The sequence below is a fragment of the Mauremys reevesii genome, linkage group 25 (assembly GCF_016161935.1).
Source record: "Mauremys reevesii isolate NIE-2019 linkage group 25, ASM1616193v1, whole genome shotgun sequence".
In the NCBI taxonomy this organism is placed as follows: Eukaryota; Metazoa; Chordata; order Testudines; family Geoemydidae; genus Mauremys; species Mauremys reevesii.
In genome coordinates, this window is record NC_052647.1 from 16,847,810 (window position 1) to 17,059,537 (window position 211,728).

The window sequence follows — 211,728 nt, forward strand, 5'->3', positions numbered from 1 at the left end:
TATCAGTGACATCGAGGGGTGTTGGCTGGCGTGTGATTGGCGTGTGTGCGCGTGTAAATGTCTCAGTGATAGTGGGGGGTGTTGGCTGGCGTGTGATTGGCGTGTGTGCGCGTGTAAATGTCTCAGTGATATCGGGAGGTGCGTGTGCGTGTGTACGGATCGATGGCTCGGGGCCCAGCGCAGACGGGTACCTTTGCCAGCCATCGCCTGGGCCGAGCCAACCCGCCCCCCTGGCTGCACCTGGAGGTTCGGGGGCTGGGGCCGTGGCGAGAGCTGCCGGCCTTGTGTCCCCCCTTCACCCAGCTGTGCCGTGCACCCCCCGGGCAGCGATCTGCGTGGCCGGGCCGGGAGCCGGTCCTGGGGTGACGGGATGATGCCTGCCCAGCGCTGCCCCCCCAGTGCTGCTCTCCCTTCGCTCCCCTGGAGCCGTGCCCCCCCCCGCCCGCTGCGGCTGCAGAGTGACCCACACAGGGGAGGGAGCACGTTATTCGGGAAGGGACCAGGCTTCCCCCCATTTCTTTCTCCCCCATGTGCCCCCTGCCCAGCCCTGCCCAGCTGCACCCCTGCGCCCTGCAGGCTGCGGGGCCACCCCGGTGCTGCAGGAGGGAAGTTGTGGGGGGGTGACCTCCCGCCTGCTCCCAGGCTCTCCCCCTTGCCCAGAGACCCCCCTAGATCTAACCCTGACCCCTGCAGAGCTGGGAAGGAGCCGACCCAGGGCTGAAACCCCAGCGTGGCCGCGGGGGAAGGCAGGGCCTGGCCGGATTCCCACACACGGCTAAAGTGGCGACAGAGTCCTGCAGGAAGAGTGTGAAGGGTGCTGGGTGTGTCGCACGTCTGTGTGTGTGTGTTTGCCTCCTTTGTGGCCGTGGATGCACCTGTGCTTGTGGGGGGGGGGGGTGTCCGTGCGTGCGGCTCTGTGTGGGTGGGGGGGTGCAGCTGTGCACGTGGGGGTGCTCGGATGTGTAGCCGGGGGGTGGTGTCACACACTCGTGCGTGTCTCCGTGGGTCTCTCTGCACCGGACTTGGTTTCTCAGGCCTGGCACTGAGTGAGGGGGCCCAGCTGGCCCCCTGAGATGTGCCCCCGGATCTCAGCAGGAGCCTCCCCCCCCCGCACATCTGGCAGTGCCACCCTGCCCAGCCCCCAGCGACTGGCACGGCGCCCACCATGGCGGCAGGGCAATGCAGGGACCCTGCGGACAGAGCCCCCTCCCCAGCTGTCGATCGCTGGTCACAAAATGTGCATTTGAGTGAGGACGTAGGTGCCACGGGGCTGGGGAAGGGGCCGGGGGGGGGGGGCAGGATGGGGTGGGGGCACCCCCCGGGCTGAGCCGTGCTCTGGGTCGGGCCCGGCCCCGGCGCTCCAGTCACTGCCCCCACACTCCGGGCAGCACCTCTCCGGCTCAAACACCCCCCCGCCCCCCCGCCCCTCCCCCGGGCTCTGGGCTGAGACTTCTTCATATTTTTGTAACAAAATAAAATTGAGGGAAAAAAATGTGATTAAAAAAAATGAATGAAATAAAAACTCTGAGTGTGGAGCGTGCTCGATTCCCAGCCCCCACCCCGGTGCATGAGTGTGAGTGGCAGCCCCCGGCCCCCCCCCGAGCATGATTGACAGCTCCTGCCCTCCCCTTATGGAGTGTGATTGGCAGCCCCAGGCCCGCCCAGTGAGCATGATTGACAGCTCCCCTATCGAATGTGATTTGCAGCCCCCTGCCCCCATCGAATGTGATTGACAGTTCCTGGCCCCCCTCATGGAGTGTGATTGGCAGCCCCAGCCCCGCCCATTGAGTATGATTGACAGCTCCCCAATCAAATGTGATTAGCAGCCCCCCGGAAGCGGGAAGGGGCTGGGCCGGTGCTTGGGAACGCAGGGGGTGGTTCTGGAGACAGTGGGGGTCCTGTAGGACGAATTGGGGCCCCAAGGGCAGGGAGGGGTATTTCCTTCCTGACCCCAACGCCCGCGAGCCCCTGAAGCCTGAGGATGGATCAGCTGCAGTGACTGCCAACGGCAGCGCCGGGGCCCAGCTGCGAAGAGGCGCCCGTCCGTGCCAGCGCGGGGAGCTGCCCCGCCCCCCCTCCGGGGCGCTGGGTTTGATGAATTGCCGCAGAGGCTGCGGAGCTGGGAGAGGATGTTGGGAGCAGCCTGTGACAAGCAAGCCGGCTGCACCCTGCCAGCGCACGGCGCCTGATGGATGGGCGCGCTGGGCCCTGGGATCTCCCCGCCCCTGAAATCCCAGTGATTGATTCTCCTTAGTTCAGCTGTCCTCTGCGCCGTAGCCTGGCTCCCCAGTGCAGAACGGCGGGCGGGGCGGGGGGGGGTGTCTTCTGGCTTCTCCTTAGCATTAAATTCCTGCAACCGGTGCCTGGACTGGGGGCAGGGGCTCTCAGTTGACTCCAGCCGGGATGCGAAGGGGATGTTGGACGAGGGAGTCTGAGTTAGGACTTCAGGGGAGGGGAAGCAATCTAGAGGGGAGGTGCCCCCCCCACCCACAGAAGCCCAGATGAAGCCGTGTGGGGTTTCTGGGTGAATTTAGGGAGTCGTGTATCGTTATTTAGCTGGTTTTCCCAATGGATACAAAGGGGAAACTGAGGCACAGAGCCAGGCTGGGCCTTGTCTAATGTTACCTAGCTGGAGAGTGACAGGGCTGAGGCTAGAACCCTGGCGTCCTGGCTCCCAGCCCCTGCCCCAACCCACCGGACCCCCCATGCCCCTTCCAGGGCTGTGGCTAGAATCCAGGGGTCCTGGGTCCCAGACCCCACTCCCACCACTAGACCATGCTGCCCCTTGGCGCGGGTTGGTGCCCGCACCAGGTCTGGTCTGTCAGCAGTGACTGTCTCAGTGGAGCTGAGTGGGGGGAGGTCAGCCAGGGCCCTGCCAGCCCGAGGATGCTGCCCCCCGGAGCAGCGCTGTCCTGGGGCGGGTGAGGGGGAATGGGGGACACACCCATTGTCTGTGTTACGACCCTACCTGGCCCGGTGCCTAGATCAGCCAGTGGGAGTTAGGAGCATGAATGCCTCTGAGCATCTTGGTTTAGGAGCCTTGTGCAGCTGCTGGCCGGGATTCGGGTGCCAGGCAGGATCCGTCCCCGTCCTGGCTTGCCAGTGATGGCAGCTTTGGGGAGCGCTAGCCTGGCTCTGCACAGCACAGATTCCACCCTCCGCAGGAGACACCAGGCCGAGGTGGCGTGTGAGCCCAGTGCCCGTTCCTCAGGGGTGCGGCAAGTGGCCTGGCAAGCGTGGAGCACCAGTCTGCCTCCCGGGGCCATCGACGGCATGGCTACGTGCTGTAACATGCACCACGGGCCACTGCGGAGGTGCTGCCATAGGCGGCAAAGGGCTTTGGGGGCAGCTACAGCCGCTTGGCAGGCTGCATTGGAAGGGGTAAGATGGGGGGGAACTGAGGCTCGCGGACACTGGGTCTGTGCTTGGCTCAATGACCAGGGAATATGTGTGTGTGTGCGTGTGTGTGTGTGTGCGTGTGTGTGTGTGTGTAAGCTCCTTTGTGCTCCCTGGCTGCACAAGCTACCCAGCCCCTACCATATGCTGAAGCAGCCTAGGGGCTGCTCTAATTGCACTCGGGCCCCTTACGGGACACAGAAAATACCCATAATGCAGTGCATGCTTGCCAGCCCATCCACCCCACCCCCAGATGCCGGGATCAGAGGGGCATCGAGAGCACAGCAGCATGCTGGCTAGGGACACCTCCACACCCCCACAATTACACCATGTCTTTGGTAGACCCTGGCGAGAGCCTGGATCCCCACTTCCCAGGCACCCCCCACCCTCCCCAGGATAAATTGGCAGCCTCCTCCCAGGCGCTGGGCGGGGGCCCCGTCGGGCGCTGCCCCCAGCCGTGCAGGAGGTGCTGATGTGCCATGCAAAATCGATCTCCTGCTTCCCCCCATTAATTCCCCGGGCCCAGATGTCTGAGGTCGTTGCTGCTTTAATTAGATTTAATTCCATTAGCGCTTCCCGAGCCAAAGCAAAGCGAGATGCCGGGGGAGGGAAGACCAGGTGAGGGGGAATAGCTAGTGGTTGGAGCAATACAGCTGGGAGACGGGACAGCCGGGTCCTGTACTGACTCTGGGAAGGGAGTGGAGTCTGGCTTTGGCAGTGGTGGCCGGGAGCCAAGACTCCTGAGTTCTATTCTCAGCTGTGGCAGGGGAGTGGGGCCCAGTGGTTAGAGCAAGAGGGTTCTAGCCCCAGATCTGCCGCTGAGTGACATTGGAGGGGCAGGGAACATTCTTCAATGGGAGAAAGGTCTTGGCTTCGGCCTTGCTTCCTAGGGTGGGGACTCGCTGGGCCCGGGGTGGGGGGGGCAGCACGTGGCCCCGGTGCGCTGCTGCCACTGCAAAAAGATTTTAAAATTGCTCCCCCTCCCCGGCATCTCTGTCGCTGTAGGGGATGATTCCATCACAAGACCCAGTGATCCTGCCACCCATCACCGAAATGCAGCCACCTCTGGAGTGGGCTGCAACCGCTGGTTCATAGCCACACAGCAAAGCTGCGCAGGGATCGCTCACCCAGCACTGAAATGCAGCCACCTTTGGGGATGGGCGCTGCAGCTGATTAACAGTCACGCAGCAATGCTGTGCCGGGAAGGCTCAACTAGTTTGGGAATGCAGCTGCCTCTGGGGTGGAGCATGGCAGCTATTTGACAACACACAGCAACGCTCTGGGATCGTGTAGTGCAGAGGAACGGCACATGAAGCTGACAACACACGACGTCTGTAGGGTGGCAGAAAGCAGCAGCCTGAGCTGGGCTCTGCCCACGGGGTTGGGGCTAACGCCCCGACTTTTGCAGACTGTGCACCGGGCTCTTTAATGGCTGCAAGCAGTCAGGATGTGAATGTCTGCTCTGCTCACTAGGTCCTGCTGCACCACTGAGCCCTGCGGCAGAGGGGCACCAGGGGCTGCCCGCAGCATCTCCGTCCTGCCTCTGCCATTCGCCCAGCTGTGCGGGTGCAGCTCCTGGATCCCTTTGCTGCCAGAGCCCTGCTCCCTCTGCCCGCGGGTCCCGCCGGCTCCCAGCCATCAAAGGGGAAGAAGCTGTATGGGGGGAAGGAGGCTGCATGGGGGCCAGGCTGCGGCGTGCACGGGGGATAAGTTCTGGGTCAGATCCCTGGGTCTGCCAAGCTCTGGGCCTGGCACTGGGGCTCCCTCTCACTGTGTCTGTGCAGAGCCCTGGCACGGCAGCCCCGCCCTGTAATGCACACGCACACCCTCCATAAACGTGGGTGTGAACCAGCTGCTGGGCATCACCCCAGAGGGGGCTGCGGGTCAGCACTGGGTGAGAAATTTCTGGGCAACCCTTGGCACTAGGGGACAAAGCCCCCCCCCAACCCCCCGCCCCTCCCAAGAGCTTCCAGTCTAAAGGGCCCCGATCCTGCAAATACACGTGACTAAACTTTACTCATGGGAGAACCCCCCCCACACACAACTGCCCCCACCCCAAACAACTACCACTTCCCCACAAACCTACCCCTCCTGCCCAACTACCCCTGCTCCCCACCTCCCCCCAACACTTCACCCCCACACACAACTACCCCCAACTACCCTCCCCACAACCCCTCCACACTTACCCCTCCCCACAACTTCACCCCCACAACTGCCCCTCCCCCAACTCCCCAAAATGTCCCACTTTCTCACACTTGCTCGCCGGTCCCCCTACGCCCAAGGCTCCCCCGCCCCCCTCCTGCTCCCTTAGGCTGCGGTAGGTTTCCACTTATTTGCAAACATGCAAATCAGCTCATTAACCACTTTGCATAAACGATCGGGGGGGCGGGGCTCAGCCGCCGGCCCGGCGGGAACTACATCCCCCAGGGTGCACCGGGAGCGGCGGGGACACGCGCTTCCCGTCGCTAGGGCCCCGCCCCCCCCGAGCAGCGCCTGGGACCCGCCACCTGCCCCGTGGTCCTGCCCCGCGCCGCCTGCAGCATGTTCCCGCGGTGCCTGGGCCGCCTGGCCGGGGTGAGTGGGGGGCGCGGAGCCCCCCTTGCGCGTGCACGTGGGCAGGGGTGGGGGGCTCGTGCTGGGGAGGTGGGGGGCTGGCGGTGGGGTGATGTGTTTTGCAAAATATCTCGGCTTCCCCCCCCCAGCTCCAGATGCGCCCCCCCCCATGCAGGCTACGTGCCCTGGCTGCGCCCCTTTGCAGAGCGCTGTCCCCCACCCTTTGAGCAGTGCAAATATGGGGGTGCTCCCTTCCCCCCACCTCCCCCCAGCTGAGTCCTGCCCCAGTGCGATTTCATGGCAGGCTCTGCCCTGCGGGTCCCCGCCTTCTGCTTCCAGATGCCCCATAGGAAGCCCGTGTTCCTGGGGGGGCTCAGGGGAGAGATGGGGGGGCGTCACGCCCCCGCCAGGCTCGCAGACGGAGCTGGGTCGCTCGCCCCTGGGGTGGGTCTCTCTGCTTCGCTCTCCTGCACCCATTGGGTGCATTGGCGGGTGCTGCCCAGCTGTTTGCCTGGGGGGCGGGCACGTGCCAGGCTCAGGCCAGAGCCATCCTCCGCTCTCCACCTGCTCTGCTCCGCTGCCTTCAGCGGCTGAGTTCGCAGCTCCCTGACATCTCCCCCAGTGCCGCGGTGAACAGGGCCCGGTGGCCGTCGGGCGAACCTCGGCGCCTGACCAAAGTCTCCTTGGCATGAGTTCTGTGCTGACCCCTTTGAACTGAGTCAATACGGCCCAGCGGCCTCTCATCTCCCCGCAGCTTTTCTCTTGGCATCTTTGACTGGTGCGATTGGGGCCTGCAGGGGGGGGCTTAACTCTGAAGATTTGGGACCAGCTCCCTCATCACGGGGCGGCGAGAGCCGCTTGCCCCATGGGTTAGAACTTGCCGAAGTTTCTCTGACTAACTGTGTTTTGTTGCTTGGGGAAACTTGGCACATGGCAGGGCTTTCAGGCCAGCTGATGCAAGGGCAGAGACCTAGTTGCATCATGCCTGTTGCTGAGGCCTGCAGGGGATACAGCCGAACCTGGCCCGTCAGCCCCACATCTCCTTGGGAACCCGGGGGACGCCCTCAGGCAGCCACGGAGACCAAAAACCCCCCAATCCAGTGCACGCTGCGTTAAACGTCCACCACTGCGCAGTCGAGGGAAAGGTTTTTAATTAACGATGGGGCAGGGTGAGGAACCAGTTTCTGGGCATCAGCTGCAAACTTTTGAAAGACTCAGAAAGTTTTGTCCCCGATCCCGAACAGCCGCCGTTCCCGCGGTTCTGCTGCGTTCGGATCCGGCCCCGGGAGAGGGGAGTGAGCTCCTTGTCGCGGCCGGCCCCTCGGCGCTGTGCCGGGGGCTCTGGCGGTGCCTGAGAGGGGGACAAAGCTGGCGGGCTCCCTAGGCCCCGAACGCCGCTCTCCTGGAGAGCTCCGCCGGGCTCGGCCTGGTGGAGCTAACCGGCCCACCTGGGAGTGGTTTGGTGCTGTGGTGGTCCCGGATCCCGGGGGGTCCGTCTGTGCGGATCCAGTCGGGGCTCTGAGAGGCGCCCCGGCAAATATCTCGCGCTGCAGCGTCTGTCTCTTGGCTGCGCTGTCTGGGAAGGCCACTGGCTGTGCTGTGTGGGGCCAGGGCAGGACCCCGTTTCCGCAAAGAGCCAGTAGCCTAGGGAGGTCCAGTGTGGGACCAACGCCCCCAGGCTGGGCCCGGGTCTCTCCCGGCCCCCGGGGAGCTGGCCGGCCCCTCGCGGGTGGAGTCTGTAGCTCTGGGGGGGGGGCCCAAGAGGGGGGTGAGGATCAGCTGGGAGGGGCGGGGGGGAGTGGAAGTGGCGCACCGGCAGCAGGGGGCGCTGTCTCCCAGTATGGTTTGGGGGTGGGTGGGAGGGGGGACATGGGGCAGCGTGGTGGGGGGGCCGTGCACAGTGGGGAGCCTGGATTGGGGCTGGGGGGCAGAGATCTGTCTCCAGGCGCTTGTTCTGTGTGACGCGTGAGTGAGCCATGGCAGGAAGTGTGTGTGTGTGTGGGGGGGGCACACGAAGAACAGACTCCAGCCCCCGCCCCATGCTGTGTGTGCAGCTGTGCTCTCCCCCCACACTCAGCTCACTTGCCCCCCCCGGTTTGCACACTCGCGTGCGCTCTCACACGCCTGCAGTCTCCCCCTCCCCCCCCCCCGGGGATTTTGGAGCTGTTTCCGCTGCTTTAACCCGATTTCCCAGCTGTGGCGACTGAGACACGAGGAAGGGGGCACGTACACACACCGGGTCATGTGACTCACATGGTCCCCTGGCTTCCCCCGTCAGCCTGGGCCCCTCACCCCCCCCCCCTTGCCATGTGGCTGCCCCCTCTCCCCAGACGGGGTGATTGGTCCCCTGCACAAGGGCCCAGCTGTTCCCGCGCTCCCAGGCCTCAGAAACGCCTCCTCCGGCCGCGCAAATGAACCACAGAAGGAAGGAAACTTTACCCCCGCCCCCGAGCCCTCTTCCCCCCTCCCCGGCCAGAGCTGCCCATGCCCACCCTGTGACCCCCTGTTGGAGGGAGAGGGCTGCACCCCACAAGGGATGGGGTGTTGGGGGTCCTTCTCTCCCCCCCCCTCTGGTTACTGTCTGGTTAGCTGTTAGAGCAGCAGGCTGGGAGCCAGGACTCCTGGGTTCTTTCCCCAGCTCTGGGAGGGGAGTGGGGTCTACTGGTTAGAGCAGAGGGGGCTGGGAGCCAGGACTCCTGGGTTCTTTCCCGAGCTCTGGGAGGGGAGTGGGGTCTACTGGTTAGAGCAGAGGGGGCTGGGAGCAGGACTCCTGGGTTCTATTCCTGACTCCCCACATGTGCCATGAGGATATCAGGGTGTTCTTTGGCTGTGTATCCCCAAAGGTACCAGAGAAGAGTGAGTTCCCTGGTGAGGTCCCCCCCCATGGCACGGGCGGTACAGGCGGGTGTGTGTGTGTGTGTGTGTGTGGTGGGGGGGGGGGTGTTGGTGGTTATGCCCCTCTCTGGTGATGATTCTCCCCCTTCCCGTTGTCAGCCTCTGCAGAGACGCTGGCGGCTGGACACGCCCGGCCTGCGGGCCCAGCACAGCCGTGCGGCTGCGGCTGCAGCTGGGGAGGTGCCCGGCTGGACCGGGCAGGAGAGCCTGGCGGAGAGTGACCCTGAGATGTGGGAGCTGGTGCAGAAGGAGAAGGATCGGCAGTGCCGGGGTCTGGAGCTCATTGCCTCCGAGGTGGGTGCAGGGGAAGGGGGGAGTGTCGGAGGGCAGCCGGGGGGGCAGGGAGCTCGGGGGGGGCTGCAGTGGGGGAGGAGGGAGCACCACGGGGGGGGCTGCGTTGCCCCGAGGGCTTCCCCCCCCACAGCTGCTTTTAACCATGGGCGGGGCTGCGGCTGACCCCGCATTGCCCCTCAGGTTCCTGCTTGAGGCTGGGTTGGGGACCCCGGTGCTCGCCCCCCTCCCTGGGCCATCTCACAGACCCCCCCCTCTGTCCCCCAGAATTTCTGCAGCCGCGCCGCACTGGAGGCCCTGGGCTCCTGCCTGAACAACAAGTACTCGGAGGGCTACCCGGGCAAGAGGTATGGGGGATGGGGGGCAGCCCCCTGGGCGGGGGGGCACCCTGGAGGGGACCTGCTCTGGGGTGGAGCTGGCCAGACCAGAGAACATGGGGAAGCCACACACGGGCCCTGGGGGCCCAGGTCTCCTTGGCAGTCAGGGGCTGGGGGGCGCAACCCTCCCCTCCCCAGTGGTAACTCGCTGGGTGTGGCCCTTGGGGGAGGGGCTGGGGCTGTTGTTTTTTGGGTGATTGTGTCAGTTCCCTCTAGGACCCCCGGCAGCCTGTAGGTTGGGAGTGATGGGCCCTGGGTTCCCCCCTTGCGGATACTGGGGGGGCAGGGAGGGCCCCAAGGGGGTAATGGGCCCTGGGTTCCCCCCCTTGCGGGTACTGGGGGGGCAGGGAGGCCCCAAGGGGGTGATGGGCCCTGGGTTCCCTCCTTGCGGGTACTGGGGGGGGCAGGGAGGCCCCAAGGGGGGTGATGGCCCTGGGTTCCCTCCAGGTGCCCCGCGGGGGGGGCTGCTTGGGGGGCTGAGCGCTGGTGCCCTCCCCGCAGGTACTACGGGGGGGCCGAGGTGGTGGACCAGATCGAGCTGCTGTGCCAGCAGCGGGCACTGGAGGCCTTCGACCTGGACCCCGCCCGCTGGGGGGTGAACGTCCAGCCCTACTCGGGGTCACCCGCCAACTTCGCCGCCTACACGGCCCTGCTGCAGCCCCACGAGCGCATCATGGGCCTGGACCTGCCCGACGGTGGCCAGTACGTGCCCCCCGCGGGCCCTGGGGGGAGGGGGCAGGGCTCCGGGGGTGCTCGGCCTGTGGGTACCGGGGGGGTTGGGGGGCAGGGTCTGGCCGAGAGGCCCCAGGAATTGAGGGGGGCGGTGCTGGCGCAGGGTCTGGGGGCTGCAGGTAGATCTCAGCCGGGGACCAGCCCTGGGCGGGGACCCTGCCAGGAGGGGACCCATCTGGGGAGCCGGCCCGGGGCTGGGGGTGGGTCCTGCCTGGTCTCTGGGTCGGTGGCTCTGGCCTGACACCGTCCGTCTCTCCCGCAGCCTGACCCACGGATACATGTCGGACGTCAAGCGCATCTCGGCCACCTCCATCTTCTTCGAGTCGATGCCCTATAAACTCAACGTGAGTGGGGAGGGGGCAGGGGGATCGCTGGGGGAGGGGGCAGGGGGATCGCGGGGGGAGGGGGCTGGGGGATCGCGGGGGGAGGGGTAACATGCATTCACAGGGGGGTGGGGGGCCCAGTCCCTTGCTCCTGGGCACCCCCCAGGGGCTGGCCCAGGAGGTTTCTGCTGCTCTGGTGGCATTTGGGACCCTCGACTCGGTGTATTTGGGGGGAGGGAGCCCGTGGGACCCCCTCTGCCCCTCCGTGTCCTGGGGCTGGCTGGACCCCCCCCAGCTACCTCCCGACCCTGTACAGGCTCTACCCAACCCCCCCTTAGCAGCATGGCCCCCCCAAGGGGGTAACTCTGCAGCTGTGACCCCCCCCTCCCCCCGCAGCCGGCTACGGGGCTGATCGACTACGAGCAGCTGGAGGTGACGGCCCGGCTCTTCCGCCCCCGGCTCATCATCGCGGGCACCAGCGCCTACGCCCGCCTCATCGACTACGCCCGCATGAAGAAGGTGGGGGTCGGGGCTTAGGACAGACGGGAGGGAGGGGTCCGGGGTGGGTGGTGAGTTGAGGGGAGGGGCCTGGGCTGGGTGGGGAAGGGGTTCCTGGCACCCCCCCATGATGACCATGGGCCCTCCCTGGGGTGCCAGCTGGAGACGGGGGGGGCGGGTTGGGGGGGGAGGTTGGTGTGAGCCCTGCAGGGTGCAGTGCGTGGGGGGAGGGCTGAGCTGGGGGCACGGGGGGGAGGGGCCCCACGGCTGAGGCGGTGCCCGTCTCCGGCAGGTGTGCGAGGAGGTCCGGGCCTACCTGCTGGCCGACATGGCGCACATCAGCGGGCTGGTGGCTGCCAAGGCAGTGCCCTCGCCCTTCGAGCACGCCGACCTGGTGACCAGCACCACGCACAAGACCCTGCGCGGGGCCCGGTGAGTGCGGCCGGGGCTGGCTCCGCCCCTGGCCCCTTCCCTCCCCCCGGCATGGCCCTCCCCCGGCCTGTGCCCCTTCCCTCCTCCCCCACCAGGCACTGCCCTTCCCCTCCCCCCGGCCTGTCCCCCCTTCCCTCCCCCACCAGGCACTGCCCTTCCTCCCCGGCCTGTGCCCCTTCCTCCTCCCCACCAGGCACTGCCCTTCCCTCCCCTCCCCGGCTGTCCCTCCCCCGGCCTGGGCCCCTTCCTCCTCCCCCACCACGCACTGCCCCTGCCCCCCGTCTGCACGCCCCTCCCACTCCCAAGAGGGAACCAGACCCTGGTGACTCTGTGTCCAGGGTGCCAGTGGGTGGAGGGGCTGCAGGTCGGGGTGGCCACATGAGTTGAAGTTGATTTAATGTTCTTCCCACTGAGCCCTCTGACCCAGAGCGGGGGCAGGCGCAAGGAACCCCCCCCTCCCCGCGTGGACGCCCCGATGGGCCTGCCCCCTGGAGAGGGGTCCCTACAGGGGGCAGCAGGGAGCTGAGCCGCCGGGGGCTGGGTGGGCAGGTTGGGTTGTGGGCCCCAGGGCCGAGACCTGGCAAACTCGTCTCGGGCAGCTTGTGGACCCCCATGGCTCATGGGGCGGGGGGGGGAGGGTCACACCCTGACCCATCCCCCGGCCCCACAGGTCCGGGTTGATCTTCTACCGCAAAGGGCTGCGCTCGGTGGATAAGAAGACGGGCAAGGAGACCCCCTACAACCTGGAGGAGCCGATCAACTTCGCTGTCTTCCCCTCGCTGCAGGGCGGGCCCCACAACCACGCCATCGCCGCCGTGGCCGTGGCCCTGAAGCAGGTGGGGGCCCCCCGGGGTGGGGGCGAGGGTGGCACGTGGCTGGGGGAGAGGAGGGGGGCGATCTCCGGCCCCACTGACTGCCCCACCCCTCTCCCCCGCAGGCCGGCTCCCCCGCCTTCCGGGAGTACTGCCAGCAGGTGCTGAAGAACGCCAGGGCCATGGCGGAGGCGCTGCTGCAGAGGGGTTACACCCTGGTGTCAGGTGATGCCCGCGGGAGCTGGGCACGGGAGGGGGTGGGGAGGGCGGGGGTTCAGTGAGGCATAGTGGGTAGCATGGGGATGGGGCACTGCACGGCTGGTGCTAGTGGCTGGAGGTTTGGGGGGCAAAGCGGGGGGGAGAGGTCAGGGCTAGCAGGGGGCTGCGGGTCGGAGGCGGGAGGTGCTGGCAGAGATGGGAGGAGCCAGCGGGGGCTGCGGGTCAGGGTCAGGGGGCTCCGGCAGAGCTGGGGGGATGGAGGCGGGGGGTGCCAGCAGAGCTGGGGGGCGCCGGCCGGAGCTGCAGGGCCGGGGCGGGGCACCGGCAGAGCTGGGGAGCCGGCGGAGCTGCAGGGCGGGGCGGGAGGCGCCGGCAGAGCTGGGGGGAGCCGGCGAGGGCTGCGGGGCACCGGCAGATCTGGGGGTCGTTGCGGGTCGGGGCGCTGATCTCTCTCCCCCGGCCCAGGCGGCACCGATAACCACCTGGTGCTGGTGGACCTGCGGCCGAAGGGGATCGACGGGGCCCGGGCCGAGCGGGTGCTGGAGCTGGTGTCCATCACGGCCAACAAGAACACCTGCCCCGGGGACAAGAGCGCCCTGACGCCGGGGGGCTTGCGGCTGGGTAAGGGGGCACGGGGGGTGGGGCGTGTCCGGCCTCCCAGCTTGAGCGGGGATTGATTCCCCCAGTCTGCTCCCAGTACTGGGCCTTCCCCTGGGAGACCCGCCCCGGCCCCCCCTCTGGGGATGCCCCCCAGCTTTGCCCTCCTGAGGGTACCAGGGCGGCTTTGAACTCTCTGCCCTGGTGCCCCTGGGCGTCCGACATCAGTGAGAGCTGGGGGCACAACCCAGGAGTCCTGGCTCCCAGCCCCCTGCTCGCACCACTAGCCCCCACTCCCCTCCACATGCCCCCTGACCCAGCATGGTGAGAGAACACCGGGGCCGGGCTCTCCCCGGGGCGGGGGGCCGGGCAGTCAGGTAACCGCGGGGCCGGGCTCTCCCCGGGGTGGGGGAGGGGGGCCGGCACGGTGCCAGGGGTGGCAGCACAGTGGGGTAACCCCGGTGCCGGGCTCTCCCCAGGAGCCCCGGCCCTGACGTCCCGCCGGTTCCGGGAGGCCGATTTCCAGAAGGTCGTGGCCTTCATCGACGAGGGGATCAGCATCGGCCTGGAGGTCAAGAGCAAAACCAGTGAGTGGGCGGAGGGGGGGCAGGAGCTTCTCAGCCTCTGCCCTGCTGGTCTGAATACCCCACACGGGGGCAGGCCCCAGCCAAGGATCGGGCCCATCCCGCTGGTGCAGCAGCCTGGGGCATCGGGGATCACTGGGCTGGGGGGACCCGAGGTGTGACACAGGTGCCCCACGGCTTCTCTGAAAGCCAGGACGCCTGGGTTCCATCCCGCCTCTGGAAGGGGAGCGGGGTCTAGTGGTTAGAGTAAGGGGCGGGTGGGGCTGAGAGCAGGGAGTGGGGTCTACTGGTTAGTGCAGGGGGAGCTGGGAGCCAGGATTCCTGGGTTCTATCCCTGGCACTGGCAGGGGAGTTGGGGTCTAGTGGTTAGAGCAGTTTTCCTCTGTACATTGGGGATAAAGTCCGTGCCACGGCTCTGCACTGGACAGGTGGGTTGGGGGAGGGTGTCTCTTTGTGAAGCCCTGCGGGGGGGGCTTGGCCGACCCCCCTCCCCTGGCTTCCCCACTCACCCCCTCCCCTTTCTCTCCCCAGCCAAGCTGCAAGACTTCAAATCTTTCCTGCTGAGTGACGCGGCGACGCAGAGCCGCCTGGCCGAGCTGCGCCAGCGCGTGGAGAGCTTTGCCCGCTCCTTCCCCATGCCCGGCTTCCAGGATCACTGAGCAGCGGGGGCTGGCCCCGCCCTGATCCCCGCCCCCGCTGGGGGCACAGAGACTGGCCCTAACCCCAGGAGGGGGCAGTGCTGGGCCCCCGGGCATCCCAGCCTGCAGCTCCCCCGCCCCTGCTCAGGCTGATCTGTTTGTTGTTGTAGGGTCTCCTGCTGGAAGGTCCCCGGGCCAGCTCCCACCCCTCCTTGCCAGTCACAAGGCAGCCCTGCGCGCACCCCCCCGTGCCACCGGGGGGGTGGGAAAACGCCCCCCAGGGCCTAGTTCTGGGTCTCCAGCTCCTTTGCCCCCAGGCGGGGTGGGTTAAATGGGGGGGCACGAGGGCAGGGTGGGGGGTCCCCCCTTGTCAGGGCGCCGCTGGTTTCCACTGAGCGAAGAAACCTGGAACGTCAGAAAGTTGTGTGGTGTCTGGTGTCCGTCGGGGGTGGGGGGGGCAGATGATAAGAGCTGCTGCCGGGGGGGCTCTGTGGCCCCTCCCCATGACCCAACCCAGCCCCCGGCTTCCTCGTCTCTTGCTATCCATCAATGTCCCGCAGGGGCGGGGGGCTCGGAGCTGGCCCCTCGTGGGAACAGCGGGAGGCTGGGTCTCTCCTGGGGGCGGGGGGAAGGGGATCTCCCATTGCAGGGTCCTGCCACCCTGGTGGAGGGCTCCCCTGTGACCCCCCCCATTGAACTAGCCAGCCCCTCGCTTCAGGGCATGTTTGACGCCCGCCTGGCTCTTGCCAACAGCCAGTGACACGCACACAACCGCCCCCCCCCCCACGGGCCTGTGGCTGCCCCAGAGCTCTTGGCAGGGCTGTGCCCAGGGGGCCTGGCACGGGGGGCAGCCCATGATCAATCATCCCCCCCCACGCTTCTGAGAACACCTGGCCCCCGGCCCTCCCTGCTGTCCGGCTCCATCCGTTAAACCGGCACCAAATGCTATTAGCAGCAGCAGCAAATTGGATTTGTTAAGTGCAATTGGATTTTGCCGCGGGATGCGTGGGGGGGTCACCCACAGGTTGCAGCAGGTTTCTTTGCCTTTTGTTAACACCCGCCGCCCCCCACCCCGGTCCAGGCAGTAAAATCCTCCTGCATGACTCAGATTGGGGGAGTTTAGTGCCCTCCTGGGCAGGCATTACCTCGTGCTGTGGGGCTGGGGCACCGGGGGCCAGCAGTGGGGTGGAGGCTGGCTGGGGGGCAGGGCTGTGCCTGGCTCCCTAAAGCTCCGCTCCCTGGGGGGGCTCAGGCCTCTGGCCCCTTGCAGTGGAGGCTGGGGTCTGCAAGGGGCACGTGCCACCCTCCATCGACGCAGGCTCGGGCAGGGCTGCAGAGGGATGCTCACCCCAACGGAGGGGGCCCTGGGGGCTCCCCCCAGCTCCGCCAGAGGGGCTGAGCTGGGGCTGTTACTCTGCGCCCACCTGCTGGGTGTTTCCTCTTTGCTCCTGCTCCGGACACTTAGCCTGGCTCACTGCCCGCCTGGCGCTCGCGCCCCCCCCCCCCCCCCGGGCCGGCCGTACGGCTCCGCCGGAGCACTGGGGGTGCTGGGGATGCCACGGCCCTTGGCTACAGGGGCCGGCTGCCTGCACCGCGGCACGTCCCCGCCAGCCCATGCCACACAATGGCTGCTGTGTGTTTGCTGCCAGCAACTCACCCTCTGCCCCACCGGTGCCAAGCCAAACCGCCAGCAGGGCCCCACGGTGGCTGCGCTGCACGGGGGGGCCTTTCCCCAGCAGGGTCTGTCCCTGGGGGATGGGGGGGGTCTTGGGTGGGACCCGCCGGGGGCTGGGATTGTGACGGGCATGGAGGCTGCAGGCGGTGACCCACCACCTGGTGTTCACGCCCCAGGGGGCCTGCTTGTATTAGGGGTGGGGGATGCCAGCTCTGCTTGGGGGGGGCAGCCCCCTTTGGCTCCCCCTGCCAATGTGGAGTCCCACAGGGCCCCCCCACACAGGGGGAGGGGTTTACTGGCCAGGGCCTGTTGCTCAGCGGTGCCGCGGGGGGAGAAGGCGCCGGTGGGCGCCGCAGGGAATGGAGACCGGCATTGGCAGTGCCAGGGTGGGGCAGTGAGTGTGGGGCACAAGGTGGGGGGGGCAGTGCGGGGGCCTAGAGCAGGGGCAGCCCCAGGGGGAGACACGCACATGCTACCTTGCACGCATGCAGCCGTGTGCACGCCCGTCTACACGGCCACACACCGATACGGGCGCGTACCCACCCCCAAGCTACCACCCCTCTCGCCCCCCAACTTACCCACAGCTACAGGCCAGGCCAGGCCAGGCTCATTGCCAGGGGCTGGGGGAGCCTCAGTCATGGCCTGGCCCCACCCCCTGGGTAGTCGCCCCCCCTCCCCATCTGGGCTCTCCCCACCTCCCAGGCCGGGTCTGGCCTGGACCATGGGAAATGGGACGCACACCCCCCTCAGCACAGCGTGGGAGACAGGAAACGCAGCACATGGGGGTCGGGGGGGGTCAGGGAATTCCCGAGGCGGCTGGAAGACGCTGCCCCCGGGGGCTACTCGGGTAGGAAAGTCGGCTCCCGCGTTGTGTGGTGCGTTGGGGTTTTATTGCAGTGCTAGGGGTGGTGCCCATCGCCGGGGCGTCAGGGCGCGGCCAGGGCCCGGCAGCATCGCCTCAGGCAGCGCGATGGAGCCAGCCGGGCCCTGAGCGGCAAGCAGGGGACAGGGGGGGCAGCCAGGCCCGGCGGGGGGCACCCGGACCCGCCATGGTGGCCTCAGAAGTCGGGCCGATCCTTCTTCAACTTCTTGTAGTCAGTGGAAACCGCCAGGAACTGCAGAGGGGGGAGGAAGCCGGGAGTGAGGAATTGAGGTGCTGACCCCTTAGTGCCCCCCCTCGCCCCCCCAGCCTCCAGCCTGGGGACTCCGTGTTCCCCACGGCCCATGGCTGGATCATGGGGCCTGGGCTGAGCCCCCTCCACTGTTCCCCCAAACAGGTCACAGGGACCCTCAAACTGCACCCACCTCATGTGCATGACCAACCTGGCGTCAGAGTGATCAATGGGGGAAAGGCCCCCATGCCCCGCTCCCTGCCCCCCAGCCCATCTGGGCGCTGGCGCCCCCTAGAGGGGAAAGGCCCCATGCCCCCCCTCCCTGCCCCCCAAGCCTGGCTGGGAGCTGGTGCCCCCCAGAGGGGAAAGGCCCCGTATTCCAAGCCCCACTGCCCTGAGCCAGCCCAGCTCACAGACCCCGCCCCACAAGCCCCTGCCCACACTCACCTTGTATTGGTCATTTGGACTCAGTTTATTCCACGGCTCTGGGTTGTTCTTCTTGTCCCAGCTGCAAGGAACCAAGAGACGGGGTTGGTGGGGGCGGCGCCAGGCAGAGCTGGGCCAGTGGGGCCGGGGCTGCACAGAGGTGTGGATAGCTCCCCTGCCCCCGCCCCACTGCCCAGTGTCCCCTATGGAGGCCGCCCCCGCTGGCGCTCGGTACCGGAGCCCTTTGCCTACGGCCCAATGTTTAAAAACACCTGGTGCAACTTGTGGGCTGGTCACCATGGTGCCGCGGTGCATTTATTTGTGCTGGCGAGACGCTGACACGGGGCGGCGGGGGGGGGGTCCTCCATGTCCTTTCCCAAATGGCCACCGCCTGTGTCACTCCCGCGGTGGGGACTGCTGCAGAGACTCGCCAGCGCTAACCCTTGGGTCCCATTGCCCCGGCACAGGCAGCGTGTGAGGGGGCAGCAGCCCAGGCCGCACGCGAGCACGATCATGTCTGCACTGAGCGTGCCAGCCGTGAACTCCCAAGGAGGGTTTGACGGCAGGAGCGGAGGACGTTCCCGGCCATCAGTGGAGCTACGGCCGTTCACACTAGCCAAGGCTCCGGCCCAGAGCTGGGCGCAACTGGCCCAGAGCTGGCTGAGGCCAGTGGCCCAGTGGGGGTGTTTGCGAGAGCCGTGGGGGACGCCAGGACCCAGGATGTGGTGCTGGGGGGGAGCAAGGTGGAGCGGGCAGCTGCTGGTTGAGTTTAACGGGGCCTAATGGCTGTTTACCTGTGACGCGCCCTGGGGAAATAACCTGCAACCTTCCATTTAACTGGCAGGGAAATGAATCTCCGGGAGGCAGCTGCCAGGAGCCCGAGCATCTGCCTGGGGACAGGAGCCTGACAGGCAGCTGACCCCCCCTTGGCCTCGCATGGGGGGGGGCAGCGCTCAGCCAGCAGGCGGGAGAGACCATTGGCGTTACTAGGTGCATTATGGCAGCAGCCGGACGCTTGCGCCGGGCGCTGCACAGAGCCCCATGGTCAGAGCTGGGCCCTGCCCCAGAGAGCCCCCAATCGACAGGCCCTAGGCCGCTGGAGGAAACTGAGTCACCGAGCACAAAGGCCAGGCTTGTCTCCCTCACCATACAGCCGGGCTCTGCACCGGCGCCGCGCCTCCCCCAGCTGGGGAGTTTGAGCTCAGTTCTATCTGGGGGTGAAATCCCCCCCATCCTCCACGGCAGCTGGCGAGCCCGTGGGGGGGTCACGCAGGGCAGGGCAGGGCAGGCTGCCCCTGGCAGGTCTGGCCTTCACCCTCGCCCAGCCCTGTGTGTTTGGGGGGGGGCTGCCACTGCTCCCCGGCCTTGCCCAGCCGGCTCCCCAGCCGCGTGATTTGCTGCCAGCTCCTGCGGCGATGGAGGAAGGGACTCGGGCTGCCCTCGGGCTCTGCAGCTTCACTCCCTCGCTCCCCCGCCTGGGCCAAGGAAACTGGGTCAGCGGCTGGATACACAGACCAGGGGCTCGCTGGCCACCACGGCTACGCTGCTGCTCCAACCACTGTACTGACTGTCCCACCCCTCTGGCCGGCCACGGTCTGCCTAGCCCGGCCCCTGCCCACAGCCACGCCCGTCCCTCCCTCCATCCGTCCCTCCATCTGTCCCCATACACACCCTTCCCTCCATCCACCCCTCCACCCCTCCACCCCCATAACACCCTTCCCTCCATCCACCCCTCGACCCCTCCACCCCCATAACACCCTTCCCTCCATCCACCCCTCCACCCCTCCACCCCCATAACACCCTTCCCTCCCTCCCTCCCTCCATCCGTCCCCCATACACACCCTTCCCTCCATCCACCCCTCCACCCCTCCGTCCCCAGACACACCCTTCCCTCCTTCCACCCCTCCACCCCTCCATCCCCATAACACCCTTCCCTCCATCCATCCACCTCTCCATCCCCATAACACCCTTCCCTCCTTCCACCTCTCCGTCCGTTCCCCATACACCCTTCCCTCCATCCATCCCTCCACCCCTCCACCCCATAACACCCTTCCCTCCCTACAACCCTCCCCATACACAACCTTCCCTCCATCCATCCCTCCCTCCGTCCCCAGACACACCCTTCCCTCCATCCATCCACCCCTCCACCCCCATAACACCCTTCCCTCCATCCACCTCTCCATCCCCATAACACCCTTCCCTCCCTCCCTCCCGGGTGGGGCGGAGCCAGCGGTGGCCTTGGCAGGTGCCCCTGGAGCTGGCTAATGTCACTGGGGCTGCTGGGCCCCCCTCCCCCGCCATCAAAGGCACTGGGCCTGGGAACTGCTAATTGCTGAGCTAAGGGGCCTGGGCAGCCAGCAGCAAATTAAATCAGTGATGGAGTCAGACACTTTCAGAGGGCGCTGGCAGAGCCGGGCCGAGGTGAGGGGCCAGGCCCGGCCCAGAGCCAGGGAGGGGGAAACGCTGAATCTGTCCGTGTACATATTGATAGGTACCCAGCCAGCCGAGGCACCCCTCTATCTACCCGGCTATCCATCCATCCATCCATCCATCCCTCTATCTACCCGGCTATCCATCCATCCGTCTATCCGTCCATCCATCCATCCATCTACCCGTCCATCCATCCAGCCCTCTATCTACCCATCCATCCATCCATCCGTCTCAGACACATCCCTCTATCTACCCAACTATCCATCCATCTACCCATCCACCCATCCATCCGTCCATCCATCTCAGACACACCCCTCTATCTACCCAACTATCCATCCACCCATCTATCCATCCATCCGTCTCAGACACACCCCTCTATCTACCCAGCTATCCATCCATCCATCTGTCTCAGACACACCCCTCTATCTACCCATTCACCCATCCATCCACCTGTCTCAGACACACCCCTCCATCCATCCATCCATCCGTCTCAGACACACCCCTCTATCTACCCAGCTAGCCATCCATCCATCTCAGACACACCCCTCTATCTACCCATCCATCCATCTATCCATCCATCCATCTCACACACACCCCTCTATCTATCCCATCCACTCACCCACCCATCCATCCCTCCGTCTGTCTCAGACACACCCCTCTATCTATCCATCCCTCCATCCACCCATCCGTACTAGAGACATCTATCTATCCATCCCCATACACCCCCTCTACCTAACTCCATGCACCCCATCTAATCTAATCTATCTATCTATCCATCCCCAGACACACCCATCTCTCTCGCTCTCATTCTCTCCCCATCCATCCATCCATCCTGATCCATCTCTCTCCCTTCCCCTTCTCTCTCTCACCCTGCAGGGACGGCTCCTGCCGGCATATGGTCCACTCCTCTGCCCACCCTGGTTCCTCGGGTGTGGGGGGTTCCTGGCTGCCCTGACTGAGGCAGTGTGGGGAGCTCTGGGGGCCAGAGGAGACCAACGGGCTGGGGGCGATGACTAGGCCTCACATCTCCTAACACCGGAGTGTCCAGCCCACTCTGTGCCTGGGACCTGACCCTGCTTGGGACGAGAGACGGCCCAGGGAGCTCCCGGTGCACGACCCTCCCCGCAGGTCGGCCCAAACGGGGGTGCACGGCCCGGGCTTCCCTCTGCCATTGGTGACTCACATTCCTGATTTGTGTTACGGCCGCACCAAGAGGCCCCTGGCTGAGAGCTGGACCCCGCTGGGCTGGGAGCTGAGCCCTGCCCCGACGAGGCACCTAAACTCCCTGACAAGTGAAAGGAGACGAGGGACAGGAGGGGAAACTGAGGCATGGGGCGGGGACGCGACAGAGCTGGGACTAGAACCCAGCAGGAACTACCCCCTGGACGCCAGGGCCTCCCCTTCGGGGTTATTTATTAGTGTATAGCAGTCGGGCCAAAGAGCCACGGACCAAATCCCTCCAGTGCCAGGGGCTGTACAAAGACCGAACCAGCCACTCCCTGCCCCAGCGAGCTCGGCTGCTCCTTGACCCCAGCCCCCGCCCCAGCCCCATACCTCACATCGGGGCTACGGAGGGCCAGGCGGAGCAGGTACAGAGCGGCGCTGCCCAGGCCGAGGCCGATGAAGCCGATGAGGGGAATGAGCTGCAGAGAGAGGGAGAGAGAAGAGATGACAAATGCCCCAATGAAATGAATATTTATCAGGCCGCCGGGAGAGTGAAAGGGAGCCTGACACGCCAGGAGATTTACCGGCGCAGCAATCCTGTACCCGGGCTCCCGTACACAGTGTAGCTGTCAGCTTGAGTGACTGAATTCAAAGGGGGGAGAAAAATATGCTCGTGTTGGAGAGGAATTGGATTCGGAATGAGAAATCGCACGCTCCCCCCTCCCTCGTCTGCGTTAGTGGGGCTGGGAGAGGCGGGGGGCAGGGAGCGAGTGGGGACGGCGCTGGGGCACACGTTAGTGCTGTATCGGGGCCCACCCATCCCGCCACCCAGCCACCCCCAGCCGTACCCCTCTGCCGCCCGATCCTTCCACCCCCAGGCCCCGGACACAGCTGGCCTAGCCAGCCCCATAGACACACCTCTCTCTCTCTAGTCTACCTGGCTGGCCATCCGTCCACACCCCCATCTATCTGTCTACCCCCCTCCACCCCTCCCCAGGCCCCCCCCAACTCTATCTGGCGAAAACAACTCATTAGCCCATGGAACAACGTTGGGACCAGCACAGCTGCCTTGCTGGCCAGCCCGGAACGAGGAACATTTTCACAAGTGCCCCAGGGTCGCCCCAGCCCCGAAGGCCAGAGGAAGCTGAATGGCCGCGGGCTGGTAAGTGACTCGGGCACCAGCCCCTGATCGCTATAGACTCTGACTGATTTAGGCAGCACACAGCCCCTTTTGAACACTCCCCCCTCCCCCGGACTGGGGGTGAGGGGCTGGACTGGGGGTGTGGGGCTAAGTGGGGATGTGGGGCTGGACTGGAGCATGCTGGGATGGACTGAGCATGCTGGGATGGACTGGGGGTGTGGGGGGGGGTGGGGGTGTGGGAGCATGCTGGGATGGACTTGGGGCTGGACTGGAGCATGCTGGGATGGACTTGCTGGGATGGACTGGGGGTGTGGGGCTGGACTGGGGGCATGCAGGGTGTGGGGCTGGCCTGGGGGTGTGGGGGCTAAGTGGGGGTGGGGGGCTGGACTGGGGCATGCTGGGCTGGACAGGGGTTTGGACTGGGGGTGTGGGTCTGGACTGGGGCATGCTGGGATGGACTGGGGGTGTGGGGCTGGACTGGGGTGTGGGGCTGGACTGGGGCATGCTGGGATGGACTGGGGGTGTGGGGGGGGTGGGGGGGTGGGCTGGGGACTGGGGGGGGGCTGGACTGGGGCGTGGGGCTAGGTGGGGTGTGGGGCTGGACTGGGGTGTGGGGCTGGACTGGGGCATGCTGGGATGGACTGGGGGTGTGGGGCTGGACTGGGGGTGTGGGGCTAGGTGGGGGTGTGGGGCTGGACTGGGGGTGTGGGGCTAGGTGGACACATGGGGCTGGCCAGCTGTAGGATGCCGCGTGACTGTGTCCTGCCCCCAGCGCCGGTAGCAGGGGGGGGACGGACACCCTCAATGTGTTGGTGCCTGGGACACCCCCCCCCGCCGCGTGACTGTGTCCTGCCCCCCCAGCCGGTAGCAGGGGGGACACACCACCTGTGTTTGGGTGCCTGCACCCGGGTCCCACTCACTTGTTTGGCTCCTGGTTGCATGTAATGAAAGTGCCCCCGACACCTCCCCCCATTACAGCCGCTGTTGGGTCACTTCCTCCAGCTCCCTCCCTCGCTCCCTCCCCGCCCCACGGAGCCGCCCGCTCGGCTGGGCCTGTGACGCTGATTCCCGCCAGCGGGGCATCCGGCCCTACTGCCTCCACCGGCTCTACATCCATTTCCACCAGTGGGGGATCTGGCCCCTCTGACGCCAATGGAGCGTGGGGACCCCGGACTCCTGGGCTGGGCGCTCAGTTCGGCCATTTGGCTGCGTGCCTCGGTTTCCCCATCGGTAACCTCATTCTGACCCGTCTCCCAGGGCTCATTAATGGACCCGTTTGGGGAGCCAGACACGAAGGCTGCTCTGGAAGTGCCAAGTGGCCTTCTCACGAGACCTTAGCCAGTATTTATTACACCCCGGGGTCCCCCGTTGCGCAGGGAGCTGGGCCCACAGTCCCAGCCAATCCTTGCCCCGAAAAGCCGACAATCTAAACGGCCGAGGGAAGGGTGAGAAAACGGGTGAAACGACAGAGCCGGGAATAGAACCCAGGCGTCCTGAGGAGCAGCCCAACCCCTAGACCCTGCTGGTTCCTCTATAGCTCAGGGCCCGGCTGCACGGATCTGAACACTGCTGCTCGCTGCCAGCATATCGGCCCCAGGGCCGCCGTGCGTCCATCATCTCCTCTCACCTTTCCCCCACCGTGACAGCTGAATTTCGACGCCCGGCGCCCCCTCGCCCCGCGTCTGCTGGCGTATCAAACTTCCAGCAGATGCCGCTTATGATCCTGGAGGTCAGAGACGTTGACCGCTAATGATCTTTGGCGCCGTGTGCCAGTCAGAGCTGGCAGCCGCCGCTGCCTGGCCATGCCAGGTAATAACGCCGGACTCCGCAGTCCCGGGAATTGTGGAGGAGACGCGGGGACAGGCCTTCGTCTCGCCATCTGCTGCTGACACTTCTGGGTTATTAATGCCGGGGAATGAACTGAGAGGCTGGCGGTGTGGGGGGCGCTGGAGCTAGGGTCAGTGGCAGCGACGGGACGAATTGCAGCGTGGCTGGCTGCAAAGGGTCAAAAAACACCTGCCCCCCAAAATCATGAGATTGGCTTGAAAAGCAGGAGATTTAACATCAGAAATCAGGAGGGTCTGTTGCTTTCTGAGTTTGTTTGGTTTTTCTGAGCCTTCACAGGCCTCTGTTTTAAGCGTCTCTGCCCTGCCCTGAGGGCTGGAAACGTTCGTGTTATCGAACAAGAGATGCGAGCCGAGGTCTGGCCGCCTTCCCATGAATCCGGGTGCTGGGGCTTTAAGGAAAAGAGCGGCTCGTGCGAGATTCCCCAGCAGGGACGCTGCTGGGATCCTGCTCTGGAGGAGGCTGTCACCCCGGTTTATAGCTGGGGCAACAGGCAGATGCAAAGCAGGATTCGGGGACTCCCTGCTCTGCTGCCTGACCAGGCGGCCGGGGTCAGAGCCCCGTGGAGTCAGAGCTGCAGCCTTTGGCCCTTCCCAGTCACTCAGGCCACAGCTGGTGTTAAAGGAGGTTGGGGTGGGGGGGGGCCACCGGGAGAGGCGCTCGCTGGGTGTCATGTGGGTGCCAGGCTCCAAGCTATTTAGGCTCCTAACTCCCCTGGGATCTAGGTGGCAGGTGGGCAGAATACTGAATACTAAGGGGCCTGTGATCCCTGGGCAGGGGCTTGGGGGGTGCTCGTCCCCCTCAGCTGCTTTTAGGGGGTGCGCGGCAGGCAGCAAAGCAGCTCCTGTCCCGCTCCCTTTCTGTCCCCCCAGCAGCGCCCCGAGTTCGCAGCCAGTCTGCTCCGTTTGCCTTTGCTGTCGAGTCGGCATTAATCACAGCCCAGGCGGTGAGGCCTGGCAGCTGGGCACCGCGGGAAGCCAGCCGGGGCAAGGGGAACGTGCTGATGGGGCCGCCCGGCAAGGAGAACGGCTGGCGCGTCGGGAAGCGCCTCTGCCTTCAACGGGGCCAAGGCAGGTTCCCCGCTCGGCTGCCCACGCGCAGGCTCCCCCTGCAATTTACAGGAACTAATCCCTGCTCAGCTTTACGGACGGGGAAACCAACCTCACATGGCAAATACCGCCCAGAGCTGGACATAGGGCCTAGTGGGGCTCCCTCTCACTCTAACCCCTAGTCCACGCTCCCACCCGAAGGAAGGGAACAGAACCCAGGCGTCCTGGCTTCCAGCTCCTCTCTGCTCCAAAAAGCAAACGCCCCTCCCTCCGCTGGGAATAGAACCCAGGAGTCCTGACGCTGGCCGCTGCTGTAACCACTAGACCCCACTCCCCTCCCAGAGCCAGGCATAGAACCCAGGAGTCCTGACTCCCAGCCTCTCCTGCTCTAACCCCTAGACCCCACTCCCCTCCCAGAGCCAGGTATAGAACCCAGGAGTCCTGGCTCCCAGCCTCTCCTGCTCTAACCCCTGGACCCCACTCCCCTCCCAGAGCCAGGGATAGAACCCAGGAGTCCTGGCTCCCAGCCTCTCCTGCTCTAACCCCTAGACCCCACTCCCCTCCCAGAGCCAGGGATAGAACCCAGGAGTCCTGGCTCCCAGCCTCTCCTGCTCTAACCCCTAGACCCCACTCCCCTCCCAGAGCCAAGGATAGAACCCAGGAGTCCTGGCTCCCAGCCTCTCCTGCTCTAACCCCTAGACCCCACTGCCTCCCTATTTCCAGCCTCCCCAGCATCACGTCTTTGCCCAGTACCTGCCCCTCCCCGGCTGGCCCAGAGCGGAGCGGGGACGTGACTGTTTGAATGTGTAGCCCAGGCCTCCCGAAAACCAAACCACCGCTGGGCTTAACCCTTCCCACGCCACCCCCGTCCTCACAGGGCCGGCCGCTCGCCTGGAGCCACCCGGGCAAAGGGCCAGACCCAGGGAGGCGAGCCAGCTCCCTGGGGAAGCTTTTGGCGAGCCCCTGGCGGCTTCGTGGAGCGAGCCGGATTCTTAGCTTAGTCCATGGAAAGTCATCATATGGAAAAACACCGGGCCAACCCCCCCCCCCCGTTTCCTGGGGACAATGTGTGTAGTGGGGGGCGGGGGGTGGCCAGGGTTCTGTCAACCCTGCGTATGACAGAAACCCCAACAAGCCAGGGGGTGCAGCCACACCCAGCCCCCCCCCAGTTCCAGCCCCCTTCCTTGGCCTGTTGGGGGGGGGGGGTTGAGGCAGGTTCCCAGCATCTCACATTCATCAGGGTTTATTCCTATTTGTAAACAAAATCCTCATCATGAATTTTTTATGGCCGGGGGGAGCTGATGGATTTGACATGAAAGGACGGGACGTGGGTTTCTCCCCCCTGCCCGGCTAATGAAAGGTTCTGAATTTGGGGGGCTGGGGGGATGGCAGAGGATCAAACGGGGGGAGCTGGGACCCTGGTGTGTCTCGGTGCCGCACACGCCATAGGGAGAAGGAGCCGCTGCAGGGAGGGAGAGGGCAGCCCCCCTTTCCCCTGTGTAGGGGTGAAGTGCAAAGACCCCCAGGATTAGGGGCCAAAATGCAGAACAGGAAATGGGGGGGGGAGCAGCGAGCGCTGCTCCGGCCGGGGTGGAATCTGCAAAGTTCGGGGCCTTGATTTCTTTTACAGAGCAGCCCCCCCACCCCCACATTGCACAGCGGGGTGGGGAGGGGGCAGCAGACAAGCCCTGGGAGGAGGCGGCCCAGGGGCCCCCAGCGGCTCTGGGGGGAGGCAGGGAAGCCGGGGGCGGGAGGGGGAGTTTAATGAAAGTAAAGGAAGGCAGGAAACTGGGGGCAGATCGGGGGCGCGATGATGGGGGTGGCTGGGGAGGGGGCGGGAGTGGAAGGGGAAGGAGAAGAACCGGACTGGAGGGTGGAAGGAGGATAGAAGCAAACTGGGGGTGGGATAAAGGGGACAGAGGGGGCAGGGAAGGGGGCAGAGGAGGGGCAGAGCCCAGGGCAGGGGAAGTAGGGGCAGAAGGGGGCAGAGGAAGGGGGCGGAGGGGCAGGGGCAGGGGCAGAGGAGGACAGAGGGGCAGGGAAGGGGGCAGAGGAGGGGCAGAGCCCAGGGCAGAGGAAGTAGGGGGCAGAGGGCAGGGAGGGGGCAGGAGCTGGGGCAGGGCAGGGGGGCAGAGGAGGACAGAGGGGGCAGGGGAAGGAGGACTGGGGGCAGAGGAGGCGGGCAGAGCCCAGGGCAGGAGAAGGGGGAAGAAGGGGGCAGGGGAGGACAGAGGGGGGCAGAGGAAGGAGGGGGGCAGAGGGGGCAGGGGAAGGAGGGGGACGGAGTGGGGCAGGGCAGGGGGGCAGAGGAGGAGGACAGGGGGGCAGGGGCCGAGCCGGGCCGGGCAGCGGGCGGCCGGTCACTCACTCCGGGATGCCTCCTGAGCTGGCGGGCGAAGGCGAACCCGGGCCGGGTCCCTCCCATGCTGCGGCCGGGGCGGACTCGCTCCGCCAGCAGCAGCGGCAGGTTCCCGAGTCCCGCTGCCTCCGCCCCCGCCCGGGGAAGGGCGGCCCGGGCCGGGGGTCACTGGGGCGGCGGCTCCGTCCCTCCTCCCGGCGCAGCTGGCCGGGGCTCAGGCTCCCCGGGGCCTCGGGAGCAGAGACCCAGGGGAGCAGGAGGGGGAGCAGTGGGGGCTGGGGAGCGGGGGCAGAGACCCAGGGGAGCAGAGGGGGCTGGGGAGCGGGGGCTGGGGAAGCAGAGACCCGGGGAGCAGTGGGGGCTGGGGAGTGGGGGCACGAGCAGGGGAAGCACGGAGCCGGGAGGGGGCTGGGGGAGAGAAGGGGGCGGGGAACTGTAGCTGGAATGGGAGGGGATCAGAGGGAGGCTGTGAAGGGGCGGGGGGGTCCCTCTGATTTCCCCCGGGGGGGGCAGCTGTTCCCTCTCCCCTCCCAAGGCCCGAGCAGCAGCACCTGGGGAAGGAGGGTAAATCCCCCCCCCATTGGCGCTGCACCAGCTGGGCCCTGATCCCAGGCAGGAGCTGAGGGGGCCACCCCCCCAGGCAGGTGAGACCCCCACCCCCTGTTCCCCGGGGCTTTGCCCAGCCCAGGTTGGCCGGTGCCAAGGGAGGGCAGCTCCAAGCCCCGTATCCTGGGCCATGGCTCCCCAGCCAGCCCGTCTCCCACAGCCCCCTGGCTCCCCGCGTGTGGGGAGGGCCGGCCTTGGGGGGCTGAGTGCTGAGGGGCTCACGTGGGGTCTCCGCGCGGTCGCTTTGCTCTCGGCCAGGTGGAGCGGGCGGGCGCCAGGGGTGACCTGGGCCCTATGGAAGGTCACATACAGGATCTGACCTTTGCCACCAGGGCTCTGGGGTGCCAGGTGCTTTCTTGGCACAGGGAAACTCGCCCCAGGAGGGGTCAGCCCACGTCTCCAGCCGGGCGCTAAGCCCCCCTCTCCCCCATCCCCCACCAGAGCGTCCAGAGGGACCGGTCCATACAGCCAGCCCCGGGGCTGGGCACCCCCACCCCCCAGCCAGGGCTCCGGCAGGCAGGATTTGACAAGGCCGATAAAACGCGCCTCTCCACCATATGCCAGCCTGCAAGCCGGGGCCTTTTTCATCCCAGCAAAGCACTGGCACATTTGCTGCTGGGCTTCCAAACGGCGCCGGAGCGGGTTGTAACTGATGGGGCTATCAACGGGGGGGCGAGGGGGGGATTCTGCCTTGTGCGGATACGAGGGACCCTTTCCTTCGGCGCTTACCCAGCTGTGCTGCCTGCTGGCAACCACGGTTAGACACTGGCAGGTAGGACTCCTGGGTTCTACCCCCAGCTCTGGGAGGGGAGTGGGGTCTAGCAGTCAGAGATGGGGGGGCTGGGAATCAGGACTCCTGGATTCCATTCCCAGTTCTGAGTAGGGGAGTGTGGACTAGTGGTTAGAGCAGGACTCCTGAATTCTGTTCCCAGCTCTGGCTGTGTCCATTTGACATCATCCTCCCTGCCCTCTTTGCCTCAGTTTCCCCATCTGTAAAATGGGACCAAGACCACCCGCTCTCCTTTGCTGAGTGCTTTGCGGCCTGACGCTGACAAGTGCAAACGGTTTGTGTTATGATTTGTTGTGACACCTTCCCCCTCTGTTTGCCTGGGTTCCCCCCCCGCACTCCCTCGCCCCCTTTTTGATAAATGACATAATGCATAATTTACATTTAGCCATGCAAATTTCCCTGGCAGTAACAGATGCTGCCGTGCATATGGAAAACAGCTATTTGTATCCATTTACTCTTAACAAAAGATTTGTAGATTGACAGAACGTCTGCCTGAAAGAAAGAACCAGGCAACTATTATACGGCTCGGCAAATGAGCAAGGAACAGACCCCAGTTTGCTTTAAAGTTGGCTCTAATTAGTTTTTTAATATTCCACATCGCGGGCGGATAATATCTTCTAATGGTTATTTACAATGGGGCGAGAGAGAGGCAGGCGGCTGGAAAAGCCGAACGTCTGCCCCGTCTAGTCCCACGGCTGGGCCTTGTGAAGAACACAGGTGGGCTAAGGGGACTCCCCCGTCCCCGGTACGGCCCGGCGAGCCCGCTGAGTTCAGCCCCCGGGTCATTCAGCTACCAGCTTGCAACCCCTGTTATCTATGGCTCCCCCGCCATCACCCATCAATCCTGACCCACAACCCCAGTATCCCAGCCCTGGGCTCCCCACCCCCAAAGCTCTGCCAAGACCCCTGTGATGAAGGGGGGGGGCGTTTCTTGGTATTTTCCTTGTTTTTTCCAGTGGTTTGCATGCAGACAGGCTGGGACTCAGTTTCCCTGGGGGTTACTGATTTAACCAGGTGATGGGAGAGGGAGTTTGTTGTTAGGGAACTTGGGACCCCAGCCAATGGCCTGGAAAATGGAGACCCCAGTGACTGGTGAGCGGCACACCCAGCTTGGGAGTCACAACCAACCCCAGGGACCGTACGGGGCCAAGAGCGGCCACAATCTGTGAGTCCGGGACAGCCCCTCAATCCCGACCCACAGTGCAGGCACACGCAGCCCTCCTCCCCCGCTCTTCCAGCCCCCCACCCGCCGGATCTGCCGCTGCCCCTCCGCCGTGACCCCATTTCTTCCAGCAAAGTCTGAAAGGACAAAGGGGAGAACGTCGCGCGCGTGCACAGAAATAAACAAACAAAGCTTGAGTCGCAGCCAGCGGCGCCGTGCGGAGCCCTTTGTCGGTATAATTAGAGTTTTGAAATCGAATTGATCAAGTGCCGCTCCCCAAGACAAATTGCATCCTCCGCTCCCTCGGCGCTTCTCCTGCGCGCCCAGCTGGCCCAGGAGAGCAGAGCCAGCTTCCCTCTCCCTGGAAAAAACCCGCCGCGCAAGAGCCAGCCGGCGTCTCTCAGCCCCGGCTGCGGCACTCGGCGAGCAGCGGGACACCGCTAGCTTTCCAGCTGCTGAGACGCGACTGGGGGGAATAGATGGGTCTTTTTATTGGGGGAGACAGAAATATTGCTCTGTTTAAAGCACTGAAAATTAAACAGCATGGGGCTGGGGGGCTCAGGGGGCCGTTTCCCCTCTAGGGGGCGCTGGTGGGGGAATGTTTGGCTCTGGGGGGTGGGGAATGGGGCACGGGGCCGTTTCCCCTCTAGGGGGCGCTGGTGGGGGCAGGGTTGCCAACCCCACAGGATTGCCCTGGAGTCTCCAGGATTTAAGGATTAATCTTTAATGAAAGATGATGTCATGTGATGAAACCTCCAGGAATGCGTCCAACCAAAACTCACACCCCTAGCTGGGGGGGGAGCCTTTGGCTTGGGGGGGGCAGAATGGGGCATGGGGCTCTGTATTTCTAGGGCAGGCCATACAATCTGGCCCCAGGTTTGGTGGCCACTGCTCTAACCTACTGGAGAAACCTCCCCTCGCAAAGCTGAGAAGAGAACCCAGGAGTCCTGGGAAGCAGAAACTTGGGGGGGGGGGCCTTTACCTCTGCACCAGTGGGGCCAATTAATGAACCTGCTCTCGCCGGAGTGAACTGGAGATTTTTGCTACACAGCTCCTGCCCCAGCTGCTGTGGGGTGCCCATGGCCCTTGCACAGAGCTGCTGGGTAATGGGGGCAGGCGCACAAAAAACCCAACAAATCTCAGTTTTGAAATGCTGTTGTGGCACTTCCTGGGAGTTGTAGTTCAGGTGCATCATGTTCCCGTTTTGCTTTATGGGCTGGTCCCCCTGGTCGGACTATGTCTCCCATGATGCACGATGGTCTCCCCTCCTTTTTAAGAGGAGGTGGGGCTCGTCGGCATCCCTGTTTTGGTGCATCATGGGAGATGTAGTCCACTTGAGGAGCCCAGCACATAGAGCAGCTGTGGGCAAACTACGGCCCACGGGCCACCGGCTGATTTAATCCAGCCCTTGAGCTCCTGCTGGGGAGTGGGGTCTGGGTTTGCCACACTCCCGTGCTCCAGCCTGGGAGCGGGCTCGGGGGCAGCTCTGCGCAGCTCCCGGAAGCAGCAGCATGTTCCCCCTCCAGCTCCAACATTTAGAGGCAGCCAGGAGGCTTCACGCGCTGTTTCTGCCCCAAGCGCCGCCCCCACAGCTCCCATTGGCCGGGAACTGTGGGGATGGGGCAGCGCACAGCCGCCTGGCTCCACCTCCACGTAGGAGCCGGAGGGGGGACACGCCGCTGCTTCTGGGAGCTGCTTGAGATAAGGGCTGCCTGGAGCCTGCACCCCTGAGCCCCTCCCATGCCCCAACCCCCTGCCCCAGCCCTGATCTCCCTCCCGCCCTCCAAACCCCTTGATCCAAGCCCAGAGCACCCTCCTGCACCCCAAATCCCTCATCCCCAGCCCCACCCCAGAGCTTGCACCCTCCCCCCGCACCCCAACCCTCTGACCCAGCCTGGAGCCTCTCCCGCACCCTGAACTCCTCATTTCTGGCCCCACCCCAGAGCCCGTCACCCCCTCCCACACCCCAACCCCCAATTCGTGAGCATTCATGGCCCCCCATACAATTTCCCTACCCAGATGTGGCCCTCGGGCCTAAACGTTTGCCCGCCCCTCACACAGAGGAAAACTGGGCTATGAAGCAACAGAAATACAACTCCCCAGAGGCACCAGGGCGGCATTTCCAAACTGAATTATTCTGGGCTCTTGGCATTGGGGGTTTTTTTTCGTGTGAAAAGCCTAATTTTTCCGCAGGAGGCAGACGCTGACTCAGGACAAATCTCTTGGGGTCAGAAACCCAGTTTCCCGTCCAGCCAGCGGATGAAATGCCTCGCCCGTTCCAGAGGGCAGGCTGGAGGCAGTCAGGACGCCTGGGTTCCCTTGGCTCGGCCACTGACCTAGTGGGTGACCTTGGGCAAGTCTCTGCCCTGCTCCATGCCTCAGTTTCCCCTCTCACTCTTTGTCCATGTGGCAGCTCATGGGGCCTGCTCCTCTGTGGCCCTGGCGTTTCCCACCTGCCTTTCCCAGCTGCCTTCCCTCGCAGCCAGACCCACGGCTGGATTTCCTGCACACCAGCCGGCCTCCTCCGCCAGCTGCCTGCTCGATTGTTCATTATTATAATGAGGATATGTTTTAATTGAGCTTGGCGATTGCCTCCTCTCTGTTAATTACGGGCGACGATTAGCACACTCGGGTGCCCGTCAGCCGGACCAGCGCTGCGAGCCGGGCTGGGAAGGACCCTCGCCCCGGCCCAGGCAGCAGGCCTGGCGGTAACTAGCCGCGGCTGGAGGCTGGCTGAACCGCCGGTTGTTTATGGATTCCCTCCCCAGCGCCGAGTTACCCGCAGATTTGACGGCTCAGCGGTTTCGGGGAAGAACAAGACAACTTGAGACTTTCTCCCTAGAGATAAAAAGAATTACAGCACCTGACCTCAGCAACACACTCACACACACACACACACACACACACACCCACACCCACACACACACACACACCAGCCACACACACACACACACACACACACACACACACACACACAGCAGCCACACAGACATAAACAGAGAGAGACACACACACACACACACCCGCACCAGCCACACACACACACATACATACACACACACCAGCCACACATACAGACACACACACACACACACGCACACACACACCTGCGCCAGCTGCACACACATACATATGCACACACACACACCCGCACCAGCCGCGTGCACACACACACACACAAACACACGTCAACCACACAGAGACACACACATGCCAGCCAGCCACAGACACAAAGAGACACACTAGCCACACACACACCAGCTATACAGAGACACACGCCAGAAACACACACACAGACACGCATACATGCCACAGACACAAACGCCAGCCCCCCCCACAGACACACACACACGCCAGCCACACACAGAGACACAGAGAGACACACATACACACGTGTACCAGCCAGAGGGGAAAATAAATATTTCCAGTGGGTGTCATTTTCACAGCGCCCCAAGGAGGCAGGTGGCCGCCTCCCCAGTAACTGCTCCATCGCTGGGGCTCCCGTGCCCAGCGAGCGGCCGGCCGAGCTCACGGTTCGATGCCCCCTTGGGCCGCAGCGAGTCCGGCTCCGCCAGCAGCGATCGGGGAACCCGGACGAGCCCCCGGGGTCGCTTTGCTGCGCCTGCTTGTACCGCGCGGGCGCCGATGAGGTCACCCTTTGCCCAGGGAAGCTGCCAGGCCCTGCCGCCTGTGACTTGTATTCCGGGAGACGCCCGCTGGAGCGCTGGGCCCGGCGCAGCCAGCCTCTGCCCTACACGGCCTCAAAGCGACCCGGCCCCACACTCCCGTAACGGGGGGATCCCAGGGGACTTGGGCACCCACAGGCCTTTGAGCGCCTGGGCCTTACTGTCTAAATAGACGAGCCAGACGAAGGGTGGGAGGGGAAACTGAGGCAGGGAGCAGGGCAGCGACTTGCCCATGGTCACACAGGAGGTCTTTGGGAGAGCCAGGAATAGAACCCAGGGGTCCTGGTGGCTTGCTCAGGGCCCTACCCACTAGGCCGTACTGCCCAGCATAAGGAGCTGGGATTCCATCCGGAGGAGGCCAGCCCCTGTAGCAGGTTTGGGGGCAGCTCGTGGGGGGTGGATCATTAAGCCCAATGGGGAAACATATGGGAAGCAGGAGAAGGGGGTGGGGGTCTGCGTGCCTCTGTTTCCCCACGTGGGGTCCTCTCCCTGCCCCCCACTCCAGGTTCACCCAGGGGATCCACCCCACATGGGCTGCACCCAAACCCGATTTAAATGAGGAGCAGGAGGACGGATCTGCCGGCCTGCTGTGTGCGCACGGAGTGTACATCGGTGCCCCCCGCCCCGATCCAGCCGCGTCCCCGCGGTGCCACGACCCAGAGCCAGCCACTGGCTCATACATAAAGAAGAGGCATCGCGGGGAAATGAACACGTCCCAGGGAGACGGGCCAGGGCGCGCGGAGGGACAGGACGACAGGAAACGGGCCCTGTGAATCCCCCCCCACCCTGCCGATTAGTGTGACGTGCGACGACACCCCAGACGAGCACCCGGCTCCAGCCTGACCTAGGGGAGTTTAACCCCGTCACAGGGAGGGGGAGCAGCGCCCCGTTCTCTGCATTCCCAACCCTCTCGCCCCCCACCCGCCCCTGGGGTTTCTGGGTGCGGATCAGCTGTGATGGGAAACAAGGGGGCCGGCGCGTGAGTAAATCTGGCTTGGGGGGGACCCAGAAAACCAGGGGGAGGGGAGCGTGCGGCCTGGCTGGGAGTCAGGACTGCTGGGTTCTGTCCCTGCCCCTGGGAGGGGAACGCGCGGCCTGGCGCATAGTGCGGGCTGGGAGTCAGGACTCCTGGGTTCTGTCCCTGCCCCTGGGAGGGGAGCGCGCGGCCTGGCTGGGAGTCAGGACTGCTGGGTTCTGTCCCTGCCCCTGGGAAGGGAGCGCGCGGGCTGGGAGTCAGGACTCCTGGGTTCTGTCCCTGCCCCTGGGAGGGGAGCGCGCGGCCTGGCGCATAGCACGGGCTGGGAGTCAGGACTCCTGGGTTCTGTCCCTGCCCCTGGGAGGGAGTCAGGACTCCTGGGTTCTGTCCCTGCCCCTGGGAGGGGAGCGCGCGGCCTGGCTGGGAGTCAGGGCTCCTGGGTTCTGTTCACAGCCAACTCACCGCAGGACCCCGGGCGTGTCACACCCCTTCCCCCTGGCGCCACAGTGCCTCAGTTTCCCCATCTGCGAAACGGTGAGAACAGCTCCCTCTGCCTCCCGCCCTGCGGCTCTCGCAGCCCCTCGGCTGGAAGGAGGGAGGGTGATTATTAATAATCCTAATAAATTATGGACAGCAGAGAAATTAGAGACGGGAAGAGACCGATTAGTGGCACGATAGCTGCTAAGAATGCATTTGGGACCTGCTATAAACAGTCCGGACGCCGGGAGATAAACCAGGGGAGGGGGGGAGACAAATTTTTCTCCAGGCCCCTGTAAATACTCCCAGCGATGCAACCTCCCCACCCCGGTACCTCCCAGCAGCCCTGACCACCCCCCATCCTCTGTGCTGCAATTAATTTGCATCCTGTTGCATTCAGCGGCCCAGCTCAGGGTTCGGCCTCCCCCGGGCTCCGGTGATGGGCGCTGCCGGGGGACCCCCAGCTGCCACAGGCAGGGCTGGGGGCGGGGAGGGGGCTCCACATCTAGGCAGCCTCAGAACAACATCTCCTAGGAGGGAGCTGGACGGGGAGCCTGCCAGCCCTCGGCTCCCCAACCCCCCAGATCGCCCTGCTGAGAGCCAGCCGGGGACGCCGGCCTGGCCGGCTCCTCGCACGGCAGCTGCCGAGCTGGATGTTTTACAACCACTCCAAAAATATTAGTCAAGATGAGGGAGGATCGGCGCTCGGAGGAGCGAGGGGTCGGCGCCGCGGATTTATCATCGCGAAGTGGGTTTTTCCCTCTCCCCTCCCCGTGATGAAGTGCTTCATTAACGGGAGATGCGGCATCTCGGCTGCCGTGCCCAGGGGAGCGGATAGGCCGGCGTCTCCCCCGCCTGAGCTCTGCGGAGCTCCCCCAGCTCTGCAGGGACGGGGCAGCCGGGAGCGGGGCCTCACCCGGGGCATTGCTACCAATCAGAACGTCTCCCTCGGTCCGCAGCATCGCTGGCCCCCTTTTCCGGATGGGGAAACTGAGGCACCGAGCAGGGAGGAGAGCCCAGGACTCCCAAGGGCCAGACAAGTGCTCTATCCACTAGGCCACCCAGCCCCGGTCAGGACCCCATCGCACCAGGCGCTGCCCAGACAGACAGACAGCCCCTGCCTCGTGCGCAGACAGACGGACAGACAGAGGGACAGGCAGGCAGGTGATTCTCAGGCCAGTGCAGAGGCAGGGACTTGGCCCCGGTCCCACAGGAGGGCAGCAGCAGGGGTAGAAATCGAGCCCCAGGCCAGCCCAACGCGGCACCCGCCCTCCTACAGGCTCCAGCTCCCGCACACGGGCGGGGAGAGGGCAGATAGCGCCAGGCCCACGCTGGCCACGCCCCTGGGCTGCGCTGCCTTGTCCCAGCCGGGTTTCCTGCCCGCCAGGGTCTCCAGCGCCACAGGGCCCCAAAGTCAGACGACGACGACACAGATGGATTCGGGGGGGGGGGGAACAGATGAGCCCCCGCCCGTGGGGTTCTCATCCCCACATCAAATCCGGGAAACTGAGTGTGACAAAGTGGGGAGCTCTCTGGGTTGTGTCGATGGTTTGCACGCCAAGGGGAGGGGGGGAACGACTCAGTTTCCCTGGTGTTACTGGTTTAACCAGGTGAGGGGAGGGAACCGGCGAGGGAACTTGGGACCCCGGCCGATGGCCTGGAGAATGGAGACCCCAGCGACTGGTGACCGGGAGGCCCAGCTCAGGCGTCACGGCTAAGGCTCGGAGAGGTGCGGCTCCAGAGAGAGAGTGGGCCCCCGCGAAGGGCTGTCACACTGAAGGGGATTCCCCGCCACGGACCGCACGGGCACGATTTGTGAATCCGTGACACTGAGCTACCACGACTTCCCCGAGTCCGTGACAGACCTGGGATTAGAACCCAGATCTAGGGTTCCAGCCCCCACCCTGCTCTGACCACTAGACCCCACTCCCCTCCCACACCTGGGATAGAACCCAGGAGTCCTGGCTCCCAAGACCCTCTGCTCTAACCCACCAGACTCCCCTCCCCGCAGCAAGGCTAGAACCCAGGAGCTCAGTTCCCTGCTCCAACCACTGTATCACACATCCCTCCCTCTGAGCTGGGAATGGAACCCAGGAGTCCTGGCTCGCAACCCCCCACCCCACTCTAGCCACTAGACCCCACTCCCCTCCCAGCACCAGGATAGAATCCAGGCATCCTGGCTCCCGCCCACCCTCCTCTGCTCCCATCTCTGCTTTCCAGGTGTCCCCGTGGGCGCCAGCTGTTCTGTCCGGAGCCTGCCACAGGGGAAGGTGTTTCCCGGGAAGCTGCCTGGGGCTTTGGGGCTTTCTGCAGAGGCAGCTTGGCCTAACGCCAGAGGTCACCCCCCTGCCTCAGTTTCCCTCTATGTAGAGCAGGGAGAGTGATACCGCCCCGCGGCCAGGAACGAAGGGCTCTGCTGGTGCCACCTGACAGACCACCTCTGTATCGCTAACAGGTCTGCTGGTGCCCCTCAATCCTGACCCGCAGCCCCCTGCTATCCCCCCCCCTGCCCCCCCCAGCTCTGCTGGTGCCCCTCACTCCCAACCCGCAGCCCCCTGCTATCCCCTGCCCCCAGCTCTGCTGGTGCCCCTCACTCCCGACCCGCAGCCCCTGCTATCCCCGCCCCCAGCTCTGCTCGTGCCCCTCAATCCTGACCCACAGCCCCCTGCTATCCCACCCTGCCCCCAGCTCTGCTGGTGCCCCTCAATCCTGACCTGCAGCCCCTGCCAGCCCAGCCCTAGGCTCCCCCAGCTCTGCTGGTGCCCCTCACTCCCGACCCGCAGCCCCCTGCTATCCCCCCCCTGCCCCCCCAGCTCTGCTGGTGCCCCTCAATCCTGACCCGCAGCCCCCTGCTATCCCACCCCTGCCCCCCCCAGCTCTGCTGGTGCCCCTCAATCCTGACCTGCAGCCCCCTGCTTGTCCAGCTCTGGGTTGTCCCCCGCCACCCAACTCTTAGTAACTGAATCACGAAGCAGAGTATCTGCAGTACAATCTGGTTTGTCTGTTCTCACATTTCAGGGCTCGGGGTCAGGAAGGAGCCACAGGCCAGCACAATCAGTCACACCCCTGACCGGGGCGGGAGCAGAGCTGCCATTTCTCATCAGCGGCTATCGATCACCGCGGAGGTTGCATCCACCGGGCCGCTGGCCCGAGCCACTCTGGCAAAGCCCGGCCCGCAGAAGGCCAGGCAAACCGAAGCAGCTGCGCAGACACCTCGGTTCAGAGTCCCGCGCCCCAGCCTGGCATCTCCGCGTCTCCGTTGCTGTGGTTTAGTTGGGACTGTCAGGCCATTTTTCTCCATTGTTATTTATTCTTTTCCTTCTTAATGAATCTCCGACTGTCTCCTGGTGTTTGTTATATGGGTCGGCTCCTACCGGATCCGCGCACGGGGCCACAAATCTTCGGGCCTTTCCGTGTGTGCATGTGGATCTAGCAATCATAAAAAATTCATTCCAACCAAACAATAAACAAACCGCCCATAATTAAATGGCGAATTAACGGGGGATATTTCATTTCTCTGCAGCGTTCTGCTGAGAGATGAGCGCATCGAATGGAGCGGTTTGTCGCTACACAGGATGGTACGGGGTACACAGCGGGTGCTTCGCCTGATGCTGAAATGCAGCCGCTACTGGGGTGGGGCAGCGGCTTGGAAGCTGCATGGGAAAGCTACCCAGAGAGCCCTCAGCCAGGGCTGAAATGCAGCCGTTTCAGGGGGAGGGGGGAAGGCAGAACAGCGGGTTACCAACACAATGACAACCCTGCATAGGGATCCTTCACCTGGCACCAAAATGCGGCTACTTCTGGGGCAGCGCCCGGCCCGTGGTTAACAACCCCCCAGCAACGCTGCCACAATGGGAACAACTAACACACCGAGCTGTAAATGCAGAGAGGCAGGGAGGCTGGAAGCCGGCTGGGAGGCCGGGGTTAACAGCCCTGACTTGCAATCAGCACTACAGCATCTCTGATGAATTCCAATAATGAGGCCTCTGTTTTCTGTCTCATCCAGAAGATGGAGTTGCAGCGTCTCTCTGAGCACCTGCCTCCAGTTGTTTTTCTGCAGTCGGCAGCTCGTAAAGCTGCCCTCCCCGGCTCCTATTTCACGTTAGGTATTGGCTATTATACGGGGATAATATTTTTTGATTCCCTCCCCCCCCCGCCCCCGGTACTACAGTCGGTTTGATGAGCCCGTCCTCACCAAGCAATTGCGCCTCATTCCCAAGCTGTCAGCAGCTCCCAGAGAGAAAAATGAGCTCAGGACAGGTGCAAGCGTCGCTTATTCCCTGCAAACCTCGCCAGAGCCCTGGGCCTGTCTCCCCGGGGCGTGGCGGGGCACAGGCATCACCGTCCCCCCTTCTCCCATCGCTCCCCCCCAGCCTGCCACCCGCAGACAGCGCTGGGAGCGGGGGGAGCAGGGCACCTGGGTTGCTGCAGGGGACGATTTTTGCATTGCGCTTTGGCGCGCGTGCGAAAGAAAGACGCAGATTTGACGACACCAGCGTCCTGGCGACGCCGGGTGGGGCTGACGGGTTGGGTTTGCTCGAGAAGCCCTGGGGAAAGAAAAAGGGTTCGATTCTCTGGTTGGAGAAGAGTTTCTGTCCAAAATCTCTGGGCACCTCCCCACCCCCAGCCCAGCCCGGCTTCGGTTCGCCCCAAACGCTCGCTCCCCCTCGCCAGCGAACCGAAAAGCCCACCCCTGGCCCAGCCGCAGACCCGGGCTCGCTCCTCGCTTTACCACCTGCGCCAGCTTCTCCTCCTCCTTCTCCCCTTGCATGCACAGGGCGGGGCACCCTCCGACCCAGCCTCTGCAGAGAGCAGAGCCCGGACACCACCTAGGGTGGCCCCTGCCCAGAGGAGGCCGTATCCATGTGTGTATATTTCGCACCCCCCCTCCTTTATTTGCATTACAGCAGCACCTGACAGCGGGGTGACACACAGATACTCCCCCCCCCCGCCCCGAGAGCTCTCGGATTAAACAGCCAGAGGGTGGCAGGGGGAAACTGAGGCACGGCGAGGGGGTTTGCCCGAAGTCACGTGGCAGAGGCGGGACTGGAACCCAGGGCTGGCGAGCCTCCGCCCAGTGCTCTAGCCACTCCACAACGCTGCTTTCCTTGCCTGTGTCTCATTCCCAAGCCGGTCGCCCGGGGCAGCTCGCCCTCCCCCAGCCCTGGCGCCCATGCGCGGCGGCACCGGGGTTCGCGCGGGGGCTGCCGCTATCTCAAATCCAATTTCCCTCTTGTTTGTGCTGCACACGGTTTTTCCCCCCCTCTCTCCGCTTTGTTATTTTAATGGATTCTTTATTCCAATCGCTGGTGACACGTCGGGTGGAAGGAGAGATACTGCATCAAATTGGATTCGCCGCGGCTCTCCCCCGGCTTTCGGGGAGGGGGCAGGGCACCATTCCAAACCCAGCCAGCTCTGCCGGGCACGAGGGGCCCTGGGCCTGAGAGCAGGGGCCCGCTATTAATTGCCATGTGGCTCTGGAAACCAATTCAAACCCGGCCCCTCAGCCTTCGAGGGGTCCCGGGGCCAGGCAAACGAGGGGTGGGCCTCAGCCTTTGCTGTTTGGTATAGGAGGGCAGGGCAGATGGACCCCGGGAGCCTGGCTTTGGGGTGTCTCTGAATTGCATTGTGGGATCAATGGCAGGGGAACCTCCCCCCGCCCCAGCCTCCCGCGTTGGGGTCTCAGTGTCTGCTCCGAGATGCTCAATGTTTTGCGATTCTCCTGGACTCCGCTGGGGCCGGAGGCCTGTGATGTCACAACTGTGTCATACCCACGTGAGTGATGTCATGCTCGCGTCAGGGATGTCACATGGGGGCACAACGCGAGGCCTGTGATGTCACAGCTGTGTCATACCCACGTGAGTGATGTCATGCTTGCGTCAGGGATGTCACATGGGGGCACGACGCGAGGCCTGTGATGTCACGGACGTGTCGTCCTGCCCCCGGCGCTGATGCCCCACCGCAAATGTCATCGCACGTCTCTCGGTGAGGTCGCCCCGGGGGCGTCTCTCACACACCGCTGACATCACGCCCCAAGGCGATGATGTCACACGCCCATCAGTGAGGTCATACCTTTGCCAATTACATCATCGCCGCCAGCTGCCAATGACCCACTCGGGGCCCAAAGAGGAGCTGGGGGGCTGGAATTGCTCCTCCCCCCCCGCTGCTAATGCGTTGGCGAGCACGCCCGGCCGCCAGCACCGAGGGGAGGGGCCTGCCGTCATCCATCATCCCCTGGGCTCGCAGACATCAGTTATAACTAGCACCTTCATTTAAAGCCTATTATCAGCGTAATTCTGCCCATTAATCAATGGGGCTCAGCCTGGCGAGTGCTGGGAGTCCCCCCCCCGCCCCCAGCACCCCGGGAACCGCTACTGAAACGAGCAACATGGGGAGGGGAGGCCGGGCACGACCAGGGCTCCAGCCCCTCAGCAGAGCCCCCCAGCACCAGCGGCCGCGCCCCAGGATCACACGGGGGTGGGGGGGCATCGCCTCACCTGATGCTCTGCATCTCTGCTCAGTGCCTGTCTGCCCTCTCCTCGCCTCTCACCCTGCCAGCACCCGGGGGCCCAGCTGCCCCGCTCCAGTGGGCTTGATTCCTCCCGGATCAGGGCACGGGGGTGGAAAGGAGACTGGGCTAGCAGGGGCTGCGGGTTGGGAGTGAGGGGCACCGGCAGGGCTGGGGGTGGGGAGCTCAGGGCTGGGCTAGCAGGGGCTGCGGGTCGGGAGTGAGGGGCACCAGCGTTGTTCAGATCCAGATTAAAAGGGGTGGGGTGGGGGACTGGGGCAGGCCGGGCGGGCGGGTGGGGGCTGGTTCCTTTACTCAGTGGCTGTTGTTGCGATCAAGCAGAAACAGCAGGAGGCGTTTTCTGTAACTGAACGTACAATTAACACCAGCTTGGCCCCTGTCCCGAACTATCGATTCCTCCCCCCCCTCCACTCCGAAGTGAAATCCAGGCCCTGGAAGCTGCGGTTTCGAAAACCGCCTTTTATAAATAACCCGGGTCACCAACTGCCAATTGCTTTAATGCAGCCTCCGTACAATTTAATAAACGTAATAGTGTCTTCCTTCATTGTGACAAAGATACGAGCCCGAGACGGCTGAGCCGAGTGGAACACGCATGCTGGCTGATACACCCTGACACACACACACACACACAGACATACACACACACACACACACACACACCCCCCCTGATATGCACACACACAGACACACACAGATACACTCAGACAGACAGATACACACACAGATACCCCCGACACACACAGAGAGATACACTCAGACACACACAGATAGCCCCTGACATGCACACCCACCCACAGATAAACTCTGACACACACACACACACACACAAAGATACATCCTGGCAGAGAGACACACATGCAGATACACTACGCATGCGCACACACATTCACACAAACACACAGATACACACACACGCACACATACAGATACACCCTGACACACACATTCACACGCACACAGAGATACACCCTGGCAGAGAGATACACCCCACCCCCCCAACACACAGACAAAATAAGCAACCACAGGCTCCTGCACCCATCTTGGCTCTACCTGGTTTTGCAAACACTCGTCAATCAAAGCTCAAACGCCCCCCCCCCAGGCAGGGAAGTATCAAGGTCACTGTCTTATAGGACCTACTAAGGCCACAGATAGAACCCAGGAGTCCTGGCTCCCAGCACCTCCACCCCTCCCAGCTCTAACCATAAGGCTCCATTCCCCTCCCAGCCCTAGCCAGTGGGGCAAAATCGTCCTGCCAGCATTAACCCCCCGCCGTACCGGGCCCCATTCAGCTCTGGGGCGTTCCCCACGGCACCATGCCGGCATCTCCCCCTCCCTGCTAACGAGCTGCTCACGCTGAACCAGGCTCTGGGGCCAAGCGAACCGGGGTGTAGGGGCAGGGAGGGCCAAGGCCTGAGCCCCCCGCAGGCGGCTGTGGCGAGTCCTGTTCCAGAGCCCAAGGGACTCATGTGCTCAACACAAACCTCTGACTTTTGGGGTGCAGGGGAGATTCGGGGAGGGGAGGGGACCAGTGCCTAGAGCTAAGCACATGCTTAGGCACTTGGCTGGATCGGGGCCGAAATGAAAAGGACGCAAATTCCCTCCCTGCCCAGCTGTGCCGAGCCAGGCGGGTGGGCACACAGCCACACACGCGTGTGCAGAATATTTGTACACGCACGCCCGGGTGCTCGCAGTCTGGGAGCCAGTCACGGGATAAGCAGTTACATTCAAATATTAATTCTATTAGCCCTGGAAATCCATTATTAATAATTAGCACCGTCGAGTCAATTACAAGCCACGGCCGGTAGTTCCACGCATCGATTGGACTTGCCAGGCTGATGCCGTGTGTTAATTAAATCTGTTCCCAATGCTCTGATCACGGGGGGCGTTGACTCTGGCTAAAGAACCAGCCTGTGTTAGAATATGTAAATCGCACAGGTACATGGCGCGTGACTGGGGGCTCCGGATCGACCCCCCCGGCAGAGTCGTCTCTGCAGCGTCTCCCAGTCCCCAAAGTGACGCGTTCGCTAAAACGTTTGCAGGCTCCTGCCTTTGGTCCAGGGTTTGCAGGCCCTGTCCTGGCAGCTCACACGCATGTGCACAAGGGCACTCCCAGACGTGCATCCACCAGTGTGCACACGCACACACGCGCCCCGACGCCGGCACACGCATGTGCACAAGGGCACGCCCAGACGTGCATCCACCAGTGTGCACACGCATACACGTGCCCCGACGCCGGCACACGCATGTGCACAAGGGCACGCCCAGATGTGCATCCACCAGTGTGCACACGCATACACGTGCCCTGACGCCGGCACACGCATGTGCACAAGGGCACACCCAGACGTGCATCCACCAGTGTGCACACGCATACACGTGCCCTGACGCCGGCACACGCATGTGCACAAGGGCACACCCAGACGTGCATCCACCAATGTGTGCACATGCACACACATGCCCTGATGCCGGCACACACATGTGCATAAGGGCACTCGCAGACGTGCATCCAATGTGTGCACATGCACACACGCGCCCCGACGCCTGCACACGCATGTGCACTCACCACCTCGGCACATGCAGCCGTAGTGTGCACACACTTGTGAACACACACACAGAAACGTTCACATGCGTGGGCACAAACACACACTCAAAGAGGGGAGGCGCAGCTGGGACCCACCCCTGGGTCGCCCGTGGGGCAGGCGTTCAATCACACCCCTACTGTGCAAAGACCGTTGTGTCCAGGCGTTATTGTCCCTATGCAAGAGGCATGGTAGCTCCCAAATACACCCGCCTCCCCCAGAGCAGCCAGCCCTCGGCCTGATCTGCCCGGGATGCAAAGCCCATGGCGGGGGGGGCGCGGCGGGAGACAACAGGCCCCTCTCTGCCCGGCCTGGCAGGACCTGCAGACTCGGTTGCAAGGCAGAGACAGGTAACCAGACTCCAGAGCCCCCGGGAGAGAGTGAGGAAAGACCCCGGTGTCCAGGAGCTCCCCTGAGAGCCGGCTCCAAAAAACGCAGCTGGTCAAAGCAGCTGCCTCCTGCCCGGTGTCCTGGCGCTGCCGGGAGCCCGGAGCAACAGCCTCCGAACGGCGCCGTTATTGCCAGGGGGAGGCCGGGAGCGACGGGCGCGGGGGGGCTCGGCGAGCCAGCCGGACTGAGCCACGGGGCTGAGCCGGGCGGGGAGGGGGATGCAGGGGTGGCTGGACCCCAGGGGTGACGTGACGACGGCAGGGAGAGATGGAGCCATGACCTGCCCCATTGGGGGGACCGGGTCTCACCCGCCAGAGGGAGGGGGGAATCCAGGGCAGGGTGGGGAGCAGACGGGAGGGCAGGGAGGCGGGGGGCCGGGGTTCTCATCCACCGCAGCTGGGAGGCAGGATACCGGGGTAGATGGGCCCCAGCCCAGGCGGGACAGCAGAGCAGCAAGCAGCCCCCGCCCTGCCCCGGGGGGGCTCAGGGATTGAAGGGGAAATTCACAGCCCGGCCCACAAGGGATCCTGGGCAGCAGGTAACAGCCAGGGGAGCTCCCCCTGCAGCTCCCCGCCCGGGGCGGGGTCCCCCCAGAGCAGGGCTTTGCCAGGGCTGCCAGCTTATTTCAGGAGGTGCGCGGCGGCCTCTAGTGGCAAGTGTGTGAATAGCTGGGCCGGCTGCGGACACACGCTCCCCAGAGGCGAGCGCAGTCTGCAGGTCCCTGCACAGCAATGCACAGGCTGGGAAAGTGCTGGGGGGGGGTGTCCTATCCCAGACCCCCCCTCACCGTGTGTGTGTGTGTGGGGGGGAGGGGCTGCTTTGAGTCTCTGCTCTGCCTGACCCAGCACGGGATCACGAACTGCGTTAAATTATCTGTCCCCCCCCAGGGCCGGGAGCACTCAGAGCTCCGGGGGAGAGGATCAGCCCCCCAGGCAAAGGGGGGAGCTGGGCTCTCGCTGACATCACTGCACAGCGGGTTGGCAGACTGGATCCAGAGTCACTATCCATGGCTCACTGGCTAGGTGGGGTGGGGGGGGTCTCGCCCGGGGTCCCGCCCGGGTCTGGTACTAGTCAATATTTTATGAATGACGTCGCGTGGTGACATCACCCAACCCGCAAACGGAGCCAAGGAAGGAGACACCAAGGAGCCCCAGCGTCAGACGCCGCCTCCAGGATCATGAATCTGGATCCGGCTTTTCTCATTTACTACCTGGAAGAAAAATGGACTGAGAAGAACCCAGGGGTCCTGCTGGCGAACAGCTGGAACGGGGCTACCCCCCCCCCCCCAGCGATTACACAGTACGGACACAGGGAGAGACAGTCCCTGTCTGGAAGAGCTTCAAGGGGTGGGAGGGGAAACTGAGGCACACAGCGGGGAAGGCACTTGCCCAAGGTCACCAGGGATAGAACCAGGTCTCGGAAGCCGACTGAGCGCTCTGCTCACTGGGCCATGCCACCTTAATGGACCAAGCTGCATCCTGTGAGGAGCTGCAGCACGCCAGCCTGGGGGAGCTGCATCTCAGCGCTGGATGAAGGGTCCCTATAGACACAGCCGCTGCGCCCCACCCCAGAGGTGGCTGCATCTCAGTGGTGCTGCGTGCATATAACGCGTAAAGACATGGCGGATCCAGCTACGATCAGCGTGATAACCTGCCCTGTGCCTGGCCCACAGTGGTGTCACAAAGTTGGGGATTTTCTTCGTGCTTTGCATGAATACTGTGTGTGCCTCAGTTTCCCTGGAGGTGCTGGGAGAGGGTTTGCTGGTGCAGAGGACCAGGTGTGACCTCGCCTAGCAGCCAGGCCCCTGAACAACGGCCTGGAGCCGGGGGACCCAGCGACTGGTGACCGAGAGGCCCAGCCCAGAAGTCAGCCGGTTCCGGCCAGTGGGAGGATGGAGCTGTGGCTACCCCCAACTCACCGCCTCCGGCTCGAATTAGCCGCATTTCACAGCTGGGGAAACTGAGGCCCGGCGAGAGTAAGGGACAGGTTTGCGAACAAGCCCTCCAGCAGGACCCAGCCACGTCACTCGGTGCCTCTGCTCTTTCAAGCTGCTCCGTTTCCCGGTCTGGGGACGGGCCCAGGGGCCCCCGTGCAGCTCGCAGGACCCACGCTGGCCGCGCTGCCGGAGCGACGAGCCCCCAGTCCCTTTCAAACGGCAGGTGAGAGCCAGCGAGAGAGAAACCTGAACTTGTCAGAGAACAATTCCTCTTCTCGACAAAGTACCCGGGAGAGCAGGGATGCCGGCTCGCCCTTCAGCTGACCTTCAGCTGCCTTGCCAATTAGGCATTTTCCAGAGGTGCTTATTGCTAAACAATGAACTCCTCATCAGCCCGGCGCCGGGGACCTGCCTCTGACAGCAGAGCATTATTTTCCTCAGCAATTACAGCCATGCAAAGAAATCTCAGCCTTCCCCGCCTGTTAATTACTTATTTTGACAGTCTTTATATGTCACGCAACAAAAGGCGAGAGGAAAAAAAAAATAAAAAACCCGTGTGACGCCCCTTGCAGAAAAAGTTTCTGAATTTCTTGGCGGCTCGGCCTTTGATTTCATTCCTCCCCAGGCATCGCCTCCCTTCGGCCGCGCCGCTCCGGACTGTCACTGCCAAAGCCCTGGGGAGCTGCATTTAGCGCCTCCTAGCTTTCGGCTGAGGAATGGGTCCCTTTGGGCATTGCCGCCTTGGTGCCCTGATGGCAGGACGGGCCGGGCTGCGGGAGGTGGGATCTGGGGACTTCACTAGGAAATGAAACTCTGTTCACAGCAATTGAGAGTCAACTGCCAAGAGGAAGAATTTTTGGACCTGTCGGATTTGAACTGGTGACGTCTAGAGGAGATTCAGGGCTGTTGTTTATTAGGTGTATTACAGTAGCACCCCCCCCCCCGCAAGTGGGTAGAAATGAAGGGTGGCCTAGTGGTTACTGTGCCAGCCTAGGACATCTGGCTTCAAATCCCTGCTCTGCCACAGGCTGCTTGTTTGACCTCTGGCAAGTCACTCAACCTTTCCCCTGTCTAACGCGTGAGGCTCGAAACATTCGAAGTTATGGGGCGCTCACACACCTGTGATGCGAGGGCAGCGCTGGCCGGCTGTCCCTGCCTCGAAGAGCCGGCACTGGCTAGGCCGACTCTTGGTTAACTCTTTATGCTGCCCCAGTCAGTACCCAGGGCGCTCGGGGCACGCGCCCAAGCTCCCCCCTGCCTGGCCTTCATCCCCAAAACAGGCTCAAAATCCAGCCCATGCCTCCTCCTTTGGGGCTGCTCAGCCCACACCCTGGGTCCTCTGTGCCCAGCTCCCTTATGGGTGGCTGGGGTAATGTCAGCCTAAAACCACGTCAGCCTTTCACAGCTGGTCAGTACAGGTACTTAGAAGCCTGCCAGTGCCTACTCCCAGGGTCCCCGCGTGTCTGATCTTCCAGCAGCTCCCAGCCTGACGTCACTCCCCAACCCCCCAGCTCGCAGCCAGGGCCAAGCCTGCTAAGCTCGCACACCCGGCAGTCCCTGGCACGCAGCACTGGCGCTTCGCTTCACTGGGGGTCACACCGGGTCCCCATTAAGGAGAAGCAAAGCCCAGCAGGTGCTGCTGTCCTCAGCCCCCGCCCCGGTGACCCTCCCCTTCCCGGTGACTAATGCGGGGACGAGCGGCTGCAAAATCAATTCCCATCCCAGCCAGGACACGAAGGGAACGTGGCCAATCAGGACTGCGGCTCCGTAACCAGATCGTGTCATTTTTCTTACTGAACTTCATAAGAGGAAATCAATGGCAGATCGTGTGCTCCCAGCTCATCCCTCCCTCCGGGGAGCCAGCCCAGTCCCCCACCTCCGGGGTGAGCCAAGACGCCCCAAGGCCCAGATCTCCCCCATTATTTCAGCCCCAGCCGTGCCCTCCCTAGCCCCACAGCTCCAGGCCCCGAGACATCCCTAAACCCCATCCTTGTCTTCTCATCCTGCGCCCAGCTTCCTTTTCACTTGCACAAAGTCCTTCTCTGTCGCTCTTTGTTGTGTAGCAGGCTGGGTTGTGTCACGCAGGCTGGGCTGCCTTGTGCTGAATTCCTCTGCGTTATGCTGTGCGAGGTTGTGTTACTTCGCTCGGCTGCACGGACAGATGCTCTGCTGCAGCGGCTTGCGTTGCATAGAACCGGGTGGCTTTGGGAATCACCTTGTGTTGAATTGTCCGCTGAGCTGTTGAGTGGCATTGCATTGCGTTACGGCTCCACCATATTGTATAGATTTGTGTTGCCCTGGCAAAGCATCAGGTTGCGTGCTCGCACATTGCATTGTTCTGTGGTGCATGCTGACCTGCACGGTAGGGCATTGTGTTATAACAGGATGGCTGCTTTGTGTCGTTATGCTGCATTGTACTGACCAGCGTGTTGTGTTACGTGACATTGCACACTTCGATTCAGTGTGGTGTGTTGCATAGTTTTGCGCTGCATTATACTATGTTGCTGTGCATTATATTCCCTGGGAGTCGGTGTCACGCTGCTTTGCATTCTGTTGTGTGCTGCCACATGACATTACTCCGTGTTGTGTTACCTTGTGTTGCCTCCCATTTTGGGGCTGCCTTGTGTCGCAGCACACCGCGGTGTGTTGCATTTGTATGGTTTTACAAGGCACAGCTGCAGACGGCCGGTTGCGGTGCGCTGTGTCACACGCTTGGAGACGGCCGGTTGCGGTGCACTATGGCACGGTTGCACTGTGGCACATGGCTGCAGATGGCCGGTTGCGGTGCGCTGCGGCACAGTTGCACTGTGGCACACGGCTACAGACAGCCGGTTGTGTTGCGCTGTGGCACACGCTTGGAGACGGCCGGTTGCAGTGCGCTGCGGCGCATGGCTGCAGATGGCCGGTTGCGGTGCGCTGCGGCGCATGGCTGCAGATGGCCGGTTGCGGTGCGCTGCGGCACACGGCATGGCATTGTTGTGCGACGTTGTGTCACCCACCAGCCGGTTGTGCAGCATGCACACAGCTCCATTGGTGTGAAGCAGAGGCAGGGGACGGAGAAAACAAATTGAAATAAACCAAGGTCTTTCCTAAGTCAGTCGTGTTTTCTACACACTCTCGGCAAAGCTGGTCCTGTTCCTTCCGATTCCTTCAAGTGACTGGCAATAATTATGGGCCAATTACCCTGTTAAATGCAGATTCCTTTTTAAAGGGCCTTTTTGTCGCTACCTGGAGCTGTCCCACCCCAGCTGAGTATCTTATGCCAATTAGCTGGTATCTTAAAGGGCCAGCAGCCAAAGCTGGTTTTTTCCCCCGCACACCTACAAACAGCACACGGCGTTTGTGGATTTCGCCACAGCCCTCGGTTGTTTGCAACCCCGCCCAGCAGCCCCGGTTCTGTCGCCACCGGAACGGATGGATTTTCCTCGGGAAACTTGAAACGAGCGCTGCTGCTGGCGCCGGGCGGTCCCCTTCGGATCTCGGCCCCAGCCACGCGTCGTAAATGGGGACCCCCACTTTGCGGTCAGGGCCTGGGCTCTGTGTAAACAGCCCCCGGAGGATCCTCCACACAGGGGGGCTTCACAGGCTGGTGTGGGGCGGGGTACAGGCTCTGCACCCCACTTCTGGCTCCTAGAGCGGGGGGAGGGACCGGGGCGTGGCTAGTCCACAGCACACTGGGTAGATATTCGCTGCATCTGTAGTGTAAGTTAGAGAAGCCCGGGGGTTGCTCTACCTTGCGCCAGAGGCTGGGTCGGGCTGAGACTAAGACATGGTGTAAAGACCCCTTGACTGAGAATCAGGCTCCAGCTTTTCTGTTTTAATTAGAGCAGCTCTCGAAGAGCAGCCCTGGATGTGCCAGGCCAATGGCTAGTTACTCTCAGCGTTAAGATTTTGTGCTTTATTTCCAGTCCGGATTTCTCTCGCTTCAACTCCCAGCCCCCGTTAGAGCTTTGTCTGGATTGACGAGCCCATTATCCCCTTTCTGTTCCCCACGGCGGGTTGTGAGCACGTCGCCCCTTCACCTGCCTTTTGAGACTCTAAGCTGGCAGCCGGCGGGAGCTCAATCACGCCAAGGCAGGTTCTCCCACCCGTTAATCATTCTCGCAACTCTTCTCCGAGCCCTCGCCAATTTATCAGCCTCCTCCTTGAACCGGGGCCAGGATTCCAGCAGCGGTCGCACCGGTGACAAACACAGAGAGAATAAAACCCCCCTCCAACGGCAAAACCGTCCGACACTGTCCAGGGCCAACGTGGCTTCTGTTGTCTCGATTCGATACCATTGCGACGGAGCAGGGGGCGGTTTATTAAAAAACCCACTGACACCCCGGCGGACAATTCAGAGAGTGGCCGTCCCACGACACTTTTAAAAGGAAGAAAAGTCCTTCCCGTTCCGGCAGCCTGGCAGATCCGTGAGGCAGGGAGCGGGCGTTCAAACAGCCGGGACTAAACCGCGAAACGCACAGGAAAAGAGCTGGGTTTTTAACATTTATTTTCATTAAGCTCCATTCCAAAACCCAGGCCAGAAGAGTGAGATTTACCTGCTTCCCTCCGTCAAAACCAAAGAAAACCCCAGCTGTCTGAGCAGCGCTAATGAGTCCTGCCAGGCAGGTACGGAGCCTTATCTGACAGGGACAGGTGGGGAAACTGAGGCAGGGAAAGATGAAGGGACTTGGCCAAAGGGAATGGGACCCAGGAGTCCGGGCTCCAGAAGGTTCCTCGCATGTTTACAATGAGATCATCCACCCGTCCGGCTTTTTGGTTACTCAGTTGTACAGCGCGAGGTGCGGCAGGGCCCCGGGCTGCCGGGGTGTCCCTGGGATATTAATAACCGGTGCTGCATGCGGCCGCTAGCCCCCCCCCTTGTTTTGCAAAGTCCCCGAGCTGCTTTGTGCCACCTGAGTGAGGGGGGCGCGGGGGCGGGCGAGCGATGCCCTGGCCCGTCCCAGCGTCTCGCAGCTGTTCCCGAAATGCCACCAGCTCCAGCTGCAGCCGCAGCGAGCCCAGGCGAAGCGTCAATTAGCTGGAACAGCACTTCCCTGCCGGGCTGCCACCAAAACCCACATAATTACCGGCAGCTCCCGGAGCCAGGTACAGCCGCGCGGGCCTAATTGAGTGTTTACGGGCTGTACACAGGCAAGGAGAAAATAAACCCACAAACCTCCCCCCTCCCGCCCCCCAGCCGCACAAAGCGCCGCGTGCGTCAGCCGCCTAACTGCGTCTTTGACATTTTCCAGGCCTGGGGAGCGGGGGGGCAGCAGAACCTGCAGGATCCGTCCACGCGGAGCCGGATCAGGCCCCTGGAGGCTGGGGGCGGGGGGCTGGTTTATTGTTTTCAAGGTCTTTAGAGGAGGGATTTGGGGGCCTGGTTCAGTTACCGTTGGGGGGGGTGTTTGTTAGAAGAGACGGGGGCAGGCGCTTGTCTGGAATATCCGGCCCTCTGGCAGTCTTCAATCTGACCCACCGGTCCCTCCAATCCCATATCCTGCCCGTATGGGTCAGACCCACCGGTCCCCCCAGTCCCATATCCTGCTCCCGGCCTGTACGGGTCAGACCCACTGGTCCCTCCAACCCCATATCCCGCCCACTGCCCGTACGGGTCAGACCCACCAGTCCCTCCAACCCCGTATCCCGCCCACTGCCCGTACGGGTCAGACCCACTGGTCCCTCCAATCCTGTATCCCGCCCCCTGCCCGTACGGGTCAGACCCACCAGTCCCTCCAACCCCGTATCCCGCCCCCTGCCCGTACGGGTCAGACCCACTGGTCCCTCCAACCCCATATCCCGCCCCCTGCCCGTACGGGTCAGACCCACTGGTCCCTCCAACCCCATATCCCGCCCACTGCCCGTACGGGTCAGACCCACCAGTCCCTCCAACCCCATATCCCGCCCACTGCCCGTACGGGTCAGACCCACTGGGCCCACCACCCCCGTATCCCGCCCACTGCCCGCACGTCAGACCCACCCCCCCCCCCCCCCCCCATCCACTGGGTCAGACCCACTGGTCCCTCCAACCCCATATCCCGCCCACTGCCCGTACGGGTCAGACCCACTGGTCCCCCCAATCCTGTATCCTGTCCCCAGCCCGTACGGGTCAGACCCACCGGTCCCCCCAATCCTGTATCCTGCTCCCTGCCCCTATGGGTTCTGCCCCTTTCCAGGAGTGGGGCGTCAGGGCTGGGGCCGACTCGGCCAAACGCTGGCAGGCGCAGCCAGGCACTGACCCCCAGGACGAAGGGTGGCCTGGCCTCCCCCCCCATCCCCCCGCCTGCCCCAGGGCACCTCAGCTGCCTTCTCACGCCCAGGCCCAGCCCCAGCCCCCCACGCGGCGCCCACCCGCCCGGGGCACGACAGCCACACACCAGGCAGTGGTGCCCCCCCCCGCCAGCCCCACACCAGGCAGTGGTGCCCCCCCGCCAGCCCTGCAGCTCCGGAAACGAGGAGGGATGAAAGGAGCCAGCGCCGGTGCCCAGAGATCAGAGACTCGCCAGAGATCAAGGGAGAAACAGCCTCGGAGCCGGGGGGTGTAGAGAGAGACTTGGCAGTTAGTGCAGGGGGGTGTGAATGGAGGGGCTGGGCTAGCAGGGGCTGCGGGTCAGGAGTGAGGGGCACCGGCAGAGCTGGGGGAGCCCAGGGCTGGGCTAGCAGGGGCTGCGGGTCAGGAGTGAGGGGCACCAGCAGAGGTGTGGGGAGCCCAGGGCTGGGCTAGCAGGGGCTGCGGGTCGGGAGTGAGGGGCACCGGCAGAGCTGGGGGGGAGCCCAGGGCCGGGCTTGCGGGGGCTGCAGGTCGGGAGTGAGGGGCACCGGCAGAGCTGGGGGCGAGCCCAGGGCCGGGCTTGCGGGGGCTGCAGGTCGGGAGTGAGGGGCACCGGCAGAGCTGGGGGCGAGCCCAGGGCCGGGCTTGCGGGGGCTGCAGGTCGGGAGTGAGGGGCACCGGCAGAGCTGGGGGGGAGCCCAGGGCCGGGCTTGCGGGGGCTGCAGGTCGGGAGTGAGGGGCACCGGCAGAGCTGGGGGCTGCCTGTGAAATCAGGCCCATTGAGCGCTGCCCTCGGTAGCCAGAGGGGCCCAGGTGAAAGCAGAGCTCAGACCCACCTCACCCCCCGCCCTGCCAGGGTCACACCCCCCAGATCAGGGACCTACCTGGTCTGGCTTCAGGCCCTTCTGCTGCCTCAGTTTCCCTCCAGTGGCTCTGCCGCTCCCAGCACAGGCGGGTCAGCCCTTCCCGGGGGCTGAGTGTCCCATCAGCCCCCTTGGGTGGGCAGGGGCAGCTGGGCCCATCCCCGGGGCCTGCTGCTCCCCTGGGCTCCCAGCCCCACAACCCCCCAGCTGCTGTCCTCTCCCAGCTGGCCTGGCTCCTGGTCACGTGACCCCCGGGCTGGGGGCGGGGTTACACCTGGCTCAGGTGCTGGTGGGCACCCAGCCCCTTAAAGGGCCAGATACACCGCAACACACAACACAACACCCAGCTACACAACACGCCCCCCCCCCGACACACACAGACACCCTCCTTCGGGGCCCTGAACAGATACACGGCCCACAAATACCCCCCCCCACCTTCCTGCAGGGACCTCGCTACACACCTACACAAACACCCCCGCATATGGACACCCCCAAACACCCACACAGCTCCCTATACACCCCCCCAACACCCTCCCACAGTCACACCTGCCCCTCCCCCCCCACTCGCTGGGCTGACAGTTCTCGCTCCCGCTGGCACCCGCATGCCCCCCCCCGCAGGCCGCCGGCCTTGCCCCCCACCCCCGCTTGCCCCAGAGGGCGGCTTGCGCCTCCCACCCAGCCCTGCTGGGCTCCGTCTCCCACTGGCCGAGGGCCCCCAGACCAGCTCCCCTGCTGTGTCGCCCGTTGCTGGGGTGTGGGGACACCGGGCTGCCAGCGTCTGGGGCGCCCACCGGGCCGGTCCTCGGGGGGGGCTCCCTGCTGGGTGAGACGATCCGGCTGGGTCCCTGCCCACCCGGCGGCCCCGGCCCTCCCCCTGGCCCTGGCCCCGCCACGCTGTTTGCTCCCGATTAATTTTTCATGAGGCTTTATGATAATAAACATCCCACGCTGGGCTGGCGAAGCAGCCGCGTCCCCATACCAATGAAGCGACTCGCCGGAGCGGAGCGATCGGAAGCCGGCAGAGGTCTCCGAAGGGGGCGCGACCCGGGCCGAGCCCCCCCCCCCGCCCTCGCCCGGTCGGCTCCGCAAGGAGACTGGCTCTGCCTGCACCTGCTTGGCATGCAGAGCGAGCGTCTGCCTTGTGCCCCCGCCCGTCTCTCCCGGAGCCGGGGCACCTTCACTCCCTCTCCCGCGCTGAGCGTCCGACCCCAGGCCCGAGAAAGAGGACGGAGAAGCCGCAGAGGACGCACAGCCCGGGACTCTGCGGAGCCCCGGTCCGGAGCTGGGGGGGGGCAGCAGCGTCCCAATGGAGCCAGGCGACTTTGGGGGCGCTCCGAAAAGTTTTGGGGGTAAATCCCAGCTCCTCGGCTGGCTCACACCCTCAGTGCACCAAGTGCTGGCGACGTGACCCAGCCGAGGCTCTGAAACAAAGACGCTGGGTCGTCCCCACAAACCTGGGGGCTCTGTGCCGGGCGGGGGGTCAGAGCAGAGAGCCGTCCTGGCCCGTCTGGTCTTAGACACTATGGAATCCCAAGGCCTTGGGAGTGAAGCAGGCCAGGGAGTCAAAAGTGGGGAAACTGAGGCCCGAGGGGCGGTGTGATTGGCCCATGCTGGTGAGCAGGCTGAGCCAGCAATAGAACCCAGGTGTCCGAGCCACGTGCCCGCCGCAGGGAGCGCTGGAGCCGAGCAGGGCGGCCCCTGTCCTTGTGCCCGACTAGAATCACTAATTGGCAGCGCCCAGGACGGAGTCGTTTGTATTCCCCTCTATGCAAATCAGCGCTAATTAGCATGGATTTAGTTCACATCACATAGGCTGTGGTGACAATCACGGGGCCGCTGTCGCCCCTGGAGGGGGCTTGGGTTTAATCCTGCGATAATGAATCTGGGGGAGGGGGGGGCCCCCAGGCACCCGTGTGATTGCACACGGGGAGGGAACACTGAACCGGAGCCAGGAGTGGGGGGGCGGGGGGCTGCTGGGCAGAGGGCAGGCAGGGAATGCACCAACCACACCCCCAGCTCTGCCGGTGCCCCTCACTCCCGACCTGCAGCCCCTGCTAGCCCAACCCTGGGCTCCCCCCAGCTCTGCCGGTGCCCCTCACTCCCGACCCGCAGCCCCTGTTAGCCCAGCCCTGGGCTCCCCCCCCCAGCTCTGCCGGTGCCCCTCACTCCCGACCCGCAGCCCCTGCTAGCCCGGCTCTGGGCTCCCCCCAGCTCTGCCGGTGCCCCTCACTCCTGATCCGCAGCCCCTGCTAGCCCAGCCCTGGGCTCTCCCCAGCTCTGCTGGTGCCCCTCACTCCCGACCCGCAGCCCCAGAGAAGAGGGGGGTGCATGGCATGTGGGGCCACTGCAAATTCGGTCTCTTCTGGAGCCTATTTCTCCAGCCCCTGGTGCATTCGCTGCCCACCGGCTCCTATCTGTACTCAGCCCCTAAGGAATAGTTGATGGCCCCGCCCGGCAGCGCCCGGGAGGACGAGCACAAACGCCCACAGGCAGCCCTGGGAGACCCGCAGCCGCGCCAGCCCCGCGCTGGGATTTGCTCGCACGGCTCGAGCGTGGCCCACGTGCGGAGTCGCCTCTCGCCAGCCGGCTTCCCAGTGCAGACGTGGGCTGAATTGCTGGGCCAGGATCGTCCCTCGCGTGGGACCCGGCCGGCCGGGGCCTGCGCAGCTCAGAGGTCAACGCTCCCCTGAGATAACGCAGCCCTCCCCGGACGCCTGGGTTTGGTGGGTTAGAGCAGGGGGGGCTGGGAGCCAGGACTCCTGGGTTCCATCCCCAGCTCTGGGAGGGGAGTGGGGTCTAGTGGTTAGAGGGGGGTGCTGGGAGGCAGGACTCCTGGGTTCTAGCTCTGGGGCTGGAGTGACCAGTGTCACGGCCTCACAGGTTGTGCCCACTCTTGGCCCCGTGCGGTCCGTAGGGAGGGCCCCTCCACCCCCTGGAGCCGCACCCCTGTCTCGCCGTGGGCCCCCTCAGGAGTCCCCTCACTCTGCCCCCCCCGGGGGCTCCACTCCCAGAGGGAATAATGCCCCCTGCTCTCAGACCGGAGCGAGTCTCAGCCAGCGTAACACAGGAGGGTTTATTGAGCGTCTGAACACAGCACAGGAAACTCTCCGGGCCTCAGGCCTGGCCTCCCCCAGCCCAGCACATCCCAGTCCCCCTGCAGCCAGGGGGGGCTCTGCCTGCTCCCCCTCTCCAGCCCAGAGCCCCCCTGCTTCCCAGCTGGGCCTCCGATATCACCTGCCCCAAGCCCCACCTCTGTCCATTGGCTTCTCTCCAGGGAAACAGGGTCGCCTGGGCCTCCTCTCCCCTCTTCTGTCCTCTGGCCCCTCTGGAGGGAACCGGCTGGTCAGGGCACCGGGGTCCTGTCCCCGCAGCCCATTGTCCTCCCACTGGCTGGAACCAGCTGTGACTCCCAAGCTGGGCCTCCTGGTCACCAGTCGCTGGGGTCTCCATCCTCCAGGCCATCGGCCGGGGTCCCAAGTTCCATCGCTGGTCCTCTGTAGCAACAGACTCCCTCTCCCCTCACCTGGTTCCACCAGTAACACCCAGGGAAACTGAGTCCCACCCCCTGCGCATGCAGCCCACCGGAAACCAGGACAATCCCCCACTGCCTCACACATTTCATCCGCCCGACAGTTTGGCGTGGTGGGGAGGGGGCTGAGGGATCTCCCAGAACCCGGGGCGGCCCCACTACCTCCTACCCCACCCCAGATCTCGGGAGATCGGGGTCAGGGCAGGTGGGAGCCCGCAGGGGACCCACACGCTGGGCCAGCGCCAGGCAGGGCAGGCTGCAGAGCCAGGATGACAAATGGCCAGGTTTGATTTGAATCCCCAGGCCCCATTAGCAAATCCTGAAATTAACAAACAACCAGCCCCGCCCCCCCCCCACATACACACTGCACCACCACCCCCCACAGCTCCCCAGGCTCCCCCCTCCAGCTCCCCCCCCCTCCGCCCAGGTCTGCTCCTGCCTCATCAATCTCCAAATCCTGAGCTAATTCGCGGCTCCGGCTCCCACACCTTGGGCTGGGGCCTTGTTCTGGAAGAGCCACTGGCTGCCTTGATGCCGCACCTGACACTGGGGCCTTCCACTGCGCCAGGCGCTGCCCAGACCCCGACCGAGATCAGGGCCCCCCCACGCCGGGCGCTGCCCAGACCCCGACCGAGATCAGGGCCCCCCCATGCCGGGCGCTGCCCAGACCCCAACCGAGATCAGGGCCCCCCCCAACGGGCACTGCCCAGACCCTACCCAAGATCAGGGCCCCCCCACACCAGGCGCTGCCCAGACCCCGACCGAGATCAGGGCCCCGTCGCACCAGGTGATGCCCAGATGGTTCCCCCCCACACCCCTGAGCTCACACGATCCCTCATTTTGGGGAACCGGGGCCGAGCGCCCGGGGCTGAAGGCTGCGGCCTCGGGCTCATGGGACGACCCGGCTGCGGATGTGGGGGCCGAACCCTCAGGAATTCGCCTGCAGCGACTCGCCCGGATAACCAGGGAGGCCGCAGCAGAGGCAGGTGTTGACTGGGTCTCCTGGTCCCCAGCCGGGCAGCCTGCCTGGGATCCCCTGGCAGAGCCGTGCTCGTGTGCAGAGCCAGGATCAGCTCCCCCGGTGACTGCTGCCCGGCCTGCCCCCCGGCCGGCCCCCACCTCTCTCTGCCCCCCGGCCGGCCCCCACCTCTCTCTGCCCCCAGCCGGCCCCCACCTCTCTCTGCCCCCCGGCCGGCCCCCACCTCTCTCTGCCCCCCCCAGCCGGCCCCCACCTCTCTCTGCCCCCCCCAGCCGGCCCCCACCTCTCTCTGCCCACCACGGGGCTGGCACGGCCGCGCCCGGCTGGATGGGCCTCGCTGCGGGGTCCCCCCGGGCCCAGAGCCGGGGGAGGGGAGCAGCCGCAGGATGGACTCGGGGTGTCCTGCCAGGGGAAGGGAGCCCCAGAGATGCCGGCCCTGCGGGGACCCTGGCTGGGCCTGGCGCTGGCTCCCCCCATTCACCCCCAACCCCGCGGGGACGGGCACGAGCCGCCCCTGCGCTGACGCCGGCGCTTTTAAAAACACCAACAAATCCTCACCGCGCCGGGGTGTCAACGCGGCGTCTGTGCAAGTGAGAGACGGAGCAGATGCCGGCGAGTTTCCCACAATGCATCTGCCGGTGCCCCTCACTCCCGACCCGCAGCCCCTGCTAACCCAGCCCTGGGCTCCCCCAATCCCCAGCTCTGCCGGTGCCCCTCACTCCCGACCCGCAGCCCCCTGCTAGCCCAGCCCTGGGCTCCCCCCCAGCTCTGCCAGTGCCCCTCACTCCCGACCCGCAGCCCCTGCCAGCCCGGCCCTGGGCTCCCCCTGTCGGTGCCCCTCCTCCACTCTGCCAGCGACAGCTTGCTGGATATGCTAACGTCACCCCTCATGCCTCAGTTTACCCCTCTGTAAAATGACACCAACGATGAGCTCCCTTATACCCCTGGCCTGTGGCCTCCCAGCTGCCCACAGGGGTTTATCCCCGACCTCAGCTCCCCCCAGAAAGAGACTGATCTTTGCCAGAGCTGCCACACACCCCCCCCTCCTTTCCCCCAGCACCCGGTTCCCCACACACGCTGGGCCTGCAATGCAAGGCGAGAGCTGAGTCCCAAGGCACCAGGCTTGGCAGCCAGGCGGGGAAGGGGGGGGAATGTGTGTGCGGTGGGGGGGGGGTTAATTTCCTTCTCTGCCATCTGCCTTATGCAAAACCTGCGCTTGTCAATTTCCACACGCGCTGCAGCCCGGCAGATCCCTCGGGCCGCGGTTTCTTTCCATTCCTATCCCCCCCCCTCAATCCCCCCCCCAATCCTCCCCACAACCGCGGCCTTGGTGGGAGAAAACGACACCCACCCACCCACCGGAAAGGTCCCCGTGACATGATTGGACCCGACAGGGCATTCGGAGCAATAATAGATGCGCATTATTGAGGCAGTCGGGGCCGGATCTTCATGCATCTCGCCCCCCCCCCCCCATCACAACAAAAATAACCCGCCGGCTCTGGCGCCGCCTCGGATTGTTTTCGTGCATTGTCCCCTCTGGACAGAAACAATTACAGTCGGATTGCAGCCTCCCCTCCCCCCGCCAGCGCCCGGCTCCGGCCCTGATTAGCTGCTGATGAAGGATTCGGAGGGGAATTGGGGGGATGTCGTGTGTATCCCCACTAGCGTGTGTGCTTGTGTTGGGGGGGGGCTTGTCCTCTAGCACGGGGGAGTTGTGGTGCATCTGTGCGAGATTTTTGGGTTTTCTCAACCCTCTGCTAAACACCCCACAGCGCGGTTTAGCAAATCGGGCCCTGGAGCAGGCGTCAGGACTCCTGGGTTCTCTGGCCCAGCTCGGGGAGGGGACTGGGAGTCTAGTGGTCAGAGCAGAGGTCAGGGAAAAGGGTGGGGTCAGGACTCCTGGGTTCTCTGGCCAAGCTCAGGGAGAGGAGTCTAGTGGTCAGAGCGGAGGCCAGGGAAAAGGGGGGTCAGGACTCCTGGGTTCCTTTCCTGCCTCTGCCACTGATCTGCTGGGTGAACTTGGCCGAGTCCCTTTGCCTCTGTGGGCGTCTTTCCTCCCCCAGCCCTGGTCTTGGAGGCCGGGCGCCGCCTGGCACAACGGGGTCCCTGCTCCGAGGTTCCTGAGATTTAGGGAGCAGAAGGAGCCGTTCCTGCTCTGACGCCGGCCCGCTGGGAGACTGGGCCTCCCCCCGTCCTCAGCCAATTTCCTCCCCGCATCCCTGCGGCACAGAAGAGACCCCTGCCCTGGAGGGTGGGGGACACCCGGCAGCATCTCCGCCCCCCCAAATCGTCTGGGTTTTATCTCCGGCGAGTCGCTTATCGGCAGCACAGCGCTGATGCCCCCACTAGCTTATGCAAAATCCCTTCGGGGAGCCGATAACACATGCAAATTCCTTCATCCTGCGGCCCCCCCTCCCCCATGTGCTGGAGGAGGGTCTCCAGTGCACGGGCCCCGGAACAGCACAGGATCGGGCCCCTCCCGAACTGGGGGAGGGTCTTATGGAAGCCCCGAGGGCCAGCAGCCCCAACACCTCACCCCCCCCATTCCCGCCCCCCACTAGGGCTCTTTCGCTGGCCAGCCCAGGCCGGAGCCTTGGCGACAAGGCCCTGGGGGGCCAGGGGGTGGGGTGGGGAGGGGAGACCTGGGCCCCCTCGAGGGGATGGACTCAGAGCAGGGGCCTGGTGGGGGGGGCTGGGTCTGCAGGGCGCTGCTCCCCGGCACGGCAGAGACCTGGGCTGGGGGGTGGCAGAGGGGAAGCTAGGAAATCCAGAGACTCCTGCAGAGCCTGAATGTGGGGTGGGGGCTGGGCCCTGTGATGGGGCAGGTGAGTGGGGCGATGGAGGGCCGGGGGGGGCTGGGCCCTGCGATGGGGCAGGTGAGTGGGGCGATGGAGGGCCGTGGGGGGCTCTGCGCGGCCCCCGTAGCCGGTAATGCATCGGGGCCTGGTGAGCAGGGGAGCAAACAGCCAGAGGCAGCGCCTGCCTCCCTCATTAAATCGCCTAACGAGCTGCCCTGGGGCCTGGGCTCCCAGCTGGTCATTACTGCTGACAGGGGCTGTCAGAGCAGGACTCACCACAGGTCCCCCCACCTCCCTCGGAGCAGCCAGGGCCTTGCCTGGGGCAGGTTCGGTCTCTTACCCCCAGCTGGGAGAGCAGGGGGCTGCGGGTCGGGAGTGAGGGGCACCGGCAGAGCTGGGTGGGGGAGCCCAGGGCTGGGCTAGCAGGGGCTGCGGGTCGGGAGTGAGGGGCACCGGCAGAGCTGGGAGGGGGGAGCCCAGGGCTGGGGAGCAGGGGCTGCGGGTCGGGAGTGAGGGGCACCAGCAGGGCTGGGGGTGGGGAGCCCAGGGCTGGGGAGCAGGGGGCTGCGGGTCGGGAGTGAGGGGCACCGGCAGAGCTGGGAGTGGGGAGCCCAGGGCTGGGCTAGGAGGGGCTGCGGGTCGGGAGTGAGGGGCACTGGGGCAGGGGCACCCCCCCCCCCTTTAAATCAGAACTTTTTATAGGGAACCGGTTGTTAACATTTTGGTAGCTCATCACTGGACGGGGGATTTGCCTTGAAGGAAGCTCCCTGAGCTGTAACCTGAGCCAGGAGGGGGGTTGGGAGAAGTGACACCTTCTGGCCTTGATACTGAACAAAGGAGAGGAGGAGCTGGGGGGGGGGGGCATAGAGCTGCTGGAGGAGATTTTGTTTTCAGTCTTGGTCTGGGGGGTGAAACACGGGGAACCCCAAGCTGGGGTTTAAGCTCCCTAAGCCCCCCAGAAGGACTTGATTGAGGGCCTCTGGTTGTACCCACACGCTCTGCTTGGGACTGTGTCCTGTCGTCTAATAAACCTTCTGTGTCACTGGCTGGCTGAGAGTCCCGGTGAATCGCAGCAAGGGGGGTGCAGGGCCCTGACTGCCCCACGCTCCGTGACAATGATGATTCCCTGTTTATAATTACATCTGGAGATCTATCAGCTAGCCAGTTTTTAATCCATTTAATGTGGGCCCTGTTCATTTGATGTCTTTCTGTCATGAGGTATGAAGTCAGATGCGTGATTACATTGATTATATTACATCAACCAAACTTTAAAAAAGCTCAGGTTAGTGTGAGAGGATCGATTTTCCATAAACCCATGGTGATTGGCATTAGCTATATCATCTTTCTGTGATTCTTTATTAGTTGACTCCCGTATCAGCTGCTCCATTATCCTGCCCAGGATCGATTTCAAACTGACAGGTCGATAATTCCCTGGGTCGTGCCCTTTACCCTTTTAAAATACTGGCACGACGTTAGCTTTCCTCCAGTCTTCCGGGACTTCCAAGACTTACTGAAAACCAACGTTAACAGTCTCAGCCAGCTCTTTTCAAACGCTTGGGTGCAGGTTCTCGGTGCCTGTTGATTTTATAATGTCTGACTTTAGTAGCTGCTGTTTAACATCTTCCTGGGATACGAGTGGAATGGAAAGAGTGTGACCATAGGATATGACCACAGCATCTGATTTTTTTCCCAAATACAGAGCAGAAGTATTAATTGAACTTCTCCGCCTTTTCTGCATAATTATTGAGAATTTCACCATTGCAATCTACTAATGGATCTGTGCAACTGTCAGGATTCTTTCTGTTCCTAGTATACTTTAAAAAATCCTTATTATGGTCCTTAACTCTGCTGGATGCAGATGTCACCTTGTGTCCTTTTGTTTCCCTTATCACTTTTCTACAATTCCCAGCTCCTGATTTTTATATTCCTTACCAACTTCCCGTCTTCCTGTGGTCTATATGATTTTTTAAATGGTTACAGCTGCCCTCCCCTCGTAACCAGATTTTAACCAATATGGCCTTCTTCCTCAATTGTCAGATTAGGGTTTTTTAGGCATCTAGTTAAGTGTTGCCAATTCTCATTCCTATTTTTCTAATTAAATTACTGCCTCCCAGCTGATCTGGCTCCAAATTGTTTACGGCTTTGTGACACTGGTGCTTTGAAACCGCCCAGTATATATATAACATTGGTCTGGGCTTTATTCTGTAATAAATGTGAATGAAGTCATGATCACTTGTACCTAAGTTACCATTAATTCTTGGTTCTGTGATCAGTTCCTCTTCATCTGTCGAGGCGAGGGCTTGCCTCGAATTCCCCTGCGTCGGAGGCAACACTTTCCGAGCTCGGAAATTCTCATCTATAATATATAGACATTCCAAGGACGTTTTACTGCTGACAGCCTGAGACCTCCAGCATGTCACTCAGACTGAAGTCCCCCATGATCACGGAGTGAGGGGCATCGGCAAAGCTGTGTGTGGGGAGTCTCGGGCTGGGCTAGCAAGGGCTGTGGGTCGGGATTGAGGAGCACCGACAGAGCTGTGGGGGGGGGCACAGACCAGGGCTGGGTAGCAGGGGGCTGCAGGTCGGGATTGAGGGGCACTGGCAGAGCTGGTGGCGGAGCCCAGGGCTTGGCTAGCAGGGGCTGCAGGTCAGGAGTGAGGGGCACCGGCAGAGCCAGGTGTGGGGAGCCCAGGGCTGGGCTGGCAGGGGCTGCAGGTCGGGAGTGAGGGGCACCGGCAGAGCCGGGTGGGGGGAGCCCAGGGCTGGGCTGGCAGGGGCTGTGGGTTGGGAGTGAGGGGCACCAGCAGAGCTGGGTGGGGGGTGCCCAGGGCTGGGCTGGCAGGGGGCTGTGGATTGGGATTGAGGGGCGCAGGCAGAGCTGAGGGTGGGGAGCCCACGGCTGGGCTGGCAGGGGACTGCAGGTCGGGAGTGAGGGGCACCAGCAGAGCTGGGGGTGGGGAGCCCAGGGCCGGGCTAGCAGGGGCTGTGGGTCGGGAGTGAGGGGCACCAGCAGAGCTGGGTGGGGAGAGCCCAGGGCCCGGCTAGCAGGGGCTGCGGGTCAGGAGTGAGGGGCACCGGCAGAGCTGCGGGGGTGGGGTGCAGCCCAGGGCTGGGGAGCAGGGGGCTGCGGGTCGGGAGTGAGGGGCACCGGCAGAGCTGGGTGGGGGGAGCCCAGGGCTGGGGAGCAGGGGGCTGCGGGTCGGGAGTGAGGGGCACCGGCAGAGCCATGTGCTTTTTTACCACCTCAGCCTCCAGCCCTCCCTGCCTTTCATCAAATGGAGACGCGGAAGGGAAGATAACGAAGAAAAACATCCATTGAAATACCCTCCTCCCCACGCGGTCGGGGCTGCACGACCCAGCTGGAGAATCGGAGCCGCGTCTGGGGGCCCCTTCCCCGGCGGAGCCCGGATCGTCGCCTTCCTCGGATCTTGTAATGGAAATTAAATTTGGACACAAGTGCCTGGGCATATTTATTATCCTGCTGCTATTGATCTGCCAGGGCGAGCAGCTAACTGCTCTCTCAGCTGATCGAGGGCAGGGGCGGAACGCGATTAGACTAATGGGGCCTTTCATGGATGGAGATTTAAGTGCCTGGGTGTTGAGATTTGTGTTACCACCCGGCGCGTCTGAACGCTGCCCCCGGCGGGGCGCTGGGGGCCAAGCTGCTGGGTGAGGAGGGCCCAGGGCTGGGCTAGCAGGGGCTGCGGGTCGGGAGTGAGGGGCACTGGCAGAGCTGGTGTGACAAAGTGGGACTGTTCTTAATGTTTCCTCTGAATATTGTGTGGGTGCCTCAGTTTCCCCTCTGCATTTCTTAAATCTCCAGTGTGCACAAATGGCCGACACTTTGTATCCTGGCAACAAATGGCCGGGGCCCTTCCCCCCTGCAAGGGAATAGCTAAAGGTGAACAAAGAGATCAGGTGACCTCCTGGCCGGGGAAAGGAACAAAGGCCAGAGGAGGAGGGGCCGGAGGGGTTTTCAGTCTGGAGCTGGCTGGGGATGGGGAGTGCGGGCAGACGTGGGGGTCTGGCTCACTGCCCCCCAGAATTGACCCGGCTGAGGGGTCCCATTTGCTGTTCCTACAAGCTCTGTGTTAGCCCGTGTTCCTGTCATCTAATAAATCTCTGTGTTACTGGCTGGCTGAGAGTCACGTCTGACTGCACAGTCGGGGGGCAGGGCCCCCTGGCTGCCCCAGGACCCAGCCTGGGCAGACTCGCTGGGGGAAGCGCACGGAGGGGCAGAGGATGCTGAATGCTCCAAGGAGAGACCCAGGAAGGTGAAGCCATGTGAGCTTCTTGCCCTGGAGCCAGTCTGCTCCCAGAGAGGAGGCTCCCCAAAGTCCTGCCTGGCTTTGTGGGGAGCAGTTCCAGGACATCGCCCGGGGACTCCGTAATACCTGGGTAGGGAGTCCAGGGCTGGGACAGCAGGAGCTGGGGTCGGGATTGAGGGGCACCGGCAGAGCTGGGGGGGAGCCCAGGGCTGGGCTAGCGGGGGCTGCGGGTCGGGAGTGAGGAGCACCGACAGGCCCGGGAAGAGGGACATTTCCTGTGTTTGCTGCTTCCTCTGGGGAATCCGCAGCCAAGTGCCCCCTCCCTGGCCAGGGGGTCTAGCTTAGCTCCTTGCCCCAGGCAGGAGGTCAGAGCAGGTGGAGCTGGGGGGACACCCCAGGGATCTCAGAACCTCCCTGGGGGGAGGGGGGACAGAGCAGAATGCAGGGTCCTGGCCTCCCGGGGTCCCCCTCAGCAGCCCAGGAGCCTGGGGGGCTCACTGGGGGGGAAATGGCAGGAGGGGAGGCAGGTCTGATAGCCCCACAGACTGGCACAAACCACACCCGGCCCTGGGGACTCCCTGCCCCGCCTGCCCGGCCGGGAGGATGCGACTGATTCTGGCCCAGAACCTTTCCTCCTTTGGTTCATTCAGTTCTGAAGTGCAGGATGGGGAGGGCTACAACCCCCCCACACACACACACACAATGCCAGACACCCAAGCCCCCCCCCAAATGTCGCTGCCCCCTCCCCAGCGAGCGCAGCTAAGGAGCCCGACGGCTCCCTGGGGGGGCTTTAATCTGGGACGAGGGGACAGTTATTGGATAAATATCATGAATATGCAAATTGCATTTATGGTGATTTCTGAGGGGGGGAGGGGTGATTTAAATTAATTTAACGGCTTTTCTGCAGCTCCTTCTTTCCCCGTTCGGCGCAATGGGCGAGAAAGCCCCGATGGAGCCACGGGCGCCTCCCGGGCCCGGATTCTCCGCTGGCGATTCCCTGGCCAGGCCTTTCCCTGTTCCCACACCGGGAGCCGGCCAGGCCGGCGCGGAGCGAGGAGGGGGCAGCGCTTTGCCAAGGAGACAGGCCCGGCGCAGGCCTGGCTGTGAACGTGGGGACGGGCAGCGGGGCGCAGAGGGGCCAAGGGATACGGCGAGCGCTCGCAGGGGGTTGGCCGGCCTCTGATGTGCACGACCCCAGAGTAGGCACCACCAGGGCCGGCTCCTGCTGCGTCAGCTCCATCCCGAGTATCCCAGCCCGGCCCCGGAGCTAAGGGGAGTTGGGGTTCCAGGGGCCGTTCACCCCTCGGCTTCCCTGCTGCTGGGATCCCAGCGGCTGCATGGTGTCTTTGCACGAGGCCTCGTGCACAGCGGTGTGAACTGGTGGGGCATGGGGTGGGGGGGCTTTGCCCCTGCGCGCAGGCCACAGGCCTGCCAGAGTCTGGGCGCCCCCTGAAATGTGCCAGTTTTTCCCTGGAGCCGGCCAGCCAGGAGCCAGCCGCCCACCCCCCTTTTCAAAGTGCAGGTGGTAATTGTCCCCGCCATGATGTATGGGCCTGGCTCCGGTGTGGGATTTCCAATTAATTCCAGATCCTCTGCAAAGGCTCCTGACCTTTCGCTGAGATGCAAAGAGAAATCAGGGCGATTAATCTAGCAGGTCAGGGCTTCTCAGCGCTGCTGACATTTTTAACGCTGGTTGGGGTTGTTTTTTTTTAAAGTTGGAACAACATTAGCTGAGTCGGGGCAGGGGGCTGGGGCCCTCCCCCGGCCAGCTCCGGAGCGGGACCTGGCCCAGCACCTTAGACCGGTTTAAAACCCGCAGGCGGCGAAGATCACCCAGGCCCCGTCCTCAAGCCAGGATGGAGGGACCGGAGCTCCCCTGTGTGCTGGTCACAGCTGCCCCGGTGACCCCCGGGCCCTGCCTGACGCTGCATCAGAAAATCCTGCCAGCTCGGAGCCAGAACCCCGAGCCCTCCGCCACCGATCACACACCCCTTCTCACCCCAGGGGCTGGAGGAAATCTGCCAAGCTGGAAACCCGAGCGATGTCCGGTGCTGCGGCCGAGGCCTGGGGTGCCGCAGCCCGAGGGAGCTGAGACGCTCTCGGCTTCGCGCCCTGCCACTGGGGGGAAAAGACCCAAACAAAACAAGAGGGGAACTGACCAGCCTGGGCGGTGAAATTGAGGCGCAGGTGGTAAAAGAGCTGGGAGCAGAGGAAAGTCGCCGCCATGTGCCGTGCCTCAGTTTCCCCTCTCATCATTTATCTGGCTTGTCTGTTTAGACTGTGAGGCCTTTGGAGCTGGGACTATCCTCCCCCATTGTGTGTCTGGGCTGTGCTCAGCAGGGGGCCCAGAGGATTCAGGGGGCCCGGAGCAAAGCAATTTCAGGGGCCCCTTCCATACTATAGAATACAATATTCTCATGGGGGCCCCTGCAGGGCCCGGGGCCTGGGACAAATTGCCCCACTTGCCCCGCCCGGGCACCCCTGGTGCCCAGCAGGACGCGGCCCTGATCTCAGGCAGGGTCTGGGCAGCGTCTGGCCCGATGGGGCCCCCATCTTGGTCAAAACCTCTAGGAGATACCGTAATACACCTAATAATTAACCAAGGGGTTTGCTCCCCGCGGCTCTGCCCCGCTCACAGGCCCAGAGAATTGCAGACAGGCCTGGGGAACGGTCCAGGCGGTGCCGTCGCTTTAACGATCACCCGTGAAATTGCAGCCCGGTCCCGCGTGGAAATGGGTGGGTCTGGAGCACGGGCCGAGGCCCCCCTGCTGCTCTCCCCAGGCGACCGCAGTAACCGGCCCTGTCGGTGCCTAATTCCCTATTAACTGCTGATCAAGCCAATTAGCCCCGCTGTATAATTAGCGACATCTGGTCTGGCCGGCCGGGAAGGCGGAGAGCGGCTCCCGGAGCCCCAGCGGCCCGTCCCCCGCCCTGGGCCGGCGCGCAGAGCCGCCCCCTCCGGTAGCAGCCGTAATGGAGGCTGTGATTTTCCAGATGACTCTAATTAAGTTGTTCTCGTCGTTTGTTAAATTAAAGACGGAGCCCCCCCTTCCCCTCCCCCCGGCCGCGCTTCCCTTCCAGCTGCAGCGAATTGGCTTCTGGAGCGGTGCGGATACATCACTCGACGGGCCCGGGAAAATTAACCGCGTAAGAGGCAGCAAATGAGGTGGAAACATTTAATGGTTTCCCATTTAAAAGCTGCCAGCCGGAGCCGGAGCCGGAGCCGGGCGGCTGAGCTCACCTGGCCTGTGGGTCTCGCCCTCCCCGGGGCGCAGAGGCGGCTCCGGCTCCTTGGTTCTCACCCCCCCCCCCCGCGCAGCGCCCCAAGTTTTCCTGCTCCGGCTCAGCCGGGCCGGCGGCGCCGGGGGTCCCCGCCAGGCAGGAGGCCTGGCCGCGCCGGACCCTCCGGCCCCTCCTGCTCCCGCCCGGAGACGGGCAGGGCGGGTGACTCCGAACTGGCGCCCCGGGAAGCCGGAGCGAGGTGGGTTTAGGGAACCGGCCCGGCCCCGAGCTGGCACCGACTGGCGGGCCCGGGGCGGGGCAGCTGCGCCAAGCGGACGATGCCCGTTTGCACCAGGGCTTTGCACGCGCGCAGCTGGATCCGTGCAACATCCCGCGGCGCGGGCAGCGGGAGAGTCGCCGGGCAGCTTGCCCGGAGCTGGGGCGAGCAGCGGGCTTAGGGGCCTGAGCCCGCAGCCTGCCCGTGCAGAGGGGAGCGGATGCGGGGGGGGCAAGGGGCCCCCGCGCCCTCAGTCACCCGGGCAGCCTCCACTGTTCGTTAAGGGCTCATGACCCCCGCCCATGGCTCCACTCTGCCCCCTCCCTGTGTCCCCAGATCTGCCCCCCCCCGTCTGGACAGGATGTTCCCGGGGGCTGGGGCTCTGCACACCCCCCCCCCGCATCCACCCGCCAACCCAGGCCTGCTGCCCCCCCCCGCTCCCTTGGGGGGCTCAGGGCCGGAGATGGGGCAGGAGCCCGCGCGGAGCGTCCATCCAACCCCAGAGCTACGGGGGCTGGTTCCCCTTGGGGCCCCCACAGTGGGGGGGTTAAGGGGGGGCTCGGGCTGTCTCCTATTCAGCCCCTCGATCAGTGTCAGCCCCCGCCCGTCACGGCGCCCAGGGGGGGTCGCCAAAGACCCTCCCCGCCGAGCGAGGGGGCGGCGCGGGGGGGTCCCCGCTCGGCAGCCGGCTCGTGAATCGGCCCCCGCCTGTCTCAGCGCCGCCGCCAGCGCGAATCAGCCGCCGCGGCAGGAGGAGCTGGGGGCCGGGCGCGACTCATTAACTCCCCGCTGGACTCAGCCGGGGGCTGCCGGGCAGATGGGAGCCGCTGCCGCGTCGGGCACCTGGGCCGCGTTAGCAGGGGCCTGTGGGTGGAGGAGCAGCCCCCGACAGACACAGGCCAACCCCACCCGCCCCAAACAGATACACGCCAGACCCCCAACAGACCCGCCAACCCCCGACCCACACGCCAGGCCCTGGCCCCAAACAGACACACGCCACACACCCCCGGACCCACACCAGCGGATCTTTTCAGACAGACCCTCCAGCCCCGCCCAGAGGCAAAGTCAATGGGCACCCGCTTTCAATCCTGTTTATAAAGGAAAACGGGGGGGGGGGGATCCCGGAGCCAACAGCCCAGGCCGAGCTCAGTCCCGACCCGCAGCCCCCAGGGCCCCCCACCCCTCACGGCTCTGCCGGGGCCCCTCACTCTCGACCCGCCGCCCCCCGGTGTCCCAGGACTGGGCTCCCCCGAGCCAAGCAGGGGGCTGCGGGACGGGATCGAGGGGCCGCAGCGGAGGTTGGGTGAGGAAGCTTGTACAGCCCCTCCCCCCAGCATGGCCAATCCCCCCCCCCCCGTTTCATTCATCCCATGCCCCGCAGCGGCCGGGGGGGGTCGGGTTGTTTTATTTCCTGAGAAAGTTGCCCGAAGCCGAGGGACTGAAAGGACGAGCCCCCCCCCGTTCTGAGCCCCATCACGCAGCCCCCCTCCCCAAGCTGGGAACTGCAGGGGGGGGGGATTCGTTCCTCCCCTTCCGAGGCCGCTTCTCGTCCTTCAAGGACGCGCCGCGCCGCAATCAGGTTATTCTGCGGGCTGGTGCCGGCTGATGCATTTATATCTCCTGATTATTTCGGAGACAGGGGATGCGGCCGGGGAAAGGCTCCTGCCGGAGAGACGAGGCGCCCGGAGGAACCGGGTGGGGGGCTCCCTGCTCCCCAACCTGCCTTCACCTCACAGCCAAAGCCCTGGGGGGCGCCTCCCGCAGCTGGGATGTTTACACGGGAGCCCCCAGGTGTGGGGCAAGACTTGGTGCCATGGAGGGAAGTTGGCAAAGGGGGTTCAGGTTCCTCACCCCACAGCTCTGCCGGTGCCCCTCACTCCCGACCTGCAGCCCCCCTCCTAGCCCAGCCCTGCCGGTGCCCCTCACTCCCGACCCACAGCCCAGCCCTGGGCGCCCCCTATCACCCACCCAGCTGAACCCCAGCCCAGGTCGGGGTGCCGCTCTGGGGGGAGCCGAGGGGCTGCCGGGACCCCTCCTCCGTTTCACTTGGGGTTGAACTGAGAACAAACCTCCAGGCGAGCGGGGCGCCCCAGGCTGGGGGTCGCTACCCCGGGGTCTGTGCCCCACCGCACCCCGCCTGGCTCCTCCTCAGCCCCATCCCGGAGCCGCCCCGCAGAGCAGGGGAAATGGCTCTTGGGTTCCTGGCCGGCCAGGCCCGGGATATGACGCGGGAGGGGAGCCCTTGGGGGCAGCTGGTTACTGGCCCCATCGCACCTGGGCCAGGAAGCTCGTCTGGGCGGGAGGGTAACGGAGCGGGGCGGCCCATGGGGCTGCTCCGGAGGTGGGGAATGGGGCAACCGCCCTGCTCCAGTGCCCCCCTCATCCCTAGGGCCGGCTTAGGGGCCGCTCTGCTAGTGCTCCTCAGTCCTGACCCACAGCCCCCCCCCAGTCCAGTCCTACCTCTGGGGGCGGCTGCCTTAATCCGCCCCAGGCCTGAGCCGTGACCCCCCCCGGAGGGCGCGATCACCGCACCGAGGTGGGGACCCGCCCTGTCCAGACTCCCCCCCCCCCCACTTTACACACGTCGCTGGCGTGAGGGCCGGTGGGTTCCGAGCGCTCATCGCTCGCCCGGGGGAGGGATGATTTGTCGGCCCAGCCCGGGGCAGCTGGTGGCTCCGTTCCAGGCTCCCTCCCGGTCAGTCTATTCCCCGGGGGGGCAGATGATCCCCCCCCCCCGGGGCTGCAGTACAGGTAGTTATAACACAGGTCCCCGCCCCCAGCCCAAATCTGGTTCTGTTGGATGTAAGGTTAGAGCAGGGGGCTGGGAGCCAGGACTCCTGGGTTCCATCCCTGGCTCTGGGAGGGGAGTGGGGTCTAAGGGTTAGAGCAGGGGGCTGGGAGCCAGGACTCCTGGGTTCCATCCCTGGCTCTGGGAGGGGAGTGGGGGCTAATGGTTAGAGCGGGGGGCGGCTCCTGGGTTCCGAGCGATTCTGGCATTGTCCTGCTGGGTGTCCTTGATGCCTCCATAGCTGGGGGGAGCCCCCCAGCAGGGGGGCAGGGGCTGGCGCTCCTTGGGGAGGGGCTGGCAGGGCGAGTCACTCCATGGGGGGCAGGGCCCGGGGTGCTCAGAACCGGGGGGGCCGGGAAGGGGCTGGGGAGCGAGGGGTTAATGGCGCCGGGCGCGCCCCTCCCCAGGCCCCCAGGCACGTGTGGGGCCAGCCCTACGGTAACAGGCTCCCGCCGGCTCTGAGCACGTCCGGCCCCGCGGGCGAGCGCCGGCCGAGGCCTCGCTCCATTAGCGCTAACAGAGGCTGATGCTCCACCAGGCACTAGCTGGGGGGCGGCTCCGGCGTGACACCGGCTCGAGAAGCCCCGCGGACACCGCTCCCATGGAAACGCGGCGGCAGGTTCGGGCCCGGACCGAGCCGCAGACAGACACGCGCCGGCCGGGGCGCCCCCAAACTCCGCCCTGCAGGTTTCCCCCGGGAGGGGCGTTTCCCAGGGCCCCGGTTCCCGAGCCGCGGCTCCCACGGGTCCGCTGGAGGACCGAGTCCAGGGCGGCGTGATCCGGGGGTCCGACCGGCTGATCACAGAGATTCCTCCCGGCCTTGGAATCTGAGAGTCCCCCCAAACCCCGGAGAACCCCCCCGCAAAGTGTCCCCCGGATCCCCTGTGAACCCCCCCGCAAACTGTGCCCCGGATCCCCGAACCCCTGTGAACCCCCCCGCAAAGTGTCCCCCGAATCCCCGAACCCCTGTGAACCCCTGCAAAGTGTCCCAGATCCCTGAACCCTGTGAACCCCCCCGCAAAGTGTCCCCCGAACCCCTGTGAACCCCCCCGCAAAGTGTCCCCCGGATCCCCTGTGAACCCCCCCTGTGAACCCCTGCAAAGTGTCCCCTGAACCCCTGTGAACCCCCCCGCAAAGTGTCCCCCGGATCCCCGAACCCCTGTGAACCCACCCGCAAAGTGTCCCCCGGATCCCCGAACCCCTGTGAACCTCCCGCAAACTGCCCCCGAATCCCTGTGAACCCCCTGCAAACTGTGCCCCGGGTCCCTGAACCCCTGTGAACCCCAAGTGTCCCCCGATCCCTGAACCCTTCCGGACTGGAGCCCCACCCCCCTTGAAATGTCACCCCAAACTCCGCCTCAGCATCCCCTCCAATCTGACACCCCAACCCCCCTCTGAACCAGCACCCAAGCCCGGCTGGACTCCCCCAGTCACCCCAGACCCTCCTGAACCCCCAGAGTCACCCGAACTCCGCCCCAACCCACCCTTATAAATCACGGGGGGGGGGGTCTGCTCCTGGGGTCACTGGCTCAAACAAAGCTCCAATTAGCTCGTCAGTAATTCGATTGATCCCCCTGACTCCTCAATGCCCCTCAGCCCCCCGCCAGCCCAGCCCTGCCGCCCCCTGCTGGTCCCCCTGAGTCCCGCCCCGCAGCCCCTGCCAGCCCAGCCCTGCCCCCCTGCCGGTGCCCCTCACTCCCGACCCGCAGCCCCCGCCAGCCCAGCCCTGCCGCCCCCGCCGGTGCCCCTCACTCCCGACCTGCAGCCCCCCGCGAGCCCAGCCCTGCCGGTGCCCCTCACTCCCGACCTGCAGCCCCCGCCAGCCCAGCCCTGCCGCCCCCGCCGGTGCCCCTCACTCCCGACCTGCAGCCCCCGCCAGCCCAGCCCTGCCGCCCCCTGCCGGTGCCCCTCACTCCCGACCCGCAGCCCCGCCAGCCCAGCCCTGCCGCCCCCTGCCGGTGCCCCTCACTCCCGACCTGCAGCCCCTGCCAGCCCAGCCCTGCCGCCCCCGCCGGTGCCCCTCACTCCCGACCTGCAGCCCCCCGCCAGCCCAGCCCTGCCGCCCCCCCCCGCCGGTGCCCCTCACTCCCGACCTGCAGCCCCTGCTAGCCCAGCCCTGCCCCCCATATCGCCCCCCCCCCCCTCCGATGTGAGAGCACTGGCCAAGCGGTGACGGGGTGACCCTGGAGGCGGCCCCACATGTCCCGGCTCACCCCAGTCGTGCTGGGGGAGGCGTTTGCCCCCCCCCCGCCACATTGACAATCTCCCCTGACTTGCGGCGCGGCCCGTGAATATTCATCCGCTGGGGCTCCGGGGGGAGGCTCCGGGGGGGGCCCCCGGCCTCTGGCAGCGCTGCCCGCCCTGACCCTAATTGGCAGCGACAAGGACGGGCTCCGGGACGGCGCCGGCTGCATCTCAAACAGGCCGGGCCCCTGCAGGTGTCAATCCGCCCCCCCCCCCATTCGTCAGCGGCTGTCACCCTGCCCCCCCCGCTACACTGGGCGGGGGCCCGGCTGGGGGGCAGGAGCCCGGCTGGGGGGGCAGGATCCAGGCTGGGGGGGCAGGAGCCCGGCTGGGGGGGCAGGATCCAGGCTGGGGGGCAGGAGCCCGGCTGGGGGCAGGATCCAGGCTGTGAGGGGGGGGTTGGGATGGGGGTAGGATCCAGGCTGTGAGGGGGGCGTTGTGGGGGGCAGGAGCCATGCCCTGGGGGGGCTGGAATGACCTTCCTCCCTGGGGCTGTTTCGGGGCAGCTGTTAGCAGGTGCTTGGCAGGGAATGGCGGTAGGGAGGGGGCTCCCCCCGTTTGCTTGTGTCAGGGTTTATTCCCTTGTGGAATTACAGGGAATGTGGGGGGCGTGGGGTGCAGCGTGTGAGCCGCCTGCCGGGGGGCTGGGTGGGGAGGCAGGAGCCGAGGGCAAGCGGGGAGGGGGCTGGCTGGGCAACAGGCGCAGACGCCCGGGCCTGGAGAGGTTTGGGGAGACAGCGCCGGACACTCCAGGCCCACGGAGCCCCAAGCGGCGGGGGGAGGGCCCGAGATAAACTGAGCTCGGCCCCTGCTCCCCCCCAGAGGCAGCTGCACTGTCTGCTCACCCAGGGCCAGGCGGGGCGGGGGGGCTGCTCCTGAACTTCCTTCCAAAGGCCCCATCCTGTCGCTGGATTGGGGCTCCCCAGTTTCCGAGGGGGGCCTGGATTTGGGGGGCAGGTGACCCCCATCTGATTGGAAGCCTCCAGACGGCCTCAGCGGTGCCCTTGAGCACCTGGCGGCTGCCTCTGACCGACACCCCCCTGCTGGGGTGGGGGGGGCTGCTTCCCCCATTCCCCCCCCCGCTGATGGGGGCGCGGGCACTGACCCACTGTGACGCCCCCACGAGTCGCCAGGTGGCGCTTTCCACGCAGCTGCCCGGCTGGCACCAACCACCTGGTACCGCTGCAGCGAGGAAGCAGCTGGAGGGGGGGCGGGGGTCTGATTTGCATATTTACATATTAAATTATGACACTGCAGGGGGCCCATGGGGTGCCGGGGGGGATGATGGCTGCGGGGCGGGGTTTGCAGGCAGCTTTGAGGGGTGAGAAAATGCTACAGTCGCTGCTTTTCACACATCTTCCACACACAGCTCCCCCCACTGCTCCCCCAGCTCAGAGAGCAGCATCTGTGCCCCACACACCACCAGGTGGGGGTGGGGGGAGGGAGAGCTGAGGGTCAGGTAGAGAGCTGGGGGGGGGGCAGGGCTGGCCTAGCAGGGGGCTGCGGGTCAGGAGTGAGGGGCACTGGCAGAGCTGGGGTTGGGGGGAGGGCTGGACTGGCAGGGGCTGCGGATCAGGAGTGAGGGGCAGAAGCAGAGCTGGGGTTGGGGGGAGGGCAGGGTTGGGCTGGCAGGGGCTGCAGGTTGGGAGTGAGGGGCACTGGCAGAGCTGGGGTGTGGGGGGGGCAGGGTTGGGCTGGCAGGGGGCTGCGGGTCAGGAGTGAGGGGCACCTGCAGAACTGGGGGTGGGGGAGGGAGCCCACGTCAGGAAACAACTGGCACTCGACCTTGAGTCTGTTTCCAATCCGCCTCATGCAGCCCCCCCTCCCCCAGCTCCTGCGCGGTGGGGGCCCAGGGCCGGAGCAGAACCAAGACAGGCAGGTGTCAGGGCTGCTTAGCCCTCCCGTCACTCACCGCGGAGGAGGCGAATCCTGTCTGGGGCAGGCAGTGACGGGCACGTCCGCCCGCAGATCAGCCTGTCTGTCACGGTCGGCCGGGGCGCCTGGCACTGGGGGGCTCCTGCTGCCCCCGAAGGCTGCAGCGCCCCCCGCCCAGCGCAGGGCCCTGGCTGGGCGGATCCACCTGCCATCGGGGCTCTGGCCACTTCTCCGCTGGGCCCTGCATTCAAACCCGGCCGGCCCCTGGGCTTTGGCCCCATGGCAGCTGGGGGCCCGTGCTGGGCTCAGCAAAGGGGGAGGGGGGCTGTGCCCCTTGGCCTGGAGCTGGGACAGATGCCCCGAGGGCTGCCCAGAGGTACCACGCAGTGGCCTATGGTTACCATAGTTACCAGCGGCATTGCTATGGTTTCCAATGGCAATGCCACACGGTTACCGTGGTTTCCAGCGGGGCTCGCACAGGGCCCTACTCTGCAGTGCCGCCTGGTTACCAGTGGCATCCGTTGCCGTGGCACCCAGTGCACTTCCTGCCCTCCTCCCCTCCCCATTTCTATGGACCGCTGTGTCTGTGGCTTGGCAAACGCCCACCCATCCCTGCTCCTGATGCTGCCAGGACAGAGGGGCAAACACCCCACAGGCTAGAAAGTGGGGAGCTGTCACTTAGGGTGGTGGGCGGGGAGAACACAGGTGTGAGGGGGGCGCTGGGGAGACTCAGGGAGCAGGTTAACCCCCAGCTGGGGGGGCGAGCAGCTCAGTGCCGAGGGACCTGTATTGCAGGGAGCGGGATGGGGGGGCCCGTGCTGCAGGGTGGGGGGTCCCTCACTGCAGTCCCAGGCCAGGATCCCCAACCAGGGACAGATGCTCGACAGGAGGGTGTGATCCTGGGGCCAGTCACAGCCCATGGGGCGTGGGTCCCGTGCCATGGAGGCTTCCAGGCTCCCCCTGCCCTCGCCCGCCTCGGGCCCAGGTGCTGGGGAAGGAGCTGGTGCTAACGAAGGGAGACAGGCCCCCTGCATTATTTATGCAGCCGGAGCCCCTGGCAGGGAGCCCTTGAAAGTGTCTCTCGCCTCTAATTAGCTGGGCCAGGAGGATTCAAAGGCAGCAGGAAATCAAAGCCGGGGACGACAGCGCAGGCCTGCCCCGCCGCCAGACGCCTTCAAAGGGAGCTGCCAGGAGCTGGGGAGCAGCCACAGAGACCCCTAGAGAATTAAGCGCAATGGGGATGCGGGGCTCCCTCTATGGAGTGGGTTGACCATGCCCCCCCCCCTCCAACTAAGTGGTGCATTATGGCCTCCCAGCCTCACACCCTCCCGAAGGGTCACAGGCTTCGGGCCTAGTCGTTTCCTCTGGCGTTGCCATGGCTACCCAGCGTTTGGGGGTTCGCAGGCTTCGGGCCTAGTCATCCCCTCTGGCGTTGCCATAGCGACCCAGTGGGTGTGTGTTTGAGGGGGGGTCACAGGCTCCAGGCTCACTCTCCCCTCTGGTATTGCCCAGTGTTTGGGGGTTCCTGGGCTTGGCTCCCAGCATGACGCTAACACGGGGTGCCCCGAGAAAATCCCTGGGGTAGGGTGCACCCCCTCATCAGCACAGACAGATCGGACCAGACTGCCGCCGTGGGGGAAGGCTGGAGCGGGCTGGGGGGCACCCCCCCGAGCCCCAGCTGCCTCACCCAAGCCCTCACAGCCCAGGGCTGGACAGGCTGTGCCACTGGGCGGGAGCGGAGATCTCGGGGTGATCCCTGGGCTCTTTCACTCCCCCTCCTTTCACCGGTGTCGCCGTTTCCCCAGGGGCAGGGCGAACGCCAGGGCCCCGAACCAGCCACCCCCCCTCCACGGCCCTGGCAGCATGAGGGGAACAGGGCACTGCCTGGTCTCCCACCCCCCGCCCCCAGCTCCTGAGCCTGCAGCGCGAGGGTCTCAGGCCCAGCACATAATGGGGGGTGTCGGGAGCTGTCAACCGCTTGGCAGGGCCCCCCCGAGGAGGCGGGCGGCTGGGCGGATAATGAGCGAGGTGGCAGGCTCAGCCTCAGCCCTGAAATTGCTTCAGAGACCCAGGGAGCCCGAGGCAGCTTGGCGCCATCTTCCATTCATCTGCTCCAGCCAACACCCCCCCCCCCCGCGTGCAACAGGGCGCCCAGACCCCTGGCTGGGGGGCACATGGACAGCGAAGGGCGCCACACGGGCTGGGGAAGGGAGGGATGGGGACAGACAGCCCACTGCAGGGGGAGGGAAGGGGGGGGGATGCGGGAGCTAACTCAAGGGACGGGCTCTGGGAGAAAACAGCCCCCCCTGCTTTTATGGGTGCCCCCTCCCTGCAATCTAACCCCCGTTGCCACCTTGCAGCCACTGACACTGTCCCCAGCATGAGGCTAGTTACCGGGTTACACACGGGCATTGACTGGGATCTGTGCTGGGTGTTCTGGGCTCCCCCAACTCCAGAGCAGCCTGCAAGGTCCCTGGGAAAGTCCCCGGGTCTAACTCCCCTCCCCGAGCAGGGCAGGGGGATCGATCTGCAGCACATATCAACCTGCCTCTCTGCCGGGTATCGCCAGAGACACAGACGGGCAGCGACCAGCGTAACGAGGCTGGCCCCGTGCGGTCCCTAGGGGAACCCCCTTCGGTGTGCCAGCCCTTCTCGGGGGTCCACTCTCTTTCGGGGGTCAGGCCCCTCTACCTCCTGGAGCCGCCCCTCTCTGAGCCTCAGCACCCCCGTCTCTCGCCGTGAGCCCCCTCAGGGAGTCCCCTCGCTCTGGACCCCGGGGGCTCCACTCCCAGAGGGAATAACGCCCCCTGATCTCTAGACCGGAGCCACTCTCAGCCAGCGTAAAACAGGAGGGTTTATTGAGCATGTGAAGCCAGCAAAGGAAACTCTCTGGGGGCCCTCGGGACTGGCCTCCCTCAGCACAGGACATCTGGGGCTTTGGCTACACTGGCACTTTGAGGTCAAAACCTTTGTCATTCAGGGGTGTTAAAAACACACCCAGACCCCGAACGACAGAAGTTTTATTGACGGAAAACGCCGGTGTGAACAGCGCGTAGTGAGCAGGAGCAGGCTCTCCGGCCGCCTGCACACCCTGTACGCAGCTGTGTCACTAAAAGCCTCCTAGCGTAGCCATACCCTAGGTCTCGCCTGCATCCAGGTGGGCACCTGCTATCACCGTCCCCCATTCCCCGCCTCTGTCCATTGTCTTCTCTCCAGGTAAACTGGGTCGCCTGGGGCTCCTCTCCTCTCAGCCGTTCTTTGTCCCCTCTGGCTGGAACTGGCTGGTCAGGTCACCGGGGTCCTCTCTCCGCAGCCCATTGTCCCCCACTGGCCAAAACCGGCCGTGAGTCCTGAGCTGGGCCTCCCGGCCACCAAGTCACCCCTCGCTGGGGTATCTATTCTCCAAGCTGGCTGCTGGCCCTCTGTAACAACAAACTCCCTCTCCCACGACCTCGTTAAACCAGTAACACCGAGGGAAACTGAGTCCCATGCCCTCTGCATGCAAACCATTGAAAAAAACAAGACCCCCCTCCCCCTCGCTTTGTCACAGGGGCACTAGCTGCAGCTGGGATAGAGATCATAGCCAGGATAAAAAGAAGCTTAGGGTGGGGGCAGGCATCTGAGGGCTTTCTTCAGGCCAGGGCCCCAAACCAGTGAGACAGAAAGATTAGAAGAGGTAGCTATAGAGAGGGGTGGGTATGGATGGGGGTCCGTGGACGGGTGGATAGCTGGGATGGACAGAGAGATGGGTATGGATGGGGGTAAATGGACAGGGGGCTATATCTGCCTGCCTGTGCAAGCACTCCTGTAGAAAAGCCAGGAGTAAATGAGAATTAACCCAAATCCACCCTAATTAACCAAGGAGAAAGAGGGAGAAAAGAGAAATTGAACAAAGAAAGGGACACAAACAGGTCCCTGGTCCAGGCTGCCCCGGAGAAGAAGTCACTGATGGCTGGGTGCACGTGGCACTTTCTCCCCATGCAGCCGGTCTCCGGGCCCTGCCTCCATCCCTGCTGAGCGGCCCTGGGCCGGCTGGGCTCTGCCGGCGTTACCACACGGCGTCTATGATGAATTATTTAAGCAATAAAGAAAAGGAGGTGACAGGGCAGCATTGAGCGCAAACCCGAGTGTCAACCTTTGATCAAGCAGCGAACGCAGAGATCAATTCCTGAAGACGAAGGGGAGTTAAAAGGGAAGCCGGCGCTGCGGAGAGGAACCCAGCCGGGGAGCGAGAATCTCTCGGGCTCGTATCAAAGTGAAGGGGGGGGGGAAGAGGGGACATCCAGGATTTTCATAGAGCTGCTGGAAATCAGACCCACCCTATGGCGGGGTGGGTGGCTTAGGGGAGAAGAGATCAGCCCTGTTTGAATCCCACTGTGTCTGACTGGAAGCTCTGTAGGGCAGAGACCCTGTCAAGGGAAGCCCCTGGCCCGTGTTTAACTGGGGGCGGGGGCTCAAGGGAGGGGAGCTGTTCAGCTGAGTGGGAAAGGGGATGAGTTGCTGCTGCTCAGCCACATTTGCAAAATTGCTTTGTGAGGCAGTGGGGGATGGTCTTGTTTTCCAGTGGGCTGCATGCACAGGGGGTGGGACTCAGTTTCCCTGGGTGTTACTGGTGGAACCAGGTGAGGGGAGAGGGAGTCTGTTGCTACAGAGGACCAGCGATGGAACTTGGGACCCCGGCCGATGGCCTGGAGGATGGAGACCCCAGCGACTGGTGACCAGGAGGCCCAGCTTGGGAGTCACAGCTGGTTCCAGCCAGTGGGAGGACAATGGGCTGCGGGGACAGGACCCCGGTGCCCTGACCAGCCGGTTCCCTCCAGAGGGGCCAGAGGACAGAAGAGGGGAGAGGAGGCCCAGGTGACCCTGTTTCCCTGGTCAGAAGCCAATGGTGTGATGTTATTGATATAAACTGGGACCATATAGAACATGGTTTGCAACCAAGGTCCTGTAATGGCATCAAATCTTATGTAAAGGGGGTCATATAAGGTGTCTAAGACCAGGTTCTGGGTTGCTGGTTATGATTATGGTGTCTGTGTATCATTTTGTAGTTGAAGTTATAAGTATTGGCTCTACAGTGTCTGTATTTTGTATTTGTGCTCTGCTGGGTGACACTGCAGACAAGTTGGTGTTAGCTCTGCCTAGCCTGCTTGATGGCCCATTAAGGACCATCAGCTACACAACTGACCCATGGAGAGGAGGCAGATACGCCTTGTAGCTCAGCAAAGTGCAGGGACTGGCCCATGTGACTGCAGACTCCATTTTGCTGTAATTTTCCACAGTAAGAACAAAGAGGTTCTTACACCTGGAAAAGCCTATATAAGGCTGATGCCTCATCTCCATCTCATCTTCAATCCTGCTTCTTACCTCTGGAGGGACTTTGCTACAAGCTGAAGCTCTACACAAGGGACTGATGACCCATCCCAGCGGGGGATGTACTCCAGAGACTTGATTTGAACCTGCAGTTTATTCCATCACTGCTACAAGCCTGAACTAAGAACTTTGCCATCACTGTATGTAATTGATTCCATTTAACCAATTCTACCTCTCATCTCTACCTTTTTCCCTTTGTAAATAAACCTTTAGATTTTAGATTCTAAAGGATTGGCAACAGCGTGATTTGTGGGTAAGATCTGATGTGTATATTGACCTGGGTCTGGGGCTTGATTCTTTGGGATCGAGAGAACCTTTTTCTTTTATTGGAGTGTTGGTTTTCATAACCATTCATCCCCAGGACGAGTGGGACTGGTGGTGATACTGGGAGACTGGAGTGTCTAAGGAAATTGCTTGTGTGACTTGTGGTTAGCCAGTGGGGTGAGACCGAAGTCATTTTTGTCTGGCTGGTTTGGTTTGCCTTAGAGGTGGAAAAACCCCAGCCTGGGGCTGTGACTGCCCTGTTTGAGCAGTTGGTCCTGAATTGGCTCTCTCAGTTGGGTCCCGCCAGAACTGCCTCGTCACAAATGGACAGAGGTGGGGCTTGGGGCTGGTGATATCGGATGCCCAGCTGGGAAGCAGGGGGGCTCGGGGTTGGAGAGGGGAAGCAGGCAGAGCCCGCCCTGGCTGCAGGGGGACTGGGATGTACCGTGCTGGGGGAGGCCAGGCCTGAGGCCCTGAGAGTTTCCTGTGCTGTGTTCAGACGCTCAATAAACCCTCCTGTGTTACGCTGGCTGAGACTCGCTCCGGTCTGAGAGCAGGGGGCATTATTCCCTCTGGGGAGTGGAGCCCCTGGGGGTCTGGAGCAAGGGGACGCCTGAGGGGGCCCACGGTGAGAGACAGGCTCAGAGAGGTGCGGCTCCAGGAGGTGGAGGGGCCTGACCCCCGAGAGAGAGTGGGCCCCCGCACGGGGCCCAGAGTGGGCACGACCTGTGAGTCCGTGACATGCTTTGCAGGCAGATTCCCCGAAATGCTTAGCGCCTCCTATGGGCTCATCTGAAAACTCAGATGCGATTGGGGTCTGAGAACCAGCGCTCCTTGGAGGACGACGAGACCCCAGTGCCAAACCCGTGGCTCTGAGTCGCAGAGCCTGGGCCAATGGACTCAGGGTGCAATGAGTTTGAGGGGGCTCAGCTTGCAAACGACACCCGAAAGGCCAAGGGGTGAGCTCTCCCTCCTACGGGGCAGGGCACACAGCACCAGCCCCATTAACAGGGACCCCCCGGCCCCCGCTCAGTGCTAAGAGCCAACCCCATGGCCCTGCAAGAACCCAGAACCCCCGAGCTGCACTGACTCCGAGACCCTCCCAACTCATTTCACATAGGAACTGCCAAGCCCCTCCAGTTCTCTCCGTAGGCCCGGGGGGCACCCCTGCATCCCCTCCCCCCTCCACCCCCCCATCTCTCCTCCTCTTCGCCCCCCCAGAGCGATGCGGGTTAATTGGCACCCGGCTCCGGAGCCGTTTCTTCCAGATGGTTTAAAATGCAAAGGCAGAAGCCGGCTCGGGGTCCCTCCGGCGCGGCGCTCGCAGGCTGTGAAATAGCCTTAATTACTTGGACTGAAAGATGCTTTATGGACACTTCAGGCTGCCTGAGGTTGGGCTTTTCCTTTCATTAGGGAGGCGAGCGCGGGAAGGAGGAGCGCCGGGAGGAGGGAGAGGGAGACGGGCAGCGGCGGGTTCAGCGCCACCCAGCGCTAACGAGCCGCCGGGGGGGAGGGGGGGCGAGGAACCCTTTGTTCAGGGACAATAAAACTCCAGCGAGGGGGGGCGGTTTGGAAAGGGGATGTGGGGCCTTCAAATAAAGCCACGTGCACGTTTCAGGGCTGGCTCCCCCCGCCGGGCCTTGGGGATCCTCCTGCTTGCAGCCCGAGCGGGGCACGGCGAGCAGGGGTGGGACTAGAGCAGCCATAGGCGCCCCCCCCCCCCCGCAGCACAGTGCAGAGGGGTTGGCGAGCCAGCAGGGGGCGCCAGCGCTGCCCCCTCCAAACAGGGCCTTCAGCCCGTGGCCTTTCACACCCAGTGACCTCATTGCTGTCCCCATAGCAACGAGTTGTGATGTCACCAAGAGCAGGATTCTGACCTCAGGCCCAGGATGATCACCAATGGGGGGATTCACAGCTGGAGCAGGCAATGCCCTAGGGGAGGGGAGGGGAGGGGAGGGGACCTGCCAAAGGTCAGACAGCAGCACAGGGGGCAGGGCCAGCGATAGAACCCAGGAGTCCTGGCTCCCAGCCCTCCCCCCCCGCTCTAACCACTAGACACCCCCCCTCCCAGCGCCAGGGATAGAACCCAGGTGTCCTGGCTCCCAGCCCCTCCCTGCTCTAACCACTAAACCAACTCTCTTCCAGGCCCATACATGGAACCCAGGAGTCCTGATCCAGTCCCCCGCTGTGACGAAGTGGGAATGTTCTTAATGTTTTCTGTGAATACTGTGTGGGTGCCTCAGTTTCCCCTATGCAGTTCGTAAGTCTCTAGGCGGGGATCAGGGGGTGGGATTGTTGCAGAGCCCTAGGGGGCCAGTGTGATGGGGTCTGCACAGAGACTGGCGACACCCTGTCTCCTGGCAACTGATGGCCTGGGCCCCTCCCCTGCAAGGTGCCAACTGCAGGTGTTGGAGAACAAAGGGATCAGGTGCCTCCTGGCCCAGGACAGAGACGGGGGGGGGCTGGAGAGTTTCAGTTTGGAGCTGGCTGGGGAAATGAAGGGGGCCCAGACGGGGCTCTGGCCTCCTGCCCTCAAGATGGACCCGGCCGAGGGGTCCTGTTTCTGTACCTACAAGCTCTGCTTTGACCGTGTTCCTGTCGTCTAATAAACCTGCTGTGCCCCTGGCTGGCTGCGGAGTCGGGGGGCAGGGCCCCTTGGCTGCCCCAGGACCCCGCCCGGGCGGACTCGCTGTGGGAAACGCACGGAGGGGTGGGAGATGCCAAATGCTCCCGGGTCAGACCCAGGAAGGTGAAGCCGTGCGAGCGTCTGGCCCTGGAGCCAGTCTGCTCCGAGAGAGGAGGCTCCCCAGCGCCCTGCCTGGCTTCGTAGGGCATCCCCGGGGACTCCGTGACACCCCCAGACCCTCCTCCCCCTGCTCAGGAATGGAACCCAGGAGTCCTGATTTCCCCCATTCCAACCCCACACCCTGCTCCCGCAGGCCGGCAACCCCTCCGCTGCCTTCCTGCGCCGCCCAACAGGGACGGGGCAGAGCTGCTGCCGTTTCCCAGAGGCAGCGAGTGCTGCAGGATCCCAGGCTAGTTGGCAAAGCCACGGCTTAGCGGGCGACCTCCCTGCACCAGCCACGGCGGCCCATGGGGCTGCCCGCCCTGGGCGGGGAGAGGCCGTGGGGGTGTCCCCACATGGGCCTGTGCCAGGCGAGGAGACCAGCCTGCGGCGCCCGTGGGGCCTGCGCGGTGATGCTGCGAGGTGCCGCACCAGCAGAACAAAGCCGGCTAATTGAATTCGCTTCCCCATGGCAGCGAGATTAAAGCCATGACAGGGGCGCGGCGCGCGGACGCATAACGGTTTGGGGAGGCGGGGGGGAATTCCAGTCCCATCCTGAAAACGAGACCTGGGGAGGGCTGGCTGGCTCAGGGCCAGGGAGAATTTCTGGGGGGGGGGTCTCAGCCCAGCCCCCACCAGCCAAGCATCACCCTCCCATTGGGCAGTACTCCGGTGAGGGCCCCCAAGCAGACAGCTGCTGCCAGCAGGGCCCCCCAAATCGGGGTCCCATCACAGGGAGCCCACCGAGTGCGGGGGTGGGGGTTGTTCCCCGGGAAGGCGGCTGACGCCGTTTCTCCATTGGCCAGTTGGTGCGGCCCGAGGCACGGGATTGGCCGAGCTGCTTCTCTTGACCCAGCCCCAGCGCAGTTTGGGACAGGAAGTGGCGAGGGGGGCCGTCTCCCCCGGGATTGGTTGGACACCCTTCAGCTTAGGGGGGCCGGGTGAGAGGGATCCCTCTCTGCAGGCTCCACCCCTTGGAGCCATGAACCCGCCGCCCAACGCTGCCCTCCCCACACAATCCCCCGCCCCCAGCCCCGAACCTTGGACTTGCCAAGTTACAGATGGGAAAAGCAACGGGCAGGGCCCAGGTGCCACCTAGTGGCCATAAGGGAGATCGACCCCCCAGTTTCTGAGCTCCAGGCTGGGGGGGGCCACCCCCGTCAGCTCAGGGCCAGCAGGCTGGGCCTTAGGGGGGACACGGCCTCCCAGGGACAAGCCCCAGGAGCTGGCTATGAAGATCCCCCCCTGCCCCCAATGCAGGGGGCTGGGCCTTCCCCTCTGGGCCGGGCTGGCGGCTGGGCTCTGCTCCTTGGCCCTGACCTCGGCACTGGATCAGGCGCCCTGCAGGGAAGCACCTGTTTGCTCGCCTCCCAGCCAAGCCCTGAATTTTCCAATGACCAAACAAACAAACTCAGGGGCGGGGGAGCGGAGGCCTGGGGCGGCCGCACCTGTCCCCTGGCACCCATACATGGCGCCCTCCGGGCTGGGCTCCAGTTCTGGGCTCTGCTGCACGCAGCCCGGCTCTGGGGTTTCAGCCCCCCCGGCAGGGTCGCTGTGGATTCTGGACAGGATCAGCCCCTCCGGGATTCTTTCTGCCGTAAATAGCCCCGGGGCCAGAGGGAAGGATCTCTGCTCCTCGCCCTTGCTGGGTACCCGCAGCTCCAAACCCACCTGCCACAACCTGGGTCGCTGGGCAGGTCATTTTCCAAGTCACCCCACCTTTCAATGCGGCTGTCTCTGGGGCGGAGCGGGCATCAACCTGGCACACAGCAACAAGCACAACTAGGGAAGGAATCCCACCCTCCCTGACTCCAGGCAGGACCCCAGCGTGGCAGATGGTTTCGGTGAACTGACTTGCTCTAGCTGGGATTTGAAACCCTGGCTCTGGGGTGTTGGGGTGCCCCCCTCAGCCCAAATAAAGGCTCAAGCCAGAGCCCTATCCCCATAGAGTCTGAGCCCCTTATACTCTCTGCTGCATTTCCCCTCACAGCCCCTGCGAGACATGGGACGAGGCACGAGAGCCTAAGTGACTTGCCCAGGGTTGCATGGGATGGTTGTGGCAGAGCCAGAACTGCCAGCCGGCTCTGCCCCATTCTCCCGCTCTAACCACTGCCCCAACCTGCCTCTCAGCTACCCAGAGTTACAATCCCAGCTTCGGCACCTGGATCTCCCGGCAGGTTAACACCGCCCAGCTCACGTGCAAAAGCCCCACGGTCCCGCTCACTGGCTAACGTGCGTCACCAACACGTGCTCACGATTCCCTAGTGGAGACGAGGCCCAGCTGGGGCTCGGCTGCGAGCTGCACTGGGCAGCTGCTTCCCGCTGCTGTCATGGGAGCTGCCCGGCCTGCAGGCGGCCGACGCTGGGACCGCAGGCCGGGAAAGCAGGCTCGAGAGACGGCAGGAGATCTCCCCGGGCTGGGTCTCCCCACACACCGGCCCCAGCTGAGACCCAGCAAACTCAGGTCACCCTGAGCAGCCGGGGACGGGGAGAGGTTAGATCCGAGCCAGCCGCCTCCCCGGCCCGATGCCCAGTGGAGGCTCCCTGGGCCAGAATGGGACACCCAGCGGCCGGGCTGTGGGAGTTTTATCGACACAAACCTGTGTGCGGTCATCGCACTGTTCGAACGGGGGAGCCCAGCCGAAATGCCAATCGCTGTGCCAGGAGTGCCCCCTGCTGGCTGCCCAGCAGCATCGCCCACCAGGCCTTGCCGGGGCACAGAGAGGGAGGGGGGCATGAGGCAGCAAACTCTCCTCCCCCCACACACGTGTCATTCCAACCCCCCGATGGCTCAAACCAACCCCTGCCCCCAGGCAGTGCCCCATGCAAACCTCCGAGCCACCAGAGCCCCGACACCCCCACGCCGCGAGGTACCAGGGAGAACAAACCGGGAGGGGAAACGGGTATATTGACAAGACGTAGCAAGATCGCAAACATCTAGCAACAGCCGGCGTAACCCCCCGCCCCCACACACACCCCGGGGAAGGTACCCCAGCCCTAAGTGAACCCCCCCCGCCTCTGCCCGTCGGTGAGCCTGGCAGGACGGGAGGTGTCCGAAGGCAGCAACGGGGCATCGCAGCAAAGGAACACGTCCAGGAGGGCTCCTGTCTGCCCCCCTCGGCGCCGCCACCCCACTTCCATCCTCCAGAGAGAGCAAACAAGGGATCCGCTGCGTGCCCCAGCCTGCGACGTGTCCCGGCCGGCCCCTCACTGTCCCGGGCCAAGGTGGCAGATGGGTCCCCGCCGGCCCCTCACTGTCCCGGGCCAAGGGAGCGGATGGGTCCCCGCCGGCCCCTCACTGTCCCGGGCCAAGGGAGCGGATGGGTCCCCGCCGGCCCCTCACTGTCCCGGGCCAAGGTGGCAGACGGGTCCCAGCCGAGCTGAGGATCCGCTCCCTGCAGCGATGCGGGGAATTCATCCCGGGAGGGGGGCTCCGTCTGCAGCCGGCCCCGGGAGCTGTCTCCACGGAAATGCCCCAGTGGCCGTGGTCGGGCCCGAGGCGCGGCTCCAGGCCCGGCCCGCTCACCCCTTGGCTGAAGGCTGCTGCCAGCGCTGGCCGGGGCTCAAATCTCCTCCAGGAAGTTGACGGGGAAGAGCCCCACCTTGCGGCCGGTGTACACCTTGACGTACCCGTTCACTTCCTCCCCCTTCTGCACCACGATCTGGGGGGAAGGAAGGAGGGTGCCCCGGAGCGGGGGCAGGTTAGACGCCGCAGGGAACCAGAGGCAGAGTGGGGGGGGGGGGGGGGCTGAGAGGCAGAGACGGAGGGAGTGTGGGGGCAGAGACGTGGGGCTGGGCACCCGTGCAAAGGGGGCAGGAATGGGGGCAGAGAGGCAGTGGGGACCACTGGGGATTTGCAGGGGATGGATCGGGGGGCAGGATTGGGCCTCATGCAGTGTGGGGGTGCAGGGCCGGGCTCCCATGCCCTGGGAGGGGAGGACATGGAGGCGACAAGGATTCAGGGCCGGGCACTCATGCCCTGAGCTGCTGGTGCCAGATGTGGATGGCGCATTTCTCGGCTGTGCAGCAGCAGGACTGGGAGGGGGGGCACAGTGTGGGGCACAGGGTGACTGGGGGTGTGTGCCGGGGACGGGGTGACCAGGGAGGGGGGTGACGCCCCCGCAGGGAGCTGGCTCTGTGCTCACCTGATCCTTCTTCAGCGTGATCTGCCCAATCTCCTTGTTGCCCACAAAGGACCTGGTGACCTTGTGCACCCGCTCGCCCGCCCGCACCCGGATGATGAAGTTTGGGGGGAAGTAGCCGATTTTCTCGCCGATCTTCCCCTGCAAGGAGTTACATGGGGGGGGGGTCACTGGGAGCAGCCCGGCCTGCAAGGACACCCCCTCCCCACAACACGCTGGGCTGAAATAGTGAAGCTGGGAGTCAGGACTGAGGGGTGTGGACATTGACAAAGCTGTTTGCATAGGGGAGCCCAGGGCTGGGCTGGCAGGGGCTGCGGGTCAGGAGTGAGGGGCACCGGCAGAGCTGGGGGTGGGGAGCCCAGGGCTGGGCTAGTGGGGAGCTGGCGAAGGGGGGAGCCCAGGGCTGGCCTCGCAGGGGCTGCGGGTCGGGAGTGAGGGGCACCGGCAGGGCTGGGCTGGGCTGGCAGAGGGCTGCGGGTCAGGAGTGGGGGGCACTGGCAGGGCTCAGGGTGGGGAGCCCAGGGCTGGGCTAGCAGGGGCTGCGGGTCGGGAGTGAGGGGCACCGGCAGGGCTGGGGGTGGGGGGGGAGCCCAGGGCTGGCCTAGCAGGGGCTGCGGGTCGGGAGTGAGGGGCACCGGCAGGGCTGGGCTGGGCTGGCAGGGGGCTGCGGGTCAGGAGTGGGGGGCACTGGCAGGGCTCGGGGTGGGGAGCCCAGGGCTGGCCTAGCAGGGGGGGCAGGTTGGGATTGGGGAGATGCTCTAGGCAGCGTCTCACCCCCGTTAGTGCTGAAGATGATCACTGGCTTTAAGCTCTAACCCTCCAGGCGCTGCCCCCACCCTGCGCCCCGCTGCTGCCGAGCCCCCTGAACTCCGCCCCAGCCGACTGGGGGGACCCCTCCTTACCCGCCACCACTCCTCGTTGGAGTCGTCCACCACCGTGATCTTCTCCCCCGGGCTGCAAGGGAAAGGACTCGGGCTGAGTGCCGCAGGGCAGGGCCTGTCCTTCCGTCTGTCCATCCCTGGCAACCCGGGGCCCTGGGATCTCGGCCACCACGCGAGCGCCACGTCCCTGGCACAGTCAGCTGGGCCGGGCAGCCTCCCCGCGGCCCCCGCTGCATTCGCTCCTCCCTGGCCTCATGGGGCCTGCGCTAGGCTGGGCCCCCGGAGATCGAGAATCAATCCCCTGCTCTGCCCAACTTCCTGTGTGACCTCGAGCGAACCCCCCGCCCATGAGCCTGGGGGAATTCCCCTTCCTGGGGTGTCTGGAGTGAGAGCTCGGGGCAGGGTCTGTCTGCAGCGCCCAGCACCGGGGGGCTCTGATCTCAGTGGGGGCAGGGTCTGTCTGTGCAGCGCCCGGCACCGGGGGGCTCTGATCTCAGTGGGGGCAGGGTCTGTCTGCAGCGCCCGGCACCGGGGGGCTCTGATCTCAGTGGGGGCAGGGTCTGTCTGTGCAGCGCCCAGCACCGGGGGTTCTGATCTCAGTCGGGGTAGGGTCTGTCTGTGCAGCGCCCGGCACCGGGGGGCTCTGATCTCAGTCAGGGCAGGGTCTGTCTGTGCAGCGCCCGGCACCTGGGGTTCTGATCTCAGTCGGGGCAGGGTCTGTCTGCAGCGCCCGGCACCGGGGGGCTCTGATCTCAGTGGGGGCAGGGTCTGTCTGTGCAGCGCCCGGCACCAGGGGGCTCTGATCTCAGTCAGGGCAGGGTCTGTCTGTGCAGCGCCCGGCACCAGGGGGCTCTGATCTCAGTCGGGGCAGGGTCTGTCTGTGCAGCGCCCGGCACCAGGGGGCTCTGATCTCAGTCGGGGCAGGGTCTGTCTCTGCAGCGCCCGGCACCGGGGGGCTCTGATCTCAGTCGGGGCAGGGTCTGTCTCTGCAGCGCCCGGCACCGGGGGGCTCTGATCTCAGTCGGGGCAGGGTCTGTCTGTGCAGCGCCCGGCACCGGGGGGCTCTGATCTCAGTCGGGGCAGGGTCTGTCTGTGCAGCGCCCGGCACCGGGGGGGTCTGATCTCAGTCGGGACAGGGTCTGTCTGTGCAGCGCCCGGCACCGGGGGGCTCTGATCTCAGTCGGGGCAGGGTCTGTCTGTGCAGCGCCCGGCACCGGGGGGCTCTGATCTCAGTCGGGGCAGGGTCTGTCTGTGCAGCGCCCGGCACCGGGGGGCTCTGATCTCAGTCGGGGCAGGGTCTCTCTGCAGCACACGGTGGCCCTGATCTCAGTTGCAGTTCTCCTGGCTGTAAGCCGTGCGGCCATGGCAGCTTTGGAAAGCTCCAGCTCCCGGAGTCCTGTGACTAGGGGAGATCTCGTCTGGAAAAGGGAAGCCGTTTCTAGCCATGGCCCAGGCAGGCATGAGGACGGGACCTGAGCGTGTGCAAACGGCTCAGGAGCTGACGGCCCAGAACGACCCCCACCCCTGGCATTTCTTCATCTGTCTGAACCCGGTGGTGTTTGGAAGCCGAGCTCGCAAGTTCTGTGCCTGGGGGGCAGCCAAGCTGCATAACGCAGACGCCAACCGGCGGAGCCCGGGGGGGCTGGAGACAGACCCCGCGACCGACGCCCACAGAAACACCAACATGCCTCGAAGGACAATTTCATCCCTTGGGGGCTTGTGCCACATTCCATGCCCAGGGTGCTCGTCACGCACGGCCCCCCAGCCCCCCGAACTCACTGGAAATCCAGGTCGTCCTTCTCCAGGGCTTTGAAGCGATAAAGCGCCACGAAGTAATGAGTCTGCAGGAAGCCGGGCTGGGGCTTCTTGGTCTGGGGGGGCAGGGAGAATGGGATCAGAGCAGCGGCAGGAGGGGCAGGGACCATGGGCACCATCTCCAAGGGGAGAGGGTGCAGGGCAGTGGGGTGCAAGGGGGGTACAGAAAGGGGGTACCTTGCCGGGGGGCTGTGACCCCACGAGTGGGGGCAGTAAGGTGCGAGGGGGGGTACCGTGTCAGGGGGCTGTGACCCCAGGAGTGGGGGCAGTAAGGTGCAAGGGGGGGTACCTTGTCAGGGGGCTGTGACCCCAGGAGTGGGGGCAGTAAGGTGCAAGGGGGGGTACCTTGTCAGGGGGCTGTGACCCCAGGGGGAGGGGGTGCGGGGCCCGGGGGGTACCTTGTCATCGGGGCTGTAACCCCAGGGGGAGGGGGTGCGGGGCTGTGGGGTACAGGGGGGTGCAGGGGGGTACCTTGTCATCGGGGGTGCTTTTCTCTGCCTTCTTGTCCCCTTCTGGGTTGCCTGGAAGCACAAGGAGGAAGAGGAGAAAGGGGGGTGCAGTTTCATATGCCAAGTTAACAGCTGCCCCCCTCCCCTGCACCCAGGGCCCGGGCTGTGGGCAACACCCGCAAACTCCAGCCCACTGCTGAGACCCCAGGGCAGGTGGCAGGAGAACACCTGGGCTGGACGCCCTGCCTGGGACCATGGGGCACAGAGCTGGGCCGGCCCCCCCCAGCCGGGCTCCCCAGGCTCGCACCTGCCTCGAGTTTGCCCACTTCGTGCTTCCCAGGCTCCGGCTCCTCGTCCATCATGGCGGCCAAGGGCTGGAAAAGAGACGGGGAGGCAGGTTGGGGTCGGGGGGCAAAGGCCGGGCCCCACGGGAATGTGGGTAACAGAACGGGGCGCTGGGGTCAGGCCCCAGGGAATTGTGGGAACGGGGCGCTGGGACTGGGCAGGGTCCCAGGGGATTGTGGGTAGCAGGGAACGGGGCGCTGGGGTTGGGCCCCAGGGGATTGTGGGTAACAGGGACTGGGGCGCTGGGGCTGGGCCCCAGGGGATTGTGGGTAGCAGGGAAGGGGGCGCTGGGGCTGGTCAGGGCCCCAGGGGATTGTGGGTAGCAGGGAAGGGGGCGCTGGGGCTGGGCTGGGCAGGGCCCCAGGGGATTGTGGGTAGCAGGGAACGGGGCGCTGGGGCTGGGCTGGGCCCCAGGGGATTGTGGGTAGCAGGGAAGGGGGCGCTGGGCCTGGGCAGGGCCCCAGGGGATTGTGGGTAGCAGGGAACGGGGTGCTGGGGTTGGGCCCCAGGGGATTGTGGGTAGCAGGGAAGGGGGCGCTGGGGCTGGTCCGGGCCCCAGGGGATTGTGGGTAGCAGGGAAGGGGGCGCTGGGGCTGGGCTGGGCAGGGCCCCAGGGGATTGTGGGTAGCAGGGAACGGGGTGCTGGGCAGGGCCCCAGGGGATTGTGGGTAGCAGGGAACGGGGTGCTGGGCAGGGCCCCAGGGGATTGTGGGTAGCAGGTAAGGGGGCGCTGGGGCTGGGTGGGAGCCCGGGAACCCCGCGCAGTGTGTAGCTGCAGCGACGCCAGTGGCTGCCGTAACATTTGGGGCGCAGATCCTCCCCTCCCTGCCCGCAGGCGGGTCCCCGAGACCCTGTCGCCAGGCGCAGCAGAGAGATTCTGGTCCCTTGCCAGAGCGCCCCATGCCAGGGCCGCCTGGCATCGCCCCCAGCCAGACGTTCCACCCCTGCTCCCTGCACCAGTGGCCCCCCACAGGCCTTGGCTTTAGGGAACTGCCTCCCTGCATCAGTGCCCACCCCGGGGAGCCCCTTCCCCCGCCAGCGCAGCCCCCCAGGAACCCCCTTCCCCCGCCCCCCACCCCGGAGACCCTCCCTCCAGCTCACGTTCTTCTTATCATCTTGTCCTTTCTTCCGCTCCTTGTTGGCCATGATGACGCCCGTCCGGAGGGTCTCGAACACGGGGTCGCTGCGATTGGCTGCCGCTGGGTCAGAGACACCACAAGGGGGCGGTGAGTTCCGGGGGGCGAGGGGGAGCGGCTGTTCCACTCATGGGGCAGGGGAGGGTCTGTGCCCCCCCCCAGGGGAGGGGCTGGTACTTACAGAGCAGTTCCTTGACGCAGGCGTATTGCTGGTTGCTGTAGAGGGGGGAGCTGTACGCCCGGCGGAATCCGGGGGGCTGAGAGCAAGAGAGGGAACAGGGGGGCGGGTTACAGCTGCAGGACAGATGCCTGCACAGCCAGGACACCTGGGTTCTAGCCCAGCTCTGGGGGGAGGGCTAGTGGTTAGAGCAGGGGGCCGGGAGCCAGGACGCCTGGGTTCTATCCTGGCTGTTGGAGGGGAGGGATCAGTGGGAGAGGGGAGCCAGGACTCCTGGGTTCTATCCCCAGATCTGGAGAGGAGTGGGGTCTAGATGTTAGCATTGGGGGGGCGGGAGCCAGGACTCCTGGGTTCTATCCCTGGCTATTGGAGGGGAGGGGTCAGTGGGTGAGGGGAGCCAGGACTCCTGGGTTCTACCCCAGCTCTACCCTCTAAACTTGTGGGAGCTCAGCGAGTCACTTCCCCTCCCTGTGCCTCAGTTTCCCCACTGGCCGTGGGCCGGGCCGGACTCACGATCTTGCCGAAGCAGCGCTGCATCTCCACGTAGGACTGGCAGTGCTGGTGGATGCTGGTTTTGCAGTTCTTGCATCTCAGGCCGAATTTGTTGTTGACTGGGGGGGGGAGGCAAAGACGAGTCAGTTAAACGTCCCAGCCAAGGAACCAGCTTGGCTTGAGAGCCTGGCCCCCCAGGGGTCACAGCCCAGGGAGTGGGGGCAGGGGGCTGGACGGGGACCCCTGACAGGGGTCAGGGTTGGCACAGGGGGCAGTGGGTTCCCCCCCACCCGGGACTGGCTTCACAGAGCCCCTGGGAACAGATGTCTCCCTGGGGAGGGGGCATCCATCAGGCCCCTTCAGCCCCCACGTGCCCCACTGAGCCGGGCAGCAGGGCCCCGTTACTGTCCCCGGGGACTGGCCGAAGTGCCACGGGGGGGAGGGGGGACGAGTCCCAGCGTGCTGCCTCTGTGTGGGTCGCTGGCCCCCCCAGCATGTGGTGCCCCCTGCCCACTCCTCACCCACGCTCCCTCCCTCCTCCTCGCCTGGGCCCCCCAACCATGCCCCCCTCCTGCGCCTAGTGCCCCGCTGCAGCCATGCCCCCCTCCCCCCTCCCCCCCAGGACCTCCCACCCCCATCTCCAGCCATGTCCTATCCCCAGACCCCCTGCCCCCACCCTCTCCAGCCATGCCCCCCCCACCCCACTCCGCCCACCCCCCACTCACGGACAATCATGCGGGCGCAGACGTCACAGAACTTGGGCTTTTTGAAGTACTGATCCTTGAACTTGTGGGGCTTGTCGTTGACGGGCTTCGGGGGCTCGGGGGGCGGCTCGGGCTCCTCTTCCTCCTCCTCCTCCTCCTCGTAGTAGTAGTAGAGGGGCCCCCCCGTGGGGCTGACCAACTCCCCGTTGGGCTGCGGCTCCGCCGGCGGCTCCTCCTTGGGCCTCCGCAGAAACAGCTGCTTCAGCACCCGGAGCTGGGGGGAGACGCTGGGCACCTCAGAGACACTGGCGCCCTCCCTGGGGGAAACTGAGGCACGGGGGGAAACGGTGGCTCCCCGTGGCAGGCTGAGCGTGCCGGGCAGGGAGACCTGGGCACAGAGAGGTGGGGGGCACGCTGGCATGTTCCCACCGACACCCCCAACTCACGACATCCCAGCTACTGGGACAGCAGCCTGGCAGGCAGGGGGGCTGGAGGCAGGATGGGCCCTGGGAAGGAGCCCCCCTAAGAGGGGCAGGGAGCAGTGGTGGGGGGGAACCTCTCCTCAGCCGCCCCCCCCGAGCCCCATCCTCTGGCAGCACTTACCCTGCTCGCGGGCTTCCCCCCTGGCGCGGGTGAGGCTGGTGGCGCCAGCGCCTCCTTCTCCGTCATGCTGCAAGGGGGAGCAGAGGTGTCACGGGGCGCCGGGGGCTCCCCTGGCAACACCCGCTAACCCGCAGCCAACTGACGGTGCCTGGGATGAGCCAGCTTGGTGCCCGTCTGTGCCCCACAGCAGGCGCCCGCTGGGGCCCAGCAGGGATCCATGGGCAGAGGGGGCCCACGGTGCCAGATGAACGACCTGCCCCAGTCGGCGTCACGGCAAGGAGAGGAGACGGCCCCAGGCCCCCCGGCGCAGGACCTACCGCTCGCCCCTTCTGCTGTGCCCGGCGGTGCCACGCCCGCAGCTCCCCACACGTCCGGCCCAGGCGCTATTTTAAGTTCCCGGCATCATACAAGCCCTGGCCCCCCAGCTTGCAGGGGTGTGTCTGCATGGTGTGTGTGTGTCTGTCACGGGTGTGGGTGTGTGTCACAAGGGTGTTACAGCAGGGATGCGTGTCTGTCCCAGGTGTGTGTGTCCCAGGTGTGTGTGGGGGAGGGGGCAGGGGTGTGTTACAGCAGGGATGTGTGTCTATCCCAGGAGCGGGTGTGTGTGTGTGTGTGTGTCGCAGGGGTATGTTACAGCAGGGATGTGTGTGTGTCTGTCATGCATGTGTGTGTGTGTCGCAGGGGTATGTTACAGCAGGGATGTGTGCCTGTCACAGGGGTGTGTGTGTGTGTTACAGCAGGGATGTGTGTCTGTCACAGGGGTGTGTTACAGCAGGGACGTGTGCCTGTCACAGGGGTGTGTGTGTGTGTTACAGCAGGGATGTGTGCCTGTCACAGGGGTGTGTGTGTGTGTTACAGCAGGGACGTGTGCCTGTCACAGGGGTGTGTGTGTGTGTTACAGCAGGGACGTGTGCCTGTCACAGGGGTGTGTGTGTGTGTGTGTGTGTGGCGGGTGTGTTACAGCAGGGACGTGTGTCTGTCCCGGGGCGGGTGTTACTGCCGGGGCAGGGCACCGCAGCAAGTAACAGTCGATAGCGAGGGCCGGGGGTGCTTTGGGGGCGCAGGCTGCTGGCCGCCCCCCCCACCCCAGTCCGGAAGGGAAGGGGGTGTCTGAGACGGGTGCACAGTGAGCCAAGGTGGGGGGAGGGGGAGGGGAGAGACACTCACCTCTGAGCTTCGGGCCCCCTCGCCGCTGGGTAAATCCTGCCCCGGAGCAGCTCAGCGCCCCGCAGACGGGCCCCGGCCTCGGTCTGGCCAGCGCCGACCCCCGGGCCTGGCTGCAGAGGGGCGCTCGGCGGCCGGCCGGGGACGGAGTGACAGGGCGAGAGGGGAGCGAACAGCTGAGCCCCATGTGGGAAGCTGACGCTGAGAAATTGGAGCCTGCACACGAGCAGGCCTGGCCGACGGGAGCCGCTGGCTGGTTGCCTGGCGGGGCCGGGGCACCAATGGATGCGGGCACAGGTGGGACGGGCACTTGGGCTGCAGGTGTTCGGGTCCCACGTCCCCGCGGGTACGGGAAAGCTCGTTCTGCCCCCCGGGATGCACCAAGCCATGGGGCCGCGCTTAGGATTCTCCTGGAACAGGGAGACCCAGCGGCCGAGGAGCAAGGTAGTGGTGGGCTTTCCCTTCCTGCAGGCATTGGGCTCCGGCAGGCAGGGGGGTGAGCCCCCCACGCAGGGCCTGAGGCTCGGTCTCCGGGCTGGGACAGGGCAAGGTCACGTCTGTGTCCTAGCTGGGGGGCCCTGCCCAAAGTTAGAGCAGCCTCGGGGTTGCTCCAGCTGGTGCTCCGTTCCCCATGGCCCTGGGCTGCAGACAGTACCCAGAATGCAGGGAGGCTCCTGGGGAGATTGTGGCATCCCCAGTGTCGGAGTTTTGGGGGCAGGTTGGACAAACCCCTGGGTCACTGGGTCCTGCCTCCGCACTGGGCCCCTTCCAGCCCCCCATTGCTGGGATCTGGGCACAGAAGCTGGCTGGGGAGATGTGCAGCCGGGACCCCCCCCTCCTGCTCATGGTGCCCCTGCTGCCCCGCCAGCACAGCCAGGCTGGTATGAGAATCCCCCACCTGCCGGCTCTTACCTCTCACTGCCGGCTTCTGCCCGTCACCGTGGGGGCTGGCCTGGCCCCTGGCCCCGGGGGGCTGGAGCGCCGCAGGCCGATGCCGGCCCTGCCGGGAGGTCTGTGCCGGGCCTCGCTCCTCTCCCATGGCCTGGCGGGGCGGCGAGCTGGGCCGGTAGCAGCAGCCCACGGGCCGCGAGGCTTGGCCAGGTTCCCGCACGGCTGGGCCGGAGCCTGGTGGGTGCAGGGCCCAGGATCCCGCCCCCAAGGGGCACGGCTCAGTGCCACGAGGCCGCTGCTGCGGGCGGGGGCTCTGCTGCGTTGGTGCCAGTTCCTGGAGGCTCCAGTTTGGGCAGGGATGTGGCCCTGCCTGCCCCAGGCTATGGGGCTCAGTGGGGAGCCCTCCCTCCCTCTGATCCTCTCCGGGGCCACCAGACAGCCCCATGCTGCCGGGAACGGGCTTGTGGGGGGCAGCGAAGAGCTGGGGGGGGGCTGGCCCCTGCCGCAGGGACTCTCACACTGAAGGTCATGCCCCTCATTGCTCATCCCGGGGGCTCGGCCCTACCCTACTAGGCATCTAGGCCTGCTCATTAGCCCTGCTGCTGGGGGGGGGCACATCCCACTGTGAGCACCCCTCCCCCGCTGGTGCCACCCCAGGAGGGGTCAAGAGAGGATGTTCCTGGACGGATACCGGGGGGGGGGGGGCAGGGGGCAGAGAGAAGAGGCAGCAGTCCCTGAGGGGGGAGGAGGGGGCAGACCCAGAGGGGGGAAGAGGGTGCAAGAGGGGCAGCTGGGGGGGGGGAGAAGAGGCAGCGGGGAGGTGGGGTGGACCCAGGGGTGAAGAGGGGACAGCGGGGGAAGAGGGGCGGACCCAGGGGAAGAGGGATTGTCCCGGGGAGAAAGAGGGGCAGACCCAGGGGAAGAGGGGATTGTCCCGGGAAAGAGGGGCGGACCCAGGGGAAAGAGGGGCGGACCCAGGGGAAGAGGGATTGTGGAAGAGGGGCAGACCCAGGGGAAGAGGGGATTGTCCCGGGGAAAGAGGGGCGGACCCAGGGGAAAGAGGGGCAGACCCAGGGGAAGAGGGATTGTCAGGGGAAAGAGGCGGACCCAGGGGAAGAGGGATTGTCCCGGGGAAGAGGGGCAGACCCAGGGGAAGAGGGGATTGTCCCGGGAAAGAGGGAAAGAGGGGCAGACCCAGGGGAAGAGGGGATTGTCGGGGAAAGAGGGGCGGACCCAGGGGAAGAGGGATTGTCCCGGGGGAAGAGGGGCAGACCCAAGGGGGTGGACCCAGAGACACGGGGGCCGCATCTCACGTTAACCCCTGCTGGGCACAGAAACCGGAAGCAGCTTTAAAGTGACGGACGATTTTTTTATATTTAAAAACAACCCAACCCCCGCCCCGGATTAAATAGACTGTACAGTGACCAGACCCAGCCAACACCTGCATGTGCAACGGACCGCGGCGCCCGGCGCGGGACGAAACGAGACACGTGTCCGGGGGGGCGGTGGGGGGCGCGTTACCGGGGGGAGGGGGGGCCATGTCCTTCCACTCCAGAAGGCGGCGGCTCAATTGCTCGTCTCTTCATTGTGTCCATATAAATAGGGGCCGGGCGCGGGGGGGCCCGGGGGGGCCCTACTGGGAGCTGGCCCGCTCCAGCACCCGCAGGTCGAAGCTCCCCTTGGCCAGGCGCAGCCGGAAGCGGCTGGGCGCGCTGTTGAGGCGCAGCGAGGCGTTCTGGGCGGCCAGCGGGCTGGGGAACACGGCCACCACGGTGTACAAGGCCGCCAGGTCCGGGTGCCGGCCGTTCTCCGCCGGCCCGTGGTTGTCGCCTGCGCCGCCCCCGGCCCCGCGCCGCCCCGGAGGCTCCTTCAGCCACTGGATCTTGGCCCCGGCCATGGCGAGCTGGGTGAAGAGCTTGTCGGCCTCCGTGCGCGTGATGCCCTCGGGCAGGTCGGTCACCTCCAGCACCCGGCCCAGCACTGCGGGGAGACAAGGCCAGGTCAGCAGCTGGGAGCCAGGACGCCTGGGTTCCCTCCCCGGCTCTGGGAGGGGAGCGGGGTCTACAGGTTAGAGCAGAGGGAGGGGGAAGCCAGGACTCCTGGGTTCTCTCTCCGGCTCTGGGAGGGGAGCGGGGTCTACAGGTTAGAGCAGAGGGAGGGGGAAGCCAGGACTCCTGGGTTCTCTCCCCGGCTCTGGGAGGGAGTAGGGTCTAGAGGTTAGCGTGGGGCTGGGAGCCAGGATGCGTGGGGCTGGGAGGAGCGGGGTCTAGGGGTTAGAGCAGAGGAGGGGATGCCAGGTCGCCTGGGTTCTCTCCCCAGCTCTGGGAGGGGAGCAGGGTCTAGAGGTTAGAGCAGAGGGCGGGGGAAGCCAGGACGCCTGGGTTCTCTCCCCGGCTCTGGGAGGGGAGCGGGGTCTACAGGTTAGAGCAGAGGGAGGGGGAAGCCAGGACGCCTGGGTTCTCTCCCCGGCTCTGGGAGGGGAGCAGGGTCTAGAGGTTAGAGCAGAGGGCGGGGGAAGCCAGGACGCCTGGGTTCTCTCCCCGGTTCTGGGAGGGGAGCGGGGTCTACAGGTTAGAACAGAGGGTGGGGGAAGCCAGGACTCCTGGGTTCTCTCCCCGGCTCTGGGAGGGAGTAGGGTCTAGAGGTTAGCGTGGGGGGGCTGGGAGCCAGGACGCGTGGGGGGGCTGGGAGGGGAGCGGGGTCTAGGGGTTAGAGCAGAGGGAGGGGGAAGCCAGGACGCCTGGGTTCTCTCCCCAGCTCTGGGAGGGGAGCAGGGTCTAGAGGTTAGAGCAGAGGGAGGGGGAAGCCAGGACGCCTGGGTTCTCTCCCCGGTTCTGGGAGGGGAGCGGGGTCTACAGGTTAGAGCAGAGGGAGGGGGAAGCCAGGACGCCTGGGTTCTCTCCCCGGGTCTGGGAGGGGAGCAGGGTCTAGAGGTTAGAGCAGAGGGCGGGGGAAGCCAGGACGCCTGGGTTCTCTCCCCGGCTCTGGGAGGGGAGCGGGGTCTACAGGTTAGAGCAGAGGGAGGGGGAAGCCAGGACGCCTGGGTTCTCTCCCCGGCTCTGGGAGGGGAGCGGGGTCTACAGGTTAGAGCAGAGGGAGGGGGAAGCCAGGATGCCTGGGTTCTCTCCCCGGCTCTGGGAGGGGAGCGGGGTCTACAGGTTAGAACAGAGGGAGGGGGAAGCCAGGATGCCTGGGTTCTCTCGCCAGCTCTGGGAGGGAGTAGGGTCTAGAGGTTAGCGTGGGGGGGCTGGGAGCCAGGACGCGTGGGGGCTGGGAGGGGAGCGGGGTCTAGGGGTTAGAGCAGAGGGAGGGGGCTGGAAGCCAGGACGCCTGGGTTCTCTCCCCGGCTCTGGGAGGGAGTAAGGTCTAGAGGTTAGCGTGGGGGGGCTGGGAGTCAGGACGCCTGGGTTCTCTGGGAGGGGAGTGGTCCCTGCTTGAATCCCAGAGGTGGGAGTTGGGAAGTCCCTGCAGCTCATGCCCAGGGTGGGGCAATGCACGGCCCCATGCAGCCCTCGCTGGGCCCCCGGCGCAGGACCTGGCTGTCACTTCGGGGCGAATGTTCCACCCTGGAGCCAGACTGGGGCCCGGGGACGCGGGTGGGGAGGGCTGAGGGGGGACGAGCGTTCAGGGCTTCTTGGGGGGCTTTAGCACGGGGGCCTTTCCGGGCAGCACGGCCGGTCCCAGACTCCGGCCCCTCCAAACTCAGGGCAAACCCAGCTCCCGGGGGAGGACGGGGCAGCTGACGCCCAGGGGCCCTGGTTAATGCCTGACCTGCCCAGAACTGAACCGCACCCGCCTGTGCCAGCCCCAAGCAGGGGGCAGAGCCGGGTGGTGCCCGGGCTGCGCCCGCAGGCCGAGCTGCCCGTGCGCTGCAGCTGTCAGGGCACAGAGGGTGTCGCGGCCGCGGCTCTGGCTCCGGGAGCCAGGCGGGGGTGAGCGGCAGGTCCCAGCAGACTGAATTCTGTGCTAATATTAAACCAGCCTGTAACAGATCCCCCGGCCCCTCCCTGCCCGAGGGGGGGCTCGCTTTAACAGCCTGCCAGGCACTGCTGCAGCTGTTTAACGCGGGGGGGGGTTAAGCCTCCCCTGAGCCCCGTGGAAGGACACTGCCTCGCAGCCTGTCCCCAATTAGCAAGTGCTGATTGTGCTCCCCTGGGGGGCGGCTGAGCACCGTCTGCCCCGGGGCGTTTGGAGAGAACCATCCACCAGGCCCAATGCGCAGCTTCAGCTGGGGGATCTCAAAGCACTAACCCTCCCAGCCCCAGGGCAGCGGGCGGCGTCACCCCGCTATTATCGAGGTGGGGAAACAGGCAGAGAGAGGGAGCTCTGCTCTAACCACTAGACTCCCCTCCCCTCCCCGAGCTGGGAACAGAACCCAGGAGTCCTCCAGCCGCTGGATGCAGCTCAGCCAGGTGACCACAGGGCCCGTGGGGGGCAGAGAGGGCCAGTGGGGGAGGCCCGGTGGCCTCTCTGCTGCCAGCGCCCACACTCTCCAAGGGGGCTTGTGGGCAGCACTTTGGACCAGGCGTCTCTCCTCTCTAGTGCCCCGCGGGTCCCGTCTGCCCAGTGACAAGGGCTCAAACCGCGCCCTCGGCAGGCGACTGGGAGGCTGGGCTGGCGCGGGTGGGCGTGAGCAGCCCCCGAGGTCACTTGCCTACGTCGCTTGTGCCGAGGTCGGTGGACGCTGACTTGAGGGCCTGTCTCTTGCCCCGGTTTCCGTGTTTCATCCCTGTCTGGCCCTGGAAGAGTGAAAACAGAGTCACCCGGAGAAGCCGTCCCGTCCCGCAGAGCAGCTGGGAGCCCCTTGGCCAGCGTGCCCACCCGCCCAGAGCACAACCGTGTCACGGAGTGTGGGGGAGTCCGGCCCTGCACCCCTCTTCCTGGGACTCAGTGACTCTCAGCCAGCCAGTAAAACAGAAGGTTTATTGGACAACAGGAGCACAGGATACAGCCCAGCTCGTGTTCAGAGCCAGGACCCCTCACTCTGGCCTTTCTGGGGTTCAACCACAACGGTTCCCCAGCCCCCGGTGCAGCCGAGCTCAGGGCACCCAGGGGCCCGTTTCCAGCCTGCACGCCCGGGCCAGGGAGCGAGGAAGCGGCTTGCTCCCTGTGCCGTCTCCATCTCGGGGGAGACGCTGCAGGACGCTCGGCGCGGACGTGACGGTCACATGGGAATGCAGCCGGACTGCTGTCAGCAGCCTCAGAGACGGGCCGTGGGCACTGGGCTAGGGCCCCGATCCGGCAGCACGTGGCGCGTCCCGCTGCACCAGCCAGGGCCTAGGTCTGCAAAGGGCCACGCTCCGGGGGGACTGGCTCACTCGCCTGGCCTGAGGGAGGGGAAACCGGGGCTCACCCCCCACATTTTGCTTCTTTCTGAGGGGCAAAGGTGGCTGGGACCCCAGTGGCTGGAGTCGGAAGGGGGGGAGGTTGTTGGGGTTTTTCACAGGTAGGTGGGAAATTCTGCAGTTTCAAAGCTTGTTCCTTTCCCAGATCCAAATGCCGGATGCTTCCGAGAGACTGACCCGAACAGGCAGTCAGTGAGTGAGCCCCTGGCGTCCAGTCCCAGCTCCGGGCAGGCAGAGGCTTGGGGGACACAGAGCCTGGGCTTCCATCCCTCACCATCTTGGCTAACAGCCACGGATGGACCCGTCCGCCGCGAACTCCGAACCCACTTAGACTCTTGGCCTTCCCAACGTGCCCGGCAATGAGTTCCACGGGGTAACTGGGCGTGGTGGGCAGGACTTTTTCCAGGTTTTGAGTTTGACAAAACCAGCGTTTTATGTCGAAAATCCACAGGCAGTGACAAACGTCTCCTGTTTCCCCACCTTGGGACTCAGGTCTGGCTTCCCCTGTCCAATTCTGGCTACAGCATCGGCGACGCCAGGCCAGCGAGCCCCTGCCCCGAGGGTGGGCTGGTGCCGCAGACAGACCCATAGGGATTGTATTAAAGTGCTCAGGGAGCAGCTCCCTCTGTGGAGCCCCCCAAGCTCTGCGTCCCCCAAAGAGCCCTCGAATCCGAACACGGAAGACCATTCACGAGCCCCCCCACTCCTCCGGATCTCAGCCCGGGCAATGGCAACGCTGCCAGCCGACGTCGGGGGCCAGGAGGAGCACTGGCAGCGGTGGGGGGCCCCAGCCTGCCTCTGGGCTGGCGGCCGCAGTCCCCCTACCTGGTGCGCGCTGTAGTTGGACTGGCTGGGCAGCAGAGGAGGAGGGCAGATGGAGAGGTTGTACTGCAGCGGCTGGCCCAGCAGAGAGTAGCGCCCGTCGCCTGGAAAGCAGAAGCAGAGGTTTGGGGGTACTGGGGTGGGGGGCAGAGGTTTGGGGGTACTGGGGCAGAGGTTTGGGGGTACTGGGGCGGGGGGTGCAGCGCTGCGGAACCCCCCAGGAGACAGTCCTGCCAGGGACGCGCGCGTCTGCTCTGCCGCAGTCGTGCCCGTGAGCAGAGGTAGGGGCAGCAAGGGGGCGAGGCCTCCTCTCTGGGCACCGGTCTCACTGGCACAGGATGGAGAGGTGGGGAGGACGTGCGGAGGCAACTGATGCTATGGAAATAACTCATCTGGTGGGTCCTGTAACAGCTGACCAGCAGGCCCTGCCCGGGTTCCGCCCCCTACAACAGCTGGCCCCGCCCCCTGGGGCACCAGGCTCCACCCCCTGCAACAGCTGGCCCTGCCCCCTGCAACAGCTGGCCCCACCCCATGGGGAGCCAGGCTCCGCCCCTGCAACAGTTGGCCCCACCCCATGGGGAGCCAGGCCCCGCCCCTGCAACAGTTGGCCCCGCCCCATGGGGAGCCAGGCTCCGCCCCCAGAGCGCCAGGCTCTACCCAGTGACATTCGGAGGCTGCCCCGGCAGGTCAGGGTTCACTCTCTGGCCACTGGCGCCTCCCCAGGGGGCCAGGCCAAGGGCCCACTGTGCAGATGCAAACGCCCACAATGCACCTGTCAGGCCCACCCCATGCCGTGGGCCCGGGCCCCTCGGAACTCCCCGCAGCCCGTCTCACCTTGTGCTGGGCCCACGGGCCGGGGGAACTGCGTGAGGACTGGCAGCGGGCTGAGCCCTGTGCAGACGCTGTTGAGGTTGGTCACGGGAGACGGCGTCGGGGACTGAGTGGGGGACGTGATGGGGCTGGTTAGCTGGGTGCTGGCCTGGAGACGGGGGAAAGGGTTAGGCGCACGGATAGGGCCCCGAGCCCCCTACCCCCACCCCAAGGGGACGTGCTGAGCTGGCTCTCTGCAAGGGGCTGAATCCAACCCCCAGCCCCCCCGGCATTGGGCTAGTGCCTGGGCCCCCCCCGCCCTGTACCTGGGCGCTGGTGTCTGGGCTGTACAGGTCCCCCGGCTTCTGCCCCCGCTGGTCGAGGCCATAGTATTTACAGTGGCTCCACTGCACCACGGGAGGGTTCTGCGGGGGCTGGGGGCCGCTGGGCACGTTCAGCTGCATCACGACCACGCCGGGCCCCGACGGAGACACCCCTGCCAAGAGGAGACGGCGGCTGGGACGGGAGCTCCCAGGGTCACAACACTGGGACTGGCACCCCCTGGCCCCCAGCCAGGCCAGGGGCGCTCACATCAGAGCAGCCCCCCCGGCTACAGAAACCTCCACCTGGTGGTGCAGGGGCTTTCCGGGGGACCGTGCCTGGCACTGCACCCCATCCCCCTGGTGGCTGGCACTGCATCTCCATGCCTGGCACTGCACCCCAATCCTTCCCTGTGCCTGGCACTGCATCTCCATGCCTAGCACTGCACCCCAATCCTTCCCTGTGGCTGGCACTGCATCTCCATGCCTGGCACTGCACCCCATCCCCCTGGTGGCTGTCACTGCATCTCTATGCCTGACACTGCACCCCAATCTTTCCCTGTGCCTGGCACTGCATCTCCATGCCTGACACTGCACCCCAATCCTTCCCTGTGCCTGGCACTGCACCCCATCCCCCGATGGCTGGCACTGCATCTCTATGCCTGACACTGCACCCAATCTTTCCCTGTGGCTGACACTGCATCTCCATGCCTGGCACTGCACCCCATCCCCCTGGTGGCTGGCACTGCATCTCCATGCCTGGCACTGCACCCCAATCCTTCCCTGTGCCTGGCACTGCATCTCCATGCCTGGCACTGCACCCCATCCCCCTGGTGGCTGGCACTGCATCTCCATGCCTGGCACTGCACCCCAATCCTTCCCTGTGCCTGGCACTGCACCCCATCCCCCTGGTGGCTGGCACTGCATCTCCATGCCTGGCACTGCACCCCAATCCTCCCCTGTGCCTGGCACTGCATCTCCATGCCTAGCAGTGCACCCCAATCCTTCCCTGCGCTGTGTCATGGAGTGTCGGGGAGATGAGGCCCTGCAACCCCGGCTACCTGTGATTCACCGTGACTCTCAGCCAGCCAATAAAACAGAAGGTTTATTAGACGACAGGAACACAGTCCAGGACAGGTCTTGCAGGTACAGACAACAGGACCCCTCAGTTAGGTCCATGGGGGGGAGGGGGGCAGGGAGGCCAGAGCCCCATCTGGGCTCCCCTCCCTTTTCCCAGCCAGCTCCCAACTGAAACTCCCTCCAGCCATCTCAGCCTCCCCCCGGCTCCTCCCCCACCCTTTGTCCAGTGTCCCGGGCAGAGGGTGTCACCTGCCCTCCAACCCCACTCTGTGGTTCGCACCTCCTGCACCCCACATGGGAAAACCGTTTTCCCCTTGTCCTGGGACTTCCGCACCCTCTGGCAGGGGTCACAGGAGCGGCAGCGCTGCCGGACATGGGTAAAGACCCCAGGCCTCTGCCTGGTGCCTGAATTCCCTGGTGCCCTGCGAGGGGGATGTCATGGGCCAGGTACAGCGGCTGGCGGCAACACTTCCGGGGTACCACCCGCTGCCTCCTGATCCCCCCGACTCCATTTTCCCTGGGGAAGCCCATTCTCAGTACAGGAACCCCTTCTCCCACAGGAGCCTTTTCCGACCACCTCTCCCCATGGTCTGTACCCCACCGAGGTCGGCCAGGTCCCTTAGCTTCCACAAGGAGGGATCTGTCTGTAACTCGGCCTGGAACTCAGCAGCTGGGGCAGGGATGGGGACCTGCTCTCTCTCACCAGCTGGGTCTGAAGCCGCAGCCTCCTTGAGCCGTGTCTCTGGGCGTTCCCTCCCCACCAGGTCAGGGTCCTGCGCCTTGGGCAAGGTACCCTCCCCGCGGTCAGGGCGCAGTGCCCCTCGCCGGCTCTGGCTACGGGTCATGCCCAGGGCATTCTGGGGGTTGCTTGGCCAGTCCCCTAGGTCCCCCCCATCAACACCTCAGTGGGCAAATGGTGGTGCACCCCCACTTCCTTGGGGCCCTCCTTGACCCCCCCATTTCAGATGCACCCTCGCCATGGGCACCTTGGATGGGGTCCTGCTCACCCCTATCCGGGTCAGGAAGGTGTTGGGTATCACCTGATCTGGGGCTACCACCTCGGGCCGGGCCAGCGTCACCTCAGCGCCTGTGTCCCAGTGTCCATAGACTTTCCTCCCATCCACCTCCAGGGGAACAAGGCACTCGCTCCACAGGGACAGCCCTGTGCCCACCCTGCAGACGGAGAACCTTGTGTCCGGAGCATCCAGCTCCCCAGAGAAGCTGGCCTGGGGCCCTCCTCCCTCCTGAGCAGTTGGGAAGCTGTCAGCCCCCCTTGCCTGGGAAGCCGGCCCCTCATGCGGCTGGATCCCTACCCAGTTAACCCTGTGTGGGTTCGATCTGCTTAGTCTGTCCTTGAGCCTGGGTCACTGGCTCCGAATGTGGCCTCTTTGGCCACAGTAATAGCAGGTCATGTCCCGCTGGCCTCCTCGAGTCGATCGGTTGGTCCTGACGCCGGATGTTCCCTTTGGGAGGGGATTCTCTCTGTTCCCCCTTTGGGAGGTCCCAGGGTGACTCTCTGCATCATGACCTGCTCCTTTGGGACTCCCCCCTGCCACCCCCGACCGGCTGTTCACAAACTCGTCGGCCAGCCTGACCTGCGTGTCGTGGGTCCTCTGGCTTTTTGTCCACTAACCACAGCCTCAGTCGGACGGGCACTGTTCAGACAGTTGCTCCGGTACCATTAGGTTAAGCACGTCCTCCCTAGCTGGGCCCCACTTGTGGGCGTATCCCCACCTCCGGAGGCCAGTTCTAGATATGTGACCTCAGGGGTTTTACGCTCACTCCAGAACCTTTCCCGGTACATCTCGAGAGTCAGCCCAAACTCACGGAGCAGGGCCTTCTTGAACAGTCCATAGTCCCCCGCCTCCGCCCCTTTCGTTCGGCTGTACATTGCCACGGCTTTGGGGTCCAGTAAGGAGGTGAGAAACTGGAGCCTGTCTGCTCGGTCAAACCGGTGCAGCTCGCAGGCATTCAGGAAGTCATCTATGTCCTCCCCTTCCTTACGCTGGGCCAGGACGCCCTTGTCAAATCTCCATGCAGTCCTGGGTCTCCCATCACTCACTGCAGCCGGGGGCCCGCTGCTCCTCAGCTTGGCCAACTCCAGCTCATGCTGTCTCTGTTTCTCCTGATCTGCTCACTCCTCCATCAGTTACTGCTGCCTCAACTCCAGCTCTTTCAGCCTTATCTCCTTCTCCAGTTCTAGCCGCCTCAACTCCAGCGACGGGGAGCTCCGCCAGGACGATCCCCTGCTGGCCGGGGGGGTCACGGTGCCCTCGGTATTCTCTGGGCTCCTCCCAGCCCTTCCCCTAGGCATAGGTAGGAGGGGTCTCGGGAAGCCCTCCTCAGCCATCTGACCACTCCCAGCTGGAACAGACACCGGTGCCTACACTGCATCTGCCGGGCTGCTCCCCTCAGAGACAGGGATCGGTTCATCCGATCGGTCCCCCTCCTCCAGCTGGGCCATCAGCTGCTCTTTGGTGAGCCTCCCAGTGCGTGGCCTCCTCTGCCTGCACAGCTCCACCAGGTCGCTCTTCAGGTGCTTGCTAGACGTCTCCTTGCTGGCCACTCGCAGGCCTGTGTGCTCGCCGCTCCCCACAGTTTCCAGGGAGACCCCGAGTGTGCCAGCCCTTCTCGAGGTCACCACCGCTCTGCCAGGGTCGAGCTGCAGACTCCTCCGCCCCTGGACCGCTCGCTGCAGTCCCCCGGGGGACCCTGGTACTGCAAAGTCCTTCTCGCTGGTCACACATTCCCAGGGGTTAATCGCCCCCTGAAACCGTCCCTCTCTGAGCCTTCAGCAGGCCTGGTCCTCGTTATCCCGCCTTCGTTTTACTGCTCCCCAGTCACTTACTGCACAGCGTGTGGGGGAGACAAGGCCCTGCACCCCCAGCTCCCTGCGATTCACCGGGACTCTCAGCCAGCAGGTTTATTTAGCCGACAGGAACACAGTCCAGGACAGGTCTTGCAGGTACAGACAACAGGACCCCCTCAGTCAGGTCCATCTTGGGGGGCCCCAGGGAGGCCAGAGCCCCATCTGAGCTCCCCTCCCTTTTCCCAGCCAGCTCCAAACTGAAACGCCCTCCAGCCATCTCAGCCTCCCCCTGGCTCCTCCCCCAGCCTTTGTCCAGTGTCCCGGGCAAAGGTGTCACCTGCCCTCCAACCCCCGTCCTGGGGTCTCCTGTTACCTGCTCAGGTCTCCTCCCTCAGGGAAAGTCTCCCATCCCCAATGCAGCCAGTCCCAGCAAAACTCCCCTGCAACCTTCCCAGGTCAATGCTCCCCACTCAGCATTCAAAGAAAACATTAAGAACATTCCTACTTCGTCACAGCCTGGCACCGCACCCCAATCCTTCCCAGTGGCTGGCACTGCACTCCAATCCTATCCCCATGCTTCACAATGCACCTCCATGCTCCCCTGCATCTGGCATGGCACCCGTATTCCTCCTCTCTGCATGCCTGGCACTGCGCCCCCATCACCCCCGCTGTGCCCGCCCGCAGTGGAAACCAGGAGCTCCGGGGCCTCAGCCTGCACTTGGGTGACCCTGCACCACAATTTTAAAAGCTTGATTCCAGCCATCTCAAGGCTGCAATACCTGGTGCTCCCAGCAGAGGGCACGCGAGGGCCGGGAAGAGCCCAGCTGGCCCTGGCTAGCCCACGGGCGGGGGCCGCTAGCCTCAGGCAGAGCAGGGCCCCTGGGCACCACTCCCAGCCACCGCGGGGGAGGCACAGAGCTGGGCTGTGCGCACGGAGCAGCCCCCCTCCCCAGGGGCCTCGTTCTCTAGGCAAATGCTCTGTCCATCCCAGAGCGTCCGAACACTGAGCTGCCTCCGTCTCCCCCTCCAATTTCCGAACAGGGCCCTGGTGGCGGGAGGCCTGGCCGCCCAGCGCCTCCCCCGGAGCAGGCGCAGCAGCGGGGCTGCCTGCCCCACAGCCCGGCCTCGGCTCGTCTGCTGATGGCCCCAGCCCGGCCTCGGCTCGTCTGCTGATGGCCCCAGCCCGGCCTCGGCCTCGGCTCGTCTGCTGATGGCCCCAGCCCGGCCTCGGCTCGTCTGCTGATGGCCCCAGCCCGGCCTCGGCTCGTCTGCTGATGGCCCCAGCCCGGCCTCGGCTCGTCTGCTGATAACCGCAGGGACGTGCAACTGGGCTGAGACCCACCTGACTCAGTTCACAGGAGCCACCAACCGCTTCCCTTGGCCTGGGTCGGAGGGGGTGGGGGGGCTCAGCTGTGCCTTACCAACCCCCCCCAGAGAGCCAGCCCCTCCTGGGCTAGGACGCCAAGGGGCAGGGTGCTCTCTCCTTACCCGAATACTGCTGCTGCATCTGTGGCGGGCTGCAGGGCGAGGGAGACTGGGGCATCTGATACTGCTCGGAGCCGGGAGGCTGCAGGTACCCGACCGAGGGGCTGCCGGGAGGAGAGAGCTGCAGTGAGGCGTCAGAGCTGCATTTCCCCACCCCTGCCTTTGAGAGGCAGCTTCTCCCCAACATGGGCTGGGCGACTGCACCCGTTTGTGCTGGGGCCACCTGCCCGCACTGCAGACGCACGGGGACTCGGGGCAGCTCCCCCTGGGCTGGCTCCTGTCTCACAGGCCCGCTCGGTGCAGCCGGTTCTGGGGAGCAGCACCACACAACGGCTGGGAGAAAGGAAACTCTGGCGATGCTGATGCCCCGACTCCTCGGGTGGGGACCCCAGCGCATCACCTGCCCTGCACCCTCCCGCGCTGAACCAGGCCTGGGCACGCTGCCACCCAGGGGCATCCGGGGTGGCACTCCAGCAGCAGGGCACCGCCCGCCCTGGCTCGGCGCTGCCCGAGGACATCACAGCCTGGGCATGTGGGCGACAGGCCTGCCTTGGAAGGAGCGAAACCCTCTGCTCCTCAGCAGCCGCGCCTAAGAGCCTGGGGCAGGAGAGGCCAAACGCAGCCCCCTAAGTGCGCCCCGGTCACCCCCCACTGCCCAGAATGGTGCTGCCCCAGCAGCAAACGCCACCCCTCCCCCCGGCCTTGCTGATACTCTCTCCTTTGACCAAGGGCAGCAACCACCCCCCGCCTGCCCCCCACGTGCAGAGCGCGTTGAGCTGCCCCCGCAGGCACCAGGGCCCCTCGCTCTCCAAGCAGAGGCAGGCCGGAGACGCTGCTTCCCTTACCTGGTGCCGTTCTGCTGGGCTGTGGGGATGACACTGTAATAGACCGGCATCCCGCCGGACTGCAGCCCTCCCTGCACTGACTGGCTGGCGGACACCAGCACCGGCTGCTGGAACGGCTGCTGGACCACCCCCTGCGACTCGCTAGCCACCGGGACCTGTGCCGAGAAGGGGAGGGGAGCCATGGGGAGCAGCACTGGAGGAGGTGGCGCTCCCACCCGGGGACCAGAAGCAAAGGAGGAACGCGAGAGAGTCCACACCAGCCTGGGGGCAGCCTTGCTAGGGACGGGGTGAAAGGCCCATTGCTAGGGAGATGCCGACGGAGAGCCCAGGCATTCTGGTCTGGAACTGGCTCTGCCCACACCCCGAGCCCCCAGCGTCAGGGCCTTTCGCACAGGGCCTCTCACCCTGCCCAGCACGGGGAGGGAGTGCCGGGTTCACGCCACCGCCGGGGAATGAGAACACCCGTGGGTATTAGAAGCAAGGCCGGGAGAGCAGGCTTCTGGGGGACCCCGTCTGTGCAGCCGCATTATGCGCCCAGCCTCCAGTTCACACCCCCTGCTCCGGATTATTTCAGGAGCTAGATTAATTTAGCTGCTCCCGCTGTGACTATTAATACCCGGTTACCCTGGAAACTGGCACGGGGGCAGCGCTCAGACGTCAGGGCTCACACACCGGCCTGGCCCTGCCCGATCCCCCAGGCTGGCTCTTGGGGCGGCACGTGGGAGTGGCGGGAGCGACACGCAGGGGGGTTCCCTCGCCCGTGAGCCCAGGCTGACGCTGGGGTCCAGCTGGGCTGGGGTCAGCCCCGGAGTTGTGTCACGCGTCCTCTGAGCGCTGCCCCGCTACCCACCTGGTACGAGGGCAGTGCCGTGTACTGGACCATCAGGCCTTGCATCTGGTTTCCCATGCTGCCTCTTTGATTGCTGAGGAGACCGGAGGTCTGCGGCTGCTGGACTCCCAGCATGCTTTGCATCTGGCTCCCCATGTTGCTCCTCTGATTGTTGAGGAGGCCGGGAGTCTGGGACGGCTGGACTCCCATCATGCCCTGGAACGTCTGCTGCTGGTTGGACATCATTGGCTGTAAACCTGCTGCGGGACAGGGGCGGGATGTAAGCGCGTCTCTGGGGCGCCGCTGAACGCCAGTGACGCAGCTCGGGTCCCTTCGTTCACGTTCACGCCCCGCACCCCAGCTGCAGCCAGGAAAGGCTCTGCAGCGAGGATGCCCCGTGGCACAAACCCGTGAGCAGGACAGACCCCTGCGACAGGCACTACAGTATTTCTACCCCGACCCCAGAGAGAGTTCCAACCTCCCCCCCCCAGTATTCCTAGCTGTTCTCTTGCTCTTTCCATCAGCAGCTCGCAGCGCACGTTACAAAGGGCGGCAGTATTATTCTCCCCATTCTACAGATAGGGAAACTGAGGCACAGGGAGGGGCTGCGACTTGCCCAGTGACACCCGTCTGGTCAGTGACGGAGCTGGGAAGAGAACCCAGGGCTCCTGACTCCCAGTCCAGCGCTCTTCCCACTAGGTCACACTGCCTCTTCCAGTTGGTTTATGCCTGAGCAGGAGAGGTTTTACGCTATCTTGTGGCAGAGAGTCCCGCAGGCTGGATGGAAAAACTCCAGCTATAAAAACTCAGCCAGTTCTGAGTGTTCTTCTCATGCGTTAACAAACAGGCTTTAAAGCTCTTTCTTGCGTTCAGGTGATAAACACCAAAACTAAAGGTGAAACGCCAGCGGGGGTGGGAGCGGGGAGACCCGCGGGACACAAGGCTTCTGGGCTGAGACAGAGGGTAGAAACTCCTCCTGGTTCACAGCCTTAAAGGCCACATGGGACCATTGGCTCACCCGGCTGGGCTCCTGCATAGCACACACCCTGCACTCCTGTCAATGCCAAAGGGTTTAGTCAGACGGACACATTTCAGCCCCCAGGAAACTGAGCTGTGAGCCCAAGGCTAAGAACAGGGGAGACCCAGGTACCACCAAGGCCTGAGGCCATGGACATCACAGGGAATTGGATAGGTGAGACTTGCCAAGCCGAGCACCTGCCCCCCACACTGTCGGAACCGTCCCCCACCCCCGCTCCCCTTGCCAATCTGAGCTGGGGGGAAATCCCTGCCCAACCCCAAATCTGGCTGGTGGTGGGCCCCTGAGTGTGTGAACAAAGCCCACCGCGGTGCCAGGCAGCGAGAAAGAGGATTCGCTGTGCCGCCGTCTCCAACCCAGAGAAACATTCTGGAGCCAGTGAAGAGTAACTGCGGTGAGTGGGCAGATAGACGAGGCCTGGGGAGCACAAGCCCTGTGCCCAGACTATTAATCTGGCACCGGGTGGAAGCAGCTCGGAAAAGGGCAGAAGGGCTCAGACCCCCCCGCTGCCCAGCCCCGGCTGCTCCCTGCCCGAGCCCCTTACCCGGCTGTTGTGAAGGCTGCGGGAGCTGCTGATTGCGCTGGGGACTGTAGGCCACTGGGTGGCTGAGAGGTCTGTATTGCTGGCTGGAGCTTGGATACTGCCCGGGCGGGTAGTAGGAAACCTGAATCTAACAGAACAGAGAAAGTGGGGGGTAAATGGAGCCGCCCTGAGTAACGGAGCCCCAGGCTTTCTGCCCTGCCCAGCCCGGCCCCCCCAGGACTCCCGCTGCTAGAGAGGAACGAGCCCCCACCTGCGAGCTCACGAAGCTGCCTCGCCAGGGCCGAGAGCCAGAGCCAGGGCTGCAGCCTGCGGGCGTGCGATGGGCACTGGGTGTGTGTTGGGAAGGGGAAGGGGAAGGGCAGGGGGATACGGTTAGTTGGTCTCTTGCTGCTGTTCACCCAGCAGCCCAGGTTCGGGAGGCCCCAGCTCCTCCCCACGCCGGGCCCCAGAGCCCTGCCGGGGCCTTACGCTGTTTCTTTAGAGATCCCTAGAGCGTGAGGCTAGACGAGCCCGTTAGCGCGTCAGTGTAGAGATCACAGGCCAGCACGTCACCCAGTGACCCTGTGCAACGCGTTCGACTAAAGCATCTTCCAGCCAGGCTGGCTGTGGAGCCATCCAGAGGGGGAGACCCGCCCGCTCCCCTTGGCCGTCGCTTCCAAGAGCTCATCACCCGCCCTGCTAAACAGCAGGGCCCTTCTGCCAACCGGAACGGGGCTGGTTTCACCTTCCAGCCGCCGGTTCGCGTTCCACCTTCCTCTGCTACGTTCGAGAGCCCCGCGGTACCTGGGATTCTCTCTGACCTGGACGCAGGGATCCTGTCACCCCCCCCCTCAGATTGCAGCCATCTCTGGGGGTGATACACTGCTCAGCACCACGCTGGGCAAGAGCGTAGGACAGGAAGTGAAGGAGAATCCCCTTCCCAATGGATGCTGACCAGCGTCCTCTCTTACGCTCCACCCCAATGTCTCTCGTCTTTCATGGGCTAGTCCCACCTCCGGATAACAGAGGCTCTGGGACTTTCCTGAAAGAATTCCTGGTTGAACTACAGCTGTTCTTGTAGAAAAACCATCCATGGCTCTTGATTTAAAACCGCCAGGGCCAGAGAACCCGCCACATCCCTCGGCAAGTTGCCCCGATGGTTCATTCCCATCACTGGTCAAAATGTCCCATTTCCAGTCTTAATATGCCAGGATTCAACGTCCAGCCGTTGGGTCATGTTAGAACTAGATACAAGAGCCCGTCACCAAAGTTTTGCTGCCCACGCAAGTACCCGTAGGCCTATCTCCAAGGCTTGGCCTATACTCGAAAGCCTGACTGATTATGGTGCAGTTAGAATTCGCCGGGCAGACGCTTTTATTTGGGAGTAAAAGTTGGGGGGTTTCCGGTTTAGCTTAACCTCCTTCTATAAACTGAACCCAGAAAAGGCCCCCCCATAGCAGAGTAAGGCTGGGTCTATGCTTGGAAGGTTTTGCCGGCAGAGCTATGCTGGCCAAGCCTCCCAAGCGTGGACACAGCGGGTAGCTTCACAACGATACAGCCTATTCCAGCCCTGGGTCTGCACTGGGGCTTTGCTGGCAAAGCTCTGTTGGTTCTGAGCTCATCCCAGCCCTGAACAACCGCTGCGCCACGGAGTCTGAGTGCAGACCTGGCCCGAGAACGTCCCCCTGGTAAACGACAGGAGGTCACAGTCACACCGTAATTCCTACCCGTCTAGCCTTCCCGTGCAGACCCCGAGACAGCGAGCGCTGTGGGGCAGGGACCGTCTCTGCAGCAGGCCCGGCTGTGACACTGCAATACCCCTGGTAGCCAGCGCAAAGGATGCAGGCTGAGTCCCAACGTTCCCAGGGGGTGCCCCCCACTTCACCCCAACACCGGGCGCTGGCCTCGGTCCCAGCCCCTGCTGCTTACTTGCTGGGGAGGCTGCAGATAGCCCTGGGGCTGCAGGACTTGCTGAGCGGGGGCCGTGTGGCCCGAGGTGGAGTAGCTGGAGGCGGGGAGGGGCTGTCCCGGGGACGCCATGATGAATCCCGTCTGCTGAGGATGCTGGGAGATGAGGGGCGGCTGGAACATGGCCGAGGATGGGTCCGGAGCGTCTGTGGAGCCCTGACGGCTGAGGCTGATCTGCCCAAAGGGGGAGCTGAGCTCTTCGGCCTGCAGGCGGAGGGAGAAGGAGAACAGAGCATGGGCAACGGTGTCTCTGGGTCATGCCAACAGCGAGGACGTGAAGCTGCTCCCCCCTCCCCGAGTTCTTATGGCCTCGGGGCCTGCCCTAAAGTTCAGACCCCTCCCCGCATCTTGCCCTGGCAGCCCCAGCCCGCCCCAGGCTAACGCCGCACACTGCAGAGCCAAAGGGCAGCTGGTCGCTGCTGCTCGCAGCCTGCAATGCTGCCTCCAGAACTGTTCCCAGCCGAGCACCTGCAAAGACCGGGACAGGACCGGAGCGCGTGGACGGAGGCGACCGGGCACAGGTCCGATGGTGCTCGTGCAGTCAGTCAGTCAGTAGCTTGACAGGCAGCACCCGCTGGCTGCTTTGGGAATCCAGACATCAAGCATTTGCAAAATGACCCCCGAATGCTGGTGCAGCCCCTCCGTCCTCTTTCCCTTGCTCGAGCGCCACCTGCTCACTGCTGCGTAAGGGAGCGCGTCCACTCCCTCCTAGCACGCGGTGCTCTCCTTTCCCAGCACGCCCTGCGAGACAGCCCCAGGGGGGGCTGGGGGTCCTGGGGCCGAAGCACGGGGCGATGGGACGGGGGGTGAGCATGCTCAGACTGGCGCCGCCTGGGAGTCCACACCTGCTTCTCAAGGCGCATTTAACACAAGCCACCAGGGCTACTGCCTGCAACCCGCCTGCCCTGGCGCTAGCCCCCTCCCGGAGAGTCGGGCCCTGCAGAACAGCCCGGGTTAGCAAAGCTCGCACAACACAGACACGGCACACACGGGACAGACACGGGTTATACCATGTTGTACTGCTGGGGCGGAGACACGGGCAGGAGGACCTGGGGGCAGGAGCTGGCAGAGTACTGAACAGGCTGCAGAGCTGGGACCGGCTGAGAGCAGCGGAGAAGGGGAGAGAAGAGAGAGGTGGGGGGGCATGGGGGAGGGAGAGAAAGAAGGAAGGGCAAGGTTAGTCATCCGAGCTCATTCCAGACACACACACGGGCGCGCGCCGAGGAGGCCAACGGGGCTGCAGAAAGCTACGGGTTTTCATATCCCCATGAAAGAGAAATGGATGCTCTGGGGAGCTGGGGAAGCCTGTCTCTGTGGGGGGCTGGAATGGGGGGGAAGAGGAATGGGGAGGGGGCAGCTGTCACCGCCCCCCCCACAAACCATGACGCTTTCTGCTTTACCCCCACGCAGAGGGGGAGAGATCCCGCACTCCTCTCATGCCACCCCTGGGGTCCCCCCCCGCTGCCCCGCACCCCCATTTCAGCCATGGTGCCTTTCAGGGGCTGTTCAGCTGCCCGACGGCTCTTGGACTTGGGAAGATTTTTCTCATCACTGACCGCGCTGTAGTTTAACGCTGCTAACCCCACGTGACCCAACCTGCCATGAGATCAGCTACAAATCCATGAGAATTCAACCCCCGGGAAGTGCCGGGTTCTTCCCATTCACCCCCTGGTTCCAAGCTTTGCAGGGCCAAGATTCTCCTGTAATCACAGGACTCCGGGAGCTGAGGCTTTAGCCACGGCAAGACTTGGCCACACTGCACCTCCAAAGCCTTTGCCAACACCCTGTGGCTCCCGCCCAAACTCCCACCAGACCTCGGACAAAGCAACGGGGAAATCAACCACCGCTGGAGGGAACAGCCCCGTCCTGGCCATTTTGGGAGGGTGTGTGTGAAGCAAGCCCCCCCCGCCCCCAGCTATTGGGGCAGCTGGAGCAGTTCAGCACCCCAAGGCCCCTGCCATTCCAAGCCACATCTTCTGCCTTCCATTCAGTTGTGCCATGGAGCTCGGACAGCTCTGAACCCCAGCCTGGCACCACGCCGCGCCTGGGGGTGCGAGGGGAAGCAGTGGGTGAAGCTGCCCTGCTTGGCCTCTGTGGTTCTGCTGCGCTGCTTTCTCAAGCGATTCCCGCTGGGGCTAACACCCCCCCCCAATCCGCAGACCAACTCTCCCTGCAAGCCCTGGCTCAGCGCCGACTCCTCCTGGATACCAGGCAGAGTCTCCAGCCTCGTCTACACCGAGCGGTTCCATTCGCACTGAGTTCTGGCGGGCGAGCTGTCCGGAGGAGGCGGCAGGCACGGACTGCGTACACACAGTCAGCTGGTTTCTGATTAACCCGGATCAGCCGGTCTACACGGCTAGGACTCCGGGTGGAGTAAGCGCATGGCATTCGGGGTGGGTATCCCACTGTGCTTGGCTTCGTTGCTGAGCTCGGTGCAGTGTGGGATACGAAGGGACTGGAGCTCTGGGGTGAAGGCAAACGGCTGCCGGGCCCAGAAACGGGCACTAGCCTGGCCCTCTTGTCACGGCGCCCAGCAGCGCATGTTGTGCTTATGCCAGTTTGCTCAGCGCCCCGGTTCTTCGACTCTCAGACTCGAAGGTCAGAAGGTGACGTTATGAGTGTGATATATCATCTCATTGAAAGGTGAAAGGGCCAGAAAGAGTTAATTAACTCATAGACTGACCTGACCCATGGGTGAACCTTGAGGACGGGTTAGGAAGATCTGTAAATGACTAGAGCTTTGAAATGCAAGTCTGCATTGTTAGAGGTAGAAGGGGAGATGTTTGCTCAGGTCTTGTGATGTCAGCAAACAAGTCTTGTCTATTGCTAGAGTTTTAATTCAAAGATCAAAAAAGGAATATTAATATGATGATACTTGAGCGAAATAGTATTATTGTCTCTGTGTCTCTTTGAAGGTTGTGCTAACCTGTATCTGACTGTTTAATGGATAAATTACTCTGTGCTAATTGCCAGGATGTTTGGGAGAAGGAGTTGAGCCTATTGTTTTCTCAGGCCGAAAGGCTGCTGGAAATGTATAAGAACCCTGGGACATGATCCTGCTTCATCTCAGATCTGCTTTGGGTTTCAAGAGGGGGAAACCTTAAGCCATAAGGATTGAGATCCCCAGTCATTGACTGGAGCCACCCTGAATATGGAAATTGGACTATAACCTCTGGACTATTTCTAAAAGGACTTTTGGCAACTACAAGCTCATCTCTGCTGTGTATCTGAACCTCAAGAATTGAATTCAAGTCTGTCTGTAGATTAATCTTTTAACCAACACTCTCTCTCTTTTCTTTTTTAATAAATTTTAGCTTAGTTAATAAGAATTGGCTGTAGCATGTATTTTGGGTAGGAGCTAAGTTATAATTGGTCCTGGGTGTGTGGCTGATCCTTTGGGATTGGAAGAACCTTTTCTTTCATATGATGAAGTAAGATTCTCAGGAATCATCATCATATCTGACAGGTGTGTCTGGCCGGAGGCCTGAGGCTGGGCACTTTAAGGGAACTGCGGGGTTTGGACTTCTAAGTGACCAGTAAGGTACTGTAGAAGCTGTTTTGTGCTGGTTGGTAAATCTAAGTATTGGAATAACCACCAGCATTTGGGGTTTGTCTGCCCCATTTGGTTTGCAGTTCGCCCTGATTGAGTGACCTCAGCTGGCTCCCACGGGCAGCACCGTCACAAGGGACCATCCTGATCAGCTGGTCTGGCCCCCTTCACATTGCAGGCCACAGAACCTTGCCCACCTGCTCCTGTAACAGCCCCTAGCCTCCTGCCAAGTCACCGACGTCCTCAGATCATGGTACAGAGAATCCACCATTGATACCTGTTGAAATCTGCAAGTGACCCCGTGCCCCACGCAGCAGAGGAAGGCGAACCCCCCCGCCCACACGCCGCCCCCAAGGTCTCTGTCAACCTGACCCGGGGGGAAATTCCTTCCCGACCCCAAATACGACAACCAATTAGACCCTGAACTGTGGGCAAGACCCACCAGCCAGACACTTGGGGAAGAATTCCCCCGAGTAACTCAGAGCCGCCCCCAGCCAGTGTCCTGTCTCTGGTCGTTGGAGATAGTTGCTGGTGGCAGTCGCAGAGCGGCTACATGCCATTGTAGGCAGCCCCATCACCCCATCCCCTCCATAGACTAACCAAGCTGGGAGGGGGTGTGTGACCCCACTGCTCCCCTGGGAAGCTGCTCCAGAGCCTCACTGCGCTGACGGTTAAAAACCTTCCCCTAATTCCAAGTTTACATTTGTTGGTGGCCAGTTTCTATCCGTTTGGTTTGGTCTTACAAGCAGCTTCCGGCTCGTGCCCTCCTGCCCCTCCCCAGTGCGAGTTCCGCTGTTTACCAACACACCGAGGGGCAGAGAGGCCTCGGCGTTCTAGGGCAGGGGGGGCTGGTCCCCCTCCAGATGGAAGACGGGGAGTCTGGGTGGAACGGCAAACGTGGAGCTTCCCACACTCCCCTGCAACAAAACCTTGGTCCCAAGAGAGGTTACAATTCCCACGAGACGGCCTGCCGCTGGGCAGACACCCACTAGCTTTCCCATCAGCACCAGTCCCCCGGGGGAGCTGTCCCAGCACAGACAAGGTGTCGCTTTGCCTACGTTCGGCCATTCCCCAGAGGTAGGTTCCTGAGCAGATCCACATGCCGGGGGCACCCCAAGTCCAGCGTGTGGCACTGAAGCCCTGGACGGTCACGCACACAGCAGGGAAGTGGCTGGGGAGCCATGGACCTGCGCAGGACACTGTCTCCCGAGACGAGGACGGTCCCCTCGCTCCTTTGGGGAACCTGCTATGGGGAGGGCAGGAAAGGGGACACTGAGCAAACTCCCTCCACAGAGAAACAGCTTTGGGAGCGACCCACAGAGCACTCAGACCAGAGCGGAGTGAGACTTTCCGATCAGCAAGCGGGAGCGAAAGCCGGCACCATACGCAGGCAGCAATGCAGCCTCCCCTGCCAGCGGCTGGGACCGGCTACCACCACCGCCACTCACCTCGTCATTTTGGGGGGGGGGGGTGGCCAGTGAGAGACAGCCCCGGAGACGTGGTTCCCGCAGGCTCAAGCCGCGTCAGGAGGAACATCAAACGCAGGTGCTTTCTAAAGAGCCGTGCATCCACATCCGACCCTCCTGGCTGGAGGAGCATCCCGTGGGCGTGACCCAGGACAAGCATGATGGGGAGATGAACCTGGGCCTTTTAAAACACGGGAGACCAAACTCTACCCCCAGGGCTCAATCCCAGGCCTCCTGCTCCCTCTGACTGCAGCTGGGAGACAAAGCTAACCGGCTGCAGGATCGCAGGGCGGGAGAATTCAGACAAGCAGCAGCTTCTGCCGGTCCCTCCAGGGGGGCTGCAGGTCCGAGCACGCAGGGGGACTGGGAGCTGGCGTATGAGGCTTTGTTTTCATGTCAGTTTATGGGCAGGCCAGATGCAAGTTGCCCTCTGCAAAGCTCAAGCAACCCGGCCTACTCAGGCCATCAGCTGAGCATAAGTGCGATTCTCAGAGGAGGGGGTATGGACCTGCCCAGAGCTCCAGGGCATTCCTGCTGCCTGCGAGCCACAGGAACGAGGAGCCAGGCAATGCCACGTGCCCTGCTGAGGCGCAGACGGGTGGCAGCGCGGGCAGGCTGGCACGGCGCAGCCTTCGCTGGTGTTTGCATGGAAGAGCTAAGAGGGACAGGACAAGCGGCCTGGCCTGAGGTCAGACAACAGCTGCTGGGTTCCCCGACCCCACTGCCGCGCTGCTCAACCCTGCCAATCTCAGACCCCGTTCTCAGGAGGGGTAAGCACCAGGCTGGTGCCAGCACAGAGCACGGCCGTCTGGGGCGCCAAAGGAAGGAAACTCTCAAGCTAAGAAGGGAAAATTTCACCCGGGGAGCTCCCTGCTCCCACTCCCCGGCAGGGGAAGGGCTCTGGATTCTGTGTCTTGAGATGGAGCTTTCAGAGAGCCAGATCGGAGCACAGGCCTGGAATCGTGGCTCCCAACACCGACTCTGTGGCCTGCAGCACGTCGCTCTCCCCCTCTGGGCTTCCCGGGGCACACGCAGGACTGATGGCTCCGGCGGCACTTTGCAGATACAAAGCTCAGGACACCAGCTCCACTTACCTTCTGCAGGCAAGACTCATGGGCAAGTCACGGAGACAGAGCAGCACAGTGAGGTCTGGGGGCACCTACGCCAGGAGGGCAGAGCCCTACATCCACACCCAGCATCCAGCTGGCGTGAACCCTCCCTACCACGAGGCAGCGCCAGGGCAGGCAGGACAACGGGCACTGGACTGCTGGGCAGAGCAGCCCACAGAACCCTCCGCACTGACCCCTCTGGCTGGGAGATCACAGCCCCGCCCACAGAACCGGAATGCGAACTCCAGCTCCCTCCCTCTGGGCGTTGGGGTCTGACTTCCTGAAAGTCAATGGGATTTGGGCACCTCAGCCCCTTTAGAAGTCAAACCCGAGGGCCCGATCCGGGGGGCCGGACCAGCGGCGCGGGCTGCCTTTCCCCGTTAGCCGACACTTTGCACAGCACCAACCTAAGACACAGCGAGGCAACTGCAACCCCCCAAAAACATCTGCACCCAGGAGCCTGGAGCCAACCTGCTGCCAACAAAGCCCAATTCTCAGCCTGTGGAGCTGGGAGCTATTGCACTTCCGGAGCCGGGCGGGGGGAGCCTGAGGACACAGAGCTGTGACTCACCGGGGAGATCAGGTGATTACTCATCGCCGGCTGTTGCTGGGGAGTGGGTGGAAGTGCTTGGTGCTGCTGCGGCTGCTGCTGCACAGTGCATGGCAAGAAGCTCCCTCGGCCAGGCTGGGACGAGGAGACTTGGCTGCACGCTTCCGGGGCTAGCGACAGACCTTGAATGGAGAGACAAGAGGCAGCGTCGGTACCTGGGAGAGGGACCCGTGAGCTGGGCTGGCCGGCTCCCCATCCGCCCCCGGCTGTTCCCCCCAGGCTCATTCATCCGTATAAAGACATTTGGGTCTGCCTGCCAAATGGAAACCCTCCCCTGAGAAAGCTTCTGCTCTGGGAGCCGCGCGGGGATCAACGTGCTCCTAGATCGCGGCAGACAAGGAGCCGGTGCCACCCCTCTGAGGGGTCTCTGGGTTCTTGGCAGCCACTGAGCTGGCAGGTTGCTTGTTCTAACACATCACTAGCTGCTCGGCGGGAAAGCCACTTCCCCTCTCCCTGTCCACACTGCAAGCAGGAGGTGCGGCACGTAGGCAAGCTAGCTCGCTCCCACTAGCCGCCCCGGGCTGGCCACGCCCGGGACCCTGCCCGTGTACATCTCTGGAGCACAGGGTAGGCGCACCCAGCGCACGCGCTCACAGCTTTCTACGGTGCTCAATGCTGCACTGATGAGTTACATTAAAAACCGGTGCTTTCCTGGCCCCCTTTGGTCTGTTCGCTAACTAGTCTAACCGCAGCTTGGCTGGATCTCACATTCCATGTGTGTGAAACGCTCGGCACACTTGGGGGAGCTAATGCAAATATTTTGCTCTGCCTGGCAGCTAGGGTGACCTGACAGCAAGTGTGAAAAATTGGGACGGGGGCTAGGGGGTAACGGGAGCCTATATAAGAAAAAGACCCAAAAATCGGGACTGTCTCTATAAAATTGGGACATCTGGTCACTCTACTGGCATCAGAGTCTGGTTCAATTCTCCAACTCTCCTGTTCCAACTGGGTGCAAAAACCTGCCCAGAGCCAGGAGCATGCACCTGCGTAGCTTGGGAAAGGAGCCAGGGTAAACAGGAGCAAACCTCTGCTGGCTGGAGGTCTCCACAGCACAGCACAACGTGGTTACTATAGAAAAAGAAGCAATTTGATGCGTTCGTTTGGTGGAATAAAATACCACATGCACATAATGCAGGGAACGTTTTCCCTCTGGCACTGGGTCAGAGAGGGGCTGTTGAGAGCAGAAGGGGAAGACGGAAGGCAATCCCCTTCACCAATAAAGACGCTAACAATGGGCAATCATCAGATATGAACAAGAGTGGGAAGAAAGGCGTGGCCAAAGGTACGTCTCACTGGAGCCCCAGCTCTAACCAGGGCTAATACGTGGATGGTTGAAAGTGACTTGCGCTGCATACTGCAGGAAGCAGCAGGGTGGGCACGTGGCGGGGATCCATGCTGCAGAGTTTAATAATCTCCTCTTCTGCACATTTTCCCGACTTAAAAAGTAGTAAGTCTGCAGAATAATTGCCTAACCCTGCATGGGCCTAGCAAGCCCACTCATTTATCTATAGCAGGTTTGGAGAACGTTGGTTTCTTTAATTGCAAGTTACTTTTCTTCAGAGCAAAAAGAAGAAGGTACTTTCAGTTGGTTAGCCAGTGTATGAAGTCTGAATCCAAATCAGACCACGTACCCGAGAGACAGCCGTGGGAAAAAGGACGCACAGCTCCCTGCAATCAGAAACAGCAAGAACAGATCCTCTGCCGTGCCGCTAATTACAAGTATTTTCAAAAGAGCTCAGCTCCCACCGTTTGAAAACCTAGCCCCAGTTGTGGGTGCTGGGTATGTGAAAATCTAGCCCCAAACTCTTAAGAAAACCTGGCCTCACAATGGGATGCGCCCAGCCCTGGAGTTACAAGGTAATGGCCAGTCTATGCTCTGAAATAACACCCGGCAGATCCTAAGGTCAGTTCTTTACTCCTTCACTGGAGCAGGTTGTTGTGATGAAGCCAAACGATGTAAAACTCCACTAACCTAAACTAAGTAATGAATCAAAACTTAGCTATGAGATTCTCAGCACAGCACAGTGATGGCAGCTCTTCGGCGGGAGCGTTAGAGCGAAGGGGGAAGCAGGATTTCATTCTCCGCTAAGGTTTTTGTCAGTTGCCATCACCGCAGCGTTCAAGTGACGATGAACCGCAGGCTTTCTCCACTGAAAACGCCAGAGGACATCTGGAAATTCAGCACGCTGCTTTTCCTGCCTGTGACGTCCGGCTGGTCTCCCTAACGAGGAACCAGTCTGAGCGCTGGTAACGCCCCCGGGATGCCCTTAACCGGCACTCTCACCGGGCCGGGGACCAGTGTCAGTTCAGACCTGTTCACCAAGGCACGGGGGCTGAAATCCGTTATGGTGCGTCTGAAACTCCAGCCTGTGTTTAGTGGCTCTCTAAGAATTGGCAGCATCTGACCTGCTGTTAACTCTGACGAGATCAGCTAATTACTGGCTCCTTCCTCATGAGAGCAAGAAAAGCACAGGACGGTTTGTCTTGCCTGGGCAAAGTCCCCTTCCGGCAGCGAGAGCCCGCGGAGGGGGAGGAATGGGGGCCAGAGGACCTGCAGGCCCACGTGATGGGAGTGGGGCACTGCAGAGAACACACATGTTGCTGGGCCAGGAGATCACCAGTTCCAGTCCCCCCCGGCTGACATGTTAGATAAGGCCCCAGTGGCTGGTAGCTGCCCAGAGATGCACTAGCCCCCCCGACCTTGATACTGCATGACAGCGGAATCACTGGCTCTGTGCTGTGGGCCCCAGCTCTGGCAAAGCGGTACCTGGCCTGGCTGTCCTGCTGGCGCTGCTCCCGATGCTGTCCCCTCGCGTGAGGATGGAGATGCCGCTGAAGCTGCTGGCTTTAGTGACGGGCGGGCGCAGGTTGCGGATGGAGCTGTCCGAGTCTGTGCTGCTCCACGGCCGGGGCTCCAGCGACTTCAGCTCGCTCTCTGTGCTGCTCTGACGGCTGCCCGAGGCCCGGTTCAGAGCGTCCCGGTTCCCCCTGCAGAGACCACGGCGGTTACACGGCCTCTCCCAGCAGAGGGGAGCAGACGAACGAGAGCGAGCAGCGGCAGGAGTTCTGGAGCCCGGCACCAGACACGGGAAATGGGTGGTGCAGGGCTGCGGGAGTCCCGGGGCTTTCCCAACAGCCTCGCTCGCAGGGCTGCTTGGGAACGAACTTGGGGCTGACAAGCCGCCCCAAGAGCAGGCCTGGGCTGGCTCTGGCCAGAGACCCATGCACCCGGCTAACCCCCTACTCGCACCAGGAGCGGAAGGGGACACCTACACTGCAGCTGGGGGCGAGCTGGGCAGACAGACTGAAAAGCGCTGGGTGGATGCGGCACCGGTGGAGGTCTGGGCTGGCTACCCAAGCTCAAGCCCACTCTTCCCCCTGGGTCTGAGCTCGGGTGGCCAGCTCGAGCCTCTGCTGGTGCTGCTCCGTCCACACCGCTACTTGTAGCGTGTTCGGCCGAGCCCTGTCTGTCTGCCTGGGCCGGCAGCCCCGCTCCGCTGCAGGGCAGACATGCCCTAATGGTCAAGCTCTCAGACCCTCCCTTCCTGAGGCAGAGACCGGCTTAGACCCCCACGTACACTAACACCCACCCAGCTCCAGGTCCCTTTACTCTGCAGCAGCTGCTATACCAAGGAACCAGGCCCACGTCGTGCGGCTCTTTGTAGTTTAGTGTCGACACCCCCCCGCCCCAAAGAAAGCCCTGCTCGCTACCTCCGGGCAAGCCACCGGCTCCCGGCGGAGGTCAGGGGACAAGGCCAGATTTCTCCCCCTCCCCCAGGGTGGGGGCTGGATGTTAGAAGGGGGCCATGGCAGGGGACTTCGGTGGGACCCGTGCCCAGCCCTCCCGCCCGCAGAGGAAGGGTCACCCTGAATGCGTGTGGGGCAGTGGAACCAGAATTGTCACAAACACCATCCAGCCGGAGAGAGGGGCTTTGCGGGCTCTCCCCGATGTACAATCAGAGCTGAACCTCAGCCTCTGGGCTGGGAGCCCGGACCCCAGATGCAAAACCAAGAGGGCGTGAATGGGTGCCACGAGGCCATGCCGTGGGAGGGGCGGGGCTTTCGTGGAGTTGTGTCACCCGTCGGAACACCGGCTCCAGCTGATCGGGACCCCCCCGGGGCTGCGGCTGCTCCCCACCCTGGTGTTTTGACTATGCAGGCCCTGGAGCAGAACCCACCTCCTCCTCCCAGCTCCCAGCCATGGGGCGAGAATGCACATTGCACACGACCCACTGGGACGAGTGGGAGCTCGACGCCTACAGCAGAGGGGGCGGACTGGTGAAGCTGCAGCACCTCGGGGGGACAGTGGGGGCAAATCACCAGCTAAGCAAAGTCTAAGTAGCTTCTGGACACCACACCCGGTGCCCTCCGCGGCCCTCGCTTGGCCGACAGCCGGGGAACCGGAGTGTTGCTTTGTTTCTAACGGCTGAAGATCGTGCTGGTGGGAGGCTGAACCGTCCCATTACAGCCAGGGCAGGGGTCGGACCGGCTTCCAACACCCCCCTGCCCTGGCTGCAATGGGACGGTTCAGCCCGTTCGGAGCTACGGGGGAGCTGAGTCTCCATTCAATCCTCTGTTGCAATCATCCCCGATTCCTTTGGCCGGGTGAGAACACCTGCCAGCCACCCCAGACCGGACCCCGCCTGGCCCCGATGACCTACAGGTGGGCAGGTTCCAGATTCTCCCTTGCTAATACCCTGAGCTATTCCGCAGTGCCCACGTCCGAACCCTGCCGCACAGCAACTGCCCGCCAGTGCTGTCTCATGCCGCGCCCTCAGCTAGTCGCGCTCCAGGAGCGTTCATTAGCACCGAGCTCTTTGCGGGGAATCTGTTAATGAACAGCACGAAGAGAACGCTCTGAAACACTGAACTGCAGCAGGGTTCACTGGAACCTTGCACATTAAGGAGCACGGGGACCTGCCGTTCCCCTGCTGCCCCCACAGCCCCTCCCTGAATGTCGCTGCCCCGGTGGCGGTGCCAGAGCCGGAAAGCCGAGGTTACAGGAACCGCCACGTGGGAGGGCTGTTCGGCTTCTTGGCGCATGCTGCAAGCACAGCGGCCCGAGATGCCACCGCGGCGCTGCACGACGGGGGGCTCGGCTTCCATGCCCCAGGGGCCCTGAGGTCTGGTGGTGGAGAGCGAGCGAGACAGAGCCCGGCACTGAACGACAGCGGGCGACAGACCCGCCAAGCTCCAGGTCAGTCCAGCTCCCCGCAGACAAGGGCCATGGCCGGCAGGACTGAGGACGCAGGCCCCGAAGCCCTTAGGCCCTTCTGAAACTTTGTCCCCCCCCCCCCCCCCCGGAAGAGCCCCTGTCACAAGCAGGGCTCACACCTGCAGCCTCCCAGGGACGGGGGGCGCGAATGGGCCATGCAGATTCGGCTGTTACCTACAGGCCCCCTCCTGCTACCCTCTGGTGCTGGGGAAAACGTAGCTCTGTGTTTGCCTAGGCCAGCAGCTCCCAATCGTTCCTGGTTCACTCACCACCTTCAACCCCGGGGACCAGCCCCGCCGGTGCACCAAGCGCCCCCAGCCCCGGCCCAGCCTTCAACCCCGGGGACCAGCCCCGCCGGCGCACCAAGCACCCCCAGCCCTGGCCCAGCCTTCAACCCCGGGGACCAGCCCCGCCGGCGCACCAAGCGCCCCCAGCCCCGGCCCAGCCATCAACCCCGGGGACCAGCCCCGCCGGTGCACCAAGCGCCCCCAGCCCCGGCCCAGCCTTCAACCCCGGGGACCAGCCCCGCCGGCGCACCAAGCGCCCCAGCCCCGGCCCAGCCATCAACCCCGGGGACCAGCCCGCCGGCGCACTGCGCCCCAGCCCCCAGCCATCAACCCGAGGACCAGCCCGCCCGGTGCACCAAGCGCCCCAGCCCGGCCCAGCCTTCAACCCGGGACCAGCCCGCGGCGCACTGCGCCCCAGCCCTGGCCCAGCCTTCAACCCGGGACCAGCCCGCCGGCGCCCCAGCCCGGCCCAGCCTTCAACCCGGGACCAGCCCGCCCGGCGCACTGCGCCCCAGCCCCGGCCCAGCCATCAACCCCGGGACCAGCCCGCCCGGCGCACTGCGCCCCAGCCCCGGCCCAGCCATCAACCCCGGGGACCAGCTCCGCCGGCGCACCAAGCGCCCCAGCCCCGGCCCAGCCATCAACCCCGGGGACCAGCCCCGCCGGCGCACCAAGCGCCCCAGCCCCGGCCCAGCCTTCAACCCCGGGGACCAGCCCTGCCGGCGCACCAAGCGCCCCCAGCCCCGGCTCAGCCTTCAACCCCAGGGACCAGCCCCGCCGGTGCACCAAGCGCCCCCAGACCCGGACCAGCCTTCAGCCCCGGGGACCAGCCCCGCCGGCGCACCAAGCACCCCCAGCCCCGGCCCAGCCTTCAACCCCGGGGACCAGCCCCGCCGGTGCACCAAGCGCCCCAGCCCCGGCCCAGCCTTCAACCCCGGGGACCAGCCCCACCGGTGCACCAAGCGCCCCCAGCCCCGGCCCAGCCTGTCTGCTCTGCAGGCGCACAGAGCCCTTCAGGCTCTTAATCTGGCCCCTTTTGTCAGAAGGAACCTTCCATCCGTTAAAAGAAATCAACAGAAAATGCGGCTGAAGTGGATTCCCTGGGCTCTCTGGCGCAACCCCCAGGGAACGTGCACCGCCAGGGCTCAGCCGTCCAAACACCACCACCAGGACCTAACACCGACGCACGTGTGAGGAGATGCTAATTTGATCCCTGTTTAGACAGCTGGGGTTTATCACCCTGAGAACGCAGGTGTCAGAGGCAGGTGGGACCAGGTGGCTCGTGATCCTATGAGCCTTTCGCCTCCCCTCCTTCCCCCGTGACCCTTCAGCCCTTGTTTGGAATGAATCAGCAAAAACGACTCCGGAGCAATTTAGTTTGGGAGACAAAAAAAACAACGGATGTTGCAAAAGATACGACTCAAAGGACGCCACAAGCAGCCATGCATGGGGCGAGCTCACGCTGCAGAACAACGTACGCAAGAAACCACACAGAGGTACCTAAAAATCTGCCTCCTTTTGTGAGAGCTAGAAGAAAAGCCTTCCTTGGCGAGTCTGTTGGTTAACATCAGAGAAAAGCATCGTTACAGGGTTACCGTGTCCTCCCCCGAGAAAGCTACAGGTCTGGCCGTGACACATGCTGGCTGGTACTAACCTGCTGTCGTTTAGATATCCGTTCTGACCCGTCTAGTGGCAGGGTGGAGCCGAGGAGGGGGAAGAAAAGGGAAAATAACTGATAAGGCAGCAGTATTGGCACGTTACAAACAAAGGGGCGTCTGAACGCGGAGGGGGCTGGGCGGGGCTGGGCTCGGGATAGGGGCTGCGTCACGCTCCTGTTGTCTCTGGCTCTCCAAGCCACTGGACACATTGCACGTCTGTCTAGAGTCTTATTCCAGGGCCACCACCGGAGCATCAGGGACCTTTTCTAGCTCCTGCCTCCCGACGACGTCCCAGCACTCCCCAGATCCCCCGTGCTAGAGAGTGCCGGCTGACGCAGCATGGAGAGAAGAAGGGACTCACTCACCGTCACACACAGAAGAGGACCCAGGAATCCTGATGACTCCCTGGCCCTGCTCCAACCACTAGGCAATGCAGCAGTGCTTTCATAGTTCCCACATTCTCTAGCACGTCAGTGGCTCACACCCGGCAGTGTCGCCGGAGTTCAGCTCGTGGCTCCCAACAAGGCACGATGAACACTGCATGCTGAGTCATTCCATTTCCTACCCTCTGCTCAGATGCAGCCCCACCTGCCAGAGGTTGCACGGTCGTCTCCCGAGGGTCCCTAGACAATGACTCCCCCCGGGCCACCGGCCGGTAGCTCTGGCTAGCTCCCGGAGCCCTGTATCCTGACTCTCCCCTTGGCCAGAAGCACGGCTTGGCGCGGGGGTCTTTTCAGCACCCCGGGACCCCTCGCAGGGTGTGGTGGTGCGGCAGGTAAAGCCAGGAGCAGGTTATTAACCAGCCCAGATGCAGATTAGCATTTGGAACCGTCACTAAATCCAACCCCCCCTGTTTGTCCTGGCACAAGAATCCTGCCCAGAGCATGCTGCTAACAGGCACTGCTCAGCACGGCCTCTATCGCACCACTGCACTGCTCTGACCTCACCCTCACCCCACTTCCATCCTGTAACCTCCCCCCTCCAGGAGCTGCCTCTAGGGAGCAAATTCCTTGAGGAACTTCCACTCCAGGTGGCCACTTAGCAAAAGAAAGGAAAACACCCCCTAACAGTCCCACCGTGGAAGGTGCAGACACATGGGTGCGGTCAGCATTCCCTCACCTGCTAGCTCAGCATGGCTGCATTAGAAACGGGGGCCAGGAGATTCTGGGTACACAATTTGAGCCGACTGAAAAGGGCCGGATTCCCAGAGGGCGGGTGCTCTGCCTTGTCTGAAAAGCAGGTATCAAGTGGGGCCCCCAGAATCACCAGCCACTTGCAAAGAATCTCCCCACCCCCCGTGACACTGCACCTCATAGTCATATTATGATGATATGGTTATAGCATAATTATGAGGCATTTCATGCAAGGTAAGTCGTGTGAGGCGTCATTGGGAAAGTTATGATTTGCTGAATATGATTATCCTATTTGTGTGCAGGTATCATTTTTGTCTCTGAAGTTATGGATATTGACTATGTATCTGTACTTCAAATGTAGTTACACCTGGGGAACACCCACTCGGCAAGATGTTTTCAGTCTAGTTAGCTGGCTGGGAAGGGCCTATTCAGGAAAATGAGCCACTAGGGAGAACAACAGGCCTCAGGAGAAGCTTATCTCCTACCTGGGGAACCTTCCTGAGAACACTCCACACAATGTGAGTAATGGCTGCCATGACTCTACAAGGACATGTGACCAGGCCACATGATGCTGGACTCCATCTTGAGATGTCAGTATTTTCCCACAGTCTGGTCTGGGAACCAAGCTTTGAAACAAAGGGTTCCCACCATATGCTAAAGCTATATAAGGCAGGGAGTGACACCATCTGGGGTTCTTCACTCCCCACACAAGACGACTCCTGGAAACACCTGAGGAACAAGAAGGGGGAGGAATAGCTCAGTGGTTTGAGCACTGGCCCACTAAACCCAGGGTTGAGAGTTCAATCCTTGAGGGGGCCATTTAGGGATGGGATGGGGGAGTTGGGGATTGGCTCTGCTATGAGCAGGGGGGTTGGACTAGATCCCTCCTGAGGTCCCTTCCAACCCTGATAGTCTGTGATTCTAAGGACTGAACGGGGGGAAGTGCTGGACCCAGGCTAAAGGGATTTCTAGCCTGTGAATGGAACCCCTGGGTTCCATAAAAACAGGACATCTGGTCACCCTGCTTAAGGATCTGCAGGTATCATCTCTTTGGGTGAGAATCTGCTAATTCATATCCAATCTCTTTAGTATATTAAGCATAGTTTGCGTTTTTTATTTGCTAGGCAATCTGCTTTGATCTGTTTGCTATTCTTTATATTCACTTAAAATCATCTTTTGTAGTTAAACTTGTTTTTGTTTTAATCTAAACCAACGAGCTTTGCCTGGATGCTTGGGGAAAATCTCTGCTTGGTTAGCACAAGGGTGCATTGTTCCCTTCACATTGCAGGAGAGGCGGAGCGGGTATTAAACTCATAGACTGCCCAGATTTGACCAGGATGGTGCTGCTCCGGCGTCCCAAGCCGGTGGTTAGAGAGCCCGTGTGTAGCTGCAGCTGGGCGCGTCCCTACCTGTGTGAATGCTGGAGGGCTTTGCAGCTTGTCACATCAGCACAGTGCGAGAGGGAGCCCAAGCTGGTGGGTCAGGGGGCTCAGTGGTACCCCAGTTCCAGGGGGCGCCCTTGGGGGGAAACCTGTCACATCCCCATTTCTAACCTAGTGACACTGATCAGGTCAGTGAAATGGCAAACCCACTGCCGGATCCAGCCCCCTGAGCCCATACATCTATTCACATGCCAAAATTATAACAACAAGCGTGGAGTGGGGGAGAGGGGCAGCTGGTTGGGGCGTGAGGGGCGCCAAAGAAAAAGCACCTAGAGAACCAAGAAGGGGGGAAGCCCTGCTAGCAGCCAGCCTTACCTCTCGCGCAAATATCCGCTCTCTGACCCTCTGATACTCCTCTTCTCGCTCTTCGATTGATTTGCTCCTCCTCCCGTCGTGCAATGGGATCCTGATCTAGAGTGACAGGCAGAATTCGGCTGGTTAAACGCTGGCTCCACGCACCTCGAATGGAGCAGCAAGGGAAGGCGATGTGGCACAGCGCCCGGGGTCTGCCCGGTGCTCTGAGAACCCGATAAGGTCTCTGCCCCAAACGACTGCTGCTGGCAGGAAACGCTCTGGGGTCTTAACTGGCACATGTGTCCGGGTCGGGCAGAGCAGCTCTGCTTTGGATCAGCTGACTGGAGAGAGATCTCAGCTGCAGATGCTGTTTGTGGCTGGAAAGCGCACACCTCTGTTGCTAAGGGTACATCCACGCAGCTGCTGGGAGGTGTAAAATCTCCAGCTCAGCGACACATACACGTGCTAGCTCTGATCAAGCTAATGTGCTAAAAGTAGCAGTTCAGCTGCGATGGCACTGACCACCCATCTAGGATCTCAGACAAGATTACACTGGGGCAGCTAGTCCATCCTGCTATTTTTAGAGATCTTGCCGGATGAAAACTAGCGCGTGTACATCTATTGGAGCTGGAAAGTACACCTCCCAGGTGCAGTGTGGACGTACCCCAATGCTAACGGTGGCTGGCGCCATCAGATCCTTCCTGCTTCGAAGCAGAGCCCCACGGCAAGGTGGAGCAAGGTTGCAAAATCCAAAGCGTAAAAGCTCCTCCCAGCTCCTGCACACCCTATTGCTTGGACTCAAGATCTAGGCCTCATGAGAAGCATGGTAGCAAGGCAGGATCTAAGAAGAAGATGGGAGACTGCCCTCACATGCAACAGCGGTCTTCTGTCCCAAGGAGCAAACCATCTAAAACAAGCATCGAAGCAAGCGATGAGAACACGTCAAGGGCGCTCCTGGGAGGAGAAGGCTACGGCAGAGAGGAGCATGAGACGGCTCCTTAGGAAGGATACCTGCCTCGCGCCAAGTTTTAGTTCTCCCAGTTTGTAGCCGGCATCCCAAGCGCAGGCGGGAAGGAGGTGAGCAGGGGGAGGGTGGGCAGCAAAAGCAAACTCTGAGCGGGGCTGTGAAGCAGCAGAGCGGGGCTGCCTTGCACGAGGGCTCAGGCTGCAGGAAGCCACCAGCGTGGAGATGGAGCCGAGGGATCCCTGCGCACGGAGGCTGCATCGCTCCTCTGAGTGAAGGCTCCCTTCTGGCCAGGGACCAAGGGGCCCTGCTGATTTCATTAGCCCGTGAAATGCTGCTTACTCATCTGGCAGCCCTGCCAGGTTGAGGGGTGACTTAGCGACGGCTCAAGCTCACTGTTTGTGCGGGGGAAATTCCTCACTACTGCACGGCCCTTGGGGGCCCCTCGCCTGCCTGGCAACATGGTGAGGATTCCAGGGGAAAGCCCGGGGGGGAGGGGAAAGGATGCCAACTCGGAAAGCTCAAGAGGGCAATTGACTGGCAAGGCTGTTAACCATTTCACTGCTGAGCATTTAAGCAAAGGCCTTTTTTTTAATTCAGCCCAAACTGCTGGCGGGTTGAGGTCCAGTTTGCTGCAGAGCGCCTGGGGATCTGCCTCCCATCCACTAGCCCCCTGCTGCTGGAAGAGCCAGTAGGGGCCTCTGTGGCAGTTTCCTGGGAGTACAGCTGTGGAAGGAGACAGCACGGACCCAGGAGGGATTTCAAGCTGCCCCCATGCAAGCAGGAACGTCCCCAAACTCACTGATCAAAACACCGGCGGGTCCCATTCCCAGGCAACCAAGACGCCAAGAAACACCGAGCAAAGCTCAGCAGTCGCCCCTTCGGCTTTCGGGAAGGGCCTGGACACCTCTCACCCAAACTCACCTGATTATCGTCCCGGTCCATGCTGGCGTCGTCTCGCTTTAGGATGAACCTCTGTGGAAAGTCCACGTTCTTCTCGTCTTTGATGTGCTCGGAGAACCTTTGCTCGGGGCTGCAGGGAGGAAAGACGCCGTCACGAGGGGCAGGCAAAGGTGAACGGGAACCTTCCCTGTGTTACTCTGCTGCCAGGCAGGCCCGGGGGTGCGAGGCAGAGGAGGTCAGGGAAGAGGTTGCAGGCTGCAAGCCACTGGGCGGCTCAAGCTGCCATCAGATGGCCCCACCCGGTGCAGGCGGGCTGGGGCATCAGGGCATTCAAGGAAAGGGGAAGCTCCCACCCATGTCTGCACTTGGATTTGGGAGGGTGGGTCTCTAGGCTTCCCTCCTCTTTCATTCCCCCGCTCTCCACACCCCTTTAAAGGCCTGTCGGGATGAGGCTGTGAAATATTCCAGGAGTGCTTTGGGGATGCGGTGGGGTGTACGAGGCCAGGGAAGGGAGGGGGTTGCTTGGGAGGGGTTTCTCAGCCCCAGGGCTCTCCTTACATCCTGGTGTTACTGGTCTTGTTGATAATGACGGCTTTCCCAGTTTGGTCAACGTTATGGTCCATGCCGAAGTAGGCAGCTACCCTGTGCAAGAGCATCCTGTGATATGAGGTCATCTGCGGGAACTTCTTGAACTGATTGCTGAGAACAGAAGAGGGGACAGAGCCCTTGTATTCAGACTGCGTTAAACAGACCAGATTAACCTGACACAAGCAGGGTTCAGCCCAGAAAGACCAGGGCCCCGATTCAACACAGCATTTAAACACGTGCTTCGGGCTCAGCGACTTCACGCGCCAAAGCAGGGGTGGGATGACCCCCGGGCTTAACGCTGCGGAACCGGGACCCAAGGGAAGAAAGGCCCCGATTCACGCTTAACTTTCATCCCGTGCTTCAGGGCGTTGCTGGATTGGGGCCTCGGGTCAGAAGCTGGTTCCAATGGGAGCTGGGTCAAGCAGGGAATTCCTTCACCCTGATCTCCTCCGTAAAGCCATTGGAGAGCTCCCGACCACCCCCCCGGGCTGTGTGAAGGGTGGGAGCAGCCCCCGGAGGGACGGGTGCTCTCAAGTGCTCTGGGTAGGAACGAGAGGGGAGGAGGACAGGTCGAAAAGCACTTTGTGTTCTGAGCTGCCGCAGAGCAAGAGGAAACCCCTTAGAAAATCCGTTATGTCAAATCTCAGGCCCCCTGTTTAGAGGGGGCCCTACCAAAACAGGAGCATCTTTAAAATGCGTCCTTCAAACAAACAAAGCTGACAGGGTCACGTTCGGACACACCCAGGGCTGGGCACTGAGCTCTCGCTCTGACCTCCAGACAGGGAGGGCACCAGCACCAGACGCCTGCCCCTGCACCCCAGCTCTGCCCTGCAAGGGGCATCTCTGGGGGCAAGAGGGCAATGGGTCTGCCTTGCCCCCAGGCTTCTCTGCTAAGCAGCTCCTGCCAACAGCTGAGCCAGCCTTTGTGACATGGGCCCTGGGACCCAACCGCATTTCACACAGTTGGTGCTTTCAGTCACTATGACCTGGTCTGGATGCGAACAGCAGCTAGCTGGCGAAAGGCTCTAGTCTTCCCACGCCCAGGAACGAGCCAGTCTCCCATGGGCCAGGGGCTGGGCTGGGCTGCAGACCTGTGCTCAATTCCCTGCTCTGCCTCCAAGTACCCAACTCACCCACCGTCCACACAAACCTCTGCCCTGGGTTTGCCAGGTGTTTCAAGCCCAGGTGAGCTTACACGGCGGGGGGGGGTGTTAGAGTCTGAGTCTGCTTTAACTCTCGCTGGAACCTGCCCCTTTTGCAGCGAGGACAGTGGCTAAGTCTCTCAAGTGTGGCTAGTCCTCCACTGCCACCTCCCTCCCTCCCTCCCCCAGGGAGTCTCCCCCAAAGGACAGACAAGTTACCCTGGAATTGACACAAGCGTCTCAGGACAAAAGACTCACCCCAAGCCACACCCAACCAATGAGGACCCAGCAATTCGGAGAGGGCTTTGCTGTGAGGATGCTCGCACCCAGGCTAGGCTGACCCCATCTGTGTCCCCCCCGATCTGTGAAACGGGGGGGAACAACCCTGCCCTGCCGCCCAGGGCTGTGGGAGGAAAAACGGACACATTCAATATTGTCAAGTGCTCAGATCCGGTGGCAATGGGAGCCGGAGAGGCTGTTTTCAAGCAGCTCTTATCAGATATGCGTGAGCTGTGTTCTCTTCCCCATCAGAGCGAGAGCGCCTCCAACCGCCCCCGTCACCAACCAGCTTCACTTCATGCAAACTCCGCTGGCCACTTACTTGTTATCGCTAATAAACTCCAGAATCTCCTGTTCTAACTTTAGCAGCATCATTCGATCCCTGTCCAGAAAAAGTGGGGAGGAGGAGAATAAATCAATCAATCACATTTCGAAGAGGAGAGAAGAACGCAGCTCGCGTCGAGAACTGCAGATTAACACTCTCTCCACCCCGAGAAACAGAAAGTCCCTGGCATTAGCAAAGCTCCAGGTTATTAAAGACCCAGGCTTCGCGCTCCCTCCGCTGCAGAGTATAAAAAAAATACATAATCAAGGATGAGTCAAGTTTTTCTGTTCAAGGCGAGCCATTGCTGCATGATGCCTGTGTTTCTGGGACCATTAGATCCTTGCGCCAGTGGTGGCCGCACAGACAGAAACACAAGCTTGTTATTTTTATGCCTAACCAGTGATTGGCAGCCGGTCTGATAGTTTATTACTGATATTGTGGCAGGCGCGCTACAGACAGGTCTTTGATAGTTGTTTAGAGGAGGGATTTGAGAGCAATTAAGGCTCCCTTCCTGCCTGTATTCAAACCAATTATTTTTCCTCCCTCAGTTTGAATCCGTAATGCATTAGCGTGTCTGTTTCACTAGCCTGCAATAATGAAACAACTGCTCCTCCTGCCTGGGTTTATCAACCTTCTACTCAGAGTCAAGCCCCCCTGAACTTCCAGATGTGAAACCCACCCCCAGGGGGGTTGCGATTTCTGACAGCCCCGCCCTGCATTTTGTCTGCAGTCTTGCAAACCCTTCCCTCAATCCAGGGGTGGCCAACCTGAGCCTGAGAAGGAGCCAGAATTTACCAATGTACATTGCCGAAGAGCCACAGTAATCCGTGAGCAGCCCCCCATCAGCTCCCCACCTCTAGTCGCCAGCGCCTCTCCCTCCCCCCCATGCGTCCCGCCTGCCGTGATCAGCTGTTTTGCATGCGCAGGAGGCTCTGGGGGGACAGGGGGGAGGAGGGAGGGCACAGCATGTTTGGGGGAAGGGCGGGGGCTTTGGGGGCAGGGCCAGGGGTTGAGCAGTGAGCACCCCCTAACACATTGGAAAGTTGGGGTCTGTAGCTCCAGTCCCGGAGTCAGCACCTGTACAAGGAGCCGCATATTAACCTCTGAAGAGCCGCACGTGGCTCCGGAGCCACAGGTTGGCCACCCCTGCCTTAATCCCTGGAGTGTGGAGCATCGGTTAACAGCATCTTCCTCCCTCCGCTCAATCAACCGCTGGTTTTACCATCTTGTGACCTACCTTGGATTTTTTTTCAGTGTATTTACTAAAAATTCATGCAAATCTATTCCAGTGGAGTCTGTGTATTCTTGGCTGGAATCTGAAACAACACCAACAGAACAGAGTCAGGGAAGCGTCCCGTCTTTTTCTTCAGAGTGTATTCAGCACCTAGGACTACGGGTCCTCATCCAGGACTGGGGCTTCTAAGTGCTACGGAAACACAATTATCCCTAAACCAGGCAGCACAAATGGGAAGCGATGGGATTCCTAGAGCGATTCTCTAGGGCTCAGTCACTGCCAGTGCGAGTGCGTACGAAGCCACTGAAGTCAATGGGGCTGACTCTGCTTACAGCTAGAGAAATTATTGTCACGGGGTGTGGGGGAGACAGGGCCCAGCACCCCTCACGTTCTGCGATTCACCGCGACTCTCAGCCAGCCAGTAACACAGAAGGTTTATTAGACGACAGGAACACAGTCCAAGACAGGCTTTGTAGGTACAGAGAACAGGACCCCCTCAGTCAGGTCCATCTTGGGGGGTAGGGAGCCCAGACTCCCATGCTTGGGCTCCCTCCATCTCTCCAGCCAGCTCCAAACTGAAACTCTCCAGCTCCTCCTCTGGCCTTTGTCTCTTTCCCTAGGGCCAAGAGGTCACCTGATCTCTTTGTTCTCCAACACCTTCAGATGGCACCTTGCAGGGGAGGGGCCCAGGCCATCAGTTGCCAGGAGACAGGGTGTCGCCAGTCTCTGTGCAGACCCCATCGCACTGGCCCCCTAGGGCTCTGCAACAATCACACCCCCTTATCCCACCACCTAGATACTTACGAACTGCATAGGGGAAACTGAGGCACCCACACAGTATTCAGAGAAAACATTAAGCACATTCCCACTTCATCACAGCTGTTCAAAAGGAAGGGAGACTGCTCTTGTGATTACGGCACTTGCCAGGGACCCAGAACACCTGGGTTCAATTCCTGGCTCTGCCACACTTTCCTTGCGCGCTCGTGAGCAAGTCACAGAATCGCTCTGTGCCTCAGTTTCTCTAGCGGTGACACGGAGGGGGTGACAGTTCCCTAAACCCCCTGGGGCGGAGGGAAGATTAAAACATGAATACACATCTGGTCACCAGGGCCCTATAAGAACCCACAAAGACCCAGAATAAAACAGTTTGCAAAGCATTGCAGACAACAGTTAGAGAAGGAAACGCGGAACGTTTTCATTCTAAAAATCTATTTAACATTCAGAGAAATAAAAATCTTCATGCAAAAGTTAAGGAGGCTGAAAAGAAATCTGCAAGAGCCCGATATTCTCAGTGCCTCCCCACTACACCGTTAAACAGGTCACCCCCCTGAGCAGCGCTAGTGGGATGCCCTCTAGTGACCAAACGTGGACCCTCAGAAGCCTTCCACGTGAATGACTTTTGTACCCTAGACCTCAGCGGTCACTTCCCCATTAACATCCTTCTTTAAAGTGGTAGCAGAATAGCCGTACGGGACATTTCACCTGCCCCAACACAGCGGAGCGACTCTCTGCAGCAGGATTTCAGGTATGATTCGCTCTCTGGATGCAAATTTTAAACTTTGCTCTTTCAACCACTTTTATGTCCCGAAATTTTAAAAAGGGGATTTGTATAACGCCTCTGGGTTGGACGTCTCCCAAACCCCCTCTACAGCCCCGTCTTTATTGGTGAGTTTCACAAAGAGACACTGAAAGCAGGAACTTCTCCGGGGTGGGGTTGTTTGTAGCTGCATCATTCAAAAACATCCAGATCTCCAAGACCATAAAAGGAAGCCACATGTCACAGAGCCATAGAAACGTTGGCTGGACGGGACCCTGAGGTGTCAGCTAGTCCAGCCCTCCGTGCTGAAGCAGGATTTACTACACCATCCTGCACTGGGGTGTCCGGTAGAGCACATTCGTTTACATGAACGCTCCCCCCTGCAAATGAAGTTATACCAAAACCCCAAAGGACTGTGCCAGTTAACGGAGCTCGGCTGAGTCCCGGCTGCCAGAACCCAGGCTCCTGCAGCCCCACGCCAGTGCACCGACCTCTAGAGAGCATTTTCCTTGGTGCCTTCTCCTTATTCTTGTCTTTTTCCTCTTTCTCGGGCCCATCTTTTGTCGACTTCTCCTCTTCCTTGTCCGAGGGGCAACTGACATGCAACTGAATAATGTCCTAGAAAGAAGCAAACAGCCCTTTGTTGAGCTCAATGCCCCAAACGTCTCCTTGTGGCTCTTCGGCTTCCACGCACAGAGGGTGGCGTGAGCAGCACCAGGGAACACGCACTCGGTAGCTAAGTCACAGAATCACAGGACTGGAGGGGACCTCGATGGTCATCTAGTCCAGTCCCCTGCACTCATGGCAGGACTAAGTATTACCCAGCCCAGCCCTGACAGGTGTTTGTCCAACCAGCTCGTAAAAATCTCCAATGATGGAGATTCCACAACCTCCCTGGGCAATTTATTCCGGGGCTTAACCATCCTGACAGCTGGGCAGTTTCTCCTAATGTCCAACCTAAACCGCCCTTGCTGCAATTTAAGCCCCTTGCTTCTTGTCCTGTCCCCAGAGGTTATGGAGAACAATTTTTTCTCCCTCCTCCTCCTAACCACCTTTTATGTACTTGAAAACTGTTACGTCCCCTCTCAGTCTTCTCTTCTCCAGACTAAACAAACCCAGGTTTTCAATCTTCCCTCCTAGCTCATGTTTTCTAGACTTTTATCATTTTTGTTGCTCTCCTCTGGACTTTGTCCAATTTGTCCACATCTTTCCTAAAACGTGGCGCCCAGAACTGGCCACAATCCTCCAGCTGAGGCCGTATCCGCGCGGAGCAGAGCGGGAGAAGGACTCCTCCTGTCTTGCTCACAACACTCCTGCTAATGCAGCCCAGAACCGTGTTTGCTTTTTTTGCAACAGCGTTACACTGTGCACTCATATGTAGCTTCCCCCAGTGCTCCTTCCTAGGCAGGTCATTGCCCATTTTGTACGTGTGCAACTGATGGTTCCTTCCTAAGGGGAGCACTTGGCATTTGTCCTTATTGAAGTTCATCCTATTTACCTCAGACCCTTTCTCCAGTTTGTCCAGATCATTCTGAATTTTAATCCTCTCCTCCAGAGCACTTACAACCTCTCCCAGCTTGGCATCATCCACAACCGTTATCTAGGCCATTATCTAAATCACTGATGAAGATATTGAACAGAAGCGGACCCAGCACTGATCCCTGTGGGACCCCACTCGATATGCTGCGCTGAGATTCATGTTTGTTTGGGGAGGGCAGTTAAGTTGTTACTTATGATGCCTTTGCACACAATGCAAATGGCTTGTCTTTATCAGCGAGCTGGTGTGAGTATAAATAGCAGGATAGTCCCGGTAGCATAGGTAGCTGCAGTGAAGGCACCAGGCCCTGGTCTCAGGTGGCTTTGTACTCGGCATGGCTCCGCTGTGCTTCTGCAGCCACCTCCCATGCTGCCGTGGCTACACTGCTATTTATACCAGCTAGTGCAAGAATGTGCCGACGAGCAAGGGACTCGCCCCCTAGCTTGTACTGTGATGTGACCTAGGAAACAGAGCCATTGCCAGGCGCGCTTCTCCCAGGGACCAGCACTGAAAAAAAAGTGCTCACGTTTTAGGACCTGGCTAAATCTTGGCCTACCTGGGCTTCCAAGGGCCCATCCACAAAGGGGCTGGAGGATTCTTCACACACTGCCAGGCTCCTGACCAGCTTGAGCTTCGAATTAGACTGAAATACAAAGAAACACCACGTGCGTCTCAAGCGCACTCTGACGTGCGACTAAGCCGCTCGCTTCACCAGCACCAATTAAACTGCTGCCATCACCGTGACATGCCGGCTAAAACGCAAATTCTCAGAGCCGGCAGTAACACATGCCAAAGCAGAGGTTTGTGGGTGTGAGGGCAACAAATTATCCTTTTCTAGAGACCTTAATTGAGACTGACCCCGCCCCACACTTGAGGCAAACGGCTATTGTGCTAATCCACCGTACCACTTAGCCTCTGTTAGCACGAAATCTCGCCAAGCAGTTACACAGCCTGCTTCCGCCTCTGCAAGCCCACACACCAAACAACTTGCCAAGTGTTAAACCCTGAAACTGACTAAGTCTTTCGCAGCAGGAAGTGATGTTTCTGCTTTCCTTGGTTTAACTAAACGGCTGCCATCCCATTTCCACCATACCTGCCTGCTCGATAACTTCGGGTTCAAAGTAACGCTTTTATAACGCTTCAGGACTCTCAGCCCTAAACGTGTCACCCAACCACCCAAGATCCTGGGGAGCTCCGGCTCTGGGGAGCAGGGCTGAGCCTAGCATGGGCTCTCCTCCACCGTGGGAGGGGGTCACCGGAGCACCAGCCTTCCTGGCTGCTGGATGCATTCCCAGATTAAGGCCAGATGAGACCATTAGATCATGTTGTCTGACCGCCACACAGGGTACTAATGAAGAAAGAAGGGTGCCATTGGGCAGATTATTCCAGCCCTGTTGCTTTCAGTCAACCATCCTAAGGCCAGATGGGACCACCCTGATCACCTAGAGTGACCTCCCGTGTAACATGGGCCCTGGGACCTCCCTGAAATAACCCGCTTGAACTATGGCGTCTTCTTTAGAAAAACATTCAATCTTTATGGAAAAATCGCCAGTGGCCGAGAATCTGCCACAGCCCTTGGGAAGTCGTTCCAATGGCTCGTTACCCTCACTGCTAAAAACCTACATCTTGTTTCCAGTTGGAATTTGTTTAGCTTCAAATTCCAGCCACTGGATTTTGTTAGGCCTTTGTCTGCTAAATAAAGGGAGTGGTGCAGGAAATAGATTAAAATCATATGTGATAAGCTGGCTCGTGCCACAATATCCTCTGAAGAGGAGGGAAAAATAGGTGTAACTAGATGGCTCCAAAACATTATTTTCCACTTATATTTTTCACTCTTATTTTAACGGGTCGAAAATTCACTCCTCCGCTGGGTCAATTGGTAGGTGAATGTCCTTAGTTGGGCAGAACACAGATGTATCCAAGCAAACAGCCACCCCACCAACTAACTAACCGGACAAGCGAATTCCCTTCTGGAGTTTCATAGCCACAGGACTCCGTGGAGGGCACAGACCTAGCACTGAGAGCGCAGAGCAGCCCAGTGGCTTGTCAGGGTCCCTGGGGCTTGAGCGCAGGCTGTCAGTGTAATAAGAGAGCAGAACAAGCCAGCGAGGTATCCAAACAGCTGCTGCGCTTGGCTCGAGGAGGCGGGGAGCTGATAGCTGAGGAACTGGTTTAATGGCCGGTTCCAGAAGCGCTAACTGGAGGATCGTGGCGTTCTGGGGTCAGTGTGGGACTCAAACCCTCTTCCCCCGGTAGCTCAGCGCTCCCACAGAAGGCAGGCCGGGGGGGTTGGGGGGAAGGGGAAGGTCTCCTACCTTGGCTCTTTTTCTGGCGTGTCCATGATTTGAAGTCCGCCTCTGTGGAGAGAGGAAAGAGGAAGTGGGAGGTTTAATCTGAACCTGCAGTGACACACCACGGAGGCGCCCAAACCCCACCGCGTACGCAGCACGTTCCAGGCCAAACCTGGATCCAAACGGAGGCAGCACAGACGGTCGCCCACGGCCGCCTGTCAGACCCGAAGAGGCAAACTTTCGGTGAGGAATCAGCAGAGGGGCTCAGACCCCTGGTCCCTCTAGCGCAGTGAAGTCTGCCCATCTCCACCAGTGCGCGGCACCTGGTGCTTCAGAGGAAGGTGCAAAAAAACCCCCAGTAGCAGATGTGGGATAATCTGCCCCCACTTCAAGTCTAATCCTGGTCACTAATAATTAGAGATTATTTTAAACCCTGAAGCACAAGGTTCATCTCCCTTCACAAATTTGTCATCATGAATTATAAAGCCAATCGAAGCCAGGACCTGGGTAGGCCTGATCACCAGGCCTGTGACGAGGCCCCAGCCGAAGACTGAACAGGAGCATGAAATGAAAGGTCGTAAATCCAGCCTGTCTGCGGCCCCCTCCTCACCCCAGCCCGGAGTCTGAAACGTGCACATGGCAGATGTTTAGCGCCGGCTTCCTCTAGCACCCCAGGAGCAGACCAACTTTCCTGCTGAGAGATGGCTGACTGAGATATTCCACGGAGAGAGGAGAGGATTAGAATGACTGGCTGCGGTGTGGCAGGATATGAAAGAGACAAGGTGGGCGAAGTAATTTCTTTTATTGGACCGACGTCTCATTCACCAATAAAAGATATTGCCTCTCCCACCTTGTCTTTGCAGTATAATAACGAAACGTTATTTACTCGCGATGGGGAGTAGGGATGCGTATGTGACGGGGCCGGCTGGAGTGGAGACAATACCCTCTTTATAGTCCACCCTCAACAGATGTGAAGTCTGCCAGTGTGTTCAGAATCTGCCTTCCAGGCCCGATGAAGAACTAGTGTTTCAGGACCTGACACCTGCAGCAGCCCTCGCTGCCGTTTAAAGCCCTCGGAAGCAGAGACACACACAGAAGAGAGGTACAAGCAGCGGATGTTAACATTTCCCCATCGTACGCACAGCAAGTTCCCAGGAAGTGCCCGGATTGATTTGTCCCTGAAATGACGCAGGTCTGGGAAGTCAGCACGAGGATTCTGGCCCATACCTCGCTAAGCCAGGACAGTTAGATGGAGACGTACCACCTAAGTCTGCCTGGGAAGGTTTCCTTTGTAGCAGAGCTTTTCTCAGTGGAACAGCCCAAATCTCCGATAAAAGTCGACGCCTCTCACTCTGCTTCGGCACCGTACTGCGGCCATCTGATGCCAGCTGGAAGGAGAACGGCTGCAGAGCGATAAGAGGATTGCAGGCCGCCGGGACAGAGAGAGGTGGGGTCTAGCAAACACTAGCCAAACCGCTCCCAGACTCAGACCACAGGCCATGAGATAACTTTGCTACAGAACTTCTTGCAAGAAGACTCTCTGGAGAGGGATCACTTACTGCTCACCACCTCCTCAGGGACGTCAGGGAGCTCTCGCTCCTTTCTGTCCGCTATGCTCCCAATGCAGGTTTCCCTCCATTGGCTCCCACAGCGAGGTGTCAAGTCTGGAGTCTCACGCAGACCTAAATTGTCTGGGCTCAGGGGAGGACCCTTCTGGCGTTGACTGTGCATGTGCTTTCTGGTGACACTCCTGTTTCATTCACCGTTTAGCAGCCAGGGCTGTGGTTGGGATCAAAAATCTGGCAATTTACCTCCTCGGGCTTTCGCCAGACCACAGCACAGAGTCTGTCCTATAGAGAAAGATCCTGAGTCCAAAAAGTAACCATGAAAACCCTTCCCATCATCCATGGAAATGTGCAAACGGTGACTCGGGGGCAGCTGCTGGGGAGGGACAGGCTGGGAAATCTAGGAGAAAAGTCTTTACTCTGCCTGGCCAAGCTCCCAGAGCATCACACGGGGTAGCATGAAATGCAGAGCTCAGCAATGCTTCAAAACCAGCGTCTTTAGGTGGCGCAAAGAACAGGGCTTCAGAAGCTCAGGCGCTGTCTCGTCATCTCCCCGTCTGTCTGCGTCCGTCTGTTGTCTCTTGTCTTACACGTAGATTGTCGGCTCTTTGGGGCAGACGGCTTTTTTGTCCTCTTTGTACAGCGCCTGGCACAGTCGGGTCGTGGGCCATGCCTGGGGCTCCTAAGGACTCCGATACATGCAGTAAATCAGGTTGTCAGCACAGGGGGGCACACAGGCCAGGGCTGAAGCAGAGATCACTTACCATGAGCCTTCTCACTCAAGTCAGAGAAGCAGGGGGCCTTTCACCAGCTACGCTGGACTGATCCCTTTACGACTGTCACAAGCAGCCCTCTCTGCCCTTCTCCAGCCGGGTCATGGGGGCACGTCTCAGTGCTCTGCAAACCTGCAGGAAGCCTCACGAGCCCCCTGGAAGCAGTGAGGCAATATCACCACCCCCACTGCAGTCAGGGGCCCACTGAGGGAAGGCTCGAAGCTCGACTGTCAGAGCACCCTCAGCCCCTCTGCAAATCAGCCCTGCCCCCAGGTCACCTTCCCCCCCCCCGTGCTCCTTTCGCAGGCCTCGCTTCCAGACGGTGGTATCTTATTTGGCGGTCTTACTTTTCCTCCCTTAAAATCAGCTGCAGCCGTGGCTTCTCTTTGCGATCTGAAGCAGCCGAAGTCCTCCCCACCACGGGCTTGCAGAGCAGCTCGGTGAGGAGGTCTCGTAAAGAAGCCTACCATCTGCCTGGCGCTGGGTGCTCTGACGGGGCGCGCTCGGTTGCGATGGCTCCCGGAGGCAGACACCTGCAGCACGAGCGTCTCCGCTCGGCAAATGCCATCTGACACGCGTACTGACGCATTCGTCTCCATGTCAGACGCCTCGCAGCGGAGCTCGTGACCAGCTCGCAGGGCCCGCTTACAGGCAGCACCTCGTCGCGTAGCACGGATCGCAGCTCGGCGGGACCATGAGGCTCAGCCGGGCCGCTGGCACCGAGGGGAGTGGGGACTTTCCCTGAATGCGCAAGACAGACAAATTCCTTTAAAAATGAGCTGGCTGGGAGCTGCCGCTCTGCAAGGAGCTCTGTCCTCTCAGCCAAAGTCCAAGCCTAGAAAAGCTAACGAGCCATTTAACGAGCAATCGCACGCTAAACCGAGAGGAGAAGGGAACGGCCAAAGGCAACGAGCATCAGACGCTCAGCGTCCTTTCCACAGACCGAGCGCTAGAACTGGGGGGCCACCCTGCTGCAAGGGCTGATCCCGTCGGATGCCACAACTCCACTTGGCAAGGGAGCAGGGAGCAGAGTGGCGAGAGGTACCTGAGCTTGGGCCGGGGTTATTGGAAGCAGTGGGACAAGCCGAGGGCCAGGTGAGCTCTGAGCGGGGGTCCCAAGACAGGCAATGACTCAGCAGCACCTGCCGCCATAGCAATCAAGGGGAAACGAATCACAGGGCTGGGGTGTCAATTGTTGCGGCTTCATTTGGAGCTGGACAAACCCCCTCCCACCCCATTCATCTTAAAGTGGCAGCGTCCTGGCCTATTGCTGCACAGCGATGGCGCTTGCATGCCAGTTTATATAGGAAATCTGGCGCCAGCCACTGGATTTCAAGCGCAGAATCACGCCGTGTATCATCCCAAACACGTTACGATCACAGCGACTACCATCCAGCAGCAAGGCCAACGTTCCCCACTTCAGTGCGAAGTACAACGGAAGCACCTTTAAGTGGTACGTTACCACAAATCGCCGTGTTTCACACAGAGATGGATGCAGCTTCAGCAAGATCCATTTTGGGATCTTTCCAAACCTTCCCTTCCGTGCCAACCGCGGGAGCCTGTTCTGAGAAAGCTGGAGTCTGTACCCTGGTGCCTTTCTCAACGTGCTTGACCAGCCACGCCCACGCCCTACGCCAGCTGGTGCCAGTCGATCTGTATCTCAGTAGTGCCTAGAGACCACAACTGCGATCAGGCCCCATTGTATGGGGCACACAGTAAGAGACAGGTCCTGCCCGAACAGCTTACAGGCTAAATAGACATAACAGGCAGGAGAAAGAAGCACAGAGAGGGGACATGACTTGGTGGTTACTCCAGTGATTTCCCTGGAGCGATGCGGATTCCCACAAGCTGAGGATCTGGCCCCCTAGTTGAATTCCAAACTCACCCACTTCCTGCAAGAGGGTTGGCTTGTTAAAGAAAACCCCAAGACGATCCAATTCAGCTCAAAACTTGGGTTCCTCCCTGAGGACTGCTCAGCCCACACACAATATCCTCTCTGTCTCTCTACAGAGCCACTCCCTCTTTCCTTACGTCCATCTGGGTAGGGTACAGAACCACCCGCCTCAACGAGACAGCAAAACCTGCATAACCCTTTCCAGGCAGGATCTCCCTGCTAACTAGGTGGGTGTTTCATGCAAACATTTCCAGCCTTTGCAAAAGCATCAAATGGTTGGAGTGACTAGTGGGATGCCACGGGAGCCTCCACAAATTGGGCCAGTTTGCCATTGCCTCTCGTAATGGTAACGTTGGGACTGGAAGATGAAGAGGTGCCATGTGCTTACCTGAGACTCCTGCCGTACGTTGGCCTCCTCCCCTTCCTTCTCAACCTCTTCCTTGCTCGGTGACCTGGATACAAATTTGTTTTTGTTCACAGATTCCTCCACCAGCTTTTTTTCCGACTCTTTCATTATTTCCAGGGTCTCTTGCGTCGTGTTGCTGTTAGACATCGTCAGTGCAGTGCAGTGCAGCGATGGGCACCTGCAGGAGCAGAGGAGATGGGGCAGAGAGAGGGGAGTCAGGATGACGGGAGAGATCCAAGTCACAGCTTGGCCTCCTGGACAATTCGCTCACAATTTGCCCCGTGGGATGGCCCTGCTCCCTCCGTAGCTCAAATGCCCCCAGGGACATCCCTGTGATACTTCCTGTGCAGCGATTCCCCTCGGTGCAAGTAAGAGCACCCGGGATTCATGCCCAACTTGCTGTCACCAGCTGGTTCCATACCCCCCCCACCCTCTCGGATGCAGTCCCATTTTGCCAACAGCATGCGCAAGCCAGAAACTTGCCGACTGCTGGAGCAGAAGCTGTGGGGTTCTCTGTAACTGAGAAGCTGGAGCCAGGCTCGAATTAAGACAACCCTGGGCATGCCTAGGGGCACTTCAAAGCCCAACCCCTATTCTGTGGCTCCTGTCCCACCCCTATTCTGTGGCTTGTGCCCCACCCTCATTCCATGGCTCTGCCCTCCCCCCACCATGTAACAGCAGCAGCAGCGGCCAGACACACGTGTTGTCTTCCAAACAGGTAAGGAGCCCAATCCCACCACTCCAGACCTCTAGGCAGACTAAGTTCTGCCCCAGAGGAAGGACTCCACCTCCACCCATCCAAGCAGAGGGCTGTGTGGCAGGGATCCCTGCTGACGCCACCCAGCAGAGCTACGATGGGGTGACGGCAGAGAAGGTGCGCCCCCCAGAGCCTCGTCTGCTGAGGCAGCGTCCCCCAGTGCAGCGGGTCTGAATGAAAGCTAAGATGCTGATGTAACCACATGATTCCAGGTGGCCGGGCCTGTAGTGCTTAAACCTTAATCCAGCACTGACTGGAGGCATGAATCCCTTGACGTCCAGAGGATCACCCTTAGAGGCCTCCAATACACACAACCCCACTCGGTCCACCCAGACACGCGCCACCTACGCTGTAGAACACGATAATCGGTGTGGATGGACGCTAGGCAAACCGGCTTTATTTCACTCATCGCCATTTACTGCAGCGATTCCATGAAGGCGCAAACACACTTTCGACAGATGTGTCATTTTGCTGGCAACTTCGCAAGGTGCACTGAGGGTAAACTGAAATGCCACTAATGCAAAGCATACCCCATGGCCTAGCGGATAGCGAGCGGGACGCAGGAGACCTCGATTCAATTCCTGGCTCTGTCACTGGCCTCTTGGGTGAGTCACTTAAAAATCACTTCGTCGCCCCGCACCTCAGTTTCCCCATCTGTAAAATAGGGACAATGATACTCACCTTCTTTGTAAAGTGCTTTGCGAGCTATGGACCAAAAGAGCCAGGTGTGATTATTAGTATTAATATACCGTTAGGTGGAGATTTAATTTTCCTGCCTGCTTAAACTTTCTCAAGAGATCAGTTCAGAAAGTCGTCTCTGAACTTGCAGTTTGGAAGAGACCAGAGGCAGCATGGGCAGGGCCCAGTGTATTCCAAAGCCACGTCGCCCCCTTTCCTGCCGAGTTTGCTACAGACGCTTCTGATTGACAACAACAGTTTCTAGCCCATATGGTTGCAAAGAAACCCTTTCAAAGTTGAACAGAATCTAAACTTGACGCGGTGACATCTGTCTGAGACTGCAGACAGCCTGAAGCAACAGAACTGATGGAAGAGAGTTATGCTTCCAGTCATCAAAATAGAGGTTAACTCTGAAACCTAATAACGGCAATGTAAGTCAACTTTGTGAAATGGGTAGGTAATGAAGCTTCAGAGCAAGTAACTTGAACAGGCTTCTTCTAAGGACGACAATGCTTCTGAAATACTGTGGCTGCATTTGCAGTATACGGCCTGATATCTGTCCTACTGATATACTGGAAGGCGATATATAAATGGGAATGCACAGAACGTGTCTGCACTGGGACTGAGCCTGCTTGAATACAAAAAGCCTAGATTTAACACCTAAAGAGCTCTGTGCAGCTAGGAGGGTGGTCTCTTTCACCAGCAGAAGATGGTCCAGGAAAAGACATTACCTCACCCACTTTGTCTCTCTAATATCCTGGGACCAACGTGGCTCCACCACCACTTGAAAAACCTAAAAATATGTAAGCTTAGAAACTGGATGCACAGCTGACTGGATGCTTTGGCAGAACGTGCCTGAAAAAGAGTCAAACACAACCAAGATTTATTGACTGTGGGCTCTGCACGGGAATTGATAATATTCACTGGCTAATTCAGCCTCGTTCCACTTTAATTTGTAGCCCTGCTGAACATGGAACATAGGTTTCACTTTTATTGCAGCTACTGGCCTGGCAATACCAATCATTTAAATACTAATCACTAGTCTGAGTCCAGGAACAATTTCCACATCCCAAGCCCAGGAGGGAGAGCGTTTTACTCCCATTATTTATTTATGCAGGAGATGTGGAAGGTTCTAAATTAACACGCTAATACAGCTTTCATTTCATAGCTACCCTCCCCTACTACTGTCACATTTACTGGTTCAAATTCATTCTGGGGGATACTGGGGAAAGGAATCTGACCATCAGGACAATGGCCATTTTACATGCAGGCTCCTGTTGAATTTGGCGCTGGGTGAAAACACTGAAAGATAACTGCTGATCCTTCTGGCAAACGCAGGCCAGAAGTCCAGAGGCAAAGGTTTCAGGAATTCATATGCAATGGAAGCTCTCTGTGAACCATAGACGTGTAGGACTGGAAGGGACCTCATAGGCCATTTAGTCCAATCCTCTGCACTCAAGGCAGGATTATGGAATAACTAGACTATCTCTGACAGGTGTTTGTCTAACCTGTTCTTAAAAACCTCTGATGAGGGAGATTCCACAACCTCTCCAGGCAATTTGTTCCAGTGCTTAACCACCGACAGTTAGGAAGTTTTTCTTAAATGTCCAACCTAAGCCTCCCTTGCTGCAGTTTAAGCCCATTGCTTCTTGTCCTACCCTCAGAGGTTAAGGGAAACAATTTTTTTGTCCTTTTCTTTGTAATAAGCTTTTATGTACTTGAAAACTGTTATAATCTCTCTCCCCGCCCCCCGTCTTCTCTTCTCCAGACTAAACAAACCCAGGTTTTCAATCTTCCCTCCCAGGTCACGTTTTCTAGACCTTTAATCATTTTTGTTGCTCTCCTCTGGACTTTCTCCAGTTTGTCCACCTCTTTCCTGAAATGTGGTGCCCAGAACTGGATGCAATATTCTGACTGAGGCCCAATCAACGTGGAGTAGAGCGGAAGAACTACTTCTCATGTCCCAGAATGACGTTCACTTTTTTTTTGCAACAGTGTTCACTCATATTTAGCTTGTGATCCACTATGACCCCCAGATCCCTTTCCGCAGGACTCCTTCCTAGGCAGTCATTTCCCATTTCGTACGTGTGCAACTGATGGTTCCTTCCTAAGGGGAGCACTTGGCATTTGTCCTTATTGAAGTTCATCCTATTTACCTCAGACCCTTTCTCCAGTTTGTCCAGATCATTCTGAATTTTAATCCTCTCCTCCAAAGCACTTGCAGTCCCTCCCAGCTTGGTATCATCTGCAAACGTTACAAATGTACTCTCTAGGCCATTATCTAAACCACTGATGAAGATATTGAACAGAACCAGACCTAGGACTGATCCCCGGGGGACCCCACTTGTTATGGCCTTCCAGCTTGACTGTGAACCACTGGTAACTACTCTCTGGGAATGGTTTTCCAATGCGATTACAGGCTAGGACCTTGACAGAGAAACTCTAGGCTTGCATGCAAAACTAGGAGCATCATTTATTATTAATTATCTGTACAATAGTAGCACCCAATTGACATCGAGGCCACACTGCGTTAGGCACTCCACACATGCGGTTTGTCTCCACTGCAATCTGAGGGTCAGTGCAGCTTGGGTAGACATACCTGCCCGTAGATGCGGCAGCAGGGACTTCTGCAGTGGTCAGAAACTCAAGTGCATACCTAGGTCTGGGTGGCTCCTACAGCATCACATCTACACTGCTGTTTTTAGCCACATAAAGCTAGGTTGGGTACGTTTACCTGTAAACAGCTGGGCCTGCAGCAGAGATACACCCACACAAAGGGTGGGATAGAGGAAGAATTAGTATTGCAGGGTTTGGGGGTTTTTAAGATACAGGATTTAAATGCCAGCTTGATCCACTTGGCTGCCAGTGCAGTGGTTTCCAGACTGTGCAATTCCAGGAAAAGCCTCCATGTGCCATGAGCTCTGTAGCACTCCAAGGCAAGGCAAGCCAAGCTCTCTGGCTGGACCTTAAGAACCAAAGTGAGCCACAAGTAAACAAGGGCAAACGTGCTCCAGTCGGGTCCTAAGTCAGTTCGAATCTTGTCCCTGATTTGTACCCATGTCTGTTTCAGAATCGAAGTTGCTACGTACTAGAGCACAAGCGAAATGGCATGACCGAAACTGGGGTGTGCTGAAACAAGACGGTTACTCACCTGTAGTAACTGGTGTTCTTCGAGATGTGTTGCTCCTATCCATTCCATGTGTAGGTGCGCGCGCGGTGTGCAGCTCTCTTTTAGCCTTTTTAGCCTAGCAACGGGCGCTGCGGCTGGCGCCTGCGCGCGCGCGCGGCCATGGCGATATATACCGCCGCCCCGTCCGCTCAGTTCTCAGTTCCGGCTCGGGTTCCAGGGGAAGGAGAGGGAGGTTTGGAGGGGAGATAGGACACATCAAACAACAACACAGTTACCAGTTACAGGTAATGTCGCTTTCTTCTTCTTCGAGTGATTGCTATCCATCCCCATCCATTGTGACCCAAGCCTTACCTTACCTGGGGGGGTGGGAATGGGAGTGAATGTAATACCGCAGAGAGGCCGACCGCTGCGCCGCTGGCTGCGTGCTGCTGCACCACCTGCACCAGCGGCGAAGGTATAGACTGAAGACCAGGTGGCGCTCAGGGAGATGTCCTGGGATGGAGCGGAGGCCAGGAAGGCGCTGCGGCCTTGTGGCGCGTGTCGGAGTCGGCGGTATGACGGGCGAGCAAGGCACGAGCAAGCTCGTGCCATGCCCGTATGCAGGGATGAACCGAGATGAAAATCCGAGATGAAACAGCGCGCGCGCATGCGCGGCTCGCTGTTGAGAGCTGGGAGGAGGACTTCGGAAAGACTTAGTTCGGGCAATGTAGCTGTAGAGGTGGCTGCCTGACGGACGAGTGGAGTGTGAGCTGGCGGCGGCGTGCGGCTTTGCGGCGAAGGAGAGAGAAGAAGATCCGGAAGAGATGATGGCCGGAAGGCCCTTTGGGAGGAACCACCTTTGGTGAAGCTGCACTTTGTGCGTGCTTTGTCCGATCCGCGGGACGTAACCGGGGACGAGCCGCGCGGCCGGCGGATGGGATCAGCTCGAGGAGAGGATGGAGGAGGCCCCATGGAAGGTTCCAGGAGAGATGGAGGAGGAGGGCGGGGCGGAGGCTCAGCGCTCAGCGAGAGCTGGGTAGATCACACGGAGAGCATCGGGCGCCGGGCGGCGGGCGGCGGTACCCGCGGTGAGGAGCGGGCGGGCGAACCGGGGGTTGGAAAACGGGCGCGACAGGGGACAGCAGCGCGGAGCCGCCGAAGGCCAGCGACGCCGCCGCGAGCGACCTTCGCGAGACCTTGGCCAGAGATCGCGGTACCTTGTGTGGATCGGGGGAGGAGAGGGGGGCTGAGAGACGGGATCGATCGCACCCCAGGCGACCCAGCTTGCCAGCAGCGTAGTGCAAGGCCCTGCTTTCCCAGGGTAGGGGAGGGCGGTGGACGGGTTTCCTGCTTCGCGTAGAATCATGTACCGGCGCAGAACAGGTCCTCACTCAGTCGGTCAACCACACAGGTCAGCAGCACAAATGCTGCGAGGTCCCGAAGGGGTGTGTCAATCCATAGATGAGGGGAGAATGATCCGGATCGGATGGATGATGGATCGAGGAGTACGAGGAGCAGGGCTCGGGCCAGCGGGGCTCAGGCAGGCCGGGACTTGAGGCGGACTGGCGGCGCTTGTTGGGGGTCCGGGAGCAGACGGGCGAGACGTATAGAAGGGGACGGGAAGGAGGACCGAGCATCGGAGATGGCGGACAGGAGAGGAGATGAGAACTGGAGTCCGGAGAGGTCCTGTGGGCCCTGCTGAGTCACCTTGTGGTTCCTGGTGTTTTGGGAAATCCCTGTGGGCCAAGATGGTGTAAAGATTGTGGGCGAAGGAGCCACGGCGGCGAAGGGACCAGCACGGGCCAAGCAAGGGACGGACGGTCGACGCAGCGGCACCCCTGGCAGAAGAGCCACCGAGGCGAAGGGTGGAGTGGACACGAGGGAGGGGGAGGAGCAGCCCCCACCTTGCCTGTAGAGAGGATCGGGAGGATCCCTGTTTGTTCAGATGTTTCATGGCTGTGCAGTGTTGCCGTGTTGTACTGCAAGGCGCTCGGAGCCAGGTCCGCAAGCAGACAGAAGAAAGGCGATACAAGCGAGAGCCCTGCCTGGGATCGCTGACGTTTCCCTTGTGGAGAGCTCCTGGGCCAGCCAGAGGTCTGAGTGGTGTCCAGGGTCAGCATGCAGGCAAGCGCCCAGGCGCCCACGCCGCCGGGCTGAGGGCACCCAGGGGCCTCGCGAGAAAGTAGGCAGGGTCCAGACCACCCAGTGAGACAGCGGGAGAGGTGAGGAGAGCGGGGACTGAGGTGGACCACCACCGGCAGGGGGGCCAGTACGGGGCGTGCCGGGGCGGTCAGCCACAGGCCACATCTGGAGCGGCCCGCGCCCAGCCAGCGTGCGGGCAGGTGCAAAGAGCTGCTGGCAGGTGAGAAGGCAGGCGCGGGGCCGCCGGGCCGGTCGTGAGCAGGGAGGCTTGGGCGGGCGAGGCGAGGCGATCGCCTAGCTCGCGCCCTGGGCAGTGGAGGAGGCCGGACCGAGGAGCGGAACTCCAATCGCTGTGACGCCAGCTGGAACGGGCGCATTGACGTATCTTGCCGACCGAGGAGAGTGTGCAGTATCTCGCGCCCGACGATCAGACCCAGCTGGAGGAGCTGCTGTTTGACGCAGAGCGCCGAGGATAGGGCCAGTCGTGATTCTAGGCGGGGTATAGAGCCGCGCGACGACGGAGCCGCGGAGAAGTGGCCCACGACGGCCATGGCCGTCACAGTGGAGAGGCCGGCGGCGAAGAGGTCGGCGAGCCGGCGGCGAGGGTGCCCGACCGGAACCGCCCGGAGGATCGAGGTCGTGTCCGGCCCGAGGTGCCGCGTCGTGCCCGCCGCGCTCGCTTGGGTGCGCGTTGCCGCTGCGCACCGGACCGTGCCAGCTCTCGCTCGCTTGGTGCCGGGCGGGGCTCGAGGCCGTCTCGCCAGATCCGCTCCCTTGCCGGACGGGACTCCCGCGGGCCCGGGGGGCACCGGGAGCCCTCAGAACCGGACTCGGGGGCGCGCAGCGCGGACTCGGCGGCCCGGCGGGCCCCGGATTGCCGGCGCGGGCGGCTTCGCCGCCGCGCCGCGGCCTCTTTGGTCCTGCTTCTCTGGCGGAGACGGCGGCGCCGCGGCTTTGCTGCGGCTCGGGCGCGGGCGGTGCTCCTTGCGCGGGAGCGAGGCTGCGGGTGCGGGCGCCAGCGCTCGCGGTGCGCTGCCCGCGGGCTCTCTCAGGCGGCGCTTCGGCGGGGCGCTGCTTCCGCTATCTCAGGTTGGAGTGCAGACTCCGCTCTTAGTGCTCGGTCTCTTTTCCTCCAGCTTCAAGGCTCTCTCTCTTTCTCCCCATGCGGCGGCCGCAAAAAGCCGTCCGAGGCGGATCTGGCCAGTCGCAATCGCCGCAGCAAAGGGAGCTGCCGCTTGGGGCGCGACACTCCGGCGCTCACATAAGCAGCCGCATAAGCTCAAGCACAAGACGAAGAAGCAGGCAACTAACTAAACTATTACTACTAAAACTATATACAACTTAAATATAACACTACACACACTACTAACTATACTAACTAAAACAAACTAGACTAGAACTAGACTAAACACTAGGGTTGTGGAGGGAAGGGAACATGGCCGCGCCGGGCGGGGCCGACTTGGCGGAAGGTGGAAACTGGCACACACGGGCGAAGGGTTGGGGGCAGGAGCGACGGCGGCGCCCGGTATATAGTATATACCATGGCGGCCGGAGTACTGTAAGCTACCACTTTACATTCCAGGGGTTTCCTGATCCTCCTTGCACAGTCCGTCTGCAAAGAGCCAGCTTAGAGCAAAGGGGAGTGATTGGGCCTCTCTGTTTTAGGGAGCAGCCTGCTTCGTCGCACACTGTTTCTGGGTTGTGTGTTAGAATTCTGAATTTGAAGAAAGAAGTCAGGTTACGCTGCAACCTTCTAGTGACTGTAAATTGCCCCCTTTTCACCGGCCCCTGACAGCCTTCTGCAAGAATGCAGAATTGCCCAGGCACAGATCTGCCCCTGCCATGCCTCACTTCCCCCTTGGAGCGTCTTGTTGGGAAAACAAAGGAAGGTAGCAGGAGAGGCAGGCTGCTGCGGAAGGGATTGAACCTTCCTGACTGCTGCATGCACAGTATCACCAATTATGTTACGTGGCTGACGTCTCCATCTGTGGCTCTGGATGTTAAGATGGGCACTAAGGAGATGCTGAGGGGAGAGCCAAGGCACCTGTGATCACCGAGAAAGTAAACAGTCCCAGAGGCCACTGCCTTGTTATGGTAGGGTTCATTTTGAAGCAGAAAGGCGACAAAAAAACCCACCAGCAATCCCATAAGCAACTTTCTAGGCAGCGTGCCAAAGAGTGGCAAAGTGAGGATTCCCGAGTTCAGCTAAGGTTCTCTCCGCCCTGAGAGGCAGCAGTGGAATAAGTCACTAACAGAGATCCCAGCACATGTCTAATGCCATGTCCCCTGCAGCCAGCTAGCTGGCACCAGTTCTGCACAGCCCAGGCGATCAATTCTCAGCCTGGGGCAAAGCTCTTGGGCGCAATCTGTCGTTCCGGCCAGCGAACAGCCACTACCACAGGCCGAGGCAGAAGAGGGTCTGAGAGCAATCTGGAAAACGTACTGCAGGCTCCCAGCCGAGGGACCTGCACACAACTCACACGTGTCCATGAGGAGCCGTTCGGGTCTGACCTTCCCATGAGGGGCACAGGCTGGAGGTGAGGCCTGCCTGAGCCTGCTGTTATCTATGAGTATTAAAGAGACACCTTTTTGCATAGGCTGGGTTGGTAACACAACAAGGAGTACAACAGTCTGACACCAGCTTCCTTTGGCAGGTGTCACCTGGAGGAGGTGATTCCCTCAGGTGTTTTCCTCCTGCTGGAAGGTTCCAACAGCCCAAGGGCATTTGCTCAAAAGAACAAAGCGACGGCTATGCCAGGCTTGATAACGGATGGACTGTTGGAGGGGGCAAGCCCAGCTCGGCCAGAGCCCCTCCTTCCACCAACTATGCTTCGATGTTATTTGCTTTCCAAGCTCAATGTCCTTCCACGGGAGCTGGAATTCTGTTGGGGTCGCATGCACCTAGGAACCGAGCACACCACCTCCGGAGCACTGGGCTGCACAGTCAGCATTCTTGAGCTGGAAAACACGCAGGGAGAGGGTGGCTCTTTGATCCGTAGGGGCAGTTTAGAGGTCAGGACTCTGCAGTGGCAAAGGGAGACCTCCTGGGCAGCTTGGCTGGATATTCTGTAGCCAGGCACTTTATTTCCCAGGGGAAACGTCTGCACTTAAATACGCAAGCAAATAGTCTGCAAAAGTCACCCCACTGCGACAGAACCGTCTCCCCCCACCAGCACTGTATTCAGGTGAAGGACAAGGGGGAGGAATCTTGGCCCATTTGTATCAGAGGGAGGAGGGAGTCTGCTACATACGTCTCATTCACAAAAGATCTGCATGTTTATAGCCATTAACTATACCAAAAAAAACAACCTCCACCCCAAAACCCGCGTCCTCTAGCATCTCTCCTCTGCATGCAGATTCAAAGCAGAGACATTGTGTTCCGCTGGTGCTTCTCATTAAAGGCTCTTGTAGAAGAGGTTTCCTTTCTATGTGAATGAATCAGCCCCGCTCCCCCAGGACACGCGTGGGAGGCAGCGTAGGAGGTGGCTGACATGATCCGCTGTGACAACCAGCGACTTGCGGAGAAAGTGAAAGTTCGCAGGGCTGGGGGCGGGATGGGGAGCGGGGGGGGGGGGAATAGGAGGGGCAGTGCTGAGCTGCTCCTCACAAGGGATGAAATGATTCCGTAGATACATCATCAGGGAAGCCACAAAATCTGGGTCAGGAGAGAAAACAATGAGCAGCAGGAGGAGAGGGAGCTGCTGTCAAATTTTCAGTTTGGGTTTGGGAGCTGGCAGGGTAAGCAGGCCAGCTAAGGCAGCAGCACGGTCCTTCATGCATGCCTGTTTGGGGTGAGGGAGGTGCACATCTACAGATACTGCCCCCCTCCCTAAGACAGCAATAAACTCCATCCCCTCCTACAGTTAGTAATGTCCTGCCGGTCCCTGCTGCTGCTCACCAGGGGTTCTCTGAGCACTTTGCCAACGCCAATAAACTACATTCAATCCATGCCAAAGAACCACCTCCCATGGGAGGCAGGCCCAGTCTGATTCTCATTTAACATGTGGGGAAACTGAGGCACAAAAGTGGAGTGACTTCCCTCACATTGTCACACAGCAAGTCAGTGACAGAGCCCGGCTCTCCCAGCCCCTTGCTCTGAACGTTAAACCAGGGCAGAAGGGATGTGAAACAGAAAGAAGTACTTCAGCATTTACTAGTTTGGAGGGGCCCGGTTTGCAGGGAGTGGCAGGAGACCACATGTAAGTGGGATCAGTTAGACTTGTTTCTTACTGGATTTACAGTGATGGGTTCACATCAGATCCTGTAAGTTATTTCATGGCTGGAAACTTGCCTGGTTTCCTTGTCCCGGGCCAGGAACGTGGTGCTAGGGCAATTTTAGGGAACTCCAATATCTCAGCAGATTTCAGTTTACAGCATCGAATACTGAACTGTTCAGTGCAATCCTGTAATCCTGCTTCTCCATGTTGCATCTGTCCAACAGCCTTCAATGCTTTCCAGAGCAAACGCAAAGAGGAATCAAGAGCTGTAGGGGCGAAACATTGCCAAAGGAGATGGGGAAAAAGGCATAGTTCAGGCAGAGACACAGCAGGAGGCGGCAAAGGAGAAGGCTCTCACATCCAGGCTGCAGAAAGGAACAGAGAGACGGCTTGATGCCAGATGTCGGATAGAGGACCAGGCAGCGGGGACTCCACTGCAGGAAGGTAAACCACGGAATGTCCCTCTGCTCTGGAGTGCGGCATCTTGGATTCTCCATTGCTTTCGGGCCAATGCAGTAAGCTGGCCAGGCCATTCAGCACACTTCTCCTGCAGGCACGGTTTCAAAGCCATGTTCAACCAGGTTTCAAAAACTGAACTTATGCGCGCAAGATTAGCCAGTTGTTATTTTCAAAGGATCAAGTAGATCTTAACATGTGGTGGCAGGGGGTGGAGGGATCTTTCCAGGGCTTTTAACTCCTATTTCTCTTCTGTGTTACTCTTGTAATTATTTTTGCCTTCACAGGCCCGTTACAGACTAGCAGAGCCTATTCTTCACACCCAGACCTAGCCTACACTGCTGGCTGTGTGGCAGGAAAATGTTGTTTCCAGGACAGACAGGACTGTAGCCACCAGATGCCAAGGAGAAAGCCTGGTACTTCTGTAAGAATAGCTGCTTTGGCTAACCAGGAAATAAAAACACATCCCTTTAAAACGGGATACTTGGAAATAAAACAGAGCCAGCCGTTCTTTTGGAAGAGCCAAAATGCTCAGAAATATGCAACCCACATGCCAGCAGCTTATGCACAGATGCCAGCCCAAGCAAGCAGGCAATCAAAAAGTTGGTTCTGAAGCCTGATCAGTCGGGCTGTAAGAGTTTGTTCCTCCAAAGGCAGCTCTGCTAGGGAAACTGATGCCCAACTGCAATGAGAAATAAAAAAAAACCCTCCATCAAACCTTGAGAGAGACAAGAGAGGGAAAAAATCTCCTCCTTTGCCCCAGTATGTTATTTCATAGCTCTATATAAGGCTTTGGTATTAATGTCGCATATCGCTGAATAAATACACCCTGCAAGGTTAAATGACGACATTCTCCTGTTCTGCTTGCTCATTGGCCTCCGGGTTGGCCAATCTGAACCATGGCTCCATGGCAACAGGCTCTATCACCATGAGCAACTCAACAAGTTTTTTTTATTTAGCTGTTTTGAAAAAAAAAAAACAAAAAACAGAAACTGCTGCAAATGTCTGTCATGTAACAGTTTGCACAGGAAGGAGGCGGCAGCAGAGAGACCCACAGCACGCTGCAAATCTGAGGCACTGGAAAAGCATCTGTTCCGCTGGCGAATGTGCTGCCCGCCGCTGAAAGCTGGGTTTAGCAACAGCAATATTAGCACCATTTCACTGCATATGGGAATTTTCAGTTTCCCCACACTGCAGCCACTGGTAAAGCTTTCACTGTGGTAAAATTCAACTAGAACGTGCATCACGAGGCTGTTCTGGAGAAGCGCTGTCCTCAGGTGGCTGTGGCACCCGATCGCAAAGGGCTCATCCCCAGCCCTCTGTACAAATCAAGCCTTATTTGGGCAGCACAACGTACCAGGAAACCACTGAAGCAAGAGCTTGAAAGCTAATGAGAGAAGTGCCCTTATAAGACGCCTTTTCTGTCCCATCCGCCCGTCTTCCTTCCTTAAAAAGAAAGGAGAGTTTCCACCAACAGGGAGCGGGGTTGGATGAAGGAAGAATATCCCACTACATTAGAAAGCTTCAAAGCATCGTTCTGAAAGAAGGCAAACGCCCCGGCTGTCTCAGTGCAAAGCTTTGGAAAAATGACCTATTTGGTGACATAGCCAGGATTTTCTCCACCTCTTCCCCTCCACATCTCCTGAACCCCTCTCCTTGTTCTTTTATAGATGTTTGAAAACGAGCTCTTTCTTTGACAGCTCGTGTGCCCGGTAAAACGGTGGAGGCCAGAATTCCTCCACGGCACAGGTCCTGTTACTTAATCGTCACTTTAAGTCTTAATGTGCCTCATGACGACAAAGGTGGATACTCTGGAAATTATACTGCAGAGGGTTACGGCTTCAGGTGGCAGAATGAGCCGCAGGGGGTGGAGGACGGCTTGTTATATAAGTGCCTACAGAAATCACAAGTGAGGGATGGGAAATGCAGCTGATCTAAGACATCTAGGAAAAGATTTAAGCTTTCCATGAGAAGTCAATAGGTGTCCAGCATCCACTGAGAGGAGCCATAAGTTAGATATCATGCGAGTGTGTTGGGGATCAGATTTCCGATTCCCCAACAGTAGTTTCTACGTCTCCTTCATCAAAGGGTAGCACTCATGAGACGTCACATATCCCAAGCTCCACTGTTGCATCTTTCTCACCAATGATGCTACCGTGGACGGGGGAAATCTTATTTATTTACACAATGTAGGCCTTGCTCCTCTTTAGTGCAAAGCCTCGATCTGAGCAAAGCAGCCTCACTGGCCCCTCTACAGACCCTACGTTTGCTGCTTACGCTGCGGAGGGGGCAGGAAGCAATGGGGAGCTAGATGTGACCCAAGAGGACATGTTCATTTCTAACGGCTGGGTTCCTTTGTGTAACACGTAGGGCATCCGACTCCCAAACTACTGGCTGGCCACAAAGGCATTACACACTGCATGGGTAACAGAGAAACCAGCCTCCAGCCACCACGTGGTAGCTGGGCCCCCCATCTAGGGATGCTTACCAGCATTTAACCCTTCAATACCCAGGGTTGTCAGCAATCTCCCCTCCCAGGAGTTCATTCTGTACCAGGAAATTCAGTGTCTTTCCACCCACGAAGAGTTAATCTGAAGTGACTGGCTGACAGAACGCATAAGACTCTGAACCTCCAAGCCCCTACAAAAATGTGACAGCTGCACAGTTACATTAAGCAGAGCCCTGCTTCCTTTCATCTAGCAAGCTGGGGCACATCTTGAATCCATCTTTGTACAGATTACGTACTGAGGCAGAAGAGATGAGCTGTGATAACATTACTCTGGGGAGAGAGGACAGAGCAGTCGCTCTTCCCGATGCCAGCATGCGACTGCCGATAGTCCGACTATGCCCCACAGGGCAGTCCTCTTCCACAGGTGTAAATTGCCTGCTTAATTAATTAGCACAACAACCAGGGATGAGGTGCATTATGGGAAGTGCCAAAATTATTGCCACGATGGCTCTTCCTGGTTACATGTTAAACACATGGGTTTGTATTACTTGGAATAACTCAAGTGATGTAATTTTATGAAAATAAACTATTTCTGTTACCCGGATCAATACAAGCACTAAGAATCAGGACGGATGTCAACTTGCTGCTCATGTAATCCATACTCTGACATTCCCAGCAGCACGACTGCTAAAAGACTCTTCTTGTGATACACAGACATCGACTGGGCCACAACCATAGAGGGGTTTGGTACTTGAGCACAAGGGGGAACCCATAAATATTGTCAAGTATCAGAGGGGTAGCCGTGTTAGTCTGGTTCTGTAAAAGCAGCAAAGAATCCTGTGGCACCTTATAGACTAACAGACGTTTTTGCAGCATGAGCTTTCGTGGGTGAATACCCACTTCTTCGGATGCAAGTGGTGGAAATTTCCTGGGGCAGGTATATATAAGCAAGCAAGAAGCAAGCTAGAGATAACGAGGTCAGATCAATCAGGGAGGATGAGGCCCTGTTCTAGCAGTTGAAGTGTGAAAACCAAGGGAGGAGAAACTGGTTCTGTAATTGGCAAGCCATTCACAGTCTTTGTTTAGTCCTGAGCTGATGGTGTCAAATTTGCAGATGAACTGGAGCTCAGCAGTTTCTCTTTGAAGTCTGGTCCTAAAGTTTTTTTGCTGTAGGATGGCCACCTTAAGATCTGCTATAGTGTGGCCAGGGAGGTTGAAGTGTTCTCCTACAGGTTTTTGTATATTGCCATTCCTAATGTCTGATTTGTGTCCATTTATCCTTTTCCTTAGAGACTGTCCAGTTTGACCGATGTACATAGCAGAGGGGCATTGCTGGCATATGATGGCATATATTACATTGGTGGACGTGCAGGTGAATGAACCGGTGATGGTGTGGCTGATCTGGTTTGGTCCTGTGATGGTGTTGCTGGTGTAGATATGTGGGCAGAGTTGGCATCGAGGTTTGTTGCATGGATTGGTTCCTGAGCTAGAGTTACTATGGTGCAGTTGCTGGTGAGAATATGTTTCAGGTTGGCAGGTTGTCTGTGACTGGTCTGCCACCCAAGGCCTGTGAAAGTGTGGGATCATTGTCCAGGATGGGTTGTAGATCCCTGATGATGCGTTGTAGGGGTTTTAGCTGGGGACTGTATGTGATGGCCAGTGGAGTCCTGTTGGTTTCTTTCTTGGGTTGTCTTCCAGTAGGAGACTTCTGGGTACTGGCTCTGTTGATCTGTTTCCTTATTTAGTACTGTAGTCTTGAGAATGCTTGGTGGAGATTTTCTAGGTGTTGGTCTCTGTCTGCGGGTTAGAGCAGATACGGTTGTACCTCAGTGCTTGGCTGTAGACAATGGATCTTGTGGTGTGTCCGGGATGGAAGCTGGAGGCATGAAGGTAGGCATAGCGGTCGGTAGGTTTTCGGTATAGGGTGGTGTTGATGTGACCATCACTTATTTGCACCGTGGTGTCTAGGAAGTGGACCTCCCGTGTATATTGGTCCAGGCTGAGGTTGATGGAGGGGTGGAAGCTGTTGAAATCGTGGTGGAATTTTTCAGAGTCTCCTTCCCATGGGTCCAGATGATGAAGATGTCATCGATGTAGCGTAGGTAGAGAAGGGGTGTGAGTGGACGGGAGCTGAGGAAGCGTTGTTCCAGGTCGGCCATAAAAATATTGGCATATTTGCCCATAGTGGTGCCACTGATCTGGAGATATATATTGTCAGCAAATTTGAAATAGTTGTGTGAGGATAAAGCCACAGAGCTCAGCAACCAGTTGTGCTGTGGCATCATCAGGGATACTGTTCCTGACAGCTTGTATTCCATCAGTGTGTGGGATGTTTGTGTAGAGAGCCTCTACATCCATGGTGGCCAGGATGGTGTTTTCTGGAAGGTCACCAATGCATTGTAGTTTCCTCAGGAAATCAGTGGTGTCACGGAGATAGCTGGGAGTGCTGGTAGCATAGGGTCTGAGTAGAGAGTCTACATATCCAGACAGTCCTTCAGTGAGAGTTCCAATGCCCGAGATGATGGGGCGTCCAGGATTTCCGGGTCTGTGGATCTTGGGTAGTAGATAGAATAACCCTGGTCGGGGCTCTAAGGGTATGTTGATTAGTTCTGGTGTTAGTGTAGGGAGTGTCCTGAGTAGATGGTGCAGTTTCTTAGTGTATTCCTCAGTGGGATCTGAGGGAAGTAGCCTGTAAAATTTAGTATTGGAGAGTTGTCTGGCGGCCTCCTTTTGGTAGTCAGACCTGTTCATGGCCACACTATAGCAGATCTTAAGGTGTGCTATAGTGTGACCTCCCTGGCCACACTATAGCAGATCTTAAGGTGGCCATCCTACAGCAAAAAAACTTTAGGACCAGACTTCAAAGAGAAACTGCTGAGCTCCAGTTCATCTGCAAATTTGACACCATCAGCTCAGGACTAAACAAAGACTGTGAATGGCTTGCCAATTACAGAACCAGTTTCTCCTCCCTTGGTTTTCACACTTCAACTGCTAGAACAGGGCCTCATCCTCCCTGATTGATCTGACCTCGTTATCTCTAGCTTGCTTATATATACCTGCCCCAGGAAATTTCCACCACTTGCATCCGAAGAAGTGGGTATTCACCCACGAAAGCTCATGCTGCAAAAACGTCTGTTAGTCTATAAGGTGCCACAGGATTCTTTGTTGCTTTTACAGATCCAGACTAACACAGCTACCCCTCTGATACATGTACTGAATCGTTACCTTCATTGCCACAAAATAAATATTTTTTTCAAAGCTATTTAAAGTACGTCTACACTGCAAAAAAAGATCCGCCTCAGCAAATCTCAGTGCCTGGGTCAACTGACTCAGACTCATGCTACAGGGCTAAAAATAGCAGTGTAGATGTTCCCGCTCGGGCTGGTCCCTGGGCATTCAGACCCACCCTCTCATCAGGTTTCAGAGCCCGGGCTCCAGCCCTAGTGGAAAGGTCTTCACTGCTCTTTGTAGCCCTGTAGTGCAAGCCGTTGACCTGGGCTCTGAGACTCGCTGCCACGGGTCTTTTTTTGCCGTGTAGACGTACCCTTAGACACGGGTTACTGCTGCTGTTCATTTCACGGTCAACTCATAAAAACGCGAGGCATACAGGGAGCGTGCAGAAAAGCAGCCAAGCCATCTCAAGCTGCAAACTCATCAGCCCTTGCAAGACAAGCAGCGTCAGGCTTGGACGACACGTGGATGGGACCCCTCCCCCGACTTAGGCAGGCAGAAGCTCTGTAGGGAAAGGTGGAGGTGCTCCTCCCTTTGGGTCAGCATTATCCATTTTATCACTGATAACACTGTGCAAAACCGCAGGACCCCACATGGTGTGGGAGGCTGCTGGAGCTGTCAACCTTCGGCTATCGATCTAAGTTTTTCTCTCGTGTCCGTCGCTGCTATCTGAACACTAAGACAGACTCAAGGATCTGAGCGCATGCAGTCATACGAGTTCCCATGGTGCTTTTCACAGGGTGTAAAATTCCAAATTCTGCAACTCCATTCTTGTTCCTCTAATTCCCCTGCAGTTTTCAACTCAATGCTGGCTCCTTTGTCACTTCCTGTCCCGAACGGTCATTGCAGTATTCCCATACACCTGCACCCAGCTTACCTTCCAGAGGGGGCTGCATTTCAGTGGCAAGACAATTCCCTTGAATATCTTTGTTTTTAAACTAAGGGCTAGAGAAAAGACGACAGGCGCGGAGGAGCACATGGTTTGGACAGACACATCCTTCAGGAAAGGATTTATTCAAGAGATACGCTACTGCCTAGTAAATAGGAAAGAATAGAGGTTGGTAAAGTACAGGTAGGAACTGAAGAGAAACAATCAAACAAGAGCCCCATTCAATTACATCACATCAAGGCAGATAACTACATATTGACAACTTTTCTAAATGCTTGTATACAAATGCAAGAAGTCAAAATGCTAAGATGGGTGAACCTGAGTGCCTGGTATTAAATGAGGATATTGATAAAACAGGCTTCACAAAAACTTGGTGAAACAATGATAATCAATGGGAAACGATAACACCAGGGTACAATATATATAGGAGTGACAGAGCAGATTGCCCAGGTGGGGGAGTGACACTACCCGTGAAAGAAAGCAGAGGATGGAGATGGATGGCAGGAGAGAGATCACTTATGTTCTTATGGTCATAGAGTAAAATATAGTAAAAATCTTAAATGGATCAAACTGTGCCACAGAACCTCTATGGACAGAAATCCCCTGCTTGAATAATTCGAGTGCAGCAATAGGAGCGTACTGCTGGCCACCTGACCAGGATGGTGACAGTGATTCTGAAATGCTCAGGGAGATTACAGAGGCTACAAAAACAGGCACCCAGTAGTAATGGGAGATTTCAACTATCACCCAGTTGACTGGGAAAATGTCACCCCAGAACAGGAGGCAGAAGAGAATTTCTAGACACTGCTTCTTGGAGCAGCCACCCCTGGAACCCACAAGGGGAGAGGCAGTTCTTGATTTAGTCCAAAGTGACGCACAGGAGGTGAATGTAGCTGAACCGCTCAGTGATCACGACCATAATGTAATTAAATTTAACATCCTTGTAGGGGGGAAATACCAGAAGAACCCACCACAGTAGCGTTTCACTTCAAAAAGAGGAACAGCACAAAACTGAGGAAGCCAGTTAAAGAGAAATTAAAAGGAGCAATCACAAGAGTGAAATACCTGCAAGCTGCATGGAACCTAAAACTGCTCTCATGGCTCCACAGAGTAAAAGAGGTGGCTGGAGACAAAAAGACATCCTGGAAATACTGGAAGTTAAACCCTACTGAGGAAAATAGAAAGGACCTTAAGCTCTGGCAACTAAAGTATAATTAGGGAGGCCAAAAAATTTTTTTGAAGAGCAACTAGCAAAAGACACACAAACTAAGAGCAAAACTTTTTTTTCAAGTACATCAGAAGCAGGAAGCCGGCCAAACAACCAGTGGGACGATCAAGATGCTAAAGGAGCACTCAAGAAAGACGAGGCTGTCGCGGAGAAACTAAGTGAATTCATTTGCTGGGTCTTCATGGCTGAGGATGTGAGGGAGATTCCCACACCTGAGCCATTCCTTTTCGGTGACAAATCTGAGGAACCGTCCCAGACTGAGGCGTCAGTAGAGGAGGTTTTGCTAAATTAAACAGTAATAAGTCACCAGGACCACATGGGATTCACCCGAGAGTTCTGCAAGAACTCAAATGTGAAACTGCAGAACTCCTAACTGTGCTATGTGATCTATTGCTTCAATCAACCTTTGGCAGATAGCAAATGTGATGCCGATTTTTACAAAAAAGTAAAAGAGGCGATCGTGGCAATTACAGGCAGGTAAGACTCTCTTCAGTACCAGGCAAACCAGTTGAAACTACAGTAAAGAACAGAATTATCCGACCCACAGATGAACGTGATGCGGTGAGGAAGAGCCAATACGGCTTTTGTAAAGGGAACTCGTGCCTCACCAACCTATTGGAATTCTTTGAGAGCGTCAGCAAACATGTGGGAAAGGGTGAGCCACTGGATACAGAGTACTTGGACTATCTGAAAGCCTTTGACAAGGTCCCTCCCCAAAGGCTCTTAAGCAAAGCAAGGAATCATGGGATAGAGGGGAGGTCCTCCCATGGATCAGTAACTGGTTAAAAGATAGGAAACAAAGGGTATGAATAAAAGGTCAGTTTTCACAATGGAGAGAGGTAAATAGCAGGGTCCTCCAAGGATCTGTACGGGGACCTCTGCTGTTCAACATATTCATAAACGATCTGGAAAAAGGGGCAAACAGTGAGGCGGCAAAATTTGCAGATGATACAAAATTACTCAAAACAGTTAAATCCAAAGCAGCCTGCGAAGCGCTACAAAGGGATCTCACAAAACTGGGTGACCGGGCACCACAATGGCAGATGAAATTCAATGTCGGTAATGCACATTGGAGAATATTATCTCAAAACACATGCAAAATGACGGGGTCTAAATGAGTTCTCTCTCAAGACAGAGATCTTGGCGTAATTGTGGGTATTTCTTTGAAAACATCTCCTCAATGTGCAACTGCAATCAAAAAAATCTAACAGAATGTTAGGAACCATTAGGAAGGGGGTAGGGAATAAGACAGAAAATATCACAATGCCACTATACAAATCCCATACCTTGAATACTGCGCGCAGTTCTGGTCGACCCCTCTCAAAAAAGACACATTAGAACTGGGAGAAGTACATAGAAGAGCAGCAAAAATGATTAGGGGCATGGAACAGCTTCCATATGAAGAGAGATTAAAAAGACAGGAACTGTTCATATTAGAAGAGATACAGCTAAGGGGCGATACGATAGAGGTCTATCAAATCATGAATGCTGTGGAGAAATGTAGAAGGTGGCATCATTTAGCCCTCAAATAACATAGGAACCAGAGATCAGCCAAAGAAATGAATAGGCAGCAGGTTTTAAATAAACACAAGGAAGTCCTTCTTCACACAACGCACAGTCGACCTGTGGAACTCACTGCTGAGGGACACTGTGAAGGCCAAAAGTATAACTGGTTTCACAAAAGAATTAGATCAGTTCATGGGGGATAGGACTGTCAATGGCTAATAGCCTAGATGGTCAGGGGCGCAACCCCATGTTCTCGGTGTCCCTAAACCTCTGGCTGCCAGAAGCTGGGACTGGATGACGATGGATGACGATGGATGGATCACTCGATAAATTGCTTTGTTCTGTTCACTCCCTCTTAAGCATCTGGCAGAGGCCATGGCCAGGGACAGGATACTGGGTGAGATGGACCACTGTATGGCCATTCTTATGTTCTGATCTCGCAAAGTGTTTGGGAGATCCTGCTGGATGGGAGAAGGTGCCACGTCAGTGCGAGATTATTATTTCGATGAGATTAAGACGTGTACTAACCATCCTGTCGCATGCCTGAAAATAGCCACTGCCGTGCTAACCTGCCTGTGGGAGAGGAGAGGACATTGCAGCGAGGCAGCATTCGAGAGTGAGATGGCCAACAATGACAGGCAGGGACTCGAGCCATTTCCATGCCCCAGAACCAGAACCCGAGCTTGGCTTTTAGCAGATAGAAACTCAGCCAAACTCACAATAAAACGACACCTCTGCCGTTCTGCTCATGTGCGGGGGGGGTGGGGGGAGGTCGGCCAGCATCCCCCGTTTTTCTTCCCACAGCCCCAGATGGAAGGCTAGGGCTGGCAGGCGGTCCCCATTGAGAAGTTTGCAGCTCCTGCAGTGGCCAGGGTGGGGGGTGTCCCTGTGTTTCCTCCCTTAAGGAAGGAGTGTGCTGCTCCCCAACCCAAGCATGGTCTGGGCCGTCAGGCAAACACTGATCCATTGCACTGCCTTTCCTGTTCAGTTCACAAGGTGCAACTTACATCCCGAAAGCCAGGTCAGGACCTGGCCCTGTATTGCTGGGTCTAGGGAAATGAGGCTGGCGCACATTTTAAGCCTAATTGCAGTCTGGCTAGCTTTGCCCCCACAATGTTTTTTGGGTGGGGCAGGGAAGCGACTTATCTCCAGGCTGAATTTGTACTTTATAAACCTCCATGAATAATGCAGGGATAACATCTACCTTCTGATGCCTAAAATGGTCTCAAGTGTGAACACAGTATTTAGCTTGACAAAGTGCCATTTAAATATAGGCCTCTGAACAATAGAGCTCTTCTACCGAAGCACGGCAGCTTGTACTGGCTCGGTCACAGATTTCAAAGCACCTGGATTCTTCCAGAGCCGTGAAACACCTTCCTTTACTAAGTATTGAGCAACAACAAGAAATAATCATCCAGAATCTTAACATCAAACCCGACTTTAAACCCAGAGGCTCCATGAAAAGCAGAGCCAGATGCAAACTCCCTCTTAGCAGACCCTGTTGGTTCCCTCACAGCAGGATGGGCAGACGTCAGGAAATAGGCTCAAAGAGGGAATAAAACAACCTGGCACATACAAAGCAATTTACTCGTCCCTTCATATCTGTGTCCCCTTTCCTGCTACTGCCACAGTCGAGCTCACACCGCTCTGCTCACCCCACCCGAGGACATCACAGCCTGTCTCAGTGGAAATGGCTGTCGTCACTGAATCCGGCTGTGAGATCAAAGGGAGGGGATGAGCTGACAGGGAAATCCCATTTCCAAACATGAATCTTTGATTTATAGCGAGTGGCAGGAAGATTCGCATGCGAAAAAGGTAGCTGGGATACAGGATCAGCTGTGATGCACTTCGAGCGCCCAGCTCTCCAGGCTCCAAATTGCCTGAGCTACCTACAGACCGGCCTCTCAAACGCCCCTTGTATTAGTCCCCAACTTACGTGCACTCCACACAAATACGGTGCTCCCCTCACTTTTAGTGCTCAAAATTGTTAGACTCATTAAACTGTGGCACGGACGAGATTTTCACAAGCACAATCGACCAGTCAAGCATCTCACGCCCAATAAAAGCCAGTACGATTTGGGGCTTGACTCCCGCTGGTGTCTTTGATAACCTCTCCCACGTGCATTTTGTCTTAAGCACCACAAACCATAAGCAACTTAACATGGTGGGGTGGGGGGGCATAAGCCTGATCAGTAACATCCCTGCTGAAAATCCATTCCAAAAGGTACCTGGTAGCCAGCGACACGACATAGCTTTCACTTGCTGTCAAAGCGGAGCGCATGGACACTTGAGAGAAGACAGTTCTGCTCCCCAGGTCACACCACAACAAACTGCAGCAGCTCCTTATACTGCACCCACCACGGGATTGTCCGGCACTAGGGCTACGTGACACTTTCGATTCATTTTAAACTCCTAATGTCTCAGGTGCTTTGAATTTTTTCTCACCTCTGAGATGCCAGATTTGTCTGGGATTTAATCAATTCTTTGCCATCTATAGCACTTTTCATGCAAGGACCTCAAAGCACTTTGCAGTTGTTATTATTTGTAATACCACAGCACCACCTGAGAGCCCCAGTCACGGACCAAGACCCCACGGCGCTAGGCCCTGTACAAACCAGTGGCTGGGTAACACTTCCCCTCCTTTTAGACGAGTGGAGAGGACCGCACAGGGGGACAGACACAGTCCCCGGCACTAGTCAGTAGCCACTGAAGCTTAAGGCCTAGTTACTTAGAAAACGTGATTGTTATGGTGGCCGTGACTATGACAGATCGAGGACTCCACTGCGCTAGACCCTGCACAAACAGAGCAACACACGCCGGCCCTGCCCCAAAAGACCTTACGAGCTACACAGAGCAGACAAAGTGAAGGGAACCGTATCCAGCAAGCAGAGGCAACAAGAGGGTTGCCAAAAGAAGATGGGTTTAAATGATGCCAGAGAGAGGTATTTAAATCATATGCTATTAGTGGGGTTATAAGGTCTTCTCCTAAAGCACACAGGGATTTCGGGGTGAGAGCTCCCCCCCACCCGATCTAAAGTCTTGGATTTGGGGGAGAAGGGGAGAGACCGTTTAAAAAAAAAATGAGGATAATTAAGATGGACATCAGTGAGGAAGGACCAAGGTTTCCTCTAGCTGTGGAAGCTGTAAATATCCGTAGCCAGCTCCTCCCTGGGTCGCGGCTCAGGACAGATCTCTTTAAAGGGAGTACCTTGGCTCTCCATATCACACCAATTCTCCCTCCCCATCGCCGGCTATCACTGTGCTTGCTCACAGACAGGGGAACTGCCATCCCTGACGTCAGAGCAGCAATTAATGAGGGTTGTCCACCACAGGGGTTTCCTGAAAAGCTAGCAAGAAATTATCCACCTACTTTCTACAGTGTCAAGATTCACTAAACCAGCTCGGCTCTGCATTGGGATTTCTTTAACCCTTCCGAGGCTGGAATGTCAATCCCTGGCACAGTTCCCTCCGCCAAGCGTCCTATCTCCGTCAGACAGCCCCAGGCAGAATTCCCCCCATCTGAACCAACAACAGAAACAGACCATGCCAGCTAGAAAGACGCTTGCAAACGCCAGGTTGGCAGCTTGTTTCGGGAAAGGGAGAAGGGTGTCTAAGAGTAAATACAGCTTTTAACCCCTTCCTCCTTGAGAACCGAGCAGGCTTTCATGTGCCATGTCTGTGCCAACTGGAACTGTAAGCTCAGCAAGGTGAAGACAACTGGTAGGAAGAACCAGCCAAACTTCTACGTACCAATACTCATACAGCACTGATTCTGAGCAAAAGTTCACTGACTTCTTACCAGCTACTGAATGGGAAGATGCAAACGACAGACACACACAGACTGAAGGCCAAACTTCATAGCGGCAACACTGCAGAAGGTGCCTGGATAGCTTTCAATTAGGGGATTATACTGGAACAACAGGCTCGGGGCTGAGTTAACCACAGTTGTTAAAACCTTCATGCTGTTTAAGCACTATATGAAGTGTGCCAGCCACTGGGGAACGTCTGTTGAAAAAAGGGTCTAGGCTCCAGCACCTGCTCATCCCCAAACCTCTCCCCTTCTAGGGCTCCTGCTCCTGCTTCATAACACTGTAGCACAGGGGTCGACAACCTTCAGAAGTGCTGGGCCGAGTCTCCATTTATTCACTCTGAGTTAAGGTTTCGGTGCCAGTCATACATTTTAACGTTTTTAGAAGGTCTCTTTCTATACGTCTATAATATAGAACTAACCTATTGTCGTATGTAAAGTAAATAAGGTTTTAAAAATGTTTAAGAAGCTTCATTTAAAATTAAATTAAAATGCAGAGCCCCCTGGACCAGTGGCCAGGACCCGGGCAGTGTGAGTGCCACTGAAAATCAGCTCACATGCCGCCTTCGGCACGGGTGCCATAGGTTGCCTACCCCTGCTGTAGCAGAAGATAGCTCTTAGCCACTGGACATTTTAAGTAGCCACCAGGTACCACAGCAACTACGAATGACCAAGCCACGGATGTTTTCGAAGAAAGATGCAGAAATGGAACAGATCAAGGAATAAAATCCAGTGCTGAGATGATTGGAGGGTGGGGGGGAGAAACAGCTGCAACTTTGCAAAGCCAGCTCCGGGAGCTGGGTTTGAAAATGGAAGGGGAGTTGGGGAGGGGGTACATAATCCCAGTCCCCCACCTCCTTGCTGAAATGTCACCATTCAAAGCAGCAGATGCTGCTGCTATTTTCAGACCCTCCAGCTCCAGGTGATGCTCACAATTCTACATTCTGGGGCTTTTTCAAATTAAATAAACAAACAACCCAACAAACTAGCCTCGTTTTCGGGGGTGGGGGGGGAAGGAAAGAAGTCCATTCAGCTACCAGCCCTCCCAGCTAGTGCATCATATTCAGCAGAACCAGTTCTCAACACTGGCTCTAAAGTGGAGAGCGTGCCATCGAATGGGATTTTCTCCTATATTTTAAGGCAACTCTTTGGAAGAGGTTTGGGGGTGCAGAATAACACCTCATGAGTCTGTTACTATCCAGCCCAACACAACAAGACATTTATGATGAGAAAAATCTTAGCCAGAAGTGGTGGGGAGGGGAAGAAACAGCCCTATAGAAAATCTAACTGCATAATTTAGCCTGAATATATCAAATGGCAGCAGCCAGCCAGCTAGTCAATTGCTCACATCCGAATAGTCAACATGCAGCTTCAATCCAAACAACCCACCTCTGCCCTCTGAAATTTAATTTGGTGGTGGGGGGTGGGGGGCGCTTCTCTTTTTAACTGGAGAAGAAATTGCCAGGAGCAAGGTGCACGAATGCGCAGCCAAAACGCAACAAGACTTGATAGCCCAGCGTGGGGAACTCCTTAATGACACGGAGGAGCGCAGTATGTATATGGGGGATTCCCCTGTTTCCTGTAGCTGCATCCACAGCATCACAAAAGGAGGAAGGAGAAAGCCTCAGCTCTGGCTCAGAACCCCCGGAATGAAATAGGGACATCAAAGGGGGAGAGACTAGAGAGACTCCTGCACTAACCTGAGCATTTAACCCCATTCAAGCAACAGAAATCCTGACACTCATTCACCACACTGGAGTGGTACAGAAACCGGCATCATTTAAAACATTCTCAATATTATATTCTGTATCTACAGAACCGAATCTCCGGTGAGCTCTGTAGCTCAAATTCACCGGAGACTTTATTCCAAAAATAAACTCACCCCAGTGGTTCTGCACTCACCGCAAGTCATCTATTCCCTGTTCTCAACGGAGACTTCATCGCCAGGACCGGTTCTAGAGGAATTTTGCCAGGAGATTTTTGCTTCTTGGAAGCCTCCCGCCCCCCCCAACCCCCACCCCTGAATGAAATGCTAGCTATCTTTGCTGCTGCTACAGCAAGCTAATTGCTCTGACAAGCCGCTCTGAAGCAAAGCAGAGCCCAGCTGTTTGGAAGGATGTCATAGAGCTCTGCCAATAGCCACACACCCCCTCTCCTTCTCATTCAAATACTTCAATGGAGCTGCCTCCGCAAGGCTCAGAAAAGGCTTTAAAGATACAGCATCCCTTCTACTGCCAGGCACTGTAACTACTGTAGAAAAGATCACCCAAAAGTGCTGTGGAAAAGCAGAGGTAGGTTAGGGACAAGTTTAGCTGACTATCACTTTGCTCTATCACCATCATCTCCAAGCCAGCGGGAGGTTTGCATTTCTAACAGCTCCATTTTATTCTCTCTCTCTTTTTTTTTTTTTTTAGCATTTATTATTGGTTCAATGCTGACAATCCTTGCATTCCCTAGAAGGCGCAACCTATAGACCACCGTGAGGAGATTTTAAGCCGCTCTCTTACTTAACTTGCACCCGTGAAGAGACTCTTGAAGTCACGCCGAACTGCGCAGAGCGCTGCACAAACACATAGCCCGGGTCCACACTAGAAAATTAGGTCAACTGAACTATATTGCTCAGGGTGAGAAAAATCCACCCCCGCGTGATGCAGACAGCGCTAGGCTGCAGAAGAATTCTTCCATCGACTTAGCTGGTGCCTCTCGGGGAGGTGGATTACCTACGCCGATGGGAGAACCCCTCCAGTCGGTGCACATAGTGTCTACACTGAAGCACTGCAGCGTTTCAGGTGTAGACAGGCCCATCGTTAGAGAGAGTCCAACCTACAAAGACCTTACAACCGAAACAGACAAGACACCACCTAGGTCTTAGCTAGCACTTTTCACCCGTAGATCTCAGCACACTTTACACGAAGCAGGTCAGTAATCATCACCCCCATTTTATAGATGGGGAAACTGAGACTCAGAAGGAAGAGACTTGCCCAGGGTCGCCCATCAGACAAGGGGCAGAGCTCGGAACAAAGCTCAGGTCTTGTGTCCCAGTCCAGCACAGAGATTAAGGGTAAAACTTTCCAAAACATCTAAGCGACTTACGAGCCTAAGTCTTATTTTCAAAAGTAACTTGAACACTTAACCTAAGTTCCATTGACTTTCAATGAAAAATAGGGTCCTAAGTGCAGGGTCACTTTTGAAAATGGGACTTGGGTGCTTTTGAAAATGTTACCCTAAATGACTCGCTACAGGTCACACAGGGCGTCTGTGCCAGTCAGACTGGAACCCAGGTGTCCTGAGGGCCTCAGGACATGTGTTTGGTCTGGTTCCTGATGCTCCTTGACAGATATTCCATACTGGATCACTTGGTGATTACCTGTTCTGTTCATTCCCTCTGGGGCACGTGGCATTGGTCCCTGTCAGTAGACAGGATACTGGGCTAGATGGGCCTTTGGTCTGCCCCAGTGTGGCCATTCTTATGTGCTTATATTCCAACATACTTGGAGTAGGATGATGAATGACTGTCTTGAGCTACAAAGAAATCTTTTTAATTATTTCAGAATCATTAAAAAATAGTATTGTGTCATGGCTGGCAGACTGTCCTTCTGACCTGCCTTTACAAGGGTTGCAAAGTTAATGTAATCCTTTGTATTCTTCTGCCCTACCCAAATACAGTGCACCGGTAACCCTAGTTCTTAAAGTAAAACAAACATCAGGAGCCCACCCCACTTGAACAACAGAACAAACGTAAGGTCTGATTCGGGAAGGCAGCCCTGTTCGGAAAAGCACTCAAGTAGGTGTTTACATTTAAGCACGTGCTTAGAGCCCCATGCAACTTAAGATGTTTAAAGTGCTTTCCTGAATCAGCACCTTATGGTACGTCTACACGGCAGTCAAAGACCCACAACAGTGTCTCTCAGAGCCCAGGTCAACTGACTTGGGCTCACAGGGCTTGGACTGTGGGCCTCAAACCAGCAGTGTTGACATTCAGTTGGGAGTCTGGTCTCTGAAACCCAGCAATGGGGAATGGGGTCTAGGGTGACCAGAGAGCAAGTGTGAAAAATCGGGACAGGAGGTGGTGGGGGGTAATAAGGGCCTATATTAAAAAAACACCCAAAAATCGGGACTGTCCCTATAAAATCGGGACATCTGGTCACCAGGAGCGGTTCTAGACATTTCGCCGCCCCAAGCACGGCGGCACGCCGCAGGGGGCGCTCTGCCGGTCGGCGGTCCCGCGGCTCCGGTGGACCTCCCGCAGGCGTGCCTGCGGAGGGTCCGCTGGTCCCGCAGCTCCACTGAAGCCGCGGGACCAGCGGACTCTCCGCAGGCAAGCCGCCGAAGGCTGCCTGCCTGCCTACCACCCTCCCGGCGACCGGCAGAGCACCCCCCGCGGCATGCTGCCCCAAGCACGCGCTTGGCGTGCTGGGGCCTGGAGCCGCCCCTGCTGGTCACCCTAATGGGGTCTCAAAGTCCAGGCTCCAGCCTGAGCCCAAACCTCTACACAGCCATTTGTTAGCCCCACAGCCAAAGTCAACTGACCTGGGCTCTGAGACTCGGGGCCACAGGTTTTTTTCTGCAGTGTAGACGTACCCCAGAGCCCACGTGAACAACACAGGAATATTCTTGACCAGCCATTCTTTCCTCTAAAACCTTTTGAGATGTTGGTAATTATAAATAGTCTCCTCACACTCTGCCCGAGGAAACATTTACATCAGAAGCTACAAAATGGAAAAAGACACAGATCTATGGGGTAAGAGTCCCTTAAATCCACCCCACCCACCTCCAATCATTTCAAGACTTTCCCCCTATGCCTGACACGCAACACTTAAGACTAAATGACTTGTTCACATTCACACAGGGAGTCTGAAGTGGAGCAGGGAAATGAATCCAGTCCCAGCTCTTCTGAAATGGGGCCTTTGTGTAGGCTTGGACGGATTCGCTTTTTATCCATGAATATCGATGTCCTCGTACACACAAACCAACAAAAAAAATACTTCCACCCAGGATCATCAACATTTAAGTAAGAGAAATGCTGCTTGAGAACTTCTTAGAGTTTGCTTTAAGGATATTTACTTTGTCCATTCTGATATGTGATGTCGACAACTTGTGTTTTAAATGGTTATAAATCTTAACTTTTTGACTCTCCACATCTATTGTCATTAAATAATTAGTTTGACACCCCCCCCCCATTGTCTGATCCCCCCCAGAACTTCCCACAACTGTGAAAATGTCAAATTGACAGAAAGTGAAAAAAATGCTTGAAAATAAATATCGATATTCTCAGTCCAAATGATCATTCTGCCATGTCTACCCATGTGTCTGGAGTGTGCACTGACTGCCTAACGTGGGCCCTGATCCTGCAAACGCCCCAGGGAATAACTCCATCCACACACCGTCCCATTGAACTGAATGGATTGGAATTCCTCCTTGCAGAATCAGGGCCTGAGGCTGCAAGACTGATGCTGCAGGGGCTGGATATTTCTCTCTGTACTAGAGACGGTCTCAGCAAAGCTGCGAGGAGTCAGACGCTAAGGGAGGCAGTGACTGGCTGGCTCTGCAGCAGCGCTCTGCGCAGCTCAGCACTAAGCTAGTCTGGCAGCACATGCTCAGTGGCAGAGAGCGTGTGCTCAGAGTGACTCCCTGTGGCAACCGAACCCAGCTGAGCCGCAGGGCTCTCGGTGATTAGCCCCAGAACTCACCATCATTTTTTGTTTTATTTTTTTTAACTCCCTGGATTTGAGGTTAACCCTGGAGATCTCTGTTCTGGTCACCTTACTCCCAGGCAGCATCTTTTGCTCTTCAGGCCAGCAGGACTTCACAGGGTCCAGATTCTTAAGCTGCTCCATGCATGGAGTAGCTACAGAATTGGACAAAAGATTAAGCACTTGGAAAACTACCGGCAAGCCTTGCATGTGCCAGGGATCTTAGCCCAGCTAACCAGCCCACCATGCACTCTGCAGGCCTAAGGCTCCTCTGCCATTCCAATGAGTCTCTCCAACCCGTCCCCTCTCTGACTCAGGGTAGCTTAGAGCAGCCCCTGGCGTACCGCAGCTTGGGAGCTGTGCAGCATCAAAATGAGCAGTGGGGTAAAGGAAATCTCTAGCATGCCTCCAGCCCCTGTGGTGCTGCCTGACCTTTCTACCCTCAAGGAACCTCATGCTTCAGAGGGTGTGATGGCGCGTGGCCAAGCAGGCCTGGCACATCTCCTGCAGGGGCCCTTTGGTTTAAACACCACGGCTGGTTATTAAGCCAGACTTAAAGCAGGGAGGAAAGTGCTGCAGAGCCTGACTAACGCAACTTCCTCATTCGCGGCCCAGCCACCTGCAGGAAGCTCAGCAGGGGGAGAGTTCACAGCCTGCATGTGCTTCTCCCCTGGGACCTTTCAGAGCGCTGCACTGGAGGAAGGGTGCAGATCAGCACAGGCTCATCCAGCCTTTTAAAGATGGCAGCCTAAATACACGCCTCCTTTTCGAGCCAGCAGCATGAAACAAACGTGAGAGAGGCTTTCCTCGGCTGCACCTGTCCCCCAGCTGGAAGGCAGCAAATCCTGGGTGGGAGGAAGAGACAGTGTGTCAGCCCCGCTCTCCCCCCCACCCCCGACAGCCTTGATTGCAGCAGGGGGGCGGGTAAGCCCCACATGTAACTTGCCCAGATCCTGCTTTTCACAGCTGAGCGCCGTTTGCTGAGACCCCGGGTGCGCGCAACGAAATCTAGGTCAGAGACAGGGAAGCGCAGGAGAGAAGCTGAAGCAAAGGGCATTGTTTGTGCTCTAGACTTGCAAGGAGGCTGCTGGCACATGGCATGGGAATACTGGGGAACAGGCTAGCAGCACAGGTGCAAAGAGCACCCCCAGGCAAGAACCTTCCCTCCAAAGCAAATGCAGATGAAGCCGTTTGTTGCCGAAGGGGTCACCTGGTTGCTGGGCGTATCCCAAGATCTGCAATACAAGGTGCTCCCTGAGGTACAGTTTCTAGCCTCATCTGCACTAGAGAGCACGAAGATCATGGCACTGAACTGGCAGGACGGCACTGATGAAAACCCCGGTTGTGCAGCCGCGTCCACCCAGCGCGAAGCTGCCGCAGCAAGGTGGGTCTATACATACAAGGCTAGCTCGGCCCACTGAGGCCTGGAATCTAGCACTACTCAAGCAGCCCCTTCCAGCCAGGCTGGGAATGGTGCAGAGGAGCTGCCTCCAGCTCTCCTTCGCCAGGAAAACCAGCGGGCCTGTGCCAATGCCGCTTGCCGGCCTGCTCCGTGCTTCCTTCAGAGCAGGCTGTAGTGAGGACACACGAGAACAGGGATGAAGCCCCGAGCAGGAGCCACATGGGGTGCATGGGAAATTTGAGGGTTCCAAATATCTGGGCCATCCAGGACTCCAGCTCAACAGCCTTCGCCTGCACTGCCATAAACCAGGAGTCTGATTTGCACACTTAGACTGAAGGACCCCATAGTCGAGGCGGCTGCCCTCAGCTCACCCCGCGCCACTGTTGTGCTGCACAAGCCCAGAACAAGCTGCAAGCCTCCCTCGCCTCCTCTGCGGTGCACGGCAGCTCGGGGCAATGCCAGGACAGAGCTAGAGCCAGAACACCGTATCTTCGCTGTCAAACGTAGGCCGGCTCGAGGGAGGCTGGGTTGGCCACGGAGAGTGGGAGAGGAGAATTCTCAAATTAGGTCATAGCGAGAATTAGCACTTTGCTAGTTAGGATCCTACAGGAAAGTGTTTTGCCCTAGATTTGCGTTCCAGTGAACAAAAGTATCAGCTCACTGTGAATCACAGAAGCATCCTATGGAAAGCACTGCAAGGCATCGCGTTTGTCTGCTGCTCAGAGACTGGATATTAATGGCAGGCTGCACACACTGCACTTTGGAATTTAAAATCGTGTGCTGCCAGTTACCTTGCTTAACTATTCCTGGGGCCGGCCTGCTCGTCTAGCTCACCCCCCGCCTCTCTGCTCCCCACCAAGATTTCCAAGGCCTAACGATGGCGGGAGCGCCGCTAACGATCAAGCACGCTGGTAAGGATATGCCTGTCCCATGCCAACGAGAACACGATGCTAAGCAGCTTTCTGGTTCGTAAACATTTCTGGATGGACTCCCAGCGCTAGGGGCGGGGATCCAATCTCGGCCTGACACCGAGGACTGGTGTAAATGAAGGAGCTGCCCTGGTTTTCCATTACTGACTACACCCACAAGCTACGACACGCAATAGGGGATGGACCCTGCACCATTAGTGGGGTCTTTTCCTTGGACTGGAACAGCTCACAGATTAATCCCCAGGAGCACACCTCAGACAGAGGGAATGCTGCACGCGATGCGTGTTCTCCCTCCACCGCACTACGCTCATCTGCTACCTTTTGCTCCAACTCCAGGCCATGTGGCACCTAACAGGGTATTAGACTCAGTGTGGAAATCCCAGCTTTCCCAGAGGAACTTGCTCAGTAGGCTTCTCTCCATGAATTCATCTAGTTCTTTTTTGAACCTGTTATGGTCTTGGCCTTCACAACATCCTCTGGCAAGGAGTTCCACAGGTTGACTGTGCGTTGTGTGAAGAAATACTTCCTTTTGTTTGTTTTAAGCCTACTGCCTGTTCATTTCATTTGGTAGCCCCTAGTTCTTGTGTTATGAGAAGTAGTAAATGACACTTCCCTATCTACTTTCTCTACACCAGTCATGATTTTATAGACCTCAGTCATATCTTCCCTCAGCCGTCTCTTTTCCAAGCTGAAAAGTCCCAGTCTTATCAATCTCTCCTCATACAGAAGCCGTTCCAGACCCCTAGTCATTTTGTTGCCCTTTTCTGAACCTTTTCCAATTCCAATATTTTTTTTTTTTTTGAGATGGGTCGACCACATCTGCACGCAGTATTCAAGATGTGGGTGTTACCATGGATTTATATAGAGGCAACATGATATTTTCTGTCCTATTCTCTATCCCTTTCTTAATGATTCCCAGCATTTGGTTTGCTTTTTTGACCTGCTGCTGCACACTGAGTGGATGTTTTCACAGTGACTCCAAGATCTCTTTCTTGAGTGGTAACAGCTAAGAGGTAACAGCTAGGGAGGAGCAAGGCAGGGGCTGTATGGAGCACCAAGGTTACGAAATACTCCTGGCGGACAACCCTGCGCTGGGAGCCCACCTGTGTGCAGCGGCTTGTCTTGCACACGCTTCCAACCAGCAGCACAGCACATTCCACTGCCCCTGCTGGGGATGCAGGGAGGAAGGGCAGCTGCTGCTGTCTCTCCTCCTCCACCAACGCCTCCCCTAGCAGAGGAGAGAACCTGTGCAGCTCCTTCCCTCCCACTAAGGGAGTGGAGAGCAGCCTGGACAACCCCCTGCCACCCTGCAGGAGAGGCCAGAAGCAAGTAAGGCGGCATGGGGGAGAAGGGAGCCAACCCCAGCAGGAAATAGGCGCAGGAGGAGGAGAAGAGAGAGAAGGAGAGGAAATGAAGTGGTGAGAGACGCTCAGGGAAAGAGGGCAGAGGAACTGATCAATTTCAGCAGGTAGCTGGAAAAACCCCTCAGAAATAAAGTCCTTCCCACCCACTCCTTTTAAACACTGGCATTCCCATCTCCTTTGGATATGGGTCTGTATTTGGGGTGAGGGGAAAGATGGAGAAAAAACTGCCAACCCCCTGCCCCCCCCCAAAAAAACAAATGAAATCACACACACACACACACACCCCATGGAGCCCAAAGCAAGCTTTAGTTGTCACACATCTGCATCCCAACGCAGCGGGGTACTTGACCAAGGGAGAGGCTCCGGGTTCTCCCTCCCTCCCTGAGCTGCAGCCCAGAGCAAAGGGCAAGTTGTCAGCAGTCAAAACAGTGAAACTGAACTCCATCGTGAATGCGAGCCAGAGCCTAGGGCAGCACAGCCGTTCTCCCCTCCCTGCCGCCCTGGCAAAGCCAATACTGACTACACAAAATCTGAATGATCACCTGTTATCACAGGTCGTGGCCAAACTCCCATCATCCCTTGCAGCCCCTTCCGAGCTGGGGCTAGCGTGATTTGACGTGCACCAAATCTGTCAGCGGCTCAAGACAGACACGTGGACACCAGCGAGCAGTGGCAAGAACGTACTGCTCCATTCAGCTCCAAACAATGATAAATAATTCAGGAAGAGAAATGCCGCAATAGAGAGTGCAGCAGGGTTTAAAAATAGAACATACGCTGAAGTCAGGGGAACGGGGAGGAGGGAGGGAGACAGACAGAAAAGCTGTACAGAAAAGGGATCTGCACCGCCAAGACACTGCAACCAAGCCACCCAAAACTCTGCTTACGGATTTTTTAGGAACTCAACAAGACAATCATAATTTGGATTGTGGTAGCAGCTAAGAACCAGAGTCCTGGACCAGGACTGTGTGTTGATACTTAAAAAGGCATCAACATTTGTCCTACCCTTTTCAGAAGAAGGACTGCATTGGCCAGGCAAGTATGTATCCCAGGGGTGGTGGGGGGAGACTCCTGAAAGCAAAACCTCCTTTCTTGTTACTTTTTTAGCTAGCCCCGTGCTCGCACAAGTGGCTGTTACTCAAAAGTGACCCAATAACTAACACGTCTATTTGTGATGGAGCAAACGAGACTGTCAGTAAACATTTCGTTTGCCCAAATACCCCAGGGATTAGTACAAAAAGTGAGATTTTAAAAATTACAAGGGAAGGTAACGTAACAGGCCACTCACTTCTCAGAAATTCAATATTAGTGGAACTCTCCATTGCAACTCAGCCCGCTGCATCTCTTGTTTGCAATGGGGTCCTCTTTGCTACCTTGCTCAACCGTTAATGCAGTTTTAATTAAAACAATCACATTCTTAATCTGACACGTGAACTGCTAATATAGGGAAGATGTTAAATAAAGAAAAAAATACATACAAAACCACATGGAACGGTGTTACAATTGAGAGGCCTGCGGTTCGATCAATATTTCATTTTGAAATGCCCTTGTGATCTTAGGAAAATCTACTGGTTCTTGAAAAGCTAGTCTGTAACAAAACACCCTCCGCTGTCTCCTGCTTGCCAAACTGCCCCTGCCTTCTGTTCCTGTGAGTGGACCAGAGCAGCAAGAGAGCCAGGAATCCTGCTCTCTCAACACTTCGGAGAGCAAAGTGGTTTGTATATTTCAGTGCCAAAGCAGCGAGACTGAGCAAAAGAGACGTTGGGATGCAGGCTCATCCGCCTGCAAACCAAAACACAGCTGCTGAGTGTCTAATTTTAGGTCTTTCCCTGCTGGGCCTCAACCAGACCAGAGATTTTCATGGTATTGTTTATATCTCCTATGACCAGGGGTGTGACGTTATTGACATAATCTGGGACCATATAGATCATTGTTGCAACCAAGTGGCACCAAATCTTGTACAAAGAGGGTCTCACGGGGTGTCTAAGACAAGGTTATGGTTTGCTGGTTATGCTATCTGTATGTGTGTATCATTTCTGTAGTTGGAGTTATGAATATTGGCTCTAGACTGTATTTCAAACTTATGCTCTGTTTCTGGGTGACACCCCAGACAAGTTGGTGTTAGCTCTGCCTAGCCTGCTTGATGACCCATTAAGGACCATCAGCTACACAACTGACCCGTTGAGAGAAGGCAGATACGCCTTGTAACTCAGCAAGGTGCAGGGACTTGCCCATGTGACTCCAGACTCCATTTTGCTGTAATTTTCCACAATAAGAACAAAGAGATGTTCTTACACCTGGAAAAGACTATAAAAGGCTGATGCCTCATCTCCATCTTGTCTTCAATCCTGCTTCTTACCTCTGGAGGGACTTTGCTACAAACTGAAGCTCTGAACAAAGGACTGATGACCCATCCCAGCTGTGGATGTACTATACTCCAGAGATTTGATTTGAACCTGTAGTTTGTTCTATCACTGCTACAAGCCTGAACCAAGAACTTTGCCATTATTGTATGTAATTGATTCCATTTTACCAACTCTTGCTCTCATCTCTATCTTTTTCCTTTTATGAATAAACCTTTAGATTTTAGATTCTAAAGGATTGGCAACAGCGTGATTTGTTGGTAAGATCTAACTTGTATACTGATCTGGGTCTGGGGCTTGGTCCTTTGGGATCGGGAGAACTTTTTTTTTCTTTTACTGGGGTATTGGTTTTCATAACCATTTGTCCCCATAACGAGTGGGACTGGTGGTGATACTGGGAAACTGGAGCGGTTAAGGGAATTGCTTGTGTGACTTGTGGTTAGCCAGTGGGGTAAAACCAAAGTCTTCTCTGTTTGGCTGGTTTGGTTTGCCTTAGAGGTGGAAAAACCCCAGTGCGGGGCTGCAATTGCCCTGCTTTAAGCAATTTGTCCTGAACTGGCACCTCAGTTGGGTCCCACCAGAACAGCATCGTTACATGGGGCTACCCATGGGAAGCACTGGGCTGCTATCTGACACCACAGTGTGAAGAAGATAAAAAAGCCAAGCACAGAGTGAAGGTGAATTATCTATCGTGATGCTGATGTTGCTTTGCTGCCAGCTGCTATTTCAGGATTGCAAGTAACATTACTTTACTATAGCAGAAGCAGAGATTATGGAAATAACCCGAGTCCAGTGAACTGGGGCGTGTTTTTTTTTTAAACTATTTATTGGAATTTTAAAGAATGAAACATTCATAAGAACAGCCCCCAAATTTTCCAAACGTAACAAAGAGACCAAGCTGTACTGTAAATACCTGTTGAAAACACATAGCGGGCATCTACAGTTATGAACAAGGATATTTGCCTATAGATTCATCCTCTAATGGATTCTCTCCTGTTAAAAAGCCAGGTGGATCTCCATCCCTGATTTGAGTAATTCTCTTTCAGATACTCAATGAAGGGAGCCAAATCTGAGGGAACTGGACTTGTTTAGTCTGCAGAAGAGAAGAGTGAGGGGGGATTTGATAGCAGCCTTCAGCTACCTGAAGGGGGGTTCCAAAGAGGATGGAGCTCGGCTGTTCAGTGGTGGCAGATGACAGAACAAGGAGCAATGGTCTCAAGTTGCAGTGGGGGAGGTCTAGGCTGGATATTAGGAAAAACTTTTTTCACTAGGAGGGTGGTGAAGCACTGGAATGGGTTCCCTAGGGAGGTGGTGGAATCTCCATCCTTAGAGGTTTTTAAGGTCAGGCTTGACAAAGCCCTTCCTGGGATGATTTAATTGGGGTTGGTCCTGCTTTAAGCAGGGAGTTGGACTAGATACCTCCTGAGGTCTCTTCCAACCCTAATCTTCTATGAGTCTATGAAATCTGATTGCCAGCAACCTCTCTTCTTTGCTTTATAGACGGTAGCCTTTTAATCTTGAGTCTCTATCACCATCATATCAAAACCTATTATCCCCATGTCAGTCGTTCTGGAAGTCTCTCTAGTAAGATCATTCTGTGTTTTGTAAGCAGACACGCTAGGTGTACAAAATGTGCTGAATAAATATCTACAATTACAACAGATAGTGGCTGTAGAAAACAGACCTTGGGTTTCCTGGGGTCAATGCAGATCGTGCTACTACGATTATAAGTTTTACCACTCCATTCCACTGGCTTTTTAACTTTAGGCATGCCCCAACACATGGAATAAGTGCTTGTTTACATGGGAAAATTATTCTGGAATAAGGTAGATTGGGAATTTAAAGCACAACAGCTATTCTGAAATGAGTGTCCACACAGGGAGTTAATCTGGAATAAGAGTGCCTGTTTTACAGTTTAACTTAATCCACTTTGGAATCCCCATTGCAGAATAGATATTCCAGTCAATTTCCTTATGTAAACAAGCCCAAGTCTCCTTTCTGGGGATTCCATCCTCAGCAATTTAGGGTTAGGCCTGATTGGAACATGGGGAGCTTGTACTAAGTAGGACCCATTCAGAGCAGAATATTAAAGGTCCCAAACTTGGGTGACCTCTGTTATGTACCAAGATAGTGTGTGTCAGCTTTGAATGCCATGGAGCCTTCATTGGAGAGTCTTCATTATTTAGATTCAGATAATTAGCAAAGACATTCTAGGAAGCCTAACAATCAGAATCACATCCTGCCTTTGGAATATCTCTGGCTACAGACCCACAAACGCTTGCAGTCCTGCGGGAGAGCAGAGCGGAAGAGACAGACTGCCTCTCTATGGGTCTGAAGAAAGGATGATGCACCTGCCTCAACAGTGGGCTTCGGCATTACATGAGCCACAATGACCTAGGAGGATTAAGCCAGGCCGGGGAGCAGTTTAAATGCAAAGACGGGTTAAAAAGCCATTCAGCCAAGTGCAATAACCCCCACCCAGGCCCCCCACAGAAATGACCCAGAGACCCAACCCCTCACTGGGAGAGGTAGCCCAGCTGGTACGCTCTGGTAAGAGTAACACAATGCCAGCTCTGCAACCAAGAAATGCATTGCCAGAGGCCAAGGGCTCAGAGAAGGACCTGGAGTCACTAAGGCTACGTCTACACTACAGAGCCTATACCGGCATAACCCGCTAGAGCAGATGCAGCTCACACTGACAGAAGGAATTTTTCTACTGGTATAGGAACCCCGCCTCCCTAAACAACGCTAGCCATGCCGACCCAAGCGCTCGTCTGTCGGCATAGCTGCTTCCATGCTGGGGGGTTTGCTGGCATAGCTAGGTCAGTAGGGCTCTGTTTTTTCACATCCCTGACGGACATCACAGATATCATCATAGGTATCATGGAATCATAAGACTGGAAGAGACTTTGAGAGGTCTTCTAGTCCACTCCCTTGCACTCAAGGCAGGACTACGTACTTTCTACACCATAGTATTATCTAGACATAGCTATGCCAATATAAGTTTTAAGTGCAGACCAGGCCCAACAGAAAACACTGTAAAACTGGGACTCCCAGGTGAAATCAGAAATATCACACACAGTGGAGAACACTATGGGCCCATTCATTGTACTGGTTGGTTTCTGTGTTCTGAGCAGGTTTACCCCATCCTTCACCCTTCTGGCTAAGGAGGAGGGGATTACTTCTGTCCCCTAATGGGATAAGCCGCATTTGGGACAGGGAGTTCTTGCCAGAGTAACAGGCTGTGTGGTCAGAAAGAACAGGATTAATGACTTCTCAATGGGAACCACACCAGGAAAGTGGAAAAAGCCATAAAAGTGAGTAATTAGCCACTCAAGCTCCAGTCATCCCTGCCAACTGAGCTTGTATTCCTGACATTTAGCCAAAATCTTAAGGCCTCTTCCCAGCTAAATTTCATGACACTTCACCATCAATCTCCATGAAATTCAAATGAGTCAGTCTCACGAATGTTAAAATATTGGTTGCTTCTGCCAGATGTTACTATATTATAGCCACAGCAGATGTTATTTACAAACAATATTCAGCTACTCCCAGCCCAATGAGATGTGAGTGCGTCAGTGTAGTCTGTCTTTCAACCTTGACTCTGCGATCTAATGACTGAAGGCAGGAGACTGAACCCCAGGACTCCTGGGTTCTCTTCCAAGCCATGGAAGAGGAGTGTGGGATAGTCACGAGAAAAGGGAGCCAGGTAGTCAAGATTTCTGGGTTCTGTTCCACTGACTTGTACGAGACATTTGTCCAAGTCATTTCATTGTTCCGTGCCTCAGTTTCCCCATCTTTAAAACATGGACACCACCATTCATCTTTGTAACGGGCTCTGAGATGTTCAGACAAAAGGGGCTAGAGAAGAACAAGCCGTGGTTATTCTCTGGCTGATAAACTTTCTCCTCATGCCCGGCTTGAGTCCCATAATCAAAGAATCCATGTGACAGTCCTACCGCTTCCATTAAAACAAATGACTTGACACAAGCCAACAAATTGTAACTCATGCTGCTCTAGACAAAAGTTAAATGTCTTGAAATGCCTCTGGGGCAGATCTGTGTCAACTGATCCATTGATTTTAAGGCTAGAAGGGACCATTATCATCATCTAATCTAACCTCCTGCCTCACATGGGCCAGAGGACCTCAGCCAAGACTAATCTGTGCACCAAGCCCGTAACTTCTGTTTGAGCGAGAGCAGATCTTTTAGAAAATCCAGTCTGGATTTACAGACTTTAAGTGAGGGAGGATCTATCACATCCCTCCCTAAATTGTTCCAATGGCTAATTAACCTGACTTTCAGAAGATAAGAACGGCCATACTGGGTCAGATCAATGGCCCACCTAGCCCAAGGGTAGGCAACCTATGGCACAGGTGCCGAAGGCACACGCGAGCTGGTTTTCAGTGGCACTCGCATTGCCTGGGTCCTGGCCACCAGTCCGGGGGGCTCTACATTTTAATTTAATTTTAAATGAAGCGTCTTAAACATTTTAAAAACCTTATTTACTTTACATACAACAGTCGTTTAGTTCTATATTATAGACTTATAGAAAGAGACCTTCTAAAAATGTTTAAATGTATGACTGGCACACGAAACCTTAAATTGGAGTGAATAAACGAAGACTCGGCACCACTTCTGAAAGGTTGCCGACCTCTGACCTAGCCCATTATCCTGTCTTCCAAGAGTGGCCAAAGCCAGGTGTTTCGGAGGGAACGAACAGGACAGGGAATCATCAAGTGATCCATCCCGTTGCCCACTCCCAGCTTCTGGCAAACAGAGGCTAGGGACACTTCCAAACATGGTTTTGCATCCCTGCCCATCCTGGCTAATAGCCATTGATGGACCTATCCTCTATGAACCTATCTAGTTCTTTTTTGAACCCTGTTATGGTCTGGGCCTTCACAATGTCCTTGGGCAAAGAGTTCCACAGGTTGACTGTGCATTGTGTGAAGAAAAAACCCCAAACCCTGTGCCTTACTTCTGATGAGTTCCCCACCAGCCACACATCCAGTTCAGCTGGGAGGAGCTAGAGCATCTACCAGTGAAGAAAGTGACGTGGGATCCTGCTTTATAACAATAGCAAGTTTCAGTTTTAAACAGGAAAAATAGCAACTCGCTTTAATTTCAAAGTGTGACACAACCCCACCCCCCATAGTTTTATTTAAACAGTTAAATTTGCCAGTAGCAGTAACATGCAATTAACCTGACCACCCCTCCCACGGAAGCTCAGCAAAGCTGTAAAGCAAATTTATTAGGTGGAAGAACAGCACTTAACTGGCAACTCAAAAGGCAGCGTGATTTTACAAGGTGAGGCAAGAGAAGGGCACCTTTACCCGCCTGGCTGAACAGATGGCCAAAGTACTTCTGCACAAGAGAACTACCCTTTGGTGCACAGCAAAACAGGAAATCCTTCCACCACCCCCAGCCAGCTGGCTGCCAAAGCCGCTGCAAACATGCTTGTGTCCAGGCCCCACTGCATCCCCTACACTATCGCCACCCCAGAGTGTTCAAAAATCGTAAGCTCATCCAAAAACATCATGAGTGTCTTAAAAATCATGGAGATTTAAATAAACTACGAAGAATGAATTTTGGTTCTGTTTATTTGCCTTCTAGTTCTGGAGACTTTAGGGTTTGTCTTTTCAAGCTTTTCTCTGCAGCCACAAGGGCTAGACACTTTTTTTCCCCCCTTAAAGAAAGGTGAAATTCTCCCATCATCACCCGACTTCAGGAGCAAGGGCTTTAAGAATATTACAAGCTACCGCAAGAGTTGGCAACTAAGAACACAGCTGGTGTCCACCAAGCCTCACACAGACTTTGGCTTGGAGAGGAGCTGAGTGTTTCACAGAGCAGCTCAACTGCATCCATGTCACAATGGCACCGACTTGAAGAGAGTTCAAGGACCGGGCTAAACCGACTTCAGACTTGATTGTGGCCACAGGGGTTCACATGTGTTCACACGCGTTCTCCCTGGGAGTCAACATTTCCTCTGTTTGGCAAAGCCCACTCATATGGCCAGATTTGAGGCCTTTAGCTGTTTGAGTTTTGACAGAGACTGGAGAAACAAAACGGTAAACTAAAAAGATGGGCAGACTTTCTCTACGGGGGAAGGGGTGCTCACCACTGACTTTGGGGGGCTGAAAATTGCTCTGCAACACATGAATTGTTTTATAGGAGGAAAGGGTTATCTGTCAAGTTTGGGGGGAGAGGGGGAATGATGATAAACGTCCTGCTTTCAAAGACCCTGAGCACCCTTTTCTCCCATTGACCAACTGGAGCTGGGGTTGCTCAGCATTTCTAAAAGACAGGTCACAACGCGAGAGCTGCTAATGGACTGGGATAATTCTCTGCTCTGTTCAGAAAGGTTGGAGGGGTGGTTACAGCAGTCTGGGACCCTGGACTCAATTCCTGGGTCATCACTTACCCTCTCTGTGCCTCAGATCCCCATCTGTAAAACAGGGATAACACCTCTGCTCTAATTAGGGTGTTGTGAGGATAAGAGCATTACAGTGATGGGGGACATAGATTAGTTGAAGATCCCGTCTTTCCCTTCATCCTTTCGCTGTCTTGCCGAATAATGCTGTAAGCTCTTTAGGGTAGGGACCGTCTCGGGGGTCTGGGCAGTGCCCGGCACAATGGGACCTCGCTCCTGGTTGGTGCCTCCAAGTGCTACCATAAAACAAACCAAATACCACCACCATCGCCTTTGGGAACTGAGCACATGAAGCCCGTGTTCTATGCATGGACCCATCTATTCGGGAAAATCCTATGCTCAGATGAGTCAGAGGAGGTGGGTACATTTAGCCAGACACCGGAGTTGCATCATTAAGGGACAGAAGCAGAGCAACGGCACATTATCCATGGGGAAGCAGCAACGGCGATAGTTTCCCACCACTGTAACTGACCCATTTCTCTAGCTGAGCCCGTTTCGAATTGATTTGCAAACTTCTAGAAATAGCCAGGCTTTAAACGGAGGCCAGAAAGATGCTGACGGTACTTTTCGGTTTGAGCTTTCGCTTCTCCCGTCCCTCTCCCATTTTCCATCCAGATTCACCACATCAAGGCCACAACGGGGCAGTCTTCTGTCAAACAAAGATCAAGGGTCACTGGTGACAGAGGTGGTAGGAGAAATGGGTCCTGGCCCTTGTAAAGAGTTTGAGCATCACAATGTTGCTGGACAGCCAGCTTAAGGCTGAGAATACTATGAGGGAAACCACCTTTGCAAAGAACATGAGATCGTTGGAGACTACAGTTAAGGGAGAAATCATAAGAATGTAAGAATGGCCATACTGAGTCACACCAATGGTCTCTAGCCCAGTATCCTGTCTTCCGACAGTGGCCAGTACCAGGTGCCCCAGAGAGAATGAAAAGAACAGGGCAATTATCAAGTGATCCCTGCCCTGTCACTTATTCCCAGCTTCTGGTTTAGGGACAGGTTTAGGGACACCCAGCATGGGGTTGTGTGCCTGACCATCTTGGCTAATAGCCATTGATGGACCCACCCTCCGTGAACTTATCATATTCTTTATTGAACCCAGTTCTACTTTTGGCCTTCATGTCGTCACCTGGCAACAAGTTCCACAAGCTGACTAGGCGGTGTGTGAAGTAGTACTTCCTTTTGTTTGTTTTAAAGCTGCTGCCCATCCATTTAATTGGCTGACCCCTGGTTCTTGTGTCATGTGAAGGAGTAAATAACACTTCCTTATTCGCTTTCTCCACACCAGTCACGATTTTATAGACCTCACTCATATCCTCCCTTGGACGTCTCTTTTCCAAGCCGAACTGTCCATGTCTATTTAATCTCTCCTCATATGAAAGTTGTTATATACCCCTAATTAGTCCTTCTCTGTACTTTTTCCAATTCTAATATATCTTATTTGAGATGAGGCGACCAGAACTGCACACAGTATTCAAGATATTGGCGTACCACGAATTTATATAGTAGCATTATGATATTTTCTGTCTTAATACCTAACCCTTTCCTCACGGTTCCTAACATTGTTAGCTTTTCTGACTGCCCACCACACACTGAGCTATGTTTTCAGAGAACTATTCACAATTACTCCAAGATCTCTTTCTTGCGTGGTAACAACTAATTCAGACCCCATCATTTTCTATGGGTAGTTGGGATAATATTCTCCAATGTGCTCTACTTTGCAGATATCAACATTGAATTTCATCCGCTGTTTTTTGCCCAGTCACCCTGTTTTGCGAGATAGGTTTGTAACTTTTTGCAGTCAGCTTTGGACTTAATTACCTTGAGTAATTGTGTATTGTCTGCAACTTTGCCACCTCACTGTTTACGCCTTTTCCCAGATCATTTGTAAATATGTTGAACAGTGCTGGTCCCAGTACAGATCCTTGGGGACCCTGCTACTTACCTCTCTCCACTGTGAAAACTAACCATTTATTCTTCTCTTTGTTTCCTATCTTTTAACCAGTTACTGATCCATGTTTTCTTGTACGTTATTGTATACTGGCTCCAGACTGATTTTAAGTATCAAACTGGCACATCTAGTCACTCCTGAGACACACCACATCGACTCCATCTAGTCCTTCCAGCAGTTCAAGCCACAGATTGAGACCTATCTTTTAGGCATGAATATCCTGCAGCATGTGACACAATACAGCTGAGTAGATTTCATCTCAAGACAATTGTTTAATGTTTAGCTGTGAGTCTAGAAACCCTCTTTTCAACAATGCAGGAAGAACCAGGGACCCACTGTATGAGAATGGAAAGACTCCTCTTCTGTACCCAAAAGCAGGAGACCATGACAGCCGTACAGGTAGAACCCCACAGCGCTCCTGCATTGCAAACGCCTCTTGAAAGGCACTACAGGATGACCTGACCTAACTGAGCTTCACCTTAGATTGCACTGAGAGGGACAACTGACAATTTAAATACAACAAAAATCACCGGTGGCCCATGATGTGGGGGGAGGGGTTCGAGTTTTGTGCTTTGGGGGATGGGTCCTTTTTTTTGTGCTACTGTAATTTTAAAATATCCTCCTATTTTACATGAAAAAGTTGGGGCTTTTTTTGGCTAGTCATTAAAAAAAAAAAGAAAAATGTGAAGAGGGAACAGTGATAAATTTCACCGGCAGAGTTGTGCCAGGGGAGACGCCTGGCTTGCTCAGAGCTCTGGAGAATTGCTATATATAAAGTAATGAAATATGTATTATGTCTATCGCACTGCCGACACGCTGGGCATTTCACAGACAAGCCCAGGAGGAAGCCGATACCCATGCCCTGAAGAGAGGATGGCTGCCAAGCCAGGAAACCTGAACTAAACTAAGGTGCCACAAGGACTCCTCGTTGTTTAAACTAAGAACGTTTTCCCCTCACTTGCTTTACCGTTTAAATAAGATGGATTCCTTCGGCAGCACGAGACAGCCCCATTCACGAGGCCTGGGAACATTCAGCCATTCTAGCAATCCAAGCGGCTCAGCACCCTTACATGCTTTACAATAACCACGAGACACCCCTGGAATGGATACAAATCCTGTCTCTGTTTGATCACTTCCAATAATATTCCAGCTCAACTACTTCTATTAGCACCATCACTAGACAGACTTGCAGATAAGGCAGGAACCAGCCTTTGTTTCGAGGGAGGGGTTATTTTACAAATCCACCTGTCTGCAACCCCAGACAACTACTTACATTGGGCTGCAGAAGTGGGAAAATGCCTCTAGTTGCCTGCAGGACAAGCCTTAAAGATTCTGACCAAGGTTTACTTTGCATTCCCTGCAACCATGATGTCTAAATCATTCATTTTATGACACGTCAAATAGGAAGGAGGGTCTTACAGCAGCTTCCAAACAAGAGCCTCAAAGCACTTTCACGGCTGCCTACAGACATTTTTTTGACCTGGTATAACTAGAACAGTGAGGGGCGTGAATTTTTACCAAGATACTGTGGACGCAATTAGACACAGCCTTACAGGGGCCAGCGAGTTTGTCCCGCAATGCCAAATCATTCTGGATGTTGCCAGGTTTGATACACTCACCCAATTTGTTTTGGGATGGGGGGAATAAAGACACCAAGCCACACTTTCAAGCAGGATCAGAAGCATGAAGTCTTCCAAACCAGGTCAGTTTCCAAGCCACAAGGAGACATCTCCCATAATAAAGGGGCTCTGTGTCTAAACTCGGCCCAGGAGAAATGAGGCTCTCAAAGAAAACGATGTCAAAGCAATAGAAAAATTTTAAAACTTCATTCAAAAAGATATAAGAGGGCTGGTCTAATGAGTAGGCTGCATCTGCCCACACTCAATAATCAGCGGAGAGAAATTCAATGGGAGTCAGCAGTGACTCAATCTGCAGTGCACAAACCCAGAACGCGCTCCCAATACATAATTAAATTGGGCTTTCTACAGAATAACATACCAGCATGTGCCCTATTGACAAGATGCATACAAGGGAATCCCAGCATTCTGACACTGCAAATGTCTTGGAAATCTGATCAATGCTTCTGCGGCTGCTGCCCACACTCAGGAACGCAAACAAGGCTCAGCAGGAGAAATCCTCACTTTTGCTTAGGAACTCAAAAGCCAGAAGTAGGTCATGTTGTCTTTTAATCGGGTTCACTAGGGCTTAGAGAACAGGAGAAGGTGCAGAGGATTGTTTTAAGAGAAACTGGACATTCTGAACCAAGACAAGAGATTTCCCCCGGCACCTTTCTAGGGCACAGTCAGAAAAGCCAGTTCACAGATGGGAGGTTTCCAAAGAGAATGCTGAGTTGCTTATGGTAAACAGCAACCCCAACATCACTTTGAAAGGCATCTGACATGGTTCCTTTCCTCCAGATAGAGGAAGAAACCTTCCTTAGCCAATATTCAAAGGGAGAGCTACCTGAGACACATCAGTACAGAACTCAGTCGGGAGTGCTCTAATTTGCGGGAGGTTCTGCATTAAATCCCGCACCAGGACTTCTGCCCCAGACTCACTGCAGTGGCCTAAGAGGTGCCATTCTGCCAATGAGGCGCTACCCCGAGAGCCCACCTGCTCATCACCGGGTGCTCCTGTCTAGGGAAGGAGCTAACGATGGGTTACAGAGGGAGTTACTTTCATTTACACCTTCTTAGATGTCAGGTAGATCTACTGCCACAAAACCCCACAGACAAGTTCTTCACAAGCATGATGAGGTGCCTGTCTCCCGCTGCCCAGGGGTCGGCCTCTCTCGCTCTGTTTTTGATGTTACTGAACCAGGCGCTAACAATTGGGAAATCTCAAGCTCTATCTAGGAATTTATAGACTCCTCCTCCCCACTCACTGCAGCATCTGAGCACCTTACAAACATTAACAAGTCCAACACTCCCCTGGGATGAGTCACTAGCATGTTCCCACTTATGCAGATGAGGAAATGAGCAAAGAGAGGGGAAGTGATTTGCCCAAGGACATAGAATCACAGAAATGTCCAGCTGGAAGGGACCTCGAGAGTTTATCCAGTCCAGCCCCCTGTGCTGAGGCAGGACCAAATAAACCTAGACAAGTCCTGACAGGTGTTTCTCCAACCTGCTCTTAAAAACCTCCAACAATGGGGATCCCACAACCTCCCTCGGAAGCCTGTTCCAGCACTTAACTACCCTTAGAGTTAGCAAGTTCTTCCTAATATCGAACCTAAATCTCCCTTGCAGCAGATGAAGCCCATGTCCCACCTTCAGTGGACACTGAGAACAATGATCATCGTCCTCTTTATAACAGCCCTTAACATATTTGAAGACTTATCACGTCACCTGTTCAGTCTTCTTTTCTCAAGATTTTAACCTTTCCTCATTGGCCAGGTTTTCTCAACCTTTGACAATTTTTGTCGCTCTCCTCTGGAATCTCTCCAATTTGTCTGCATCTTTCCTAAAGGTCATCTAGGGCAGAGCTGGGAGTTGGATCTAGACTTCCTGATTCCCATCCGTCCTGAGAGCCAGAAGTCTAAGGTGAGGTTCTGATGACCACACACACCTTAGATTACAGGCAGAGAAACATTTTTTTTTTAAATCACCATCAGATTAAAGTCTTGTTTTTTAAAAATAAGTTTCCTTACCAACATAATCTTAGTGCATTGAAACTGGACAAGTTTTGTTTTCTGCACCTCCCTCGGCTTAGACAATGAAACTAGACTAGTCATTATTAATAGCCATCGTGTTTATTATGATGGTGCCTAAGGGACCAACCGAGAATAGGGCCCCATTTTATTGTGCCTGTGTCGGATAAGCACTGTGCACATTACAACACTGCAGAAATAAATAATTCCTCTCTTTTAATTAGTGCTTAAAGTGTGTGAGAGGAAGTGGCCACAGACCCACTCAGAGAAACATAATTCAGAATCGAGCCAGGTCACCGAGGAACACACTTTAAGCACTAGTTACCAAAGCTGCTGCTCCCAGATTCTGATAGCCCCCCCATCCCCTCAGAAACGGTTTTTTTTCAGACCACTTTAAAGCAGTGCTTTGAATAGTTCATTTCACTAGGGCGACAATGTTTGGGCTGAAATCGCCAGAGAAGAATGGTTACAGCCAAACAGCAACAACTTTTCACAGGGCACTTTAAGAGTTCATGCAGACATTTGTATTTATCTTAGATTTTATAATCACTTAACTCTACATTCTAATCCAACCTACACAACATTGTCCCTTTAAATGCCACACTGGGTGGAAGGAAAGTGTCTATTCCACCCCCTGCCCTACGGCAGAAAACTAAATCTATGCATGTCTCTATTAAACTGCTACCTACCAAGGACAGATTAATCATTTTTCCAGCACAACACTTCATGGCGACTGTATATAACCAATGTAATTCCCTGCCACCCAAACACAGCAGGAAATTGCCAATTAGGGATTTGCTACAGAATGCATTGTTTGCTCCCATACCTGAGCTTTCATTTCACTTACTGGACATGAAGTTCTTCCTTCAAATCAAAGTTTCAACCACAGCATCTAGTTTGGGGTTCTCAACTTCTGACATCCCAAGGCTGGCTCTCAGAGGTGCTGAGCGCCCCCAAACTCCAGGGAACTGGGGGTGCTCAGCAATTCTGAAAAAATTAGGCCCCCGAGGACACCTCACACTGGGCTCCTGGAATCAGAGACCACTTTGGCACATTTGGTTGTAACTTTTCTAGTTGCAGCCACCTCCTTCAGGCTGGCAACGCTTCGGCTTGGCGCCGGGCATCAGCCTGTCTGGGAGAAGCCGGGCACTTGGGTTCTATCCGCAGCCTCACTGCGTGACCTTGGGCAAGCCACTTCCCCTCTCTGTGCCTCAGATTATCCACCTGTAGAACAGGATAATGCTCCCCTATCACAGTGGGGCTAGGAGGATTAGTACATTAATGCTGCAAAAGCCCTTTTCAAATCCTTCAATGAAAGGTGCCAGAGAAGAGGAAAGTATTATCATTATTCCCCACAACAGCCACTGCTCCACGGGCCGCTCTGACTCATGCTGGTTCCCCAGTTCCAAGTTTTAGTGCTTTAAAACCAGCTTCGCCCATCAAGACTCAGCCGAGGGCTTCAGCATCCATAGGGCTCAGAGCGCTACTTGCCACACTGCACAAAACAGGAACTTCCTCGGAGCAGCAATACGCTCAAGGAGCTGCCTGAAAACAACAAGCTTTCTAAGGCTTTGGCTACATGGGAATGTTAGACTTGTTCTCCAGGTATGACCTCCCACCCACGCCCCCCAGTATAAGAATGTCCATAGGGGTGTTTATACTTGTATAACTGATTAAAAAAAAAATTCCCCGTGTACACAATCCTGTGAGCCCTTTGGGGCAGAAACAGTCTTTTCATCCTGCGTTTATACAGCAGCTAGCACCACAGGGTCCTGACCCACAGCTGGGGCTGCTGGGTAACAGACAAGCCCCAATTCACTGCTGAACGGACTGTGCAACGTATAAGAACGGCCGTACCGGGTCAGACCAAAGGTCCATCCAGCCCAGTATCCTGTCTACCAACAGTGGCCAATGCCAGGTGCCCCAGAGGGAGTGAACTTAACAGGTAATGAGCAAGTGATCTCTCTCCTGCCGTCCATCACCATCCTCTGACAGACAAAGGCTAGGGACACCATTCCTTACCCATCCTGGCTAATAGCCATTAATGGACTTAACCTCCAGGAATGTATCTAGTTCTCTTTTAAAGCCTGTTGCCCAATCACTTAGTTTTGTGAGCTCTTTCCGAAGTTCTTCAGTCTGCTTTGGTCTTAACTATCTTGAGCAGTTTAGTATCGTCTGCAAACTTTGCCACCTCACTGTTTACCCCTTTCTCCAGATCATTTATGAATGAGTTGAATAGGATTAGTCCTAGGACTGACCCTTGGGGAACACCATTAGTTACCCATCTCCATTCTGAAAATTTACCATTTATTCCTACCCTTTGTTCCCTGTCTTTTAACCAGTTCTCAATCCATGAAAGGATCTTCCCTCTTATTCCATGACAACTTAATTTACATAAGAGCCTTTGGTGAGGGACCTTGTCAAAGGCTTTCTGGAAATCTAAGTACACTGTGTCCACTGGATCCCCCTTGTCCACATGTTTGTTGACTTCAAAGATCTCTAATAGATTAGTAAGACAGGATTTCCCTTTACAGAAACCATGTTGACTTTTGCCCAACAATTTATGTTCTTCTAGCTTTCTGACAATTTTATTCTTTACTATTGTTTCAACTAATTTGCCCAGTACTGACGTTAGATTTACCGGTCTGTAATTGCCAGGATCACCTCTACAGCCCTTTTTAAATATTGGCGTTACATTAGCTATTTTCCAGTCACTGGGTACAGAAGCTAATTTAAAGGACAGGTTACAAACCATAGTTAATAGTTCCGCAATTTCAAATTTGAGTTCTTTCAGAACTCTTGGGTGAATATTATCTGGTCCCAGCCATTTGTTACTGTTAAGTTTATCAATTAATTCCAAACTCTCCTCTAGTGACACTTCAATCTGTGACAATTCCTCAGATTTGTCACCTACAAAGGACAGCTCAGATTTGGGAATCTCCGGGTACGTCTACACTACGGGACTATTCCGAATTTGCATAAACCGGTTTTGTAAAACAGATTTTATAAAATCGAGTGTGCGCGGCCACACTAAACACATTAAATCGGTGGTGTGCATCCACGGTCCGAGGCTAGCGTCGATTTCTGGAGCATTGCACTGTGGGTAGCTACTCCGTAGCTATCCCATAGTTCCCGCAGCCTACCCCGCCTCCCCCGCCCCTTTGAATTTCCGGGTTGAGAAATTCATTGTCGCGGGTGGTTCTGGGTAAATGTCGTCAGTCACTCCTTCCGCTGGGAAAGCAACGGCAGACAAGCATTTCATGCCTTTTTTCCCTGGATTGCCCTGGAAGATGCCATAGCATGGCAATCATGGAGCCTGTTTAGCCTTTTGTGACTGTCACCGTATGTGTACTAGATGCCGCTCACAGAGGCGATTCAGCAGCGCTACACAGCAGCATGCTTTTGCTTTTGCATGATAGCAGGGATGGTTATCAGCCATATTGCACCATCTACCATACCATAAATTGGTAATAAGATGATTGTGGCTATCAGTCCTTTTGCACTGTTCCATTTGCTGCTGTCATAAGTGCCCCTGGCTGCTCTTAGCCAGGGGCGCAAAAGCCAAAATTGGGAATGACTCCCTGAGTCAATCCCTCCTTTTTGGTATCTAAAAATAGAATCAGTCCTGCCTAGAATATGGGCAAGTCCCCTAGTCCTGCCTAGAATATGGGCAAGTGTACTAGAGAACCACTGTATCATAGAACCAAAGAGCACAGCTGCTCTGTGTCAGATCCTGCAGAAATTATGAGCTGTATTCTATTCACAGGGGGTGCTCCTGCAACAACCCCACCTGTTGATTCCGTTCTTCCCTCAGCCTTCCTGGGCTACCGTAGCATTGTCCCCCCACTTGTGTGATGAAGTAATAAAGAATGCAGGAATAAGACACAGTGATTTGTTAGTGAGATATGAGTGGAAGGCAGCCTCCAGCTGCTATGATAGTCCAGACAGGACAGTAAGGAGTGTGTAGGAGAGGAGCCCAGCATCCCTCTGCTAGTTCAGGGGCACTTGAATCTTTTCTTTACACATGAAGGGTGGGGGCTGATGGAGCTCAGCCCCCTGTTTCTATGACGATGATGGTTATCAGCCATATTGCACCATCTACCATGAAAAATTAGGACCAGGCGCCCTTGATCGACCTAACAGATGCTGGTCATCATGGTTACCAGTCCTTTTGCACTGCCCCTTTTGCCAATAGGCTGATGACGAGGACGGGTACCAGTCATTTTGTACCATCAGCCAGCCATAGCGTGGGGGGAGCAAGGATGTTGGTGTTGAGTGCTGCACCATCGCGTCTATCTGCAGCATTCAGTAAAGATAGGGTGACATGTAAAAGAGTCAAGAGAGGATTGTTTTCCCTTTCACTTCTGGGGGTGGGGGGGGGGTGCGTAAATTGCCGAGCTATGCCCTGACCCACCGCGGACACTGTTTTTGACCCTAGAAGCATTTGGAGCTCAGCCAAGAATGCAAATGCTTTTCAGAGACTGCAGGAACTGTGGGATAGCTTGAGTCCTCCAGTCCATGAGCGTCCATTTGATTCTTTGGCTTTCCGTTACGCTTGTCACGCAGCAGTGCGCTGAGTCCCTGCTATGGCATCTGTCTGGAGATATTTAAAAAATGATTTTGAATGTCGTCTTCTGTACCGGAGCGCTGATAGAACAGATTTGCCTGCCCTTACAGCGATCACGTCCGCATCATCCATGCGGGAGCTCTTTCTTTATTTTGATTTTTAACTGCATCACCACCCGTGCTGATCAGAGCTCCACGCTGGGCAAACAGGAAATATTCAAAAGTTCGCGGGGCTTTTCCTGTCTACCTGGCCACTGCATCCGAGTTCAGATTGCTGTCCAGAGCGGTCACTGGTGCACTGTGGGATACCGCCCGGAGGCCAATACCGTCGATCAGCGGCCACACTAACCCTAATCCGATATGGTAATACCGATACTAGCGTTACTCCTCTCGTTAGGGAGGAGTACAGAAACCGGTTTAAGTAGCCATTAAAATCGATATAAGGTGCCTCCTAGTGTGGACGGTTGTGGCGTTAAATCGGTTTTACGCTCCTAAAACCGGTTTAAACGCGTAGTGTAGACCAGGGCTCCCTAACATCCTCAGCCGTGAAGACTGAAGCAAAGAATTAATTTAGTTTCTCCGCAATGACTTTATCGCCTTTAAACGCTCCTTTTGTATCTCCATCGCCCAGGGGCCCCACTGGTTGTTTAGCAGGCTTCCTGCTTCTGATATACTTAAACATTTTGTTATTACCTTTTGAGTTTTTCGCTAGCTGTTCTTCAAACTTCTTTTTGGCTTTTCTTATTACATTTTTACACTTAATTTGGCAGTGTTTGTGCTCCTCTCTATTTACCTCAGTAGGATCTGATTTCCACTTTTTAAAAGATGCCTTTTTATCTCTCACTGCTTCTTTTACATGCCACTGGCAAGTTCACTCTCGATCTATTTTCTCCAGTTGAACACCGGTTTTGGCCATTGTTTCATTTCCAGGGATAACTGCAGCCAATTGGCTATTCCCGGGAGTCAACGGGAGACACCTTCTCACAAGCCAAGTAATGAGGTCAAAGAGGATGCTGCGTGGACTCTGCTCATCCTGGGACACGCATCCTTTCCAATCCTTCTCCTCTTAGCCATTCATTTCCCTGCTGCCCTGAGTTTCATCCTGGGCTTGTTTGTCTGGTCTCACTCAGAGTCAGGGATCTTTCAACCTGCAGTTTGTAAAGTGCCAGGTACAGATCTGGAGCCGTAACCCAGCAACAGCCACATTTTTTTTCAGGATTTAAAATAAAAATTGGGCCATTTTGGCTAAAGTTTTCAAAAATGCCAAGTCCCATTTTCACAAGGGACTTAAACACCCTAATAACTGTGGCCCCAGGCGCCTAAAGATGCAGATCGGCGCCTAGTAGGATTGTCCAAGCACTCAAATCCCATTGATTTCAGGGGGAATTAGGTGCCCAGGCATTTCTGAAACTCCCACTAAGTGCCTAGCTACATCTTTAGACCCCTAAATACCTTGTAAATCTGGTCCTAAGTCCCTGTTAAAAGTTTTACCCTTTAAAATTAAATGTTAGTTGAGTTTAATACATGCAAAGTAGCTCAAATAACAAGATACATAGCACTTTTATAGCACCTTTCACAGGAGGATCTCAAAGCTCCTATGCAAACATTAAGCCTCCAAACTCCCTTGTGAAGGAGGAACATTTTATTACACTCATAGCTCAGATTGCATAACTGAAGAGACAGGTGAGGCGACTTGCCCAAAGTTACCCTACAAATCATTGACAGAGGCAAGACTGGAAGCCAGGTGTCCAGGCTCCTGTTCCCCTCTCTAAACTGTACCAAACACCACTTTGACTTAAAGACACGCAGCAGACAGCAGCAAGACACGGCAAAGGCGGAAAACTCAACTGTTCTAATCAAACAAGCTGCCAAGTGCAAAACTCATCTGCTGAGCAGCCACACAGCATCCCCCAGAGATCTGAAAGCAGAGCAAGGAGACGCTCTGAGCTCAGGAACTTGGGGGTGAGCAGACAGAAAGCCTGGGATGCTGAGGAATTTTGACAGGACATGATTTAGGAGAGGGAAATCAGGCTGGATCATTAATCCAATCTGTCCCGAAGACACAGCTATCATGAGGTTTGCATTATCAGCTTTGTGAATGAGCAGGCATGTTGCTCTGACTTTCCGTAGGACCTGGGTTTAATAAAGTAACTGTGATGACAGATGCAAAAAGCTAATTTGAGGCTACTTTTCTTCTCTGCTGCTCCAGGAGCCTGGATATTATCTGCCTTGACTCTTATTAAAATCCCCAGAGATCTCAATTCTGCAGCAGCACTAGTTAGTCTAAATTTAGCAAGGTAATGGAAAGAGTTGGAAGGCATGCAATTCATTTTAATATCTGCACCTTTAAAATCACTCAGAAATTAGCTGCCTGGCAACATAAAGCAGTCATCCAGAAAGAGAAAAATAATCAAGATATACGCTAGATTATCAATTGATACAGATGCTAATGATCCTAATTACAATACTCACTTCAAGAGCCTACAATGGCCAAGTCTTTGACAAAAAATGCTTGCATGCCAAAGCGTGTAGGGAAAACGGCAGCGTTCAGGACATTTTAATAACCTGGTGTTAAATTACGGAGCAAGACTGTATCAGCAGCTCTTCTTCCAGTGTTTTCACATGTCACACAAAGTAAAGGTACACTGATAATCACGTTTATTTGGGTTCCTTATGGACACTGGCCATATACTGGGAAGTCACGTGGCAGGTTTCTCAAAGAAAGAATCAACTGGTCCAGTCACTACAACTGGGTTAACCTGCCTGACTCCCATGGAACTCTTGCTACACCAAAGTTATACGCAAAAACAGTTCTCTTACCTTTCATCACATGCAGTAAACAGACACCTAAAATAGATGGCCTTTTGGCACGGAAGTGAAGACACCCACAGAGGTCGTTGCTCCTCTCACCTGACTGGTAACCGGACCCAATTCACAAGAGGGCTACCGCACGGAGCAGGAAATGCAAGTAGGGCTCTTCCAAGTCACGTCCAGGGGGGCTGCTTGGCTCTTCATTAGACTCCAGCTATTAAAGGAAAAGCTCACTCTAATAACGCACTGCTGAAACAGACGGCTGCCAGACACTCTGAAAAGGGCCCAGCAAAATCTCTACTTCGACTGTAAGTTCTTTGAGGCAGGGACCCTTGTTTTGTTCTGTATTTGTACAGCGCCTGGCGCAACGGGATCCTGGCCTCTGCCTAGGGCTCCTAAGCGCCACTACAACACACACGTAATAAGAGGTTACAGACATACCTCCCAGAAGGCTCTGCAGTTCATCAGCATCCCGCAGTCAGGCGCCAGAAAGGCAGCCAGGAGTCACCACCCCACGTCGCTTGCTGGAAACAAGCGCTTGGCACTTCAGAGTCTGCCAGTTTGCTGCCACAGCGTCAACTCTTTGGTGATGCGGTTGTATTTTATTTTAAAGCAGAAAGCGTCCAAAGGCCAAACTAGAGTAACTCCCTCCCCCTTCCCTCCTCGTCAGAGCAAGAAACACTGATGGGAAAAGTGAAGACCGCAGCGTCTGCCAACTCCAAACATTAACGGCAGGCACTTACATGGTGCCCCCTGCTGCGGTGTGCTCTATGCCGGCAACGTACGGCAAAGTCCAAAGTACGCAGGCCCCATAGCACCTGCCAGCGAAGGGGTCACAATAAATCATCTAGGGTCTAAAATTAAAGTAGTTAGGGGCTTTTCAACGCCGCTCTCCTCCTTTTTGCTGACTGCTTGTTTGTCGACGTTTATACAGGAAACAACACTTGCCCTCTAAAAACATACTGGACATGCCAGGCTTATCTAGTCACTGCGGACACCAGAAATAAGAGGCCCTAATACTGAGTCTAACTGTCAGAGCAGGACATTGAGAGTCAGGCCTCTTGGGTTCTTTTCCCAGCTCTGTCCCTTGGCACTTTGGCCAAGTCCCTTCCCCTCTAGGGGCTTCAGACTCTCGGTCTGTGATATAAGGTTCCCTACCTCACAGGCCTACTAGGAGATTCACTGTTCTTAAGAGCTTTGAGATCCGCAGAGGACAGAATCTAGAGGAGGATAATGGGCTGTTACTATTGGAAATTTTTCAGAACAGGTTTGATAAACACCTGCCAGGGGTGGTCTAGGTATGTGTGGTCCTGCCTCAGGGCAGGGACTGGAGTAGACGACCTCTCGAGGTCCCTTCCAGCCCTGCATTTCTAGGATTAGAAACTAGCAGTATGCAGAATAGAAAGCGCTTTAAGACAGAAGTAGCTACTTTACTCTTTATGAATTACACTTAAACAGCGAAGCTTAAACCGCTTCGCGACAGGTGGAAAGTGTGATCCGAGGTCCCTTCTCCCTCTACAAACCTTAATGCCACCACATCAGAGGCCTGCTGCTCCCATTTCAGTCTCAATATAACACAAACCTTCAGCACACCACACCGAGCTGCCGCAGTACGTCACGGATGAACTTGTTAATTTTTATTTTTAAAAAGGCTTGGGCCGACACAAAGGTTAAACACCGCTGGCATTGACAGAGCCTACTTCCAGCCAAGATGAAAATCCACTTCTGGGACTGTGCAAGCAAGCAGAGAAATCTGAACACCTTCTGTCTTTTGATTAGCTTTGGGCTCCGAAGGACAGGTTATAGGGTCTGACCTTGCAGCCACTGGGGAGCTTTGTCTTGCTTTCAACAGGCACCAGATCAGACCCATGCTGCTTAAAGCTTCGGCCCTCAGAGAACAAAAATAGACCTCTCTTTGGTAGAATCATTTCTAGCTCAAGATTTTAGCTCCCCCAGAAAACGATGATCTGCCCAGCTATGGAACTCTAACATGGATCAAGTGTTTTATCAACAGCTATGTTCATTCAAAAAAAAAAAAAAAAAACTAGAATGAAGAATTCTCTACTCTTCCCAGTTTTGACCGAGATACTGCACCAAGTGAATCAGCAACATGACAGAAATGGATTTAAAATAAATAGCAACCCCAGAGCTGCCCTTTCACTGATGGGTGCAGTTGGCATATTCTATAATAAACAGGTAAAAATTACAATATTAAGATATATGGTGTTCATTAGTATTTTCCACTCTTCTTCTGGACTAATATAAAATATTGAATACAGCCCCAAAATCTAATGAAAACAACTTCGCCGACTGAGCGACCCCATTCAGGATCAGCAGAGTTATCCGTTACCACTGAGCCATGACTGTTCTCAGCAAACGTGCCCAGACTGCTACTCAAAACATCAAACGCTAGGCCAAGATTTACAAAAGAGACTAGTTATGTTGGGAACCCAACTTGATACCCCTTAAAGAAAGTGATGGAAAGGGAAAGGTAGAACGGGAGAGCCTGGGCCAAAGGGATGATGGCATCAGGAGAGTATAAAAGTTGAAAGTGGGGGGAACTCACTCCCCACGGTTTTGTCTACGGATTGCCTCCTTAAGAACCCTTAATAATAATAATATAGAGAGATATACCTATCTCATAGATCTGGAAGGGACCCTGAAAGGTCATTGAGTCCAGCCCCCTGGCTTCACTAGCAGGACCAAGTACTGATCTTGCCCAAGATCCCTAAGTGGCCCCCTCAAGGACTGAACTCACAACCCTGGGTTTAGCAGGCCAATGCTCAAGCCACTGAGCTATCCCTCCCCCCTTCTTTCTCTCTATCTTCAGGCTAGAAATATAAAAGTTTTCCCGCAAGCTTTCAACAAACATTGCAGAGTGCACAATTTCATGCTAATGCAAGAACAGAAACGTATCGTATGGAACGTTGCAGTAAGAGCTTTTCTGTGCTTCTAGACCAGGTGAACAGGTCCCATGTGCTTGAAGCTGGGAAGTGCATCAGACAGAAAGGATGAAGCTCGAAGAAGATGAAATTTCACATGGCTGATGCTCAATAGGCGACACTTCAGGCATGGCGTTAATGGAGTAATGCAGTGTCTTGTAAGAGAAATTCTATTCACTGCATCTAACTACAGATCACTAGAAACAACCAGTATGTGTCAAACAGAAGTAAGAATAATTATCGAGCAGGAACCCGTCTCAGCAATCTGATCGCACTGTCGTGTGGTTACAGCACTGGACTGAAACTCATGGGATCTGGATTCAAATCGTAGCTCTGCCACAAATTCCTGTATGAATATGGGCAACTCATTTAGTCTTTCCTGGCCTCAGTTTCCCTTTTGTAACATAAGCCAAACAAATTCTCCTCTTATCCTCTCTCTGTTTAGACTGTAAACTCCAAAAAGGTTCCTGCATTCAAATGCCAAACTGCATCTCCTGCCTCTAAAACTGCATCACCGGATTGGACTTCCTGCTGGGAAATACCATGAAAGAGAGACCACTGCCAGTCGCACTGAAGGAGGTATTCAGAAGAATGACAGGTAGTTTTAGAAACTCTTCTGAGACACCATTTTTAATGCATATCCTCTTATTCAGTAAATACTCAATTACAGTTCTATGGAAACTCTTGCACAACGCTAAAAGTGCCAGGTAACATTTAAAATGTTATGCTGTTCTGGCTCCCCATTTCCAAATTGAAATTTACAAGAAATCTTGATCTCTGAAACCTCCTGCACACAATGCTTCAGCCAGTTTAATTTGTGTTAGTCCCCTCTGCATTATGGATAGCAATGAAAATTGACGAGGACAGGCCACAAACTCAGAAGCTGCTTGGTTGGAGATCATAATCTTATCACATTTTACTTTGCTGTTAGAGGAAACAGAATACAGCGAGAGGGGGAATGGTGGGAGGGGGGGACCACAAGGTGGTGGGGGGGAGACAGAGAGAAAGGCAGAGCAGAGACCAGAAGGGCTGGTTTACGGCGTTTTTGTACCCATATAGCTAAATCAGTACAGAAACTGTGAGTAAAGAAAGGGAGAAAGAGATAGAAGTCTGGTCTAGGTGAAGACGTTGCATGGGCTGAACTTACCCAGCGCAAGAGGCTGTGTGGACACTGATTTCGGTATGAGTGGCTCATTTCAGTTTTGTTTTTGTCAAGGTCTTCACTGGAACAAAACAGGTATGTTTTACATCGACCTTAACTAGCTACATCAAGGTAAAAACTGTCTTGTCTCCACTGGGATTTTACAGCAAGTTAGCAATCTCAATGTAAAAACATGGGGTTTTTCACAGTGAAGACAGAGCCTTGATCAATTAGGAACAGCTTTAACTAAGCCAAATAAGTCGCTCTTACACTGAATTAGGAACATTCACACAGGCTTCTGCACCAGATTAACTACACCAGCATACACTAAACCAGTGCAATTATCTCACGTTAACAAGCCCTTAGTTAAACTGGTGGCAAAATCCCTTGTTTCAGTTTATCTTAAGCCCCCTTCCTAACAGACTTAAGCTAAACAGCAATAAGCCTGTCTTAAAGTAAAACGAATGTCCAATCCTTTGCATTAGTTTAACTAAACAGGTGTAAAATCATGTTAAAACTTGTGCAACTTTCATGCGTAGACCTGCCCAGAGGAGGTGTAAGAATGAGCAAAGAGGAGGAAGCCAAAAAAAGGAATTCTGATGTTTAAAAAAAAAAAAAGTAGAGTTTCTTAAAATGCATATTGAACTAGTCAAAGTTTGCATTAAATACTGCACGCGTGCACACAAGCCCTGTGAGCCTCTGGTCCATCATATTAAGAGAGCCAAAAATATTTTAAAAAGGGAACAGAATTTTAGAAGACGCTAGTGAAATCCTGACTCTACTGAAGACAATGGCAAAGCTGCCATCAGAGTGGCCAAGATTTCACCCATCACACTTGTAAAATAATATAAAAACAAACTTCAGAGCTGAACGTACCCTCCCAGGCTGAATACAACTCCACAGCCAGATTTCTGTTAATGGCTGAATTATAAACCTCCCCCTGAAAAGAGGGTCTTATAATGGAAGTGATGACACAACCTTAAATATAGCAGCACAAATGGCATCGCTATTATAAGGGAACTAAAAGCATCTGCATGCAGACGAGGGGATTTGGATACCAAGGAGAGAAGCCAGAGGCGGTGGGGAACGTGACAGTCAGTGGGGGCTAAAGACAGAGAGACGGTCTCTGATCCACCATCCCTCTGCTTTGCCAGCAGGGCCAGCCCCAACCAAGTTTGTCTGCTTCTCCCGCAAACCTCTCCACACTCTCTTGCGCATTGCCTTTACTCCCTGAGCTGACCCATAGGTCTGCTGCCTCTACTCCTCAAGACACTGCTGCTGCGACACCTTGGCGTACCTCTCAACAGTCCCACTGTGAACCCCAAACCCGCTATCCCAGCTGAAGTAGCTCCTGTTGCACGGGACTGGCTGGGCTCGGCTCCCTGTTCCCAGTGCTGCAATCTGCTCGCCGGCGCCCCAGGGTCACAGCACTGCTCAGGTTTGGCCCAGCCCCCCTTCACCGGGGGGCAGCCCGCCTGAATCTGAGTAAGTGGCATTGCCACCTTACGCAGAGGATCACAGGGTCACTCATTCACATTTGGCCTGGCCACCCCCACCCCCTCTTTAGCCACTGAAATCTTGTGGGGGTGGGAGGAAGCCTTGAGAACATCACCCAGCTCATGGTGGCTAGATTTGGAGGGCCACCAACAACAGACATTTGTTTAATTTATACTGAATTTGAAGCAAAACACACAAACACACAAACACACAAACACACACGACCAGCAGCAGAATTCCAGAGCCTTGCAGGCCAGCTGCCCAAGGAGGAGAAATCGGTCATGCAGGGTCTAGGTACATCCTCAGTGTAATTTGCTTTATTTACACTACGTATGCCAACACGCTCTGTTTTACTGGAGAAGAGGAAGACGTGCAAAGCTGCACCAGTTTCACTAAAGGGATGGGATCACACCCCTTTTAACTAAACCAGTGCAGTGTATTGGCCCTGCATCAGCTTAAACCTAGTGTTCCACCAATCACCTCGGCACCCCCTGGCGTCAGGGCGTGGCATTGCAGGGTCTTCCCCTGGAGACCGCACCTCTGACCCTGCGCTGTCCTGTCTCTGTCCAGGACTCAGCCCTTTGGCTAAGTTACGTCGAGTCTGGACGCCTTACGGGCTAACAAAAGTCCAAATAGAAGTTCAGACAAAAAGGGTGGTTCTGTCATGCCTGGGCTCCTCTCCAGCATCCCCCCTCCAGCACCTTCTGGACTCTCTCTGGCTCTGGGATAGAGCCCTGACTTCCCAGGCTCCTTCACCATCCCAGCCCCTCTCCCAGACCCCACTACAGGGCCTTCCACAGAAGCCCAGCTTGCTTCCTGGAGCTACTCCTGCAACAGTCTTCTCAGTCCTCTTGCGGGGCCCAGTGTTTCAGGTGGAGCCCCAGCCCGTCTGCTCCGCCCCCTCCGGCGGAGATGCAGTTACTTATAGCACAAGTGGGCGGACTGAACAGAGCTGGCTAACCCCAGGCCTCCTGGCCCTTAAAGGGACAGGCCACCCTGGGTACATCTACACTGGAATAAAGACCCACCGCACAGCTGCAGCTGGCCTGGGTCAGCTGATTTGGGCTCGCAGCACTCGGGCTGCAGGGCTAAAAATTGCTGTGTAGACATTCAGGCCTGGGCTGGAGCCCAAGCTCTGGGACCCCCAGCTGAGCCTGAATGTCGGCAATATTACAGCCCCACAGCCTGAGCCCAAGACAGCGACCCAGGCCAGCTGCAGCTGTTTAACTGCTTTGTAGACATCCCCCTTTACACATCTCTTAAGGTGAAGTGAGACGGGTTTAAGTCAATGTAGGCCACACCCAGCGCTGCGCTGGTTTAACCAAATCGAGTGCAACATCACAGCTCTAGCTAAACTGGTACATATGTGTGTGCACACAAAGCCCTGCATCTCTGCTGGCCTGGTAGCAAAGGAAGGTAAAAAATGTGAGCCAACCAATCCAGAGACGCTGAACCAAAGAGAAGCCAGCCGAGACCCTGGGCCACAGCTTGGCGAGGCAGGAAGGGCCCCATTCAGTTCAGTGAGGGATGGACTCAAGATGCCCAGTGAAGAGCATTTCATTGCCAACACAGGTAACTCTTCCATTCCTCATGTAAGCAAGACAAGAAGACCCCGCTCAGCTCCACCATTTGCGGCAAGCAGCATCCCATTTTGGTGCATCCACCACTTATTTTCCTTCCGCCCTCAAGGAGCCATGCACCAGGAACACAGCAACCTGACGGACACACTCCAGCCCACCGAGGAGCCCAGCAGAGATCGGAGAGCTGCACGCTCATATTCTGAACATCTGCACAATCTGCTGTGAGCGGCACCTCCCCTGGGGAGAGCTTGGAAGAGCATGGCGGTGTCAGGGTGTCACGCAAAACGGAGCTCCTGGATGTTACCACAGCACAAATAAATCATTCATAATAGGGGAGAGCCCCTTGAGTAAATGCAGGTAGATTGACCCAATTTTATCTGATTATCAGAATTTAAAAAAAATATATTGTTGATCTTTATGGTCCTGAACTGGTTTCTCTGCTGCCTCATTCCATTGCAACAATTGCCAGTGCCCCAAGAGTGGGATGGCAGAGCGGGGCTTGTATCTTTAATCACGTCCATCTTTGCTCACCGGGCAAGAGTCAAGACTGTCTCCCTGGGACGAAGGACAGAGACATCCTTGAGGGGGCCATTTAGGGAACTGGGGTAAAAATCTGTCTGGGGATTGGTCCTGCTTTGAGCAAGAGGTTGGACTAGATGACCTCCCGAGGTCCCTTCCAACCCTGATATTCTATGATTCTATGATCCTCAAAACCTCAGCCAGCGAGCACATTGCGCATCTGATAATCAGCCAGGTGATCAATCGATAAGGAGAAAATGGGACTGGATATTCCCCTGGAATAACACAGGAACGCTGGGGGCCAAGGGGATAGGCTGGGCGACACAGGATTCCAGCCATTCATTCCAAACTTCAGACTTCAATGAGATATTAGTGCAGGGGTGGCCAACCTGAGCCTGAGAAGGAGCCAGAATTTACCAATGTACCTTGCCAAAGAGCCACAGTAATACATCAGCAGCCCCCCCATCAGTTTCCCCTCTGCTCCCAGCCAGTAGCGTCGCTAGTGGGGGAGCACAAGTGGCACCTTGTCAATTTCCTGGCACCTTTGTACTCACCCGGGGGAGTGATTAAAAAAAAAAAAAAAAAAAAAAAAGGTGCCACCCACTGCGGCGCTTTTATTTTACTCACCTGGCGGCGCTCCAGGTCTTCGGCGGCAGGACTATCACTCGCTCCAGGTCTTCGGCGCCACTTCGGTGGCAGGACTTTCAGTGCTGCCGAAGACACCTGGAGCGAGTGAAGGGCCCGCCGCCAGGTGAGTAAAAGCGGGTGGCACCTTTTTTTTTTTTTGTATTGCTCCCCCTGTTCCCTCCACCTGGGTATGCCACTGCTCCCAGCGCCTCCCACCCACTGGCAGCCCCGCAGATCAGCAACAGCACCTCCCCGTCCCTCCCGATCAGCTGTTTCATGGCATGCAGGAGGCTCTGGGTGGGAGGGGGATGGAACGAGGGCATGGCAGGCACAGGGGAGGGGTGGAGTGGGGGCAGGGCCTGTGGCAGAGCCAGGGGTTGAGCAGTGAGCACCTCCCAGCACATTGGAAAGTTGGTGTCTGTAGCTCCAGCCCCGGAGTTGGTGCCTATACAAGGAGCCGCATATTAACTTCTGAAGAGCCGCATGTGGCTCCGGAGCCACAGGTTGGCCACCCCTGTATTAGTGAATAAAACTTACTATTCAGATGGGACCCCAGATGGGAGGCCAGCAGTTTACTGAACTACTGTCCAACGTTACTAAACAGCTCAGCATTTTGTCTCCGTGTTCATGCAGCAAATGGAACGAGCGAATACAACAGCAATAGCAACATCTGATGATGAGGGGCCAGACGGCCGAGAGGGATAAGCTCCATATGCTACTCACCTCT

At 58.6% G+C, this 211,728-nt stretch overlaps 4 protein-coding genes and 1 long non-coding RNA gene across 16 annotated transcripts; 1 reads left to right on the forward strand and 4 right to left on the reverse strand.

Moving 5' to 3' along the window:
* Nucleotides 1-5,808: 5,808 nt before the first annotated feature.
* SHMT2 (serine hydroxymethyltransferase 2) lies at nucleotides 5,809-14,769 on the forward strand. The gene is made up of 12 exons (XM_039513692.1): nucleotides 5,809-5,970; nucleotides 8,944-9,138; nucleotides 9,403-9,482; nucleotides 10,014-10,214; nucleotides 10,507-10,588; nucleotides 10,964-11,086; nucleotides 11,358-11,497; nucleotides 12,168-12,333; nucleotides 12,435-12,534; nucleotides 12,994-13,149; nucleotides 13,605-13,712; nucleotides 14,241-14,769. The coding sequence occupies exons 1-12, from the start codon at nucleotides 5,938-5,940 to the stop codon at nucleotides 14,366-14,368; spliced, it is 1,512 nt and encodes a 503-aa protein (XP_039369626.1). The 5' UTR covers nucleotides 5,809-5,937; the 3' UTR covers nucleotides 14,369-14,769.
* A 2,045-nt stretch (nucleotides 14,770-16,814) lies between these two features.
* On the reverse strand, nucleotides 16,815-27,678 carry NDUFA4L2 (NDUFA4 mitochondrial complex associated like 2). 2 transcript variants are annotated; one of them, XR_005591242.1, is made up of 5 exons: nucleotides 27,558-27,678; nucleotides 21,545-21,633; nucleotides 17,582-17,642; nucleotides 17,027-17,137; nucleotides 16,815-16,965 (listed from the first exon to the last, which is right to left on the reverse strand). XR_005591242.1 is itself a non-coding variant. In XM_039514746.1 (4 exons), exons 1-4 carry the CDS (start codon nucleotides 27,612-27,614, stop codon nucleotides 17,081-17,083), a joined length of 264 nt encoding a protein of 87 aa, XP_039370680.1. In that variant the 5' UTR covers nucleotides 27,615-27,678; the 3' UTR covers nucleotides 16,824-17,080. The 2 variants fall into 2 exon arrangements, 1 of the variants encoding a protein (XP_039370680.1); XM_039514746.1 differs by having other exon boundaries at nucleotides 16,824-17,137.
* Nucleotides 27,679-62,433: 34,755 nt separating this feature from the next.
* On the reverse strand, nucleotides 62,434-75,918 carry LOC120391177. Of its 2 annotated transcripts, none has more exons than XR_005591235.1 (3): nucleotides 75,810-75,918; nucleotides 63,338-63,454; nucleotides 62,434-62,673 (listed from the first exon to the last, which is right to left on the reverse strand). It is a non-coding gene; the product is annotated as an uncharacterized LOC120391177 (long non-coding RNA). The 2 variants fall into 2 exon arrangements; XR_005591236.1 differs by lacking the exon at nucleotides 75,810-75,918 and adding an exon at nucleotides 74,743-74,954.
* An 11,172-nt stretch (nucleotides 75,919-87,090) lies between these two features.
* STAC3 (SH3 and cysteine rich domain 3) lies at nucleotides 87,091-96,287 on the reverse strand. Its single transcript, XM_039514442.1, is given in 14 exon segments — nucleotides 87,091-87,853; nucleotides 88,337-88,474; nucleotides 89,236-89,287; nucleotides 90,994-91,085; nucleotides 91,501-91,550; nucleotides 91,786-91,852; nucleotides 92,925-93,022; nucleotides 93,141-93,216; nucleotides 93,651-93,748; nucleotides 94,355-94,607; nucleotides 94,937-95,003; nucleotides 96,104-96,165; nucleotides 96,167-96,229; nucleotides 96,231-96,287. Coding segments are annotated over 14 exon segments (1,272 nt in total). The 3' UTR covers nucleotides 87,091-87,754.
* A 2,183-nt stretch (nucleotides 96,288-98,470) lies between these two features.
* Nucleotides 98,471-202,901, reverse strand: R3HDM2 (R3H domain containing 2). Of its 10 annotated transcripts, none has more exons than XM_039514301.1 (24): nucleotides 147,048-147,243; nucleotides 142,452-142,493; nucleotides 140,693-140,779; nucleotides 139,091-139,217; nucleotides 137,066-137,144; nucleotides 135,826-135,885; nucleotides 134,053-134,193; nucleotides 133,516-133,624; nucleotides 131,649-131,744; nucleotides 128,755-128,786; nucleotides 128,601-128,654; nucleotides 124,366-124,586; nucleotides 121,560-121,720; nucleotides 115,874-115,963; nucleotides 114,825-115,067; nucleotides 112,917-113,043; nucleotides 111,358-111,593; nucleotides 110,508-110,662; nucleotides 109,666-109,766; nucleotides 104,295-104,464; nucleotides 103,993-104,137; nucleotides 103,162-103,262; nucleotides 101,646-101,730; nucleotides 98,494-98,971 (listed from the first exon to the last, which is right to left on the reverse strand). In XM_039514301.1, the coding sequence occupies exons 1-24, from the start codon at nucleotides 147,210-147,212 to the stop codon at nucleotides 98,625-98,627; spliced, it is 3,174 nt and encodes a 1,057-aa protein (XP_039370235.1). In that variant the 5' UTR covers nucleotides 147,213-147,243; the 3' UTR covers nucleotides 98,494-98,624. The 10 variants fall into 10 exon arrangements, with proteins under 10 accessions (XP_039370233.1, XP_039370235.1, XP_039370234.1 ...); XM_039514300.1 differs by having other exon boundaries at nucleotides 111,358-111,596; XM_039514297.1 differs by lacking the exons at nucleotides 115,874-115,963; nucleotides 128,601-128,654 and adding an exon at nucleotides 202,795-202,901 and having other exon boundaries at nucleotides 111,358-111,596.
* Between the last annotated feature and the right edge of the window lie 8,827 nt (nucleotides 202,902-211,728).

Excerpts from the sequence above, each read along its gene's own strand:
- SHMT2 (XM_039513692.1), top strand. The coding sequence starts at position 5,938 with ATGTTCCCGCGGTGCCTGGGCCGCCTGGCCGGG. Across the intron at positions 5,971-8,943 it reads GCCTGGGCCGCCTGGCCGGG|CCTCTGCAGAGACGCTGGCG; the intron begins GTGAGTGGGGGG and ends TCCCGTTGTCAG. Across the intron at positions 11,498-12,167 it reads AAGACCCTGCGCGGGGCCCG|GTCCGGGTTGATCTTCTACC; the intron begins GTGAGTGCGGCC and ends CCGGCCCCACAG.
- NDUFA4L2 (XM_039514746.1), bottom strand. The coding sequence starts at position 27,614 with ATGGGAGGGACCCGGCCCGGGTTCGCCTTCGCCCGCCAGCTCAGGAGG. Across the intron at positions 21,634-27,557 it reads AGCTCAGGAGGCATCCCGGA|CTCATTCCCCTCATCGGCTT; the intron begins GTGAGTGACCGG and ends CTCTCTCTGCAG. Across the intron at positions 17,138-17,581 it reads GTCCAAATGACCAATACAAG|TTCCTGGCGGTTTCCACTGA; the intron begins GTGAGTGTGGGC and ends CCCCCTCTGCAG.
- R3HDM2 (XM_039514300.1), bottom strand. The coding sequence starts at position 147,212 with ATGTCTAACAGCAACACGACGCAAGAGACCCTGGAAATAATGAAAGAG. Across the intron at positions 140,780-142,451 it reads ACGCCAGAAAAAGAGCCAAG|TCTAATTCGAAGCTCAAGCT; the intron begins GTAGGAGACCTT and ends TTTGTATTTCAG. Across the intron at positions 131,745-133,515 it reads TGGACCGGGACGATAATCAG|ATCAGGATCCCATTGCACGA; the intron begins GTGAGTTTGGGT and ends CTGTCACTCTAG.